A 288,358-nucleotide genomic window follows, 5' to 3' on the forward strand; every position below is an offset into this window, starting at 1 on the left:
ATTCACCGCCAGTCCCATGGCCAAAACGGCGCCCTTCTCAGGATCGGCGGAGGAATGCAGCGGATTCCTTCAATGTGAACTGGTCCTGGAGATGCAGCCGCACCTCTACACTACCGACACGGCAAAAATAGCGTTCATCATTTCGCAACTGCAAGGTAAGGCCCTGCAATGGGCAGATTCCCTGTGGACTCAGAAAGGCCCTGTTGTCCAATCATATTCGGCGTTCGTCTCTCACTTCCGTGAGGTCTTCGGGAAACCTCTGAAGGATTCTTCCACTGGTGAGAAACTCTACAATCTAAAGCAAAGGAATCTCTCTGTGAATGATTATGCCTTGCAGTTCCGAACGCTAGCCGACACCAGCGGATGGAATGAACAAGCCCTCATCACCTCTTTCCGTCAAGGATTGGAACCCAACGTGCGGCTGCATCTCGCTGCATACGAGGACTCAATGGGACTTGAACGCTTCATCCAACTCGCCATCCGCGTAGGTTCTCGTATGCAGTCGTATGTGTCTCCTCGAGCACCAGGGCCAGTCGTCTGCCACCAACCTCCTCCGCCGGTCTGAACCCGTCAGCTCCCCAGAACCAGCCACCGAACCACTGCAAATTGACCATTCATGTCTAACCTCCAATGAAAGACAAAGAAGGCTGACCCTGAACTTATGCTTATATTGTGGATCTCCGGGACATGTTCTCTCCACATGCCCAACCCGTCCTCCTCGGCCAGTGGTGAGTGCTATTTTCCCTTCCATTCAAAAAATGAAACCACTCACGACTATTGTAATCCTTACTGCTGCAAATACCTCTGTTCCAGTGGTGGCGCTCCTCGACTCAGGGTCAGCAGGAAATTTCATCTCAGGCGCCCTCTGTCGACAACTCAAGCTCAAGATCTCCCCTTCTCCGGTTAACTATCAAATCCACTCCATCACGGGCAAACCCCTGAGCCGTAAGAACATCCGTCATTGTGTGGGACCACTTCAACTCTGCGTGGGTATTCTGCATTCAGAAAAGATACATCTGCTGGTTCTGGAGGAATCCACCGCTGACGTGGTTCTAGGGCGTCCGTGGCTAGAGCAACACAATCCCACCATCTCTTGGCGCACGGGCGAAGTCCTGAAGTGGGGCGACCACTGCTTTCCAGATTGCTTCCCAGCGCTTCCTGTTCCAAAGTCTCCACTCTCCAAGTCTCTCTCCATGAACGCAACCTCTATTGAAAGCCCTGTCGAGAAGCGCTCCGTGGATGTTCCCCCGGACTACGCCCCCTTCAGTGACGTTTTCTGCCCGCAACGCGCCTCCAAGCTTCCTCCACACCGGCCATGGGACTGTGCCATCGATCTGCTACCGGGTGAACCAGTGCCCAGGGGACGCATTTACCCCCTGTCAATACCGGAGGAGAAGGCCATGGAGGAATACATCAAAGAGGCCCTCAACCAAGGTTACATCCGCCCGTCTACTTCCCCTGCTGCTTCAAGCTTCTTTTTTGTGGCGAAGAAGGACGGAGGCTTGAGGCCCTGCATTGATTACCGTGCCCTCAACAAGATCACAGTTAAATTCCGCTACCCGCTTCCCCTCGTCCCAGCGGCCCTGGAACATCTCCGTGGTGCCACTGTGTTCACTAAGCTGGACCTCCGCAGCGCGTACAACCTCATCCGGATACGCGAGTAGGACGAGTGGAAGACCGCCTTTGTCACGCCCACCGGACACTACGAATATCTCGTCATGCCGTATGGCCTGGTCAACGCCCCCTCCGTATTCCAGGATTTCATACACGAGGTGCTCCGGGAGTTTCTCCACAAGTTCGTTCTGGTGTATATTGACGACATCCTCATCTACTCCCGGAGCTTGGCTGAACATCGCCACCACGTTGCGGAGGTCCTCCAACGCTTACGGCAATTCCACCTCTTCCTCAAAGCTGAAAAGTGCTCCTTTCACCAGCCCTCTGTCCAATTCCTTGGGTACGTAATAGATCACAGTGGCATCCGGATGGACGAGGGGAAGGTCTCCGCCATTCAGTCCTGGCCCACTCCATCTTCAATCAAAGAACTCCAACGCTTCCTAGGTTTCTCCAACTTCTACCGCCGGTTTATCAAGAACTACAGCACCATCGTCAGTCCATTAACCAACCTACTCCGTAACCAGCCCAAGTCTCTGTCCTGGTCCCAACAAGCCACCAACGCCTTCGAGACCCTTAAAAGAGCCTTCACCACCGCTCCCCTCCTCGTCCACCCTAATCCAGAGCTCCCATTCGTCGTGGAAGTGGACGCCTCCACCACCGGAGTGGGAGCGGTACTATCACAGCAGCAGGGGACACCAAGTAGACTCCATCCATGCGCCTTCTTCTCCCGCAAGCTCAACCCGGCGGATGTCAATTACGACATCGGTGACCGCGAACTCCTGGCCGTCAAGCTTGCCCTCGAGGAGTGGAGGCATTGGTTGGAGGGGGCTACTCATCCATTCCAAGTTCTCACTGATCATAAAAACCTTGAATATCTGAAGGCTGCCAAAAGACTCAACCCTCGCCAAGCTCGCTGGGCCATGTTTTTCTCAAGGTTCAATTTCTCTATCTCCTACCGCCCTGGTTCAAAAAATACCAAAGCTGACGCTCTGTCTCGCCTCCATTCCCCTGAGGAAAAGCCTGAATATCCTGAAACAATCCTGCCGGAGTCCATCTTTGTGAATCCCATCCAGTGGTCCGAAGAAACCATACCCTCCTCCAATGCCTCCACACGCACTCCGCCGGGTTGCCCCCAAGGCTTGCAATACGTCACACGGGCACGTCGCACTCCACTTCTGCACAATACCCACTCTTCACTTGGCACTGGTCACCCGGGGGTCAATGAGACCCTCTCGTTGCTCAAACAACGCTTCTGGCGGCCCAACATGGCCAACGATGTCAGAAGGTACGTGCAGGGCTGCAGGGAGTGCGCCATCTCTAAGAGCCCACGCCATCTTCCCACCGGCAAGCTCCTACCTCTGCCCGTTCCTGAGAGACCCTGGTCACACCAGGGAGTGGACTTCGTCACAGATCTCCCTGAGTCTGACGGTAACACCTGCATCCTGGTGGTGGTAGACCGCTTCTCAAAGTCCTGCCGCCTGATACCCCTGGAGGGTCTACCTACCGCCATGGCGACTGCTGAGTTGATGTTTAATCATGTTTTTCGTCATTATGGAATACCTGAAGATATAGTCTCCGACAGAGGACCCCAGTTCGTCTCCCACGTCTGGAAAGCCTTCTTCTCCCTCCTGGGTGTGACCGTCAGCCTGTCATCTGGATACCATCCTCAGTCGAACGGGCAGACGGAACGCAAGATCCAGGAGATAGGCCGCTTCCTGCGTACCTTCTGTCACGGCCACCAGAACTCCTGGAACCAGTACCTGGGTTGGGCCGAGTACGCACAGAACTCCCTCCGCCAAGCCACAACTGGACTGACACCCTTACAGTGCGTACTCGGCTACCAACCCCCACTGTTCCCCTGGGATGGGGAACCTTCCAACGTCCCCGCAGTCGACTACTGGTTCCGGGAGAGCGAGAGGGTTTGGGACTCAGCTCATCACCAACTGCAGAGAGCCCTGCGCAGACGCAAGACGACAGCCGACCTTCGGCGCTCCGAAGCTCCTGTCTACCAACTGGGCCACCAGGGACATCACGATGCGTCTGCCCTGCAAGAAGCTGAGTCCCCGCTTCATTGGCCCGTTCACCATCATCCGGCAGATCAACCCCGTCACCTACCGTCTTCAACTCCCAGCACAGTACAGTAGAATCCATCCTACATTCCACGTATCACTGCTTAAGCCTCACCACCCTTCTGTTGTTCCCTCCACAGAACCTGACGTGGCAGCCGCCGAGCCCCCCCTTCCACTCATCCTGGAGGACGGCACAGCTTACGTGGTTCACGAAATTCTGGATTCCCGGCGCCGTGGTGGTCAGCTGGAATACCTCGTCGACTGGGAAGGCTATGGCCCTGAAGAACGCTCATGGGTTCCCAAGAATGATATCCTTGATCCTATCCTGTTACAGACCTTCCACGCCAATCACCCAGACAGACCTGCCCCATGCCCTAGAGGAAGACCACCACGACGTCGGGGTCCGCGGCCCTCAGGAGCGGGCCGTGGGAGGGGGAGTACTGTCACAGACACGTCAGGTTCCACCTCACTCCCTTACCCACGCACTCAATCACCAGCATACTGATCACCGCCACCTGTGACTCATCAGCACCGCAATCAGCACCAGTATAAAGCCACCACACTCAGTCGTCTCCTCCATCTCCTTCGTCTCCCGTTCTCCTTGTGTGCTTACCTGCCTGTGTGTGTGAGTGTCTCCGCCAGCTTCAACCATCTCATCTCTTCACCTGCATCTGCAAGACAAAATAAGGACAATATTATATTCCCTTCATCTCTCCAGAACTCTTTATCTGCTTACCATAACCCAGTGCTCTGCTTAATTGTAAATAAACTCACCTGGATTGTTTATACCTCTGCCTCCGTGTCTCTGTTGTAACATCTGTGGCTCGTAATATCCCTGGTTTCCGCTTGTAGAAATATGGCAACTCACGTGGACAAAATGTGAAAGTGTTGGTTATACAGCATCTAGCATGCAGCTGTTGTGTCGTTCAGTCATCATGGATCATGATTATTCATTGGCAAGTACAGAAAATCCCCAAAAAACAAAATCGTGTAGATCAATATTCGTAGATCAACTGAGGCAAGCAGGCGTTGGGACAAACAGAGAAATAAAACAAGGATCAATATTGGCGTGGCATTTTTGATATGGAGATCTTCACAACAAACTTGGACTTGACAGATAATCCGCTCTCACATGTTTTAATAGAAAGATAAGCATATATGTTATTTATTGTAAGTAACAGTCATGTACAGATCATTTGAATAGATATCAATGTCACATATAAACAATGCGAGATACAGATATGACATGACAGCTGATAATGCATAGATAGATTCACTTGAAAAACTATCAAGTGTTTGTAATTACATAATTCTGTGGGTTATGCTAATGAAATTAGATTGCACTTTGTACTTCAGTAACACTTTTAATCAAGTCTGGTAACCACACCTATGGCTGTGAAATTAAATATGGTATGTGTTGCACAAAAATATTTAGGCATTACTTGCAAATACCGTGGTTCGTTCATATTTATTTTTAGTATGATTGTTTTAAACATGTAAAACTGCGCAGCATTAACCCACCAAATCATTTGACAAATAGGAGGCAGGTGCGTTAACCAGGATGCTAAAGACTGCAGTGTGCCTCTTGACATCAGGGGAGTGAAGTTTACCTGCACAGCTTTCACCTGCATCTCCATTACACTCACCTCCCTAAACGTCACTCCCATCTGTTTCATGGCACCAAATGTAACCCCTCCGGTCCTACTCGCCCTGCTCCAAGAGGGACTAGAACCGGCGTCTCCAGCATGGGAGTCAGGTGCGTTTTTTGTTTTATTTTTACATTTAAGTAAAAAGCCCTAATCTGTATCATTGAGACCTCACTCCTTTTATCACCAAACACTGACACTGCTACTTAGTTGCTTGCTGCCCCTTCTCCATTAACTCATTGTAAAACACTTGTAGTACACTATGGGTTCAAATGTACTATTAGTATCTAAACACATTTTTTAAATACATAGATAATATATTAAAATCACATTTTAGTTCATATTTCATACTGTCTCAATATAGCACAGTTGAGTACACTTAGATGTTCTTAAGAATTATCTTAAGAAGTACTAAAGACATTTTTTTAGTATATTAAGTACAAAATTAGTGCATGAAAATAGAGCACTTTAAGTATATTATAGAAATGTACTTTTTTTTTCACCTGGGAAACGTAAACGTATACAAGTATCACTCTGTAGCCTACATCAGTATTGATGATTTTATAGTTTTGCAATGGAAGATTATCATAAAAAAGTATACATATGCATTAATATGATAGGTTACATATCATAGGCCAGCTGTCAGGATAAAAAGTGATTTACATGAGTTGGAAACAACTGCCTTATAACAACAAAACACTTTTCTTTTTTTCTTTTTTTTTTACTGTTCACAGATTAATCTTAAATTTAATCTTTTTTAATAGGCTAATTATATTGTTTTGATGTTCCTAGAAATAATAGTTGAAGTGTTTAAAGGAGCTCAGTGTAATCTGCTGGAGGTGTTGATGATGTTTCAGGACTCATTTCTTGAGTATTTATCTGACTTTATTTGTTTCCACTCAGAAATTCCTCTGCAAAGGAGTTTCATCATCTTCTGAAAAGAATCTCACTGAAATAATAATAAAAAATATATAGACAAATCAAAAGATTGCATATCAAGACATATCAACACCAATACTAAATGTACTCATAATTATGAAATTACATAAGATGCAAGTCCTACTTTAGTGGTTCAAAAAAAAAAAAAAAAAAACTTTCTAAAGCTCAACTAATTGCATGTAACAAATTTAAAATATAATACATTTTAATTTTATTGTAAAAACATTCAATCAAGAAAAACATTGCATTCAGTTTACACTTAATTATATTCTTTTAAAATATATTATTTTCATAATATGTATTTTTTAATGAGTATGTCTTTTTTCCCCCACAAGAATATGCGTATGGCTTGTGTGTTGTGTTTGTGAGTGCTCAGCACATACCCTGTGATGTGGACTGCCCTGATCGAGATGACATTTTATCAATATCCGACTCATTCTCAAAAATGTTCTGGACTCCACCAGCATTCTGTAAGAGAAATATCTGTGTCTACAGAGATCATCACAGGAAGTGCTTCCCATGATGAAATCAATGCTGAATATTATAAATTGATATGTACACAAACTATTCTTAAATCCCACTTTGAAGGGTTATACTTTTTTTTTTCTAGGTCTCTTAAAGGAATAGTTCACCCAAAATGAAAATACTTTTTTCTTCATTCTGAATCTGAAGGTCACTATGAAATCTAATTGTACAGAAATCTGTAAGTTTTGAAATATTTAACTTTGTGCCTCACAGAAAGCTGTAAGGGTGAGTAATTTATTTTCATTGTTGCCTGAATTATTCCTTTAAGTGTTTCAGAATAGGCTGTGTAGTGGTGAGTTATATGAGACATGTTTGTGCATCTGTGTGTGTGGTTAAACATGCTTGTGTATGTGTTTTGTGGTGTAACTGTAGCCTCAGTCTGACACATAACCCACTTCTCCATTGGCTTGCAGTCTCCTCTTCAGCTCTGCATTTTCTCGCTCCAGCACCTTATTCTGAACAGCAGAGGGAGATCTCAGACAGTTCAAGCATTCAAACAGAAACCATTTAATCATAACCACTGATCTCTAACCAGGCACTACTTGACACGTTTTCAGTGACAAATAATGGCTGCTTCTCAAACAGAAAACTGCATCCTAGTGAGGCAGTGTCCTTCCTAGTTCAGTCCTTCGGAAGCTTGTATGCCTCCTCAGCATTAAACACTTAGAATGAGGATAGTCTAATATGTGCACATGGCTATGTCATATATGTTTGTGCCCCTGCTGTCACAAAACATACTTTATATTAAAAACCTTTATATTAACTGCCTTTCTATTAATGCAGTACAGAATGCCTGTGGTCTTGCATTGGTTTACATTATAGCATTATGTGATTATTTTTACAACAAATCAAAAGAAAACATAATGCCTTTATCTCCAAAATCATTACTTTTGCCTTACATTTCATAATGACCTCAGACAAGCTCAGTGACAACTTGTTTTCAGGCCATAAATATTTTTTACTAGCCATGAAACATACAAACCCAATTCCAAAAAAGTTGGGACACTGTACAAATTGTGAATAAAAAATAATGCAATAATTTACAATTCTCATAAACTTATATTTTATTCACAATAGAATATAGATAACATATCAAATGTTGAAAGTGAGACATTTTGAAATGTCATACCAAATATTGGCTCATTTTGGATTTCATGAGAGACACATTCCAAAAAAGTTGGGACAGGTAGCAATAAGAGGCCAGAAAAGTTAAATGTACATATAAGGAACAGCTGGAGGACCAATTTGCAACTTATTAAGTCAATTGGCAACATGATTGGGTATAAAAAGAGCCTCTCAGAGTGGCAGTGCCTCTCAGAATTCAAGATGGACAGAGGATCACCAATGCTGTGGCAAAAAATAGTAGAACAATATCAGAAAGGAGTTTCTCAGAAAAAAATTGCAAAGAGTTTGAAGTTATCATCATCTACAGTGCATAATGTCATCTAAAGATTCAGAGAATCTGGAACAATCTCTGTGCGTAAGGGTCAAGGCCGGAAAACCATACTGGATGCCCGTGATGTTCGGGCCCTTAGATGGCACTGCATCACATACAGGAATGCTACTGTAATGAAAATCACAACATGGGCTCAGGAATACTTCCAGAAAACATTGTCGGTGAACACAACTGTGCCATTCGCAGTTACAGGCTAAAACTCTTAAAAAAAGCAGTCATATCTAAACATGATCCAGAAGCGCAGGCGTTTTCTCTGGGCCAAGGCTCATTTAAAATAGAGTGTGGGAAAGTGGAAAACTTTTCTGTGGTCAGACAAATCAAAATTTGAAGTTCTTTTTGGAAAACTGGGACGCCATGTCATCCTGACTTAAGAGGACAAGGACAACCTAAGTTGTTATCAGCGCTCAGTTCAGAAGCCTGCATCTCTGATGGTATGGGGTTGCATGAGCGCATGGGCAGCTTACACATCTGGAAAGGCACCATCAATGCTGAAAGGTATATCCAAGTTCTAGAAAAACATATGCTCCCATCCAGATGTCGTCTCTTTCAGGGAAGACCTTGCATTTTCCAACATGACAATGCCAGATCACATACTGCATCAATTACAACATTGTGACTGCATAGAAGAAGGATCCAGGTACTGAAATGGCCAGCCTTCAGTCCAGATCTTTCACCCACAGAAAACATTTGGCACATCATAAAGAGGAAGATGCGACAAAGAAGACCTAAGACATTTGAGCAACTAGAAGCCTGTATTAGACAAGAATGGGACAACATTCCTATTCTTAAACTTGAGCAACTTGTCTCCTCAGTCCCCAGACGTTTGCAGACTGTTATAAAAAGAAGAGGGGATGCCACACAGTGGTAAACATGGCCTTGTCCCAACTTTTTTGAGATGTGTTGATGTGTTGATTTGAAATTTCTATGTTGTATTCTGAATAAAATATTGAAATTTGAAACCTCCACATCATTGCATTCTGTTTTTATTTGTACAGTGTCCCAACTTTGGAATCGGGTTTGTAGATAATAATCCTTATTAAAGTTACAAAAGTTATTCAGTGTAGAGCAGTGAGTGATTTATTTCTGTCTTTTGTTGTTTGTTTAACATAAAATAAAGATAGCAGCAGGTTTATTAGGCTGCTGTCACTTTAAGAGCTAATGTATGGATCTAATATATTGATACACATGCATTTACCTTCTCAGCTGTTTACTTTCACTTAAGATTAACTGACTATGTTTATGAGGGTAATTGGCAAGATGGGCATTTTGACAATGTCTGTTCAAGCACAAGAACACATAGAAGAGAGCTCAATTCAGTATTCACGCGCTGTCTGAGACACAGATTTCTGGGCGCGTGCATCAGATTTTCATCAACATCAAAACTCACACAGCAGGCAAGTAACGAATTGAGTCCCCTTTCATGTCTTCTTGCGCTTGAATATTTAAATTGGCAAGGCTTAAACTCTCATGACGATGCAGTCCTTGCTTGTCAACTGTCCCGAGCGTCGTTCACTTTCATGTTCTCACAACATTGCATTGTTAGAATTCATTAAAAATGTTACAGGCCAACTGGCAATTGACACCATTTAATATTCTTGACAACACGTATTTTTATTCACATTTGGCGCTTGAGAAGTGTTAATTTTAGGTCCTCATCCTTCCAACTGAGAAACACTCAATGTGTCTCAGAAATGCTTAAATCCTTTTAAATGTTAGCAAATAACACCTGCTGTAATAACTATCAAAGAGACTTTCATTATATACTTGCATGTATATAATCAAACAATTTACAGTATATGTGGTCTTAACAGGCTTCACTCTTCACTAGCGCTGGCCTACTATGCTGAGCTCCAGGCATTTCTCTGAAGTGATCTGTGTGCTGAGTGGTTACTGTACCTTGTGTCTCAGGGCCTCCACCACCAGGTCTCGATCACCCAGTAGACCTTCATTCTGCTTATAAGCACGGAAGGAGTCACCAATGATGGACACCAGCAGATGGGACTAAGAAAGAAAAAAAAAAACAGCAAAGAATCTGAAAATCAAATCAAAAAGAATCGCTGGTAAGATTTAAAGGATTAGTTCACTTTAAAATGAAAATTATCCCAAGATTTACTCACCCTCAAGTGATCCTAGGTATATATGAATTTCTTCTTTCTGATGAACACAATTGGAGTTATATTAATAAATATCCTGACGTGTCCAAGCTTTATAATGCGTTTGTGTAAGAAAAAAAACCCATATTTAATAAGTTGCGTCAGTTCTGCTTTTTATGTAAGTTGAATACGGAAGGCGGTCTGCCGGAAGCTAGATATTTTACTTTAAAACCTGGTAAATATAGATATTATTCTTACACAAACGCTTCACTTTGCTTCAGAAGGCCTTTATTAACCCCTGGAGCCGTGTGGAGTACATTTATGATGGATTGATGCACCTTCTTGGGGTTCAAACTCATTGGCCCAATTCACTGCCATTATAAAGCTTGGATGTGTCAGGATATTTATTAATATAACTTGTATATTTATTAGTATTAATTGTGTTCATCAGAAAAAAGAAAGTCATATACACCTAGGGGATGAGTAAATCTTGGGGTAATTTTAATTTTAAAGTGAACTAATCCTTTAACATTGAGTCAATGGTATTTATAAGTCATACATATTTATTAGTATAAATTAATAATATATTAAAACCAAAATTATTATTATAAGTTTATAAAACCAACAAATAACATACCTACTGTAAGGCTGATATCAAAACTATAACTTTAAGTATAATCAAATATGCTGTACAAGTCACTGTATATAATTTACTGTAAATATAGTTGAAATTGACTTCAATGGCCTCCAAATGGATGAAGGTCAAAATTACAGTTTCATTGCAGCTTCAAAGCCTTCTATACGATCCCAGACTAGGAATAAGGGTTTTATCTAGAGAGACCATTGCTCATTTGCTTAAAAAATAAATAAATAAATAAATACATTATATAAGTTTTAGCAATAAATGCTCATCTTGAACTAGCTCTCTTCTCAAAGTCAAAGTTTGAAGTAATTTTGATATACTTGCACTAGAATATTGTATATGACAATTTATTTCAAACTTTGACCTGTGGAGGGCGGTAAAAGTGTCTACACTGCTGGAATTCTAATAGAGAAGAAGAAGAGAGCTAGTTCAAGATGAGCATTTATAAAATTTAAAAAAAAAAAATAGAAAATGAGCAATGGTTTCTCTAGACAAGACCCTTATTTCTCATCTGGGATCACTGTAAACTGTAATTTTGACCTTCAAACGTTTGGGCTCCAATGATGTCCACTGTATGGAGAAAAATCATGGAATGTTTTCATCAAAATCTGTATCTCATCGACTGAAGAAAGAAAGGCATGGACATCTTGGATGACATGGGGGTGAGTAAATATATACATATGTATATATACAGCTATGGAAAAAATTAAGAGACCACTCCAAGTTCAGAAATCAATGTTAAGTGGTCTCTTAATTTTTTCCATTGATATAACATGTTGGTGAAAAATAATCTTGACTACAGATTTAAAGATTTACACTCTCTCCCTGCTCAAGTAGATGAAGTTGTACTTGTGTGTCTATTGCCTATATATAAAATAGCTGACCTTGGAGGTTACCAGGATGGCTGTTGTAAACTGACTTGCCTTTAAAACAGTTCAAGTGGCTCCCATAGACTCCCATCCAGAGGAGGCAGCAGAACAATAATAGGAAGGCTATGAAAACTACACAGTTTTGCTGCTTATTCTAGTAAATAGTGACCCGAGTGCATCATTTGTCAACTGTAATGCATTTAAGATTCCCAGAACTCACAAACTTCTTGCTCTGGAAGATGTAGCAGTGGTACATGTCTGCCGCTGGGTGTTTGGCCACGAAGCCCAGTGTTTTGGGCTGAGACGGATGTACTGCACAGAATGAAACTGAGGGCAGTGCGCAGGAGTACAGCATGAACTGAGAAAAGGAGGGGGAGAGAGTGAATGAGGGTATAGTACACATGTGTACATGAGTACAAAGTCCTCAGTCACACCTTGGTTTTATGTTCCAGAATGTCAATGGCAGTTCTGGTCAGAAACAGATGTACTTTAGTTTTCTTCATTTTCTCGCCCATCTCTATGTTAGGATCCTAAAAGAAAAGGAAAGTCATAATAATAAAAGGACACAGGGACACAGGATCAAGTCATATAATACCATTATAGCTACAGCAGAGTGACATTTATGGTTTTATCACCTGCAGGGCTTCTACTGCATCTGTCAGAATCTGCATCCCACTAGGACGGACCACCTGGATACGACCCAAAAACTACCACAATCCCCAAACCCCACATGTGAGTCATTGCAATAAAACATTACTATTATTTAATTTTATTTAGTACATAAATGCAACAAATTTTTGACTAAATCGACGACAAGGAGATGCTTTCACTGATACTCACTTTAACTGAGAAGAATATTTCACTATCATCTTCTATGTCACTCATTTTCACCACACTGCTGTCTGTTGTTAAAATGACAAAATACACAGTGTAGTAAGAAGACAAGATGACATATTTCAAACATTTTATATAAACTATGACATATAGTGGCCAGATATTTGGACACTTCTGGCACACTGTAAAAGGCTTAACATTTCATAATATAATATCAAACCAAGCGGCATCAGAAAACAAATGCTGCACAAGTTTTTCTCAGAACTAACTTCCCTTTTACCAGTATATAACACAAATCATAGGGCACAGAAACCACTACATATCCAAAACAACTTGTACATTTTTTTCCACACACGAGAAACTGTAAACACACTTACGTTTGGGGTATAACTTTGTGTCGTTGAGATGATGTCCTCTTCCGCGGTCTTTCAGGGTTAAAGTCGTGTGATGTTAATGATTAACTAAATAAAACATCTTTTCTTTATGGCACATCAGGCCTGATAACAAGTCAGCTGTTACCATCTGTTGTTATTGCCATGGTGATGTCATAGCCGTTTATGATTGTGAAAATGTTTTAGCCATAGGGACAAGTTAAAGAAACACTTCACACCAATTATTGATTCAATTTAATGTTTCAAATTTATAATATAAACAGTGCAAATGAGGAAAATTGAATTTATTGCAATTTTATTTAGGGTAGCAACAAAAAGTTGGCTCTAACCTGTAGATGGTGCTGTTGTAGATAAAATAATGCCATACTGTATTATAATTTAATAAACAACAACAACAACAACAAATGTACTAATTTCTCTCAGCATTTTTATAAGTCTCTCACTAATTTATAAGTCAAAGCCATTCAAGTGATGTAAAATGTATTCAGCTAAAAATTTGATCATAAAACCAAACACAATGTGAATGATCCATTCCAGTGAAATGGTTTCACAAAGAAAGAAAGAAAGAAAGAAAGAAAGAAAGAAAGAAAAAACTGGTTTGGCAGACCAAATGAGAAATCACCCAGCAATGAGTCTAAATCAAAAGTCATTTAAGTAATCAGCACATACATAACACATTTAAACACTATACACTCTGCATACCTTATCTTCAGTACATGTCTAGATGTAACATACCCTCTACCTATATTGAGATTTATTGCCAAATTATTTAGAGAAAAATGCAGAGAGACTATTTTTAAGGGAAATTATCTCTCTGACCTGAGTCAAAGCTATTTCAGTAGTGTGACAAGGAAGGTGTGAACAAGTATTTCTTGTTTTACAGGACAAGATGATGTACATTTCTTTTTATGTGAAAGCTACAGACCATACATAAAGAACTTTGCTGCAGGCATTTTAACATATTTAATAAAACTTAATCTAATCTGGAAATGTTCTTATATGGCCCTGAAGAATGCTGTTATGTATCATGGGTGTTAATGTACTCGTTCACACGCATAGCTCGCATTCTGGGTATTGTTCCTGTCACTACATATCCCCATTAGTTTAAGTGAAACTACAAGCAAAAATTCACCTCAGATGATATGAATCTCACTGGTAATATTCATGCTCTGTTTCTTTAAGAGCATCTGAATTTGATTTTTTTTCTTTACCAGACATGGAAAGAGTTGAGCCCTGGATAAAACACACTGTCTATGGTGTTACTTTATTTACAATCTCTTTTCTTCAAAGGCCAAAGAAACTACACTTTTGGATAATATCCAAACAAAACCCATTCAGTTTCCTCTGTTTTTAGGTGTACAGCAGTATTTATAGATGATGTACAAACATTGCATTCACAGTTTAAAATTAAGTCAGTCGGTAAAGAGTCGATATGTAATTATTACTTTTTTGCTCATATATATAGCTGTTGTACATGTAGCATCATGCCCAATCAAACTGAGGGGACATGTTTGTTTGTTTGTTTGTTTTTAACACATTTGAGATTAGGGTTCAATTATCACTATTAACTAACTATTAACTATGACTTTTGTCTTAATAAACTCCTAATTACTGATTATTTGTAAGGTAGTAATAATTATTAATAAGGTATATGTTCAGTTTAAGCATTGGGTAGGATTAAGGGATGTAGAATATGGTCATGCAGAGTAAGACAATAATATGTGCTTTATAAGTACTAATAAATAGCCAATATCCCAAATATGTGTGCTAATAAGCAACTAGTTAATAGTCAGAATTGGACCCTAAAATAAAGTGCTAGGTTTTTTTTAACCGTCACACTAACTACATCAAGAACTACTATGTTGTTAAAAAGTGTTAAAAAGTTTTTTTTCTTTAGCAAATAAAATGTGCATTACATTCCTAGACTATACCAAGGCTATTCTTTACAGGGGTATGTTTAGGCATAATAATGCATAAAGCATTTTGAAAGGACAAAGAGAATGAAGCAGAAGAGAAGAATGTTACATAAATTGAAAATGAAAGCATGTTTGTGTCAGTCAAACTCCACTCAAAAGAGTTATCCATGAATCTTCTGAGGTAGAGTGTAGCCCAAACGCAGGATACACCGTGTCCTTGAACACGCAACTGAATGTATGAAGATGCTGCTTTCGGCCTCCTTGACCTGAGCTGTGGAAGGCAATAGTTCCACCTTCGTAATCCAGGGTCACTTCGACCTTCTTTGGCGGCATGACCAGCCCGTCACCTACAGCCACATTAGCCGAGTCATGGCATGCCATCAGCTTCTTGCTTTTCCACTGCAACTTCCAAGAACTGGTGTTATGCCCCAGCCTGCTATGGTCACCTTTACGTGGGATGCTTTTATAGCACAGTCCCGCAGACCACGCACACCCAGGGCCGACCTCCACCGCCCACATGTGAACTCCTGTGGAGAAACCCTGCGTGCACATGACTTGACTGGCCGAGGAGAAGCGCTCACTCTGATCTCCAGAGCTACTGCTCTTAACTCCAACACACTGCTTGACTGTCCTGAGATCATTGGACAGCAGAAGGCTGGGATTGGCTGTGGCTGGGTTGAAGGTTAGGTCTAGAGGGTTCATTATGCCATGGAGGCACTCCAACAGAAGACTCATCTCGGCGTGGAAGGCGTCTGTACGTAGGGTAGAACGCAGGTGCTTGGCATTGGAGGGCTCTTGGGAAGGTAGAGCAGGAATGGTGACGTTAGCAGCCTGACGGACCCTTGCTTCAACGCCGAGGTAGTTCTGGATGAAGAGAAACTCTGAGGATTGATTGAGAACATCACGAGTGCACTGCTGGGCTTCTTGCAGCTGGTGTAGACAACCCTGCAAATCACATAGACTGGCCTGCCAGCTTTTGTCCCGCGAATTAAGTTTGTCGTCCATCATGGTGCTCATGCGACTCTTAAAACATCACATATAAACAGTGTTAATGTGCTTTACCGCAACATGACTGTATGTCGTCAGCAATGGTCTAGATCTGTTGCTTTCTACATAAGTTACGGTGACATTTACTTGGCATAACTACTAAAACCAGAAGAGACTGCTTGCACATCATGCACATTTTGTCCAAACACATCAAAAGGGCTTTTCACACTGCGCTTAACCCCAGGTTATCGTTGTTCTAAACAGCACTTTTAACCCCGGGTAAATGAACTTTTCACACTTGTAATTTTGAAGCAGGGTTAGCACTGCTGTTTCATTCTTACCTTTATAGTCCAAAATGTCCATTCAGTATAACTCGATATTACAGTCAGCAATACGAGAACTCACAATTCTATAGCTATTTCATGAGTTCACACTTACAAATAATCAGATATAAAAATGTATGCGTAGTAGTATGCGTATTTGGCGTGCTGTCCGAGGAGAGAGCTCCGAGCTCTGTATTTTGGCCCGAACCCAGATTACTCCCCCCCATTCTGGTTAGTATTCTGGAAAGTAACCAGTGCAGGTGTGAGGAGACGGGGTGGTGGAGGGATGCTGTCAAACTGTCGAGGAATATGGGTGAGTCGACCGTGTCTTATAAATATGCTTTCACTAGTGCTGATTGTGTAGATGTGTTGATTACTGATTGCTGACAGCTGGTCGAGATGACGTGATGATTAGTCAGATTATTTGAACGTTGCTCCTCCCGAATTTTGTTGATAAAACATCATGTAAACAGGTCGCGTGCTGCGTTCATCCAGTCAATGACACTGACACTGCAAATATGCAAATAATAACAATAACCCAGGGTTTAGGAATGTGCAGTGTGAAACGTCATCTTACGAATACCCAGGATTAATTGTTAACCCTGGGAAAATTATGAGCAGTGTGAAATGTAAGGCAAGATAACCCAGGTTTCCGGTTACCCGGGGTTTAGAATAAACCAGGGTTAACTATTTAAAATGCGAAAAGCCCTAAACTGAACTAGTTAAAGTGGCATGATTTTAACTTTCTTTTTATTATTCTTACCTTGTATGTACTTATAAGTGAAGTCATGTTTTCCAGCAGTATGTTTGCCCTGGCCACCAGTTTATCTTCGGCCTTGTCCGTAGGTCCTTCGCTAGCGCTTTTCAGGAGAGTTTCTGTCATCTGTAGCTTGTCAGACACAGACTTCCCCAGTTCCTCAAGAATCCTCATCATTTCTCCCTTTGCCACCTCAAATGTCTGCACCTCGTGGTGCTGGTGACTGCCCTCCATCAGGCACTCTGAGCAGAGGAACAGTCGTTCCTGTGCACACAGGTACTCCGTCACCTTCAAGTGCACTGGGCACCTCTTCCCGTTCCGTTCTATGGGCAGTTCCACCAAGACGTGTACCGATCTGTGTCGTTCCTCGTGTCTCTTGAGGTGGCCGGGGCACAGTGACATTTCACAGCGTGTGCAGAATTTCACCGCAGCCACTGGATCATCCAGGCACTGGTCACATGACACCATTGGGCCTCCTCTCAATCCACCGCCTGAAGTGGCTGCCAGGAACCCATCCACGATACCGCTGAGCTTGAAGTTCTTCGGAAGCACCTCCGGACTGCCGTACTCTTCTCTGCACTCAGGACAACGTTTCGGGGACTTGGAATCTTCTGCATGGGCAGCATTTTGTATACAACCCAGGCAGTAATTGTGTCCACAAGGAAGGGCTACAGGATCACGGTACAGCTGCAAACAGATTGGACAGCTCAACTCCAAAGCAAGACGCTCCTCAGGTTTACTTTGAGACATGTCTTCAGGTTCTTAGCGAAAGCACTTCTGCGTGTTCACGTCAAGAAGTGAGAGACATCAGAGCGGTTACTGGTATAGCCTGTTCTGAGCCTGTAGTGCAACATTCCAGGTACAGATGACATTGTCGAGAAATGCAATTGGTTCTACCAGCAACATAAGAATGCTTTATAGCAACTGACATGATGTTTATGGACAAAACAATCTCTAATGGAAATATAATAATGGATAAATTAAGCACTGTGGGTATCTGTGCATGTTGAGTAGAAACAAGGAAACCAGAGGAACCAAATAATAATGAAAGCAACTTTTTACAAAAAACATGTGCCATGCTTCTTCATGTTTATGGTAAACACAAATTCCTCCATGTGAGGCTCATTTTGTGCCACATCTGAAAATCTTGAGAGTGCTTCATCCTGTTGCACTAACCAGAAAAGTTTGGTGCTTGTGTCGAGGAAAGGATACAACTGTCTGAAACTGACAGTCACGCTATGGCCCTTTGAGAGGGAATCAAAATCAAATGCTTTCGATTGTGCTGAAATAGATTAGGTAAAGAAATTAGATTCAGAGGAACATAATGCTTCACTTTCATCACTTAATAATCCTAAATGTATCTCTTGTATTAATCACAGATTGTATTGTAAAGATGAAATAAATACTTTTGCTTATGACATACAGTATGTGTTTTTTAAATAGCTAACAGGACATTTATTTTGCAATCAGTTCCGTCAGAACACTTCAGACAACTAAAATTTGCCAAGTGTTGAATGTAAATGCATTACATGTCTACAGCAAACCTCAAGAGTCTTTTATCAGACTCTGAAAATAACTCAAGAATCTCTTTAAGATGAGTCAGACAGCTGAAACTCACTCTGAAGAATCCTCCCATCTGTAGGATATACCAAATCCACCAGAAGTCTTGCTGTCATTTGATTTGTGGGAGATGTCCAGGTGTTGTGATCAAAGAGCAAAATCCACTCACGGTTGTCATCTTGTGAGATTCAAAAGAATGTGAAAATTGCTGCAGGGACTCTTGAACCAAAGCCCTTTAGATATGTACAGAAGCAGAATGATCATAGCAGTACAACAATGCAAATTTGCCCATGCAAATCAAAAGCATCATGCCCCCTCACACTCTAAAAAATGCTGGGTTAAAAACAACCCAAGTTGGGTTGAAAATTGACAAACCCAGCGATTGGTTTGTTTTAACCCGACTGTTGGGTTAAATGTTTGCCCAACCTGCTGGGTAGTTTTATTGAACCCAACTATTGTTTGAAAATGACTATGTGGCTGACTTAAAATGAATCTAAAATGAAATTAAAATGTTCATTTATTAAACGTATTAATAAATGTTAATTTTCAAGATATTTTGGATTCATTTTAAGTAAGCAATACTGTAATTTTTAAACACTAGTTGAGTTAAGTAAAACTACCCAGCAGGTTGGGCAAACATTTAACCCAACGGCTGGGTTAAAACAACCCAATCGCTGGGTTTGTCCATTTTCAACCCAACTTGGGTTGTTTTTAACCCAGCATTTTTTAGAGTGCAGTCTTTCAAAACTTAAATGACTTTTTGCCCTGTGAATTACAAGTTATCAAAATCTGCATTTTCCATTCAACAATGCCTGATGATCACTGGCTGTCAGGTTCGGTTAAAGATAGAATGTGTATTTGTTTCAGTTTGATATTTATTCATTTTAGCAAGATCCATATTGCAATAAGCAGCATGAAAATGCTGTATATTCTTAGTCCACCTTCTTCACAGAGTTGGGCGTTAAGGAGCAGATGGGAGTGAAGGCAGAATGCCGTTCTCAGTGTCATACATGTCTGCCATCTTGTGGTCTAATAGATATCTGATCCATCACAATACACACTGTGTGATCATATGAAAAAATTATATTTCTTTAATCATTTGGTTTCTGTATTATATAGAACTGTTATAGAGGATGACATAAAGGAGGCGTCCAAAAGTCTGAGATCACAACTGAAAATGCCTCTATTTTGCAATAATTTCTAATTTATTACTACTACTTACTACTAATAATAATAATTCAATTAATTGCCATCAAAACAATTTGGGTAAAAAGTTGATTTGAAAAAAACAACATGAATTTCATTAATGATTGAATCAGCGTGATTTGATAATGGTCCAAAGAGCATCTTGTGCTTTAGCGGAAGCAAGAACATCTGCTCGTCTCTACAAAGACATTCACAAATATTTCTTCAAGTTTGGTTTATTTTCAGGTTTAAAGTCAACAAAATCCTAGTTTTTCAATATGGACTCATTGTTCTCAGAAAGTAAAATTTCAAGTCAACGGGAGGTTTTCACTATGATATAAAAAGCAAATGTGCATGTGTTTTGTGTGTATAAACCACAGTTATAAGAAGAATGGAAGTGTAATTCTCATTTAGCCCCAGTTTAAACGGGTTCAGTATTCAAAGAGGCCTTTCCTTTCCTCAGTGCTTGTTAAAGCATCCGTGGGCTCTGCAGGTAATAGGGGACCCTAACCCAACAATAACGTCCACTTTGAAGTGGAAACGCTATTAAATCAACTTATGGCTCCCCTCCTCCCACAGGAACAAACATGAGTCTGATGGAGCAGGGCCTTTCCACATAAGCTACCACACAGTGCTGCCTCTTAAATTTAATTAGGCTGTAATAAAAAAAATTTGAAACAAAGGTGCACTAGACAGCAGTACATTCAGGGAAACAATGCTGCGTTCATTCTTTGTAGTTTACCCTTTTTGATGCCGTCTTATATGTCAGACTTGGTCATTAGAGGTTTGTGAAGTGTACTTAAAGGGACAGTTCACCCCAAAAATGAATATTCTGTCATGGTTTATTCATCCCCATGTCCTTCCAAACCCAAAATTACTTTCTTCCTTCTATGGAACATAAAAGAAGATATTGTTGGTAACCAAACAGTTTTGGTGACCATTGACTTCCATTGTATGGAGGAAAACAATGAGATATTTTTCAAAATATCTTCTTTATGTTTCACTGAAGAAAGAATTGGAACAACATGACGGTGAATAAATGATCACTTGATTCATATTAATCATGTTATACACTTTTTTATTTATAAACTGATGTCTTGGCTATTGCAGGTGGCATGATGCATTTTTCTCATTTTAATGTGTGTTTGCGTGTGTTATTATAATTAACCACTGTAAATTATTATGTTCAATTGGCAGGGATTTGATAGACTTCGGTCGATATTGGTACTGGTTCTGTTGTGTATGTTAAGAAAAAGGTGATTTGGAAAATGCAGTTTTTAAAATATATAAATTGCAGGAGAAGAGTCATTTTTTTGCTCTTAATTGTGTTAGTGTGAATAAATCCTGTGTTCATCTACCATAAATGCAAGTTTTTCTTGTGCTAGCTGATAATGAGTTGTTAATGGCACAGTTATGCTCATCATCCTCATTGCTGGAAGATTCAAGTGATGCTTTAGTGATGTGAATAAAGAGCATCAGGCATATGGTGTGATGGGGTCATTGGAAGAATCCTTCGGCCTGGCAGTTATTTTTGTTCAATAGCATTTACATACGACTTGAATGAAAAGAACCCATCTTGAATCGGGCAGAAACCAGATGCCCATGCTGACATTAAAAGGCCCTTTGGAGACACAGCTTCAAAACGAATTTAAGGAAATTCCGTGTGTGCGGAACAAAAGCCCAAAGCTATTTATGCAATATCCATCAGAATTTACAGTTCTGTTTAGATCTTTAAAATGTTGTCTGTGCCGTGTGACTTTGCTTTAGTTTGATGTTTGGTCAGCTAATGAAGATCAAGTTTATGATGTCTTTGGCATTTTAATGTTTTGAACGCTAATAATTAAACTGTTTTTAAAATGTAAGAATACTTCATGAGGCCAGAATCATGGTTAGGAGATTTCATTTCATGAAAGTCATTATTTATGGATCTATAAAGAAATGTTTCGATCAGTCCGATAGTGGACACTTATGCAAACTTGTTTGTGAATTAAAAAAAAAAAAAAAAAAACGATAAAAAGTGAAGATTGTTATACATAGTGTTCTATTAAAGGAATAGTTCACATACAAAAAAGATTGATTCAAAATCAGTTTATATGACTACATTATGCCCATATGAGTCTTCTAAAGCCATATCATAACTTTTTTTTTTGAAGCTTGACAAAAAGATCTTTTTCAAACTTTCCACAGACAATAACAGCAATGAAGGTGAGTAAATAATACCTCCTCCTTGTCTTGCCGTAGAGGTCAGATGTAGATTTCTCATGACCTGGAACTGGCTCAATCTCACCTTTTCGATGATCCCACCACAACCTCTTGCAGAAACACCTCCATGTTAGGCAGAAGCTCCCCTCCTCCTCTGCGGCTGCCCACAGGAAGTGAGTCCTTTGAGGAGGAAATGGCTCCCAGATGTGTGGAGGTGACCCAGAGCTCTGGAGAGAGGTGAGCGAAGGTCAGTCATGAGGGAAGACAAGAAGAAGAACAATAGAGTGTCACAATCCGCCTCCATCACAGAAGTGAGAATGGATTGCGTAAGAAAAACTTGCATTTGTAACTTCAATTGAAAACATAAAGGGCCAATTCATCTGGTCATACTCTGCTTACGAAAACAAAAATCAGATGCATTTTAATGCGTTTCTGATGAATGGTGGTCCACACTGGTTAAGTCTCTTCAGATAGATCTTTGATGGTAGCTAATCTCTTGAAAGCAAAGGCATATAGGGTGTGTTCATGCCATGTCGTAATTACAATACACTCTAAAAAAGTGCCAACAACCCAAGTTGGGTTGAAAATGGACAAACCCAGCGATTGGGTTAAATGTTTGCCCAACGTTTCCCATACAATGATGTAACTCGCTGCTTAACTACCATAGTACGATGCATCATTGAAGAAATCAACTAGCTAGTCACGACTGTTTCCCGAAACCGTATTGTTGCAAACCTGTCATTCATCCACGTTGGTGAATGATGTCACACAGGTAGTGGAGTAATAACTTCTTTAAATGAATCCATTTGAGATTGAATTAATGCTAGATTTCTTGCTAAAAATTACGGACATGCGATCTGAGGACTAATTCTTATTTTTCTCAGTTATTTTGCTTTATTTCCAGATTAAATCATAGGCTCGTTGCTACGTATCAGAGCACGTACACACATGCGCACTCTTCAAAAACGGTGCTTAAAATCTCTTGACAAGCTAAAATATGTAAATTATTAAAGATATACATTGTACTTAATGTCATCTCAAGATAACGATTTATTAAGTTCACATCATAAAAACAAGAAACTGCTTCTAACCACAGCTTGAGAGCTGTCGTTAAAAACCGCGCGAGTTTGCGATGCAGTTTGCGGATGTTTGTTTGAACGATGGTTTCGGGAAACACCAAATCATTGAACTATGTTAGTAATGACGGAACTTGCAATGTTAGTTGGCTAACGATGCTTTTTGGAAACGCACCCCTGGGCAGTTTTATTTAACCCAACTATTGTTTAAAAATGACTTAATGGCTGGCTTAAAATGAACCCAAAATAGGTTGGAAAGGCAACAAGGCAACCAGGCAACAATAGTAATCAACAGCTGAACATTTAGCCTATTAATAAGCAATTAAATACATGTTTATTGTTTAATTATTATTAATTAAACCTATTAATAAATGTTCATTTCCAACATTTTGGGTTCATTTTAAGCAAGAAATACAGTCATTTTTAAACAAAAGTTGAGTTAAAGCTGCTGTCCGCAGTTCTTCCTCTTTGTCGCCATCTCTGTTTGAAACATGCGATTGCAATCATATGCGGAACAGTTATCTGTACGTGCGTTGTGCCTCGGCACAGCTCGTCAGCGCGGATGAATCTAATGCTTGCTGTCAGTCACCGCACCAGTGTGGATACTGAACTTCAGAATCACAGATTCTACGTCTTGAAAGTATGACCAATATAAGAATTTTCACTGGAAAATATCATCTGAACAAGTAAGTAACATTTCTGCCACTTTTGTTTTGACCAACTGAGGAAAAAAGCATTAGGCCTACAATAAATCACGCTGCCAATGATGATTAAATCTAACGATCGCTTAGCTCGGATCACATCAAACCGTGCAAATTATTATTACTGTTATATTGTTCTCAAATTGTTAATGTTAACAACATCAGCACTGCGTGACTGTGTATTTAGTGTGTATTAGCATTACCTGTAGATTTCAACTTCTGTATCCACTCCACAGTCCGAAGTCTTTTGCTTTTTGACTAGGAGTGAATCTCCAGTTGTCACTGATGATTGTCATTTGGACCTTTCTGGATTACAATCCGCCATCAAAATGATAAGTTTAATTATTTCAGCTGCTGTGAGAAAAAGCTATAAACGTGCCGCTACCGGCAGCTTCCTCACATGATTTAACTGAGCCTCTCGATGGGACTGCATGCTTGAATTTCCCGCGGAAATCCGCCAGTTCGTTCTTATTATAAAACATGTACTTGTTCAAAAGTTGATTTTGGATAATTTTTAACCAAAAAAAGTTGCAGGCTGCAGCTTTAAATAAAACAGGTTTGGCAAACATTTAACCCAACCGCAGGGTTAAAACAACCCAATTAATGGGTTTGTCCGTTTTCAACCCATCTTGGCATTAGCATTTTTTAGTGTAATGATTCTGAACTGTAAAAAGACCTCACATGCTTGTAGAGCTTGTAATTACAACATGAAGCCATAGCGTCTCGATCGCCCCCAGGTGGTTGGTCCCAGTATAGGTCATGAACCCCACCCTCTCCATGTAATCTAATGGGACATGAGACAAACTAAACAATTAAATTACACCTCAAATAATTTTTTCCAAAGATGGTTTCTGTCATTTTATGTAGTTTTTATCACGTTGATGTTCATTTTTTTTATTTTTTTAATAAGTTTGGTTTTAGTTAGTTATTTGATAAAAACGGGGGTGTGATGTCATGATTGACAGCTGAGATTGACAGCTTCTCTGAGCAAAGAGACTTTTTTCTGGGTTTTCGGGAGGAGATTGGAGCTTTAACTTTAACTTGGGACTCCTGAATCAGCACAAGATGTCAGCACCATACTGGGATTATCTTATTATACTGCATTAGCAGCTTCACTTTTCTACAATAAAAGAGAGTAGAGGTGCATCGTCCATATTTTTTTACAGTCTATGGTGTAAACTCATAATTTTCTGAGAGCTACGATTTCTACCACCTGACCACTGCAGATTTTCGGTGTGTTCGACTTAAAGTGGAGCTATGCAGACCGATAGGTGTACCACAAGAGTGATTCGAAAGCATACAGAGCTTTATTTACGACAATTATGACATGCCGTGAACGCAGCATTAGATATCTTGGACGCATTCAATGCTCAAAAAAGGCGATGCAACAAAAGGCACTACAATGATCTTTTTAAAGCCATTGATTTGTATCTTTGAAGTGTTTGGCACCTTCATCTGATCCCATTATGTTCTAATACCAGCGGTGAATTATAGAGGGTTAACAAGGACGTTTGTTATGTCTGCATTGTCATAGTAGTAGCAACAAACTCACAAACACAGATTGCAATGGTCTTTCATCTATGACACAGCTTTTTCCACACGCTAGCAACAGTGAGGTCATCGCAGCCGTATCAAGCAAGTCTCGCAGATGTCCACCTTCAGATATGGAAAGACTCATCCCGGTTTGTGTATTTCGGCGCGCAAATGCTAACGCTGCTCTATCTGCCCTGGTGAAGATATATAGGCCAGAGATTTCCAAGCCCTGAATGTTTTGCTATGTTAACGGACGTGTTGTTTAGCGAGGCACGAACGTTTTTGTTTCTGAAAGTTCAGCTGTGAGGTGGCAACAGGGTGAATTTGAGACACGAGAGGATGGAAATGAGGAGCGCTGGAGGAGGAGAGCGAGGGGTCTCGAGTGTTAGTGAAACATTATGTCACGGCCTTGACGAGGAAATGAAATGCGCAGCATCAATCAGGCGGTGGGCCAAGATCAAAGCCAGCCCCACACTCTCCCATATGGTTCTGTTTGACCAGTGCTTTGCTTTTTCCCTCTTTGCTTTTTTCTCGGCCTCTCTCAGTCGCTTTTTTTCTTCTTTTCTGAGAGCGGGCCTTTTGTTTTTTTCCCCGGCAGAAATTCCTCCACGTTACTGAGGCAACAACGTGGTAGCACGCAAGGTGAGAGGTCTAAGAAAACCAAACCTGCCACAGATCACACTCGTCTCTTCAACATTTCCTTCGCTTTCTTATTTTCTTGCACTCTGTTTCAAGTTTCTCTTTTCCTGGTCCTGTTCGCAGCATCATATGTTCAGTTATAGCATATGCAGTGGTAGATGTTTCATATGTGTGCTCATAATTCAGCGCTGGCATGCATCTGTGAAAGACTGCACAGAGAAATGCATGAAGGCACATGGTTTGTGTCATCAGTGAGAGTATCCCCGATTATTCTTGGTGATTTTTATATGGTTTTGAAAAACATATTAATGTCATGTGGTGTAACCATCTACTAAAATCTAATAACACTTTCCTTACACCTTGAATGCATGCAAGTGATCACTTTTTAATTATTATTTTCAAAAACGTTTATTTATATACATTTTCCAAGGAAAAAATAACAAATTTAACAAAAAAACAAAACTTTTTTTTTTTAAACAAATATCATAAATTATTAATTCATAAACATCAGGTCAAATTATTTGATATTTTAATAAACTTAATGACCTTGACAGATTTCAGATAATTCAGCATCTTGATCACACCATAAGTCTTTCTTTCTTTCTTTCTTTCTTTCTTTCTTTCTTTCTTTCTTTCTTTCTTTCTTTCTTTCTTTCTTTCTTTCTTTCTTTCTTTCTTTCTTTCTTTCTTTCTTTCTTTCTTTCTTTCTTTTGGTGTTTCTTACTTTGTTGTGCATTTCTTTCAGTGTTTCTTTCGGTGTTTCTTTCTGTACTTCTTTCTGTGCTTCTTTCTTTCTTTCTGTTTCTTTCTTTGTGCATCTTTCTTTTTTGTGCATTTCTTTCTGTTTCTTTAGGTGTTTCTTTCTTTTTTGTGCATTTCTTTCGTTTTCTTTCTTTTGGTGTATCTTTCTTTCTTTCTTTCTTTCTTTCTTTCTTTCTTTCTTTCTTTCTTTCTTTCTTTCTTTCTTTCTTTCTTTCTTTCTTTCTTTCTTTCTTTCTTCATTATGATATCTGGACATTGTACCCCCTGTACCCCCCCAAAAAAAAAAAAAAAAAAAAAAAGAGGAATTATTGCTCATCTTAGAAGAGGTGTTCAAGTCATTGTATGTGTGGGTTAAGTTGTAATGCACTTTGCACTTTTGAATTAAGCATAAGATAAACCGAAAGAAAACGAGTGTCAAATATGCATTTTCAGACTCCTTTTGAAGAAATGATTTCTATTGTGTCTGTGTGTCATGTTACAAACATCTTGGCTAGTATTTCTCTGCGTGCACACGCTAACGCTCCTCTATCTGCCTGGTGAAGATATTTCAGTGGAATCAAGAGGCTTGTGGACCCCAGTACCACTTTCACCAGGGGATCCTGTGTTACTATCGCTGACCCAATTCTAATCCACTCCTGTCCAAAACTCTTGCAGCGCACCATTGTTTATATCAGCCGTCATATAGTTTCTCCATAACTCCGGTACCCCTAAGCTGTTTATTTCCTGTCAAAGAGTTTCAGTGACGTTGTGGTGTATAAATGTCTTGATCAGACGCAGGTGCGCGGTGTGGGAGGGACATGTGATCGGATTTGCTCCGGAGGCTGATTTTGACAGGGACCACCATGGTGCAAATCTAAACAAGCTAAAATGCCAGTGAAAGTGGCTCCAACTCTTTGTGACAAAATGAAGCAGTGTGGAATGGGTCACTGTACATGCACTTTTTTTATGATTTTAAATAATCACCCACAAATTTGTGCATTTTTCAAAACAGTGGTTAAAACACATGCTCTGTCTAATACATTAAGCCATGGTGCTCATATTAGCAACAGCAGTAAACAACTTGTGTCCTTTCTTACTCCTTTTTCCTTTGTATCGTGTCCTCTTCTACTGTACTATAAATAAAATTGAAAAATAAACAACTAAATGTATTGATTTCACCCAAAGCTGTATTGGATAAAGTAAAATTAACTGAATGAATATTGTTCAAACAAAACACAACAATCCATTTTCCCCTCTGGTATTTGTTTGCATATTTGTAAAAAAAAAAAAAAAAAAAAAAAAAAAAAAAAATTAAATAGACTGTAGGATCATCAAAGCTGATCAGTGAAGACTAAAGAGTGCTGTGGAAATTTCCTTCATTTGCTTCTTTATGACATCATCTCTATTTCCTGTTCCACCTAGATGTACTGATGGACCAAAGAGTTTGTGCTTATTTCTAGGCAGAAACTCAAGTCTGACTCAAGTCTTTTCTCATGCCTATGGAAGCTTGTTTTCGAAATGGAATAAAACAATTTAAAAGACAATTGCACAACTGCGAGAAAAAAAAAAAAAAAAAATTCTGACTTTATTTCTTGCAATTGCAAGTTTAAATCTTGCAATTCTGACTTTTTCTGACAGAATTGTGTTATATAAACTCACAATTACGAGTAATAAAGTTCAATTCTGAGGGGACAAAAGACTGACTTTTTTCTCAGAAATGCGAGTTTATATTGAGCAATTCTGACTTTATAACTCACAATTTTGAGTTTATATCATACAATTCTGAGGAAAAAAAAAGTCAGAATTGTGAGATAAAAAGTAGCAATTACCTTTTTTATTTTTTATTTAGTGGCAGAAACAAGCTTCCATGCACTTCCTACTATGAATGTTGACAAATTTAAAATAAATATTTTGCATAGGGGAAGGAACAGGACTTGTTCCCTTCACTCTTAATAAAACTAAATTTGTCTTTTGCACTTTTTCATTGGAAAAATGTTTTGTTTTCATTGAGCAGAAGCAAAAATGCAAGTTTAAAGTATTGTATGCTGCCTATAACTGTGAATAGCCCTCCAACATGGCACATTTTGTACTTGTACTCTGGCACTCATTTCAGTTCATGGGGCCTCTGCTAATGAGCTGATAATGTTGAATCAGGTGTGTTAGATATGGAAGCTGGAGTACTAAAGGACCAGCAACATTGATCTAACACACTCACAGCCTGGCCAAAGCTTGGCCTCTGAACACTCCAGAAAATGCATGATTTTCTTCTGCTTTTCATTGCCACAAATAATAAAATTAGAACGACAATACAAATAGGATACAATTACATTACTTAGTCAGCGATCAGAAATGCCTTGGTCTTGCACTGAACATTCAGTCCCTTTCTCTCTCTCTTGAAAACATTGCTGGACCCCATGGCTACATAATAGATCTGTCAGTTTTCTTAATCTGCTAGAAGACATTGAAACATGAGAGAGACTAAAAAATTAGGCCCTTTGTTTGTACTTTTAACTGTTGATTAGAGCTTAGTTTTAAAGCTGTCCAATAGCTAACTCTGTTCAGAAATCAGTTCATTGTGTTTTTGAATTTCATACTTTTCATACAGCATATTCTTTGATTCTGAAACTAATTTTAAGTTCAGCAGGACACTAGTTATGAGATTTTGCACAATGACAGGACACAATCAAGGCAGGTTTGGTTTTATTTGAATTGACACATTGTTCTTTGTTGTAAAGGTCAAAATAAAGTTAAATGTTGATGTAATGGCTGAATTCATGGCCAGTCCTGACTCAGACAAAACCCTGTCTAATAATGTGTTGATATGATGCTACATCACGGAAAACATACAGCAGTGAGCGGTTTAAAATACACCAAATATATATTTTTTTTAAATCATGGTTTGACCACCTTTATAAAATGTTACAATACAACAAAATGATATACATTCAGTATTCTTCATTGATTGTGTTCATGGTTATTTAAGCTACATGCGAATGTGAGATGACAAGTTTTTACACCATCCTAGACAAATTCACATACATGTATTCACACGCACATAAATTTGACAGTCAACAATATACAAACTGACTCAGTCCCACTTTTAAATGTATAAATGGACCTACAAATGTCCTTAAGTGCAAGTACAGGACAGAGAAATGTTCTTGTTAGCATAGGAAAATATGGCATACACAGATACTCAGCGATATTCTGTTTTCACTCAGCATGTTCAAAATAATGTTCAGTTTACCCTTGAAAACCTTGCCATGCCATAAAATCAACAGAGAGACAGCATGAAACAGCATGCGAAACAGCAAGCCTGCTTCTCAGCTCCTTCCCATTGTCTCTCTTGGGCTGTGCTGGGGAAAAAGAGGAGGTGTAGGGTGTTGCAGTGGTGGAGGGGGTGTGTATGGACTCAAGGCTTGTTTTGGGAGAAATCTGGAACCAATATGCTTCAGACAATTTCAAGAAAACTCTACAGCAGAGTCTTTGCCACTACCTTAGATCGAGCCCCCTCCTTATGACTCTGTCCTCCAATCACAACGTACATCGCCTTCCTGTTTCCTTTGAGTGGCTCCACCCCTCAACCAATCCACCTCTCAACCAATCGCTGATCAAAGTAGGTAGGGCTTTCGAAGACTTGGCCACTGGTCTTTATAAAAGACCTGACAACCCCAGATAGTGATTTGAGGTTTCAAGAACTGACCTACAGCTACATGACATACTGCAGAGACAGAGATTTTTACGAGCCCAGATGAATGGCCGTATAATCCGGCACCTTCTTGAGTTCGAAAAAAGCACGCTTTTTGCTTTGATTTGTTTTGCTTTACCTTGAAATTGCTCTTAGTCAAAGGCACTGGGCCATAAGTGAAGCAAAATAGGACAGAAGCACGGGATTGACAAGTAAAGGACGACGGACCGTCATGCGAGAGGAACAGTCTTGTGGCGACTTTCCCGAGGGTGGGGTCCTACCCAGCGAAGAGGAGCAAGACCGTCGCCCCAACAAGTGTCCTGTCGTCGTTGCGCCACCGACGGGTCCTCGGAAACGGCTGACAGGTCCCAAGAAAGAGCCTGGTGGACTCCTACCACAGGACGACAAAACTTCACTGGAAGGCCCGTCTACGCTGGCTCCCTCTGGCCCCAAGCGGCCCAAGAGGAGTTCACCCTCCTCCTCATCAAACTCTTCAGCCTCCCTAGTGCCCGCCGTAAGTGCAGTGTCACCTGTGCCCGGGCAACCATTCGAGGACCTCCACACGCAACGAGTGATCGCAAACGTCCGGGAACGCCAGCGCACGCAGTCCCTAAACGATGCTTTCGCCTCACTGCGGAAGATCATCCCCACGCTGCCTTCGGACAAACTGAGCAAGATTCAGATCCTCAAACTGGCTTCGAGATACATCGACTTTCTCTACCAGGTTCTCCAGAGTGATGAGATGGACGCCAAGCTGGCCAGCTGTAACTACCTGGCCCACGAGAGGCTGAGCTACGCCTTCTCCGTTTGGAGGATGGAGGGAGCTTGGTCCATGTCTGCCACTCACTAGACGTTCATCTGTTCCTAATTCTGCCCACCGACCCTACAGCCCTACAAAACTCCAGTTCCAACCAGCCTCTGAACTCTGAACCTGCATTCTGCCCGAGAGAAAGTGACTCTGATTATTAAATCTATTGCTGTCTATCCACTAGCTACGGCTTCAACTTCAACTTCAACCATCAACAGCCATTTGACTCCTGCTGCCATGACCTGACCCTGCCTAAAGCTGACCTCTGACCTTCCAACACAGATCTTTTCACTTTTTCTCAGAGCAACCCTCTACAGGTATGTCAGACCTCAAGTCAGTAAAATTAAGTGTTATTAATGAAATATGATAGCTGATATGAGCACATGGTTCTGGTTTATGTCTGGTTTATGCAAGTTTACGCTTTTTCACGAACAAGAAAATGACTTACTCATTGATTACGGACCTGTTGGGTTTATTTTATTACATACATCACAAGTGTTTGGTGAATTTAGGGGGTACATTTACCTAACCTCAATTTATGGTTTATGTGGAATCATGCATAATCAAACATTTACCCAAAACATTTGTTGAACTAATTTTTCAAAGACTATAGTGTGCATAATCTCAGTAAAAATATATATCAGAATTTATACAGACAGACAATATGGTGTTGATCAGGAAGCTCTATGCCCAGTTACAACAAGCCTGCTAAGTTAAGATATTACTTTCATTAATATAACAACCCATAAGATATCATTTTAAGGGCATAATCACTAAAGGTTTTCTAAAGGGGTTTGTTGTCACTGCCTTGCGGCCCTTAAAGTGGCTTGGACAGCACTGAAACTGAACCTATTTTTGTGGCTAGACATTTAACCAGCTGGAGTAGCTTTAACCCGCTGAACTGATGCTGTTGGTCTATTGAACAGTTAAGCAGTTTCAGAATCAAATGTACACAGCAAATTCAATAGACTGACAGAAAAAAATGCACATATATAAATGCAAAGTATGTTCAATGCTACATAAGGTTTCCAAGTGTTGTGCTGGTTTTTATCTTGACTGTATAATAGACTGAAAATCTGGTTAAAGATCTGAGAACATTAGAAGCAAATTGATTGTATATATTTTTTTTATTTTTATGTATTTATTTACTTTTTACTTGGAAAAGGTTTATAGACAAGACACATATTACTCTTAAGACAATCGTCTAAAGGAGGACATTTTTACAATGTGTTGGATATTAATGATTTTATTTTCCATATAATAATTCTTTGCACCAATAATCTGTTCTAAATGTTGTACTCATTTAAAATGGGTTAAATGTTATACTTTCAGATTTGGTCAAATAGTCATAAGACTGGACATTTGTCGATTTGTTTAAATGAGGGGGAAAAAGATCGAACAAAAATTAATGATTCAAACCCCACGTTAATGGTCTGAAGACTGATTACAATTTAAAATTAAATACATTAAAAAACATGTTGAATCTGTGAGATATTAGCCATTTTGAGAATACAGCATGTATATGAAACCCCTCTTTAATTCCAAGATTCAAAAATTTGCACGTATTGTTTCACAACAACACGTCTTGGAAGAAAAAGACATATTATTCTTAAAATTATTCTTGTCATGTGATTCATGTTTATTCTAAACACTTACTAATCAGGTGTATCTAAATATTACTCAGCACAACATTCACCTCCTGATATTTCACTGTTCATACATAGGCCTACTGGGGTAGCCTCTTTTTGGTTTTTGGTTTCATAGTATGTATTGTCTAAACCACCAGTATATTTAATATTCTGCAAATAACTTTTATCTTTATATATATATATATATATATATATATATATATATATATATATATATATATATATATATATATATATATATATATATATATATATATATATATATATATATAAATAAATAAATATATAATTATTATTTTTTTAAAGTTATTTTCTTCATAATTCTGCTCTGGACAATCATATATATTTTTAGATTTATAACAAAATTCATGTGTAACTAATTAAATGTTAGTACATAAGTAATAACAATGTAATTAATATAAATGTGTACTATATTCCACATATTCTGCATAATTTTCCACTGAGCTCTCAAACTGAGAACCAGGGGCCATGTGTTGCTATTAAAGATAACAGGGAACAAAGAAAAATCATTAAAGGAAAAGAAAAGTGAGTGAACAGGAAGCAGGGAAAGGTGGAGAGGACTCTCCTTTAGCCCACGGGTGTAAATCGCCCTCCCTCTGCCCTTCACGGGATCTCGTATCCAGTGTCGTGCAATCAGAGGCGACTGGGCCTAGACATGCAGGAACCTAATGATTGGAAACAGTTGTGGGGTGTTACAGAGGTGTGTGTCTATCAGTGTGTGTTTGTGTGTGTGTGGGAGAGAGATACATCCCATACAACACACACAAATACACACACTAATTCAGTTCTTTGATATATATCAGTTTGATGTTAACATACATGAAGAGGAAGATTTTAGTGAACATATGCGACTTTGTATCCATTTGATCCATACGATACTATAGATTTTTGGGCACTGCACACCGAGCTTGGAAATATTTTATCTGTATGGCTTTGTGTAATTTTAGGATGGTAAAATCCCCCTGTAAATCCAACTGAAACAACGGTATTCTGCAGCAATGTGCCAACAGTTAGCTGTGCCCAGGTCCAGACAATCTGTTCACATTTTTCACATTTTCTGCACTGATTTTGGGGGAAAATGTGCAGAATCTGTGAAATGGAGCAGAAACAACTCACCCTTATTGGTAGCTGTAATCAAATTAACTTAAATACTTAACAAAAGAACATATAGAACATCACTTGCCTGTTCTTCTGCTTCTGCTGTTTTTCTGTTGAGTGGGTTCTCACATTGTGCATTTAAATTACCAAGAAGAAAATCTTTGAAAATAACTTTAAGGTTCCAACTGGAATTAAATAAAAGGTGCATTAATCAATACATGGACCCTTTTACTTATTATTGTTGTTATTATTATTATTATTATGATAAAAGTATGTCCTTACGATCCATCTTAAGATTAATAATAGTCAACAGGCTATGTTCTATTACAAAGCCTTTAGCCACAATACAACTCAAAACAAAACAAAATCGCAAATAACTAAAATATTTTTAAAGACACTTCAATTTCAGCTTTGAACCAGTTTTCTGATTCAGGCCAGGCAATTATCATGATCTTAATCAATAAAAATGCATCTTCATGTATTAATATTTTATTTAAATTAGCATTTTTTTCATCCAGTCTTGATTGGCTAATTTGTGGAAAAATATCTGAGCTGTTAATGGAAACAATGTAAAAATGACTCTTTGTCAGGACTTATTTTGGGTTGTGGTTTACTTGGACTTGTCATATTCAGCACATACTGTTTTACTTTAGTAATGTCCTTCATTTATACGAGATGAGTCAACATGTTTGCCGGTGCTCATGGGAATGAATCCTTCGCTTTAGGGCTGTGATGACATGCAGATTCCAGCAAACTGATTGGGCAATTTAAATAAAGCAATAAATGAAATAAATTTATTGCTTTTAATTAAATAAATGAAGTAATCCAATTGCACCAATCCAAACAAAAACAATTTTTTTTTTTTTTTTGGTTAAATATTTTATCCTACTTATGTTTGACTTTCTTCTATGTTCATTTTCATTTTTAATCTTTACATATTACTTTACACAACTTTACATATGGTCTTGTGCATTTTAAATTAATTAAAATATAAAAATATTCCATGTAGTCTCAAAATTATTTTAAGATGACAAAAGCTGCATTCATAAGAACTATCAAAATATAAGACAAGCAAAATGTTAAATAATTTTAAATAGAGTATATAGCACCATGCATACATACAAATGACTATATTCTTGCAAATACTCTCAATATAAATTACTGTTTGATTCTTTTTTATTTCATTTTGAATATAAAGCACATTTCTGACATCTCCTCTTCTGTCTGTCTCAGCAGTATCCCACTATCCCAGAGGACATCATCCTTCAACATCAAGCCAACCACCTTTCCCTTCTCCTAATGGAGCTATACAACAAAATGAAAAAAAAAAAAGAAAAAAAAAAAAGACCCTCGACCCTCTAGAGGAATGGACACCAGGGGTTCCACATGAATCAAACTCTGGAAATGACTCTGATTCAGTGGCAGAGTGCTGATTTGAGATCAGTGTTCATTGACTTTGACTTTGTATGGACACACAGAGGCAGACATAAGGACTGTCATAAGGACTCTACATGTATAGCTAACCCTACCCTGACGGAAAAATGCTACGTAGACTCACTATATTCTCTGATATACAGATCCCATCATTTCAGAGTTGTTGCGCTTGTCATTTATGCTGTATATTAGCCAACATTATTGCTTTTGTGACAGTGTTAACAATGGTATATACCACATTTGTCTAAATGTATAAAGGTTGTTACGCATTTAAAAAAAAAATAAAGCTGTAAGATTAATTCTACAATATGATGACTTGGTGAATAGCAAATGCATAAAAGTAAGTTAGAGTTATCTGACAGTTACTTTACAATAAGTATGTTACTGCCTTTCAGCACAATAAAAACTGTCAAAAACTATTCTGAAGAATAATAAAACAATCAAATAACAACAAATGGCATTCGGGGAAAAAAAAAAAAAACCCTGAGAAAGTTTTAAGCGACGGATCAAGGTGTTCATGTTCTGCTAGTACGACTTCTTTAGGATCCAGACAGACACTGCTAATTACTTAATTAGAATAAAATGCTGGCTAAACTTGGTCTGCACATAAACTTGGCATTATCCTTTTTAGTTTGAGGCTTCAATAAATATATGTCTGGTTGGCAAGAAATAAGACAGACCGCCTCACCACAAAAGTGCCATGTTCTGTTGTTTAGTATGTGTAATTAGGTAAGGCAATTACAAGATGCATGTTTGAAGCTAAGTGCAAAACACACTGCCATAGTGGCCAAAACTAAAGCAGAAGCCTAAACATGTTACAATAGAAGGAACCAGAAATGATCATATGAACTACTGACGATCTATGGAAGATCCAGTGGCTTCAGGCTTTACTCTCTCTAGTTATTGAACAATTATTTCACATTTCTTTGGTTGTGTGCATGTGCAATACATAATTGTACTGGTTCATTCTTAGATGCTTCGAAAGATACATTAAAAGACAAAAAAAAATTATATGGCATCTCCTTTAAACAGTATAAGATGGTGAACACATTTTTTTGGTGAACAAATTAACAAATTCACAGTAACATCTGTATTTTTTGGTGGAGAATGCGGGCATTGTAGTTATCATAGTATATTTTTTTAAAGGCTATGTTAAAATAATAAAAAGATCCAGCCATAGATCTGAGTGAATTTTTGATATATAATAGAAAACACATGTATGTGCACATGTGACACATTTGATTCATTTCATTCAGTTCGCTGGTATTTGATGTTCAGACATTTTAGCAGTGGAATGTACAAATAAAAATGACAAAGCTGAACAAAATTCAGGCAAACAAAAAAATGCTTTTCATTTTAATTAGGAAGATAGAAACAGTACAAAATAGACATTCTTTTCTATACACAGAGAAACAAAAGAAATCGGAAATAAAAGGGGGAATCGTTAAGTACAGGAAGATTCGAAAGCATAATTTCTGTTATTCTTTGTTAAACAGATCCAGTTAGTGGGGTTGACAGGTGAAGTACTCTTCAAGGCACATAAGTGAAGTCTTTTGGTCGTAGGTAACTATTTACATTGTCCATACAACAAGGCGAAGGGGAATAAATGACAGAAATTAAGACGGCGCTGGTTTGCTTTTACAGAAGTGAAGACATCAGAACACGCTCTCCATTTTACTTCATAAAGGGTTTGGAGAGACAAGAGAATACAAGCGCTTTGAGAGGTATATCAAAACAGTACAAATGCACAAAGCTATTGTAAAAATACACCACTAAAATATAACTGTATATAAGACGAATATCAGTGTCCAAACTGCAACGGAATGTCAAGATCTGTTTGTAGTCACAGTCAGAACGGCCCGGCGAAACTGTCACTAAGTGCTGTCTAATTAAGTCATTAACCAAGGCGATTTCCGGTTTTTATCAATCGTTGAAGGTGAGCAGGTATGTTTTGTTGCTAGTGAAATGCAAGTGCACTGTTTGAAGTACTATAAATATGCAGCAAGATCGCCGCTAGTTCAGAGATTAGCTATGACTTCATTAATGGGTGAACGTCTGCATCTGCTCTATTTTACAACAGTCTTCATGGGGGTCTGATGGGCAAAGGCTACCCAGGGTCTTCATGAAAACCTCAGCCATATGAACACAACACATCAATAAATGGGAGGATGGTACTATATACATGGAATCATACAAACGCATAACTATCCACAGTGGTTTGGTACAAAAGAAAGAGGGATGAAGTAAAGACTCATTGGTCGGGAAGGTGCTGAGCACTTACAGCTGCAGCATTATGAAAATCTGTATAGGAATGCCTCTATTTCATGTTCGAAATAACAGCAAGTTGTCAGGTCACGATTGTTTCTTGTAGTGAATGCAAGAAAGAATGTTAACGCTGTATTTGGTTGTAAATACAGAGGTAAAGGGTTGTGCAGACTCAAAAAGATGAGATTTGGTCATTGTCATCCAAGTCATGCTAAAAATCCGAGCCGTCGGGGCGTTCATCAACCCAAAAGCACAACACTAAAGTCAAACAAGCACCATGAACTGTGCTACTAGTCCAATGTAATGTCCCGACCATCCAGGTAGCACACTTTCACTTTGAGATATTGATACAGCATGAGGATGATAACTTCCAGCGCATTATTCTCGGCGGTTTGACCTGTCAGGATTATGCAACCAGAACGTAGCCGACAAAATTTTGGCCAATCGTTTGTTTAGAAAGGCTAAATAAGTGATATAGTTTTTGAAACAGAATGTGCTGATGAGTGGCATGGTATTTGAAGAGGTCTGTCCATTTCGGTTAATATTTATTTCGGTTCATTGAAGATGGCGTAAATGTGAATCCCAGCGGCTGAGAGACATATTTAATATCACTATAAAGTTCATCCACACAACTGGTGTGAATTAGACATCTATGTGCAGGCTGTGGAAAACAGAACGCCATCCAAAAACAATGCATCCCTCGTAAAAAAAAAAAAAAAAAAAAAAAAAAACCTTCAGTAATTTCTAAGTGCACAGCAATGAAAGAAAATCATTAAATGCACACCATCTTTAGAAACGTCTCCTCCACAGGTTAAAATGCTGGTTATTTCCCTTGTCCAAAACAACAAAGATCAATGAAAAATACAGAATTGTTTTAACATTAAAGTGGCTTCGAGAGCCCATTCAAATGTCGTTTTGCGTTTTTGCTTGTGGTCAATTGAGGTTTGTTTGTGAATACAGAACAGACAAAATATATGACTGATAGATACACAAGCACACACATATAAAAATCATAATCATATTAGTTTGGTCTAAAGAAAGACTGATCTACTTTGCGTTATAGTTAGTCTAGGGAAAGTGTAAGCACTTCCTGTGTCCACGATATTAAAAGTACAGTGGTCATATGGATGCGACGTGTGTTTGCGTGCACAGAAATATGGACGTATATGTGTGTGTGTTTGGGGTGGGTGTGTGCAATTAACTTGCTGATAGCTGGTTTGTCCCTCTGGCCTTAAAAAACATGAGGCTTAACATTAAATCAGATACACAGAATCAGTACAAAGAAGTATCTTGAAGTATTCAAGTTTACAACCTTCATGCTGGGAATGCAGGTAGAATGAAACTGAACTTGACAAGAATGCAACTGTTTTTTTGCTTCACTTAAAAAAAAGAATGTTAAGCGTAAAACTAGATACAGAATTAGATCTTTTTTTTCCCCAGAGGTTTGGAAAATTTCACGGTTCACATTATGGAATGCACAGTGCAAAAAAAATTAAGATTTATAAAACCCACAGTTGTCAAGATCGTTATTTCTTCTTCTTCTTCTTCTTTAGTGGTTAAATTGGTTAATAGTAATGACATCATAGAGTGGAGCCACTTTGTGGTTGCCAGGTGCAAGGAAACCCCTCATTTTCTCTCAGCACTTCAATAGTTCACTTGTCAGGGGTAGTAAAGTGGGCTGCCTTTAAAAAAGGTTAAATAATCCTCAACCGTTCCCACAAATCTTGTTTCACATCTCCAGCTAAAGTAAATAGTCTCTTTTGAGGCACCAGAGGTGAATATTTGCGAGTTCTTGAGCGCATCCTTTTAGTGAATGTTAAAAACACACTAACGCACAAAGCGGCCTCATGCGTTCTAGTGTGATTGTTTGTGTGGTACTTGAAAGGAGACGATGATGTGGATCCCAGAGCCCCAAATGATCTGTAGCTGCGGGTTGTTAGCTTAGCCGTGCTGCGCTGGTGGTCAGTGTTGAGGTGGTGTCTTTGGGGGAGGGACCATGATGAGGAAGCCACGCCCCCCGAGGCACTGCTGGTCTGAGGCACGGCTCGTTCACATGATGTGGAGCGCCATTTGGTACTGGAGAGTTTTTCAGACAAGTAAAGACCTGGTTTAAAGGGAGTCTTCGTCGTGCTCCATGGGTTCATCAGCAAGGCTGTAAAAAAATTAGGTCTATGTTTAGCATCAAACAATGGATTTTATGTTCAAGAATGCATCAAAAGCATAATTTCCTACAGCAGTGAAGCCCACAGTAGATTAGAAGGGAAATGAGCACCTATGAAAACATTAGCCTGAATTAACTTGGATTGCAGATTAGCCCCTTTCTGCAAAAACAAAATCCTGTAGGAAAATCTGGCTTTACCCGAATTGTTTTGTGAGTAAATCCGGTAGTAGAATGTGGTTGTCACACCCTGTGTTATTTTAGTAGTATTTATATATTACTATAGTATAGCTTTTATATATATTTCATTTTAATTTTAGTCATTTTATTATCTGCTTTTGTCATTTTTATTATTTTTTAGTTTTAGTCTTGTGTACAGAAGAAGATGAAGCACTATTGAGGAGTGACAAATTATATTAATCACATTTAGCAAAATTTGGTCATCAGAACGCACCTTTTGTTGGTCAAGACCCCCACAGAGAGGGACGCCATCGCATTCACTGTGTCTGTTTCCTCACAGTCTTTCCTCTGGGCACCCAGAAACGACATACCCACTGTGCTCACCAACGGCTTGAGGGACGACCAATACTGACCTGAGACAGAGGAAGAGACTTGACTGTTAACAGACAGGACGACAGGCATACTGGCATCAAACAATTAAAGGAAAAATTCACTCAGAAATATCAATTCGGCCATTATTTACTCTTCTTAATGTCATTCCAAACCTGTATGACTGTTTTTTCTTTTTTTTTTTTAAAGAGAATCACAAAAAAGATCTTTTGCAGTATGTCAAAGCTGCTCATTTACATAAAATGAAACTGCAGAAAGTACGAAAAAAGTAACCACAAAATAGTGTATACGACTTGTTTTTTTTGTAAAGACGGTAACACTTTACAATAAAGTTCATTAGTTAACATTAGTTAACTACATTAGTTAACATGAACTAATAATGAACTGCACTCATTTAGCATTTGTTAATGTTAATTTCAGCATTTACCAATTCATTATTAAAATCTTGTTAACATTAGTTAATGCACTGAACTAACATGAACAAACAATGAACAACTGTATTTTGATTAACTAACGTTAACGAAGATTAGTAAATACAGTAACAAACGTATTGCTCATGCTTAGTTCATGTTAATACTTTAACTAATGTTTAACTAACGAACCTTATTGTAAAGTGTTAACGAAAAGACTGGAATTTAAAGGGACAGTTCATCCAAACATTAAAATTTTGTCATCATTTACTCACACTCATTTCATTCCAAATCTATAAGATTTTTTTGTTAATCTTCAACACACAAATGGAGCTATTTAAATGAAACCTGAGAGATTTATGTTCCTCCACTGAAAGTCAGTCCAAGCAACCAAAACTTTGATGAACAGATTTAATTTAGGCTTTTATATAAACATTGATCAACACACATAAATTGAGCACATCAAATATAATAAACAGAAGTTCAAACATGCTTGCTTGACTTGCAGGTCTGCTCTTGCACATCAAGCAAGTACGGTTGAGCTTCCGTGACATTAGAGAACTATGGTGGAAGGAAAGATAATGACGACTTTTTAGTCGGTTCCTCAAACAAACATATTGTATGACCTCAGAATATACACTACCTATAGCCTCACATAGACCAGTGTTGAGTAAGTTACTCTAAAAAAGTAATGAATTACATCTTCAACAGTGTAATTAGATTACTGTACTAATTATTTATTACTAATCACTTTCTAAATCTCATATCAACGTTGACTAGTTGAACAAAACAAAAACATGAAATGGCTCTCTTAAGTCTTTCAAATAAATAATTTAAATTTGCATTAATTTGCATATTCTTGAACTGACCAAAGTATTTAAAATTAGAAGGTTACTTAAAAAAACTCACATTTTAACATTTGATGTTAAATTTTGATGTTTAATCCACTATTGTTTTATATCAAATTGTTGTATTATAGTCTATACCATATTTAATGCAATTACATCTGTAACTAAATTACAGAGTAATCCCTTACTTTACTTTTTCAAGGGAAAAGTTATTAAAGTAATTATTTACTTAGTAAAGAATTACACCCAGCATTGATATATACTACATTAAACAAAATAATATTGGTGCTTTTCTCTCCTTATTGGAGCTTTACCGAGTAAATCACTGTACATATAAAAAGAGCAGCTCAGACATTCTGCAAAAAATTTCCATTGTGTTCAGCTGAAGACAGAAAGTCATACAGGTATGCAAAACGTGAATGACAACAGAATGTTGACTGCAGGCAGATAATCACAATAACACAGAGAAAGCGTGAGAGAGCTAGTGTACGCCACGTAGTGTGTCCCGTACCGTTGTTTTTATTGGAATATTTTGGCAGAGCTGGAACCATGTGGTGAAACGTAGATGATCATGATTATAATTAATTACAAAGAATTAAACAAATGTGTGCTACCAGGAAGCCAGTGCATTTCAGGATAATTAGAGGCAGACTTGAGACGAGAGCGGCGAGAGACACTCACTCTGTATTTGTAGAACTCTCTGCAGTGAAAGCACTCCGTTGGCATTGGGCGTCTGCAGTAGAGTCGACTCAGGAAGAGGCTCCTAACAGAAAACCAGATGAAAAGCGTGTTTTTGTTATTCCTTTAAAACAAAGAGCACGTCATACAAGGCTTTGCCAGAAAGGTCATGTTAACACCCTTACATAACAAGACTGCTCAGAATTTGTTAATGGCAATTTTATAACAGGATTATAAAGGTATAATAAATGTGTTATAAAGTATTTGGACAGATCATGTATGAAATCTGACCTCCCGCCCCAGCAGAGCACTGACACAGGCCTCAGAAGCATCACATATGGCTGTGAGGTCGTGACCTCCCTCTAATGCTAGAACCACGCGTCCTCCTGCTAACGTCATCAGCTGCCGAGTCAAAATCCCAAAACCTGCAGAGAGACCAATAACAGAATTATCGGCACAGTCCAAACACAAGCTTTTCTGAGACCGCAATTTATATAAATTAATTTGATGTATTCATATCCATCATTCATAAGATGTTAACAGAAATATCCTACATTTAGCAGTGACTTTGTATCCTCCTAAAGGAGCAGGGTGTCCTTCTGCAGCATCAAACCCTGAAGAGACCAACACCACGTCTGGGGAAAACTCCTGAGCAATGGGCATCACCACCGTCCTAAACATCAAAACAATGCATAGACAACGCTTAGTTAATATTTTATCAGTGATGGCTGCTCATAGGTAAGACTGCATTAGTATCTTTATGCAAGAACAATTTCAAAGCATAAACCAAGAGAGGCTTAAATGGTTAGTTCACCCAAAAAAAATGGCAATTCTCTCATCATTTACTCATACTCATGTCATTCAAAACCTAAATGATTTAAGAAGTTCTTATTCATTTATAATCTTTACCTGTTAACCTAAACTTGAAACTGAATCATAAACAAATCAGTCAGACTGCTTTTGTGAACCTGGATCAACGGATTCATTAAAAGATCCAACTCAAAAGAATGATTCGTTCATACTTCTCTCATGAACACGGCAACAAAAGCCAGGGCACATGTCAAGATTGAATAACAAATTAAATTTCAGTCTGCTCCTGGCTTCAGAAGAATTGGAATAAAGTGCATGAGTCATATGGACTGCTTTTATGATACTTTTATGATGCTTTTGGATCTGATTTGAAGCTTCAGTGACCATTCATTGTAATTACACGGAAAAGCAACCAACTACATTCTTAAAAACATCTCCTTTTTTGTCCCAAGAAGAAGAAAGTCGTGGGGGAGAGTAAATGAATTTGCATTTTAATTTTAGGTAAAGTGTTCCTTTAAGGGGTGTTCTGAAGCATAACAAATATTATATTTTTAATGAAATGCAGGCAATATAAATATTACAAAATACACAAAAGCTCGATAAATAGTCACATTTATTATTAATAATAAGCAGAATTGTTCCATATTACTTTTATTCTTATTCTTTTGGGTGTATTTCTCAGATTTACATTAGTTCTAATCAAAGCCTCCACAGAAATATGTTTCATGTGAGATAAAAAGACTGAAAAGAAGAAAAAAGTCCAGTGGCGTTCCTGTTACAGTTGACAAATTCTACAAAAATTAAGCTGGCCAAAGCACAGCGTGACAATCCCAATGACTAAAGTGTTTGAATTAGGTTTTGTTAATAACCGCCTCGCTCTCTCTTCCTTCCTCGTCTCCCTCTTTCTTGCGCTCGGAGGACGCCAGCCCTGCCAGCGATTTTGCCTCTTGAGCGCATCACCGGCGAGTTCAAAGCGACCGCCGCTGCATCTGGTTCCCATTTGGAGCTTGTCGTTCTCCTCACGTCACTGACAGCCCGCCATCTGGGAGCCATTTGCCTTAATTACCCAGGATCCTCCACTACTCTCCCCCCCTCTCCGCCTACCCTCACCGTTGTTACCAACTCCGCCTCCCCTCTAGACCAATAAAACTACCCACGCTCCCCTGTGTGGAGAGGAACAATTTTAGTTTGGGTGGAGGGAAAGAGAGAGAGCGCAGCATTCATTAAAGACCAATAAAAGGACGAGAAAGAGTGTACAAGACACAGGAAGTCAAGGAGAGACAGGCTGGTTAGAGGCATAACATTCTGAAAACGTTCAGTCCTGAAGATCTTAAAGGTCTTTTTAGACGCCCACCCACTTTCACACAGGGATCCTGGTTAGCGTGTGGTTAGCAATGCCTCTCTGGACCAAAACCAAAAACCTGAAGCAGGCTTCCTTCAAAAATGCTAAAAACCTTTAATAAAACCACCCACCAGCGGCAATTAAGTTGCATGTGGAAGTGGCCAAGCTTGAGTTTGATCCCAATGCAATGAAAAAGCTGGGAATCATTTGAAGCCCTGCAAGTGTTTCAGACTACAATAAACACCTTGACTGATACAGGTTGGCAGTCGCCAGAAGGGGATAGTCCTGTTTAATTCTTGATCTCAAAGGTCTCAGTGCAAATACTAGTGCACAAGAACAAAGAAGAGAATCCAATGTTATATGAAGGACGCCCACAGGGAAGAAGACCTGGTTCTTGGCAAAACTGATGATGGAATGTCAAATGCTTCTTCCTGAACCCTGACCTGATGATGAACGGGCCATGTAAAGACTTAACAAGACATATGAAGTGGATGGTGGTGTGGTTGTGGTTATACTTCTGGACCCCGTATGATCCAAGAATAGAAAAGTTACTGTGTTCCCCAACAGCACTGTGCCCTTCACACAGCACTTAACACCTGCTTACTCCAAAGACAGTCGGTGCATCCAAAATTGCATACTGAGTAGATACCACATTAAGAATATGAACTTTGCGACCATTAAAAAAGTATGGGTTTCACTTTATTTTGATGGTCTCTTTAACACATTCTGTCGACTACAAGTAACGTTGCATCTACATGTCTAACTCTCATTAGTGTATTAGTAGACTTAGGGTTAGAATAAGTTGACATGTACTTGCAAAGATACTTCTAGTCAGTAGAATATCTGAGACCATCACAATAAAGTGTGATATTTGATACCAATCATTTATTTGAAAGCCATGTTTCTAGCATTTGTAAAAACCACATTCTTCCATCTTAAAAATATATCTAAACTATGACATATGCTCTCAATGACAAATGCAGAAAAGTTAGTTCATGCATTCATGACCTCAAGTCAAGATTACTGTAACTTTCTACTGGGTGGTTGTTCTGCTCGCTTGATAAATAAACTACAGCTGGTCCAAAACGCAGCAGCTAGAGTTCTTACTAGAACCAGAAAGTATGACCATATTAGCCAGATTCTGTCAACACCGCATTGGCTTCCTATTAAACATCGTATAGATTTTAAAATCTTGCTAATTACTTACAAAGCACTAAATGGTTTAGCTCCCCAGTACCTGAGCGAGCTCTTAATGCATTATAATGGATAGTCCTTCACGTTTATTGCAATCTCAGAATTCTGGCCAGTTGATAATACCTAAAATATCAAAATCAACCGCAGGCTTCTCCTATTTGGCACCTAAACTCTGGAACAATCTTCCTAGCATTTTTCAGGAAGCAGACGCACTCTGTCAGTTTAAATCTAGACTAAAAATGCATCTCTTCAATCTGGCATATACATAACACATTATCAATTTATGTTTTCAAATCCATTAAAGGATTGTTAGTCTGCATAAATTAGGCAAGCCGGAACTGGGAACACTTCCCTATAACACCAGATGTACTCGTTACATCAGAAGAAGAATGGCATCTACGCTAATATTAGTCTGTCTGTTTATCCCGAGGTCAATTGTAGTCAGTTGGATCCGGGCCGTATCCACATCAGATGGAGGACCTGCTTCTAGACACGACCACAACGCATCCCTGAAGTGTGAGCGAAGTGTCAAACTCAGTATAGTGTTCAGGGTGTCATAATCTCAGGTGATAAATTGAACCAGTCATAGTAAAGTTCTTCGGCAATGAACCCTTTCTTGATGTTTTAGCTAAAAACATTTTACACACTGCTACTCTAGCATCATGTTGAAATCAGCAAATATACCACATTAAATAATCATGGTGTCTTCCAATGTCCAAAATTCATTTATTTATGTGAAACTGATCCATATCTTCAGATACGACATGGTTTATATGAACATATTTCCAGGGAATACTGTCCCTGTTAAAGTGATCCCCTGAGTTAGTTGAGAATATCAAATAACAAAGTTAAAGTATACCTGAATGCGGCCAGGTACTCTGCATCGCCCATGGGAGGATCCAGTCCACCGGTCCACGCCACATTAACGTTAAAACCCTCACCGGCACCAGAACCCACCTGGGACGAATCAAACATGACGGCACTGCTTTTAAACACTGAAAACACTCCATTCACTGTGATCCTTTTTTGCTAAAGGCCATGATGCATGTGAGTTTATAGTGATTTACAGCAATAATTAAGAATCTCAACCAAAGAGTGTTGTATTTGGTAATCACTGATCTTTGCGTACTGACCTCTGCCGGTCCACCACTTCCGGGGAAGAAGTTTCCATTGTCGTAGCGATGGAGGGAGACGTAAAGGATGCTGGGGTCATTGTAGAAGATTTCCTGGGTGCCGTTGCCATGGTGAACGTCCTGAATGATTGATGCCGAAAAAAGATCAGGTTACAAAATTGTTTACATTCAGTACACAAAGGAACACTACAGCAAGTGAAAAAGCTAGCACTAAGACGTTTAACTTTAACACTTTCTTTTATTTGTAAGCATTTTATTTTATTTGTATTTTGGTTGCTGTTGAGTTAACATTAGCAGTACCTTTGTTTTTGGCCCAAAATCTGGAAGTAATTTGTTGAATGATTCAACAGTTCAACCGTACCGTTTAAAAGTTTGAATCAGGTGCAAATCAGTTCAATTGATTCTTTCGAAAACAATATTTTCAATTAGGTTTAATTGAAAATATCCCAGAATAATTGTAGAATTTTTGCAGTAATCAACTAGCATTGATAGCCAACTCACATACAGTTTAGTATATTGGTAATGTATCGGTAATAAGACAATACTAGCTATTTTATATTTATTAGATATTGTGTACTGTATGTAATGTGGATATATAATTTCTTTATTTTTCATTCTGTACATTACTCTGTTGTGATGCCCGAATTTACTAAAAAACTCTTTTATTGTTTTAATCTGTATAATAGGGATAGTCTAGATATATTAATAGATTTTCAATATTAGCCATCATATCAGTTGCTTGACATAACATGAAAATAATTCTTCTATTAAAAAATAATTGTTTTATGGTTTTCGGACAGAATTTGCATGCCCTGAATCGAGAGCTCTCACCCAGTCAACGATGAGGATTTTACTGGCACTGAGTTTCTGCTGGAGCTGCTTAGCAGCGATCGCCACAGAGTTGAAGAAACAAAAACCCCTAAGAGACAGAAAGAGATTAAGTGAGGTCTCCCACATTAAATACCATCAATTATTGGAAACGAAACAACAAAACTATGTAGTAGTAGTACACAAACAAATATTCTCACGCAACTGAACTCAGCGGATGTGCAATTTTATCCTAACAGACTGAAAGAAAGTCTTGAGGTATAGTCGAAAAGCATTTAAATATGGACATATACACAAATATTAAACATGGAAACTTCAAGCAGATGATAAGACATGCACTGGGAAGTAAGGGAGCGAGGTGAAACGCTGAGAAATTTGGAAAGAGCAAACTCAGCAGGGTAATAACTTCTAAATAAATCAGCGTCTTTCCTCCCGTTCCCTCCAAACCTTCATTATCAAGCCATAAATATCCACACACACGGACAGGCGTGCTGACGCTGCAACACACGCCGAACGCGAGGTGACAGAGTGCACATGTGCAAACAACACCCACGTCAGACAAACACTACACTCCTTATTCCACACTCTAGCCATCAACACACATGTACAGGAAGAAGAATTTCACTCATGACCACAATAAATGAACCCAAACTCACATGCACAATATACTGTACATTACCAAGCACTCACATTTATTACTATTTTATGCATTCCTTTTATTTGAAGAAATCTTTAGTAGACAGAATATTTTAAATATTTGTTTAATGGCATCTTTTTACAAATGAAGACCAGGATCACAGATACTGCTACTGCTACTGATGTCTCTATGAAATGTATTTTTTTTAACATTAATTCAACATTAGAGTATAACGGAAAGTGTTTAAGTAATTAAGTAATTTAAGTAAACTTAAAACAATCTTCACATAAACCCATTATAATAAATGTCATATTTACCTGTGGCCTTAGAAATATAGGCCTACAGAAATTGAATAACGTTATCAAACACTTTACAGTCTCAACTGCATAAATTATAAATTAAATATATAGTAATCCTTATTAAAACTACAATTTTCTCTGGAATCTATGTTCTTTGATTAACATTAATGACAGACATCACAGCAACTGGTTTATTAGGCCACTGTCACTTTAAGAGTCGCCGCCGCTGAACATGAACATCTCGTTTTCTCACAACTCTTTACGGTCAATTAAGAAATGATTTAACTAAATTAAGACTGCTCTTATAAGGATACTCGACAAACGGGCAACCTGTCACTCACATGAGATCCACCAATAGCAAACCACAACCATACACTCGGTTCCACATGGAGAAAATCAAGTCCCACCCTATTTTGTTCTTGTTGGAGAAGCCGTTTCACTTGCATATATGTCACAATATGGAGGAAAATATCGCAAGTTCTGTTTCATGCCGACTGAAAACAAACTCAAGCAATGTACAGAACAGTTTCTGTATGTAACAGCCAGACTTACATGGGGTTTGACGGGTCTGCGTGATGTCCTGGTGGCCTAACCACAGCAAAGCCGTTCTGAAACATGGAAACCAACATGTCATTAACTGCGCATTTACCAGTCGCCTCGCACACAGAAATGATGTTTTCACCAAACTGCTTCAACAAACGGGCCACCACTTTCAGTTAAAGCAATAAAGCCATTTCCCTGAAACATCCCCTATAACCTTCATTAAGTTTAATTACCAGCAGGGGATTTGAGTGATTGAACCATTCCCTCATGGTCGTTACAGTTTTCCACGTCTTAATCAGTTTGCTACTTGGTTCATTTTTATTTGAAGTAATGGTAATTACAAAGGCTCTCTGAAAGGAAATGAGGACTTGATTCTGATTGGTTGACACATGATCCAAGAGTGTTGACTGAAGAAAGCTACTAAAGACATATTTAAAACAGTTCATGTGACTACAGTGGTTCAACCCTAATGTTATGAAGCGACAAGAATACTTTTTGTGCACCAAAAAAACTAAATAATGACTTTTTTCAACAATTTCTAGTGATGGGCGATTTCAAAACACTGCTTCATGAAGCTTCGAAGCTTTACGTATCTTTTGTTTCAAATCAGTGGTTCGGAGCATGTATCAAACCGCCAAAGTCACGTGATTTCAGTAAACGAGGCTTCATTATATCATAAGTGTTTCGAAACGTTTCAAAATTTCACTGGTTCACCACTGGGGGGGCGATGATCTCTGTGAACCCATGAATCAAGTCTACAGGTTTTACCTGATCTGTGATCAGTTTTATACATTTGTAGATGTTTTAGTTAGACATTAGTAGGCCTATAATTAAAAAGAATAATAGTAGCTAAACAGCTAAACAGGCCAATAAGAGATTATTAACTACTTTTATTCTTTCGTGTTCTGAAATCATGTGACTTTGGCAGTTTGATACACGCTCTGAACCATTGTTTCGAAACAAAAGATTCGTAAAGCTTCGAAGCTTCATGAAGCAGTGTTTTGAAATTGTCTATCACTAGAAATTGTTGAATAAAATCAACAATTGGAGCATAAAAAGTATTCTCGTTTCTTCATAACATTTAGGCTGAACCACTGTAGTCGCATGGACTGTTTTAAATATGTCTTTAGTACCTTTTTGGGCACTGAAAGTGTAAATTAACTTGCTGTCAATGGAGGTCTCACTGAGCCATCGGATTTCATCAAAAAAATCTTCATTTGTGTTCCAAAGAGGAACGAAGGTCTTGCCACAATAATTTTTATTTTTGGGTGAACTAACCCTTTAATCACTGTATTTATCACATTGCATTTCTCATTCGGCTTTACAGCAAAGCAATCTGGGGCAATAATCAAACAATCTCTCTTCTCTCTCATATGTACCAAAGTCATATCAGTGAATCATTTTAGTGAATCAGTTTGTTTGCATGGATGCACCGGTCATGATTTAGTGATTAATTTCGACCCTTGCATCGAAATATTTAGGCTACTGAGGTCTGTCACAACATTGAAACCTCATTCTTGTTTTATTACTTATAAAATGTAATGATTTTCAATGCTCTAATTTAGATGTTTCTTGCCAGATAATGTCTTTAAGAATTAAATGGTATAATCAGATAATTACACATCAATGCAGATAAACAGCTTCAATGTAATTAGTTGTACATGCTAATGTTCAAAAGTTTGGGCTCATTAAGATTTTTTTAAAGAAATAATACTTTTATGCATCAAAGATGCATTAAATTGACAATAAACCCATTTATAATGAAATATTTATATTTTAAATCAATTGTCTTCTAAAAAAAAACATGGTTTCCACAAAATTATTAAGCAGAACTGTTTTCAACATTGATAATAATCAGAAATGTTTCTTGAGCATCAAATCAGCATATTAGAATGATTTCTGAAGGATCATGTGACTCTGAAGACTGGAGTAATGATGCTGAAAATTCAGCTTGATCACAGGAATAAATTACATTTAGATATATTCACATAGAAAACAGTAATTAGCTTAATGACTTTGTTAAATAAGGGTCTAGGTGAGCTACTCTAAATTATTTGTAGCTTTGCAGCTGTAGCTTCTTCAACACTGTGCATATTTTTATCCTATTTCCAGGTTTGTTTCAGTACTAGGTTGCGTTGTCAAAAACTAGTAACATCAGAATGGGCTTTTTCTAAGCCAAACAGTAGGTAAAGAAGTCGTTGCACACCTGAGAAATGTTTTGACACATATACACAGGTGGTAACTAGGACTGCAGACCATTGCATTACTGAAAATGAATTATCAATAATACAATGGTCCATTGTCGATTATTCTGTACTCATTCTATCTAATAAGAAGCAGCTGACCTACTGTACTAAACAGATGCCTAAAATCAATAGATTTTTGTATATTGTTCTGAACCGACCTTGAGCTCTCCTTTAGCCACTCTGAAGGCCAGCTCCGTCACGCTCCCGGCCGCCATGCGAGACGCTGTGGAGGTGTGCATCTCGTTCCAGATGGTGTCGTTGTCCACCTGTCCAAACACAAGCAAAGAGCTCTGGTGAAGGCTAAAAATCTGTTGATCTATTTATTTACTCCACTTAAGAGTAACCAATCCGTTCATAAACAAAAGTGCTTGGCTCAGTGATTTATGTGCATGTAAACCCGAGTTAACACATGATTTTGAGAAGGTTTCACAGTGTGCGCCTCCACCCAAGCCCTGGCTCACGTAATCCCTAAGCGCCGCGCACATGACGAATAATCTCTGTCAGTCACCCATTCTGCCAGAATAAAATGATGTAGCTGAATTGTCTTGGCGTACACTAGCACATTTATCATTATGACAGCCATGATCAGCGTTCATAAATCTGCAAAGCCGCAAACAGCGGTTCAAGTGAAGGGCACGGCTGCACGATGCCAGCGTTACATGCTGTGCGACGGGCACTTACGGAAAGTCTGCTCGTAAACTGACGAAACAGAGATGTGCTCGTCAACAACCGCAGACAACAAGACGAGGTGGAATTTGTACTCATATTTTAACGATCTCATTTTTAACCCACTACTTAAACCCATCAGTAAACTGTCCGTAATCCTATTCACATAACAGATGAATGAATAACCAGCTGTACGCGTTCATACAGATGTGAACGCTGGAGAATTATGATGAAATATGTTTACCCAACCATATTTGTATAAAGATCACTCATGCTTGCAAAAGTATTTAGATGCTTATTTTTGTTGTAAGCATCCACAAGGCGAAGTGTGTGTTACAAATTACAGAACATAAACTGCATTTCAAGAATACACTAAAAGAAAGAGGCTAGAATGACCGACACTATAAATAGATTTCCTGTTATGTGTCATACTAATGCTATGTTTAAATATTCTTTGTGTGTGGTCTACATATTGCCATAAACACAGCCTCTCATCGCTGCGCCGGTTTGCAGATTACACGCATTATCATATTGGAGAATGACAAAGGCCTAATATGTGATATTTTGAGCTAGATCAACTTGTTCAGTTGTTCTTATCTGTGCAAAACTTGCGGACATAATGCTAATACACTAGCGCTCAAAAGTCTGGGGTTGATAATATGTTTTTGAAAGAAGTCTCTTATGCTCACCCACACTGCATTTATTTGATCAAAAATACAGTAGTATTGTAAAATATTTTTATAATTTAAAATAACTGTTTTCTATGTAAAAATATTTTAGAATGTAACTTATTCCTGCTAAATTTTCAGCATCTTTACTCCAGTCTTCAGTGTCACATGATCCTTCGGAAATCATTCTAATATGATGATTTGATGATCAAGAAACATTTCTGATTATTATCAGTGTTGATTAATATTTATGTGGAAACAGTGATTTTTAATGGATAGAAAGTTAAAAAGAACTGCATTTGAAACAGCATTTTTTAGTTTTTATTTGAAATATAAATTTTTTATAACACTAAATGTCTTTACTGTCACTTTTGATCAATTTAATACACCCTTGATGAAGTAAAAAAAAAATGTACTGACCTCCAAACCAAACGTTTGAACAGTAGTTTGTTGTAGCGGTTGCTAGGGTGTTACACTGACTTATAATCTGACTGGTTGCTAATTGCCATAGCAACCAATTGGATTATATTACTATTGTTTTTGGTAATTGTACGCTCTTGCATAGTCTTTAGCTTTTTTCACACACTGCCAAGGAACAGATAACCTATTATAACTATTGGTCTACCGTTATGTATTTTGGAATATTTCTCAGAGAGCAGGGTGGCTGATATAGGCCTATATGATATCACACTATTTCACTTAAAGATAGCAAATAACACATGCATAATTCCAAGTGAAATGTATATTTATTTTATATCATATTTACTAAAATAATTATAAATAAATTTGAAAATGAATCAACTTGACAATCAGTTTACTTATTTAAAAAATAAATCTGTAAAATAAACACATTCATCATTCGGTAACCCTATAGCATTTTTGGGTAACACTTTACAATAAGGTTCATTTGTTAACATTAGTTAAAGGTGCCCTAGAATCAAAATTGAATTTACCTTGGCATAGTTGAATAACAAGAGTTCAGTACATGGAAATGACATACATTAAGTTTCAAACTCCATTGCTTCCTCCTTCTTATTTTTAAATTTGTTTAAAAGACCTCCGAAAAACAGGTGAATCTCAACATAGCACCAACTGTTACATAACAGTCGGGATCATTAATATGTACGCCCCCAATATTTGCATATGCCAGGACATTTTCAAGCCATTACACAAGGGAATCATCAGACTAGGTAAGCAAGCAAAAACAATAGCGAAAAATGGCAGATGGAGCAATAATAACTGACATGATCCATGATTACATGATATTTTTAGTGATATTTATGAATTGTCTTTATAAATGTTTCGTTAGCATGTTGCTAATGTACTGTTAAATGTGGTTAAAGTTACCATCGTTTATTACTGTATTCACGGAGACAAGAGAGGTATCGTTATTTTTATTTTTAAACAGGGCAGGGAGTGCGCGATTTAAAGGGACCGCAGCCTGCATAGTTAATGATGCCCCAAAATAGGCGGTTAAAAAAAATTATTAAAAAAAATCTATGGGGTATTTTGAGCTGAAACTTCACAGACACATTCAGGGGGCACCATAGACTTATGTTACATCTTGTAAAAACTGGTTCTAGGGCACCTTTAATGTATTAACCTATGTATTAACCCAATGAACAATACATCTGTTACTGTATTTATTAATCTTCGTTAATGTTAGGTAATAAACATCCAGCTGTTCATTGTTTGTTCATGTTAGTTCACAGTGATAACAAATAAAACTTTAGATTTTTAATAATGCATTAGTAAATGTTGGAATTAACATTAACTAAGATTAATACATGTTGTAGAAGTTCATTCTTAGTTCATGTTTAACTAATGTTAACTAATGAACCTTATTGTAAAATGGTACCATCTTTTTCACAAATAAATAAGTTGCTGAGGAACACAAATAAATAAAAGTAAACCCTCTAAGCAGCAGTACTAGTAATCTGAGCACACTGGGAATCCCATTTTCTTAAAGACCAGGTAGCACTAATTTCACATACAGTACATAGTGCATAAGAAATGAGCACCACCAACAGGATGGAGTGCAGCATAGTTTTAAATCAAAGATTTAAAGCCGTGTGCTCGTGTCCCCTCTGACAGCCAAAAGTCCCGCTTCCAAAACATACTGTCCCAAGAAATATCAAAATATCAGCTGATGATTATAACGGTTTTGGCAATTATCTGTCAACCACTAATTATAAACCTTCCTCAGTCATACAGCCTGTTTATGAGCTAAATGGGAAACCAAGTGCTTCAATATCCGCACAAACCAACAAGACAGCGCCATCTGTACTGTTTAGTGTTGAGGGAAATCATTTAAAAGGAAATCAGCCATCGGATCTGTGCATTTGGCCTTGTAGCAAATGCAGCATGTGAAATTTTGCATCAGGTCCGTCCTTCAATGTAAGTCTATGGGATTTTATTATCCACTTTATCATCTGCCAAGTGAAAATCATAAATTCTGATAGATTTGAGGTATAATTCATGTCCGTAGCATAAACAGTGCCAGCTGAATTTGATACTTGGGGCTAGAGATTTGAACAAACCCCTCACTCTAAGTATGAGTGGTAGTAATAGTGATGTTTGCTTTAGTAAACAGCACTAGAACCATCATTAATCTAAAAAAGCACATTCACAAGGGGTAGGAGAGTATGGGATGTCCATGAGAAGAAAGAATGAGGTTATACATTCCCCTCTCTCCCTTTTGTTTGTTGCCCTGCTCCCCACATCTTCCTTCTCTCTTTTCTCTTTCATTTTCCCTCATCCTTTTTTTTTTTTTTTTTTTTTTTTTTGCAGAACTTGCATTGCTTGTGGTTTGGCACTGTGAACAATGAGAGGGCTGGAATTTCTTTTATCCTTCATGGCACATATTGTTCCAATCATTCCACATGGACCTGCTCTGAGCTTGATCGTCAGAGTGAAGTTTTCAACATTTTCTCCAAATTTTCAGCAGGGGTGCTGCCCGGGTAGACTGTGCTGGAATCAGTGATCTCTGACTTCAGATATATAGTGAAAGCGACTGGCAGGCCCTCATATGGAAAGTCCACACATGCCATATAGACTGTCGGCCAGTGGTTCTCTGTTGAGCAGGTGTCACCGTAGGCTCAGCAAAAGTCTACATTGAGGGAATGTAGTGGCCGCTTGTCATGAGCACTGCATACAACTCAGTATTTCAAATGGCACACTCTACGGCAGCATTGTCCAATCCTGCTCCTGGAGGGCCACTGTCCTGCAGAGATCATCTCCAACCCCAATTAAACACACCTGAACCAGCTAATCAAGGTCTTACAAGGCATACTAGAAACTTCTAGGTGTGTTGAGGCAAGTTGGAGCTAAACTCTGCAGGACAGTGACCCTCCAGGAGCAGGTTTGGACACCCCTCTCTACGGCATCGTGTACTACAGTGACAGTCAAGACAACACACATCAGGATATTCACACTGTTCACTTAAATGGTTATTTCACCAAAAAATGAAAATTCTGTCAGCATTTCTCACTCTCATGTCACCCTTAAACCCATAAGACTTGTCCATCTCTCGAAACCCAAATTAAGATATTTTGGTAACATTTTATAATAAGTATACAGTAATAAAGCACTTACAAATCATTAACAAACTATTAGTATATAGCTAATTCATAGTTAATATATTGTAGTCTCTACATTGTTAATATATTAATAGGCTATATACAAATAGTGAGTTCTTCATTCATTGCCACTGTAATTAACACAAATGTTTAATTAGCTCATAGTAAAGGAATGGTTAATTGGTTATTAGGAGTAAATCGTTCTCATTTTAGATTAGATCATGAAAAATTGCATTCATATTCAGTGTTCCTCAAAATGTTTACAAATACACACACGCACACACACTGGCATATATGTTGCACAATGTAGGCGTAATGGATTTTATATATATAATTTTAGGGAAATAGATAGGGAGAACCGAAATAGAATTTCCAAGCAGATAATGATATCTGATAATAAACAGTGTTTTTGCATTATAACCCTTTCAATTTATGATATAGGTTGTTAATAACCGTAATAGAAACTAGTAAAAACATAATACAGATCAAATAGATATGTCATTTATGATGCATGATTTATGAGTCTTGAATATAAAAATAAAAGAATATTTATTTCACTCACAAACTATACCGAACATTTGTTTGTGAGAAAGAATATAGCAGAGGTTGCTTTTTGTCATGTTTTACTTATTACTTTAAGAAACAAACAGAGAAAGGAAAATGGGTTACACTTTATTTTGATGGTCTACTTTAGACATTCTAGTAACTATAAGTAACTTTGCAACTACATCTCAACTAACTCTCATTAAACTGTTAGTAGACTGTTAGGTTAGGGTTCAGGTTAGTAAAGTAAGTTGACATGTAGTTACAAAGTCACTTAGAGTCAGTAGAATATCTGTTGGGGAAAATCAAAATAAAGTGTTATCAAGTGTTAAGCAGACAGTCTACTAATACTCTAATGAGAATTAGTTGACATGTAGTTGCAAAGTTACTTGCAAAAACATGCTGAAAGTGGACTTTCGAAATAAAGTATTACCAGAAAATGGTCTATTTTAACTTACAGCAGATGATTCTGATTAAAACAAGGCCAAACACAGCGTAAAATGACGCATGGATCTTGAAATAACCCACACAGAGCAACATGACATGCTAACTTGGCAAAAAACACCATATTTTTCCGGTTTATGCTTCTATGCACACAAAGTAAGTTTTACTGTATGTGCCAAAATTATACTATATACTGTAAGATTCTTGCCATAATTCCACTTTCCGTATCAATAATAATCATTTAATTCCCCCAGTTATCAACAAATAATATATTGACCACCAACATATCAAGCATCTCTACTTAATTTCCGATCTAACATGTTTCTTTATGGCCAAGTTGGTGTGTTTGAGGCCGTGTGTTTTAGTGTGTGTTTTCACTTACCCCGACTCCCCCACAGGGCAGCATGACGAACATCCGCTGTGACAGTATGCCTGTTGGACACAGAGTGACGTCAGGCAGATTAACTGTCATTCTCGCAATCGACATTTGACATTTCCAACCCTTTAGTCATTTTGAAAGTCGCTTATATTCATGTGTTGGCGTGCATGTGTGTCTTTGCTTTGAAATATTAGGTGTTGTGCTGGCCAGGCTGCAGCTGACTCATGTCTATCAGATCTAAATCATATGTGTGTGTGATGATGTGTTACCGGCCAGTTTGCGATTGTCCAGTTTGAGGCGATTGAGTGGATTGGTGCCGTACAGCAGGACGTGACGCTCCGTGTGGACAGACTGTAACTCTTCTAGGGTGGCCTTCCTTCCTCGAATACTCTGTAGAGGAAGCAAACACATCAAAGATGATGAGAGAGATGTTTTATGGTGCAAACATGGGTGTCAGCAATAATGACATTGGAGTTAATAAAAGCAGGGCACTTTCTGGACATTTTGTTGAATTCCCACCCCTTTTTTTCAATTCTGTCAAACTTTCATCAGTATAATGAAAGTGAATGAGACCTGAAGCTTCAAAAAGGGGCAAAAAAGTGTGGTCTTCTTTATCTTCTGAAGTCATTCAAAAGATTTGTCTGAAGAAAATTTGGTTACACTTTAGGGTCCAATTCTCACTATGAACTAACTATTAACTACGACTTTTGCCTCAATAATCTCCTAATTACTGCTTATTAATAGTTAGTAAGATAGTTGTTAATTTTAGGTACTGGGTAGGATTAAGGGCTGTAGAATATGGTCATGCAGAATAAGGCATTAATATGTGCTTTATAAGTACTAATAAACAGCCAATATCCCAGTAATATGCATGTTAATAAGCAACTAGTGAATAGTGAGAATTGGACCCTAATGTCATTATTTAGTGAAAATTGAGCTGTTGTGATCAGTGGTTAGATTCACGAAAATCTTCTTCAGAAAGAATTTAAGAAATGTCTGAAGATAAATTCTAAGAAGTTTGTAAGAATGCATTTTTTTTTTAATTAAGTTCTCAAATATTTTCTTAAGATCAACTAGTGTTGTCAAAAGTACTGACTTTGGTACCAAGTCGGTACTGAAATTTAAAAAATGTGACAATACCAGCATTTCCCCCTTGCATTTTGAGTGCTGTTGAGTGGATTCTTAAACACCTCTGATTGGCCATTGTGTTCACACGCTCAACAGACATGTCTGAGAGCGATTATACAGTTACACACATATATACACTGATATATTAGGGATCCGCTGATACGTGCCTGCTTTCAAATGCTCCCGTGGCTGCGTTTTTAATGCACTGTGTAATTTAAATGTGTTCTATTGTACTGCTTAACATTTGAAACAAACTACTGAGACAACTTCGCTTTGGGCATTTAAAACAAGTTGGAGGGTGCCATAACTTTCTGAGGTTATTTACAATGATTTTTATGATTTTTTTTAAGGAATTCAAATACTTCTTTGACTGGTTTCACAGACAAGGCTTAAGCTAGTCCCAGACTAAAATGCATGTTTGAGGTGTTTTAACTGAAAGCAATTTGTACTGACATATCTTAAAATATGTCAGTGTCATTGTTTTGTCACAAGATGCACACCAGTAATGTTTTTTCTAAGGCATATTTATAAAAGCCACTTAAATGTCCTAATTGAACCAAGGCCTAATCCTGGCTTAATCTAAGCCTTGCCTGTGAAACCAGGCCTTAAGTTTTGTCTTTAAGGAAAAAAAAAGAAAAACATTCTTAAGAAATACAAAATATTTTTAACTTAATACATTTTTAAAGTTAGAAAAAGAGAATAAAATAGCAGTTAAAGGGTTAGTTCACCCCAAAAAATGAAAATTCTGTCAATAATTACATCGTTCCCAACCGTAAGACTTTCGTTCATCTTCGTTGCACAAATTAAGATCTTTCTGATGAAATCTGAGAAATTTCTGTCCTTTCATTGACAGTCTAAGTAACTGACACTTTGACGCTTCAAAAAGTTCATGAACAGATCGTAAAACGAATCCATATGAATTGAGTGGTTTAGTCCAAATGTTGAGACCCGACCACTTTATATGATGAACAGACTGAATTTATTTAGTTAAGAAGAAGAATTTTATTCTTAAGAATGTTTTGCAAATCTGGCCCCAGATGATTGATTCAGTGAGTTTATTTGAGAACCAGTCAGTGTCATGAGAAATCAGGTCAGGTTCACTAGTATACTAAGTACAGACTAATGACATTATATTTAAATATTAACTGTGATTTTTGTTATAATTTGCTGTTACAAAATAGTGAATAATAACACAAATCGGATATAATGTAATTTCTTTCCCTTGATAAACTGTAAATGATAATAATAAATAAATAAATAAATAATAATAATAAAATGAACAATTCATTCTTTTAAAAACTTAAATATCTGGATATTTAAGTTTGTTGTGAATACGTGTAGGGTAAGTAAAAATGCAAAGTGTATAAGGATATATGCATGCAATGTTATTACATAAGCTATCTAAAACAGGCAATAATGGTCATTATAACATAGTTCAAACTACATTTACCATAACATTTTTTTGTAGGAATTATATCAGGCGTTATATCAAGTCAGTGCATTATAAGTTCACTGAGCCAATCGGATCAGTTTTGCAAACTTATAGCAACTTAAATTTCAGTCTGTTCCTCACATGAATCTATCATGTAGCTTCACAAGACTACAATTTAGTAGATAGTGTCATATAGACTACTTTTATGATACTTTTATGGTACTTTTTTGTCTTTTTGGAGCTTTACATACTAAAAAGAAGTCTAAAAATTGGTCTTTTGTGTTCTACAGAAGAAAAGAACATCATCCAGGTTTGTTACAACATGAGGGTGAAGAAATGATGAGATGGGATAAACCGGGATGGTTTATAAACCGGTAAACCGGGACCCTTTAATGTGGATGTGTACAAGCAAATATCATGTTAGAATGATGGGACGGATTACTCAGTGCCCCCTTTAGGAAAGGAGAGGAATTGCAGGCTGTAAATACCTCACACTGGCCCCTGAGGCCCCTCTCCTGCAAGCGGGACCAGATGCTCTGGATTCTCCCAGCATGCTCCGGGTGGCTGCTGTTGTCTCCACACGTGCACTGGTGCTTCAGCATTTGGGAGTCGTACACCAGACCTACACAAACATTGTATTGAGGTTTTAGTCAGTGTGAATGAATCATTCGGTGAAGAGCGACGGGTGGTTGGAGGAGACTCTTTACCCGTGGTGAAGCGGGGTTGGCTCTGGGGCGGCTCTGTTGCCGTGGTCAGAGGCAAGGCTTTGTCCGGCAGCGTCAGTGAGGTGGAAGCAGGAGACGACTGCGTACGAGAGAGCGGCCGGTGTATGCCGCCGATCATCATAGGTACCGCCAATGTCTCCATGTGAGCCGTCTGTCTGCGGAGCTGCTGAAGTTGTTTTTGTGTTTCCCACAGACGTGACTGCAAAGAAAGCATTTCAGGATGTTTTATGAAAACATGTTTACATGCACTGCTGGAAAGTGCTTCTCTAACTGCATCTGAGATAAATGCCTGTAATTTAATAATTTATTTGACGTGGGAAAAAATCCTTCTCATTTACTATAGTATGAATAACTGAGGATATATGACATATTAATGGTATTTATACCTCATGATAGATGGTGTAAATTAAAATGAAAATAAATAAATAAAAAGAAGCAGCTATAAATCAAACAAAAAATTATCTCATGCTAATTTGTTGTACTGCTTTTTATTGTATCACAGTAATGATCATCAAATTCAAGTTGTTATGGATAATAATGAGAATTTCTAACAAACTCAAAAATAAAACATTGCGACATTACAGTAAATGAGTACTGGGGAGAAAAAAAATTCCACAAAATAATGTCAGTTTAAAAAAAAAAATCTTAACGGTACAAACATACATTTTTCGATTTTGAGATCTACACTACTGTTCAACAGTTTCTATAAATGTAAAGACATTTATAACATTATAAAAGATTTCAAGTTGAAATAAATGCTGTTTTTTTTCTATTCATAAGTGAATGATGCTGAAAATTCAGCTTTGATCACGGGAATAAATTACATTTCTATATTAAATTACAATTATTTCAAATTTTAATAATATTTTATAATGTTACTGTTTTTGAACAAATAAATGCAGCCTAATAAAATCTTACAGACTGTAAACTTTTTTTACTTAGATATGTATTTTTGTGACATTCAACCACATCAGTCATTGTAATATTTCAATTATCGGCTTCCCCCTCACCTATAATATAACTTATTTTTCAATTATGTATAATAACATTTTGTCAGACCTTTTAGTATAACAAAACTTGTATGGCTTATTGATCTTCTTCACATTTGGTTCTAACCTGGTTGAGAATGAGGGTGTGCTGCAGGTTAATCTGCTCCTCCTGACACTCCAGCTCTCTCTGTGACTCCGCCCTGCCCCTGCCCTGGTGGGCGTCGCCGGCTGACGGCCCCACCTCCTCTGAGTCCATGTCCTCTGAGGGGATCTGCCGGAGACGAGGCTTCTCGCTGGACTTCGACATGAGCTGTAGGACACAGAGATCGTCATCGATTTTTTTCTCCTTTGAGATAATTTATTATTGTATGTTGTAGTGTCCTGTACTAAAATCCCATATACTTCTTTTAGTAACACTTTACAATAAGCTTACATTTGTTAAAGAGGAACTATTCAGGATTAAATTTTGTTTCTGGGCTCTACTAGAATATGTTTTCACACAAAAAACACCTTTACATTGTTGCAGCAGCTCTCTTCTCAGTCTGTCAGTAACGCTCTGTTTAGTTCCTGTCTCTTTGAAGGCCCTCCTTCCAAAGCTCTGATTGGTCGGCTGGACCAGTGTGTTTTTATTGGTCAAACGCTTCAGGCATGTTTGGGAAATATCATGCCCCTTGTCACAACAGTGAGTTTCAACACACTACTAATTAGTTATATCTAAAGTTTAATGTCTAAAGTGGACCGTCGAAAAAAAGCCCCCGATATATCTCTGCTCAGGAATTTCAAACTTCGTTTAACCCCTAAACAAAAAAGAAGCGATGAGCAGCTGGTCTGAGTGAAGCGATGTGCGACAGGCATGATCTGTACCTTGCCCAGGTGCGTCTGCTGTTTGAGTCTCTCCAGCAGCTGTGCGCTGTGCTGCTGCTGCTGGAGCAGGTGAGGATGGAGGGCGCGGGGACTCTGGGGCAGCGGCTCGGACCGCGTGCGGCTCAGCGGCTTATGAGGACCAGACGCACTGAACTGCAGGGGAACCGGACCCAGACCTGGAACTGATCACAAGCAGCAGGAACAAATCTGAGAATAGTTTCAGTAGATGAAAGCATAGTATTCAAGCTAAATATAAAAACATCATGCCACAGTAGAAAATGATCCACGACGGCTTAAATATAACAATTTGAACTCAATGAACATGGTACATGAATTCTAAACACAAAAAAAAATTATATTTATAATACGTTTTATCATATTTTTGACATTGGATTTTGTATTTTTTAAGTTTTTTCAATATTTCGGTTTTGTTTACTTACTAATAAGAAACAACAACTAAGATTATTAAAATCTGCTCAATATAAAAATGTATTAAATAAAATAAATATTCTTAATGTCGTGCACTACCATTCAAAAGTTTGGGGTTGGTAAGAGTTTTTCATGGTTTTGAAAGAAGTTTCTTATGCTCACCAAAAAAAAAACAAACAGTAATATTGTGAAATATTATTTAAATTTAAAATAATTGTAATTTAATATATAAATGTCATTTATTCCTGTGATCAAAGCTGAATTTTCAGCAACATTACTTTCAGTGTCACATGATCCTTCAGAAATCATTCTAATATGATGATTTTATAATCAAGAAACATGTATTATTATTATTATCAATGTTTAGAACAGTTGTGCTGCTTTATATTTTTGTGGAAAATGTGACGCATAAAATAGAATATTGTATATATGTATTGTAACATATAATATATTGTCACATTATAACTGTATTTACTATCATATTTCATTATGAAATAAATGTTTTTCTCTAATACACGTTGGACACAGTTAACGGTAGTTAACCCTTTTATTCAATATTTTTTGCAACCTCCTTTTGCCAAGATAACAGCTCTGAGTCTTCTTTTATAATGCTCGATGAGTTTGGAGAACACCTGACAAGAGATCAGAGATCATTCCTACATGCAGAATCTCTCCAGATCCTTCAGATTCCCAGCTCCATGTTGGTGCTTCTCGTCTTCAGTTCACCTCACTCATTTTCTATAGTGTTCAGGTCAGGGAACTGGGACGGCCATGGCAGAAGCTTCATTTTGTGCTCAGTGACACATGTTTTTGTTGAAATCAAGGAGGATTTTTCTTGAAACCCTCCCAAACAACTTGAAGGTGTTGTTTGAAAAAAATGTTTTCTCCATCTGTGATCTTCAGAGAGTCTTTGGCCACTCAAACTTTCCTCCTCAACGTGCATTAGGACAATATAGACACGTCGTCTTTCAGGCAGATTCATAACATCTTTAGTTGATTGGAACTTCTTAATTATTGCCGTGATGGTGAAAATGGGGATTTTCAACTATTTTTCTTACAGCCACTTTCTATTTTGTGAAGATCAACAATCTTTTGCTGAACATCAGAACTTTATTCTTTGGATTTACTCATTGTGATGAATGATTAAGGGAATTTGGCCTTTGTGTTTCCTCATGTTTATACTCCTGTGGAACAGGAAGTCATGGCTGGACAATTTCATGGTCATGATCACCCTGGTGTGCTAAAAAATGTAAATATGAATGGGAATATACTTTAGATATTTTACTCATAAGAATTTCTGAGGGTACCATTAATTGTGTCCAAAGTGTATTAGAGAAAAACATTTATTTCATAATGAAATTTGCCTCGCATTTTAAATTCTTATACTTCAATGAAAATGTTAGATTTTTGTGATTTTTTTGTGAATAAACGATGCACATTTATTTTCACAGGCGTTTTTGTTTATATATATATATATATATATATATATATATATATATATATATATATATATATATATATATATATATATATATATATATTTGACAAAAAAACTTCAGAAATTTATATTCTGAAAATATTTTGTTACTGCCATATTATTCCCAACAGCTATTCCCTGTCATGTCAAGTAGTGACCACTAGATGGCACACATATCAAGCTTATAGTATTTCAGTGGCATTTCCTCATACGGCCTCTCAGACTGACAGACACTGTAGATTTCTTACCGGCCAACAAAGGGGTGTGTACGAGTCCAGAGGGTTCCAGGATGAGGACGGGCTGCATGAGCTGTCCTGTCTGCTCTTCCACACCCAAGGGAACCAGCAGCGGAGAACCACCCGGCACCACCGGCACACGACCCAGCTTCAATGAGCCCAACTCGCTCTCCGCCTACAGAGACATGACCGCAACAGACCAGCGCTTACTATTGCCGACCTCACAACATGCTCTTGAGTTAAACTGCAGCTTCAAAATAGATGATGAGACTTGCATGAATGAGGAACAATATTTTATGACACATTAAAAGTACATTACAGTGCTTCTAAATTGGTTTTATGTCTATTCGGGCATAAGGAGAAAAAATTACTAAAAATTAACATGAAAATATAGAGCAGAATATATAAAATATGTGTTGAGGACATGACTGTGCCAACCACAATGTTTGACGTGGAGAATTATCGGGTGAAACCATCAAAATTCAGTTTTTTTCAATAAACAGTTTTGGTACTGTGTTGTGTCACCACTTGTTGTCAAAACTAAATGCGTTAATTCATTACTTTTATATGGAAAGCAACATGTTAGTTACTTTTATTTGACTTGCTCTCCTGTTAGTTGGCTGAGGCTCTCACTCATTTGTGGGTGATTTTAACATTCAAAGCAGTATTTTTTAATGTTGACCAGAGTTTTCCCTGGCAAAGTTAGCATGACGGCTAGCCTACACCCCTGTCCAGATGTTGTGCAGCTTGCAGTGTTGACAGCTTTGTTGGTTATAATGGGAGCAATGCAGTTTTGTCATCATATTGCAATTTTTAATCCATTACAATATTGCTTCATATTCAATGAGGTTGGAATGTCATATTGACTAATAACCATCTAGGACCGAAATTATCCATATTCTGATTATTTTATAAAGAGAAAAATAATGCATCTTTCAAAAACAGAAGCATGTTGATTCTGATACCTTGGTGTTGGCGGGGAGGCCTAGTGTGATGGTCGGCAGACTGGACGGATTCTGCACTGTGAAGTGAGCTAAAGACCCATCCTGCAACAGCAGCCTCTGAGCCTGTAACACACACACACACACACCGCAGAGACTGAAATTACATGGCTATTAGGGAAAAAAAGGCCACAAAATATAACCCAGATATTTCATGTTTTATATTTTAGACCTAATGATGGACTTCTGTAGACACCATAGTGACCTGTAGCTGTCGGACATCTCAGGACAGAATGTTGCTAACATGTTGTTTTATTGAAAATAACTAAAATAAGCTCTGAACACACTTAATGTAAACTCAAACACTTGGAGCAGTGAATACATTCAAATCTATCATGAAAGTATACAGTAGAGATTTGTATAATCTAACATTTTATTTTATAATAAATATTTAAATGTATTCTAGGAAAGCTGTTTTATAATAGATATTTTTATATGGTTATTTTATTATATATTTTTAATTTATTGCAGCAAAGCATTATTTGTGCACATAATGTTTTATAATGGATATTTTTATGTATTCATTTTATTATATATATTTTAAACTTATTTTAGCAAAGCATTATTTGTGCATATATATTGTTTTATAATATATATTTTTATATATTCATTATATTGCATATTTTTACATTTATTTTATCAGAGCATTATTCATGCATATGATTTATAATATATATTTTTGTATATTTATTATACTGCATATTTTTTAAATTTATTGTAGAAAACCATTATTTGTGCATATGTTTTATAATATATACTTTTTGCATATTTATTTTATTTAGCATTTTTTAAATTTATTCTAGGAAAGCATTACTTGTGCATATTATGTTTTATAAAATATATTTTTATATATTCGTTTTATTATATATTTTTACATTTATTATAGCAAACCATTATTCGTGGATATCATGTTTTATATTTTTATATATTTATTATATTGTATATTTTTTTTATTTATTGTAGCAAAGCATTATTTGTGCATATCATGTTTTATAATATATATTTTTATATATTTATTTGATTATATATTTTTACATTTATTGTAGCAAAGCATTACTCAAGCACATAAAATACAACTACGTTTATATTTGATGTTGATTTGTTTTATAATTATAAAACAACTTTGTATTTAGTCTAGTTTTTTTTTTAAACAACTACGTTTATATTTGATGTTGATTTGTTTTATAATTATAATGTATGTATTTAGTCTAGTTTTTTTTTTTGGCTATGGTATTTGTAAACTATAGGTGTTCTTTAGCCTGTTGATTTTCATTCATGGTATTTAGCTACAATGAAACGTAAGACTTAGAATAAATGTGAATGAAGTTTTTGTTTTTTACCTTATTAGAATTGAAATTAGGAATCGATGAGAATCAGAATTGGAATCAATAAGCAGAGTCAGAAATGGAATCATTAAAATTTGAACAATTCCAACCCTACTCTTTACACAGTGAGCACAACAGCAGGCTATTGGCCAGATTTACTAAACAGAGCAAATTAGAGACCACAAAAATATTTCACTTGAGAATTTTTCTCAATAGATTTAATTCAAGTATTAATGATATTTTGTTAACTTAGTGTTTTGAAAGAAAAACATGCCGTCACAAAGGTAAAATAATGCCCCTGACAATAATTTCCATTAGGCAAATATTGTCCTTAAAGGATTAGTTCACTTTCAAATGAAAATTAGCCCAAGCTTTACTCACCCTCAAGCCATCCACCCATCCATCCATCATAAACGTACTCCACATGGCTCCGGGAGGTTAATAAAGGCCTTCTGAAGTGAAGCGATGCGTTTGTGTAAAAAATATCCATATTTAACACATTATAAAGTAAAATATCTAGCTTCCACCAGACTGCCTTCCGTAAACAAGTTATGAAAAAAACGGAACTGGCGTTGTGTCAGTTAAGCTTTTTCCGCAAGTTGAATGCCGAAGGTGTAGGATGAAGCATAAGCTTTTGAACTGCGAGAGGCATTGCACTTTTTTCCTAAGTTGATTATGGAAGGCGGTCTGGTGGAAGCTAGACATTTTACTTAATAACTTGTTAAATATGGATATTTTTTTTACACAAACGCATCGCTTCACTTCAGAAGGATTTTATTAACCCCCAGGAGCCGCGTGGAGTACGTTTATGATGGATGGATGGATGTGGATGGAGGCACTTTCTTCAGCTCATACTCGTGGATCCCACTCACTGCCATTATAAAGCTTGGATGCGTCAGGATATTTATTAATATAACTCCGATTGTGTTCATCAGAAAGAAGAAAGTCATATACACCTAGGATGGCTTGAGGGTGAGTAAAGCTTGGGGTCATTTTCATTTGAAAGAGAACTAAGCCTTTAACAGAAATATCTGCGTTTCCTTCTGTGTGCGTGATCAGCTCTTGCGTGCGAGCGGACACAATTCCTGTGTTCGACCCATCAGAGAGTCCTGCATTTATGCAAGCCCAAAAATGGAGGAGTGTGGAGTAATAAAGCGATGAGGAGGCTCTGGATGGAAAAGGGAGATTGGGTGTCCTGGCAGCTGCCAGCAGCTGTCCTTCTCCAGTGTCTTTGTTTAAAACATGTCATTATGCCAAAGGGCGGCGCGAACCTCCTGAAACAAGCCCCGTCGAGCACAAACAACTCCCACCAGAGCAATATTAAAGAACTGTCCCATCATGCCTCTGTGTGTGTGGGTGTGTGTGTGTTCGGATTGGGAGTTTGTCCTCTCCACAAGAATTCGTACTTTTGAAAAAAGGGAGAAGTTAACTTCATTTAAACTGGCTAATGAGTCATTTTCCATAATTTCCATAATTGTTTGGATCTATGATTGCATTACCATAACAATCCTATTATAATCAAGCCAAGAAACACCTTAGAAACTCAGCTGAGGAATGGATTTGGGGATTGTGAGGACTGTTACCTCATGGGACAGGCTGGCAGCAGCGGGCAGCGTTCCGTTCTCATTGGGCAGGCTGTCGTTTGGAGAGCTGCAGCCAGATACTGGAGTGCTACTGCTGCTGGGGGACGAATCTGAGAGGAACACAGACAAGATGTCACTTAACGCCACTTTAAACATGGGCAGCACATCAATACATGCATTACAGTTTTTACAATTGCTAGGACCACTTTCTCAATACTTATGTCACTTTTTCAAAACTCTTCACTAGGGTTGGGAATCGACAATCGATTCCAATTCTGGAATCAGATACTTAAGGTTAGGAATCTGATAATTGTTATAAAATTAAAAGTTCGAAAAGTTCCACCTCTCATACTGTATAGTGCGTGATACTGAACTGAGCTCTCTCCCACATCCTTTTGCACTTGAACGGACAAATACACACAAAAATATGGCAAAATATCCTGGTAAACACAGTTAGTTATGTCTTAAGTGAACATAAACAGTTGACAAAGAAAACGCATAACAGTATATTGGATCTGTGCAGCTCTTAAAGTGACAGCAGCCTAAAATTCCTGCAGCCATCTCTATAATAACATTAATCAAACAACAAAGGACAAAGAGAAAATTCACTCGCTGTTCTTGACTGAATAACTTTTGTAACTATATTTGTAATGTATATTTTATCTATAAAATGCAATGTTATTTTACATTTGATTATAGTTTCTGTACCTGAATACCTCAAAATCGTCGTATCTTTGTTCAGTTTTTTTTTTTTTTTGTGTGTGTGATTGCTAATATGTTTATTTGCTCTTTTTTATTACTGATTGTTCACTTGTCTTTAATAATGCTTCAAATGTATATTAGTTAGTCTAGTTTTTTTGGCTATGGTATTTGTAAACTATAGGTGTTCTTTAGCCTGTTGATTTTCGTTCATGTTATTCAGCTACAATGAAATGTAAGACTTGTTGATGTATGAATGTGAATGAAGTTTTTGTTTTTTACCTTAATGGAATTGAAATTAGGAATCAATCAGAATCAGAATCGATAAGCAGAGTCAGAAATGGAATCATTAAAATTTGAACAATTCCAACCCTACTCTTTACACTGTGAGCACAACAGCAGGCTATGGGCCAGATTTACTAAACAGAGCAAATTAGTGTGAGACCACAATCCCATAAAAGCGCAGATGGGAATGGAAAGTTCTGCGTCAAGCGCAAAATGGGTTAAGACATGCTTTCTTTGGGTGCTAAATAATGGCGCAAATACCAATAAATTCACTACAGAAAAATTTAGCAAATCACGTTGCATGATTTATTTAAATACTCCTCGTAAAATAACTGTGTTCATGCCTTTTTTTCACTAATTTCTGACTGTGTGTCTTTAGTAAAATCTGACATAAGTTTTTTTAATGACAAAAGAGGGTTTGCGCTGGCGCAAGTTGTTAGTAAATCTGGCCTTAAGTGGGTTAGCTGTGGATCATTACATCTTTCAAATTACAGTCAATCAGACACAAATACTATCAAAACTCAGGCCAGTTTGATAGTTGACAGGCCAGTTTGCCAAACTGTTAAATTTAAGTTCAAAACCTAATACGAATAAAACAGCAACTTGCAACATTTCTACAGTAACACCATAATGAAATATATTCCAAATCTAAAAAATTAAATACTATCAAAACAATTAGAGGTGTTAGTCTTTCAATTTTACATATAAAATGTTATGTTACACATTACATACTGCAATTAATTTTAAACAGTAAAGAGTGTCATTCTAGTTTAGTAAAGAATTTATATATATAAAAAAAAAACAATATTGCATAATGCCACCTGTTATAAGTGTTTGTTTTATGAGTGACAAAGTGTGTTTGTCGGGTGACAACCTTTATGGAAGAATTAATTTGAGACATATATGGACTGTTTTGGTAGTTTCAGTGCATTTTGGATGTGCAATTTACTGCTGTGCCAAGCTGTAAGTTAAGGAGATCTGAGTGAAGAGTTTTGAAAAAGTGACCTGAATACTGAGAAATGTGTCCTGGTGATCGTTAAAAAAAAAAAAAAAAAAAAGTAAATTGATTCCATATGCTTGGTAAATGAATATAACTATGCAACAATGTTACTTTAGCTGACAGCAGGTCTACATAAGAACATGGTGGTTCAGTTACCCAGCGTATCAGGAGCGCGGTGCTTGACGGTGGGCGGTGCGCTCTCTTTGCGTGTCAGCGGACTCTTACGGGTGTTCAGATGCTTCTTTAACTTATGCTTCACCTTCAGGTTGGGCTCTGAGGCTGCGGACAAGAACAAAAAACCATTAGCATTATAAAAAAAGGATGACAAACTTTCTGAAAAGCTTTCGATCTGGTTTTGGTCTTATCGTAAAAAATGATCAACTAGCTCATTTACTGTACTTCTGCAGGGTCAATCATTGTTTGTTTGCTCAATAAACATACTACATTAAAGGGCAATGTGTTGTGTCATCACTGTGCTGTTTAAAAGTAGCAATTTGTGATGACAAATAACAACCCAGCGTATAAACCACAACAAACAACCAGCAATGTGTTCACAGACAACCTAGGGGTTATAATAACTGCATGTCAACACCTGAGATTTAAATTGGATTGTTTGAGAGTTGACATCAATAATAAAGTCACACAAAATAGCCAAATAAGCAAACTGACGATTAGCATGGGCCAGGATGGGTAATTAGTTGTTCAACAACCGACTAGTGAGATTATGTAATGTTTTTTCTCAGATTTCTTTGGGCAGATGCTTTAAAGGGCACATATTTTGAGCTTATTTTTGGCTGTCCCAATTCAAAAGCTCCTTCAAATGCATCCTTCATACAACTTTCAGAAAAGTCCAGAACAAACATTACTGCCCGTTGTCAAGGACACCTGTCACAGTTGCTAGGTAGGCACATTTAACACATTTTTAGTCTATTTACTTGAATATCTGTCAGTTAACATCTGTATATCTCGAGAAATGTTTCAGGACTTTAATCATGAGAGAGCCAATGAGTTTTTTTTTTTCCTGACGCGTCAAGCAAACATGTTTAGGCCATGTTTAAGCAAACAAAATATATGTGTGGTGATGAAGGTTTATATGTGAACAAAAGCTTAAATTAAATCATATAAATTGATCGTGTCTCTTCGGAAGACTTGGATTAAACCACTTGATTCATATGCAGTGTTTCCCACAGCAGGATTTTGTGAAACTGTCTGGGTGGACCTCGCTTTTCCTAATTTCTATACTTACAAGAGATAAACACGCAAGCTTTTATTTTGATGGAAACTGTAGTCAAGCTTTTATTTTGACAGAAAATTAATTTTTTTAAAGCGTCAGTTTTGGTGGAATAGGCTTTATAAACGGAGGGACAGAAATCTCTTAGATTTCATTAAAATATCTTAATTTGTGTTTTGAAGATTAATGAAAGTCTTAGTTTGGAATGACACGAGGGTGAGTTATTGATGACAAAATGTTCATTTTTGGGTGAACTATCCTTTTAAGACCAACTAGTTGACTACTCATTCAAATTACACACCAATTAGTCGATTTTTGATTTAGAGGTAGTTTTGCACATCCCTATTGACCTTTAACCATTTATATGCAAATGTACCATCTACTTCCTTTGATCACACAGTTACAGCTCTTTGTTGCTGGTTCAGAAAAGAAGAAAGTCCCGAAATCTCTTCTCTACTTCCTACTAATTGTTTCTGTTATTGTGAAAACACTATTACACCATTAGCCTTGATTTCTGTCAGAGGACATGTTGAAAACTGTAATTCCACAGCTGGACTTACTCACCTTTACCAGTAAATGACATGAGTCTGCTCAGCATCTTGAGGTTATCATGTTAAATGTTTCTGCGTTTGATCATCGAGCACAAAGTGTTTTTGACAGACAGCATTGAACTGATATGAAGTGGACAGGTCAAGTGTTTGGAAACTCTCTCAAGGACTATTTGAAAACTCTTCTGTTCTACACTGAAAACTAAATGAAAACATGAAAAATAAAGAAAATGTGAGCGCTGTTTGCCAGTGCAAAACTTATCAACACAATGCTAGGTTGTTGTGGTTGAGGTGTTCTAAACTTTTCCATCACACTGAAGAAATCTGGCCAACCAATGAGATTCAGGCTTTTGGTCACATGCCCAGAGACGCTACTGTTAGATAAAACTATGACTAGTTTGTGATAATGAATAGACTATTTTGCAAAGCGACAATGAATAGCAGAGGATTAAGAATCCAGAACCAGGGTATTTGAGGTATTTCTGCTTTTCCATAAGCACCACCTACTGTCAGGGAGTGAGTTTGCATTTTCTTTCATTCGGTCTTCTGTTTTTTATGCAATGATCTGATCAGACTAATCACATACAAAAATCAGACCCAATTTGAGTTGGTGTGAACAGGCCTTTTACAGTTATGGGTTTGGAGCAAATCCTGCAGAACAAAAACTTTTGCGTATAAACCCAAAGGCTTCATATAAGTTAAGCCCAAAGTATTCAGTTTTATGTGTACGTGAGGGTCCGTGTACTGTGCGCATGTTTCAAATTTCGTCACCAGAATAGTACACTTGTACTGTACGTGCGATACCCGATTTTTGTAAACTTGCATACTTTGTACACGCAGGTCGCACATGCGCATTGAATTTTGCAGTAAACAGTTGCTCCACAAGGTGGCAGCACTGGCCTGGGCCGTTGTTTCACAGCAGAAAACCAACAACAGCAACAAAATACTGCAAAATACAAAGACATTTCCATTTGTCATAACTTCTGGAGAAAAATAGCACAGACACTGACAAAAGGCCTATTCAGACAGTACTAGTTTTCGAGGTGGACGTTAGAGAAATTTATGTTTCACAGACGTACTTCACTATTTTAATCCCGTCCAAATCTGCCATATCAGTGTTTTTCTCACACAACCTCTGTAAAAATTCGAGGGCAAATAACCTACTGATTTTCTGCAAACTCAACCTTCCTCTGAGAAATCTAATCCCGCCCCCAAATGCGAATTTCTGAGATTGCTGATTCTAATGCTTTTCTTCATGTATTTTTGACCTACCATTTTCGTACCAGTCTTCAGCATGGATGGATGGTATTTGATGAAAAAATTACATATACAATCAATAAATAGAGCCAAATCACGGAAACATTTTAATATCAGTGTCAGGTAAGACCAAGATGGTCACCGTGATTTTGCCAAGTAAGACATGTTCCTGGATCAACATATTTGTTGATCCTGGAACAACATTCCAATCAACCAATCAGATTTGAGGGACAAGTTTACAGTTTATGTCAAGTTTAGGCTTGCAACCAGGGTTAGGTGTTTCTACATCAATGTTATTCACCTATCTGTCCCCTCTGATTTTAGGGATAAGTTATGGGTAAGATTAGGTTTAGGGGTAGGAACAGGGTTAAGACTAAATTTTCAGACTGGAATGTTGTTCCAGGATCAACAAAACATGTTTTGTTGTCCATGTCTTGCTTGGCAAAATCACGGTGACCGAGTAAGATACTTGTCTAGATTTCTCTGCTTGATTAAGCAAGTTTATTATACAGCCACTGCAAAAAAACTTGTGAAGTTTACTTAAATAGGGATTTTCTAATAAATTACATGATATTACATCACATGTGATGCATGCAAGCACAAGTTGTTAGTCCCTTCCGAATCGGTACATCACAGATGTCGAATGATAAGAATTGCAAATCAAACGTCATTTAGAAAACTAATCCTGCCTGAATAGGGCTAAAGATGAAACTTTCTAGAGTGCATGTGCGCTCAATACTTTGAAAGGCTACGCGTTTGACTGTACGCAGATGCTAGCATATACGTAAAAAAACAAAGTATGCTTTGGGCTTTACTGGATGTCCAGTCACAGTTATTATGACATAATAGCCACAGGGCTGACAGGGGGAGTGTTCTCAGCTTTCAGAGGTAAATGAGAAGGTTAGGCAAGGCCTTGTTAACACCGTGCTGCCTGCAGGCAGAGCGAGGCACTGGGAGTGTGTTTGATCAAGGCTGCGGCGCTGGAATGCTTCCACACAGCACACCTGCTACATGACGAGCCCTGCCTCCTGTTCTCAGGTGTGTGTGTGTGATCTGTATGTAGATGCTGATGTCATGCTTGATGAATGAACTGTCATGTGATATTTATATGGTAACACTTTACAATAAGGTTTCATCAGTAAACATTAGTTAACTACATTGGTTAACATGAACAAAGAATGAACAACACTTCTAAAGCATTTATTAACCTTAGACAATGTTAATTTAAACATTAACTAATACATTATGGAAATAAAATGTTGTTTATTAACGTTAGTTAATGCACTGCGAACAAACAATGAACAGCTGGATTTTTATTAACTAACATTAACAAAGATTAATAAATACTGTAACAAATTTATTGCTCATTGTTAGTTCATGTTAGTTAATACATTAATGTTAACAAATGAGACCTTATTGTAAAGTGTTACCGTTTAAATGTATGTTGGACGGTGGCGTACTTGCTCGTCTCAGGGGTGTTTCGTCAGGTCCTTCTCTGAGAGTTGGTTTTGTGGAGGACATGAGAGGTTGTAGGGGAGCGCTGGGATCTGGAACCAACTCCCTGTGAGAACACAAAAGATCTTTATCTTAAAAGCTTAAAATAAGCACATGAATGTGTGCACATGTGCACTTCAACAGCTGTGGGCGGTAATGAGAGTTGCTTCTAACCGGTAGGCCACCGACGGGCTGCTCAGAGGGTTGGAGTTCGTCCTCTCCAGGACCGCCTGTTTCTGTTTCTTCAGAATCACTTGCGCCAGTTTCTGCTTCACCAACGCACTGGCCACAGCACCTGTCAATCAATACAACCAGTCAATGGAATTACATGTCACTTGATTGGTTTAAACAAAGCAGCAATGCAAAATAAATAAATAAATAAATAAATATTTTGTGTGTCAGACATTTGTCAGGTATTTATTTATTTTATTATTTTTAAAATATTATTATTAAAATACAATTTAATATCAATAAAATGGCAATTCTGTCACTTGATTACTTTAAAACAAAGCTATAATGTAAAAAAAAAAAAAAAAAAAAAAAAAAGATGTGTGTTAAATGCGTCAGACATTTGTCAGGTAATTTAATACTTTTAAAGAGTGTAATCAGCACAACCAGACAATGAACTCATGCCAACCCACATTAAAAACAGCTTTTTGAGTATCAAGTGTACTATTTTAATTTAATTTATTTTTTTATTTATACATTTTTTAATTATAATTTTAATAATACTAATATTTAATACTTTTAGAGAATGTGGCCTTCAATCTATACAACCAGCCAATGAAATCATGCCAAACCACATTTTTAAAAAGAAAGAGTCTCACGTATATTATTTTGATAATTTTTCTTTATTTTATTTTATTTTATTTTATTTTATTTTATTTTATTTTATTTTATTTTATTTTATTTTATTTTATTTTATTTTATGTATTTAAGTTGGCCGTGTGCTAGATTATTATTATTATTATTTTTTTTTTTAAATAATGCAAAACTAGTCATGAGTCACTGAACCAAAACAGTTTTAGAAGAATGCCAGCTCTGTTTCTATCCAGGGCTGTGAGCATGGCTCAGCTCTCTTGTGAAGCTGTGCGACCGAGGTTGCTCTGAGGTCGGGGGAAGGAAACGGCATGTTGACTCAGTGCCTCCCTGTTCTTCCAGGGCGGCCATTATGTGGCAGCGACGTCATAATGGCTCTAACCAATATGGTCAATATTGACACGGTTAATGTTTGCGCTACACAATTAATTTTACTTCTCGGCAGTTACTTTCTCTCACAACAATCTTATCAACTGTGATAAAAGACTCCAGCTGCAGTGATTTATCATCATGAAAGAGACACCTGTTTAACATCTACACACCTCTGATTGAGAATGACTGCAGGATATGCAGAAACTTGTTTTGAGAGAGTAATTAATCAAAATAATACATTTGATTGGACTTTTTCTTGTTTTGTTTTTTACAAGAACAGCATTGGGTGTTACAACAAATCATTATCTGCTTAATGCAGTCAGTTTATCAGCAAACCTGGTTGTAATAGTTTTAACACTTAAATATCTAGTAAAATATCTAGCTTCTGCCAGACCACCTTCCGTATTCACGTCACATCACTTACGCTTTTTTTCGTAAGATGAATAGGGAAGGTGTAGGATGAAGCGTAAGTGTTTTAAACTGTGAGAGGCATTACACTTTACAAGTTGAATACGGAAGGCGGTCTTGCGGAAGCTCGATATTTTACTTCATAACTTGTTAAATATGGATATTTTTCTTACAAAAATGCATCGGTTCGCTTCAGAAGGCCTTTATTAACCCCCCGGAGCTGTGTGAATTATGTTTATGATGGATGGATGTGGATGGATGCACTTTCTTGAGCTTCAAACTCGTTGGTCCCGTTCACTGCCATTATAAAGCTTGGACGCGTCAGGATATTTATTAATATTTCTCAGATTGTGTATATCAGAAAGAAGAAAGTCATATACACTTAGTGGTATTAATGTTTTGCCTGCGTGACCAAGAGCTGCAGCATGACACAGCCATCCATCCATCCATCTTTTTTTTTTTGGTCATATATCATAGCAATGCCATGGTTATCTTTTAAACAACTTGGAGTAACATGTAAATACATGTAAATATGGTAACTATTCAATTAAGTATTATGGTATTACCATCCATCCATTTAAGTCTTACAAAAAGCACCATGGTACTGTATGGTATGGTCTGGTACGATCTGTAACTGCTGTAACTGCCAGGTCATTAGCAGCAGTGTGACAGTAAATCACCTTTACAGAACAACAGGGCTCCCATGTTCAGAGACGAGACTCCTCCCATGTGTTTTCAACCACAAAGTTTTGTTTTTACTCACAGTGCTATTTCCTGAAGCGACCGTGGCCCTGTTTTAGTTGAGGTACTATTAAAGAGGGCATTGGCACAACATAATACAGCATTTCTCAGTCACTTTGGTAACTGATTTGGTTTCTCAAATCAAAATTGAATAACTCAAAACTGCTTATTCAATCTCCACATCATCTAGTCATTGCATGGTACATTCATGCAAATGATTATGAACAATTGTCTGATTTTTCCTACATTACCAATTGCTTATGTCATGTTGACCAAACTATATTATACTGGTTCTCTGTTAAAGGTGCCCTAGAATTAAAAATTGAATTTACCTTGGCATAGTTAAATAACAAGAGTTCAGTACATGGAAATGACATACAGTGTGTCTCAAACACCATTGTTTCCTCCTTCTTATATAAATCTCATTTGTTTAAAAGACCTCCGAAGAACAGGTGAATCTCAACATAACACCGACTGTTACGTAACAGTCGGGCTCATTAATATGTACGCCCCCAATATTTGCATATGCCATGTTCAAGCATTACACAAGGGCAGCCAGTATTAACTTCTGGATCTGTGCACAGCTGAATCATCAGACTAGGTAAGCAAGCAAGGACAATAGCGAAAAATGGCAGATGGAGCAATAATAACTGACATGATCCATGATAGCATGATATTTTTAGTGATATTTGTAAACTGTTTTTCTAAATGTTTCGTTAGCATTTTGCTAATGTACTGTTAAATGTGGTTAAAGTTACCATTGTTTCTTACTGTATTCACAGAGACAAGAGCCGTCATTATTTTCATTATTAAACACTTGCAGTCTGTATAATTTATAAACACAGCTTCATTCTTCATAAATCTCTCCAACAGTGTAACATTAGCCGTTAGCCACGGAGCATAGCCTCAAACTCAATGTTGTAAACATCCAAATAAATACAATACTCACATAATCCGATATATGCATGCTGCATGCATGACGAACACTTTGTAAAGATCCATTTTGAGGGTTATATTAGCTGTGTGAACTTTGTTTATGCAATGATAGAGTCGAGAGCTCGGGAGGGGGCGGAGAGTGCAAGCTATTAAAGGGGCCGCAGCCTGAATCGGCGCATTTCTAATTATACCCCAAAATAGGCAGTTAAAAAAATGAATTAAAAAAAATCTATGGGGTATTTTGAGCTGAAGCTTCACAGACACATTCAGGGGACACCTTAGACTTATATTACAGAAACTCTTTCTATCATGCTAATCAACGTAACCCCAAAGCTAACCTATCATAATATGTATAGTCTCTGTGTGTAGACATTTTTATAAAGCAGTGTTCTATAATGTGCTAATTAAGTACACAGTAAGTCTCTGAACAGCAGGTATTGAAGGGTTTTTGTGTGTCACTCACTCTGTTGACTCTTGTCCTTGTGTTTGAGCTGCTGTAGCTGCTGTTTTGCTTGCTCCTGGTCTCGTAGATGCTGCTCCATGTTATACTGCTACAAAAAGAGTAATTTCGTCATAATTATTGATAACAATGCTAACTAGCTTATCATGGTTATTAATTGCCCAGTTAGTACATGTATAATGGGCCTTATTCATGAAACATATTAGGGTAATTAATCTATTTGTACATAAATTGTCATTTTACATACAAATTTCTTCATCCACAATTTATAAAGAAATTATTTTATGTAAAAAGGTGCAAGTACATAATTCAAAAAGCAACACGTTCTGTTTTAAAGGGGTCCCATTTTGCTTTTTAACATGTTCATCTTCGCACGCTGCTGAATGTAACATTTTAGGAACAAATTACAGATAAGCCTCTTTTAACCTCTTCATCCAGCTAAAAACGATCACATCTAATGCTAGGTGTAAACAATGTTATGAAATCGCTGTATACACATGTAAAACATTCTTGTGAAATGTTTCACATGCTATTGTGAGGTTGTGTGTGGTAAATGTGGTAACACTAATGCTGACTCTCCTCCTATGTTGAATATATACCCTAATCATTAACTACCTATAAAAAGAGAATAATGACTGGTACAAATGTTGTTCAAGCCCTAATGCTTACCCTAACCTGAAATGACGACAATGATTTTCCAGCACCAATAAAGATGTTGATTGTGACATGAATGTGTCCTATTAGGCTAAATCACATTAAGGGAGGCGCTATTTAATTGAAGGCAAATAGTGTGGCTCTACTGACTGCACTGAGATCAGTGTGTATGGCACACGTACCTGTATATGCTGCAGCTGCGGCTGGCTGTACTGGGAACAGTGTTGCGGATTGAAGGGACCGATCAGCAGAGGGGGGTGCAGAGGGGACAGGAAGGCCGTGTCCGAACCTGGACGCACCAGACGCTCGCCTACACGCAGGTCCATGGGGACGGGGCCCGTGGGAGACAGTGACTCTTCTGGATGGACAGAGACACACACAGATTTATTATTAAAACTATTATGACATAAGATTACATAAATAGGAGGTTTTTTTGAAAGAAGACTTATGTTCACCAATAGTAATTTTCTGAAATATTATTACAATTTAAAATAACTGTTTTCTATGTGAATATAATTTGAAATGTCATTTTTCATTTTCAGCATCATTACTCTAGACCTCAGTGTCACATGATCCTTCGGAAATCATTCTAATATGATGATCTATGCAAGAAACATTATTATTATCAATGTTGAAAACAGTTGTGCCGATTCATATTTTCGAAACTAATACTTCTTTTTTTCAAGATTCTTTGATCATTAGAAAGTTCAACAGCATTTATTTAAAATAAAAATATTTTGGAAACATTAGAAAGTCACTACTGTCACTAAGTCATTACTGTCACATTTGATCAGTTTTATGCATCCTTGATTTAAAAAAAACTTACTGACCTTTTGAACAGTAGTGTATATTTCTTAAGAAAATGAAGTATATTTTAGCATGATTATTATTATTTGCACTGTGACATTATTTTTATGACAATTAAGCACATTTTCACACAAAATTCCCATTACCACAATTTTGCTTTTTATTTTTTTTATACTTTTTTACGTGTCTTCCAATTTACTATAATTCTCATTAAATTATTTTCATAGCTTTGTGTTAAGGCAAAAAAAAAAAAAAAAAGCAACACAAATATATCCATGTTTAATTTTCTAATTAAATTACATTTAAAAATAATGTCACACAATGCAAAAATCTCAATGGTTCTAAAACAGGCCTCTTTTCATTCTTTTTTTTTTTTTTTGTAAAATGTTTTTCACAGATTTCATAACATTCAAAATATCAATACAGTCACTGAGGTTCTCACTGTATAACTGAGGTCACCCTCCATCATTTTTGATTTAATAATTCATGCTCTTTAAAACAGTGACGGAACATTTCAATTGGTGGGAGAGTGAAGAAAATGCAGAAAAAGAGAAAAGAAAGAGAGAGAGAGAGAGAGAGAGAGAGAGAGAGAGAGAGAGAGAGAGAGAGAGAGAGACAGAGAGAGATAGAGACATGTGTGTTAGTACAAGTGCATGCTCCAAAATTTCCCTTACGGCACATTCCGCAGTGATATGAAGTCGGCCTGATTTCCATAAATTTTGCATGCTGCTTTAAGAATATTTGCATGGTACCAGTGACTCAATGGGATGCACTGCCTCACCCTTACATCAAGCCCTCTCACACAGAGCACACAGGAAAATCACAAACACACTCACAAAAACCAGCCGTGTGCATGTAGGCTGGTGCATATCTGGGCTACCACAGCTCTGATGTCAGTCATGTAGCTCTGGCACATTGCCCAGGTAAAACCAGAGCACGTTTATGAATGCGCCTGACAGATTTCTGATCTGAAGAGTTAAACAAGCACTTCAACCATAGAGTTTTCAGTATTTCCCAACTCTTTCCCACTTATTTCCAACGAAAACTCCCAAAAATAGCTGTCTCTCCTCATTCGCAAGATCTAGTGCCTCAGAAATTGTGACTCATGCCCTTTCGACGCCCCATAGCACACTTACTATTGTGTTCCTGTGAATTGTGACTGCTTTGTCACCTTTGTTCTGACACAAATCACAGAACAAAAAAAGGCTTTCTACAGCAGACCAATGAGCAGCCTGGAAAATGACTCACGAATGACTTCAACCGGTGAGGAACAATATGTACCTCTGAGCTGGTGTGTTATGCAAGAGGAGAAAACTGAGAAACAGAATAAGAAATGTGATCAAAAGAGATGACATGAGGTGGCAAGGGAAAGTTAAGACTAGTGGCGACTAATTTATACATCGCCAAGCTGTTATATCAGCCGTTATCTGGCATTTTTTAATTATCGCATTGGCCGATACTTTTCTTCTGTTTGGCCGATGTGACGGAAGCGGGACTTTTATTTTGACAGCATAGTTTGAAGTCCTTGAATTTAAACTATGCTGCTCTATATCCAGTTGGCTGCTATGTTGTTATGTATTTATGTCATATTCACTGTGTGCTGTGTGTAAAAATATAAACGTAAAGATAGTTATGTTGTCTTTATTTCAGACACATATTTCAGACTTCCTTTTTATTTATATTTTTAAGTTTCTTTAGTTGTGAAAAAACTATATTAGGATTACAGAAGTTGCGGTATAAAGTATAAATCTGTTTATTTTTTTAATCAAGTTCAAATAGGTTTTTCAAATCTTTATTATAATTTATAATAATATGAATATATTTAGTAAATTGATGTAAAATAAATATAACTTTGATTTCGGTATAACTTTAATCAGCTTACCACTAGTTAAGATGAGAAAACAGCACAGGAGTGGCGGGAGAATGGCCAGAACTGACCCTCTGGAGCTGTTTACATGACAAGGGATGTCCTGACATGTTCTGACACAGTACAGGATCTCCTCAGCCCCTTTTTAGGATCTTGAACTGGAGAAGAGGAACATCTTGGCACCGCAGCCCTGGATGCCAAACGTGTTTTGGGTTCTTGCTTCCCTGAGCTCTCAACATCCAGCGTATTCCCACCCAGACGTGTACAAGCCCCGCACAGCTCTACTGTATTCCAGGAAATAACACGACTCCCACATTTTTTCCCCTTAGCATTCCCTTCCTGATAACAGAACATTTACTATATTCCGCCCTGGATTATTCCAGCTTTCAGCATTGCATGGCATTCTGAGATTTGACCTGTCGGCACAACGCTGACAGATCCAGGAAAGGAACTCAAACTCCCAGAGGAAAATGAGACGGAATTGAACAATATGGTGTTTTCCGACCTTTAGAGTGCTACGGATATAAATATTCTTATTAAAAAAAAAAAGGGAAAAAAGAAAAAAAAAAGTAGTATACTACTAACACCTGAGTACACTTTTGAGTAAATATTATGGTATATGAAAAAATAATAATATTAATAATTAATAATAATTAGTAATAATAATTTAGTACCAATATTGGCTGTTATGGCAAATTATAGTACAATAAATGGTAACACTTCAGAATACTGATCCTTCATTAACGAATAACTACACAGAAACAAATGAGTAATGCATTATTAAGCCTCTAGTAACTACTATTAACTAACAAGAAACTCTGATATGTGATAGTTCACTATTAGCTAATCAGTAACTACTATTTTTTTCATACCTCCCAGAGAACTACTAAGAACTACTCTATACAGGTTCATAATTAACATGAATAATGCATAATGTATAATTAATTCTCAAGTAAAGGTCATGGTAACCCACTAGTAATGACTGAAATATTACCAAATCCTTCAGAAGGAATTATTAATTATTTGGATCAGTATTATAAAGTGAGAAACATGATAACTCTAGTAACTACTGGAGTCATTGTAAACTTTTGAAGTGTTGGATAGTAATAACTCATGAGTTACTACATATTTCTAAAGGAACTGCTACTTATTTGGATCAGTATTCTAAAGTGAAGATCATGGTAACCCACTAGTAATTACTTAAGTGTTACCAAATACATCAGAAAGAATTACTGTACAAAACTGTACAAAAATTTACAAAAAACCTCAAAAGTTTTTCACTTCAGAATACTGATCCAAATAATTAGTAATTCCTGAAGGATTTGGTAATACTTCAGTCATTACTAGTGGGTTACCATGACCTTTATTTTAGAATTAATTATACATTATGGATCATTCATGTTAATTATGAACCTGTATATAGTAGTTCTTAGTAGTTCTCTGGGAGGTTACTGATTAGTTAATAGTGAACTACCACATTCAACTGAGGACTATTACTTACTAATTCATTAAGAAGTTTCTTGTTAGTTAATAGTAGTCACTAGAGTGTTAATACTGCATTATTCATTTGTTCCTGTGTAGTTATTCATTAATGAAGGATCAGTATTCTAAAGTGTTACCAAATAAATAAATTTCCATCATGACAATTCTCGGACTTGAATTAAACAGCATTTTATTAATAAGAACAGAATGTACATAGGCTTTGTCTTGGTGGACTAGATGCTACGCTGCTGCTGCTGGCATGAGTAAAGGCTACTGTAAAAACATGCACATAAACACAGGGAATAGTCTAAGGAAAGTAGGGAGAACATCCTAGCAGTTCTAGGCAGGTGGTGCTGGGGAAGGTGGAGGGCTAGGAAAATTCCCATGCAGTTGAGCCAGTTCAGGATGGAAATAAATAGGTTACGTAGATTAAACAAACAGATTGATTGGCCAAAGCAGTCCGCTTTAGGAGAACTATTTTTATTAGCTGCTCAGAAGTGTTTCATGACTGAACTATGTATGTAACATATAAATAATAGAGGAACAAGTGTGTGTGTGTGTGTGTGTGTGTGTGTGTGTGTGTGTGTGTGTGTGTGTGTGTGTGTGTGTGTGTGTGTGTGTGTGTATGTGTGCATTCATTTTTGTACTCCTACTCAGAAAGCCAAACAATAGTGTAACTCTGAGCCAACTCAATAGAAACAGGGCAACAAATACACTAATAAAAGTGACAGACAAGCAGATATGCAGTGGAATGCACACAGGAATGTGTATGTGTGTGTGAGGGACATCTTCCTTCAAAGCTGTGTGACTAACTGCAGGAAAATATGTGCAAGTATTAATCTGCTTCTAAGGAAACTGTGAGTTGGTGAACATAAGCGTGACGTCGACTATACTGCAAACAAAACTGGTTGTAAAATGCTAGAAATTACTTTATTAAATCTGCAACAAATACTTGAGTTTATGGGTCAATATAGTTGGGGGTAAGTAAATGATTATGATTATTCAGCAAGAATGCATTAAACTGATCAAAAGTGACAGTAAAGTAATTTATAATGATTCAAAAGAATTATATTTTAAATACTTTTTTAACTTTCTATTCATCAAAGAGTCCTGAAAAAAAAATTATCACAGTTTTGACAGAAATATGAAGCAGCACAACTGTTTTCAACATTGATAACGAATGTTTCTTGATCATCACATTAAAATGATTTCTGAAGGATCATGTGACACTGATGACTGGAGTAATGATGTCGAAAATTCAGCTTCAATCACAGGAATAAGTTACATTTTAAAGGATATTTAAAAATTATTTTAATTAGAATTTTCGATCATATAAATGCAGCATTGGAGAACATACTTCTTTCAAAAACCGATCTCAAACTTGGTAATGCCATAGTATTCTCTGAGGTATCTTGGAATATTAAAGTACCATGGTATTTCCTTCTGATGCCTTAGCTATGAACATAGTAGTTTTTTTTTAAGGGTAATTGCTGGAAAAGTATTTAATTTCTTTAAATAAAAGATGGGCTCTATAAAATGTTGGTATGTGTATATGGCTCATGTTCCTCAAAGGACATTTTTTATTGGTTTTATTGTCTAGCAGACGAAAATTGTAAATCTGATCATTTAGAAAGGAATAAGTCATGTCGTATGAGCAATAGTAGTACTAATAGTGATCTTACTAGTAATTGAGATACTCTAAAATAACTGTATTTTTAGAACAAGACACCATTTAAACTAGGTGCATGCTTTTTCCTTGAATGATGTAGGACACTTGCATACCGACTGTAGTTGATAACTTCCTGTAGGTGCCTATTCATTATGCAGTGAGGAAGAAATGCTGGCATGTCAAAGATAATTTTAGGTTTTTGGTGTGTAATATCTCACTAGTTCATGTAATGTATTCTGAACACAAAGTGTGAAGTAGTTGTTGACACTCCTAAAAGGTTTTTCTGTGGTTCTTTTCAACATCATTAGATCAGATAATCACTTTGCTTGTCAAGAAGCATTTTTACTGTACAGGCTTCTTGAATTGATTATAGATAACTTTGAAAAGTAAAGACATTCTTGATGTTACAATATAAGTTTTTTCAGTTCAATGTATTCTTTGGGTTGTTTAAACAAGTTTTCTAAAGAAATAATTCCTTGCTTAAAGTTCTGTATTGAACTTACAAATGGTGTTTGCCTGTGCAAAACATGCCACTATGATGCCAGGGTGTTGTCATGCAGTTGTTAGGTGTCTAAAGTGGGGTTTAGTGCATAACTATGCTTGGCAGTTGCTATGTGTTGTTACTAGGTGGTTATTTGCTGGCTCCAGTCAAAAGAGCCCACCAGGTTTGGCTCATGTTCCTTTTTAATTCAAGTCTACTGGATTTTGACCAGTCTGCATCGGTTTTGGTGCAGGACCAGTAATAAATGCTAAATGAGACATTATTTTTTAACTAAAACTAGCTGTATTGTCACAGCAGTGACTATGAGACATGTATTTCCATGACTACCATCAGTTGGACAGAAAAAAAACACAAGTTGCAGTGTATAACACACTCCCACTTCCAGCTCTTGCACACCCTGACCTGTTTGACCAGCACAACCAGTTTAAAAGGCCTCTCTCAACACACTCTCGCTGTATGTCAAGCCATGTGTGTGAGTGGGTGTGTGTTGTTATAGTCAGATGCTGACTATAACTTCAGAAGCTCTTTGGATCAAAAATAACGCTTACAGGTGCCATCAAGTGTGACTGATACAGGAACTCATAATAACATAATCATACATCAATCAAAGGCGATACCTATCTTTGTTATGTGTTCTTTGAATTTAAAGCATGACTGAATTAATCATTAATATAGTGTAAATTTAGAGTTCACTTAAATGCAATGCAGATTGATTCATTATTCACATTTCATTTAATACAATTCTCTTTTAGTCAGTATACAGTCACAAAAAATTTGACCGGCCTCTATGCGATATAGAATAACCTTACAATGTGGAAACCATAGTTTCTGCCAAAATACTATATTGTTACAACATGTTTTATGTCTTATTCTTCTGTCTTATTTACAACATGACAATGTGTAGCCGCCACGCTGAATAGGATTTCAAATCACATAGGAATGTAGCTTTCATGTGATTTGTTGTCGTTCACACATGCTAAATCTGATCGGATTTCAATCGGATATGCACAAAAATCGGATTTGGACTGACAGTCTGAGCAAGGCTTTAGTTTCTTCCAAAACCAGCCACAACCATCGCAAGAGAAGAGTGACAGGATCCCACAACGACATATCAACATCAAATATTTTCTGATTGGCTGTGATTTTGTCACATCACATAGTATTTCCACATTCAGGAGTTTATGTTGCTAGAAACACTAAGGTTATAGCCATGAACTTATGCCAAATTCATAAATAGAAATAAACAGAAACAGAAAATTGTACATAAAACCATTCCAAATATATAAGAATTGAGAACTGCATTGTTTGTGCAAGTTATTTGCAATTAGCACGTTAAGTGTAACTAGTATTAAAGTCAGAATGAAACAGAAGTAGCGACAGATCTTCCGTAATGAACGACAATGTTCTGCAGCTGCAGTTACATCGTCTGCCACTTTAAACGCTTGCGCTCAATAAAGCAGGATTGATTCTGAATGGCTGCGTTTTTATCGTTCATCTGCTGGAAATTATATAATTTCTCTGTCATTTTACATAGTTGTGGTGAGGACTTCTCTATTCTCATACAGTAGAATTAGAATGGTTATTTAAAGGCAATCTCGGAGCAGCTAGCAATAGCAAGCTAGCTTTGAAAGCATGACATCCCAACCTTTCAGAACATCTCCAAAGCCACACCTCCTTCAAAAACACATGAACGCACACAGCAGAATCTGCAATGCATCACGAGAGACAGCATTAAATTACCTCATGTCTCAAAGCACGTAACATTACAATACTAATGAACATAAACAACTTACAGAGCTCTGACATAGAAACGCATAAATCCGAATCTGAAGATGTGAACAGCTCTGGGCTGCCATCTCATAATTATGTTTATGATGGCATGAACACAGCATAAGCTCATTGTTTTGGTTCAGGAGGAACTGTAAAACGTGGCTGTTGTTTGTTTGTGGCACTCGGTGACTATTTACAGCTCTGCAGAGCCTTACAGAACGCGCTGATGACGTGTGATGTCTGTAAATATATATGTTGACAGGCAGGTAGGACATCATATCATTGCATTTGGACTGAATGCAATGATATGGACAGACTTTTTTTGGTCCTGAGACACACACAGAAGATTTATGTACATGTTTTAGTATTTAGACCACTTCTATTTTTGATTTGCTATCAGGATATGAAGAGAGTTTTAACCAGTATAACAAAAAGTCTTTATCTAAAAATTTGCCTACCCTACCTTTAAACCCTTTAGCCTGATTTTGGTAAAGGTGGATAATGTTGGCTTGTCAGGCAGTGCTGAGCCTACAGCACTTGACCTTCATGAACGAGTCCGGTCCAAGAACACCAGCTGCACGGGCTGTTCTAAGGCCGAGTGTGAGCTACACAACAATAACACACACACACACACTGCTGTTGGCCTGCGATGTCGCCTGAGTCACAGCAGAATGGGAAATGGAGAACAATAGAAGGCAAGCTGTCGCTGTAAATCTGGGAGCCTAGAAAAAGAGCCGGTTTGTGTATTTGTGAGTGTGTGTGCTGATCTGAAAATAACACCAGCCAGCAAAACAGGATGTGCGGAACGAGTGACATCTGCTTGTACGGGGTCAGACCCCCCCGCTGTGAGATGTTGATGTTAGGCTGCGTAATTGGCATGTAGCTGCGCAGCTATTCTGGAGTGGGGGGGAGTGATGTTTCTTTTTTAGCTCTGATCATTTCAATGCCCACTTTTGTTTGTTATGCTCATCTGACAGCAGAGGAGGGGTGAAATGTGCTACGAACTTCCTCAGGGCAGGAAAGAGTTCAAGAAGAGAGCGATTTTCTCTTGAAACATGGAAAAAGTTGGATTCTTGAAGGGTCTGATTTGATATGGTGGTTGACTTGGTTCACAGAAGTGAAAGTGGTCATCGTTTGATGTGTATGCGATGGCTACTTCATCTGTGGCATCAGTTTTGTGTGTGAAAGGGTTGTGGTGTGTGTCTGAAACCTTTCGAAAACCTGTAGATAAGACTTGTCAGAGCATCTGTGCGAGTGTGTGCAATCCAAAGACACTGAAAACAAGCCCTGACCGCTATGTCGTCTATCATCAGCCTTAGGAGTGTGTTGAGTGACTAGCATAACTCACAAACTCACACACACACACACACACACACACACAGCTGAGTAATGGGCCCCTAGAGATATCTATAAAGCTTTCAGGTTGTGTGTTCACTATCAGTGGAAATTAAACTCTGAGTGTTCCCTCTTCACTAAACTACACTCTGATGACTTGCAGCCAACATTGCATTTAAATCTCATATTAAAGGACTATTTATCAGTTTTATCAGGAGTTTATCAGTTCAACATAAATTACTCAAAAGCTTATTTAGCTATAAGAAAATGCTGGTTGACCAGCAGCCAGTAAATAAAACGATGTTAAATAAGTAACGACTCTTGATTTTCATTTGATTTTAAAATATGCAGTAACCAACAACCACAGCTGTTTAACCAGTCTCCAAAAAATATCTTACAAACTTCATATGCAAGGAAATATATTGGTAACACTTTACTTAAAGCCCTTTAAGCCGGGCACACATTTAACGATTGTAAGGCTGATTATGAATGTAAATTGATACTTATGACTGATCGCGCTCAAACGCGTCCAGTCAGAGCCAGTTGTGTTCAGTCTGTGATTATCGGTGTTCAAATTCAATGTGTAAGTATTTAAATCTCTTCAGTCACAGGAAACAATCGCTGTATGTTGAGCACAGTCTTAGAATGTTTTAGATAGTTGTTAAATGTGTGTCCGGCTTTAGATAATAGATAAGTATTATTATAACTGTCGTTACAATTATTCACAAGACCATACAAAGCATTATAAGGTGCATCACAAGGTACAACTAATGCATTATATATATATATATATAATGCATTAGTTGTACCTTGTGATGCACCTTATAATATATAAGTGCTGGGCAACGATTAAATATTTTAATCGCGATTAATCGCATGATTTTTCTGATTAATCGCGATTAATCGCAGCATGCACAAAATTCGATAATGAAATCAAGAGTAGTGTATTGCGTAGTTTTATTCTTTCAAAGTACTGCTGTATGAACAAAAGTGCAATAGAGAATACGAACCGACGTCACGCCTCGTTGCATGCCGGGGCGGCGCCACCATTTTGACAGGATCGCCCTCTATTACTCGTACTGAAATTAATACGGATTCTTGCTTACCTTTTGACTTGTTTCTGCCATTATTTGAACGTTAACATTTTTAATGGTATCGTTTGCAGGGAATAGAAGCTATTTTATCGCATCGCATGATCATTTTATTTATTTATTTTTTTTTTTTCACTTAAGTTTTGTAGAATTTCGTTTACAATGTTGATCTGTTTACTGTGTCGCACGCTGGGCGCTCACTGCTGCTTCAGCCATCGTATGAATATCATCGTATGAATATCATCGTATGAATATCCAAATAAATCACTGAGAAAAGTCGATTCATTTTTTGTTGGAAACGTTTAAATGATGCTTAAACGAGCATATTGAGTAGGCCTACTTGTCCTTGTAATTCCCCTTTTCCATGATCACAGATGAGGAGAATCAGAGATTATGGGTCAAATTCAGCGGACAGACGGACACGAACACACTGTATTTTTATATTTATTTTAACAAATGACAACCACACTAAGCAATTTCCTACCTTTATAAAACCGTTATGAAGAAAATTTATATTAAAGTTTATATTTTGGTGTCATCCGTTTTTCTGCATGTGCTTTATTTGTAAATAGAATTTGGTATCTTTAATATCAGTCTAAGTGCATTAAACGTTTTCTTGAGATGACATGAGAGGAAACCGTTTAAGATATAAACGTGTTGCATTCATATTTTGGGCTCATTTGCGTATCTCCACACAGTATGCTTTAATAAACATGTACAGAATTGTTGGTCACATGAAGCATTTGTTAAGCATTGGAATGTCCTCGTCAAGTTCTGCTAATTCACGAGTGCAGTGAGAGTCAGACTCGCAAATGTAATGTTAATTATTAAACCAAACAAAATCAAAACGTTCAATAACACTTAGCAATGTGATTCTTTTATTGAGTGATAAGCAGTGGGTACCTTTTTCCATTTTTCTGTCCGCACCATAGACTGGTCCGCACCAGATATTTTCTTTTTCGCGCTGTAGCTCTCTAGGCACACAACAAATGCTTTCATTGGTTGAGACGTGTGATGACGCTCATCCCAAGCAGCCAGTAGCCTACTGATAAACATCCCACCCCTCCTGTGACCCATGGTTTGTGTTGTATTCGGTTGTATCATTACAGTCTATCTATGTGTATTCAAACGCAGTGAGCAACGGACTTTCAAAATAAAAAGTACGTTAACGCGCGATAAACTAATTGTCGGCGTTAATTAATTAATGTGTTAACGCGATAAAAACGCGTTAACTTGCCCAGCCCTAATATATATATATATATATATTAGGGCTGTCAAACGATTAATCACGATTAATCGCATACAAAATAAAAGTTTGAGTTTGCCTAATATATGTGGGTGTACTGTGTGTAATTATTATGTATATATAAATACAAACACATTCATGTATATATTTGAGAAATATTTACAAGTATATGTATTTATTTATATTTTTATGTCATTTATATTATATATAAATAAAAATATTTTGTACATAAATAACATATTTATCTTAAATATATACATATATACACATAATAATTACACACAGTACACCCACATATATTATGCAAACTCAAACTTTTATTTTGTATACGATTAATCGCGATTAATCGTTTGACAGCCCTAATATATATATATGATGCATTAATTGTACCTTATGATGCACCTTATATGCATTGTATGGTCTCGAGAGTAACAACAAACAATTTCAGATGTGACAAGAAATCTGCGAATATTATAAAGCATTTTAACTTGGGTTACAATTAGTTATGAAAAGATATAATGCATTATGCATAATTAGCTCTTATTTTTGTATTTTCCGTTTTGAAGAAGTTTTGGGTTTTTTTTGTCATTTTGATTATTTTTTAACATTTCTAGTTATCTTAAATGTATTTTTATTTCAGTTATTTTTTGTAATTTTAGTACTTTAACTTATTTAATTTCAGTAAGGCTACGTTCACACTGCAGGGCTTAATGCTCAATTCCGATTTTTTGAAAAAATTCGATTTTTTTGCAAGGCCGTTCACATTTTCAATTAAATGCGACCTTTTGTGATCTCCTGTGTGAACGTGAAATGACCCAAAAGTGACCCGCATGCGCAGAAGAGTACGCAACGGTCAACGACGTCACTCGTTGTTTGCGGAAGTAGACGGCCACCTCGTTTGTTCCAGGCTTTAACCTCCTTGTATTTGGCTCGGAGGCTTTTTATTTTTCACTGGCATTGGAGCCATGATCGTCTGTGACCACGCTCGGCCATTTTGCTGGAAATGTTTTCGTAAACCGCCCGGTTCCGATAAGAGCCCTCGAGTTTGGCCTGAATAGAGCTGTCACCCCAAATATTAATTAAATCTGTGACCTTGCTTCCCTTCCATTGACTGGTCTCAGCAGCATCGTCCGCCATGGTTGTTGTTTATCTTCTCGTTCCCGCCTACTTCAATGCACAATTATGACATTTGTAGCGTATCAATGACGTACGGGTCGGATACATGTGGTCTGGCCGTTCAGACGGAGGTCGCATTTCAAAAGATCGGATACGTATCGGATTCAGGACCACATACCCAAGTGGCCTGGGTCACATTTGAAAAGATCGGATCTGTGTCGTTCAGACTGTCATGAAAAGATCAGATACAGGTCGCATAGGGGCAAAAAAATCAGAATTGGGTCGTTTCAGCCTGCAGTGTGAACGTAGCCTAAGTTGCAAAGGCAGCCTTTTCTAATTTTTTGCCTTGTGTTTTTCAAGTTTTTCATGTAATGTTTTATTTCATTTCAAGTATTGAAAACGATTTTTAAACGCAGTTGTTTATCAGTGAAAAACGAGAAAGTGTAAAACCAAGTTGAAAACAACACCACAAATGTATTATTGTTAGATATGATGCTTAGATAATGTTAGTGTAGTACACACTTTAGGTTTTTACAGAAGGAGCAACAACATTATTATCTAAGTTGTCCATGGGTTGCAGATGACAACTTGAGTATTTAACACTGAATATTTCTTGAATAAACTGAGTATCTATTCTCATGTCATAGCTCTGACCTCTGTTATGCCATCCATATCTCCTCAGATCCCTGAGATGAAAGCTTTCTCAGTGTGTGTGCATGTGTTTGGAGGTTCAGAGAGAGCTGGGGGGTATGGGAGTGGGGAGCTGATTTGAAAACCTGACACTCCTGAGAAAGTAACTCAAGAGGCCTCCGGTCAACCGCCAATGGAGCAAGAACCTCAGAAAGCTCCCGTCCGAGAGGGCAAACGCATGCCTCACGTCAAATGAGGGTTTGTGTTAGTTTATGCGCAGTGAAGTTTATTTAATAGTTGGCAGAGTGGGTCTTTGTTTCTCTGGGTGGCTCATTTGTTGTGTTGAACTACACCTCTGGTTACTGAATTGAGATGCCATTATAGATTTGCACAAACATACACAAATAAGTTCATTTGATATCCTTTCATTTGCACGCACACGTTTGGCAAACTGGATGCTATCCATGTAACTGATTTGCTTAAGGCAGGATCGGCAGTCTGTTTATAGTAACGCATAGTAAGATGCATTTAAAATGTTTAGACTGTTATGGAAATGTGTGTTGGGAATTCAGATTTTCATAAGACCTCACCTTACAATAAATTATCATTCAAGATCAAACCTCAGAGCACATAAGTATAAGATTTAGGCCACACAAGTATGCATTGCAAGTGTGTGTGGTCCCACTGTACATAATGTATGTCCTTGTGTTACTGTGGCAGAAACAAGCCTCCGAACTCAAGGGGGCAATAGAGTTACCTTCTAAATGTTTGTGTCTGCTACTGTATAATTGACCATACTTTAGCTCTGTCCTGACAGTAGTCAATTTGAAAGAGAAAACTGACTGTAAAAGTAAATACTTTAAGCTAATGTTCACTATAGCGCCACTTGGGCAACTCTAAAATTGTAATGTGTGATTGTATTGCATTCTGAACAATTTACTAATCATTTCGAACAAAACAAACTTGAGGTTTCAGAAAATATGATATGAGCTCGGCTTTGTTTAGGGAACTAGCTGTAAATAGGCAGGTGGTGCTGGGGAAGGAGGAGGGCAAGCGAAATTGCGCTCTGTAATAAACTGATCTGATTCAAAGTCAGGAATAAATAGGTTACATAGATAGAACAAACAGAATGATTGGACAACCACTTTGCTTTAAGTGGTACAGTTCATGACTGAATATATCTGAATATATCCATTCTGATATAGCGCCCCTTGTGGCAAGACTGAGAATGAAAATGCACCACGATATGAATTGTGTTAACTTTGTACACTTCGGTACAACAACTGACCTTTGCATTTATGTACTTGCACTGAGTATGTTGCAGGCCTAAGATTCATTAGCGCCAGTCACTTCACTGCTGGTGTAACCATAGAACTATTGACTGGAAATACAGAACAAGTAAGAGAAACACAGGACGAGACACTCGAAGTAACATGATAGTCGTGTTGGCACAATGGTTCTGACACAGCTCAGAAGGGCAGAGTTTGTACGCACACACAATGTACACATGCAACATATTCTGCATGTTTAAGGCGAGGGTTCATTACTATATAAATACTTTGGTTCATAAACCTGTTTTCTGAAGTAGCCTACCCTTAAGGTGTAAATATGTATTTTTTGCACTACAATTGTATGTTTAAATGTCTGAGACAAAAACCAACATGTGAGGATATTTGTTCCTCAGTATTTTGCTTCATATCTAACGTCAACAGGTTTGTGTGAGGTTAGGTTTATGGGTAGGTTATATTAAATATCTTAGTATGAAAAACAGAAAAAGTTGGCGTGTGTGTGTGTGTGTGTGTGTGTCAGGTGTGTTAGTGTGGAACATAGGCTGATGTATAATGCATCTTGAGTATAATATTCCCACACTGTCCCGACCCAAGTTTCCAAAACTGCTCATGTTCTCTGTCCGATGACCCCTGAGCACCCCCACTTAAACATTCAACAGCAACACGAGCTTCAAAACACAAATGTCTGCTTCTCTGCTGTTTCGCTCAGCCATGACAATAACAATCAACAATGAACAATTGACCAGTGAGAATCATTAATGTTTACTGAATCACTCATGCTTAAAGTCCAGACAGGTCTTTAGAAACAACAATAAAAACATTAGGTCCCACCTATGCTGACAATGTGCGTCAAAATTATAATGATAGCATTATAATCAAGGAAACGCAAACACACTAGCTCTAGCGTTCTAGTTTTGTCACGTCACTCACAGTGTGGACACATACATCCACTGCATTAAACGGATGTTTTTGATCATTACAATCTTGTCTGGAGTCTTTTGCAGCATCTTAACCATGATGCGGTGTTCTGAAAACATGCCGCTCAAGTAAAAAACTTTTAAAAAGCACATCACGAGACCTTGCATTTTTTTCCCATTCCATTGCCCACAACTCACATTTTAAAAGCCCACTGAAGTGCGTTGAAATGTGCAGCATAATTCAATGTGTTGACGTAATTTCCACTGAAACAGGAAGACAGGGCGGGGCATATCGAACAGCTTCTCCCCTATTTTAAAATAGTTAAATCGCATGACACTAATGGGAAACCAGACTTCGTTCTCTCTACTTCATGTAGAGAATGTGTGAACAAGTGACCATAGACCAGCTTCAGGGTCTATTTATAATGTAGGGGGTGGGACGCTTTAGATTCTAGAGCATTTGATTGGGCAGAAAATCTGATGAGAAGGTGAAAAGCAGCGTTGATGTCATCAAAATTATTGATCCATACTGTCGGAAGTGAGATACTGTAAGTTTTGAATGCTTATATCTTCTAAATGTGAATTTTGTCATTGTTTTGGAGTACACTAGCTTATAGATAACAGTAAGGCTAACATATTCATGCTAAAAGCCAAAAAACTTATCTACCTATCTCATTGGGACTTTAAAATGCAAAAATGTGTTCTGTGTGAATTTTAATTTATTGACCTAACCACATTTAATGCTTATTGACTGATCTGTAACACTCTGCACTGCACAAAACAGAGATACTCAAGCTGAGACACAACTTTCCACTGATTCCACTAGAACTTGCTAAGCTAGCAATGTGATATTTTAATAAACCAAAAATATTAAGCACAAATATTAGATACAAATAGATTTGTATTGTTTTTGCTGGCACTTCTAAGTATTGCATGAAATATTGAGGTAATTTTTTTTTTTAAATGTTTATAATTAACATTTCACCTTCACCTTAGTTTGCTGAACACTGCATTCTCTCTTCACTTCCTGTCTGCATTGTACTTTCCTGTCAAATGAAGGCAAATATGTATGGAAGCTTGTTTCCGCCACTGAATAAAAAATAAAAAAAGGTAATTGAGATTTTTTATCTCGCAATTTTTACTTTTTTTTTTTTCTCAGAATTGTTAATATAAACTTGCAATTATGAGAAATAAAGTCGCAATTCTGAGATATAAAGTCAGAATTGTAAGCTGACTTTTTTTTTCTTAGAATTGGACTTTATAACTCGCAATTCTGACTTTTTTTCTTCCAATTGCAAGTTTAAATCTCACAATTCCAAAAAATGTTCTCGCATATGTGACTATTTCTCAGAAATGCGAGTTTATATCTTGCAATTCTCAGAAAAAAGTCAGAATTGCGAGATTTAAACTCACGATTTTGAGAAAGACAGTCAGAATTGTGATATAAAAAGTGCCAGTTACCTTTTTATTTTGGTTTTACTATTCTGTGGTGGAAACAAGCTTCCATAAAAAGCCCAAAAATATATATTTTAAAAAGATATTGTTCACAACAAGGTATATCAGAAGGCAACATAATGGAAAATGCATGTCACATATGTGACTAAATTGCTGTCTGTAGGAAGATACTGTTTTGGAACAAGTTACAGGGCTAATAGAGACAAAATATAATACAAAACTAACATGAATCTGTTAAAAATACATAATAAATAAACAGGTGTAAAGTGTCCAGACAAGTCCAAAGCATACTAACAAAAATTTTGCACGGTCTGGTCATCATGCAGTGAATAAAAAAGATGCTAATCCAGTGGAGGAGGGACAGACAGTCGTCACTGGATGTTTAAGATGCCTCATGCATGCACTTTAGGGCGGCTGTGAAAAGACTCTGGTACCAGATACACGAACAGTGATGAATGATAGGTAGGTTCATTGTTGTAAGAAAAACATAAAAAAATTAAATAAAATAAAAAACACTTGAAAAATGACATGACTGTAAAGAAGCAATGCATGGAATGTAGAGCACACATTCTTTAAAAAAAAAAGCATTTGTTTATCTTACACTCTTAAAAATAAAGGTTCCAGGACTAAATACAGCATTTCCTTTTTTGATCCGTACCAAAAGAACCAAGAGAACCCAACTACAAGTGTGAACAAACCCTTAAAAGATTAGTTCACTTCAGAACTCAAATTTCCAGATAATTTACTTACCCCCATGCCATTCAAGATGTTCATTTCTTTCTTTCTTCAGTCGAAAAGAAATTAAGGTTTTTGAGGAAAACATCCCAGGATTTTTCTCCATATAGTGGACTTCAACAGTTAAATATACAACAGTTAAACAACCCAAAATGGGTTGAAGGTACAAATTGCAGTTTCAGTGCAGCTTCAAAGGGCTCTACATGATCCTACATGGGGAATAAGGGTCTTATCTAGTGAATAGATCTGTCATTTTTTTTAAAAAAAAGTATATTTTTAGCTCTGCGATATAAAAAAAAAAACTTTTAAAATATAATATAACTTAAATCTGCTGTCCGTAACTTTTTTTGTGTTCAAAATTTACAAAAATTATATAATGAGAATGTACAACATGAATCCATTTTACAAACCGTGTATTTGTCTTACCCTGAATCATTATAGTATACTTATAATAAGTGTTTATATCCAGATTATTTTAGACCGGTCTGGTAGGAACTGCTGCAGAGTAGCAGACATACACGGAGAGAAGTAGCTCCGGCTACAATGTTCTTAAGCAAGACACATGCAGTTCTGTTTATTAACCGCTAAAAATTAAGGGCCAAAAATAAAAAGACTGCAGCTTTAAAAAAAGTTTGTGTTTACAACAAGATATATCGGAAGGCTAGACTGGGTAAACCCAGCCTGATCTGCCAGCGATTTCGCCCGGCAACTCAGTCTGGAAACCCGTACATTCATTTCTACTGCTTCTGTTACACTTTTGCGGGAACCAATCACAGACTGGCTTATCCACTTTGCTCACTATTGGCGGGTATAACACGATGACGTCTAACCGTCTCTCGCAAGACCTTTGATTGACAAGCGATCTAACCAATCAGAACGCAGAATCCGACAAAGCAGTCAGGAATTAGAAGATTAACCTCGGTGGAGTTAAACTTTGTGTAAAAATTGTGTATATTGACGTCTTTCCGCGTTTGAAACAACATTCATTCTCATGTTCATTTGATGCCATAGATGGACTAGTAGGAAGTGATGATCGGTTCACGAGCCTCTTGAGCTGAGGCGCTACAACAAGTCATGACACATTAAAGAGCTACAAAACGTTTTTTATTGTTTGAATTTCTTAAAAAAAACTACACAGTGTGAAAGCTGTGACTTTGTTTAATATCATAAATAACACTGCTCTGTCTTGTCTGTCGATATGTTGTCAGTGTCCTCTTTGCTCTGCAATGTATTTTTCACTGCGTGTGGCGTGACAGCGCCATGGCTTGTCGGACAAAGCAACAGTAACTAAAAGGGCGGGAATGAAATGACTTTTTTAGTTTAGAAAACAAATTGCTCGAGTGGGTGTAAATACCACTCACTTTCATGTTTTTTTTGCACAACCTGCAAAAATCGCTCAATGCTATTGCTGCTTCTGCTAACCACTGATCAAACACTGGTCCATATCGCGATTTGATTTAAGTGTACCCACCTACTTTTGATTTATTCATCCAATATTTGAAAATTCTGTGACATTCCGCATCATACATTTAACTCCGTTTTTATGAACGGATTCCACGATTCTGTCCGTTTTCTGCATAGGGCTCTGAATATGGGTACAGATAGATTGCTTTTATTTCTTTGGTTCAGACAGACAGCAAATCATAAATGAACTTAATGCCTTCCGACTTCTAACGCATGGCCCTTTCACAAACAGGCCTTTGTAGTGCCATGTTAAACTATAATCTATTGACACGCCTCGGTCTCTGTAGTGTTGTGATTGTCATATTCACGTAGCAGCAGTGGTGATGAGAGAACGCGCTTGGAAAACAGTTTAGAGAAGAAATCAATCTATATTTAAAAATAATTGTCACAAATTATTGGTCACATCTACTAATAATTATATATTAATAAATTGTTTTTTACCGATGCAATTATGTTAGAACTGATGCATTGCGATACAAATGCCAACTTGTATCCGATGCACACTTTTTTAATCGATGCATCGCACATTGAATCTGACCATCCCTAGTGTAGAGCCCACTGAAACTTTTACTGTAACTGTTGAAGTTCTCAATATTTGGATAAAAATCCTGGGATGTTTTCCTCAAAAACCTTAATTTCTTTTCAACTGAAGAAAGAAAGACAAGAACATCTTGGATGACATGGGGGGTGAGTAAATTATCTGGGAATTTTAATTCTGAATCGAACAAATCCTTTAATAACCTTTTCCCACTATAAAGAACCTTTTGCTGAATAGAAAGGTTCCATTGATGTTAACGTTTCTTCACAGAACCATCGATGACAACAGAGAACTGCTGTTTTGAAGAGTGCATTCAGGAGTCTGGTAGTTCATCTGGTGACTGCATCTCTCTTTTTTGAGATTTCTGTCTGCCTGTCTAATAACTACCCACACAGCAAGTGCTGCAAATAAGTGTCGGAGGCCCAGGAGGCCAACACACAGAACAAGGGGAGGTTTAATCAACAACAGAGGAGACCTCAGCCATTTTAATTAGCCACACACACACTAACACTGACTCCCCTGGGCACACTGGCGATAGGGCCTGGATTGTTTGGTTTCCTGTTCGACTGAGGAAACACTGGTGATTACAGCTCCAGCCATGGCTACCTCAAAAACAATCTGCAGTTTTATATAAATAGCCAGAGGATGAAGTCCGTTTTTGCACTCTTAAGCAACACTTCTCTCTCTTTTTTCGTTCTCTTTCTTTCTCTGAACTATAATTAGTCAGTACTGTTGCTCCCAGTGGTCACATTTGGTCAGCAACAACATCCTCTTTCACATATTACCCCTGTATGTGTCTTACTCTTTCATTCTGGCTCTTTTCTTCTTACACATTTAACATTGTGCTGGTTTCGAAGCCAAGGGTGCTTGGGGACAACCCATAAACACAAAAAAAAAGAGAGTTAGAGCCTTTAGTTACCATAGAGACCTTTTTGTGTACATGGAAGCCTTGTAAAAGTGCAACAATGAGAGCCAGTGAGGTGTTGGTTACGAGTGCAAAACGTACATCAGAAGGGAGACAAAAAAAGTGAGCGAGACTCTTCCTGTTTGCTGTCTTCGTTTCCTGTTCGTGACTTCTTGTATGTGGCTATTTTTGTTACTGCCAGTTTCTATTGAGGTAGAAGAAAACAGTTCATGTTTCAAGGCCGAAATGCACACAAAGCTACATGCTAGCATAGGTTTTCTTCAACCTTCAAAAAAACAGCTTACTCAGTTGTTGACACACAAAACGCATTTCAAATGTATTTCTTGCATTTCCTCCAAGTGGATCTGTTTGTTCAGAGAATAGGCAAGCATTGTAAAACAAAACTGTTTTAGCAAGCTAACTATAACTAAGTGCTTTAACTGAACATTCAGTGCTTCACATCAAGCAAAGAAGCCCAAGTTTATAACTGGGCTCTTTAGGCTTTTCAACAAAGCAAAACAAGACGAATGGAAGGGCTATTTCTGTCCGTCTCATGTGGCCATTCAGAAAACAGGGCCTCCGATATGTCGCAAAAGCCCCATGGTGAGAAGAGTTCATAGTCGCATAATGGCTAACTTAGCCTAGCGTTTGATTAGCCATGAGGGTTTAGACCCTAATCAGGCAGTAGAGATGGAAAAACTAGTCAAGCATGAAACCCATGAAGGTCTTTTTTCTGTTTTTACTGCCGAGCTTCCAAACCTCTGATAACATGGGGTCCAAAAGTCTGAGACCACTAGTCAAAATGCTTCTGTTTTGCATTTTATATGAAAAATTTGATGTTAAATACTAGATTTTCATCATTGTCTTAGACTTTTGCCATATCTACTTTGATAATGTATACGTGCGTATACGTGCCCAGTTTTAGCATTCTATTAATTCAACAGAAGCTTAATCTTCAGTTTTTCTCATTCCTTGCACTACATTTTGAAGGTAAAGTAAATAAACTTCTCAAAGCGGCTGTGAGATAAGTTGACACATTTAAATAGGCCTCCCATTCTTGCTCTCTATTTTACTGTTGCTAAATCGACCTTGTGCAAGACAGGATCTCCAATTTTAGATACATTTGACCGCATTCACATACACCCTCTCGCTGAGTTCTTCACTCGCTTCTAATCTCACCATCTGTCTTCCCTTTCTTTATCTTGCTATCTATCACTCCTGTCCTGATATTTCCCATTCCTCCTGCTCAAATCTTATGTGGCATGATTCAATCCTTTACAATTCATTCTCTCTCTCTGTCTATATATAATTATATATGTATCTTTATTTTATTTTTTTTTCACAAACACACACATAGGCTCTCTTTTAAAATCAGGGACTCTGTGCACCGCACAAATTGCACTTTGATAGAACATTAGCAAGTTACTAAAATAACAACTTGACATTCTAATAAGCAATAAAACACAACACAAACCACACATAAATATTGGGCAAAACAGTCTACTAAAAATGCTGGGTTGTTTCAACCCTTGTTTGGATCAAATATGGGCAAACATAACCGCATTGTATTCAATATGCGCTTGTGAATCTTAAAAAATATATATTTTAAAAATTGTACACTTAAAAACAGCACTTTCATGACTACTATATGTTTCGTAACACATTTAAGCATACTTCTAAAAAGTGCACTTTATAAAATTAAAGGTTTTATGTTAAAGTACATTTTAAATCTTTATGTTCTATTAATCTTTTGTATTTATGTGTTGACACACACTAAAGCATGTGAAGTAATTTATAATTTTAATTGCAGTGTATTATATTTAGAGTATATATTACATGAACTAAATTGCAAAATTATAAATGTGTAATTACAAACGTATTTAAATACATGACATACAAGTTTCAATAGAAATGACATTAAAGTAGTGTTAATTTCGTCAGACGAGACGAGACGAAATATGTTCGTCAACGACCTTTTTTTTCATGACTAAGACGAGACGATGACAAGACTGCACCACTATCCAAAAACGCTGACTAAGACTAAATAAACATGCATTATTGTTGACGAAAAAAGACGAGACGAAAATGTTTTGTATAAAATAAAAACTAAGATAAAATCTCTCTTCATTTTCGTCTACAATCGTCTCTGCTTTTTCATCAGTTGTTACGCCTTTAAAATAATCAGAACGAGTTCGCGGCTTCGCGCTGTTGCTCAAGTTAAGCCTCGTTGAAGCCTTGTTTACACTGCATGCGTGTGCGGCTCGTTACGGCTCCGGCAAGGTGTTGTTCCGTCCTCTGCGCGATGTCAGCTCAAAGAAATTTCAAGTTTTTCAACTTTGAATCTCTTGTCAGTTTCTAGTGATGTAAAATATGAGCGGGAGTTTACACAGGGTGATTATTTTGACATTGTTTTGTATTTGAGCTGCGCGTCTTGGAGGTGAGGCGCCTATCTTTAGCAAAGCGGCGCGTCGAGCCGCTTCTCAAACGCACCGCGGCGCGGCTGGTGTAAACGTAAGCATTGACTAGAGTGACCGTGTATCAGCTCCGGTAGCCGCGTCGCAGCCGTAACAAGCCGCACACGCGTGCAGTGTAAACGAGGCTTTACAGGTTTTATACGCCTGTGGCTGCAACACGAAACTGCTTAACACACAACACCCAAAGCGAACACGAGTGACGAGCGACGACGACATACTAGCTTTTGAATTGTGTTGGTTAAAATAAAATACTCTTCAGAACAGGTTAATCATTTGTGAATGTGTCTCCTAAATCAGAAATTGAAAACCAGACACGTTTAACATTTGCATTCAACAAAAATCTTTCAACAAGTGTATTTTGTCAGAAATTATGACATTTATCCAATGTTTGAGATATGCGAAACACTTTTTTTTCTCAGTAATAATGTGTTATTTAAAAAAAAAAAGACAAATTTTTTGACTAAAACTAGACTAAAATTAAAAGACTTTTAGTCGACTAAAACTTGACTAAGATACCTTGAGTTTTCTTTTGACTAAAACTAGACTAAAATGACGAGACCTTTAGTCGACTAAAACTTGACTAACAAAAAAAGATATGTGAATGACTAAATATGACTAAAACAAACAAGGACATTTGGCACAAGACTAAGACTAAGACTAAATTAAAAATAGGTGACAAAATTAACACTACATTAAAGTATATTTTAGTTTACGATAAATGCTTCTCAGTACATTCAGCAATACACTTTAACCATATCTCAGCGACCACAGAAATATGAAATTACATATAAAAAGTCCTACTAAAATGGGTCAAAAAACACTCTTAATTTCAACTAACGGCATTTATTATAAACGTAAGATATACTACACTTTCATTTAATTGCAAATAACATGCAATGAAGTGTCCAAAAACTACATTCAGTTCAAACTGAAGTGTATTCTTTTCAAGTAGATTATTTCCATAATAAGTTCTCTTTTTAAAAGTTTGCTAAAGTTTACTTCTTTTTCACATGGGTAATTATAATCGACATTTCTTTCGCTTTGTCTGCCATCTTGGATGTATTTTTTCTCTGAATTGTCATAGTATTTAAAATACTGCCTATATACAGACACGACTCACAATTCTCTTCCTTAGTCAATGACTCTATAAGTCATTGAATGTAGTATTAAATGGTCAACTGAATATACAGCATTTGATGCAAGAGAAAACTTTTTTTGCTCTTTCATAGCTCAGGAGGCATAATGGATTAAGTTTAAGTACCAACTATACCTCAGAATCTCTAATATAGAGATTCATTCGGTGTGTTTTCGTCCTGAGTGTTCCTGCAGAGTCCACAGCTGTCTGAGCTATTCAGACCCGCTGCTTCCGCGGCAGCTGCTCAGAACGCTCGTCCAGCCAGTGCACGCCTTTGAGTACACACGTGTGTGTGTGTGTGTGTGTGTGTTTGTATGCTATTCTTATATTTATAGCTGGTCGCAAATACTTGAGCATCTGCAGATACACAAGGCATGTGTATTCCTGTCAACAAGAAGATGAGGGGAGCATGTGCTTGTACGGGAGGAAGAGTGGATGGATTATTAAAGCTCCTGCTCAGTGCCGAAGTTTGTGATTCCCTTTCAGTAGTGGAGCAGGTTTCCACTCAATCCCAGACTTTTAACAACGCCAGTGTGTTATTCTGGGATAAAGGCCAGTCCACACATAATTTAACTCAGGTTAACTCAACTCAAAACAAATGTGAAACAGCAAAACAGTGTATAACATTAATATTAAAGGCTGGTGAACGTGTAAGGGTTTGTGGTTAGAAGGTTTTGACTGGAGGAGCAATTTTAAGGTTCAGACAATTGATTATTTTGAAAAAAAAAAAAAAAAAAAAAAATTTTAATTATCAAATTTGTCACAGATTTTCTCAGACATTCCTAAAGTAGACATAAATGAGACAACTGTTGACATACAGACCTATAAAACGTATATTGTTTATTTAGATCAAACAATTCGGCCTCTTCTGAAACTCTAACAGAAGTATGTGTGAAATTACTGGTGTCTTTCTCAGTATAGAAACATCTGGGAAACAGGTGACTTTTGATCTCATTGCTGTCTATGAGAAACAACGTAGATATTAAGTTGATCTTATTCTGTTCTCAATCTGTTCATATTATCATCTAGATTATTCTTTAAATAAAACTAAATCTATTCAAATTCATTTTTGAAATAAAGCTGAAATAAAATAAAATATAAATATTAGATGAAAATAAAAATAAAAACTTAAATGAAAATAAGAAATGTTGCTTGGGCAACTAACTGAAATAAAAAGAATGTTTAAGTTTAATTACTGAAACTAAAATAAAAAATAAATAAATTAAGGCTATATAGAAATATTTAAATAATGTCAAAAGCACAAAACAAAATGACTAAAACTAAAAATAAAATGGAAACTGAAAATATAAAAATAAAAGCATACATATATAATAATAATATTATTATTTGTATTATTATTATTATTATAGTATATAAATAATACTAAAATAGCACCGCTGTGAGCAGGGTATTAGCCCATAAAAGCTTGCACAGTCACACAACTCTCATTCAAAGTCAAAGATCATTTAAAATCATAAACATATTTATTATTTTTCAGTTCTCTCTAAAAACTGCTGACTTCTTGTTACACTATGTGGCTTCTAACCCAAAGTGAGTTTCAACATGACTGAAAAGCTATAAGCTGATTGTGGAGTCATGCCTGTCAGCTGATGCGACTACACACCATCAGGAGTGTGTGTGTGTGTGTGTGTGTGTGTGTGTGTGTGTGTGTGTGTGTGTGTGTGTGTGTGTGTGTGTGTTACAGCTAGCTACTGCATTTTATCAGCAGTAAGAGTAACTGTCTTACCAGGGCAATGAGAGGAATGTGTCTGATGTTGAAAAGATAGCATGATAGAGGAGAAAGGGCAGGAGTAAAGGAGCGCTGCCTCGGGGTGAGGTCACGTCTGTGTGTGTGTGTGTGTGTGTTGTGAGTTGGTTTGAAAGGTATGTCCCTCTAATGAAGAGAACTCTATAGCCTGAAAAAATGTGTGGAAATAAACGCTTCTGGCTACGCAAGTTCGATGTTTATAGCTGCTTACCTGAATAACAATTCTAGTTATGCTGGATTTCACATTTCTTGCATCCCAAAATGGGTCCAAACACAATTCATACAGCAGCACACATAAGAGTTGCCATAAGGGGCGCTGCAGTGCCACATCTTGCTTAAAGTTAACGTAAAATAATCATATTTATTTACTTAATACAGTTTACCTGATCTTACCATAAATGATTCATTATTCCAAAATGAATATAGTTTTGTCTTTGTATCTTTCATCAAAATCGTGACCCATTTGAAACGAATTTTCTCTTCAGTTGACATCACCATGCCAACTTTTCATATTTTTTTTTTTCCCATTGAATTTTCTGTTTCACTCAGAAATATGTCACATGGACGTACTATTAGGTTACAGACAGTTAAAGGTAACTGTATCGCCCCCCTAGACTATGTAGGTTTGTTACTGCCAAAATGACGCATAAAATAGAGTGGTACAGGTATGACATCCCTTTGTAAGCCAAAACACGGTTCCATCTCCCCAAAGTCACACTTCCGGTTCCATCGTCCCAAAGTCTATGTTTTTTTTTTTAATGGGATTTTGTTTAAATGGCTAAAATAAGGTTTGTGGTGAACACAAGATTTCACATTTTATTCTAAGACATAGTTTTACCCCACTCGTGATTTTTTTTTTAAGCTGTTGTGTCTTGAAAAAGGCAGTTGATAACAAGTGGCTAAATGGGACTACACTGGCAGTCAGGGAGCTTAAACGTCATCATGACGAACAGGTAAGCTCAGTCCACTTTTACAGCTTCATTATGCTCATAATTGTGATCTTATAAAGTAGTCTAACTAAAACTTTCTGGGAAAATGTTTTTAGATAAAAACTGAAAGATTTGTCAGAATCCTGAAGTCGAAACGTTGAAGTCGAGCGACCTTGGTGTAGTTCGCTTATAGCCTACCTTTAGCTTTTTACTTCTGGCGACTGCATTTAGGCTTCAAAATTCATAAATGTTGTGTTCATCTGTGATTATTATGATGGACAAAACATGCAAGTATGATAAAATTTTGTTGATCACAGAGCTTATTTTTTTGCGATAATCCAAAAGGCTATGGGAAAATCCTATTGGATTTTTAATCGAGGGAACCAGTGTGACACTAACTGCTGGTTGGCCTACAAAGTGACGTCATACCTGCACTACTCTATGTGCTGACCGATCATTCATGTTTGCGTAATTGCACGTAAGTGACCTACGTAAGTGTGTTCAGTGCATTACAACATAATTGGAATGTACTTCTGCTCTTGGTATGGTCACGGTGCAAATCATTTTTGAGAGAGACAGGCACGGAGGAGGTTACGTCTACCCACAATTTACTGCACACTCAAAATGGCGCCACTCAACAGTGTAATTCGGTGTTTGAACTCCAACAACTCTCAAGTGGACACAAAAATGCACATAATGACACCTCTCCACGCAGATTTCCCTCTTTCCTCTTAGCCCTTCACTCCCTCTCGCCCTTCCTCAGCTATCCGTTCCCTTTCCATGGATTCTTTTTATTTAACAACCATTCTGGGAAAGCATTCGCCAGGAACACATCTCATACATATGCAGGCTCACGAACTTCTGTCTGAGCCTCCAACAATGAAGGAGGACATTAACATTCCCTGTAACCTCAAATACACACACACACAAACCGACTCACACTGGCTCACTGAGCTCTTTCTGTGCTGTGCGCTCCAACAAATGAGCACCTTTGTGTCCGAACACTTCCTTGTCTCCAAACATTCAGGGGGTCAAACACAACGTTCTGATCCTCACGGACCTTGGTTGAACTTGCTTCTAAAAACAGCAGGCCGGTGTGGGCTGCTCTGGGAAAACAGGATTAGTTCATTCCCAGCGACTCCAGAACGCTGGCCTAAGCCAACATGGTTTATATTGTATATACTACCTTATATACAATAAGTTATGTATGATGACTCATTTTTACTAAGTGGTCCAAAAAGGTTATCGACTAGTTACCTAATGTAAATGACACAGCGTGCAGCTTAAGTGGTCTGACGGCCAGCTGGAGAATGTGTGCCATTCTGTGTCTCAGTTTCAATTTTATTTTCAGATTCTCTTGTTATCTACAACTGGTCAACAAAGCACTAGTCGTACATTAACCACTAAATTGACTAGTTGGAGAAGCAATCCTTTACTAAGCAAGAAATTATTGTTTTTTTGGATCTCAATGGATCTCAACACAAGCTCAAACCTTCAATAGTGGTACACAACTGATTAGTTAACTAGTCAGTGCAACTATTTGCTAACCAAAAACAAATGAAATTTCTTCCAGTCGCTGTCATATAGAACAAATGCAACAGAAGTCAAGTGATCTACATCTTGTCCACAGGCCCAAAACACCTAATAGTTGCAGAACTAATCGATTATAGTGCAACAATTTACAAATGAAACAAAAAAATATTTTCTTTCATCTGTCACCATATAGAACAAGAACAGAAGTAGTCATGTGGTGCATGACTTGTTATCTACAACTGGTTGACAAAGCACTAGTGGTACATTAACCACTAAATTGACTAGTTGGAGAAGCAACCCTTTACTAAGCAAGAAATTATTAAGTCTAAAGCATCACATGGTGTTAGAACTAATCAATTAGTTAACTAATCTGTGCAATAGTTTACTAACCAAAAACTGAAATTTCTTCCAGCTGCCGTCATTTAGTACAAATGCCACCTGAGTCATGTGAACTACAGTTAGTCAACACAGGCCAAAAACATCATGTAGTGCATGACTAGTCAATACAGGTCTAAAACATCAAATGGTGGTAGAACTAATCAGGTAGTGAACTAGTCAACACTGACTCAAAACATGAAACTAATCAATTAGTTAACTAGTTTGTGCAACAATTTACCAACCAAAACTGAAATTTCTTCCAGTCGCTTTCATATAGAACAAATGCAACAGGAATCAAGTGATCCACAGCTAGTCGACACATGCCCAAAACACCTAATAGTTGCAGAACTAATTGATTAGTTAACTAGTCAGTACAACAGTTTACTAACCAAAGACTGAAATTTCTTTCAGCTGCCGCCATTTAGTACAAATGCAACCTGAGTCATGTGAACTACAGCTATAGTCAACAAAGGCCCAAAACATCATGTAGTGCATGACTAGTCAATACAGGTCTAAAACATCGGTAACACTTTACAATAAGGTTCATTAGTTAAACATTAGTTAATGTATTAACTAACATGAACTAACAATGAGCAATACATTTGTTACTGTATTTATGAATCTTCGTTAATGTTAGTTAATGAAAATACAGTTGTTCATTGTTTGTTCATGTTAGTTCACAGTGCATTAACTAATGTTAACAAGATTTTAATAACGTATTAGTGAATGTTGAAATTAACACTAACAAAGATTAATAAATGCTGTATAAGTGCAGTTCATTATTAGTTCATGTTAACTATTAGTTCATGTTAACTACTATTGTAAAGAGTTACCAAAACATCAAATGGTGGTAGAACTAATCAGGTAGTGAACTCTAAAAAGTAATTCAGGGGACCTGTTACCACAACTTAAAGTTAAAAATTTGAATTAATTTGATTTAATTAAACCTTTTAAGTTGCAAAGATTATTTTCTTGAGTTCTGGTGATGATATAATGCTGACCATTACATTAACATAAATATTGTGTGTAATATAAACTCAAATTAATTCTGCATTAACTGTTATTTATTAAAAATTAATTTGTAGAAACCTAATATAATTGTCTTGATAACTTTGGGAATTGGGCAGTGGATTTCTAGTTCCCAGCACGCTTTGCATAGGACTGGATAAGGAGAATAAATGTTGATATTAAGTGTTATTTTATTTGTTTTTGGTGAAGGGAAAATTATGTTTGACATTTAAAAGAGTTTCATTAATGTTGAAGTTTTAGTGGTTACCAAATTGCTGAAGGGTAAACGACATGAAGGTAAACACTACATTTACTCTATAAGCAATGACTGTGTTAATGCCAATGACAAGCTAAATTAGTTACATCCAGCATGTGCTATGATAAAATAGATAAAATTAATTGGTTCTAGAGCTACAACTCAAGTAGTTAATATTAATATATTAATATTAATATGTTATTAATATAACTCTGATTATATTCGTCTGAAAGAAGAAAGTCATATATACCTAGGATGGCTTGAGGGTGAGTAAATCATGGGGTAATTTTCATTTTAAAATGAACTAATCCTTTAAGTTACAGACAGTTAAAGGTAACTGTATCGTCCCTGGAGTATGGAGGTTTATTACACAATGACACAAATGCAATGCGTTGACCAATCATTCACATTTTGCGTAATTGCATGTAAGCAACCTGTGGAAGTGTGTTCAGTGCATTACAACATAATTGGAATGTATTTCTGCTCTTGGAAGCAACTTAATTTTTTGAGTAACCAACTTAAACATTTGTGTTCACGCTACAAATTATTAAGTTTGTTGTTTGAACGTAATTTCATTAAAAGTTTTCATAACAAATCAAATAAAAAATCATGAAAACATTTTTTTTTCTATTGATCCAACACATTATTTTTTAGAGTGTACAAACCAGGAAACTCAATTCTCCTCCTAATATAGAACAAACACATTTACGTCACATGGTCTCCAACTAGTCAACACTGGCTCAAAACATGAAACTAAATCAATAAGTTAACTAGTTTGTGCAACAATTTACTAACCAAAAAAATGATATATTTTCTAGCTGCAGTCATATAGAACAAGCACAATGCAATCATGTAATCCATGACTAATCAACACTCAAAGCATTGGCTCACTGACTAGTCTAAAATATCCACTTATCTACAAATGGAATTAATCAGAATCTAATAGCAGCAATTGGGCAACAATATAAAAAACTTCAAATCTTTGATGTTGGTGAGTAGATCGTACACGGTAAGAGCTACCTCACTTAGAAGAACTGAAAATTCACACTCAAAATCAAAGATGTTTCAGAAGCCAGCACTGTCACATCCTGGATGAATCACAAAGGGCTCAGATTTACAGGTACGAAAGCAAACGGAACCTTCCTCATCGATGCGTCACATCGCTCCACTATCAACAGACGGGTTCTGACACAGCTTTTGTCTGGACCCTGGTTGTGCGAGTGATATTTGTACATGTTAAGAGTTAACTTGTGCCTTAAAGCTGTTAGTGTCTTTTTTTTCCTCGTCTGAGCGGTGATGACAGCCGCAGTGGTGAAGGAGGCTGGTGTCAGCTGACCCCGCTTTCAGCCAGTAACAGGAAATGTGATCTTTACTGCAGCTCCCTGAAAAACAATCTCGCTATTGTCAGCTTGACTCTCCTGTCCCTCTGCCTCTCACGGGGGAGGGATGCAAAAAAATACCTCACAATGAACATCTTCCCATCATTTCTGTAAGATAACTCAAAACCATGTACATTAATGTTGCCCCACAGGTAAATCAATTTCAATGAACTGGCAAAAAAAAGCTTCTTTTTTTTTTTTACACTGTAAAACATTTTTACCTTAAATAGATAACTACACCTGACAATGATTTTTATTGGTATGACCTAACATAGGTTGATTTAGTCATATTAAACATTTCCAAATTTGGGTCCTGAAAATCAGCAGTTAAAATTCAATAAATGTAAAAACCAACACATTTGTGTAGTGTTTTATGTGTATACATTACATTATGATTATTAGCTGTCTGCGAGAGCATTTCAGGGAGAGTTGTATGCACATGTCAAAACCACTGATGTCTTAAAAACGCTCTAAAGGAATTCACTCTGAGGTAGTTTACACAAATTGTGGTTTAGTTACTGAATGCAATATGATTAGGCCCACTAGCTCCAATGCATTGCCCAATATCATCTGTAATGTAAACTATGACGAAACTGTATCAGGTCTCACAGACGACATAATTGGAGAGAAAGACAAAAGCCCGGCACTTCTACAACAGAACGTTCAGCGGGCTTCACGAGTGGCCCGTGGGGCCCGGTTACAGCTGAACAAAAGAGCGGGAGCGGTGTCGGATCCCTCTCACAGGCATGGCTGAAACTTTATCTCCGGGCCGCTGGCCATGACCTCATCGTGTTGTTTTTCCCGCAAACGCTCGGCCCGCTGTGGCGCACGCAACTTGAGCCGAGTGCAAGCTACAGGACTCTTCAAGCAATATCTAATGCCAAGCAATGTCAAGTACATACGGCATTTATGTTTGTTTACACTACCATCCGCTGAGTCACAACTAGTAATAGATGTAAAATAGTGATTGTAAAAATTGTGCCAGTGGATTAAGAGAATACGACATAATGGTAAATCTGTTCAGTGAATGTAATCAATATATTTAATTATTTATTAGCTGGAAATATCAATGTTGGGTTAAATGTCTCAGTCATTTGCATTAATTAATAATTCATTCTAGTGTTCTGTTGAGATTTACTTCACTGTCCCATAAACCCAATGATATATGAGCTAATAGTGATTTTGAATATCAAGTTTAACATTATGTTTATAATCAGTAAGATTATGAAAAGTATTAAGTAGCCTATACACTACCATTCAAAAGTCTCAAGTCTTTTTTGAACATTTCTGATTATTATCAATGTTGAAAACAGTTGTGATGCTTAATATTTGTGTGGAAACAGTAACATTTTTATTTATTTTTTTTTTTTACAGGATTCTTTGATTCATACAAAGTTCAAAAGAACAGCATTTGTTTGAAATATAAATCTTTTACTGTCACTTTTGATCAGATTAATGCATCCTTGCTGAATAAAAGTATCAATTTCTTTCTAAAAAAAATCTTACCGACCCCAAACTTTTGAACTGTAGTGTATATACAGTGACTCCAAAAAGTACAAGACTGATGAAAATGGTGACAAAAGGAATTTGCACACTTGGTGGATATACTGATAGTTAATGGCTGCATCTAAAATCGCATACTTCCCCACTATTTAGTAAACAAAAAACAGTATGTGGCAAGAGTAGCATGTCCGAATTCACAACATTCATAAAAGAGTTTGCAAAAAGTATGACCAACTACTTGGCGAAATTCTGAAGCGTGCATACGATGGACTCTTTACTATCCCATGAGGCCACGGAAGAGAATTTATGAATGGCAGTGATGCTACACAACTTCCACTGGTAGGTCATAAGATAATGACAACATGGCGAATGTAGTACATTCATACTACCCTTATTTATACTATATACTGTAGAACATACTTTTTTTTAGCAGTCACAAAGTAAGTACTTATTCAAGTACCTACTCAGAGTATGCAATTTCGGGCGCTGTCAATGTGATTCTCTCCACCTGCGGTTGCTCGGCTAGAACACCTGCGTGAACTTTGAGGAGCATTGATGTCATGCAAACACCAGAAATCACCTTGTTTGTTAGAATTACAAAAAAAAAAAAAAAAAAGTTTGTTCTGAGAAAACCTGCAACATTTCCTTGCAGGTGCCACTTGCTTTGCCATTTTGTTTTTTAATGCAATGACATTCAAACATTTTAAGTCTTGCTTAATTTTTCTGGCGTCCACTGTGACTGAATCACCTATGTAACTTCATGAATGTCCATGAAGGAAATAGATTCGGTTAATATGGCTTATTTATTCGCTCAACACACGAATGTCACAGTCTTCTCAAGAAGGTTCCTACTGTTTAAACTCCCCTAAAATGAAGGTAACATACCTGCCACTCCCCAATAGTGAGTGTCCCTTTGATCCGACTCGACGATCAGTCCTGCTGCACAACTTCCATCTGCGGAATGAGAAGAAGTGGAGATGTTTGTGAGATCTTTCATTTTCTGCCGTTCAAACCAATACAAACTTTTACCAAGGAAGCATAGTTACAGTCAAAATGAAATACAATAGAGAAGTACCGTAGTTACTACACAACAAAAAACTGTGGTAATTTAGTAGCCACCACTGAGCGGAAAAAAACCCGAAATAAATGAATTATTTTAAAAACAAAATGAAAGATTTTTGATGTTCTATGAAGTTTTATCTACCAAGGGCATATTGAGACATTAGTAGTGTAAAGATGTGTCTCAAACAGTGAGTGCACCGCTTACCTACACAGTTTTGGCCATCAATTCTGCGTTTAAACTACTAAAACGTGGTTTAGTTAAGCAAGGCATATGGTTTTGAGAGAAACTGCACGCAAACTGAAAGTTTTTAAGTTAAAAATGCATTTTGAAACTGCAAAGTTTCTCACGAGCTATTTCAGACAGTCGACTTTATTTGTTTCTTTGCAAGTCTGTTGGGGTTTCATTTCCACTTTGTTTCTAAACGTATTCCTTACATGCATCAATTTCACCGACGCAATGCACATAATTTAGACAGGACTAATGATTATATCTAAAGACCTGGAGGTTATGAAAGCCATTCTTGACAACAAAAATCTCTTAATAATTCATTAATGTCAACACTCAAAAATACACAAAACAGACTGACACATCACTCTCAAAATAAGCGAGTAAAATCATGCAAAGCTTTCATAAGGCATACTGGAAATGCCAAGCAAACTGACTTCCTTATAAAGACTAAAGCAAAACAGGACATCGTTTATAATTTGAAAGACAGCCTGTACCTTATGTGAAAGATAAAATTATGCAACAGGTCGTTATTCCCTTGTTTGAAACTCCTTCTTCTTTTTACAGAAGCCTTCACGCCTTGTTTTAATGTCCAAATGCTTCCCCTGTTACAGCTTAATCCTTAGTTAGTAGTCTGACATCCATTAAAAAGAGCAGCCGCGATGTTCGGCAGTGGTACGAGAGGGTGAAAGTGAGTTATTACAAGTATCTCGGTAAGCCCCGCCCCTGAGGCGGACGAAAATAGAAATGTGGGCGGAGTTCTCCAAAAATAGCGTGTGACGTCTCACGCCTGCATTCTCGCATTGTTTCCTTCTCTATTATTTCATTGGCTGAGGCTGCAGCCACATCCACACTGCACTCTAGAGTCCTTCAAAGTTCTATAACTAACTACTCACCATTTAAACCACGGCATATTTCAGTAGCAGGTGCTGCTGGTGTAGAGATTAAAATGAAAATGCAATTAATGGTATTATTAGCCTATAATAATAATAATAATAATAATAATAATAATAATAATAATAATATATTAGTCCAAAAAGAACCATTATTAATAATGGAGCACTAATAAATAATTATGCACCAAATCAGCATATTAGAATGATTTATGAAGGATCATGTTACTGAAAACTGGAGTAATGATCCTGAAAATGCAGCTTTGATCACAGGAATAAATTGCATTAAATGTAAAAATATATAACAATAAAAAGCTGTTATGTTATAAAAACTGTTTTTATATATGCTTCAAAAAACATATAACACACACACACACACACACATATATACATATATATATATATATATATATATATATATATATATATATATATATATATATATATATATATACATATATATATATTGCTTCAAAAACATTAAATTAGTATAATTTATTAAATTTTAATTGTTCCCCTAAAGTTCACACATGCATCGCATCATATAGTGTAAATACTGTAGTTCACATTAACTAAACATCTTCCACAAAGACTCACAATAAAAAGTTTGTTTGTTTGTTTTTTCTTTAAAAACTATTTTTATGGAATGAATACATTTATTGCATTCTTCTTCATTAGTTCACTAAAATTGTTTTATCTCAAGTTTAACATCTCTCATCTTCAGGTCAATAACAGTTTAAAATCACCTCACCCAATAGCAAGGAAACCTTTTGTGATCTCCATCAGTACATTTATGACATAACAACCGTGTATGATGCAATACTATCAGCATATGTGTATACTGTCAATGCATGTCTTTCTTTCTTTCTTTCTTTCTTTCTTTCTTTCTTTCTTTCTTTCTTTCTTTCTTTCTTTCTTTCTTTCTTTCTTTCTTTCTTTCTTTCTTTCTTTCTTTCTTTCTTTCTTTCTCAGTAAAACAGAACCGGTCAGCATTCACGCGCCGCACACGCGCTTTGAAACCACTACCTGACCTGTTTCTCAGAAACCAGGACACACAGTGACGGTCTCCAGTGGGTTTCTGATTTCCTCTGTGAGGCCGCTCGCTCAGTTCTCGTCACCGACTCACATTGGCTGCATGTATCTCAAAACCTTCCTACGTACGACTGCGTACATTTCTGGTCATTATTCACTCATACAGCCTTTTTTTGGGCTGCATGCTTTTATTATGAGCATGCTGCTATGAATGACATTTAAATATTTAAGAAAGTTCAGTTTGTTATAAAGAAGCTACAAACACGAAATGTGCAGGTTTATTAATTTGGCACTCATGTGCCGTATGTGTAGTCAAAGGGGGTTCCAGTGCATATGATCTCACTGCTACTAAAATAATTTCTAGGGCAAAGGAAACAAACATAGACCCCCCTGTACACACACACACACACACACAAACACACTGCACACATATAATGAAACTAAAGCAGTGTTGTGCTGCACCTAATGCTCCTCCAACCGGGGGATCCCAACAGTCTTACCAGAAACCCTCATCTGTGTGTGCGCGCGTGTGTGTGTGTGTGTGTGTGTGTTATAATTACACAGTCCTTCAGTCTGAATCATATCCGGCAGAAGCTGAAAATAACAAGACCACGATCTGACAGTGAAGCAGCGCAGCAGGGGAACAGACGATACACATACAAACACACACACACACGCACTGGGTTTCCATGTTTTATGGGGATTTTCTATAGACATAATGATTTTTATGTACAAACTGTATATTCTATCCCCTAACCATAACCCTAAACCAGAGAAAACTTTCTGCATTTTTACATTTTCAAAAAACATCACTTAGTATTATTTATAAGCTGTTTTCCTCATTGGGACCAAACAAATGTCCCCAAGTCAAAATTACTGGTGTTACTATATTTGTGGGGACATTTGGTCCTCATAACGTAGGGTTTACCAGGACCACACGTCAAAGTAAACTCTCATACACTGCCAGCAACCCAATGACACAAACACTTGACTTTCAGCATGTTCAGTCTTTCAGCATCTACACTAAAAATAACGTTTCTTTATTGGCATTGATGGTTCCATGAAGGACCTGATAATCCACAGAAACTTTCCATTCCACAAAAGGTTCTTTAAAGTAGGAAAATGGTTCTTTAATTTAATGTTCTTCACACTAAATGGTTCTTTTAAGAACTGTTCACTGAATGATTCTTTGGGGAAGCAAAAATGTTTCTTTGCATTGCTGTGAAAAACCACTTTTGGAACCTTTATTTTTAAGAGTGTGTCATCGTAACATGTGGCTGTAGTAAAGCACATGATGACGAAGGAGATATCAACAAAAACAGTCCAAAAACAACACACAGGAGAACACTTGGAAAACGGAATAGCACAAGCACTTCAAAATAAACAAGACTGAACAAAAAAACAGGGAACTGAGGGCTTAAATACACAGAGCGAGTTAATTAACTGAACAGAAAAAGGTGCGTAACTAATCAGAATCCATGGAAACTAACAAGGAAAGGGAACACAGGCGAACAGGAACAGAACAGAGAACAAAACCAAAACACAATGAAACAAACATACTGCTCTAACAATCATATTCTATTGAATGCAAATATCAGAAAGCAGAAGGGGGGAATACTCTTAAAAATAAAGGTTCTTTATTGGCATTGATGGCTTCATGAAGAACCTTTAAAGGTGCAATATGTAGAATTTTCTGTCCGCTAGAGGTCGCAAGAGGCCTGTTCAAAACAAAGGCGTAACTTGATGACGGTAAGTTTGAGCGTGGAATCTTGGGACATGTGGTCTTCACCTCACAGCCGGTGGAAATAAATCAGGATAGGACTCTGCAAGAAATCATGTTCATGGATGCGTTTATTAACGTTACTGTAGTATGAAGCAGAGCAGGACTGAGTGTTGTTGGAGAATACGGCTGCTGGAGCGATTGTGCAACACACACCTCACGAGCAGCGGAACTTTTATTATGCTACAGTCGCCGGTGTGCTTCCGCTTTTCCAGTCATGAGTATGAGGTAACGCAGCTCTGTTTATCATATTAGATACATTTGAGTGTGTTCGCTTGGTGGCTGCTGTGAGACACTCTTGTTACACACTGCAGTAAGCTAGATATTTGAATATCATATTAAATGCTGGATGGCTTGTGTTGATAAATGGCATGCAATTAATTTTAAAACGTATTGTATGATGGAGAAAATTCTGTATTACTGTTACTAAAACTAAAGCTGCATCTGATTATGCTGTGTTAGCTACTTGACAAAATAGTGTTTTTCTCTGAGGCATGGTAAAGCATGGTACTCGCAAAAAAATCAAGAAAATTTGATTTAAACAATAAGACAATGTGTTGAGCTATATAACAATAATTAGTTTTCTGTCTATAAATATATAAAAACAGTTGTTCCCTTGTCTATTAAAACATGTAAATATTAAAGCGTCTTTGGTGTTTCCATGGTTTCTACAAAATAGAACCGGAAACTGAGGGTTTAACGCGGGTATGACTCAATTGACAGGCGACTCCTCACACGTCCCGGAGCCTTGGTTAAAATGGCAATTTTCTTACAATTTACAAATAGTTGGAAACATTTGGGATATTGTAAGTACTCAAGTGAACAAAATATATAACACTGGCGTAGTGGTTTTTGGATATTTTACTGCAAAAATATTACATATTGTACCTTTATTTGGCTTTTGTTATTATATTTTTCTTTTTGCCTTGTTTGATATGAGGTTGTTGTTTTGAATGTGTCTTTTTTTTGTAACACTGCTGGCTACTGACAACCGATTGGTTATTGTGGTGACTGGACGCGGCCCCTTGACCAGTTTGGGATTGACCTGGTGAACTTGTAAATATATGTAAAATATATAACACTGGCCTAGTGGTTTTTTGATATTTTACTGCAAAATTCTTACATATTGCACCTTTAACATCCACCTTTTCATTCTACAAAAGGTTCTTTAGAGTGGATTTTTTTTTTTTTTTTTTTTTTTTAGACTAAGATCAAATGGTTGTTTTAAGAATTGTTCACCATGTTCTTTGGGAAACCAAAAATGGTTCTTTAATGGCATTGCTGCAAAAAAACAAACAAAAAAACAAACAAAAAAAACCTTTTGGAACCTTTATTTCGAAGAGTTTACAATGTGAAATTTGTCTTTTTTTTATTTTTCTATCCAACATATTTCTCAAACCATTATTCTGATTTTGTTATAAATAATTGTAGTATTAAAATAGAAAAAGTCTTTTAGTAAGTGGTGTAGACTTTAATATATCTGTTGCAAGCAGTGGTGCTTGACAGAGGCTTCTGATTAACATTTATCTTTGCATCATGTACTATAAATGATTTAATCACACTCTTTTGTTTTTACATGTGTGATAAACATCAGGGGTTCTTTCATTAAACACCAGTGAGCAAAAGACAAAGAGAGAATGTGTTCAGCAGTGACAGGAAATGCACATCCTCAGTCACACATTTTTTCAGTACAGACACAGGTGTGTACTAGCACTCCTCTAGGCGAGAAATCAAAATGTGTGGATTCTGACTATGGGCATGTGACAGTATCAAATTTTCTTTAACAGATAAAAAAAAAAAAAAATTCTTATAACAAAAAGAACTGAACATTTAAATACAATAAAGCAATAAACAAAAAAATGTATAAAGTAAATAAAGTTTCAAAAAGACTGAAGTGCAAAAGAATTATAAAGAACAATAGGTAACACTTTACAATAAGGTCTCATTAGTTAACATTAGTTAATGCATTAACTAACATTAACAATGAGCAATTGGTTTGTTACAGAAGTTATTATTTGATAGCATTAGTTAAAAAGGTAGGGTCTATTAAATAATACAGTTCCCTTTCAGTCGGTCACGTTCGACGTATGTCAGTAGTGACCGACGAATTGGGATATCGCTTAGAGAGCCCTATCATCTTCGTGTAAACTAAAACAAGCCAATGGAATTGGCGTGCGATATTTGCATAATGCGCACCGCCCCCGACAGGTGTATATAAATATGAAGCAGATGCAATCGCACTCTGTCTTTCGCTTCGGAGCCATTCACTGGTGTCCTGTTTAGAAGACTCCTTTCTTCGTTTGTTTTTGTTCTAAAACACTGCCTCAGAAGAGGATCTGCAGCGAGCTTTCGGTGCTGGTGAAGAGGGCACGTTCAGCGAGGTCACGAGTGTCCGAGGAACTGAGCTATAAGCTCTAAACTGCTGTTTTCACAGTAACACAAAGAGTGTGTGTGTGTAGCGATTTGGGCCGGTTCCTCGGTGTGTCAGGGAGTGGTGTACCTGACACATCGCGTCGCTCCCTGGGTGCTTCAGCACGAGTGAGTTGACTTCCCCTTCTAAAAGAGCTTTACAGACGAACCCTGACAGTCTTTTCGTCTGTGCGTTACTGGGTGCGGTCGTTCCCTGGTCCCTGCTGATGGGCACAATCGCTGCATCTCGTGTTTGGGCGTTCAGCACGCTGAAGCAGCTTTTGTGGATGGTTCATGTTCCCATTGCGGGAACATGACCATCGCGGTGCTGAGGTCGAGGCTCTCCTTCCTGAAGTCTCAGGAAGCGGGGGTCCCCTCTCCTATGCCGCGTTCGACCGTTTTTTCCGGCCCCGGGAACCGGAATGACGGTACGGCGCTGTATAGGAAGGGCGACCTGAGGATAACGGTCAGCCGCCTCAACAGCACTGCAACCCATCTTGCCGCCGTTGGTTTCCGCTGGGCCCTCTTCGGACTGTCCAGCCGTTACCTTTGGTGCGCCGGCAGCGGATCGGATGTCGATCACAGCATCGGAAGGTGAGCCAGAGTCCTCGGGGGAAGACCCGGACGCGCTGCCGCCCTCCGGGACGGTAGCGTGGTCCGAGTCGGATCCTGAGTTGACGGCTGTGCTCTCCCGGGCCGCCTTGTGTGTCGGGCTCGAGTGGAACCCTCCACCCTGTCCCGGCCCATCTCGGTTGGATGATTGGTACTGGCCAAACCCAGCGTCCCCCCCCAATGCCTTTCTTCCCGGAAGTGCATGACGAGGTGACCAGGTCTTGGCAAACACCGTATAGTGTTCGTTCGAGGCCTGGCCCCGCGTCCGCCTTCACCTCCCTGGACGGCGGGGCAGCCAGGGGGTACGCGAGGATCCCGCCAGTCGAGCGGTCTGTTGCGATGCAACTGTGTCCAACGGCCGCTGGCTGGCGTGGTGAGCTACGTCTCCCGTCCCGGGCCTGTAAATTCTCAGCTGGTCTGACTGAGAAAGCTTACAGTTCCTGTGGGCAGGCTGCCTCTGCCCTGCATTCGATGGCGTTTTTGCAGGTCTACCAGGCAAAAGCGCTGTCAGAAATGCCCCAGGAAGGTCCTGACCAACAGCTGCTGGGGGAGCTGCGCTGTTGGTCATGCGATGTCTACCTTGGTAGTCCAGCAACGCCATCTCTGGCTGACCTTGGCGGACATGCGGGAGGCCGATAAGCAAAGGTTCCTAAATTCCCCCGTGTCCCCGGTCGGCCTATTCGGCGACACGGTGGAAAGCTTCGCCCATCAGTTCTCCGCTGCACAGAAGCAGGCTGAGGCTATCAGTCACGTCATGCCAGGTCAGGTCAGGTCCGCTGCTGCCTCCACCCAGCCGCCCGTGGCTCAGCCTCAGCCCGCTCATCGCCGAGGGCGCCCGCCTGCATCGTCCTCCGCCCCTGCTAAGACGGCAAAGCAGCAGCCTACACCAGCCAGACAGCAGGGTGCCGGTCGCGGGCGTGGTGCCCAGCCCGTCTCCGCTAAGCCCGGTGGTAAACGCAAGAGCAAAACACGGCACTGAGACGGGCAACCTGGAGGGGAAGGATCTTGCTCTTCGGGAGAGTTTTCCACCATCTCTCCCACCCCCGGAGGAGGGCCGGGGGGAATTTGTGTTTGTCTGTCCACCGCCGCTGGCTCTCCGGATTCCAGCGGTACCCACTTTTTCACAAAAAGAGCAGTTTCCTCAAATTCCAGGTCACAACAAGGTGTGTCTGCCAGTGTGCCAGGCCCCGCCTCGCCGCTGGCAGCTCCCTCCCCATTCGCCAGCAGGCGGCAGTGTGATGGCGCAGACCGCGTCCCGTGCACCGTCTCCCATGCACACTGCTGCCTCGCAGAGTCCGACCCCACATCGGGCCGCTCCCAAGCCGTCCGAGTCGGGTCCCTCTCTGCCTTGCTGCCCCACCCCCGGTGCGTCTGTGGTGACTTTGGTCCCGCTGGCTCAGTGTCTGGAAGCGTGGATCACGCTCCCCAGCCTGTCCAGTTGGCTCATTCATACTATCAGACTCGGCTATGCAATTCAGTTCGCCCGGCGTCCCCCGGTCTTCAGGGCTGTCCACTTCACTCCGGTGTCGTTGGACAGTGCACCTGTTCTCCGGGTGGAGATTGCTGTCCTCCTGGCGGAGGATACAATCAAGCCGGTCCCTCCAGCCGATATGAAGTCGGGGTTCTACAGCCCCTACTTCATTGTACCGAAAAAGGGCGGTGGGCTACGGCCAATACTGGACCGTCCCCAGGATTGGTTTGCAGCAATAGACCTGAAGGACGCGTACTTTCATGTCTCGATTCTGCGTTCGAGGGTCGGGCATGTCAGTACAAAGTCCTACCCGACATGGTTGTAGCTCCCAGCCGGTTGGGTCTTCAGGTCAACTGGGACAAGAGCAAACTCGCCCCCAGGCAGAGGATCTCTTGTCTCGGTCTCGAGCTAGACTCGGTCGCACGGACTGCGCGTCTCACCGCGTCTCACGTGTACTCGCATCCACTAGTCGGTAGACGTGTTGTACCCACTCTAAGTGTCGGCTTGCAATGCCATTCCCGCCACTGGCCGGATACGTGCATACTTTCACTCCAGTCGTGTTCCCCGCTTGGCGAACCCTGTCGAGTTCCTCCGCCTCCCCCTTCGGCTCGGACATTGCGGAGTGTCTGATGCCAGGCCTACATCCGTCGCTGACGCTGTCTGTTGGCCTGGGCCCATATGTCGTGACCCCTCTACGTGAGCGGTCCCATATGTGTATTTTCCACGGTTTAAAACTCCCTACGGGCCGAGTCCGTGTCTTTCCCTTAGCAGAGCCAGCTCTGCTATCACCTGTCAGATGAGTCTCCCCCTACTAGGTGGAGCCATCCGAGGGACTCCATATGCGTACTGCCCCCGGGCCAGTCCATGTGTGTATTTCCCACGTAAACTCCTCCCCCATTGGGTAGGTAGTGGTCTCCGCAGCGTCCCTTACGGGTTCGCTTCCCCAGTGTGTCTAGTTTACTTAGTGGGTATTGGTTAGACAGCAGTAGACTCTCTCGGTGTAAGCTCGCCCCCTTCACCGCCAGCCGGTGCTATGGGCGGCTGAGCTTGCGCTGGGCACTGGAAGGGGTTTCGTAACTGTGGCGCTTTAGTTGGGATCCCAATTCGTCGGTCACTACTGACGTACGTCGAACGTGACCGACTGAAAGGGAACGTCTCGGTTACGTATGTAACCCTCGTTCCCTGAAGGAGGGAACGGAGACGTACGTCCCGTCGCCACAGTTTCTGTACCCTCGCTGTAGTGCGGACACCAGTTGTCTCCTCAGCGAAAAACAGAGTGCGATTGCATCTGCTTCCTATTTTTATACACCTGTCGGGGGCGGTGCGCATTATGCAAATATCGCACGCCAATTCCATTGGCTTGTTTTAGTTTACACGAAGATGATAGGGCTCTCTAAGCGATATCCCAATTCGTCGGTCACTACTGACGTACGTCTCCGTTCCCTCCTTCAGGGAACGAGGGTTACATACGTAACCGAGACGTTACAACTTTTGATTTTAATAAAGTATTTTTCAGTTTGTTAACTTATGAATTAACTAATGTTAACTAGTTAAGCCTTAATGTAACCAAATAATAAAGAATCAAAACATTTTCAAACAATATCTAGGGCATGTCATTGTCCAGATTAAAATGTAAAAATGTTTAAGTTTGAAAATAAATTAAGTCTTTAAGTATTCAGTGCTGAGATAAACACCATTGCAAATACAAAAATCTGAATGGCTGTTTAAAACATTTAAATACTGTTCAGAAACAGAAAGTAGCACAGCTGCTTTGCTTACTGGGTTATGTCAGCGCATCGTTCTGTCATGCTCTTCAGGGCTCCTGGCTGCGACTAAATGGTCGCATTTTGTGACCATTTTTCCTGCCAATGCGATCAAAATTTGTTAGCAGTTGCCAAAGATCAAATGGCAAATGTAATGAAAACAGAACGAAACTGCGCTACTCATTTGTGCTTTATGGAGCGTTTATCAGTTTGGACCAATGTCAGTGCAGCACAAGGCGTGAGCTTGATTCACGAGCTGATCTTTATCACGAGATACTGTTACTACACAGCGCTGGGAGATCCAGTAAAGAAAGCATTTGAATTCACCATAGAATTAATAACATCGCTGCGAGACCTAGTGAGAAGCATTCAAATTCGGTGCAGAGTTCTCTGTTATTAACCGTATAAATAAGATCAAACAGTGTGTGGAAACCAGGAGAAACAATGTGCATGAACATGTTAAAATTAACATGTTATAGAGGCTTTAAAGGTACAATATGTAAAATTTTTGCAGTAAAATATCCAAAAACCACTAGGCTAGTGTTATATATTATGTAAAGCTGATTACAAACAATATCTCTAATGTTTTCAACTACTTGTAAATCATGAGAAAATTCCCATTCTAGACAGTGACACGGGGCAGTGCAGTCGCCTGTCAATGACGTCAGTTACCTTTGTTACCGCCTTTACTGACGTGGAAACCACCTGACAACAGTGCCTTGGACAAATGCGGAAGTAGTGTCTAGCGTCCAGTAAACCACTAGCTTGCTTCAAGCAGTTCCTTATTTACTTCTTGCATGTTTTATGGTGGATTGTGTTACTTATTTATGGAACATAATTACTGTTTACCATCTGCCGCTGGTTCTGTCGACAAGGACAGCTCCCGTAAACTCATGACCGGAAAAGCGGAAGCGGCGCCGGCGACTGTGTCATAATAAAAGTCCCGCTGCTCGTGAGGCGTGTGTTGATCAATCGCTCCCGCTCCTTGTTCAGGTCCCGCAACACTCGGTCCTGCTCTGCTTCATACTACAATAACGTTAATAATCTCATCCACGAACATGAGTTCTTCCAGACTCCAATCCCTATTCTTTTGCACCGTCCGTTGAGATGGAGACCACATGTCCCAAGTTTCCGCTCTAAAACTTGGCGTCATCAAACTACGCCTTTGTTTTGAATAGGCTTCTAGCGACCTCTAGCGGAAAAAAATATCACAAATTGTACCTTTAAGTCCACAAATTAACAACATTCACCATGGATTTAATGTATAACACTAACTCTAACCATGGAATTTGAGCAGGTATAGTAAAATGCTTTCAAGTACTTCAAAAATATTTTTCCAGCACTTCAAAACTCTAAAATTGTCATATTTGGAAGTTATTTTTAAAGGGTTAGTTCGTCCAAAAATGAAAATAATGTAATTTATTACTCACCCTCATGCCGTTCCAGACCCGTAAGACCTTCGTTAATCTTCGGAACACAAATTAAGAAATGCATAGCCAGCAATGACATTTCCTCTGTCAAGATCCATTAATATACTAAAAACATATTTAAATCAGTTCACGTGAGTACAGTGGTTCAATATTAATATTATAAAGCGACGAGAATATTTTTGGTGCACCAAAAAAAACCGAAATAACGACTTATATAGTGATGGCCGATTTCAAAATACTGCTTCATTAAGCTTCAGACTTTATGAATCTTTTGTGTCGAATCATGATTCGGATCGCGTGTCAAACCTCCAAACTGCTGAAATCATGTGACTTTGGCGCTCCGAACCGCTGATTTGACACAAAAGATTCATAACGCTCCAAAGCTTCCTGAAGCAGTGTTTTGAAATCAGCCATCACTATATAAGTCATTATTTTTAGTTTTTTTTGGTGCACCAAATATATTCTTGTCGCTTAAGAATATTAATATTAAACCACTGTACTCACATGAACTGATTTAAATATATTTTTAGTACCTTTATGGATCTTGAGAGAGGAAATGTCATTGCTGGCTATGCAGGCCTCACTGAGCCATCAGATTTCAACAAAAATATCTTAATTTGTGTTTCAAAGATGAACAAAGGTCTTACGGGTGTGGAACAGCATGAGGGTGAGTAATAAATGAAATTATTTTCTTTTTTGGGTGAACTAACCCTTTAATGTGATGACCAAAACATTATTAGTTCATCCTTCATAGAATACCCCCATTTATAAAAATAAAAGTTTTTACATGTAGGAAAACTCACACTTATTTAAAAATAAAAAAGACATTAAATTCCCATTATAACCAGTAGGTGGCTACCATTTCCACTCCCTTATATATATTTTCAATAGTTTTGCTTTTGAATTATTATTTAGACATTATGAATGATAATGCCACCCTCAAATGTTAATCTGGAGCCTTGCAAACTTAAAATAAAACTGCACATTGTAATTTCTGTAAATTAAGTCTATTTATTACCAAGGCATTTGTTAGTAATACAGTCAAAATGGGGGAAAATGTGTGCCCCTAAATTTTCTACTAGTGCTAAATTTTCAGTAAGGGGCTACAGTGCCACTAGTTAAAAAAGTTAGTCGGGAGCCCTGCACTTCTCATCCGTGTTGGGCTTGTTTACATCAGAGTGCTCAGTTGTGTACAGTTGTGTTGTGCATTTTACCCAGTTGATGAGAAAAGTATTCTTAAAATGCATTTAAAAAATCTAAATCATTCATAATAAATAATTATTTCAGTGCCCACACTAACAATATCATGCATGTTCATCATCATGATATATCGTATTACCGTATACTATCTAATTCTGACTATTAACTCATGTTTATGTTTACTCATGTTTGGAGGGGGATTAAATGATTACAGAATTAAATCTGGGTAAACTCTTTCTTTAATAAGCAGGTAAAGGTAAAATATATATTATCATTTAAAATTTTGCACTCAGTAAGTGTTTTGTTTGTCTTTTGTCTCTTCTACTCACCAAGAATGCATATATTTAATCAAAAATACAGTAAAAATAGTAATATTGTGAAACATCATCACAATTTAAAATAACTGTTTTCTATGTGAATATATCTGAAAATGTAATTTATTCCTGTGATCAAAGCTGAATTTGTGTATATAGTGTATATGCGCAGCTAATGCTCTGATGTTTACCCTACGACCAGTTTAACAGTGTTTCAAAGATGCTGTTAGCCATTATTCACTTTTCTCAATCCTCTTGCCGAAAAACACAAACTTAAACTAGGGTTTCACACTAATGAGATCCTCTCTAACAGCCCAAAACCGTAGTTAATCATAAACATGGTGTATCCCTTCAGTGAAATAATAATAAAAAAAAAAAACATCCAATCATAAATATGTCAGTGCAAATTCACACGGGATGCTGTGCTCGTGGTTTACATTTTGGGAGAAAAACATTTTAGTTAAGAAAAAAAAGAGGACAGACTGAGGGAATTTGATTTAGAGCAGTTCCTCTCTGCTGGCTGAGTTTCACTGATTTCATGGCGGTCCATGGCTGTTCCGTCAGGTGAGAAAACCACAACAACACAGATGCATTCAGACTCTTCTTAGTGATGTTTTTCAACATTGATCAGTGAAATGTTCAACCTTCTTGTTCAACCAATCTTTGACTGTGATATTCTTTGTGGTGTTTTCTAAGCCAAGCATTACTATACTATTGCTCAGGTGCGCTGTGGTGATAAAATTGTCAAAAAATCCCATGGACTTACAAAGATGGAGGACCAATCCAAACTTAGAGAACGGAATATCCTAGAGCCTATTCTAGAGCTATCGGTTTAGCATTTATATATCATGTATATAGCAGCAATGTGCTAAAATCATTTGAAATTTGGAACGCCTTAATGACTGCATAGTAATGACTTGGCAACCACCCAGAACACTCTAGGAACCATAAATTAATCAGCTAACAATAATTTGGAATGCTTTAATGACTGTATATAGCAACACCATGGAAACCACCCAGAACACCATAGCAACCGTATAGCAATGTGCTGACAATCACTTGGAATGCCTTAATGACTGCATAGCAATGCCCTGGAAACCACCCAGAACTCCCTGGCAACCATATAACAATGTGCTAACAATCACTTGGAATGCCTTAATGAATGCGTAGCAACTCCATGGCAACCTAAGAACCATATAGCAATGTGCTAAAAATCATTTGGAATGCTTTAATGACTGAATATAACAATGTCCTGGCAACCTCACAAAACACCCTAGCAACCGTATAGCAATATGGTAACAATCACTTGGAAAAGTTTAATGGCTGCTTAGGAACACCCTGGAAACCGCCAGAACACCCTAGCAACCGTATAGCAATGTGCTGACAATCACTTGGAGCAGTTTAATGGCTGCTTAGCAAGAGCCTGGAAACCACTCAGAACATCCTAGCAATGGCGTTGCAACATGTTGACAACCATTCAGAACTCCTTAATAAGTGCATAGCAACACCCTAGCATCATGATGGTTCTATAAGGACAAGCAGCACATTTTCTCAAAGTCTCAGTAAGATATTTCTAAATTTAAAATATTTCATACGGTAAGATGAAGGTCAAACTTAAGTCACGTTTTTTATAACCTAGCTCCACACTGTAATTATTACGTTATTGTTTGGGAGATCCAAGAGAACAAGGTTTGTTCCCCTAGCTTAATACAGAAACAGCGTTCTCACTTTCTTTTTCTTCTCACAAACAACACAGTATTGGGAATCTGATGGCTGGGAATGCCAGCAAACTAGTCATATGAATCAACCAGATTTGATTACATCTCTGGCCTCAATGTGCTCTTTCAATTTCAGCTACACTACCTTCCTCTAAAATAACCACACACACACACACTCATTCAATGAAAGCATGGTAGTGTTCCTCTGCTAATGTGGCAGGTTTGATTGGGATGGGTGGTGTAATAATAGCACCCATTGATAAGCTTTAATCGGATTCTCTGTGGCATTTGGATAGACAGTAAAAGAGAGTCATGCACAGGCCCGGAGTCTGTTGTCTGGAAATGTCAGCAGTTACGACGGCTCTGTTCAACTCTCAACCTCCCTTTACCCTTTACTGCCTGAGTATAACATCAGCCCAATACCCCGATAATGATGAATATTTACATTTATGAATTTGGCAGATGATTTTATCACTTCAGTTGCATTCAAGGTACAAATTTTATCAGGTCATGCATTCCCTGGGAATCGAACCTGAACCATGCTTTATTGCTTTACTGTTTGAGCTGCAGGAATGCAAATAAGCAATTATGATATGTATTAAGAAGCAACTGTAGCTAAGGACCTACATGGACACAATTTGTTTCAAACAGAATGAAATTCAGACTGATGAATCCGAACATAGTCTTTACAGTCACACACAACTGGTGCTACTCGCACTGCTCCGAGCGGGATTCGAACCAGTGTCAACGGCACAGTGACTGACTGACCAGTGTCAGTCGCCTCTTGAGGCCAGTTTCCTGCTGTTGGCGCTTACAGTACTTACCATCCTCCTGCCATAGCTTCTTCTCTTTGTTGTAAAAAACAGATTTAATATTTATATATTACGGGTCCTAATTAGCAGACGACGAGCACATGAAACGAGAGTCTGAAGCAAGGACTGGTGGGATGACATTCTCCTGCAGAACTTCACAGACGATGAATGGAAGGAGAATTTTAGAATAAAAGGATAGTAATTTACAACACTATATTTAACAACAACAGCTTGTTCAGAATGTCATACGTCACTGCACATGCGCTGAACTTTCAGAAAGTTTTAGTTTTCAGTCCGATCAAATGTTTACATATCATATTAAAGGATTAGTTCATTTTCAATGCAAATTACCCCATGCTTTACTCACCCTCAAGCCATCCTAGGTGTATATGACTTTCTTCTTTCTATTGAACACTATCAGAGAAATATAAATAGCCTATCCTGATGCATCCAAGCTTTATAATGGCAGTGCGCGAGACCAACGATTATGAAACTGAAGAAAGTGCCTCCATCCACATCCATCCATCATAAACATACTCCACACAGATCCAGGGGGTTAATAAAGGCCTTCTGAGGTGAAGTGATGTGTTTGTGTAAAAAAAAATCCATATTTAACAAGTTATGAAGTAAAATATCTAGCTTCCGCCAGAAAGCCTTTGGTATATAACTTACAGAAAAAAAGGAACTGGCGTCGTGTCAGTTAAGCTTTTTCCTTAAGTTAAATAGGGAAGCATAGAATAAGCTTTTTGAACTATAAGAGTTTTACACTTTCTTCGGATGTGTCAGGATTTTTATTAATATTTCTCCAATTGTGATCATCAGAAAGAAGTAAGTCATATAGCTACACCTAGAATGGCTTAAGGAGTAAAGCTTGGGCTAATATTCATTTGAAAGTGAACTAATCCTTTAAAGGCCTTAACTGTCACCTCCCTTTTTGAGCATAGATGTGAAAATGCACTATCCAAATTTAAAATGGCTGTAATTCATGAATGCTTTGGAATACAGACCTAAAAATGAAAATGTAAAAAACGTATAAAGTTTAAATTTACTGTAAAGCAAATGTACTGTACTAAAATACTGTACTTTATATTATACAATATATATATATATATATATATATATATATATATATATATATATATATATATATATATATATATATATATATATATATATATATATATATATATATATTACAAAATAATTTGGGCTCTAAATATTGCTATAAAATCAAATCCATATGTCAAACCAAGTTGTGTTCCAAATTTGAAGTTGATATCACAAAAACTGAGGTTTTGTTTAGGTGCTAAACCAAAAATAGCCACCGAATGACACCCACATTCCACTGAACTTTTTTTTTTTTTTTTTTTTTTTTTTATGTATTCTCCTCACAATTTGATACATTTCTGTCACAATATAATTTCTATCACAAAACAGTCAAGACCTTTCCGCGGCTATGTGATTTGTCAAGATTAAAAGTTTTGATTATAAAATAATGCAGTAAATTTTATAATATGAAACATGACAGCGCCCACTAGAGGGAGGAGCCCGCTAAAAGGTCTAAAGTAACGTTTTCAAAATTATTTTAAAATGTTTTTCACATGATACTGATGTGTATAAGCTTTCAAATGATACCTAATTTATGATGATTAATAAAATATGTGATAAGAAAGAAGGCAATATTTTTTTTTTATTTGTGTCATGTAAGAGATAAGAGATTGTGATGTTTTCATTTAGATGGGAGACACCTTAAATTTATAATTTAATACTGTTAATACTGGACTTTTGTTTAAATAATGTAACTTTTTTTAATGCAATAATAGTAATTTTTTTTATTATTTCTTAATTTATTTTTAATTAGTTTTATATAAAATCCTTGTATAAAATAATTTTATTTATTTTATAATAAAATCCTATTTTATTTAAATCCTTTTCTTTTATAAGAAAATCCTTTTTTATTTTATTTTATATGTTGTTAATTTTATTATGCTACTTGTGCTACATTTTTAAAAACTGCTTTGACCAACAGATGTATGTTTTTTCTTCATGCCAATAAGGAATACTAAACTGAAATTGGGTCAGAAAGAGAGAGAGAAAGAGAGATGTGGGGTGTCACGGTTTGCCAGAAGGGTCTGTCCCTTTAGAACCCTGATGGAATTTGAAGAATGCTGGATAAGGAGAAAGAGTCCTGAGAGACAGAGAGAGACAGAGGGCAATGGGGCCAAAGAGCTAAGAGTGGGAGAGGTATTGAAAACAGAGAAAAAACAGATGGAACTGAAGGAAAAGAGATGGAGTGCAAGGAAAAGAGAAAAGAGAGGGTGTGGAGAGAAAAGGAGAGTGTGTGTGATGGGAATCGGGATTATTAGGGAGGAGTATTTCAGGGTGGGGTGTGGAGCAGCGTTACACTTCAGATAATGTGACTCATACATGACTAAAGCAAGGCAAAGCAAACACAAACTACAGCACATTGTCTCTGACAGTTTACTTTGGCTTCAGGCTGAGACTGGCCTCCAGCCGCTAATTAAAAATCCCATGTCAGGAGTTTAAAAATGTACAAAAGCCTCGTGGGAGGTGCAGTATTCCAAGAATCTTGGAAGCGACTCAAGCTCTTTGAATTGAAGGATTTGGGACTGATTTTGGCACATTCAACGATTTCTGCTTTATTGGTTTTTCTTCAGTTGCATTGAAACCTGAAACCGTTTTTTTGGTTGCAAGCCCTGCAAAAAAAAAAAACATGCATGGGAGAAGTGGTAAAGGTTAAACATAGAGCTGGGGAATCTTTTCATTCATAATGACTGCAGCGGTGACTCACATGAACACCACTTACCATGAGGTGCCACTTGACGTGATTTTACCGCTGTCGTGTGCATTTTACACAAATGCTGGTTCTGTCAATAGAAATACCTTATATATCATCAACATGATGATATATAACATGAGACTCTTTGATTCATTTATTATTATATGCAAAGTTTACACTAAAATTAAAATTTCTGCCATCGTTTACTCACCTATTCAAACCTGTATGATTTACTTTCTACATTCGCACACCAAAAGGAGATGTTTAGACAAATCTTCATGCTGCTCTTTTCCTTAAAATGACACTTCATAGTGATTTTCACTGAACAACAATAAAAACTGCAGTCTCACTCTGTTCGTCACATACGTAAATCTTTTGAGTGACTTCAGAATACTATATTTTTATTGCCTTTTGTCCTTTTTGGAGCTTGACAACACCTTTTGGGTTCATATATGGGAAAGAGCAATGTGAACATTACTCTAAATATCTCCTTTTGTGTTCAGTGAAAAAAAATAAAGATTTTTGGTGAACTATCCCTTTAAAAGCTTCATAATAAATTTGTTTGGCAGCAACAGTGTCTTTAAATATCCAGGAGTGGTTTAATTTCACACCCTTTTACACCCTGTTTTGTCTGATTTTTACTTTCTCACAACTAGCTAAGTATATATATGGTATATATAGGTATATATATTATATATACCTATATATAATACATATATATTTGGAGGACAGAGATCAAAATGTGGCTGCTTTTTTCTAATGATCCTCAAACAAGCTGTTATCACATTATGATCCTTTAACTCAAATACTGAAGCTAATGAGTAGAGTTGCACAACGTACACTTAAACACACACACACACGCATGGACTGTTATCGGTGATGCACAGGTCACTGCACTGGATTTCTGGTGCTGGAAATGATGGCCAACAGTCTCTCTTGCTATCTTTTTAAATAAACAATAATGCACAATGCATATAGACAAAAAACAGCAGGAAGATGAGGTGAGAAGAGCGACATATGAAGTGTTTCCACGCTCTCTTTCCAGTGTTTTTGGGTATGTGGGTAAGTGTGGGCAGCTCAAAGCATACCGTTGCAGTGCTGAGAGTTCAGTTACTGCTGCTGCTGCTGGAAACCATTTCATATGTGACGATCACCTACATCAGAGACCCCCAGCACATCAATACAACAGTCTTTACTCAATTACAGCATGGAACATAGCAGGGACGGGCGAGGGGCTTTTCAAGAAAAATACACTCAAACAGTCCAACTTCATTTACATATAGTATGTATATATGTGTATATGTGTGTGTATATATGCTATAAAAAAAATAGTTCACCCAAAAATGAAAATTCTGTCATTAATTACTCACCCTCATGTCTTTCCAAACTCCAAACCTGTAAGACTTTTGTTCATCTTCAGAACACAAATAAAGTTCTGTCATGACAACTCTCGGAGTGTTTGGTATGGTAATGGATATGACAATGTAGATATATTTGGTCTTGATGGAATAGATCTGCTACGCTGCTGCTGCTTAATTGCTGCTGCTGCTGCTGCTGCTGCAGAGCAAGTACGGGACTTGCTACTGCCAATACATACATGACCCGCTGTTGTAAGCAAGTAAGACATGCTGCTGCTGTACAATATAGCGTACATGAATAACCGTAGCAGATCTATAGGTGGAGCTGGGGAAGGTGGAGGGTTTCCGAAGCACGCTGCGCTACTAAGCAATGCTAACTCATGTATTTAAAGATTAAGCACACAGCTCATTGGCTACTAATACAGCAGGAACCAATCATCTGTGACCTATAGATATTGATGTGATAATTAGCAGGTGTGTTAAAGGAACTATTATTCTGCACCATCTAGAGTTTCATGACAGAACTTTGTATATGTTTTTGATTAAATCTGAGAGCTTTCTGTCCCTCCACTGACAGCTACACAACTGAAACAAAAAGTTGTCTCTTCAAAAAGTTCATTAAGGGATTGGAGCAGTTTAGTCCAAATTTTCTGAAGAGACACATTAAGTTTATATGATGAATAGATTCAATTTAGGCTTTTATTCACAGGTAAACATTCATCAGCTCAGTTGTGGTAAACGGAAGCTCGATTATGTTTGTCTGACGCATCCAAGAACCAATGAGGTTCATTTTCGTTACACAGCACGTTTGAGTTTCCACAAGAATCAGTGAGGTTCATTTTCGTGTTACGCAGCCCGTTTGAGCTTCAGCAAGAACCAGTGAGGTTCATTCTCATGTTACATAGCATGTTTGAGTTTCCGCAAGAACCAATGAGGTTCATTCTTGTGTGTTATGCAGCATTTGAGCTTCTGGAAGAACCAATGAGGTTCATTCTTGTGTGTTACACAGAACGTTTGAGCTTCTGGAAGAACCAATGAGGTTCATTCTTGTGTGTTATGCAGCATTTGAGCTTCTGGAAGAACCAATGAGGTTCATTCTTGTGTGTTACACAGAACGTTTCAGCTTCTGGAAGAACCAATGAGGTTCATTCTCATGTTATACAGCATGTTTGAGCTTCCACAAGAACCAGTGAGGTTCATTTTCGTGTTACACAGCCCGTTTGAGCTTCTGGAAGAACCAATGAGGTTCATTCTTGTGTGTTACGCAGAACGTTTGAGCTTCTGGAAGAACCAATGAGGTTCATTCTTGTGTGTTACGCAGCACGTTTGAGCTTCTGCAAGAACCAGTAAGTTTCATTCTTGTGTTACACAGCACGTTTGAGCTTCAGCAATAACCAGTGAGGTTCATTCTAGTTTTACGCAGCATGTTTGAGCTTCCGCAAGGACCAATGAGATTCATTCTTGTGTTGTTACGCAGAACGTTTGAGCTTCTGGAAGAACCAATTAGGTTCATTCTTGTGTTACGCAGCATGTTTGAGGTTCCACAAGAACCAATTAGGTTCATTCTTGTGTTATGCAGCATGTTTGAGGTTCCACAAGAACCAATGAAGTTCATTCTTGTGTTACGCAGCACATTTGAGCTTCTGGAAGAACCAATTAGGTTCATTCTTTTGTTACGCAGCATGTTTGAGGTTCCACAAGAACCAATTAGGTTCATTCTTGTGTTACGCAGCATGTTTGAGGTTCCACAAGAACCAATGAGGTTCATTCTTGTGTTATGCAGCATGTTTGAGGTTCCACAAGAACCATTGAGGTTCATTCTTGTGTTACGCAGCACATTTGAGCTTCTGGAAGAACCAATTAGGTTCATTCTTGTGTTACGCAGCATGTTTGAGGTTCCACAAGAACCAATTAGGTTCAATCTTGTGTTAGGCAGCACGTTTGAGCTTCAGCAATAACCAATGAGGTTCATTCTAGTTTTACGCAGCACGTTTGAGCTTCTGCAAGGACCAATGAGATTCATTCTTGTGTTGTTATGCAGCACGTTTGAGCTTCTGGAAGAACCAATGAGGTTCATTCTTGTGTGTTACGCAGCACGTTTGAGCTTCTGCAAGAACCAGTAAGTTTCATTCTTGTGTTACACAGCATGTTTGAGGTTCCACAAGAACCAATGAGGTTCATTCTTGTGTTATGCAGCATGTTTGAGGTTCCACAAGAACCAGTGAGGTTCATTCTAATGTTACGCAGCATGTTTGAGGTTCCACAAGAACCAATGAGGTTCATTCTTGTGTTACGCAGCACATTTGAGCTTCTGGAAGAACCAATTAGGTTCATTCTTGTGTTACGCAGCATGTTTGAGGTTCCACAAGAACCTGTTAGGTTCATTCTTGTGTTACGCAGCATGTTTGAGGTTCCACAAGAACCAATGAGGTTCATTCTTGTGTTATGCAGCATGTTTGAGGTTCCACAAGAACCAGTGAGGTTCATTCTAATGTTACGCAGCATGTTTGAGGTTCCACAAGAACCAATGAGGTTCATTCTTGTGTTACGCAGCACATTTGAGCTTCTGGAAGAACCAATTAGGTTCATTCTTGTGTTACGCAGCATGTTTGAGGTTCCACAAGAACCTGTTAGGTTCATTCTTGTGTTACGCAGCATGTTTGAGGTTCCACAAGAACCAATGAGGTTCATTCTCATGTTATTCAGCATGTACTGTATGAGCTTTCGCAAGAACCAATGTGGTTCATTCTTGTGTTACGCAGCACGTTTGAGCTTCCACAAGAACCAATTAGGTTCGTTTTGTTAAAGCTTATATTACACTTTTCACAAAAATGAGTTACTTGAGCAGTAAAGTTGTCTAAATTGTCCTTATTTATTGTTTATTGTTAAAGTTGTTTTGTCTAAAGGGACATAGTGATAGAAAAAATATATTTCAATGCTTTTGTTTGCAAAGGTTTTGTGTTCCCCAAGAAACTTTGCTTTCAAAAGCAAAACTTTTGCATTCGCTCGCAAAGAACAAAAATATTTTGTGAGTGAATGCAAACCTGCTCGGGGGAACGCAAGAGAACACAAAAGCACTGACATATAATATTTCCTCCCATCTCATTTTTTCTTCTTTAACCAAGTCCTTTTAGGGGCTCCGTAAGATTGTAACCTAAACCATCTACATCTACATTCATCTAAATTAACTGGTTTTATTATCAAAAATATTATATTTTTAATATTTGATTTATTATATTTTTAATATTATATATTATAAAAATATTTACTATCACTGAACCCACCTACATTATATACATTAATTTATACCAACAATACTAATGTTTTTGTGTTAAATCAGTTAGAAATAGCTCTTTATGGTAACAATTGCAGGTTACCACTTTATATAGTGTGATTTGTAAAATCAATTTATTTTTGTTTTTAGTAACACTTTTAGGGTTTTTTAACTAGTTGCTTATTATCATGCATATTACTAGAATATTGGCTGTTTATTAGTACTATATATTAAAGGTGCCGTAGAGCATGTTTTCAAAAGATGTAATATAAGTCTAAGGTGTCCCCTGAATGTGTCTGTGAAGTTTCAGCTCAAAATACCCCATAGATTTTTTTTTAATTCATTTTTTTAACTGCCTATTTTGGGGCATCATTAAATATGTGCTGATTCAGCGTGCGGTCCCTTTAAATTCTCGTGCTCCCCACCCCCCAGCTCGCGACTGCCTTAAACAGCATAAACAAAGTTCACACAGCTAATATAACCCTCAAAATGGATCTTTACAAAGTGTTCGTCATGCAGCATAACCGATTATGTAAGTATAGTATTTATTTGGACGTTTACATTTGATTCTGAATGAGTTTGATGCTATGCTCCGTGGCTAACGGGCTAATGCTACACTGTTGGAGAGATTTATAAAGAATGAAGATGTGTTTATGCATTATACAGACTGCAAGTGTTTAAAAAATGAAAATATCGATGGCTCTTGTCTCCGTGAATACAGTAAGAAACGATGGTAGCTTTAACCACATTTAACATTACATTAGCAACATGCTAATGAAACATTTAGAAAGACAATTTACAAATATCACTAAAAGTATAATGTAATCCTGGATCATGTCAGTTATTATTGCTCCATCTGCCATTTTTGGCTATTGTCCTTGCTTGCTTACCTAGTCTGATGATTCAGCTGTGCACAGATCCAGATGTTAATACTGCCTGCCCTTGTCTAATGCCTTGAACATGGGCTGGCATATGCAAATATTGGGGGTGTATATATTAATGATCCCCACTGTTACGTAACAGTTGGTGTTATGTTGAGATTCGCCTGTTCTTCTGAGGTCTTTTAAATAAATTAGATTTATATAAGAAGAAGGAAACAATGGTGTTTGAGACTCACTGTATGTCATTTCCATGTACTGAACTCTTGTTATTCAGCTGCCAAGGTAAATCAATTTTCCATTCTACGGCACCTTTAAAAGAAAATAAACACACTTATACCCAAAAGACTAAACTTAAGAGATTAATAATATATTCACTTAACTTGTATTGAACCCAGGACAGTTCTTTAGTGCTTGAGGAAGTAAAGAAGTATTATGTCTTTCTTTGAGAGATGCAGTTTCTTAAATTCCCTAAAATCATCTCTAGACATTTACAGAAAGCTTTCAGACAGATATAAATATGGGAACCTCTAGGTTAGAATGAGGAACTCCTCAAAAAGACTAAATTCAGGGAAATGACAGAGGTTTTTTCAAATAAAGTGTGGTAACTGGATTTACAGCAATATGAGTCCATAAATCATTGGAATATGAAAACACACTGAAAGACGACACAGGTATAATTCACTTTTTGCCCTAATAAAACTGGTCAAATAAAAGCAAGTATGATGGGAAAAAACTGCCACCATAAACGCATTCATATGGCTTTATGAGGCACAGACTTTCCTAAGTGGAAACTGTAGTGAGATTTCAGTTTACAGTGCAATATGGATGGCGAAAGAGCTCAAACTGACACTGGGTAATTCCCAGTAAGCTTTGAGGTGGACGGGCTGTACCGCTGCTGACAACATTTGACATCATTTGACAGCGGGCCCACCTTTTTCAACAACAACAATCCTGAAAAGGTGGGTGGAAGAGGTGGAAAGGACTGCTAAAAATAAACCCGGGCTGTGTCTGTACTCGTCTTCGCTCTTTTTTGTCCTCTCTCGCTAACGCTCATCAGTTCCTTTCAGTGGTTATACTGTGAAGTCGTCCCTGCCTTATTTCACTACTGAAATCTGTCACACCCAGGAAAAACACCTAGTAGCTGATGAGCTTGAAATCATTAGTCAAGCCAAACAATAGATCAGTGAAAGGTCAGCTTTACATTGCTATGGTTTCAATCAGGTTCCACTGATTCCACTGATTCATTTTTGCTTAAAATTTTAAATGTGTGAATTCTAGATTCAAAATTATTTATGATTATTAGTAGTAGTAGTGGTAGTAGTATTACTATTACTATTTTTTTTCTTCTAGAATTCAGAAATTGGGAGCCACCAAATTTCATTTGATAATTAAATGTTATTTTTGTAACACGTTTGTGCCTTGATGAAACTTTTTTCTGTTGACTTTTTTAACAAAATAAAAGGTTCTTCAGTTTAGACTGTCTTTTGAAGCATTTTTGTCTGGTTTTCAGTTTGGCTATGGTTCTCTCTTTTTTTAGTATCATTGATCTACTTTATATATATATTACTTTCGTAAGTAATTTGTAATTTGTAATTTGGGTAAATTAATATATAAAAGGAAAATGTTGTTGAAGTTACAGTGTAGGTTTTTCTGATCAGTGTATTCGTTGCTGGATAATAGATGATTTTTAATTAGATAATAACAGTTTGTAGAACATAAATCTTTCTCCTATGACCTCAGATGGTTATTTTTTATTTTAAAAGTTAAGTAAGCCATTTTACTTCTGTTGAGTGCTACTTTTTCAAGAAATGGAAAAAACACTATACTTAAATGATGACCTATAGTAATAATTTATAAAAAATAAAAAAAAAGAGAGAGAGATAGCAATATGGAGATACAAAGTTTCCGCCTGACAGTGATGATATGTGAATATGTACAACCATTTAATGGGTTAGTTCACCCAAAAATGAAAATTCTGTCATTAATTATTCACCCTCATGTCGTTCTAAACCCAGAAGACTTTCGGAACACAAATCTGATCTTTTTGATGAAATCTGAGAGCTTTCTGTCCCTCCATTGATAGTTTACGCAACTGAAACTTTGACAAAAAGTTCATAAAGAGATTGTAAAACATAATCCATATGAATTGAGTGGTTTAGTCCAAATTTTCTGAAGAGACACAATCGTTTTATATGAAGAACAGATTGATTTAGGCTTTTATTCACATATAAACATTCATCAGTAAACAGAAGCTCAAGCATGTTTGTTTGACACATGCAAGAACCAATGAGTTTCATTCGTGTGTTGCGCAGCACATTTGAGCTTCTGCAAGAGGTTTGTTCTTGTACGTCATTCAGGTTCGGTTGAGCTTCTGTTTATGTTTGCTGATCAATGTTTATATGTGAATAAAAGCCTAAATTCAATCTGTTCATCATATAAAGCGGTCGTGTCTCTTCAGAAAATTTGGACTTAACCGCTCAGTTTATATGGATTAGTTTTACGATCTCTTTATGAACTTTTTGAAGCGTCATATATATTAAAAATATCTTCATTTGCGTTCCAAAGAAGAAAGAAAGTCTTACGGGTTTGAAACGACACAAGGATGAGTAATTAATGACAGAATTTCCATTTTTGGGTGAACTAACCCTTTAACACCAGGCATGTGAAATCTCTTAATACCTTTCAAAAAATGTTTACAAAATTATGTCAGGGACTTTCAGTCCAGTAGCCTTATGAATGTGCTTCCAACTTGAAAATACATTTATAATGTCTTTGCGCATGAGAATGCAGAAGTGCAGTGGAATTCAGAATGAACAGTGTGTTGAGATTGTGACACAATGGAATCCTCGATGGCTTTACACGTCAGTTTCAGTAGTTCTCTTGTGCGAGACAGTGGCGCAGTGATGATACACAGCAGCGGGTATATAGACCCTCGAAGTGCATGAGTAACACAAGAGAGTTCCTGTCATGCTCTGAGTCAAATCCAGGAACCGCATGAAAACAGTCAACCCTCCAACTCAGAGATGAATGAAAAAGAATTACAGGTAAAAGCATGGACAGGTCAGAAAAAATACTACCTGTGGACCAGAAGAAAAAGAAATGGTGTGAGGTGGGTGGTAGAGGTCTGTTTCAGTTTTAATACCAAACCTAAATCATTCACTTTGTTCACTTGCTTTATTTTCCAGTCAGTTGACAAATTCTCACAGTTCTGTGCAAAAAAAAGAAGTCATTTTTAAGTATTTACCAAAAAATATATATATATATAATTATAAAGTATTTTTTATTAACCCCAAACAAACCTGCGGTTACACATGAAAAACTGACTCATACCTGGTATGAAAGCTTGTAAGTTACAAGACTGTTTGTGCAACAAAAACATGATTTGTTATGATTTCACAGCATGTTCAGCTGGAAACATGAATCAGCTACAGTAAGGACTTCATTGGAAATAATTTATTAATAACTGGCCGTCCTGATGTGTGTTTTTCCAGGAAATGTTTGGACTGCCATCAGCAGGTTTTCCCATACTGTAATAGACATTTGTTTAGTGACTGATAAGGATGCGCAAAACATAATAACGTCCTCTAATTGAAAGATAAAAAGCGAGATGATGTTGACAACTGAGATGTTTACTGGACAAGTAAATTTGCACTTATGAGAAATGTAATTGCTTCTGAGATCTAGTTAATACATTGTTTCTCAAAAATATCCTTCAGAGAATTTAAAATATCAAGTTAGACAACTCTTGATGTACAATAAGTACAGTGCTTTTGGCTTAGTTGACTCTGATTATTTGGTGTTGGACGAATCTGATGAAATATTATTTCTATTCATATTGATTATGTTTTGATGGGAAATCTGGAGGAGAAATACATACATTATAACAAATACATTGATCAATGTACACCATTTGCACACAATATAAAGAATAAAACACTACTGCATCACAAAAGGTCACCAGGTCACTGGATAAAAGAACAGTCATAATAGACATAATTATTCAGCACGTACTTCCTGTGGTAACAACATATCCTGAAGATAACGGCGGAAACAAATACCTAATGCTCAACAGGAAACTGATCGAAGGCAAACCACCACATGCTCGACAAGTATTTCATGTGAATTGAGTGTATCATTTTGTGGTTTGAAAGTATAACACAGTCAAGAGGCTTTTCCATCCACTTATTATAGACATTTCCTATTTATTCAATACACTGAAGTCACCAGAGGAGGGCATCAAACACATGACCACATCTGAGATGAACCTTTGCTACGACTCTATAAACAAAGTACTCATGTGGATAATCCCAAAATTGTTGAGGACAAAAATAGTTTTCTCATATCCTGCTCAGTATGGAGCTGTACTATCATGCCATGCATGGAAGATATTTTTCCACGTCTCAAGCAATATGTCCAAGCAGCTTGTGTAAGTGATCACAGCTGATGAATTCCAAGGGCTCTAAAAGGTTAGAAACTTTTTTGTGCCACCTACTGATGCCTTTACATTCCATATAAACAGTGTCATGAAATAAAATCCTGTCTGACATGACAAGAAAACAGTATCACTCCACTTCAAGACCCTTCAAATATTTGTTTATAAAGTCATGCAGACAGGATCTTCTGGACTGTTAACACTGATGGTGTGGACATGTGGCGTGTCTGGGAATGGAGAGGTTTAAAGATCAATCTTTGTCTGAAGGGATGTGCAGTCAGGTGACCCCCTCACCTCTCTTGACCGCAGGCCTCTGGGAGAACATGTTGCTGAGTGCTGCTTGGAGATCAGATTTCCTGTGACCCATTTCCAGGGTTGACTATATTAATTAGTGCTCTTGCCAAAGCAAGCATCTCTAGAACTTTTGCTCATAGGGGTTTTCAAGCAATCAGATTTCGCCAAACTGGGAGAAAGAATGTAATAAAGGCTTGAGAGTGGGGCTGTGTCCGAAATCGCCCCCTATACCCTTAAATAGGGCACTATTTCAGGGGGGAGCCATTTGTGGTGGTGTCTGAAACCATAGTGGATGTTATTGAGTGCATTAATTCAATCCTATAATGCACCACAATAACAAGTGTACATCTAATGTTCAATGGCTAGCGAATACCCACAGTGCACTATGAGAGTCGCATGCTGAATGAATTCCCGCATCTCTCCAGAAGATGCCGTTGATGGCTGAAACATCCATCCATCCATCTATTTTCCAAACCGCTGGTCCAATGTGGGTACAGTATAATATCATACAGGTATAAATTCCTTTTTAGTTGATTATTAAATTGTTTAATTAAGGTTTATACATGCTAGTTTCCATGACAGAGTTCAAGATACATTTTTTAATTACTATTGGAGCTGGCAGTTTGCTAAGTTTTAAATAATTATTAAACAGCAAGACAAACTATGCAAAAGCGGCAGCCCTTCCGGCATACCAAGTGTCTGAATTCATTCACTCGTCTTCATTCACTCCTTCATGTGAACTATATTAGTGGAGTAATGTCATGAATGAGGGTATAGGGGGTGATTTTGGACACAGCCTGGGATTTTTGACATGGGTCAGTAAGCAACTATCCAGACCACCCTATAGCAACCACTTAGTAATTCCTTACAAACCACCAAGATCACTCTAACAACCACTTAACAAACCCTAGAAAACATCAAGAACACCCTAGTGACCACTTAAGAATACACTAGAAACAACTTAGCAACACCCACCTAGACCCCCTAGCAACCACTTAGCAACACCCTAACAACCACTTAACACATCAGCAACACTGTAGCATCCACCCAGAACACATGGCACCCACCCATAACAACCAAGCAACCACTTATTTACACCCTAACAACCACCCTTAATACCCTAGCAACTTCTTAGCAATGCCTTAGCAACCACCCTGAACACCCTACCAACCATTTTCCAACAACATAGCAGCCACCCAGAATACCCTAGCAACCACTTAGCAGCACCTTATTATCCAACACCTAGAACACCTAGCAAACATCTAGAAAAGCCTAGTAACAATTTAGAAATGCCATAACAACCACTTAGCAATGTCCTAACAACCCCCAAGCAACAAACTAGAATGCCTAGCAACAACTACTTCGCAAAGCCCTAGCATCAACCAAAAAAACACCCTTAACACCCTAGCAACCACTTAGCAACGACTGAAAAAGCACCCAGAATACCTTTGTTATTTGTTAATACCATTGTTTATTATTTGCACAAACAGGTAGTCCCGCCCCAAACTTATCCACCTCCAAGTTTTCTGATTGGCTAACGTGTGTCAGATTCTTTTTGGCTGTTTACAGAATAATATCTCAATACACCTATTTCATACAGTATCTGTCTGGAAGGTATTCCAAAATACAGTTTGCAGCCTGTCATGAACGTCTAAGCTGAATGTATCTTTGATAGCGAGCGAAGGCTTGTGGTACTATCACAGAGAGGCACAATATCACTCTTCAGAACATTCTCTTTCACTGTTCCTTGCTGGTGGAACGATCTTCCTGCCTTCTTCCAGAATGCAGAATCCCTGGCAATATTCAAAGGACAGCTGAAAACTCATCTCTTTCGTGAGCACTTAACCTCACCCTAAAAAAAAAAAAAAACCTATCCTTTCATTACCTATCCTTTGACTTCCTTTAATTCCTCTCTATTGTAGCTTATGATACTCTCAGCAATGTCTGAAACTTGCATTGTGAGCACTTCTTGTGTCTATTTGCCTCGTCATGACGACTCGCTTGTTGTATTCCTCACTTGTAAGTCACTTTGGATAAAAGCGTCTGCCAAATGAATAAATGTATATGTAAATAACAAGAGCGATATCAGTTTGCAGCCTGTGGCGGCCCAGATGGACCAGCAGTTCAGTATATTGATGATCCGAGGGCAGCCCTCAACAGGACAGTCATATTCCCAGTGGATGAGAGGATGGATAAAGGACAAGTCCGTGGCTGAACAGAGAGCGACTCTTCCTGTTCAGGACAGGAAAAGCTACCGCTACTCAGTCTTATCACTAATAGCACAGGCGCTCCTGAGAGACAGGGCAGCAGCAGAGAGCGGATAATGAGAGGAAGAAGGTTTTAAATCCCTGTGTAAATGAATACCCCTCAAAACTGGGAATTTCAGGCCACTCGAGAGAAGCTTGAATGCTCTAAAAAAAAAACAGACTGGACAAAGAGCAAATCTGACTTGAGTTTCATATTAGTTTAAAAGCTACCGGGTATCTCGCAATTGTGTCAAGTGCTTCAGGGTACAGCTTATGACATGCTATTCATTGACTACTTCAGCAGAAACTGTGCAGCATGAATAACCAGAGCTTCTCTCTTTAAAGTTCAAAACTAAAGACTTCAACATATTACATGTTTACTTCCCAATTTCGAAGTTAAAATGGGCATATCACATAGACAAAAGTGAGCAGCCATGAGATTTTGGGGAAACCGACGTCTGTGGGACTAATGCATCACAAGGCTGGCCACAAGGCCACTTCCTCATGGATGTGAGAAGAGGGCATTTCCACACAAATCTCCAACATTAGCCTTGCCATGTCCACAAAACTATCAAATCTTTAAGACGACTCTTAATGAATCAACTTTTCAGTTTCAGTGAGTAAGCTTCTTGTTACTTAGTCCATGACAAGGCAAAACTATCTTGGCAAATTTTGACTATTCAATCACTCATTCCAGTTTATTTCCCTTTTATTAGGTAAAACCTGGTTAAACAGCCTGATGACATTGAAGTGAAATATTTTAACTTCTACCATGACTTCTACTTCTTCAGAAAACTACTACTGGTGTTAAAGAAAGCAAAAACCAATACACCCATCTGAAGAACCTAAAATGACCCTTACAGTCAACTCAAGAACCTTCTTATCATTGATAAGAAGAAACTAAGGGTGTGTTCACACTTGTAGTTCGGTTCGCTTGGTTCGTTTGGTCCGGACCAAAAAAAAATAATGAAAAATTAGTCCTGTTCCACTTAGCATTCAGATTGCCATTTTTATCACCAAACCAAAAGACACCGAACCTAAAGGCACAAGGTACATACGTTCACAACATGATTGGTCAGCTTTTATGAGGTATTGCCTATTTTGAGACAGAACTTACCGAACATCCAAAACAATTCTGTGTGCTGGTCTAAATGTGCTTGTTGTATGTGCATAGCCTACTTATGATGGTATTTTGACCAGCTGACAACTTGTGAAGAGATTATGAAATGTCTAAAGGAGTCAAAACAGTGGCAGGAATCCCTCTGTCACATACATAAACAAAGATCTGCTGTGAAGAGACGTGGTTCTGTTTCCTATACCAAACTGTGATGGGCAACATCACGACTATGACGAGAAAAAACAGGTATGCTTGAGCATTCTGTCCTTTTTAGGGTCTCATCTTCCTGTTTTTAGTTCATTTACATTTGTTTGGTCTGTGTAGTGTACATATATCATTCAAACCGCACCAGAGCTCGTTTGGAAGCGGACCGAGACCCATCTTTTCAGTGGTCTCAGTCCATTTGTTTAGTATGCACCAGGGTTCAAATGGCAGCGTTCAAACTTGTTGAAATAAACCGCACTAACAGAGCGATCGCACCAGGGTTTGTTTTAATTGAACCAAACATGCCAAGTGTGAACACACCCGAAGGAACAATTGAAGAAACTTGTGTACAAGGCAGCAGACATGTAATCTTATTCCACCCACTTAGAACATACACACACACACCATCCCTTCCCATCACTTTTCCCCCCTTTCCTCTTCCTGAACCTAAAATATTACAAACATCATGCCATCATGTCCAAGCCATTTAAAATCGCCAGAAAATTGCCTTGTCTAACATTTAGAAACATCTCTTGTTTTCCCTTTTCTAAGTCGTGGGACTGTTGTTTGTCCTAGACTGACACAGATGCACATATGCCGTCTGACTCACTTCGGCTCTGGGTGGGTCTGTTTCCAATTTTCGCACCCCTCCACCCATAAAAAGAGAAGTTACCTCCAAAAACAACAAAACAAGTGAAGAGTTTACCGCTAAAAGTTCCCCTCCTTATAAGACGCACGCACACACACATATTAAGGCGGCTAACAAAAGCCACTCTCCCTGAAACTCTTATCAGCGCTTTCCTTCCCCTCTGCGCTAGAGCGTGGGAGCGTGGAGCCAGAGCTCGGAGGAGAAAACCTGCACCCGCAAACAACAGGAGGAAGCCAGTAATCCGAGTCGAGGCACTCCGAATGATTCCAGAGAGCGGGGGAAGAAAGACAGCCTGAGAAACCCTGAGAGAAAAGGCTTGCATGGGACAGAGATGTCACAAAACTTGACGAAACCTGGGGGAAAAGTTCTAGTGACCTGAGGCGAGCGCTTAATGAGGCTTCCTGTCAAATGAAACGATAGCTGAAGAAAGAGAGAGAGAGATCTTAAAACAGACACTTACCAGCAAGTCGAGTGTTCATGCAGTGTGTAGGGCTCTACAGTGTCTCTATGTCCATAATCAAAAAGCCACTGAGATTGTCTCAAGGTGTCCAACCAGCGCAGCCAGTGTCCACAACAAAAGACATGAAGGAACGAACATGGGAGGGCAGGAATATCAAGGCTCTTAGTGAAACAGCCTCTTTCTGTTTCCTCTGTTCATTCAGATTCTACTTACACTAAGTTGGCAATGCCTTTTTGCGGGAATGACTTGTTTCAGGATTCCCCAAATGTCTGAAGCTGCAAGCGGTGGAAGAAAAGGAGAGGAAAAGAGAGTGTGTGTGTGTGTGTGTGTGTTTGGTGCTGAAGGGAGGGCTGGGGGGTTAGGGGAGGTGGGAGGGACGCGCTCTAAGGAGGCCGGGGCCATCTATGCCAGACAATAGCAGGAAAATGAACATCACACGCTAATAAGCAACAGACCAATTATTCGAAAGTACTAATAACAAAAATAAGGAATGAAATAACAACAGAATGAATGTTGTTTTTGCACTTATTTTGGAAGATTTAGACATTAGTCAAACCTTTTTAAGTATTAAAGGAAAATTTTATATTATAAAAATGTAAAATGTAAAATGTCCTCATTATGTCCTTGTCCCCAAACTGTGTACTGTTATTCATTTTGTGGAAATAAATCAAACCTCCAATAGGGCTCAAAATAAAATGAAATAAAATAAAATATAAAACGAACCAAAAAATAATCTTCCAACGAAGAACATAATTTACTGCTGAAGCTCTGAATTCTCATTCATAATTGTGACATATTTAACTTCTTTGATGGCAAAACTGCATGTGCTCTTGCTTGGGTCGTAAACAGATAGGAGCAGTTTTTGTTGGAGAGCTGCAGTGGAGAGGAAAATTCCCTGAATAATGACTTAAATTTCAGCACCATTTCACTTCTGCAGACTTAGAAAATATAGTGCCTCTCACACACAAATCATTCATAGCTTTCGGATAAAAGTCCAATATAAAAAAAGTATAAATCCCACATACGACCCAAACTTGCATCATTAAGAAATGTTATTACCAAACTTTTGGTCTAGCCTGAGGAAGTTTGAATAAAAGTTTGATATATATATAGTGTATAGGGATTAATACATATATTTTTTCTTGAGTTTTGGAGATACACTCCTGTAAGATAAACAGTTTTTTGTTTGTGTTTCCTGCAAAGGTTCCTGATTATTGAACATGTAAATCAAACAGAACAGCAAATGTTTTAGTGACAACTTAGGTTAAAGGTGCAATGTGTAAGATTTTTGCAGTTAAATATCCAAAAACCACTAGGCCAGTGTTATATATTTTGTTCACTTGAGTAATTACAATATCCCAGATGTTTTTTTAACTATTTGTAAATCATGAGAAAAGTGTAATTTTGACCAAGACTCCGGGACGTGTAAGGAGTCGCCTGTCAATTGCGTCATACCCACGTTACCCTCGTTTTTTTTTTTTTTTTTTTTTTTTTTTTTTTTGTGAGTACCATGCTTTACCATGCCTCAGAGAAAAACACTATTTTGTCAAGTAGCTAACACAGCATAATCAGATGCAGCTTTATTTTTAGTTACAGTAATACATAATTTTCTCCATCATACAATACATTTTAAAATTAATTGCATGCCATTTATCAACACAAGCCATCCAGCATTTAATATGATATTCTTAAATCTAGCTTACTGCAGTGTGTCTCAAACAAGTGTCTCACAGCATCCACCGAGTGAATGCACAGAGTAACATTATAACATAATTTTCAACACACTCAAATGTATCTAATATGATAAACAGAGCTGCGTTACCTCATACTCATGACCGGAAAAGCGGAAGCAGAGCTGGCAACTGTGGCATAAAAAAGTTCCGCTGCTCGCGGCGTGTGTTGCGTAAATGGTCCAGCGGCCTCGTTCAGCTCCCACAACACTTGGTCCTGCTCTGCTTACTACAATAATGTTAATAATCGCATCCATGAACATTATTTTTTCCCGAGTCCTATCCCTATTCTTTTGCACCGGCTGTGAAGTGAAGATCACATGTCCCAAGATTCCGCGCTCAAACTTGCCATTATCAAGCTACACCTTTGTTTTGAATAGGCCTCTTTTGGACAGAAATCTTACATATTGCATCTTTAATCCCTGTGTTTGACAAATTTAACAGAGTTATTTAATTGATCTCATTTGTTATAAATACAATAAAATCAATCGGTGTCTGCAGTATTCTAGGCTTTAGAAGTATGTATGTTAATGTTGCATATGTCAGTATTTATCTTAATGTAAAGAATTGTTTGAGCTAGAACTATCTGAGTATTAATAAGATTACACTAATTGCTTATTCACAATTTTTTCACATAAAAACAATGTACAATTTTTAAATGAAACAATGCATATGAATATCGTCCAAATCAATAATTTGTATTTTGTGATGACATATTCAGAGGCTTTCATAGCAAACAGTATATCTTTTCTTTTTTCTTTTTAATTTATAAAGATATAATTTTGACATTAATCTGTTTGTGAATGTACTTTCATATAATTCCATTGAACTGTCACAGTCATGTTATGTTTAGGGTCCATTTACACGGCACAGTTTTCAACTAAAAACAGCATTTTGGCCATTCGTTTACTCGAAGTGACATCGCCATCTACTGGCCTGGCATGAATATTACAGTGTTTTTAGTCCCAGCATTAGCAAGCCTCCCAGCAGACCACCAGAAACCAGCAGATGGTTTTGATTCTGCTCTCTAATCCCTAGTCGGACGGGACTGGTTTTCCCTGAGGATTCAGGTAAATTAGTGTTGCGCAGACATACTTTGCAATTTTAATCCTGTCCGAATTGAACACGTCTGTATTTTCTCTCATAAAAAATTAAGGAGCAAATTACCTACTGTTTTTCCACTAACTAGAGGGTCCACAGAGAAATCGAATCCCTCCCGAACAGCAACATCTGTCATTCCGCTATATTATACATTTCTAGATTCCTGTTGCACTGTCTGGTGCTTCTTTATTATGGATTCAGACCTTTTTGCCAACTTTCTGGGTAAAATAAGAGTTGGTGGCTCAAGAACTGCTGGCATCACATCCAACATAAAAAAAGAAGCACTTTTTTTATGGATCTTTATGGATTTTTTTATGGATCCGTGTGAATGGGGATCATTGTGTTGTCTGTACGGGAGAAACGCAAAGGAAAAACTTTTTCCCATTTTTAGTACATCGTTGTTGTGTAAACATACCCTTAGTTTCACTGTCTTGTTCTGGGTGGCATTTCCCAAAAGCATCGCAAGCCTAAGTTGATCGTAGCTCCATTTGTGGCAATGGAGCTACGATCAACTTAAGCCTATGATGCTTTTGGGAAACGCTGCCCTGTTTAATTTCTAGTCATGGTCACTGTTTTGGCCTCTGTTCTGGTTCATCATTAGTTATCATGGTTTTTGATTAGTTACACACCTGTTTCTTGTTCTGTTGATTATTCCCTTTGTGTATTTAAGCCTTTAGATTTTTTTAGTTCTGTGCTCCACTTTAACGTTTAATGAGTTTGTGTAGCATTCTCGCTCTCTGTTTCTTGAGTTTCTTCGTTCATTTTCTGTGTCACACATCATTCTTTTCGGATTTACTACACGCTCACCGTTATATGCCAAACCTGACTCACTTAACGTTTGTTACTTACCTGTTGTTCCAGCGTTTCCTCCTCGTTCTCCACCACTACAGATCTCCACCGTCTCCACGCTTCCCTCTGGATCCCCTGGAATACACAAAAGGACAATCAAATTCAGATAAGCCCCATCCGCCTGCTTACCTGGATATTCTACTCATCTGTGATTCCACCATTGTTGTCTAATAAAACTGCTGTATATATATCACTTACCTCTGTGTCCCGTGTCTCTCTGCTGACAGTTAGCTAGATTTAGTTTACTTTCAGCTATTCCAGTATGGCAAATATTTTACCCACAAAGAATGTGCATGTCTGTTTCTTTTTGTATCTTTATGTGTTTCTGTGCACACAATTACAATAAAACTTAATTTCCCTGTAATGAGGTCTTTGGGTCAGAGGATTACACTAAAAAATACTTTATTATTAAGAGGTCTGATTGCACACACATCGAGACGAATTTCACCGCTCTTAATTTAATTTCTGGGTGAAGACGCTGGGACTCAACTGATGCTTTCACAGAGATGGAAAAGAATAAGTACTTGATTGGAAAACCAAAAGTTAATCTGGAGAAGTTTTGAAAGTTCTGTCATATTTTTTGAGCTTTTTAAAACTGAATGCCAGGTGATCCCCTAAGTTTCATTTTAGTGAATAGCTAATAACATGAAATATAACCATAATAATGTTTTACTTATTTAGCCACGTTAACTTAGATTTCACACAGATTTGCCATATTTTACAGTACAGCCACTAACTTCTACTTCACAAATTAGACAAGGTTGCAGTTGCAGATTCAATTTTTTTTATTATTATTTTTTTTTTTAAATAAAAAACAAGAATTCTGACATTTCTGTAGCTTTTAATCATTCAAATACTTCTGTTTTTAATAAAAATGTTTGCTATATCTGACACAAACATTAGTCATAGACAGTCACAGGGATAAATGTGAACTTTGGGGAAATAGGGGTTTTACTGTAATAGGCTACATATGACTCTATACAGTATATATTGTGTCACATTTATCTTGTAGCACTGATGCAGTTATTCTATAATTCTTATGTAGACAGAATTGTTCCATGTGTTGTTATAAATGCATTTATTACATTGTAATAACACGATTAATAGTCATGTCAACATACGGGTCCATGAGGAGTTTTAAAAGAGGGTTTATCTGAACACAGCTGTTAAATATTGTATAAATGCAAGGGGGCCTCAGAAAGCATATGATTTTCATTTTGGTCATTGAAAACAACAACATGCGTCATTATGAACAGCATGGCAAGCAGAGAGAATGTGGTTATCATTAAAATGACTAAACACATAGATGAGTGTTCTCCAGAGGGCAGGATACACACATACACTCACATGAAGCCACAAAAAGAGGATAGACAGATACATACACACACGTTTTGAGGGGAAAATTCTTTAGATGCTTCCCCTGAGTGTATTAGGGAGACTTGCTGTTATGATATTCACTGATATCATACACAATGCACTGATTACAATGTACTGCAGTTAGATCAATGAAAACATCCGTATCACAGTCTGAAATCACTTTTACAAATCTAACAAACCTTTCCCTTATTACTGTGCTTTTACATAACACATTTCATATGCCATATTTAATTATATTTGAAATTAAATTATCTTAAAAATGCATCTGATGATCTGAAGCAAAACACATTGCAGGCAAGACTTTCCCCTACCCTTACATTTTAGAGGTTTTTGCTATTTTTTAGTGAAAGTGAAGATAAATCAATGGCTAAATAGGAAAAAGAAAGGGTTAAGGACCCGAATCTCCTGCATTATCACCATAAGTAGCTCAATGTGTCTGAAGCACGTGTACTAACCACTAGGCCTCAATTCAAATAATAATTCAAATGATTCCAATGATTCACATACAAATAAAATACGAACAAACAAACAAACAAAAACTAAGGAGCCTAACACTTTATTTCGATGGTCCACTTAAGACATTAATAACTATAAGTAACTATATGTCAACTAGCAGTCAATAGAGTATTAGTACTGTATACTAATGCTCTAATGACTGCTTAGAATCTCTGCTTAATATCTGATAACACATTATTTAGTTTATTTTGTGTTGTTGTTATGCTTACCAACAGACATTCTACTGACTTTCTACATTCTACACTAATGAGAGTTAGCGTCACATTGCAATGGCTGTATTAAAGGGTTAGTTCACCCAAAAATGAAATTTCTGTCATTAATTACTCACCCTCATGTCGTTCCAAACCCTCAATACCTCTGTTCATCGTCAGAACACAAATGTATATATTTTTGATGAAATCCGAGAGGTATCTCCCATAGAAGCAATGAAATGACCACATTCAAGGTCCAGAGAAGTAGTAAAAACATCGTTAAAATAGTCAGTGTGACCACAGTGGTTTAACCTTAAAGGTGCCCTAGAATTAAAAATTGAGTTAAATAACAAGAGTTCAGTACATGGAAATGACATACAGTGAGTCTCAAACACCGTTGTTTCCTCCTTCTTATATAAATCTAATTTGTTCAAAAGACCTCCGAAGAACAGGCGAATCTCAACATAACACAGACTGTTACATAACTGTCGGAGTGTACGCCCCCAATATTTGCATATGCCAGCTCATGTTCAAGCATTAGACAAGGGAAGGCACTATTAATGTCTGGATCTGTGCACAGCTGAATCATCAGACTAGGTAAGCAAGCAAAGACAATAGCAAAAAATGGCAGATGGAGCAATAATAACTGACATGATCCATGATATCATGATATTTTAAGTGATATTTGTAAATTGTCTTTGTAAGTTATGTAAGATGTAAGTTACCATCCTTTCTTTACTGTATTCACGGAGACAAGACTGTCGTTATTTTCATTTTTTAAACACTTGCAGTCTGTATAATGCATAAACACAACTTCATTCTTTATAAATCTCTCCAACAATGTGTAATGTTAGCTTTAGCCACTGAGCACCAAACTCATTCAGAATCAAATGTAAACATCCAAATAAATACCATACTCACGTGATGAGACACGCTGCATGACGAACACTTTGTAAAGAAGAATTTTGAGGGTTATATTAGCTGTGTGAACTTAGTTTATGCTGTTAAAGGCAAGCGCGAGCTCCGTGGGGGGGGCTTTTAAAGGGGCCGCAGCCTAAATCGGCTCATATTTCATGATGATGCCCCAAAGTAGGCAGTTAAAAAAATTAATAAAAAAAAATCTATGGGGTATTTTGAGCTGAAATTTCACAGACCCATTCAGGGGACACGTTAGACTTATATTACATCTTTTAAAAAGACGTTCTACGGCACCTTTAATGTTATGAAAGGAGAAAAAAAAACAGCTTCCCTGTCATTCTCCTATGCAGATTTAAGACACATTGCAGTGCTTTCGTGTTATGAACGCCGGCTCAGTATTGACTGACACTGTTGTGAGCAGCACGGTGCATGTGTGTGATGCTGATGCAGGAGCCATCCAATAATGAGTCGATGTTCGGATGTAAACATGGAAGCTCTGCAATGTGTCTTAACGTAAACTGTGTAGGAGAATGACAGGGTAGAGATTTAAATCATTCACCAAACCAAATGTTACGGGTTGGTGTTGAAAAGATGAAGCTTTCACAGACTTATCCACAATTGATGGGTTTATTGATACAACGAAGAGATCCAACATCAACACATAGAAGAACATAAGAACAGACAAGGAGTGAAGGGAGTGAGTCCACATATATATGGAGTGCAAACGAGGAAGTCCAGGTGATGATGATGAGGGATGATGGGGAGATGACGAGGGAAGTGAGTGCAGGTGTGGAGAACAGGAGGAACATGGGAATTGGAGTTCTGGAGACAAGGGATCTGTGACAGTACCTCCCCCTCCCGGTAGGCGTGACCTCACGCCGTAGATGGAACACCGGGGAAGGGGGGTGGGCGCCCTGGAGACCTCATGCCGGTGCAGGGAGAGGCATGGGTAGGAGTGGAGGTCTCCAGGGTGGGTCCATGAGCCAAGGCGGGTCAGGTGCAGCGGGCAGCCATGGCAGGTCAGGAGCCTTGGGCGGCCATGGCAAAGCCCCACCCACATGTGTGTCCCCCACATGTCCCCCACCCACGGGTACTTGGCCCCCCCCAAAAAAATACTTGGGGAGGTTTCGGATCATCTTGAGGGGTCCCAGAAATCTCGTGGAAATGTGGGTGGAGGAGCATGGTGCTAGCTTGGCGGCGTGTGGAGCGGCTGGCCCAGCGGTTGAGACTGGAGCGGCTGGCCCGGCGGCTGAGACTGGAGCAGCTGGCTCGGAGGCTGAGACTGGAGAGGAGGGCTCGGCGGCTGAGACTGGAGCGGAGGGCTCGGCGGCGGCGGCTGGAGCTGAGTGCTCGGCGGCGGCGGCTGGAGCTGAGGGCTCGGCAGCGGTTGGAGCAGAGGGCTCGGCGGCGGCGGCAGGAGCTGATGCTGCAGGGAGAGGTGTCCAGTCCATCCCCTCATAGGTGATTAAAATCCGGACTGGAATGGGAGCGGAAGGCCCGGAGAGGGCTGGAGCTGCTTTCTTCTTCCTCCTCCGCTTTCTGGACTCAGCGGAGGAGTGAGGATCCAGTGTAATACAGGGAGAACGTTCACTGGAGGGGAAGCTGAACGTTCACTGAAGTCAGCAGCGCCATAAGGTTGCTAGGAATAGTTTTTTCTCATGGAAGTTTAGCATTTGGTGAGCTAATAAAATATTAAAAATCAATATTTTGTGTACAATTATTTAATTATGTCATCCGGTATCACAGACTTGCTCGCTCGTTACATACAAATGCAGCCCTTTTTTGACTATTTTGTTCACTGTAATGGATTATAAGATAACAAACAGGTATGATTTTCATCTCAGATCAATATTTCTTATGCCCATAATTATTTATGTGGCGAAATGCTGAGTTATATGTGGTATGACTGTTCCTAATCTCTTAAATGTCCATCTAGTTTGAACTTGCCGCTTGCTAGCAACTGCTCTCTCCGCAGAAGCTTTGCGTTTAAAGAGCTAATAAAATATTTCAACTCAGATCAATATTTCATGTAAAATTATTTACTTATGTGGCAAGTAGCCATGTAACAAGTCCTGATCACCCTGTTCTGAGATAATAACCGGCTGGATGTACATTATCCATTCCTTAGTACTGCCTTAAATTTTTATCCTTTCATCACACAAAACTATTGTATGACTATAGAAGACTGTGGCGACCAGGGCGGGCGAGAGCCGTGAGGGAACGGCGCGAGGCCGGTGACGCAAGTGATAACAAGCATCACCTGGGAGGCGCACCGGCCTTGAGTCTCTCACGGAGGAGCTCCGGGAGCATAAAAGGAGGAGCGACGACCGTGGAGGACGAGAGAGGACCAGGCCTGGATATTATTTTATGTTTTATTATGTTTGTGTGGCCGGCAGACGTCCGCGAGGGTCTGCCGGCATTACTTTCGTTTTGTTCTTTGTTTATTTTATATTAAAGTTTGTTGAATGTTCGCCGGTTCCCACCTCCTTCTTCCCGTATCTATGAACCTCGTTACATTGGTGCCGAAACCCGGGAGGAAGGAGGGACATGCTGTCGGAGAGCCCTTGCTGCTGAGGGGGATCGCGGTGCTGCGGAGTTCGGGCAGCGTGGAAGTGAAGACCGCGAGAGGCTGCCCGAGGCGGTGGTGCTGGAGCCTTGTGAAAGGTGGGACGGAGACCCGGATGCCGTGCTCCTGGGACGAGGTGGGGTGGCTGCCGTCCTGGAGGGAGCGGAGGAGTCGCCGCCGTCTGCCGTGGGCCGGAGCCTGCTGCCGTCCGCCATGAAGGGGAGGAGCAGGGGACGGGGGACTCGCTGCCGGCTGCCCTCAGTCGGAGGAGCCATCGCCGGCCGCCAGGAGGCAGTCGAGGATCGGGCCGTCCACCGAGCGTCCAGTGCCACCGCATGGCACCGCGAGAAAGAGCCTCTTGGCAGGCTGAGGACCGAGCGGCAGTGTGTCTGGGAACCGGACCCAGAATTTTTTTTTTCCTCTTTCTTTTTCCTCTCTCCCCTCTCTCCTCCTGTCGCTCCCCTTGCTTCCGTCTCCTTTCTCTCGTCTCGTCTGTCCTTACCCCCAGGTGCTGCGGCCGCCGAGACAGGCCCCGGGGGGGGGAGTAGAGCGCAGTCTCGGAGGTACCCCCCGGCCTGCGAGGGGCGATGGGGGTATGTGGCGACCAGGGTGGGCGAGAGCCGTGAGGGAACGGCGCGAGTCTCTCACGGAGGAGCTCCGGGAGCATAAAAGGAGGAGCGACGACCGTGGAGGACTAGAGAGGACCAGGCCTGGATATTATTTTATGTTTTATTATGTTTGTGTGGAATTAGCAAACAATTAGCAATTAGTTTGTTTGCAATTAGCAAACAAAGAACAAAACGAAAGTAATGCCGGCAGACCCTCGCGGACGTCTGCCGGCATTACTTTCGTTTTGTTCTTTGTTTATTTTATATTAAAGTTTGTTGAATGTTCGCCGGTTCCCGCCTCCTTCTTCCCGTATCTATGAACCTTGTTACAAAGACTATCATATGTCACAAGTCATATTGAATATGTTTATTGTGCTGATTTTTTCACTAAACTGTATGGAAAAGGTCTGTGTGATTTAGAAAACAATTGTGCTCCAAGGGGGATAAAAAATTCAAGGAATTGAAACTACATGAGAGTGTGTAAATTATCATTTTTGGCTGAACTATCCCTTTAACATTTTAGACACATGGCCAAGAGGTTAAAATAGTGCAGAAGTGTGCAAACAATACCGGGGCTTTTTCTGGGTCGATGTGCATCCTACAACCAACAATTTTATACCCATTTTGTTTTGTTTGTATATAATCAGATGCTTCCCTTTCCGACAATTCATCCAAGCACGTTTAACAATGAGAGGACAGAGATGAACAGACAGTCAGGAATAGAAGAAAAACAATGCAATTCATACACAACATCAGAGAGCAAGACTACATCCCTTATAAACATTTACCATGGTGATCACGGTGTCTGGCAAAATACAGGAAGGTTACTGGTCAAACAAAGATTTTCACTGACACGCACCACTCACATTTTCTTTAGAATATGTAATTAATATATATATATATATATATATATATATATATATATATATATATATATATATATATATATATATATATATATATATATATATATATATATATATATATATATATATATATTTGAATATTATAACAGTAACAATGTATGTATATTTGTGGTGAAAATGGTTAACAAGGTAGGGGATGCAAAGAAGCACAAACTAAGGAGCAAGAAAGAGCAAAAAGACCAAAAGAAAGAATGAAGACCTCTGTCTGTGTGGTCCGGTTTTTGGGGCAGTTCTGTCAAGCAACTGACTCAGTTCTGTTGAATGGCAGATCTAGCACAACTGTAACGTAATCCTTCAACTAAACACACACACAGGCACAGTGAGAGAGACAAGCAGATGCTCAAGCTCCCTGGCCAGCCGTCTCTCAGGGGAGGACAGAGACTCTAGGTGCAGATGCTCAGCTGGGCTCAATTTCAACTATTTCCACCAGGGCTATTGACCATCAAGGAAAACATCCTCCCTAAAGGATTTAGTGCAGGACACCGTATTCTGATTAGCTAAATAATTTGTGTTCAGTAAGATGAACCACGGAGTTACTAAGTAATCACAAACAATCTCATATAAAAAAATAAACTGTAATAATTGTGAAAATATTTACACACTGAATCCCCAAATTCATCTTTAATCAAACTAAAGCAATTAGCAAGGATGAACTGAATAGATGAAGTGATAAAGACATTTATACATTTACAAAAGGTTTCTATATTTAAAATAAATGATGTTCTTTTGAACTTTCTATTTATCAAAGAATCCTGTAAAAATTTTACAGTTTCAACAAAAATATTAAGCAGCACAACTGTTTTCAACTTTGATAATAATAAGAAATGTTTCTTGAGCATCAAATCATCACATTAGAATGATTTCTGAAGGATCGTGTGGCACTGAAGACTGGAGTAATGATGCTGAAAATTCAGCCTTTCCAACACAGGAATAAATTACATTTTAAAATATATTACAATAGAACACAGTGTGGCTGTAGAAAGTGCACAATGAAAAAGATGAATAAAATACACAGTCTTTAATAACATAACAAGCATGATCACATTCACATAGACAATAACTGACAATAGACAGAACAGAAAAGGGAGTATAAATGAGACTACTAAACGGAAACAGCTGACAAGACTTAACTAATTAGAAAGCATAGTGACTAACAAGAACTAATGTAGATAAGACACAACTGAACTAATCTGAACATACATGTGACATAATCACGGACTGAGGCGGCGACTAGGATTCGGATGACCAGAGCAGCGATGGGTCGATCGAGGAAAAGAGGAGCCCGATGACATAGTAGGGGTGCAAGGTGTAGGTGCAGCCAAAACCCTGAAAGTCCATGGCAGAAGCTGGGCGTTGACTGCCGGAGGGTGACCAGGAGTGACGAGGGTGCCCAGCGGAGTTTCCGGGAAAATGGGTGATGATGACGGGCTGACTGGCCGAGGTGGAGACATGGGCCTGAAGGCCTGAGGTCAAGCCGGGGACTCTGCCTCAAGCCGAGCTGGTGGATGAGAAGTCAAAGGTGAGGAAGATCAGCTGCACGGAGTGAGTGGTGGGGGTAGAGCCGCGGAGCTGGACAACATCAGTGGCGCAGACGAATCCAGGGGACTGGCGGTGACCAGCGATGGAAACGGATTCGGAAAGTCAGGCAGGGACACAGAGAGATCTATGGATGGGACCGGAGCATCCAAATATCTGGACGGGACCGGCAAAGAAGACGAGGATTTGAGGGTGGGGACTTGGGTGGGAACTGGATCCGGGAACCACAGATCTATCAGGTACACTCCTGGCTCCATGTTGGACTGACCCGCTTGTGTCAACTCCGGGGCTTTGATGTTCTCCGGCTCAGGTTCCTGGATGATGAAAACAGTTACAGCCATGATCAATCTCATAGGACTCTAACTAGATTTAATTTAAATAAACTTATAACCATAATCACATAAACCCATTATAATAAATTTCACATTTAGCTTTGTTTTATTTATTTTGTGTAAAAAGCTCCAAATGACATTTCTTTCTGAATAAGAGCTGTCTGTTCATTTTCTCACTCCTAAACGTATTTTTTAATGCCGTTATAACATTTATATTCTGTTATGTTCTGTTTTAGTTTTTCTTTTCACTGTGTTTTGCCTGTTATCGTCAGTTTCCCTGGTTGTTAATTAGTTCCTGCACCTGTTTCTGTTCACGTTGATTCTTCTTTTTGTCAATATTTAAGCCCTTTTTAAGTTCCTTCAGTTCATTCAGTTCCTTCATCCAGTATCGTCTAAGTTTAACGTGATTGTCTTTACATTTTCTCCTGCCATCTCCTGAGATTTCTGTTGTGGATTTAATAAAGACTGTGCTTGTACTCAACCGCTTTTTTCGTGTGCATCACTACAACCAACTGCGACAGAATACCGGACTTAAGAGTAGTTTTTCCCCCTCTCCCCATCACTAATGGATCTACCCGCCGTTCAACTAATCTGCTTAGAACAGAAGGACCGTTCACTGGCAGACCATACTAGGGATTTTTTAGATCTGGCATGCCTAACTCACTATCCATGTCTTCCAGTGAATGGTTCCAGAGTAGAATTTGCTGCTATTGTGGAGTGGGTGCTGGTGAACTGCATGTCACCATTCACCATCTATCCAGTCGGTGAGGACGTCACCAGCCCCACTCCAGCCCCAGAGCCCATTCACTCCTCCCCAGCTCTGCACGGAGTGAACGCCTGAGCCTGACGCAGACAGAGAGCCAGAGTCTGCCAAGATGTAAGAACCAGATAGAAGGACTGAGCCAGCCATCGACCCGGAGCCCGAGCCCCACAGGTGTGTGAGCCGGAAACATCATCCGTCCCTGAGAGGCTGCTAGTAGTGTATGAGGGCATGGAGGAAAGTTAAACTCTGTAAACTGTCTTTATGAACTGGAAGACGATATATAACTGATTCTCCCATCCACGCTGGTTCCGGCCAGCTCCATGTCTCTTGTGTCTCTGCTGGTTCCATCCAACTCAAAGTTTCCTCTGCCCCCACTGGTCCTGTACAGCTCAAAGTCTCCTGGTGTCTCGGCTGTTTCTGCCCAGAGATCCTGCCCAGCTTCCCTCTCCCACCTCCTCTACTAAGATCAGTCCTGCCCCTATTCTACTCTATTGTGTGTATTTGCCTTGGGTTTTCCAGTCTCCAGTTCCGCCTAATCAAGAGGATCCCCTGGCTCCATCTCAGCCTGTTGACCTGTCAGCTCCACCTTGGCTCCTCCCTCCCTCAGCTGCGCCTGGGACCATCAGTCTTACGGCTCCACCAGACTCCCTCATTCCTTTGGCTCCACCTTGGTCAGACATCACTCTGCCTGCACCACAGACTTCAGAGCCGTCTGCTGTGCTTCGTCTCTCGTCCCCTTCGGTTCCATCTGGCTCTGCCTTCCCTCCAGCTCCACCTCTCCCTCGGTTACACCAGCTTCACCTCGGACTGTTGTCACTGCCACTCAGCCTTGGTCTTCTGGACCATCGGTGCCGCCTGGTCTCACTGTCTCTTTGTCTGCACCCAGGTCTCCATGTCCATCAGCTCTTTCTCCATCCATTATTCCCCTGGTGTCAACAGCCAAATCTCCACCAAGGCTCCTCCTTCCATCAACTCTGCCATGGGACATCGTCCTGGCTGCCCTCTAGGTCCCCACCTGTCTACCCCTTATCCTGGCTCCTCCCACAGTCATCACTGCCCTGGTCTCTCCAACCGCCAGCACCTTTTGGTTGCTGCCTTTTGCCTGCTCTACGTCCTCCTCCATAGCTCCCACCCTATCTCCTCAGTTGCACGTACTGTAACATGTATATTCTGTAATGTTCTGTTTTGTCCTAGTTCCCGGTTATTGTCAGTTTTCCTGGTTGTTAATTAGTCCCTGCACCTGTTTCTGTACAGGTTGATTACTATAGTATTTAAGCCCTCAGTTTATTCAGTTTCTTTGTCTGGTATTGTTTAAGCTTAACATGGTTGTTTACGTTTTCTCCTTTGGTCTCCTGAGTTTTCAGTTGTGGATTTAATAAAGACTGTGCTTGTACTCTATTCCTTTTGTCATGTGCATCATTACAACCAACCGTGACAGAACACATTTTTTGAGCTGTGAACTGATATGTATAGGCTGTACATCATTGAAAACACTAAAGGTACTCATTAATTTTATTCAAAAGTTAAAGTTAGTTATTTTTGCATTTTTCAGAGTGATTTCTAACTTCCGGTTTGAAAAGCAAAGTCGGAGCAACGTCACAAAATCTGACGTCATCATGTACCACTGGCAAAGATCCGGAGTGCTGGTTGGCTCCAAGTATATGCTGGTCGAACATGCTGACATCAACAGTTTCTGCATTTATGCATGACTTAAAGCTCATTCAATCCAATCACTATTCTGAAGTATGCATATGATTATAATTGCGGTATTATGCATGAGTAAGTATCACTTCTCTCGCCTTGGTCTCTTGTCATTCAGAGACATATCATTGGTGTTCGTTTCCTCAGTGCTACAACACAATGTGTTTTCCTGCGACACGACCAGAGCAGAGGTTTGTGTGCATGTGGATTGTTTTGCTGTAATCTACCAGCACAAATGTAAAATATGTTTGGATGAGATCGCATTACAGCGGAGAATTCAAATGTCACAAAAGTGCGGCTCATTCACCTCTGCCTGCTCTAGCTGCGTTCAAACACATTTTCTCCGTGGTCATATATTAATATTCATTATTCTGTATAACGAGTGTGCTCTATGTCTGTGCTTCATTGGTTGTTCTCTCCCCTCTTCTCCCCTCTACACTCCCACTTTTCCAGAGCTTTACATGCCCATTTTAACAGACTTTTTTAAGCTTTGAGGTGTGAATGACCAGGGTAAAAAAAGCATAACATTACCCAAAGGAAATGGTGACATCAGCATAGCCTCAGAAAGTGGAAAAAATGGATGCTTACTCACCAGCTGCTCGTAATCCAGCACAACCAGCAGCTACGTGAGCTGGTATAGCGCTGTACCTTCAGTGTTTAAATTCATTGTCATTGGTGTTATCCACAACCTAAAGCTCAGAACCGACCCACAAGGGCATATGCAATATGTAATGATTTTATGGGCAGATTTGTGTCAAATTAACAAAGCTATCATTGGGGGCAGTTCATTCTACGGAAATTCCCCCCATTGTGCTGCACAATTTGGGTAACCATGATGATGTGAAAACTTTTTTTTTTGTAAACTCCTTCAAAACAACATGGATACAAATGACTTCAGTTGACCAAAAGAGCTCCACTAGTCTGAATGATATTATTTTGACATTTCCAGTGCTAAAACAGTGCTATCATCAAATAACCAGAATAATTTCATACAGAACCAGGGTGTCTTCAACCACACCTTTGTCCAGCTAACTCATTATCATATAAAGTAAAAGAAGGGCTGTAATTGTTCGCATATTCTTATATCAACATCTAACCATATTGCTGATTTGGGAATACATAGAGGACCCATTTCTCCACCCAATTTTGGCAGGGCCATGGAGCAAAAATAAATAAACTGGAGAAAAGAAGCAGAAATCTTTGACAGTGTGAGTTTGCAAGCAGTGGGCGTCTGAAGGAAACATGCAGCCTGTGAGGGCCCCAAGTTAAACAAATCAGTTTTTTTGTTGTAGGTCACCATTACGTCATGGACTTCATGGAAACGCTCAGAAACATTTTTCGTTGTGACCTATTTTAGATAATGACACACCTTTTGTTGCATACTGATCTGTTTTCTCACAGCAAGCACCAAAGGAATGTCCTATCTGAATCTGTGATACTCACTTTATCCTGTAGGTTTCCCTGTATTGATACCAGCTGGAGCTTTTCAAGAGTGCGGATGCATAGATGTCACTTATCAATGGCAAAAAAGTGTCATGTGACTAAAATACTGCCTCCTATCAATGTCAGCGACCATCCTGTCCCTTTAGTAGCTTTCCTGCAGTTCAGTACTCAAGTGTATTTATTATTTTATTTTGTGTGTTTGTAGAATATGTAAAAATGACAGTATGAGTAGTCCATTTCCCAATCAGGGCATAGACAATGCTCAACTTTGATTTTCTTTCTTTCTTGCATGGGCTTTTTTGAGTTTTACTTACTTCCCAAAAAAGTGTTTTAATTGTGTCAATTAAAATGTACAAATTTAACAAATCATTTGGATACATAGTAAATTAAGCTTAGTTTACTAAAACCAAAAACGTACAATGTGTCTATGTACAGAATAGCAAACTATAGTACTAGTTCTATTTTTGCAGTGTGTACATTGTGTGTACACTGTGCATCAGAAGTACAATGACCTTCTATTTCCAGTGTGAATGATACAGTTGGACTAAAAATGCAAAATAACATTGAATTATTGCAGTGGTATGTGAACACTACTCTCGTAGAATTAAAATGTAGGAAGATGTAGCATATTTTTGAATGATTTATGGATCTATGTAGAGTGTAACAGTGACGGCACAGATTTTTTAGTGGCCAAAATTTTTCCCATAAGGTTTTTTAAAAGTTTTTTTTTAAAGATTTGAAAAATGAACCAAGCCACCAGCTATAAGGTATATCAAAGCAAGGCCTATTTTAATTTAAGAAAAACAAAACAAAACAAACAAACAAACAAAAAAGATACAAAACTATGTACTTAACGGCTTTAATGAGGTAAATAACACATATTCATTGAGGGAAATGACTGCAATTCTCTTAGAGAATTGCAGTAGAGATCAGTATCAATAGAGATTTCTCTGCTGAATCACAGAATCATGTATAATGTAGTTTTTCACCAGAAAATTTACTGTTAAACACAAATATATCAAAAAATAAGTTATATCAAAAATAATGTGGGCTGATGGCTTCAATAAAGGCATATGCCACTGATTAACAATCGTGTAGATCACAGTACGGTTTGTTTTTAAAAGTTTATAAATTACTATTAAAAATCAATTCCCCTGTGAAGAAATGAATGGGATTTTTACTTCTGCAACCCCACTGCACTATATAACACATATGGTTTCACATACTATTTTTCTAAAATAGTATGCAGTATACAAAGTGCACTATGCAGTAAGCAGGTAGTATTCCATTCTAACCACATTCTCAATCAGAAGAACTGCTCAGAAGGACAGCCAAGTAGAGCTACTATGCATTTAACCCTCACCAATGGAAATGAGCTCATTTGACTATGGGGAATCATTGGTAAATAAACATAGCCATTTGTAATTTGGGAACTAATTAGGGGCTAACTAACAGCGGAAGTGGTGAGAGTGTTTCTAATTCACACGCTCGGCTTCAGACACGAGTCTGAGTCACAAGTATCAGCTGGAAGCCTCACATACCTTCATTTCCTCATTACTCTCCAGGTACTTATTGCTTCAGGATGTTTATCAGTGAACTAAGTTCTCTAAATATTTCCTTGCTTAATATGGATGACTGAATGGAAATGGTGCCCTCTGATGATGTTTTCTTTGTCTTCAAGCGCCATTTTGTAACCATTATTTAAGTTCTGGAGAACACCAAAGACCTCATGTTGGAGACTCTTTCACCTCAATGCATTTAGCCATTTCAATCCATTCTGGGGCAGAATACTAACAAGGTCACCCAAAAATGAAACTTTTTCACAAGATTTAATCATTTTCTCATTCACTGTTTGAGTTTCACAGAAGAAAGAAAGTCATATGGGATTGTAACAACAGAGTAGAATAATGTCTGAATGTTCGTTTTTGGGTGAACTATTTCTTTGAAAAGCACTTGATACAGCATATCACACTTTTAGTATGGCACTATTCCAGATTCAGAAGAGATTGTTCTGTTTTGGAAACTTCACCATAAATAGCCACACAAATGATTTTTTTAGTCTCTCTTTCTCTCTCGCTCTCTTTCTCTCTCTTAGGGTCACTCTTTCTGTCTCTGATGAATGGTTCCCTATTGGCTGGTCTCAGAGGTCGAGTACTGACTTTGACCTCAGCAGGAGCAGAGCAGCACAGAGGTCATGTTGCTTTATTCTCCTCTGAGTACTACTAAACTACACCACATGCTAACCTTCTCTCTTTCTCTCTCTCTCTCTCTCTCTCTCTCTCTCACACACACACACACACACACACACACACACACACACACACACACACACACACTCATATGCATGTGTAATATATCTTGTGTAATTGAGATTTTTGTATGCTGTATAAACCTGTTATAACATTTTAAGAAAACAAACAAAAAAATGATCTTAAAGAAAACATATAGATGATTGTTTTCATGATAATTAAGCACATTTTCCCTCCAAATCCTCAAAACAATCTCATTACTGTAATGCTAAAAATACTTGCTTATGCATAGTTATTTCAAAAATTTACTATTTGTATACATATACAGTGGATATAAAAAGTAGTGTGCACACTTTTGCAGCTAGGTTATTTTAAGTTTTTATTTTTATCTTTTTTTCTCTGAGATGTGTCACTTTGGTTTTCAGTGGCATTGCAATTTTTACATTAAACATGCAAAAGTTCTGATATGATTCTGAGTATTAAGTATTTATACATAGAGGTATTATCTGTTGTACAGACTTTAAAGGTGCCAAAGAACATGTTTTCAAAAGATGTAATATAAGTATTAAGTGTCCCCTGAAACACACACACACACACACACACACACACACACACACACACACACACACACACACACACACACACACACACACACACACACACACACACACACACACACACACACACAAACGTCCTCTTGAGTAGGGTCCTTAATACACACTCAACATCTCCCTCCTCTCACTCACTTAAATGAGCACACACACAAACACAGACACACTCTCTTCCTGTCAGACTTCTGCAGCTGTTTCTCTTACTCACGTTCTTAAATTCGTCTCAAATCCTTCTTTGCCAAAGTTTCTCTCTCTCTTTTCACTCACTCTCACTCAGTTGTTTGCTTTTCTTTCTCCTTCTCTCTTCATTAGTGAGGGTGTGTAGTGTTATTAATATGGCATGTGTGCATTTGAGAGAGATTCTCCTTCATAATTACTCCAATGAATCCAAACATTTTTTTCACACTAACTGTCCGCCAACTACTGTATCTGTCTTTGTATTTTTGGATTTTCTTCCATGTCATATATAGGCTTGTGTGGTTTATTTTTATAGTATAGCTTTTGTCTTGCCATTTTAAGTGAGACTTCTTAGTAACACTTGACAATGAACTTTCATTTGCTAACATTAGTTACATAAACTAACAATGAACAATAAATCTACAGCATTTATTATTCTTAGTTAATGATAATTTCAATGGTGATACATTTTTAAAAACCAAAGTTGTATTTGTTAACGTTTCTAATATACTGTAAACTAACATGAACAATTCAACTTTTACTAACGTTAAAGGGTTAGTTCACCCAAAAATGAAAATTCTGTCATTTATTACTTACCATCATGCCGTTCCACACCCGTAAGACTTTCGTTAATCTTTGGAACACAAATAAAGATATTTTAGTTCAAATCCGATGGCTCCGTGAGGCCTTCATAGGGAGTAATGTCACTTCCTCTGTCAAGATCTATAAAGCTACTAAAAACATATTTAAATCAGTTCTTGTGAGTACAGTTGTTCAATATAAATATTATAAACCGACGAGAATATTTTTGGTGCGGCAAAAAAACAAAATAACGACTTATTTAGTGATGACCGATTTCAAAACACTGCTTCAGGAAGCATCGGAGCATTATGAATCAGTGTATCGAATCATGAATCGGATCGCGGTTCAAACCCGCCAAACGGCTGAAATCACGTGACTTCGGCGCTCCGAACTGCAGATTCTACACACAGATTCATCTATGCTCCGATGCTTTCTGAAGCAGTAGTTGCGTCCCAAATGACACACTATACACTATGCACTTATACACTATGTACTTGTGCACTATGCACTCATCCATGTTGTGCGTGAATTGTATAAGGTTATTTTGTCATTTAACAACGGAGTCCGATCCTCCCTTCCCCTCCACTACGTAATTAAAGCTGCGATAGTTGAGTGCACGAAGTGTCCAACATTCCACACTTCGTTTTTTCCGTTAATTTAGTGCATCATCCGGGTATTTAAAGTGCACTTTTTCTTTTTGGAATTTTCAGTGTGAACGCATTACTTGCACTATTTATACTTAAAAACGTCATAGAATAGTACATAAGTACGCAAATTGGGACGCACCTAGTGTTTTGAAGTCGGCCATCACTAAATAAGTCGTTATTTTTTTAATTTTTTTTTTGGCGCACCAAAAATATTCTCGTCGCTTTATAATATTGATATTAAACCACTGTACTCACATGAACTGATTTAAATATGTTTTTAGTGCCTTTATGGATCTTGAGAGAGGAAGTGACATTACTATTTTTGGGTGAACTAACCCTTTAACAAAGATTAATAAATTCTTTAAAAATATATTGCTCCTTGTTAGTTCATGTTAACTTATGCATTTACTAATGTAAGCAAATTAGACCTTGTAATACCATTTCTCTTTTTAAATAGTTTATCATATTTATTGAATTATACAAAAGGGACTGGTACTTATGCTGTCCCTTGTTTAAATAATTATTCATATGCAATGTTTCTTGTATTTATTGAAACTGGACGAAGCCCAAAGAACTGCAATGAGGAAATCGATGGAAAATTGCTTATATTGAAATTGTTGCTAAAATCAGGGTTATTCAAGCCTACTAAAAAAAAAAACCATAAACATTTTTGTTACTTGAAATAAAATAAAATAAACTGTAACACTTTACAATAAGGTACCATTAGTTAACATTACTTAATGTATTAACTAACATTACTAACATTAACTAATAATGAGCAATACATACAGTATTTATTTATCTTTGTTAACGTTAGTTAAATACCAAAAATATAACTGCTCATATTTAGTTCATAAGCTCAGGTCCATTCTAAAATATGAACAGATACAACTTTTGCTTTTAATAATATAATCTCAAACAATGAGATAAACATTAATTATGAAATGCTTTAGAAGTGTTTTTTTTTTTGTTTTGTTTTGTTTTGTTTTGTTTTTTTTATAGCTAGTTAATTTTAACTAATGTTAACAAATGGAACCTTTTTGTAAAGTGTTACCCTTACAATATTTTAAAAACAAAATCAACTCTAATTTTATTTCAGGTAGTTGCCAAGGACACATTTCTAATTTTTATTTAGTTTTTCTAATTTGATGTATTAATTAAACTGAAATAAAAGCTGTATGTATATATATATATATATATATATTAACTATTATTAACTATTTCTTTAGCCACAGTCTTAAAGGATTAGTTCACTTTCAAATGAAAATTAGCCCAAAGTTTACTTACCCTCAAGCCATCCTATAGGTGTATATGACTTTCTTAATCTGAGAAATATTAGTAAATATCCTGACACATCCGAGCTTTATAATGGCAGTCAGAGTCCTGCATGGGTCTTGTTTGATAAACCCGCACCCGCAGTTATTAACAGCACACCCGACCCGATATCCGACAGAAAAACTAATTTAAGCCTGCACCCGACCCGACCCGCACCCACATAAATCTCCTACTTCAATTTTTTTTCTCATGTAGCCCAACACAAGCAAAAAACCAACATTAGGCATTATATGTCACTGCATCTAATTAATCATTGCAGTAAACAACACAAGTAAAATAATAGAACAACAAATGTTTTAGTAGGGCTATTTAACTGTAAGCTTAAAGATATTTTATCAGATTCACTCCTCTTATAGCAATGTGAAAAATATTCTAAAACTTTTATTAAAATTGTAAATAGCCTATATTAAATACATAAAGCGAGCAAAGCGCTGCTGTAATTAGAAGCCTTTATCGGCCTTCAGACAGCATGTGAACACAAATAAACATGGGACCATTTGAAAGCAGCTGTCAAATGCACAGAATTGAGTTGGAATAGTGGCTATTTGACTCGCAGTCTACCCGTGCCTACCGCGTATCCGACACGTAAATATTATTCCACCCATTACATAAAATTTGGCGGATACCCGCCCACGTGTAGGACTCTGATGGCAGTGAGCACATCCACATCCATCCATCATAAACGTGTACTTCACAAGGCTCCGGAGGGTTAATAAAGGACTTCTGAGTTTGGGTAAAAAAATATCCATAAGTTATAAAGTAAAATATCTAGCTTCCGAGAGATCGCTTTCCGTATTCTTCTTACAAAGAAAATGTAATTCCTCTCGCAGTTCAAAATGCTTATGCTACGTCCTATGCCTTCCCTATTCAACACTCTAAAAAATACTGGTTTAAAAACAACCTAAGTTGGGTTAAATATGGACAAACCCAGCAGGTTGGGTTAAAGGGAACCCATTATGCCCTCTTTCACAAGATGTATTATAAGTCTCTGGTCTGGTCAAGTTTCAGCTTGTAATACCCCACAAATTTGCCCCTATTTGGGGGTGAGCAAGAACATGCCTTTTACAATATTACTATTTTGCTGGCTAAAAAAAATAAATCCAAAATTGGTTGAAAAAAATGGTTGGGTGAAAACAACCCAATCCCTGGGTTTGTCCATATTTAACCCAGCAGTTTTTAGAGTGAACTTACGGAAAAACTTAACTGATGTGACGCTAGTTTACATTTCTTCGTAACTTTACACCAATGCATCGCTTCACTTCAGAAGGCCTTTATTAGCCCCCCGGAGACATGTAGAATATGATGGATGGATGTGGATGGAGACACTTTCTTCAGCTCATTCTCGTTTGGTAACGCTTACTGCCATTATAAAGCTTAGATGCGTCAGGATATTTATTAATATTACCCCGATTGTGTTCATCAGAAAGAAGAAAGTCATATACACCTAGGATGGCTTGAGGGTGAGTAAAGCTTTTCATTTGAAAGTGAACTAATTCTTTAAAATAGAGGCTACTCGCCACTGCTATTCAAAATCAAATTTAAACTTGGAAATAAACAAAGGGATTAAAAAACATTATGATGTAAAATGAAGAACTATTTCAGATTCTGCATTATTTCTAGGTCACAAAGTCAGTTTGTGACACTGATCATGTGACTCTTAGTACAGATTTTTAGTCCAAATTTTCACAGAAAATTTTTGCTGATAATAGCTTACTACTTGTAATACACTGCATTAAAGCAAAATAAAAGCATTTTCACATGAACTCTCAGACTGTTGGCCCCTAATGTATATTTATTGAGGTAAACTTGGAGGGACCCGCTAAAGCTCAGCGATAGCTTGACCCTCTATAGAGTCTGTTTGTGCTACAGCTGCAGAATCAGGACAGGACACAATAACAACCTCTCCACTTTCCCTTCTCGAGTCAAAACTGTTGGACATGCAACAGCTGTGTCCAGTAACACATTCCCTCCTCAAAACACAGGCGTGATTTCTTTCTTCCTCTTACAACATTTGTCCCTTGCCTCTCTGGGGCCCTTGTTTTTTTTTTTTTTTTACTTTCTATGCCTCTCTATTTTTAGTCCCCAAACACACGAGAGAGAAGCTCATATGCACTTTGACAACTGCCCTCTGTCCTCATAAATGAAGACAGAAGAGCCCAGTCTAAAATTAACTCGAAGCCTCACACCTGTCCTAAAGCAAAAGAGCTAGTAAAACATTTAGCACACTGTGCAGTCATCTCATTAGTATTCAATACATTGTTGTATAAATAGACAATGAAACATTTAAACATCTAAATGCTTTAGTACAACTGGATAGAAAAGACATTTCTGAAGGTGCCGCAGGTGAAGAGTTCACAATCCCACAAGAGTCTCATTTATCAGTAAATGAAACTTTGTCAGAGAAAGGCATTTTTAATGGCAAATATTTTCATAAATAAAATCCAGATCGAAATAATTAAAGATGCCCCTTGATTCAAAAAATGAATTTACCTTGGCATGGTTAAATAACAATAGTTCAGTACATGGAAAAGACATACAGTGAATCTCAAACACAATTGTTTCCTCCTTCTTATAAATCTTATTTGTTTAAAAGACCTCCGAATAACAGGCGAATCTCAACATAACACCAACTGTTACATAACAGTCGGGGTGTACGCCCCCAATATTTGCCCATGTTCCCAACATTATGAAAGGGATTACACGTCTGGATCTGCACAGCTGAAACATCAGACTAGGTAAGCGAGCAAGGACAATAGCGAAAAATGGCAGATGGAGCAATAATAACTGACATGATTCATAATAACATGATATTTTTAGTCATATTTGTAAATTGTCTTTCTAAATATTTAGTTAGCATGTTGCTAATGTACTGTTAAATGTGGTTAAAGTTACCATAGTTTCTTACTGTATTCACGGAGACAAGAGCTGTCGATATTTTCATTAATGTATATAATATATATAAGCTGTGTTTATATAATTCATAAACACAACTTCATTCTTTATAAATTAGTCCAACAATGTAGAATTAGTCGTTAGCCACGGAGCACTATCAAACTCATTCATAACCAAATGTAAACATTCAAATAAACACTGTACGATTAGACATGCTGCATGAAGAACACTTTGTAAAGATCCATTTTGAGGGTTATATTAGTTGTTTGAACTTTTTTTTATGTTGTTAAAAGGCAAGCGCAAGCTCTTGGGGTGTGGAGCACCAGATTTAAAGGGGCCGCGTACCCTGAATCGGCTCATTTATAATGATGCCCCAAAAAAAAATCTATGGGGTATTTTGAGCTGAAACTTCACAGACATTTTCAGGGGACACCTTAGACTTATATTAAATCTTTTTTTAAAAAAAAGTTCTAGGGCACCTTTAAAGGGGACCAATTATGCCCATTTTTACAAGATGCAATATAAGTCTCTGGTGTCCCCAGAATTTGTCTGTGAAGTTTCAGCTCAAAATACCCCACAGATCATTTATTATAGCTTGTCAAATTTGCCCCTATTTGGGTGTGAGCAAAAACACGTTTTTGTGTGTTTCCCTTTAAATGCAAATGAGCCGCTGCTCCTAGCCCCCTTTTCAGAAGAGGGTGGAGCTTTAACAGCTTGCGCTTCGGTTGCTCAACAACAACAAAGCTGGAGAATCTCACGCAGCCAAAATGACGACTCTCAGTAGCCGTGTTCAGCCTTACATCGTTCAAACAGGAGTTGGACACTGATAAAGAGACTCAGGAAGAAGTTACAACTTTTAGAATGCAACTGGACATTTCTGAACGGTTAGTGGATAAATTTATGTAGTTTCTGTGGAGTTGATTCTACCATGTGCCGTCATGTTAATCTTTTGTGCAAATCCAGCATTGAACTGACCCTGGTTTGTGAAGCTGTCCAGTGTAAAATGATTTGCGCACATATATACGACAACACTTTACTGACTTTCTTCGCCACCTTCATAAATGAAATTCGACCACGGTGTCCTCAGTGGCTCAGCTAATATTGCTGGTCTCCGAACATAGCAAAGTAATTTCACATTGTGTCAACATTTTAAGACTGAAACAAATTACCTGCAAAATCAGTTATAAGTAACAGTGCCACGGATATTCTGTATCATAGCAACAAAGAGTCTCCACGGAAAAAAACTGCAGGTCCAGCAATATTAATTTCTCATTCATTTTGTTCCGTTCTCTGCTTGTTAATGTTGTTGTACAGCAAGAATGTTGTGACAGTTGGTCGGTGTAGTATTTGTCCCGCCCCTCTTTCACTCTGATTGGACGACTGGCTAAACAGTGACAGTCAAGAGCACAGCGTTTTACTCAAAGTTGAACATTCTTCAACTCGAGGCGACCAGTAAAAAACGCCCAGCTCTCAGCGCTTGAGCGTGAAAAAGACGCTCAGCGCCTCGTTACGCTCCTGGCGTTTAAAAAACGCGGCGTACGCTAATTGTTCTGGTGGACACACGGCCTAAGGGGAAATCTGAAACCATGTGTTTGGAGAGACTGTTTATGATTTATGTTGATTATAATAAAGGATTGGGTGTGTTTTTACCATTATAGGCTGGTTGTTTATCTACACTGTGGACACAAATCTGTGTGAATTTTTAAGTGAGATCATGTTGAAATATAAGGATCAAATAATCTTATATAGTAGCTTTTATAGATGCTTCAAAACTTGTGTATAATGTAGGCCATTTTATTTTAAACAGAAATGTAAAAGAAATGTGGATTACACTTTATTTAGATGGTTCACTTTAGACATTCTACTAACTATAAGTAACTTCGCAACTATATCAACTACAGTCAGCTCCCGAATTATTGGCAATTATTTGTTAAATATGAGCAAAGGGGCTTTGAAAATAAATCTGCATTGTTTATCCTTTTGATATTTAATTTAAAAAATCACAAAATTCTAACTTTTCATTGAAGTAAAACAATGGAAAGTGGGGGGAAATCAATGTTTTTCTCTAGTTGTCCTAATGGAAGATCAGGTTTAGATTTTTTTATCTGTTGATAGAACCAATGATGCCATGTCTCTGAACAATATTTCCGGCAGAAAAATAGGTCCACAACATTAAAGATCCAGCAGTATATTTAACCGTGGGCATGGGGTATTTTTTTATCCATCTGTGCACCAAAGCCATCCTGTGGGTTTGCTGCCAAAAAGTTCTTATTTCCACCATTAGGGCAATAATTAAGAAGTTCCAATCAACTAAAGATGTTACAAATCTGCCTGGAAGAGGATGTGTGTCTATGTTGTCCTAATGCACGGTGAGGAGGAGAGTTTGAGTGGACAAAGGCTCTCCAAGGATCACAGCTGGAGAATTGCATATTTGAGAATTGAAATATTTGAGTCTCTGGGTCAGAAAAAAAACGAAAAAAAAAAAAAACCTCAAACAGTATCTACATCACCACATGTTGTTTGGAAGGGTTTCAAGAAAAATCCTCCTCGCTCATCCAAAAACAAACTCCAGCATATTCAATTGTCAGACATGACTGGAACTTCAAACTGGACTGGCTTCTATGGTCAGATGAAACTAAAATGGTCATTTTCAATGCTTTAACTATTTTCTTACAGCAAATTTCTATTTTCTGAAGCGCCAAAAAACTATTGCTGCAAATTAGAACTATATTCTTTGGATTTACTCATTGTGATGAATGATTAAGGGAATTTGGCTTTTGTATTTCCTTATACTGCTGTGAAACAAGAAGTGCAAATATGAATGAGGATATACTTCACAGATATTTTACTCACATGAATTTCTAGGGGTGCCAATAATTGTGGCCTGCATGCATTGGAGAAAAAACATTTATTTCATAATGTGATTTCCACCCCACTTTTAATTGTTTTACTTCAATAAAAGGTTAGAATTTTGTGCATTTTTTAAATGAAATATCAAAAGGATAAACAATGCAGATTTATTTTCATAGCCATATTCACTCATATTTACCAAGGGTGCCAATAATTCTGGAGTTGACTGTGGCAGTCATTAAAATAGTAGAGTGTCTGCTTAATATCTGCTAACACTTTATTTTGATGCTCAAACAGACATTCTATTGACTAGAAGTAACTCTGTAACTATGTCAACTTATTCTACTAACCCTAACCTAACAGACTACTGATAATACTAAAGTGTTTTTACATTGTATTTATATCAGTATAATTACCTGCATGTAACACTTATGCAACTTAAGTGTTTTTTGCTCAGCCCAACGCAGTTATCATTTTCATGTCCATCGCCATGTTGTTTAAAAAACGTGCACTCACGCCCATCTGTTCGCCCATGGGCGTGCTGGTATGAAAACAGGGTGTGTTCAGGCGCATTGCTATTTTGAGTCAATTGAAAATGACCAACAAAAACCTGGTCTAAAGTGAATGGCGCAGTTTTTTTTTTTTTGTTGTTGTTATTTAAAGGGTGCATTAGTAATATGTGCCTATAGGCAGTGTTGAACACATAGGAATGTGCAGCAGCAAACAAACATGCCAAATATTAAAAGGATTCCTCTATGGAGAAGCGTTCAGTCTTTCTGCTTGCAAATTCTGCAATGTAAATCCGCCATGGCGCGAGCGCCACTGACTTTTTAAAGGAATGGGAGATTTGACTCTGATTGGTTTATTGCACATTATGCCCAAAACACACCCATGCCTCATTAAGAGACTAGGTACAACCCTTTTGGACCATGCACCATTTTTTTCCGTCATTAAAGGATTAGTTCACTTTCAAATTAAAATTTCCTGATAATTTACTCACCCCAATGTCATCCAAGATGTTGATGTCTTTCTTCAGTCGAAAAGAAATTAAGGTTTTTGAAGAAAACATTCCAGGATTTTTCTCCATATAGTGGACTTCAGTGGCCTCCAAATGGTTGAAGGTTTCAATGCAGCTTCAAAGCGTTCTCCCAGAGGAGAAATAAGGGTCTTATCTAGAGAAACCATTGCTCATTTTCTAAAAAAAAATGTAAAATTATATATGTTTTAACCATAAATGCTCATCTTTGTTACGGTATGCTGGTAGAGAGATGAGGCAGATACGGATTTCCACAATTAACATAGAACTTTAATCAAACAACGGCAAGGAAACACCAAACATAACGTTAACACAACAGAGAACGGACAAGGAGTGCAGGGAGTGAGTGCATTATAAAGGGAGTGCAGATGATAGAGTCCAGGTGCAGGTGATCCGTGATGATGAGGAGCTGACAAGGGAAGTGAGTGCAGGTGTGGAGAACAGGAGGATCTTGGGAAATGGAGTCCAGGGGAACAAGGGATCCGTGACAGTACCTCCCCCTCCCGGTAGGCGCGTCCTCGCGCCATAGATGTGGGCCCTGGAGACCTCAAGCCGGAGCAGGGGGAAGAGCAGACTAGAGTGGATGTCTCCAGGGCGGGCTCAAAAGCCATGGCGGGTCAGGAGCCGAAGGCGGCCATGGCGGGTCAGGGGCCGAAGGTGGCCATGGTGGGTCAGGGGCCGAAGCCTTGAAGCCGTCGAGCCCAGGCAGCGCTGAGGGACCGGCGGGAGATGGCGGAACCCACGGCTCCGCCGACCGAAGCGCAGCCGGGACTCCAGAAGGCCGCAGTAGAAGACAGACGACATACAACAAAGTGAACACCGGGGGGAGTGAGGAGGCCAACTGGAACTGAGGGACGGAGGGACGGAGCAGAGACGGAGGAGTGCAGTCCAGAAGTGAGGGCAGGCCGACGAAGGAACAAGGTGTGAACGGGGGCAGGATGGAGACTGGTGAGACTAGTGGACTGATGGGCCATGGTGGAGACGAGGGAGGTTGGAGCCAGGGTGTAGGTAATCGCCCAGAGGTCCGAGGTGGAGATCTGGGTGAAGGGGCTTGAGGTGGAGGTTCAGTGTAGATACAAATGGGAGGAGGAGGGAGAGGGAGGCAGGGAGGGAAAACAGTTTTTGGGCTGGAGAGTTCAGTAACACAGTTCATAATAGGAGCGGGCTCGGCGGCGGCGGCTGGAGCGGCAGGCTCGGCGGCGGCGAATGGAGCTGAGGGCTCGTAGGCGGCGGCTGGAGCTGAGGGCTCGTAGGCGGCGTCTGGAGCTGAGGGCTCGTAGGCGGCGTCTGGAGCTGAGGGCTCGTAGGCGGCGGCTGGAGCTGAGGGCTCGTAGGCGGCGGCTGGAGCTGAGGGCTCGGAGAGGGTTGGAGCTACTTGCTCGGCGGAGACTGGGGAACTTTGCTCGGCGGAGACTGGGGAACTTTGCTCGGCGGAGACTGGGGAACTTTGCTCGGCGGAGACTGGGGAACTTTGCTCGGCGGAGACTGGGGAACTTTGCTCGGCGGAGACTGGGGAACTTGGCTCGGCGGAGACTGGGGAACTTGGCTCGGCGGAGACTGGGGAACTTGGCTCGGCGGAGACTGGGGAACTTGGCTCGGCGGAGACTGGGGAACTTGGCTCGGCGGAGACTGGGGAACTTGGCTCGGCGGAGACTGGGGAACTTGGCTCGGCGGAGACTGGGGAACTTGGCTCGGCGGAGACTGGGGAACTTGGCTCGGCGGAGACTGGGGAACTTGGCTCGGCGGAGACTGGAGAACTTGGCTCGGTGGAGACTGGAGAAATTGGCTCAGTAATGAAGTCAATAAGCCAGTCCACATCTGGCGGCTCGCACAGGGTTGGAGTGGCAGGCTCAGAGAGGGCTGGAGATGAAGATGCTTTTTTCTTACTCCTCTGCTTCCTGGACCCAGCGGAGGAGTGTGGGCCCAGTATGAAACAGGCAGGAAGTTCGCTGGAAGGGTATGCGAAGGAAGATGGTGGCTGACTGACTGGCCCTGCCAACCATGTTTCTGGATGGACCAGAGACAGAAACTCACCCTGAACCCAATCAACTACGAATTTGGAGTCATTTAACCATAAAATAGAATTTATAGTTTCGCTTAAGGAGAAATGATAATCGGGTTCACCAAAACGGATAGTGTCATCGTCTAGTCCATCCAGAAACAATGAGATCAAACATGCTTCTGGCCAGTCAGACAAAGCAGCAAGCTCAACAAACTCCTCCACATACCTCTCCAGCGAACGACCTACCTGCAGGAGCCCGATTAGGCGATCGCCGGTTGAAAGATGGGTGAGAGGCCTTGGAGGAGCAGGAGCCAGGGAGTTGGTGGAAGTCTCAATTTTTCTTGTGGAAAATCCGGTCGGTATTGGTCCGTTCTTCTGTTACGGTATGCTGGTAGAGAGATGAGGCAGATACGGATTTCCACAATTAACATAGAACTTTAATCAAACAACGGCAAGGAAACACCAAACATAACGTTAACACAATAGAGAATGGACAAGGAGTGCAGGGAGTGAGTGCATTATAAAGGGAGTGCAGATGATAGAGTCCAGGTGCAGGTGATCCGTGATGATGAGGAGCTGACAAGGGAGTGCAGGTGTGGAGAACAGGAGGATCTTGGGAAATGGTGTCCAGGGGAACAAGGGATCCGTGACAATCTTGAACTAGCTCTCTTCTTCTTCTCTATTAGAATTCCTGCAGTATAGACACTGCTAAGTGAATTACTGCCCTCCTCAAGTCAAAGTTTGAAGTAAATTGTCATATACAATATGTTAGTGCAAATATATAAGAATTAGTTCAAACTTTGACCTGTGGAGGGCAGTAATACTCGTAGCAGTGTCTACACTGATGGAATCCTTTAATCTAGCAAAAGTGGATTTGTACACACCCTAAGTGCACCTGCGCCATGCGCTTCAGACCATGCGCTTAGATCATGAAAATAGGGCCTTCATTTTAGTGTCCTTGTTACACATCGTACATGTACTTACTATAGTAATAACAGTAAACTATGCATAATTACAAGCAACTAACCCTATAAACCAAACCCTAACCCTAATTATATAGTAAGGACATGTGTTAATTACAATCCACAGTACTTATTTGTGTAATTACACTGTAACAATGGCACATTAAAATAAAGTGTAACCAAATTTCTTTAATAGCAGTAAAAAAAAAACAAATTCACTGAAATACATGTTAATTTAGCTTCCAATAAGAAATAAATAACAAGGATTTCCCAGAAAGCTGTTTGTGTGTATATAAAGTATGACAAAGAATCTTTTTGGCTGTTTGTCAAAGTGATCATACACACTTTCATGTCGCCTGCAAACAGCAGAGAGCAATGCAGCACACCTGTATGTACAAACCGCTCTCTCTCTCTCTCTCTCTCTCTCTCTCTCTCTCACACACACACACACACACACACACACATACCTACTTAACTACAATGTGAGGACGTATGACTGGATACCCTACCTTTAGGGACTACCCTTTCTGAAGGGTCTAGAGACTAAAGAAAGACATCACTGCGCTTCTGGAGAAGCCGTTATTACAGATATCACTTGATTTTATCAATAAAACACTTCCTTAAAGACCTGACACTTTACCTTCACATTGGGGACAGTATTTTATATGTCCAATTTGGGGACATACACAAACTCTGATCTAGTCATCCTTTGAGGACTGTGGAGATACACAGACTCTGGTTAAGGTACACTTTCAGGACTTTGTTGTAACTTGTAATTTTATAAGTTATTTATCCTAAGAAGTCATAGAAGTGGAATATTATAATTCAAAGTTTCAATACTGGGTACTGGAATCAAGCTAGAGCAGAGAAACTAGTGTGAGAGACTAAACTGGGCTTTTTAACTTCTTCAAGAGCACTGAAAATGGGTAGCATACATTTTCATTTGATTTGCAGCTTGAGATCAAGTGCCTTTGGATTGCTCAGTTGGGAAATGACAATTAACATTCAGAAATATTATTGATTCGACTGTATTGACTATCAGAGAACAAAAGATGTACTGAATTAAGCTGAATAATGAAATTATTGTCTTCTGCAGAACTGTTTTACAAATGGAATACAAATCATGTCAATTGTTAAAATTTGCAACAGTTATTTTATGTGTGAAGGTGTTTTGAAATGAACTGTATAGTATAAACACACCTTAGAAATAAAGTTGTCTTGACTTCAAGGCAGAGAACACTTCCCTGACCACTGCCTGCATCCTTCTAGTTAATTTAGCATTGACTGCAAATAATCATTACCCCAAAAACATCTTAAGATGTTTTCCTCACCAGTGTCATCTCTGGCTACTCACTGGGGCCTTAAGACATTAGGCATGTTTTCTGCAAAATGTAATAATAGTCAAAAAAACTATATGAATAAAAATAGTGACACACACACTCCGATAAAATGACTCTTTGGGGACTCTAGTGATACACAAAATCCGATAAAATGACTCTTTGGGGACTCTAGTGATACACAAAATCCGATAAAATGACTCTTTGAGGACTCTAGTGATACACAAAATCTGATAAAATGACTCTTTGAGGACTCTAGTCATACACAAAATCTGATAAAATGACTCTTTGAGGACTCTAGTCATACACAAAATCTGATAAAATGACTCTTTGAGGACTCTAGTGATACACAAAATCTGATAAAATGACTCTTTGAGGACTCTAGTGATACACAAAATCTGATAAAATGACTCTTTGAGGACTCTAGTCATACACAAAATCTGATAAAATGACTCTTTGAGGACTCTAGTGATACACAAAATCTGATAAAATGACTCTTTGAGGACTCTAGTGATACACAAAATCTGATAAAATGACTCTTTGAGGACTCTAGTCATACACACACTCCGATAAAATGACTCTTTGGGGACTCTAGTGAGACACACACTCTGATAAAATGACTCTTTGGGGACTCTAGTCATACACAAAATCCGATAAAATGACTCTTTGAGGACTCTAGTGAGACACAAAATCCGATAAAATGACTCTTTGAGGACTCTAGTGAGACAAACTGATTAAATGAGTCTTTAATATTAACAATAACAACACATTGTGGCGAATAACAGAAATTAAAAAAGATAAGAAAAAAAAACAATTTACAAAGGACAACAATGAAAATGCAAAACTAGCACTAACTTGGAGGCTTCCGTACTTCCTCCATTCACCCATCTTTAAAATCTCTCTACTTCCTCCTTTACCTTCACCCTCCTCCTTCCCTTTACATTCACTCGCTCTTCTCACAACCTTTACATTCGCTCCTCCCTCTTTTCATCCCCTTTACATTCACTCCTCCCCTTTCCACAACCTTTACATTCGCTCCTCCCTCTCTTCATCCCTTTTACATTCGCTCCTCCCTCTCTTCATCCCTTTTACATTCGCTCCTCCCTCTTTTCACAACCTTTACATTCGCTCCTCCCTCTCTTCATCCCTTTTACATTCGCTCCTCCCTCTCTTCATCCCTTTTACATTCGCTCCTCCCTCTTTTCACAACCTTTACATTCGCTCCTCCCTCTCTTCATCCCTTTTACATTCGCTCCTCCCTCTTTTCACAACCTTTACATTCGCTCCTCCCTCTTTTCATCCCCTTTACATTCGCTCCTCCCTCTTTTCACAACCTTTACATTCACTCCTCCCTCTTTTCATCCCCTTTACATTCGCTCCTCCCTCTTTTCACAACCTTTACATTCGCTCCTCCCTCTTTTCACAATCTTTACATTCGCTCCTCCCTCTTTTCACAACCTTTACATTCGCTCCTCCCTCTTTTCACAATCTTTACATTCACTCCTCCCTCTTTTCATCCCTTTACATTCGCTCCTCCCTCTTTTCACAATCTTTACATTCGCTCCTCCCTCTTTTCATCCCCTTTACGTTCGCCCCTCCCTCTTTCACAACCTTTACATTCGCTCCTCCCTCTTTTCACAACCTTTACATTCACTCCTCCCTCTTTTCACAACCTTTACATTCGCTCCTCCCTCTTTTCATCCCCTTTACATTCGCTCCTCCCTCTTTTCACAATCTTTACATTCGGTCCTCCCTCTTTTCATCCCCTTTACATTCGCTCCTCCCTCTTTTCACAACCTTTACATTCGCTCCTCCCTCTTCATCCCCTTTACATTCGCTCCTCCCTCTTTTCATTCCCTTTACATTCGCTCCTCCCTCTTTTCATCCCCTTTACATTCGCTCCTCCCTCTTTCCCACAACCTTTACATTCGCTCCTCCCTCTTTTCACAACCTTTACATTCGCTCCTCCCTCTTTTCACAACCTTTACATTCGCTCCTCCCCCTTATCCCCTTTACCTCATCCTTTATATTTATGACATATAGAAAGTTTAGTGACATTCCATCGAACTTCATTGTAACTGAACAATGAAAACAGAACATTGAAAATGAACTATTCTGTCTTCATTAGTGTTCTTATACTCCTTCTTACTTTCTTGATATTCTGATTCATTCCATCCTCAAAACAATTTCTACACCTTTATCCTAATTTCTTTTAATTTTCCTCCATTTATTACAAAAAGAGAATGATGTGCAAAGTGTTAAGATGGCATGTAAAATATATTTATAAGAGCTAATATGGGATTATTTTACTTGGGATAAATGGTACAGATTATTTTTGATTAGTTTATGTAACATCGCAGTACAGTCTTTTGCTAACAACGTTAATGTACAGCACCTTCAATGAGCTGGTCGCTAGTTGAGCCACTCTCTTCAGACAAATAAGTCAAATAATACTTTTAACACTTTCCACATCATATTATATTTTTACAGTATTTTTATATATTATATATTTATTTTTTTACAGTAAAGAAGTTATAAAAGGCACTGAAGTGTTTTTGTGTTTGTGCCTCCTCACAAACCACCCTTTCTTTTAAGAGTCGTGATCCTGTTCCGCACATAATTTTTCACACCAGTCCATGTTCGCTGCTTCAAAGCTTCTGGCTCTGCGTGAATGCATCTTTCACAGTCTTGCTTACCAGGAACTTTGCATGTCTTGATGAACTTCATCATGTGTCTCTCTACTGCTTTTACCTCATTGTCCTCCCATTTCTTTTTTGGAGCGTTTGAAGAACCTATGGAATAATTAAAAATGTAATTCTCATAACAACTAAATCAGTGAGTATGACCAAATCATACATATGTCCTAATGTGTAGATTTTTCTGAATTTTGAAAAGCCCTTGGATGGATATTGCTGCTTGGAGCTAATTTATGGTTATTTGATGATTATTGTGCGTGTAGTTTAGAGATTTTTCTTACCTTGATCCTCTTGTGAAACAGATTGATCAGATTGAACAGGTGGATCAGTCTCTGCTGGTGCGGTTGTCTGAGATACGTCACTGTAATCCTCCTCATCACTTGACATGGAATCACCTTGAGCCTCAAGTTGCTCTAAACAGTTGATAAAAAAAAAATAAAAAAAATCAACAGTTTATTGATTATACTTAGCATCTGTAACATATGATAATGTACAGTTTTTTGCAAATATATACAGCACAGACACACACAGACCGTCCAAGTATACTCATACCATTTGGGTCAATTTCAATGTCGTCAAGTTTCTTTCCTTTGAAGTCAGACAGTGTTCCTTTCTCCATGGCCATTAGGACTTTACTCATTTTTGCCAGCTGCAGTGTCCCCTCTGGTAACCGGTAATACTGTCTGTGGATTCTAATATCGTGACCAAGGAAATCAGCCAGCTGGTCTGCTTCATTCTCATCAAGGTTCAGAACTTTCGACATGGTTGCTATGTGTTTCCTGAGCCTGGTTGATGACAGCGCTTCGGGATTCTTTATGCCACATTCACAAGCAGCTTTATTGATGCACTCTCCTCCTCTGTAGGCAGACATCGCTCCACATCTGGCAAACATAAAGGGATTCTCTGCTGGAACGCCACAAACCTCACGTGTTTCAACGAGCAGCTCCATGGCAGTAACCATCGAAGGCTTGAGGAGCACAGGAACCTTTCTCCCCCGTTTACCACGGATCTCAACTCTGGTGAAGTGCAGGCACAGCTTCCTCTCAAACTCAGACAGACAGATGGCGATGTCTTTGTGTAGCTCAGAAGAATCCCTGCTTTTAAAAGCTGACAAAAGCATCCGGGACACCTCACCTTCTCTTCTTCTGTTGAACAGGATGACCTGGGACAGCGTGACTTTGGCTAGAGCAGCATAGCTGTCAGCAGAAGGGCAAGTTCTGAGCTTACTTAGGAGCTCATTGTGTTTCTTGTCAAGATGTGCATGTAGGACTTTGACGTCCTGAGTGAAAGGAATGATCTGTGGTGTGTTCCACTTGGCTTCTTTCAAAGTAGTTATAGCACCAGCAGAAATGTACTCATTCCACCTTGCCTGGTGTATTTTCCTGAAGTCTCGAGCACACTCAGCACGGTCATGATCTCCATACATCATGGCGTTGCTCTCAACAATGCTACAGATCTTGTTTAAAGAATGCCCAAGTTTGAGAGCTAAAGAAGGAATACGGTAGAAGTTTTTCTCTTCATCGTAGCCAGATACAACTTTAACAGCTGCTATGACATGTTTGAAGTTTGCTGGTATGATGAAGTCTACCATTGTTCTCAGTGGTGTAAACTTCCTTGCTTCAAGAAGAAGTCTGCCAACTTCTCTCATCTTCTGCCTGATGTAGTCATGTCTGGTCACATCAGACCCCATCCTGTTGAACATGTGCTGCCCCAGCTGCATGATGCATATGTCGGAATGGACTACGCGTGAAACGTCATCATAGTTCATAAAGGATAGTACTTTCTTGAAACCTGTGCTTACTTCTAAGCCAACTGGTGTGTTCAGAGCACACAGAGATCGAACTCTTTTCCTGCCCTGGGCTTCATCATCTTTAGGTTTCAGAGGACAGGTTTTGATATGTTTCCAAAGGCTACTCTTGTTGTAAAGCCCTTGGCAGTAAATGCAGTGAATAAATTCTTTGGCTCTTTTTCCTTTTTTTGGACGGTAACAGGCAATCATCTCCCCATGTCCTTGTCTCACAACATCTGTGTTGTGGGCAAAGTTGCCCCTTTTTCTAAGGTGGTTTAACTGGACTCGTCGTTCCTTTGAATTTTTTGGATATGCTACTGCCTTTACAACCTCCACTTCGTTGCGATGGACAAATTCAAGATGTCTTGCCATTTTTGAATATGGCTTAGAGCAATAAAGGCAATACTGCTTCTTCTTGTATGTCTTGCATTCCTGCTTTGGTGATGGCATGGACTGAATAAAAGTCTTATCACCAGACAAGGTGTTTGTCTCTTTAGTTTGGCATTTCATCTTTTTTGGTGATGGTGCCGTCACAAATTGATTAGATGAACTACCAGCCTCTTTGAGTGATTTTGGATGCATCAAAGCACTTTTACCCATGTCATGTCCAGAAGAACTACCATCCGATTCATCAGAGTTGATTTTTGGTATGTAGTCAACATCACTGTAGTCTGTGACATCGCTGTAGTCACTGATGGCACTTCCTGAATACTGAATGAGAAAAAAATGAACACTTACTCAAATAATTCCAAATGTTGTTTTTTTCCAACTACTTTTTTAGTGATCACATGAGTATACCACTGCCAGAATCTAACAGAAGAGATCGTATGTGAGCATAGTGGGCATGGCAGCAGTTCCCGTAAAATTACATTTCCTGGATTGTAGGCAAGTAAAGTCATAACTATGAAAATGATTTGAGTATACACTGCGTTCCAAATTATTATGCAAGAGACAAATCAGTAAGATTTCTGTACAATAAACATTCAGATTTTAGTTTTTCTAAGAAAATGTTTGTTTGTTTATTTATCCATGTCTTTTTAGATAACTGGTATCAACCTCAGACAAAATAATTTGCCAGGTCTATGGAAACCCTACTTAGAGGTTGTTCCACATTATTAAGCAAGTCACAGTTCTCATGCAATATGGAGAGGAAGAAAGATCTTCCTGAAGATGAAAAGCATGAAATGGTGCAATGTTGTGCAAAAGGCATGAAAACAACTAATATTGTGTGAAATTGAATGGAGATTATCAAATTATCATAAGATTTGTGAGTGATTTAGAGCACAGCAGGACTCAGTCAGATAAAGGCTTGTTGAGGAAAGTTCCTGTCAAAAAAATTAACTGTATTAAAAGGGCAGCTATATAAAAAAGCCAGTGTTGAGCAGCAAACAGGTATTTGAAGCTGCTGGTGTCTCTGGAGTCTCAAGAAGCTCTCCATGCAGGCTGGCAGTTGTGCGTAAAGATGCATTTCAGCCACTCCAAACCAAACCTCACAAAGAGAAACATTTACAGTGGGTTTAGAAATACATGAAGACTCATTTTTAAATAGTTTTATTCACTGACTAATGCCGTACTACAATGGATGGTCTAAATGGATGGATTTCTGGATGGTTGGTGAATGGCCACCACGTTCCAGCAAGACTGCGATGTCAGCAAGGAGCTGGTGGCTGATTGTTTGGGCTGGAATACTAGAAAGTGAGATGGAGGGTATTAAAATGACTTTTGCAAGATATGTGGAGTTCATAATAATTCATTTTCAGCTATGGTATAAAAAGGAGGATAGTGCACAGTACAATGCACTATTTGTACAATGCACTATCCCATGCTGCAAAAAAACATCACAGCAATAAATCTGTTTGAAAATGTATTTCTTCACCAACTGTTAATGTTTCTCTTTGTGAGGTTTGGTTTGGAGTGGCTGAAATGCATCTTTACGCACAACTGCCAGCCTGCATGGAGAGCTTCTCAAGACTCCAGAGACACCAGAAGCTTCAAATACCTGTTTGCTGCTCAACACTGGCTTTTTTATAGCTGCCCTTTTAATACAGTTAATTTTTTTGACAGGAACTTTCATTAATAAGCCTTTATCTGACCGAGTTCTGCTGTGCTCTAAATCACTCACAAATCTTATGATAATTTGATAATCTCCATTCAGTTTCACACAATATTAGTTGTTTTCATGCCTTTTGCACAACATTGCACCATTTCATGCTTTTCATCTTCAGAAAGATCGTTCTTCCTCCTCATATTGCATGAGAACTCTGACTTGCTTAATAATGTGGAACAACCTCTAAGTAGGGTTTCCATAGACCTGGCAAATTATTTTGTCTGAGATTGATACCAGTTATCTAAAAAGACATGGATAAATAAACAAACAAACAAACATTTTCTTAGAAAAACTAAAATCTGAATGTTTATTGTACAGAAATCTTACTGTTTTGTCTCTTGCATAATAATTTGGAACGCAGTGTATAAAGAGTTACATGGCAAGTCACATACCTGTCTTTTTCTTGATAGCCTTAAAGAGGGTACCTGGAAGAGGAGAAATACAAACAAATAAAAATAATATTTAATTTAGTCCTACCAGTCCAATACACCCAGACCATCCCAATAATTGAGCAAATGAAGATACCCACCTCTCTTAATGAGAGTGTCTTAGACATCTGTGATGAGAGAACCACAGGTGTGGATACAGCACAGGGTGAAGATAAGGGTGGAGCAGGAGAAGATGGAGGCTGTGCTGGGCTGGATGAGGATGATGAGGGCTGCGCAGGCGAGGATGAGGATGACGAGGGCTGAGAAGGCGAGGATGAGGACGACGAGGGCTGCGCAGGAGAGGAGGAGGTCGACGAGAGCTGCGCAGGCGAGGATGAGGACGACGAGGGCTGCGCAGGCGAGGATGAGGACGACGAGGGCTGCGCAGGTGACGTTGGTGGTGCAGGAGGTGGTGACGTTGATGAGGTCATTACAGAGGTGGACACAGCACAGGGTGGTGATGAAGAGGATGCATCAGTTGTGGACACAACTAAGGATGACTGTAACAGTTTGAAAATATAATCTGAATAAAAACATAAGGTCTACAAGCAAAAGAAACTATTAATTAATATTAAAATAATTAGCCTGTTAATGGACTGAGGTGTTGATCACAGAGTATTGTTATGATGTTGACATATTACTCAATCTTACTTTAGCAATCTTATTGCGTTCCTTTTCAGTTTCTGCTCTGTTAAAACGTTCATAGCAATCTTCATGATGTTTTCTTAATTTTGCCAGTCTTGATTGAAACCGCTTCTGTGGATATATAAAGAAGTATTTAGCATAAAGGGTTAGTTCACCCAAAAATGAAAATAATGTCATTAATTACTCACCCTCATATTGTTCCACACCCGTAAGACCTTTGTTAATCTTCAGAATACAAATTAATATATTTTTGATTAAATCCGATGGCTCAGTGAGGCCTGCATTCAATGCAATAACATTTCCTCTTTCAAGATCCATTAATGTACTAAAAACATATTTAAATCAGTTCATGTGAGTACAGTGGTTCAATATTAATATTATAAAGTGACAAGAATACTTTTTGTGCACCAAACAAAAAAAATAACGACTTTGACAATATAGTGATGGGCTGATTTCAAAACACTGCTTCAGAGCTTCACAAATCGAATCAGTGACTCGGATCTCCTATCAAACGGCTAAAATGCTGAAATCACGTGACTTTGGATTCATAAAGCTCCAAAGCAGTGTTTTGAAATCGGCCCATCACTATATTGTCGAAAAGTCGTTATTTAGTTTTTTTGGTCCACAAAAATATTCTCGTCACTTTATAATATTAATATTGAATCACTGTACTCACATGAACTGATTTAAATGTGTTTTTAGTACATTAATGGATCTTGAGAGAGGAAATGTCATTGTTTTGAATGGAGGCCTCACTGAGCCATCAGATTTAATTAAAATTATCTTAATTTGTGTTCTGAAAATTAAAGGTGTGGAATGACATGAGGGTGAGTAATTAATGACATTATTTGAACTAACCCTTTAAACAAACATAAAATGTACATTAACAATATTGAAAATAAAATTGTGACAATAACTAGGTAACTAGCAGAGGTGGGTAGTAAGGTAGTAAGACTACATTTACATTCCATAACTTTTGGTGCTTGAGCGGTTAATAAACATAACTGCATGTGTCTAAAGAACATTGTAGCTGGAGCTACTTCTCTCTGTTTATGTCTATGAAGAGTCACACAGATACTGTGCTTCTCCGCAGTGGTTCCTTCCAGACCAGGAAGGAACCTCTTTAACTTTTTACATTTCTTTTCACAGAAATTACATTTCTAATGACAAAATATTATTTTGTACCATTTGGAGCGTTTACACAAAGTGTGCTGGATGAAGTGGACACGCACCTACAATCAACTAAAAACAAACCTTCTAATGCATCCTACGGTCTGCCAGCGATAAAGATCTTTTCTAGTTGAACACCTGTGCACCAGCTGTTAGTAGTTGCCTGTGTTGAATAGGGTGTTCAGTATTTTGGGGGCGGAGCAATGAAGGGAGGGGTGTGGTTGTTTGGGTGTCGATTTCAAATATCAACAGTTTTTCCCAGAAATCATCTAATAGTTGCTGCATTATGAGACAGTTACCGTTTTTCTTGATGTTCTTGCTTTGCCTGACTGCTTATGTGGACCACTGCTGTTCACCTCGTCCAATCCAGGTGAAGAAACAGGAGCAGCACAATGGGGCTAGATGCCAGAAAAGGAACCAGTGAATATAAAAATCAGAAATGTTTGTATAGAACAGAAAAACCAGTAATTAATCTAGCTGTCCTACAGTAACTTTATCTATCACTCCTTTCCTTCTGTTAACACCCAGACACACTACTCACAAAAGAGACAATAATATAGAATAATGATACAGATGTTTTAAAGTGGACTTACCGATCTCTGCGGACCCAAACTGATGGATGGCTTTTTATCAGAGGATTCAGTTGATGCTTGATTCAAAGGCTTGAGAAATATGAGACCACAATCACATGGTAACTAATCAGATAGTAAAAGATTATCCTGAATTACTGATCAATCTTTCTATCATTTTTTTGATAGTACCTTGACTCGCCATGGCCAGTCTGAGTCTCCGTAATTGTAGGTGATTTCTTCTCCTGGTAGAATGTCTCGCACAGCAAAGAGACACAGGTGAGGTTTACTGCTCACTTCAAGGGTTCTCATTTTGCAAGTAGGATTTCTGTGTTCATCATTTACAAGTCTTCCCAAGGAACCATCTTCTTTAGATGCATCCATGCTATAAAGACATAAAATTATTACTCAATACTTGTAATCTTATATATGCTAGACAAGTAGAGTTATTTTTAAGTGGTTCTGAACTCAAGCCCTGGAAACCCACCGCTCTGCATAAGTTGTATGTCTCGTTTTTTAATCTACCTGATTCAGACCATCAGCTGATCATCAGGACACAGCTCTATGAACTCAACCGAGTGTGTCAGGTTAAGGAGACAAACAGAATCTGCAGAGAGGAGGGTCTGAGAACCACGGATCTATCGGATAGTGTATGGCAACATCCTCTCAGCAGACAAATGCATCTAACATTCACCATTTTGTTCTCTTTTGGGAATACGGTTAAAAACGAATATTGATGACTCAAAGAAACTGCACTCAGCAGCCTTCAAGTCAGTTCATGGTTAATTTTAAGTATTAAGGGTGTGTTCACACTTGGCATGTTTGTTTAGATTAAAATGAACCCTGGTGCCATTGCTCTTTTATGGCACTTTCTCACTGTGCGGTACGACTCAACTCGCTCGGTTTGTTCTTCCACTGCAGTTAGTACCGCTTCAAAGTGATTGGGATTATAGTCTGATCATTACAGTTGTGCTGCCACCTCGTCTACTGACCACGATAGAGGCGTTTCTTTTTTCAAGTTGCATGTGATGGTCATTTAAAGCAAGTCGATTAAAAAACACAAGGCAGCAAACCCGCTAGAATTAAATCTAGCTGGTGTGGTAAATCCAATCTAGTGTCTCTGCGGATGCTGTTATACTCTCTGACAAATCAGTGATCTTCAGTGCTTACACGTCACATTTCAGTATCAGTATGGCACGTTTGGAACCTCAACCGAAGTGGTGCTATTTAAAGGGATAGTTCACCCAAAAATAGAAATGTTTATCTGCTTACCCCCAGCGCATCCATGATGTAGGTGACTGTTTCTTCAGTAGAACACAAATTACGATTTTTAACTTAAACCGTTGCTGTCTGTCAGCTGTATAATGGAAGTCAATGGAAAGTCCATGTATAAAAGTCCATAAAAATTAAGGGGCCGTGCCGAGCCGTACCATGTAGTGGAAAAGCAGCATTCATTAGAACGTGTGAACACTGCTATCTGAACCCTGGTGCACACTAAACAAGTGGACAGAGACTACTGAAAAGATGGGTCTTGGTCCACTTCCAAACAAACTCTGGAGCAGTTCGACTGAAATATGAACGCAACACGGACCAAAGAGATCTAAACGAAACAAAAACAGGAAGATGAGACCCTAAAAAGGACAGAATGCTCATGCATACCTGTTTTTTCTCTTCATAGTCGTGATGTTGCCCATAACAGTTCAGTACAGGTGTCAGAACCGGAGGGATTCCTGCCGCTGTTTTGACTTTTACACATTTTATAAACTCTTCACAAGTTCTCAGCTGGTCAAAATACCACCATATGTAGGCTACGCACACAGCATGTGCGGCAAGTTCTGTCATAAAAGCCCACCAATCAGGTTGTGAACATATCATTATGCCTTTAGGTTCGACGATAGAAATGCTAAGTGGACCCAGACCAAACGAACAAAGCAAACCAAACTACAAACATGAACACACCCTAAGTATCTTTCAGTTCCAGATGTTTTAGCATCTCTACTACATCAATCCAACAGGTCTGTACTCACCACCAATTTCTGCCACGCCACTGAAAATCAAACAGGAACGCGTTCTCGGCCTCAGTGTAGTGTTCAGTTCGGTCAAGACTTTCCTCTGAACTCAGAAGTTCACCTCTGTATTCAAGAACGAAATCACCCCTGAAAAAAGCTCTAGTGGTGAAAACTCCACGCCCTGAAGAGGAGAAATGCATTAGATTCAGCAGTTTATTAAGTCAACTATCATTTTGATCATTACTTAAAGTTCTCTGCCATATGATGTACATTATATGTAAAAGGGAAATTGCTGAATGAAAATAGTCAACAGCCAGGCAAATTTCTAAGTATGCTGTGCTTTTTATACATTACATTATACTTTAAAGTCTTAAAATTATACAGTTAAAATTTTTATACTCTTTCATACATAAACAATATTATCTTGGCTTTATATAGTTTAGAATAGAGTGCTGCAGCGATGACGTATTTTTGTAGTTCACACACCCCTGGTTCCCTCAACTAAAACCCTATATGTTGTTTTAACTGGCTTTTGTATTGCTGCAGAAACTAAGCTTAAGTTTGCCTATTAAATACACCACAGTTGCAAAACTTCATCGTCCTCATGATTAAGCTTCAACAACTCGTCTAGTACGTGTCTGTGTTGCAATATTTTTAAAAGAAAATTCTGTGTTTAACATGCATCGCTTCTGGATAGTTTGTCTTTGTGGTGTATGGATGTTTATGGATGGTTTTTGGCTTTAGATAAAGAGTTTTTTTGTTGTTGTTGATAAATGTGCCTCCAGGAACTGTAAAACTTTAAAAATCCATCTCCCTGTTTAATAAGTATAATGTTTTGCATTCTTATAATGTATGTTTGAATGGTTGTGTACAGTGTACATCCCTAAATCTACCTCTAAACACAACGAGGCTGTGAAAGTGACTAGTGAGTAGATGACTTTATCTGTTCAGGTGATGATTTTTAATGTCCCAGACAACCTCTGTCTCCCATTTAGACACTTGTTAGCAACTACCTTTAAAGTAAAAGCTTCTTTTTTTTTTTAAATCACAAGAGGGTATTACTGATGTATATTTTGTGTCTTAGAAAAAAAAAAAGTGAAAAAGCAGCCCTTACTTCAGGAATTTAACCAAAACCCAATAATAATAAAAAAAAAAATTAAAAAAACATTGATCATGTACATGATCATGCACAACGATATACTGATAGCTCCAAAAAAAAGAATCACCTTATTGAAGGTCTTACGGGTATGGAACGGCATGAGGGTGAGTAATAAATGACATTATTTGAACTAACCCTATTATAAAAATGATCCATTGTCCTGGTTTACACACAAACCAATAACCACCTAAATGTTCAGTTTACCCAAAAATAAATTTCTGTCATTAATTACTCACCCTCATGTCGTTTCACACCCGTAAGACCTTCATTCATCTTCAGAACACAAATTAAGATATTTTTGATAAAATTCAATGGCTCAGTGAGGCCTGCATTGAGAGCAAAATCATTTCCTTTTTCAGTGTTCAGAAAGCTACTAAAGACATATTTAAAACAGATCATGTGACTACAGCAGTTCAATACTTTTTGTGTGCCCAAAATCACCCATCACTAGATATTATTGAATAAAGTGGTTATTTTGTTTTTCTGTGCACAAAAAAATATTCTCATCACTTCATAACATTAAGGTTGAACCACTGTAGTCACATGACTGTTTTAAATATGTCTTTAGTTGCTTTAGAGGTCTCACCGAGCCATCAGATTTTATCAAAAATATCTTAATTTGTGTTCTGAAGATGAATGAAGGTCTTACAGGTGTGGAACAACATGAGGGTGAGTAATTAATGACAGAAACTTCAATTTTGAGTGAACTAACCCTTTAAACTACAAGACTTTATTTGTAAAGCAGGTTATTCTGCATTAATGACATCAAGACCTAACCATTCGTGTATATCAGCACTTCTCAAAGCGCGGAGGGGATTCAATCCGGACCCGCCTCCATTTCGTATTTCAACAGCAGTAATTGTGTGTAAGGGATTAAAAGTCTGGATTTCCTACTTTGATAAACGCATGTCAAAATCATTTGTTTAGTGTTTTATGTCTTTTTGGAGATGGTCCGAAATTAAAGCGAAGGCGAGATATTTAAAGTTTTCCTCCGTGATTCAGTTGCCATGACATCCAGTGAGCATTTAGGCTACTTTTGATGTAATTGGGCGCGAGTTGCGTGACGCGACACTTCACGCGCAGTAAGCGTTTGAATGGGTGTGGAGCAGTGGTTCTCAACCTGCGGCCCGTCACAAATGTAAATGCGGCCCGCGATATGCCGACCACAATAATAATAATAATTTTAAAAAGTAGCATACAATTTATTTTTGTTTTAAAATTTAAATTAAAGCGAATTAAAAAAATATAAATGAGCTATAATGCTTTATTTGTCATATAAAATAATTTTGGTGAGCATTTATTATTTTCAGACATCAGCCAATGTAGAATAATGACGCAATCACTCAGTTAACGAAACAAACACAAGTGTGCGCTTAGGAAGAGTTCAAACAGTAGCCATTAATTTTGTAAATTTAAGCCTCAAAATGGTCAAATTTGTTATTAAAGGAGAAAAACAAAATGTGGAAGATAAAATGAAGGAACACAAGCAAACAAGAAGAGTCGCAGCATCAGCAGTAAAGGTAAGAAGAATGGAAGAATCAGTTTGCTGTTAATGAGCGAGATGGGCAGCCTTCCTGTTTGCTCTGTAGTAAAGTACTTGACAAGCAAAACCTACAATTTCAAAAGACTGAACTGTGAATTCGATGTGTTTGATTGATGTATTTTAAATCAGTAAAAATAACCGCATCAGCGCACCCGCGGCTGGAATGAGCCCAACTCGGCCGCGCGCTAGCGGATCCGATGCTGCGCCAAGGATTGCGACATGACAGAAAGCTTGATATCGTCAGAGATTGTAATTAGCCTACAGTGCACTCATTGTTGTTTGTAAAAAGAGCTGAGTAATATTTGCTTATTAAGGCGTTTATGTGATTGTTTGGTGACTATTGCGATAATGTTGAAGAGAGTCATAAAGTCATACAGAATTAAATAGCAACTTAAAGTGATGTATATAGCCTACAGTTTGTGTGTTCATTGAGCATTACTGATTATTATTGTAAAGCTAATGTCAGTAAGTTAGTTTTTATTTGTTATTTATTGTGTGCAACATCTAAGTATAATAATAGTATTATCTGCTAATACCATAACATTAAATCTGATTGGTTTGCATTGGTGACGTCATATGTAAATTATATGCGGACCGTGAGACTTGCACTTGGACCATTGTGCGGCCCACTGGGAAAAAAGTTTGAGAACCACTGGTGTATATGGTTAGTCATAAATACTTGCCTTTATATTTGCTGATGAACTGCTCTTGAAGCCCAGGCTTATCAGTTCTATGGGTCATGTGATCCTCTGCATCCTGCAGAGGTGTTTTACGCCTTTTGCTTTTCAGCATTATTTCTGGAAAAAAGAAATAAAAAGAAATATAAGGTGAATGGATTAAATAAGCATTTTTAAAAATCTTTTTGATCTTACTGGAATTGTTCACCCAAAAATGTACATAATTATTGTACTAATCCTCATGTTGTTCCAAACCTGTGTTGTGTTTTTCTGTGGAACACTAAAGTTTATCTTTAAATGTAATACAGAGCTCTATGCAGTGACAGCACATGTGACCAGTCTAAAACAGGCATTTAGATAAAAAAAAAACAGCAATATCATTGATGCCAAAAACCATTGTGACCAGATGATTGATATCAATCCATATTCATGTTAATTTAAAAGCTACAGATTTTCAGTCAGTAACCTGATAGATTCATATGGACTATTTTGTCTGCTTTGGAGCTTGACACACAGAATAAAAAAATACTATAAAGTGTCTATGTACTGTCATTGTGCAAAAAAAGCTCTGTGAAGATAAATAAAAAAACACTTTTGTGTTCCACTAAAAAAAAAAAAAGTGTAAATAATGTATTACATAAAATTAAAAATGACATCAAATAATAAAAAATGAAAATTAATTATTTCAAATTACAATACATACTGTTGATATTTTACAAAAATTGAGAAAAACAGGCTACCACTGATTAAATTGTAGAATCTAAAGAGATATTATATGAAATATAACAAAATTCTATTTGCTCATCAATGCCTACAAATAAGCAATAAACTGTTTTTTTCCTTATTGCAAAAAAAAATAATCAAATGAGAATCAAACTCAAATACAATCGAGAAATAAAACATTAACAGAAAATAATTTAACCACTAAAGTAAACATACATCTTACTAACTTTCATATTTCACAGTGTATTTTAGTTATCATGCATTTTCGGGACAACACTTGATCTCACCTCTCCAGCGTCCATTGATGGGGGTTGTCGTCTTTTTCGCGTCAAGCAATGCCATGTGACTGCATTTCCCGGGAAAACACATCCACAGCTGACGTGCGTGCATGACGTAGTTACGTATTTGGATTTCACGTTGAAATTGTGACTACATTTATTTGACATAATAAATATTTTGGCAAACACCTAGATCTTTGTTTGTTTTATTCACAGTACTGGTTCTTCAAACTTAAATAAAAAATAAATAAAATAAAAACGGAGGCGTACGTCTTTCTAATGGACAGAGCACATGATCACTTTTAAACGATCTCTTTGGAACACATATCTTAATTTTTACTAATTCTATTTAATCAAATGTTTGAGTTAAAATCAGGGAGATGTGTGGATTATTTCGAGGCTCTAAAATAAACTTTAACGTGCACTTTATTAACAGCATTTTCTTTCATTTTTTTTTTTAATTTATGGTATTTTATATTAAATATAAAGGAAGGAAAAGCTGCTAGATCTTGTAAAAGTGCTTTAAAAACGCATATCCACGACAGATTATTCCATAATTTGAGCAGCACTTGTGATCTCTCCTCAGAGCTCATCTCACTCTGCACTCAAGCTGCTGCGCTGCTGCTGTGGGGGATGGGCGGGAGGCGCGCGCGCGATCAGAGGCCGGTGGGGGAAGGGCGGCGAGTCACTCAGTGTCACTGTCTGCAGCTCTCAGCTAGGGCTAGGGTTAGGGTTAGGGTTAGTGTTAGGGGAGCAGGGGTTTCACATCCAGTGCCTTTTAAAATCAAAGTATGAACAAAATAAATCTGTAAACAAACATGTAAACGTCCCAGCTTGAGTCATGATTCTTTTAAACACTTTTTATACTAAACACTGTAACTGCTCTCTCTCTAAATATAAAACAATGTTTGCTGTAACTGCTCTCCTATTATATATTCTCATTCATATGCATCCTTAAGATGTAAACCAGTATGTGCATTTCTTAAAACAGTTCATACAAATAACAGCACACAATGAATTACCTGCAATAGCCTGTAACCAGTTCATAATCCTTATATCAGTGTCATCAGAATGACAAGTCCTTGTATCATTGTTCACAAAGACACTCTGACAGTATTTTCAGAAGTAATATGGATACGATTTTGATGTCAGTGATTGAAAATACACAAGACTGCACTTTATCTGTATGGCATACATTTCAACAGTATGAACACGTCACTCTAGACTGGATGAGACAGGATTCAGATATACTTTCTGGTGGTCTGTCAAAATATTACAGTAGCTACAATGTCATGTGATATAATGACAGCCAGTGGCACAGATCATCACCAAACCGTCCATTCCAGCGTGATGAATATGATCCTCAACTGGATGGAACTGGAATAAATACTTTGACTGTTGCGATCATCCCAATCGGACTTATGATAGCTGCCTGAATTATAATAATGCTCTGTTCACTGTTGGACAGAGGAGAACTGATGACAAAGAAATGTTTCAAGGGTACCCCAAACAAGTGACGAACCTGGCTGGAACATGCTTGTTCAATGAACACTTGTCAGTGGTGTTGTCTATTACCTGAAAGTTTTCATCATCATTGTATGTGTGTTGTCTGCAGCAAGTTTCTGTATTTGGGTGAATATTTGCAGCAAGTGTGTTGTCAAACTGATCAAGATGTTTTGTTCATTTTTTCTGTTTGCATGTGTTTTCTTCAGTTGTGCGCGGTGATCTCTCTCAGCCACCGTAATATTTACTGTATAATGTAAAATGCAAGTAGACTGCAGTAACATAGCATTACATCAGTCTACAGTTTATGTAGTGAACAGTACATAGTGAACATTATCTGATTTCACACCTGTTCTGTCTACAAACACATCTCCCATCATTCGGCTCTTTTGACCCGTCTCGGCCTTAGGTCATGACTGAGAGCATGATCTACAACAGTGGCTCTTATTTCCATCAGAAACATCTCAGTCTTGGCCTCTTCTACCTCTTCCTCTGTTCTCCTCCATACCCTTCCACCACACATCCTTACTCCTTCTTCTGTCTGTTGACTCTGTTTGTGTCCTTGTTGTTCATTCATGTACAGAGTGTGTAACACTGTGTTGTGCTCTGTCTGTGCCTCCCAAATGAGATGGCATCTGAGATATTTTAGAGAACTGTTGAACATTGCTTGAATTACATTCCCCTTCATTATTGAAATTCAAAATTCATCCCTGAAATTTAATAATTCAGGACAAAAAAAGTCTAAAAGAAATGTATAGAAAATATGCTTGACAGTTTATGACTAGTTCAACCATTTTGCATTTAATGTCTTATGAAAATAAAAACTATTCGACACCTAGTATATTTTGATGAACCTGACATAAGCAAGTGATAATGTAGGAAACATCTGACACTTGTACATCAAATGCACAAATGTACCAAAGCATTTGCAATTTGTTCCGGAGAATGAGAATCTGCATTTATGATGTGAACAAGAGACTATAATGTGGATGTTGAACAAGTAAGAATTTTAGTTGTGATTGGAGACATGCACCAAAGTGAGAGAAACTGTTATATATAATATAATATAAAATATAAAATTATTATATTATATATAATATTAATTATTATAAATATCATATATAAATATAAATTATTATATTATATATAAAATATAAAGAGAATGTTTGCTGTAACTGCTCCTATCTATATAATATTATAATATTTTTTTTCACATATCTTTTTATATATACATATATATTTTTTATGTTATTTGTGTACTGTGCTTGTCTCTTGTCTCTGATACTAATGGAGGAACAGCAGAACGCAAAGTAGGAGAAAACACTTAAAGCAAATAAAATCACTCATAAAAGCAAGCGATTTTGAAGGTTTTCAAATCTTTTTGTTGCTTGTGTATTTTATTAAATAAACTAAATCACCATGCTTGACGGATTAAAACAGTTTTCCCTCCGCTTTTGGGAGGAAATATGTACGTTTCATATTCAAATGACGTAATGTCTGTCGTCCCCGCCTCAAACTCGTTCGTACATTAATAAACTGTAGTTACAGTACGCGGATATAGTCTCCATTAGGCGGGGGCGGGGCGGCGCGATCTTTACACACACATTGATGCGAGCGCAAAACTCCGAGGATTAAAAGTTAAAAATACATGCCAATATAAAGCATGAGAGCTCCTGCAAATGAGTCTATTTTTATTTAAACACAAATTATTGTGAATATTTCTCAAATTAAATGTGGATTATATGTCAATTCATTCATATTCATGATAGTTTTTGCCTCCGCCATCTTTATTGGTGACGTGTTGGTCTCTGATTGGTCAGATCACCAGTCCCGCGCTCGTAGTATCTTCCTGCGCTCTGATTGGTCAGAATCCCAAAAGTGTGTATCTTTCCGGAAGTGCAGTTCTCCTAGAGGGCGCTGTGTTATACACACTTTAGTGGGGGGGCATACACACTTTAAGTACACAAATCACATAAAAGTGAAATTTTGGGACAAATGAGATTTTAAGCCAGGAAACCATTTTAGAGCATGCTGAATGCCATTATATGGTCAAACAAATGAGGACATACAAAATGTCCCAAGTTTTTTTGGTGGTCCCCAGTTTACTGGTGTGTATCCTGGTGAATGTACCCAAAAGTGACATAAGTAGGTACACACACACACACACACACACACACACACACACACACAGATAGTATCTTAAAAAATATGCTGTAACTTTAGCAAAGTTGCGTAACAGACATTCAAGATATCTGCTGTGTTACAAATGATAAAAGTTTACTAACTTGAAAGTGTGTGAACCACCTGCTAAAACACATTCCTGCACACAGAAACAAACACACGCACACGCACACACACACACACACACACACACACACATGCACACACGCGCGCCCCTGCTGCCTCCCTATAGCGTGCAGTGTGGTGAAGATAATCTGTCTATCTTGTGGTGCAGTGAACGAGTGCAGATGAGAGGAGAGACAGAGGCAGGGTGGGGTGTAGGTAGATGCTGTCACACACCTGCACTCAGCCGGAAACCACAGCTGTCTTTGAGACCACCTCACAACAAATATTACACCACCCCCTCCCTCTGCCACTCTCCCTCTCTCTGTCTTTCTCTTTCACTGTCTGTGGGAAAGTTTATCGCAAACTCCTACACAGCTTTGACTTTTTATCTTTATTTTTTTTTTTTTCTGTGAAATGCACATGGTAACCTGTGATATGTATTCAAGAGCACAGCATCCACACAGGAAATGTATTTTCAATTGATTCGTATCTGTCTTTGATGAGTGCTGTGGGGTTTGTTGAGTTAAGGACTGCAAAATGTCTCCGGCTATAAATGATTTCCCATACAGACACAAAATGAGTAAAAATGCATTTTGACATGATAGAGAGAGAGGGAGATGGGGGAAAAACCTAAAATGTAAGTGACAACATAATAAAAGGCAAGCAGTGGCAGAGGATCACCAACCAGGAAATGAGACAGGCATTACAAAATGCTTAGAAGCATTTGTTCATATAGTGAAGAAAAAAAAAAGATTAAATATGTATTCAATACCTATATTTATTGATTTTTCTTCTTCTTATAATATTATTATTATGTTATAAATGATCTAAAACACTTTTTTCTAATTCTGTTTGTAATTATTATGTGTACATTTTTATGGCCTCGAAAATACGAAATATTTGTTCTTTGTTTGTCACAATACCAGATTATTTAAAATGAACCAGCAAAGTTGAAAGGTGATTAAAAATAGTGACCAGAAACACCAAAAAAAAAAAAAAAAAAAAAACGTGTAAAAAATTCAATTCGAAATTGCTAGTAAATTTCACAATTATAAAAAAGCCACACTGAATGACATGTGAAACTTAAAAGTAGACAAAACTGAAATAGTAGTTTTTTGTAATAATGTACTCCAATAATCTTTTAAAACGTTTTTTTTTACAACTTCAAAAATCTGTTTTCAGTGTACAGGATCCGTACAGTTTACCAATAAAAGTAAATAACAAATAGTTATGCAGTACAGAACACAAGATTAAAGGCCCATTTACACCAAGGACAATAACTATAATGTTAACGACATATTCTAAAAATCGTTCTAATTGTAAAAGAATAGCAGAGTCCAAACACAACACAACTATAATGATAACAGCAGAGAGTAACGATATCTTTGGAATCACTTTCAGAACGATTTTTTCCAGCTGATGAACGATAAAATCATTGATAGCCAATCAGAATCGAGGCACGAGATGTATACGGTAATGCGATATCACAATAATAAACATGCGCGAAATTGTTATCATGGGCACTTTAAAATACTGTGAATAATTATTTATTGCGATTTATTATGAAATATTCAGATTTTTAGAATGCATTTTAAGAATACTTTTCCATCAACCGGTTAAAATGTACAACACTGCGCGCGAGGTTTGGACGTGCCTTAGCAAGAAGTCGCACAGGGAATGAATGACTTAGAGATGGGCAATATATCCAAAATCTTACACCACGGTTTAAGTCATTTATCATCACCCTAACTTTATATAGGGCTACCATTTTTATTCCAGCTATGGCCGAAAAACATCGTCCGATCGGGTCTTGGCACACATGAACAGAAGTAGCTTCCTTCAACAAATCTGAAGAAGTCACGCTGAATGAAACATTCACTCTCTGACCTGCAGATGGCGCTTATGGAACAGAAGAAATGCAGCTGTTACCCTGGTAACCACGTAAACAACGCAGTTGTGCTACTTTCTGTTTCTGAAAAGTATTTAAATGTTTTAAACAGCCATTTAGATTTTTGTATTCGCAATGGTGTTCATCACAGCACTGAATACTTAATACCTAAAGACTTAATAGGCTATTTATTATCGAACTGAAACATTTTTTAATCTGGGCTACAACACTTTGTAAGGCTCCATTAATCAACATTAGTTCATTCGTTAGTTAACAAACTAACAATGAAAAATACTTCTAAAGCTTTTATTAATCTTAGTTAATGGTGGTTTCAACATTTAATGATACATTATTAAAATCAAAACCTGAGCTAACATGAACTAACTATGATCAGTTGTATTTTTTTTAACTATCGCTATCAAATAATAACTTCTGTAACAAATGTAGCTATTGCTCGTTGTTTGTTAATGCATTAACTAATGTTATCTAATGAGACCTTATTATAAAGTGTTACATATTGTTCTTTATAATTCTTTTGCACTTCAATCTGTTTGAAACATTTGAAGACTTCAGATGCAAAAGCCTCTAAGTGCTGTCTGAAATCTTATAAAATGAGCATTTTTATCAAGCTTGTATGTTTAGGTTCAGTAATTTCACTTTAATGGCAATTAATAGGTCCTTTTCATTGCCATTAAAGTGAAATAACTGAACATAAACATACAAGCTTGATAAAAATGCTAATTTTATAAGAATATTTTAGATGGCACTTAAAGGCTTTTGCATCTTAAGTCTTCATTTGTTTATACATTTGTGGTGTATTGATTTATTTAAATGTTCCGTTCTTCTTGTTATTAGAAAAAAGTTATTAAACCTGTAAAACAACTTATTTTAATATTGTGATAATACCTTATATTGTGATAAAAGCTTCAGCAATTAACGCAACATTAAAATTTGATACCGTCTTAAGCCTAAGCGCGAGCATTAAAAGGGGCAGACGACAAAATTGCAGCACATTTAGAATAAACAGAATGACATTGTCTGCTGGTGTGGACAATAATATAGTTATATTGGTGTGAACGGACCTCAACACTTAATACAGAATAGTAACAGTGAGGAGAATAATAAAATACTGAAGTACACACACACACACTCACAGTTAAATGCATAAATCCCTAGAGGTAGCAAATTGTTTAGAATTGCATGGGCTTAGAATGGTCTACAATACAACAAATTTACTGTTAATTTTATTTATGTAAGAGATATCACATGAGCAAGAGTACTTTTGTTCTGAAAGCTTGGACAATCCAATACAAGGCCTGGAAGAAACTGTTATTTTGTTAAATAATGTGTATGTGAAATATGTAAAATTATACTAAACTTTGAAGACATAAAACTTTTTTACTATGCCAGTAAAACTTTTTGAATCTTGACAGTGTGTATCTACTGTTTATTTATTTGTGTGTATGTGTGTGTGTGTGTGTGTGTGTGTGTGTGTGTGTGTGTGTGTGTGTGTGTGTGTGTGTGTGTGTGTGTGTGTGTGTGTGTGTGTGTGTGTGTGTGTGTGTGTGTGTGTGTGTGTGAACTGGTAAAGGGGACATAGTCATCAAAACAGGAAACCATTTATGTTGCTGAAACACCATTTTTAACTCTCGTAGGCAGGCAAAAATAAATAAAGCACTAAGAAAAGAGAAAGAGAGAAAGAACAGCAGGGGAAAAGAGAAAGTTAAGTTGAACAAAAACAAAACTTTGTGTAGCCGTTGGCCTATTCCAACAGCTTTAGACCATGGGCCAAACATGCAATAAAACAAAAGTACACAAAAGCACACACATCCAGCAAACCCTCAAAGGGGTATTTCACCAAAAATGAAAATTCTGTTATCATTTACTCACAGTCATGTTGTTCCAAACTTTCTTTCTTCTGTGGAACATGAAGATATTTTGAAGAATTCTGACCCCATCGTCATTTTTTTTGTAAAAAAAAAACAAAACAAAACAAAAAAAAATTCATTCATGATCAACACTATTGCAAGATCTTACGAGTTTTACGTCAGAACTAGATTGTGGTAGGCCTACTTGTCCATGCAAATCTTGTTGCAACATTTGGAGAGTGTTCTGAGTGAGCTTTAGTCTATTAGTCTGATTACTATGATGTAAATACATTTCTTTATAAATATGGTAATCATTCAGTATCATGGTATACATCAAAGTACCATGATATTACTATCCAATATCATCATTGTACCATGATACCATTACAATACTTTTTTTGTGTATATCATTTATATTTCAAGAAGTTAAACTTCAAGTGGAATGAGTTCTGGTCCACCAGCTGAAGAAAAGCCCCTGGGCTTGCATCTAAAGGTCAAAATCAGTATGAGATTATTTGATAAGTCACACATACAGCACTCATGAGATGAATGTCTTTCTGCATTGCCAATAGGGGAAATGATTTCCTCCTGCTAGCAATCATCAGGGGCAAACCCCATATTTGACGAGGCACAGACGAGCCATTGTTTGTTCCTCCTCCATTTGGTGTTTCTTATTAGTCACAGCTTCAATCTGTGTGTAGCTGCCGTCCCACCCTGATATATATATATATATATATATATATATATATATATATATCTATATATATATATATATATATATATATATATATATATATATATATATATTATTATTTTTTTTTATTTTTTTTTTTCCCAGTGGATTTCTGAAATTAGAATGCAAAGTCCTCAGACTTTTTTTTTTATAAATCAAATGTAAATTCATGTCCCAATTAATGTTCGATTTATTAAAATCAAGTATAAATCTCATCAAGTTAGTGTTTTTAAGCATTTTTACATTAATCAAAAATAATAACTAAAGTCAGTAATAATTTAAACAATATATTTTATTTGTGAATGTCTCGGTTATTAATGTAAACCTCGTTCCCTCAAGGAGGGTAACAAAACAAGCCAATGCACTTTGGCGAGTGAGATTTGCATCGCAAGCCCTCCCTGTATATATGGGTTTATAAGGTAGCGTGCAACAGTTTTATGCTGAGGAAGCGAGACAGTGTGTTGGCCGTTCAGTGGTGGTACAGGGGGTGTGTCAACCGGATGTAACGTCTATGTTCCCTCCTTCAGGGAAGGAGAGTTACATTAGTAACTAAGACATTCCCTATCAGTCAGTCACGTTCAAAGATACATCATAAGTGATTGATGTATTTGGATCCCTATGGAAAGCACCACAACCATTGCCCCTTCCAGTGCCCCGTGCAAGTCGCATAGACCTCTGTACCTGGTGGGACGGAAAAGACAGGACTTTTTCAAGGGGGATGTCAATAACTGTTATTCCTTTCTCAGCCATGACTGGTTGGAGCATGCTGGGGAAGCGTGCCTAGTCCAGACATAAAGGGATACTATGGAGACCACATCCCGCCCACAGGGAGATAACATGTGGCGTTATAAATATGGACTGACCCTTGGGGCAGTGCTACATATGGAAGATCTCTGCAGTAAATCTTGCCTTGACAGGGAAGGAATCAATACCAGTACAGAGATGGGCAGAGTGGATCCTGCCCAGGGAAAGACAGGCTTGCCAACAGGGAAACTTTACAGTGGAAGAACACACGTATGGGATCACCGAGAGGGAATCCCAACATATCGGGCACCTAGCATAGTACAGGGGCTGACTGAGTGGGCATGCGCACAAGTACTAGGCCTGGCGTCGGATGCCTCTGCTGCCTCTGCTGCATCTGACTGCGTCTGACTGCCGAAGGATACTGGATACTCTAACAAGGGTTCACCAAGTGGGGAACTCACTTGGAAAGCAAATAGGAGCTCATATCACCCCATGGGATGGAAATCGCACGGCAAGCTAGACAATGAGCCAGCCTTCCCACACATTACCTGTTTGTACCTAACACACAGGAAGAAACCGACTCCACTCGGAGATTGTAGAATCTCGCGAATGTGTTAGGTGTCACCCAGCTCTACATATGTATGCCAAAGAGGCGCCATGCTCCAACACTAATGAGGAGGCAAAACTCTGAGTGGAGTGAACCCTCACCCCAAAGGGGTACAGCTCGGCTTAGGACTGGTACGCCAAGATGATGGCATCCACTATCTAATGGGCCAACCTCTGTTTGGAGACAGCCTTTCTGCTGGCCTACAAAGCAGAAAATGGGCTGTTTGAAGCTTCTGACGCTCTGCGTATGGTCCACGTAAACATGCGGGGGGGTGAACAGGACACAGCAATGGAAGTGCTGGGTCTGCCTCCTCCGGGGGCAATGCTTGCAAGTTCACCACCTGGTCCCTGAAGGAAGTGGTGAGAACTTTGGGCACATATCCAGGCCGGGGTCTCAGGATTATATGTGAATCAGCTAGCCCGAATTCCAAGCATGTTTCACTGATCTAAAAGAGACAGCCTTAGTTCCAGCCCTTCTTAGGGGATAGAAAGCACTGCTCTGATCAGGCATTCATGGGGGGTCTTCCTGGTGGGAATAATACCAAACAATGAACTAGAATCACTGCAGAACATTGATTGGTTGACAGAGAATCATCATTTGCATGTGCTACAAGGGGAATGACAACACAAGAGGCGCCATTTTTTAATAAAGCTGAAACACTATACCGTTACTTCTTGTGACAAACAGCCACATGCCAAAAAACAAGATCTCCTGTATGTCCTCTATTGTTGTTTACTGTGTTGCTTTCTTCTTTGCACATGAATGATATTGACTGGTACTTTCCCGCATATACCACACCTATCAAGTAAGGGTACTGTTGGCGGTGAAAACGCAAGCCAGATCAGAGTTGAATCATAGTGAAATGTACTGTACTGTCCTGTACAGCTCAGTGGAAACAGGGCATTAGTGTTAGAGTTTAGATTGCAGTTTTATCTCTTTAACCATTTAAAAAGTCAGCAAGTGTGTGATGCCTAGTGTTTAAAAATCTCTTCAGATTTTAAAAGTTGTATAGTGTATTCCAGCTTTAATAATTAAACAGCTTGACCTCTATGGTTGCCCACTGAAGCTAAGCAGGGCTGAGCCTGGTTAGTACCTGGATGGGAGACCTCCGGGGAAAACTAGGTTGCTGCTGGAAGAGGTATTAGTGAAGCCAGCAGGGGGTGCTCACCCTGTGGTCTGTGTGGGTCTTAACGCCCCAGTATAGTGATGGGGACACTATACTGTCAAAAAGCTGTCCTTCAGATGAGACACTGAACCGAGGTCCTGACTCTCTGTGGTCATTAAAGGTGCCCTAGATTCAAAAATTGAATTTACCTTGGCATAGTTGAATAACAAGAGTTCAGTACATGGAAATGAAATGCAGTGAGTCTCAAACTCCATTGTTTCCTCCTTCTTGTATAAATCTCATTTGTTTAAACAACCTCTGAAGAACAGGCGAATCTTAACATAACGCCGACTGTTACATAACAGTCGGGGTGTACGCCCCAATATTTGCATAATGCCAGCCCATGTTCCCAACATTATAAAAGGCATTAGAAAAGGGCAGCCAGTTAACGTCTGGAGCTGCACAGCCGAATCATCAGGCTAGGTAAGCAAGAACATCAGCGAAAAATGGCAGATGGAGCAATAATAACTGATATAATCCATGATAGCATGATATTTTTACTGATATTTGTAAATTGTCTTTCTAAAAGTTTCGTTAGCATGTTGCTAATGTACTGTTAAATGAGGTTAAAGTTACCATTGTTTCTTACTGTATTCACGGAGACAAGAGCCGTCACTATTTTCATTTTTTAAACACTTGCAGTCTGTATAATGCATAAACACAACTTCATTCTTTATAAATCTCTCCAACAGTGTAGCAATAGCCTGTAGCCACGGAGGACAGCCTCAAATTCACTCAGAATAAAACTTTTAACATCCAAATAAATACTTTACTCACATAATTCGAAGCATGCATGACGGACATCTTGTAAAGATCCATTTGAGGGTTATATTAGCTGTGTCAACTTTGTAAATGCGCTGTAATATAGTCGACAGCTCGTGTGGCAGGAAGCACGCGTCTTAAAGGGGCGGCGCCGAGTGTAAATCAGTGCATTGTTAATGGTGCCCCAAAATAGGCAGTTAAAAAAATTAATTTAAAAAAAATCTATGGGGTATTTTGAGCTGAAACTTCACAGACACATTCAGGAGACACCTTAGACTTATATTACATCTTGTGAAAGAACGTTCTTGGGCACCTTTAAAAATCCCAGGATGTCCTTCGAAAAGAGTAAGGGTGTAACCCCGGCATCCTGGCCAAATTTGCCCTTTGGCCTCTGTCCATCATGGCCTCAATCGTCCCCATATACTGATTGGCTTTGTCACTCTGTCTCCTGTCCACCAATAAGCTGGTGTATGGTGAGGTTTTTTGTGCAATATGCCTTCCGTCGCATTATCCAGGTGGTGCTGCACATTGGTGGTGGTTGAGGATATTTCCTTCCATAGGTAAAGTATCCAGAAAAGCACTATATAAATGTAACTATTATAATTATTATAATCTTATGATTGCAACCGGTACATGATACTGTATGTAAATCAGCAGTTATGTGCTTATGGTTCTAAATTACCCCCTTTTTTGGCTTAGATTCAATTTATCTTTGCATGGTTAAATTATTTCTACAGTAATTTATATTTTACAAAAGCAAGATAAATATATTTTCTATTATATGTCTGTGATTTAATGCTGTAAATAGACAGAGCATTTGCGTATATAGCCACTTAACCACACGGATGCAATTATGTTGTTTTGTGTAAAAAGCTAAATCTGGCTTCAGAGCAGACAGCTTCCCTTTAACTCATCCCATCACTATCAAAGTGGGAGGATGTGGCTTGGGATTTGGAATGTCTTACTTAGCCAGTTAGCTGAACTGAATATTAGACTTGCAGGGACTACGGAAACAATTAAATGGACAATTGTTGTTTTGTCTACTGCCGCTGTGTTTGTCGTTCTTCTAAGCAAAGGACTCAGAAAGTTTTATGAACACTGACTGGCTGTTTTTTTTAATGTCAAGATCTGAAAGGGATAGTTCACCCAAAACTGAAAATTCTGTCATTATTTATTTACCCTGAAGTTGTTCCAAACCTGTATTAGTTTCTTTTTTCTGTTGAACACAAAAGAAGATATTTTAAAGAATGTTGATAACCAAACCAATAGCCATTGACTTTCATAGTAGGTAAAAAATACTATGGAAGTCAAAGGCTACTGTCAACTGTCTGGTTACCAACATTCTTTAAAATATCTTTTGTGTTTAGCAGAAGAAAGAAATTCATACAGGTTTGGAACAACATGAGGGTGAGTAAACAATTAGATTTTTTGGTAAACTATACTTTTTAATAGCTACTCGTTGATATATATATATTTTTGTTTTATTCTAAAAACAATAATAATAATAATAATAATAATAATAAAAAACAACCTGGGGAAATCTGTTAGCTGATGAAATGAAAAAAGAAAAAAACATTCATGGCCCAAACATTTAACATGAGTGATCAGATCTCTCTGATCTAATAGGGTAGGGGCTAATAGCCATTTAAAATAATACTAATGCTAATAAATGAATAAATAATTTTTAAAAATGTTTTAACATTTTAACATTATTGTTTAAATGTCAGTTTTGACTAGAAAATAGTCGTGAAAATATGTTATCATATCATAGCACTCTTATATCTGGATCTGCTATTAACGTTAAAGCTCAGGACAGTCTCTTATGTACTGTAGGTTTTGGGACTGTGCGCATTGTGGTACCATCAGCTAATCAGCGTTGTCATAACGTAATTTTCCTGTGGGAATAAAAAAAAAGTTATTAGTCACTCTGCATTTAATGTTCAAGTGATTGGCTCCAAAAGTTTTGAGGTTCTACGAGCAAATGAGATAGATTTCAAAGTGTTTACCTATGGGATTTGGTGCCAGTCAAGGCAATGCTAATGTATAGCTTTCTCCACTTATTATAGGCCTCCTTGACAAATACCAAAAAAATTGGTCCCAGGTTATGTTTAGTGTTCCATATTTAAACCTTCTTTTTCAAAATACCGGTGAATTTCCCCTAGTGAGTCATATTAAATTAAATCCAGAGTCATTCATCAACTACATTACTAACAACAGTCTTTATGTCACAGAGTTTATGGAGTTTAAATTACTTAGGAGCAACTTGAGAAACATGTTGACCAGAGTATGAGAAGCATTCAGCTGAGCGTAGCATGTAACGCTCAGTGCCAGACCTTCAAACCGAGCAAGGTTAAATCCAGAAGTCATACTGAGGAGCTTTTTCCAACTCCACAATTCCTACCTACCCACAAACTTCCTTCAGCCCCAATTCGTGAGTCCTCTAACAACGAAAGGAATGACAGAGCATGAGAAAAGAAGAACTGAATTGCAATGGGAGGGAGTTCAGTAAACAAATACAGCATTGCAGAGGGCAAATTAATCTGGTTGGGGAACGAAAAAAGAAGCAAAAAGAAGGCATCCTTTGCCAACGTGACAATTATGTTTATGTGGATCAAAACAAAACAACAAGTCTTTGCCAATCCCAACAGTGGCCCTTCTATTGTTTCAGAGATCAAGCAGAGATGAAGTTACAGCATCAACATACATCCGTAGCAGCTCCGTCCGGATGGAAAAGAGGCCCTACATATGCAAAAGCAATGCTAATCCACGCGAAGCCCTGGGGACACACACTCCAAGCTACATGAAGCCTTCCAAAAAAAGAGCTCACTATTTTTATCGGAATGACGCTCCCCGGTGGGAAAGCACCAGCACTGAGTCGTTATGGTTTTCCCTTAGATATGTCGTCCCACCAGAAAATCAAAATAAACACATGGAAAACCGCAAGGATATATCTGGCTCGTTGTGCGGAAAGCATTTTTTCTGTTTCTTTTTTCTCCTCTTGCCTTTCTCCAAATGTCTCTGCGATTGTACTCTTGCATGCATACTGAAAAAAGCAAGACTTGGGGAATGAGAAGAGAAAAGGATGGAACACTCAACAACCCAATGAAGGAAGGAGATAAGTAGAGAGATTTAGTGCCAACAATATGCCAGTGTATGATAAGCATTTTAGACCCTAATGTTATCAGTGCATATTGGCCCTGATATTTTCAGTTGAACCTTGTACTCAGTCATAAACAGTTTTTGGCTTTTGGTGGGATACCACAATGATGACAGAATAGGAAGATTTGGATTTTGCAGATATGGCTTTCGGTCAAGACATATTTAAGAGCTCAGCCAGTCTCAACCTCAGATAGCACACCAAACTGGAAATCACTTTCTCAATCTGGCAGTCTCTAATCTGATTGGCTGGCTTTAGGCAACTTCCTGAAGTTCTTTTTTTTTTTTTTCACAAGGAAACAAATCATGCTTACAAGGTACTAGGGTGATACAAAGAGAACTTTTGAAATTTGTTAGGTTAGTGACATCAAATTTTTGAAAGATACTTAGACTTTTGCTTGAGGCTCTTTAAAAATATTGTGGGCCATAGATTTTGGCATGTAGACAAAGGTCTGGTTACACAAGACTACACACATACATTAACCTTACAACCATCTGAACTCAACCAAGCATCTCAGTGTCCAAATGCTGACCTACCATTACTGTTTGTAGACACCTTAAAGTAGCAGATGAGCAAAACTGATACAGTGGATATGGAGTCAGGGCTTTTAGATTAAAAACAAAATATTATATTGAGAAAATAACAGTGCAGTGAGATTGTGCAGACAGGGCTGTTCGCGCAAGATGCGGCAGTTTCCTGCTGCAGCTGATGGAAAGTATGACAGCTTGATGTTCTAGGCTTTGAAAATCTAACTAGTCTCTACATAGGTTCTGACCAGAATCACCTTTCCTTTCAAACAGCTAGATGGAGAGACTAATTTGTCATGGCTCACGACAAGAAACACTATTAAACTCCCTCAAATTGAGGCAAGTTTACTCACAGATATGGAATATTATGGGCTTCTACAAACTGAGTATTGGGAAGTTTGCAAAGTATTGTTTCGCAAACATGAAATTGGAAATTATGTGTGTATCATGACTCTAAAATGGCGAAATGATTCCTCCCACATAGATTCAGACTGTGAGACAAATTTATTGGGAGAGATGAATCAGACTCCGAAACTGGAGACTTGTGACCAGGGCGTTTCCATGACGGCCTCTCTGTGAACTGTGTGTGTGCAAGATAACCCTCTCCTTTCTCTGAACGCTTTATCCGTCGGGCTGCGGCAGAGATCCACACAAACAAACACAGCCGTAGAGAGGAAATACTTTCACTGCGATGTGCCGCCCCAGGCTGACACCCGTAAAATCTTGTCTGGCGGTTCTCCGCCCATTCACACAGACACACACATCACCTGTTCCTCTACATCTCTGGCTAGAGTGCCTGTGGTTATGTGAGAACCCTTGTGTATGTGTGCTGTGAATTAGACGTCCTCTTTTGTACACTTTGAGAGACCGATGTATACAATGATTTACTTACTCAAAGGGGCAACTTCTATTGTGTATGTGTGTGCACCCAAACAATCCCAAAGACCACACACACACTTGCAAATACAACATACACCCACGCTTGATCACTCACGCTCACAACCCCACGCACACACATCTTCCTGTTGACCGTGGCTTATGCCGTTGAAATCCAGCTGCAGTAACAGTTGTTCGCCGCTCTTCCCGGATCTCCACAGAAACCAGAGCCTGGCTGTTATCGGATCCTGCTCGGCTTTCCTCCTTGGGAAAGAAGAATGCAGTGAGAAGGAGGGGAGAGAGACAGAGGGAGGCTGGGTGAAGGAGAAAGAGAGGGAGGGGGGGCGATGGTTTGGTCATGGTCCCGTGTGGGAATATTTAATAACAAACATTAAAAATACCACAGAAAGACTTTGCCACATTCCCACGGTCCAACTGCAGCCAGGGCCTGACAGCACGGTTATAAATACCAGCTATAGAGTGGCCCTAGAGTGCACTTACAGTACAACACACACATACAGTACACACAATCCACGCACATAGACACACAGTTACTGATCCATGTACAGTACATCTGGAGAAACTATGTGGAGTTGCTTGGACACTTTTTGTAGCATATACATCCAAGCTTAAATGCATGAAATGCATGCTTACACAATAATACACAATCACTCAGTCCAAGGACCTACATAGGCTTCATTTTAAGGCATCATAGGCTTCATAAGGTTGGCATTATAATTAATACTTAGTTCACCCAAAAATGAAAATGCTGTCATTAATTACTCACCCTCATGTCATTTCAAACCAATAAGACTTTCATTCATCTTTATCTATAATAAAAGTAACTCCAGTGGTTTAACCTCCAATTTATGAAGCGACATGAATGCTTTGTTTGCGCAAAAAAACAATTTACCACTTTATTTACAAAAAATGATCTACAAAATATTAATACTTCGGGTCAGAGGTCATTCTTCCACCTGAATTCGACTTGCATATGGCAGTTGCCGGTAGCCATTTATTATAGTTTAAATATGGATAGTTTTCTTACAAAAACGCATCGCTTCAGTCTTTATTAACGCCCTGGAGCCGTATGGATTACTTTTACAATGGATGGATGTGCTTTTTGGGCATTAAAATCTCTAGCACCATATACCATTATAAAGCTTGGAAGAGCCAGGATATTTTTTAATATAACTCAGATTGTGTTAGTCTGAAAGAAGACATCTCGTGGTACTGTCTAATATTATCACGGTATCTACACCGGACACAACTTCTTTTCTTTTTTTCACGCCACAACAGCTAAAAGCTGTCTACACTGAACGCAACAAGCCGATCATTGCAAAGCACTTGGACTACATCAGAAATAGAACAGGGAATCCGTTTACTGTCGGTAATTTGTTGTGTTGTGTCGCGACGTGCCACATCCAGTGTAGACAATATCACTGATTACAATGGGTTCTATTATCTTCTATTAGTTGGTGAATGAAGATACTTGTGAGGTTACGCGTCACTACTCTGCTTTATTAATTTATCCAGTGTAAAACCTGGACACTGCCACACAAATGTGGCCTTTTTTAATGACTGTCTTACTACAGGATTACAAAAGCACACTACCAGTTACAAAAGACATTGTAACAAGTCAAGTCACCTTTATTTATATAGCACTTTTTACAGTGTAGATTGTGTCAAAGCAGCTTTACATTGATAACTGGTACATCATTTTGGCTGCACAGCAGCTCTTAAAGAATTGTGTCAATGCAGGTAGATCAAAGCACTGTTGAATATCAAATGGCAAGTTGAGGAACTGTGCCACTGGTTGTTGTGTTGATGAGGCCTTCACAATGGATGATCTAGTTGACTCAATCTCTGCTGATACTTCAGGGCTGTGTTGTGCGCAGGTCCTTGGTCTCACCTGGATATGGTTGACTACGGTAAACCTCGGGATAAACAGAAAGACTAATATTAGCGTAGATGCCATTCTACTTCTGATGTAACGAGTACATCTGGTGTTATAGGAAGTGTTCCCGGTTCAGGCTGACCTAATTTATGCAGGTCATGATCTAATGACCTAATTTATACACTGGCAGTTAGTAGAATTTTTCATTAATTAATTTCTTAAATTACCCTTTGACTATGTTCTGCCCCGGCATCTAGTGGCGATTTTTTTTTCTGCCCAATGCCAAACTTACTTGCTGACCCCTGTGCTAGGGTAAGCGAATAGCATGCAAGACATACATTTTGTCATCAGCATATTACGCGTGTATTGTACATGTGCGGCCGGTTCATCTAATCGCCCATACTTTGTACACTACTCGTATATGAACCTGGAATTTTTTTTTTGTTTGTCCACAAGGTGGCAACAATGGACCGGGCCATTGTTTCATAGTTGACAGAGGAATGGAGATGGAACAACATCAACAACAAACTATAAAGTATACTTTGAAAGGCTATGAATTTGGCTGCACATATATGCTAAGTGTATGCTACTAATTTTGTCTCCACCATTTTGTCAATAAGTCACTTTCATCCTCACTTCGGACTGGCTGAGGAAAACAGGGGAAGCTCTCACTGACTTATTTTCCGTTCCTGAAACAATGAGACTGGAAGCTGGCCGTCTGCCCCCGTCTTTGTGTGTGTTTGTGTGCATGTGTGTGAGTTCTTTCGCTCTCAGTCTTCACAGGTCGCAGGGCTTAACCCAACATGGCTCCCTCGTTCCTGTTATTGGACAAGACATTAGTCTCAGTGTCAAGGAGCTTTAGGGTTTTCTGCCAATTTTAGATGTACTACAAATGAGGGTGTGAAACAGCAAGAGCATAAAAACAAATGATCAGTTTGGTGTGTGGTAACTTCAGTGGTATAACAGAGTGCTTTGAAGCATTTATAGAGTCGACTAATTTAAAGTGACACATTTGTTTAACAATAAAAGTATGGTCTTGAGTTTTTTATTTTTGGTCTTTTTAATGTTGAAGACAGTGGAGAGGATAGGAAATGATTGGTAGATTGGTAGGGGGGTTCGTTTCCCCACATGTGCATGGAGCATGTGTCAGTCCAATGCTATGGTTGCAATCTACAAAATCTATATATATATATATATATATATATATATATATATATATATATATATATATATATATATATAAATAGAGATTCTTTATGCAAACTGGAATCAAACTTGTCCTTCTCACATGAATAGCACTGTTTTGTATGTCTGAAGCAAGTGAGCTAACAAATTTGGAAGTGATTTGTCATTTGAGTGATCATAATCAAGGTACACAACAATACAACCTATTTAAGAGATTATAGAGATTCATGAGAGAGTCTAACCAGGACCACCAATAAGGGGGGATAACTGGTTCTTTTGTCCCGGGCCCAGGCTTGAGGATTGTGAAGGGGAGGACCTAGAAAATGACTGTGCCAGAGGGATCAGAAACAAGATTTTGTCCTGGACTCAATAATTACTTACTACAGCCCTGCATCTATCCCTCACAACTTCAATTTCATTTGTGTGTAAGACAGCATCTATCCTTACAACTGCCTCTCAGTGATATGCGTTGTGCAGCAATATCATGGACTCAAAGCTTTGCTAAGTCTTGCTTTTGCTGTGCATATGGAGTTTGTAATCTTACTGATGTTTGATAGAGTGCCATAACAGCATGAAAGTAACACAAACTGGCCAGATTAATCACTACCATATTAAGGCTACAATGCTTTAGCACTCAGCTTGGGACATTTCAAACAATACTTCAGCAAAGAACAATATTTAAGAATTAATTTGATCTGACTCTTACGATGGACACTCCCTTGAACATGCAGAGGAGAGTGTTTGACTCATTGCAACAACAACATCTTCTCTTGTGTCTTATCTACACAAGCAACTCTTTGCTAGTTCCTATGGTTGGAAACAGTATAAAAGAGTCTTTTCTCATTGTCTTGCTTGTTCTGTCTTCCTTACAAAGGCGGGTTCCACAGAGCGTATTTATTGCGCTAATAAAATGAAATGCATGTCTGTGGTGGCAGAATTATTGTGCAATAAAAGTCTGAAGAACCAAAAGATTCTTACCGCAATAATCGAGTCTTAGACACCACAGATATTTCACTTATGGTTTGGCCAGTGGCTGGTATGATGTCACAGGCTACGAGTTAAGTAGGTGTGGGTCATTTTCAGGGTGAAAATTGATTTTATAGTCACAATATCTGTCTGAAATAGCAACTAACTACATTAAAGTATAGGGTCATCCCTACTTTTAGTGCTTTGGGTTAATCTAGCTACATCCATTGCAATGCTCTTAGGTGAAAATTAGAACACAGACAAGCCATGGGATGCTACCTTTTCAATAAGTTCTCAAATTTCTTCCCTGTTGAGCTTTCAACTATCAAGACTTTAAAAAATATTGTGAAGTGGAATGTGAAGAGAAGTTTATTTACCTGCTAAAAAGTAAGAAACTGACTTATTTGTTCACAAGTTCACCTCCTCTGATTTGATCTCATAGGATGGGGTGCGCAACTCTGGCCCTCAAGGTCCACTTTCCTGCAAAGTTTAGCACCAACCATAATCAAACATGGCTGAAAAAGCTAATCAAGGTCTTCAGGTTTACTAGAAGGTTACACACATGTTTATTCCACATATACCAGTAAAATTAGATAGATTAGATAGATTTTAGTTTGCTTCAGGCTAAGCATATTATTGCATTAATATGGAAAGAGAACCAAAGACCCTCCCCTAGTCAATGGATCCAAAAAGTGTCCTGTAAGCTTACCGTAGAAAAGCTGACATATGTAAGGGACGTTAAAAGTCTTTTACAAGAATTGGACTCATGTGGAGTCTAACCAAGTAGATCAGAGAGCATGGGATGATTGAACTGATCATCTTTTGAGAACTGATTATGTCCAGTATTTCATGCAGATGTAGCAGTTCTGTCTACCTCTGACGTAATCCATGAATACGAGGAGTGCCTTTTAATTATGCTTGTTTAGTGGTGTATAAAAGTGCCCATAGTGTCGCTATGTGTGTGCGTCTTCTCTCCCTCAGGTAGCGAGCCACCTTATTTCCGGCAGGACGTATGGACGTTTGTGAGGTAGGAGCTGTTGGCAGTGATTGCGGTCTGTTTGTGGGTTTATTATACAGGGTTTCATGGGTTTATGAGTGTGGACTGAGGAGCTTTGTTGGATGCCATAATCTGTTTTTACAGAAATGCGTTTAGCACGCAACGGTTTATGTGCCATGTGAGTCGCATTACAGGTATGTTTTGATTTTGAGCATATAGCCGTATGATCGTTAGCGGCCTGGCTGGTTAAATTTATGTTTTGTGTGTTGAATTTTACATTTAAGGTGTGGGCCAACATGCAAGTGACGTTACAGTGGGCTTTGTGTCTTGTTTAAATCTCCGTTTGGATGCCTGTCGTGCTGGCATATATAGATATATAATTTATGTATATATATTACTTTGTTTATTTTCTGTGATTGATTTAAGTGGCTTTTGTTATTATATTCTTCTTTTTGCCTTGTTTGATGTGAGGTTGTTGTTTTGAATGTGTCTTTTTTTGTAATACTGCTGGCTACTGTTTCCAACCTGACAACCGATTGGTTATTGTGGTGATTGGACATGGCCCCTTGACCAGTTTGGTAGGATTGACCTGGCGAACTTGCATACTGGTTGAAACTGTGTGATGCATGTTTGTTTTACTGTGTTTTTTTTAAACGACTTTGTCAGTGGCTGTTTTAGTTTTTTTTTTTTTTTTTTTTTCCCCTTCAGAATTGGGGCAGCCCAATGCAGAGGATCAGCATCTCTCGTTGCTGTGCTGGTGGGTATTTTGCATGAATGCAGTGTCCAAAGTGAGGTGCGGCGTGCTGTGGTGTGAGTGTACACATGTGACTGCTGGGTTTCTTGGATTAGTGTGGCCAACCCCAATTCTGAAATTGGTAGGGAGAAACCTTGTTAGAGTTCTCCCTGGCTTTGCTGAGTGTTTTTTAAAAAGGTAAAAAGCCAGTCGCCCCACGTTATTTCTAATGGCGATATTGTCGTGAGAGATCAATTTGTTGAATGTGTGTCCGATAATGCGCTTCGTTGAGAGCTGAAACGATTGATAAGATGCCAGCCCACTGTAATGTTGTTAGAGGTCCAGGGGGAAGCAATTCGATGGAGCGGTTCTTTGGCACCAGCGGCACCAGTCCGTCTTGTTATATCTCGACGATATCATCGTGTTTTCCTCGTCCGTGCAACAACATCTACAGAGACTGAGGATGGAGCCAAAGGCCTCAAAGTAAAGCTGGGGAAATGTAAGGTATTTGGGGCATGTAATTTCGGCTCAGGGAGTGGCAATGGATACAAGTAAGGTGGAGGCTGTAGCTCAGTGGCCTTGTCCTATGACGGTGTCAAATTTGCGAACCTTCTTGGGGTTTGTCAGCTACTACAGGCGTTTTATGGAGGGGTTCGCCAAGTTGGCGGACCCATTACACAAAATAGTGGCCGAACTAACTTGAGGTAAGTCAGGTAATCGTAGTCAGGCGGTGGCAGTGGTATGGTCCCCACAGAGGGGACCATAAAGAGGAAGTCTTTCAGACCTTAAAACGTAAGCGTACGAATGCACTAGTCTTGGCATATGCAGATTTTACACAACTTTTCATACTGGACGTTGATGCCAGTTATGCAGGGCTTGGAGCAGTGCTTTCATAGGAAGTTAGTGGGAAGTCAGGCCTGTTGCTGTCACAGACACGTCAGGCTCCCTGCAATACCCACGCACTCAATCACCGGAGTTCTAATCACTGCCACCTGCACGTCATCATCCCCGCAATCACCAGCACTATATAGCCCACACTCACACACACAGTCTTTGTCCGGTCTCGTTTGATATACAGACTCATGTATACTTACCTCAAGGACTCCAACCTGCTACTTACCTGATACCAGTGATCCTAGTCTCTCCAGTGTCTCCAATTCCCTATCATCACATTGAACTATCTATCCAGCATTTACTCACCTGCTCATTGCTGAATTTCAATAAACAACCTTACTTCCTTTTACTTCTGCCTCCATGTCGTCTGTACCGTAACAGTTTCTTACGGTAGCCGTAGCCTTCAGGCGGCTGAGCGTAACACTGCCACATACAGCTCTATGCAGCTCGAGTTTTTGGCCCTTAAGTTGGCCATGGCCAAAAAATTGAGAGAATACCTGTTAAGGCACAAGTGCGTTGTACGCACCGATAATGATCCATTAAGTCATCTGGCCAAGCTGGGTGCTACAGAGCAGAGGTGGGCTGCTGAATTGGCCGTGTTTGATTTTGAGATCCAGTACCGGGCGGGTAGAGCTAACCAAAATGTGGATGCACTATCACGGTTACTTTCTGCGAGGCAACGGACTGATGGTAGTGACTCGCTAAGGGTGGTTGTGTCAGAGCTGTTGAGGCGAGCAGTGATTATAGAACCAGTGCAGGTGACCACGTTGAGTGCAATGCATGCTTTGCTGAGTCGTTCAGCACCTGACATTATGGCTTTACAGGAGGCAGACCCAGTCATAGGAGAAGCCTTGAAGTTTTGGCAACAAGAGCAACACCCAGGGCTGCAAGAGCGGCGACTCTTGCCTAAGCCAGTGACCATGCTCCTTCGACAATGGGACTGGTTAGTGGAGCAAGAGGGCTTGTTGAATCGTAAGGCTTTCCGTCCTGACGGAGGGGAAGTGGTGCTCCAGGTAGTAGTGCCGTTAACCTTGCAGCCAGAGGTATTGACATCATTACACCAGCACCATGGACATCAAGGCATTGAACGCACCTTAGAGCTGGTACGGCAGCAATGCTACTGGCCAGGTATGTCCATTGTTGTGGCCCGTTGGGTTCAGGAGTGCGAGCGGTGTCAGCCAGCCAAAGATGTGGCACCAGTTGCTCGAAGTTACATGGGGCATTTCTTGGCCTCCCGGCCGAATGAGATAGTGGCTATTGATTTTACAGTGTTAGAGCAATCTCAGGCTGGGCAGGAGAATGTGTTAGTAATGACTGATGTATTCATCAAATTTACTGTGGCGGTTCTCAACTGGGATCAGCAGGCTAGGACTGTGGCTCGGGTCTTGGTGGAGGAATGTTTTTTTTAAATTTGGGGTTCCTGGGCGGATTCATTCGGACCAGGGCCGCAATTTTGAGTCTAGCTTGATTCAGCAGTTGTGCCGTCTCTACAAGGTGGGAAGGTCTCGCAGCACTCCATACCATCCAGCCGGTAATGGCCAGTGTAAAAGGTTCAGTCGGACCTAACACAGCTTGTTGCGAACCTTACACACCGAGAGAAAGAGAGACTAAGAATCTTGCCTAGCGCAGGTGCTGTTTTGCTATAATACCACTCCCTACCAGGCCACAGGTGAGTCTCGCTTCTTTTTAATGTTTGGGCATTATAGATTTGTTTTGCCTATAGATTTCTTGCTTGGCCAGATCCGAGAGCCAGTGGCAGGTCAAGTACACAGGTGGATTGAGGAGCATCAGGCACAGTTGCAGGTCACCATTGATGGTGCTTGAAAACGGCTGCAGGTTGTGGCAATCTCCCTTAGAGTCTGGTTGACTCACCGGTGCCCTTGGAGACAGAGGTGGAACTAAAAGATGGTGATCTGGCATATGTAGTGTCTGAGGCTCCATCGACTGGTTGTGAAGGGTCCGCTGTAAGTATGCCTTTGTTATTATATTCTTCTTTTTGCCTTGTTTGATGTGAGGTTGTTGTTTTGAATGTGTCTTTTTTTGTAACACTGCTGGCTACTGTTTCCCACCTGACAACCGAATGGTTATTTGGGGGGGGGGGGGGGGGGGGCAAGACTAGAGACTGGCAGAAGAGCACATGGCACACACAAACAAAATGCCAAGATGCACGGAGCATGGATGTCAGAACCCAAACACCGAAACTGAAACAAGACTAGACTGAAGCGTCAGGATCCAGACACCATGCACCGAACATTTAAGACAGACATAAGAGAACAACCCCAACCCCAACAACAGTATATGGTTCACATCCTCTACAATTATCAAGGTGTTTCTAGTTTAGAGGAGAACTTAAGACCACATTTAGCAGTTGTTTAATCCAAAGTGTCTTATATTACAGGGACAATCCCACTGAAGTAGCCTGTGGTTAAAAGACTTGGCAGCTCAAGGCTTGTGTCTTTCAGGGCCTGAACCAATAACCTTCCGGTTACCATGCCTTCTACTACACCACTCTATCCTCAATGGAAGGTCTGAGGAAAGTAAAATCTCAGGTCTCACATAGTCATTTTTAGCACGAGCAAAAAAAGACACTATCAGCAGCCGCTACTAGAAAGAGTGATGAAATATGCAACACCATTTGCCAGTTGCAAACACTTGATGTTCCAAAAGAGATTGGCGGATGCCAGGAGAACATTACCTCCCTGAATTGCATGGTGCCAAATGTAAAGTTTACTGGAGATTGAACTTTTTTTTTTTTTTTTTTGGATATAACTCCAATGGGGAATGCTGCGTTATTCTCAGCATGACAACGTCCCTGTGCAACAAAATGAGTTATGAGGTGTGTGTACAGGAACTTACCTGACCAGCACAGAGCCCAGGTGTCAACTCTACTCTTAACCTTTAGGATCAATGCTATTTTTTGATTAAAGTTTGTGTGAATTGGGCACTGGCTGTGTTGTTAGACACTCTGTGTTGCTGTCAAATGTGCGTGTACACTACAGAGAGTTTTTGACTGCGTCGTTCACTCATGTTCCACTTGTGCGTCAGCACTCTTACCGCAGTCTCTCTTTCCAAAATCTCTCCCAAGTTCTTTCTAAACCCTGCAAAACCACCACTGCCCTCCCCATCTCTCTCTCTTTCTCACCCAGCTGTGCAGAAAGTGAACCCCATTTCCTCAGCTGCCTGTTTCTCTCTCTCTCTTTCTGGACCGATGTGTGGAAAGCAGGCTTTAGTTTCTGTGGTCACCATTCCAGGGGAGCCTCCCTCATTCCTGCCGGTTTATGTCAAACAAGCTTTGCCGGTCTCCTGTGTAGCAATAAATTAGCCTGGGTTTAAATACTAATCTTATAGAGAATTTTCATCTAGTTTTGATGTGCTCTGTAAATGTTTTTGACCTCTCTGGAATGTCTTTTCCCTAAAATTGTACACATTGTTTGTGTATGATTCATAGTCTTTAGTGCATGATGGGTTCATAAATTGGGAGGTGGCTGCATAATTTGGCATGGATATGTAGTTTAATTAGCTCATGCAGCAACGCCTACTTTAAAATGCTGTAGTTGACTGGAAAAAAGCATAAATGTAATATTCTTAGTGGGGTCATTTTACTTATTTGTATGCTTGTCTGCTTGATAATGATACTCAGATGAGCTCTAAAGGTTATAACATCACTGACTTTGTGGTGGATCTTGAATCATTCTTATCATGGTGTGTGAGAAAACTGAAATCAAAATTACAATTAAAAACAATACTTTAGCGCCCCCTGTTTGTCTAATATGACCAATTCTGCTTTTTGAACAAACAATTAGAAGTTGCCAGCAGATGGCACTCTAAACTAATAACAATAAATGTACACTTATTACAATAAAGCAGCTTAGGCAGTAAGGAGGTGGAAGTGGAAATAATTAAGAAAATAAAATAAAATAAAAAATCACCACAAAACTCTAGACATGTACATGCTTCTTATAGAACAAACAGTACTGAGTCAGCAATAAACTGAAGTTTATTGATTATAATGGTTTGACGTGATTCCAAAGGTTTCACAGATTTAATTTCACAGAGAAAGTTTGCTACTTTATCAAGCAGAGAGGAACTTCTACCTAGACTGCTGAGGTCCTGTGGTACAGAGATAGACAATATAACCCACACCCCTCCTTCACCTAATTTTACCCTTCATTGCTGATCCTAATAAGGCCACAACTACAGTAGGGAGTAGTGTGTGTATGTATTTGCGTGTAGTTAATGAACATGTCAGATGCAAACACACCTGGGGATATGGATATGTTACACAGCAGGGTTCTTACAGCAGGCTGGTTTAAATAAACAGAATTCCATTAATGTTGCAACATTTTCCCTTTTAATGAATGATGCGATTTAATATGACTTATACATAGCCAAAGTGAAAGGAAATAAAATGCTTTAACCAGCCAAAGGTCTTCCAGTCTGGTGTGGTTTATGTGGTATCCCAGCCTGTCAGCTGATTCCTTGAAACCCTTCTCACAGTTTGGTGGATTTTATATCCCTATGAAACAATACTGTTTTGTTTTGTTTTTTTAATCAAATGTTAATCAACTTTTTGCCACATGGCCTTCCATGCATAGATGTACCATTAATGCAAATTCATAAGTATTAGTATATTTACTTGTTCTTCTTTACATAAAATACAATTTATAGTTCTACATATTTTTTTTTATGTGTAAAACTGTTAAATTAGTTTATGTCTCTCAAACTCCAGTCTGCCCTGTTTAATTGGTGCTACTTTAAATCACAGGACTTCCTTGGAAGGGTAGCAACTTCAAGAGAAAAAGTAAATATTAGTCATAAACTTTTCTCTCGTTTCCTCATTTTTATTAGACTTACTTAATAGTGTAAAACATAACATGTCCACCCTGTTGTGCAATTTATACTGGACATTATTTTTTTTAACAGATTTTATATATCTATTAAAATTCTTCCTAAATGTTAATCTTCTGCTATACCATGTTGTTATGTATGCATACTACTAATGGACTTCATTAGCTTAAATGTCCACCCTGTTACACATTATGTTGTAAAATCTCATGTAACAGGGTGGAAAAAAATATCCTAGAATGTGAAAGTGAAATATTTGGTTAGAATTATTATACAGTCTTGTAGGAATGACCCTAAAGCCATTAAACATACCAGCTTATCTAGTTTTGGTCAGGTCTGGAGTCCAGATAATCACCATAGGCTTGTTTAAGCTAGTAGGGTGGCTGGATTAATCTGGTGTTTAGCTGGTTTAGCTTTTCAGTCAGCTGTTTTTTTTTTTTTTCATCAGGTTATTACATCAAAACTTCATTAAAAAAATACATCTTGAAGTATAAAAAATAGCCATTACAAATAATAAATAAATACCGAGCAATTATCTTTATAGGTAGTTTATGAAGTACAAAAACATAAGGGCTGACATGCCATTTTGCAAATATTGCTGTAAATCTGGGGCCGTATTCACAAAACATCTTAAGGTTAAAATAAGCTCCTGACTTGCTGATTTTGGAGAAGCTCTTAAAAATAATGGGCATGTCAGTCCTAAATTCACAAATCATTTTATCGCTAAAACTAGCTCCTAAATCTGTGAAAAGTTAGGAGTAGTCAAAAGGACTTCTAAGACCAAGTAACAAACAATCCTAAAATGGCTGTTGCTGGCAATCTGCCTCAGCAATCCACCCAAAGACACTGACACCTATTTGTCAGAGTAACTAAAATGCTAAATATATCTCTGTGGCTTGAGTTCAGTTTTGGAAATTGTTGTTCTCAAAGTGCATTATGCTACAATAAAGACAATGGCCAGCAAGACATGGTCTTGGCCTTGTATCACACAATAATACCAGCCTGCTCGCACAGAGCCTGTGATTGCTCTGTGAGGAGCAGTGTTTCTTGGTCAAGAGGGACAGAAGGATGGGAAAAAAGGGAGAGGGGGAGAAGGATTATTTTGTTCTTCTCTCCACTCTATATTACATGGTCAAAGCGGTTAAGCTCTGCGTGAAATCGGCCAAGGTTTTGTGCCACAATACCGCAGAGCAGCTTTGCTTTTAGTTCAGCCTAACCTCCCTCTTAGACTGTGGGTGGCTACAAATATTGAATGCTGGTGTTTATAGTGCACAGATATATTTCAGTGCAGGTTTGGCCACAGTTTGCAGAAATATAAATGTGTGTTTTCCTATACTAACAAAAAAGTACCATTGTTAATTGGATGTGGTTCTGTGGTAATATCTTGGTTTTTGGACATGTAGCATTGTGGTAGAACCATGGTAATCTCTGAAATACAGTAGTGGCCAAAAGTGATGTGCAAAGTGATTTGCTTTTAATGACCCTATAAGTTCGATTGAAGGAAAATATTTTATATTTTTTAAATATGAGGGAAGAACAAAACACTAAACTTGGTTAAGGTATTGATCTGACAAAGTTATTGGGCAAAAAAGGCAAACTACAGCTACATGTTTTATTTTACTATACAAAAAAAACAAAACAAAGAGATGCATAGAAAAACAAAAGCTCACAGGGAAAATCATACATTGATTATAATAAAATCAGTTATGAATATTTCATTGGTTCTCTCATTTTTGCATTGTTCATAATTTCTTTGACAGCCTTTCAGTTGTCATGACAGTTGGCATATTTCATTGCATTAAAATAAAAGAACTGACTCCGACTCCAAGCACTATGCTACGCCATATTCTTACAAATTTTTTTAAAGGGACCATAAACTCCATTTTTAAAAATGTACAATGTTCTTTGAGGTCCACTGATAATGTTAGCAAGATTTTTACATTAAAAACCATCCTAATTTAGAAGAAATAGTAATTTCTATCCTGTTTTTGACACTCTCTTTCAAACACTTTTGACGGACATGCCGCATTCAAGACTTGCTATGATTGAGTAACAGTTTTGCATCTAAAAATCATTTTTCAACTTCCCACCATTAGACTTGGAATTGTTTTGAAAACTTCTGATCATTCGTCATACATGTTTGAACCAGTCTGTTCTCGAATTGGAAGACAAACCTACACCTTAAATACCAAGGATACATGGTAATTGATCATCTTAATTTATATTTATCCTCATGTATTTGTGAGGTAGCATTGTATTTTATTACATTATATTAGTATTGAAACAAAGACGAAAGGTGTTTATTTCATTACATAGTTGAAAGATTTGCCAACTGTGAAACATTTAGGCTTATTAAATATGCTTCATAAGTCTTGGTTGTGGCAAATAAATTTTTTAAGTACTTGGAGTTACCACAGTTAGTTTACACCATAACTTGGGGTGTTTTGTGTTAACAAATTATGAATGACCATCGTGTGTCGCACTGTCATTCTTATATTCATTGTTCATCATTTTCTGTAAAGTAAAAGTAAAGTGAGTACAAAGCAGACAAAGCAATTGTTACGGGTGTGTTGTATTGGAGAGACCATCCTGGAGACCTCACACCGGTGCAGGGGGAAGAGCAGACATGAACGGAGGTCTCCAGGAGGGGTCCATACATCCTAGCCGCCATGGCAGATCAGTGTCCGTGGGCGGCCATGGCGGGTCAGGGGCCGTGGCAGGCCATGGAGGGTCAGGAGCCGCTGAAACCCTGCCCACATACTCCCCACCCACGTGTAATAGCCCTCCCCCCCAAAAAAAAATATTTAAGGGGGCTCAGGAGACGCTTGAAGAGTCTGAGGAACGGAGTGGGTTCGTGGACTGGAGTGAGCTCGTCTGTGCTTGGAGCGGGCTCGGTGGCGGCTGGAGCTACTGACTCGGCGGCGACTGGAGCTACTGGCTCGGCGGCAGCTGGAGCTACTGACTCGGCAGCGGCTGGAGCTACTGACTTGGCGGTGGCTGGAGCTACTGGCTTGGCGGCGGCTGAACTACTGGCTCGGCGGTGGCTGGAGCTACTGGCTCGGCGGCGGCTGGAGCTGGCTCTGGAAGAGGGGTCCAGTCTATCCCCTCATACACAATTAAAATCCCAACAGGAACTGGAGCGGGCTCAGTGGCAGGAAACTCAGGACGCTTGGGCTGCACTGTGGCAGGAAACTCAGGGAACTCAGGCTGCACGGAGGCAGAAAACACAGAGGTCTTGGGCTGCACGGAGGCAGAAAACTCAGGGGACTTGGGCTGCATGGAGGCAGGAAATTCAGGGGTCTTGGGCTGCATAGTGGCCTTTTCCTTCTTCCTCTTCCTTCTTTTAGGCCATCTGGGCTCAGTGCAGAGTCCAGGAGACAAGGGAACTATGACAGCAATAGTGACACAAAGGTAAAAACACAATTACTCACACTTTGTTGTTGCAACATTACTGTCGGATATATACCACTACAGCATTTTTTATTTTCAGTCTCTCTAAAAAGCCAGCGTCAAACTGTCTTATTTAAAACAAATCTAAAATGAAGTGAACAAACAAACAGACTGACGCGATCTGGAACTTTGTTAAAAATAAAGTTCATCCACACTGAAGATCACAAGTAAGTCAATGCAAAGACATTGTTTTTCCACAACTTGACACTTCAAACATCTTCTAATCCTCAGAGGCATTGCTATAGTTTTGTTGCTGGAGTAATAATGTGTTTGCGTCTCTCTCGTATTTACTACTACATTACATGAGCGAATCGGTGGGCGGGGCTAAAGAGGAAATGATGTAGAAGTAGGCGGTCTTTCATTGCACTCTTATGTCATAGTAAGATAAAATATGAAATGAGTCGTTTTCTGAGCTTGGTTTTAATAAAAGCTGTTTCTGTTCCGAAACTTATATATGGGCCTCTTATATATCAAAAGATCAAGGAAAATTTGATTTCTCAAATCATGAACCCTTTAATAGTATTTGACAAAAGGGTGACATTTTCCTTGGCCAGTCATCCCTTTTGGAAACTCCTGTTGGGTCTTAGATATTGTATTTAATGATGTCTTTTTGTTGGGGAAAAATGTATTGAAAATGAATAAATTGTAAGTGGGTGTGTAATAAATGACTTGATTTAAAGGGGACCTATTATGCAAAAGAGTGAACATAGCAGTCTTCATACTTATTTTTGAAGTGAATGTGCCCCCTTATACCTAAATTCATTTATGTCATTTTACACCAGACTGCTTTGTGAACAAGGGTCAATGCAAAGGGAACAATACAAAACAAGTTTTGCTAAAAAGATGTTACTGTAATGTAGCGGGACTCAAGGTAAGATCCATCTGCAAGCTTTATTGAAGTTAGAGTGGTCGTACAGGCAGGGTCAGAGAGGAGCAAACAGGAATCACAAGGAACAGGCAGAATCGTGGTCAAAATACAGGCAATGGTCAAAGGCAGGCAGATATCAATCACAGAAGAGGATAACAAGGCAAGGGTCAAAGACAGGAACAGACAGGAAAACAGGATAACGTTTGGAATTGACACACAGGGTAATCAAGACTTCGCGATTGGATGGTGTGAGTGAGAGTCCTTTTATAGTCCAGGTAACAAGCTGCAGCTGGGTGTGGTGATTAGTGAGGAGTGTGTGCATGGCTGTATGTGGCGACAGGTGATTGGTGTGGAGTGAACATGTGACTGACAGGGAGAATTGTGGGAAGTGTAGTCCGGGGAGTGACAGGAGCAGACTGTGATCATGACATAATGCCCCCCTCCCGGAAGGCGCGTCCTCGCGGCGTAAACGGAACAGTTAGGGAGGGGGGGTGGGTGCATTGGAGATCTACTGGTAGCCGGGAACGGATCTCCAATGCATGTTCTAGGAACTTGGGCAACCACGGAGGGTCAGGAGCCTCGGGTAGCCACGGCGAGTCAGGTGGTCTGGGTAACCACGGTAGGTCAGGTGGTTTGGGTAACCACGGTAGGTCAGGCGGCCTGGGTAACCACGGCAGGTCAGGCGGCCTGGGTAACCACGGCAGGTCAGGCGGCTTGGGTAACCACGGCAATGAGTCCATACATGGCCCAAGTGGGCTACAGTCCATGAATGGCCCTAGTGGGCTACAGTCCATAAATGGCCCTGACAGTTCCCACCCACCAGCTCCCCACCCCTAGGTATACTGCCCCCCCCAAAAAAGTTCTTGGGGATTTCAGCGGGGCCCGTCGCAGGTTCATGGGCAAGGAGTTCGGGTGGTGCCGGCAGGGCCAGGCGTGTGGGTGAAGCCGGCAGGGCAAGACGCCTGAATGGCGCTGGCAGCGCAAGGAGTTTGAGCGGCGCCGGCAGGGCTGGAAGCTTGGGTGGTGCCGGCAGGACTGGAAGCTTGGGTGGTACCGGCAGGACTGGAAGCTTGGGTGGTACCGGCAGGACTGGAAGCTTGGGTGGTACCGGCAGGACTGGAAGCTTGGGTGGCACCGGCAGGACTGGAAGCGTGGATGGCGCCGGCCGGGCTGGAAGCTCGGGTGGCGCCGGCAGGGCGAGGAGCACAGGTGGCGCCGGCAGGGCGAGGAGCACAGGTGGCGCCGGCAGGGCGAGGAGCTCAGGTGGCGCCGGCAGGGCAAGGAGCTCAGGTGGCGCCGGCAGAGCGAGACACCTGGGCGGAGTGGGAGAGACCTCTGGAGTAGTCTCCGGACCCCCAGCGGCCTCTTGAAATGCTTCTGAGCCTTGAGGAATGAAAGAAGCCTTCTTCCTCCTTCTCCTCCTCTTCCGAGGGTGAGGCGATGTTTCACCGGTTGGAGTGGGTTCTGGAGCAGACTCACTGGCTGAAGCAGGTTCTGGAGCGGACTCAATGGCTGGAACACCCCCTACATCTTTCAGCATTGCAGGGGCGGCCATCTTGCCCGTGGGCACTGGCAAAGCAGCCATCTTGTCCATCGCATCCAGGGCGCTTGAGAGCGTTGCAACCGACGAACTTGAGAGCGTTGCAACCGACGAACTTGAGAGCGTTGCAACCGACGAACTTGAGAGCGTTGCAACCGACGAACTTGAGAGCGTAGCGTCCGACGAACTTGAGAGCGTAGCGTCCGACGAACTTGAGAGCGTAGCGTCCGACGAACTTGAGAGCGTAGCGTCCGACGAACTTGAGTGCGAAGCGGCCGGCTGGCTTGAGTGCGAAGCGGCCGGCTGGCTTGAGTGCGAAGCGGCCGGCTGGCTTGAGAGCGAAGCGGCCGGCGAGGACTTGGGGATGCCAGCTGCTCGGACCGTAGTCAGTGGAGGATCAGCCACACTGGAACGCAACCCTCTCCGCTCCCGGACTGATCTACAGACGTGACGTGACTCTGGGCGATCAGCGGCGACGTGACGTTGCTCTGGGCGATCAGCGGCGACGTGACGTTGCTCTGGGCGATCAGCGGCGACGTGACGTTGCTCTGGGCGATCAGCGGCGACGTGACGTTGCTCTGGGCGATCAGCGGCGACGTGACGTTGCTCTGGGCGATCAGCGGAGACGTTGACTGGTGTTGCTGTTATGGGAGCCGCCATCTTGTGAGTGTCCTTTGGCGCGGCAACCATTACATGATTAAGCGAGGAATCATGTTCCCCCGCTTCACCCACAGTAAACTGAGAGCCAACAGTCAACAAGGCATAATCCAAAAAATGACTAAGGGTGGAACGGGGTCCATTGTGAACTAATTGTTCTTTGAGTGGCTGGTTCACTCCATCACAAAAAAAGTCAATAAGTGCGCAGTCAGGCAGATCCGAATAATAAGCTAGGTTTAGGTATTCTGTGATGTAATCCTCCAGTGAACGTGTGCCCTGCGTACTCCATAACAACAACTGATCAATGTCCATACCGTACAAATGTCCTCCGGGAAAGCTGCTGGATCGTGGTGGTGGCGAAGTCTTCTGTAATGTAGCGGGACTCAAGGTAAGATCCATCTGCAAGCTTTATTGAAGTTAGAGTGGTCGTACAGGCAGGGTCAGAGAGGAGCAAACAGGAATCACAAGGAACAGGCAGAATTGTGGTCAAAATACAGGCAATGGTCAAAGGCAGGCAGATATCAATCACAGAAGAGGATAACAAGGCAAGGGTCAAAGACAGGAACAGACAGGAACAGACAGGAACAGACAGGAACAGACAGGAACAGACAGGAACAGACAGGAACAGACAGGATAACGCTTGGAATTGACACACAGGGTAATCAAGACTTCGCGATTGGATGGTGTGAGTGAGGGTCCTTTTATAGTCCAGGTAACAAGCTGCAGCTGGGTGTGGTGATTAGTGAGGAGTGTGTGCATGGCTGTATGTGGCGACAGGTGATTGGTGTGGAGTGAACATGTGACTGACAGGGAGAATTGTGGGAAGTGTAGTCCGGGGAGTGACAGGAGCAGACTGTGATCATGACAGTTACTCAAGGATGGATCAGTACCAACTGTTCGTGATCCAGCTTATAGTCTCCAGAGCGATACTTGCTACAGCAGCAATGAAGGGGAGAGCATGCACTTTATTACAGTTCATCTAAGTTGTTTTATGCATATAAAGTTTACCAGTTTATTAAGCACTCCCGAAAAAGGCTTAAAGTCTGTATATCAGGGATGGACAACTCCGGTCCTGGAGGGCCAGTGTCCAGCAGAGTTTAGCTCCAACCCTAATCAAACACACCTGAACCAGCTAATCAAGGTCTTTAGGATTAGTAGAAAGTTATAGGCAAGTGAGTTTTTATCAGGGATGGAGATAAACTCTGCAAGACACTGGCCCTCCAGGACCGGAGTTGTCCATCCCTGCTGTATATATTTGTTTACTGTTAGTTGTAATGAATGTTTTTGAATAATTCAATCACTGTGTATGTTACAGTTTTTCTCCATTGGTTTGGCTCATTTTTTGAAACCGAAATTACATTCTCAAAACTCTAAGATCATTTGGCAAAACAGTCTTACAGTTCAGTACAACACTATATCTCACTTGCAAAAGCTCATATCTCTCCCAAAACTGTTCACTCATGTTTAAAAACTAAATTCCTTTACCAAATAAATAGTCAGTGCCACAGAAATGGTAAAGATCCTTCTCAATTGCTTTGGCTCATTTCTCGAAACAGACCGGACATTCTCAACACACTTGGTGCTTTTGTCAAAATAACGTGTATGGTTGGGCACAACACCATGGTTCCCATTCAGTCAGTCACGTTCGACGTTACGTCGATACTGACGTAATGGGGTCTCGCTAGGGAGCCCAATCACCTCCAAGGATACAAAACAAGCCAATGGGAATTGGCCTGTGAGATTTACATGCCGGGCCCCTCCCCCGGCATCCGGGTATAAATAGGGCCGGCATACTCACCTTCATTCATACTTTTGCTTCGGAACCGATCGGATCGGATCTGCACATTCACCTCTTAGAAGAGCGAATTTCAAAAAGAGCAAAAAACAGCAATTATAATTGCTATAGGACAAGATCCTAAAAACAGCAATTTTAATTGCTACTTGGCTGTTTTTTGTTCCTGGTGGCTGCTCGAGTCTCTCCAGCTGGTGGGAAGGCACCCTCAGCGGTGGGTGTGACGGCGCGCTGCCCACAGGACGTTGCCACACTCGTCCCTGGGTGCTTCGGCTGGTGAGGTATACTGAAAGAGCAAGCACGGGCGATCAACGTCTTTTTCAAGATGTCTTTTCGTCCGTGTGTTTCTGGATGCGGTCGTTTCCTGACCTCCTCTGACGGCCATGATCACTGTCTCACGTGTCTGGGTAGACCGCACGCTGAGTCAGCGTTCATGGATGGCGCATGCCCTCACTGTGAGGGCATGTCCATGTTGGTGCTGAGATCACGCCTCTCCTTCTTTAAAACAGAAGTGAGAGGCCCCTCTGCCACTACCCCAACGCCGGCGGCTGTAGCGGCCGCTGGCCCGGTTAGTGCTCTGGGAGATCTGAGGGTTACAGTGGGAGCCACTTCGTCGGGTCCGTCCCCACGAACCTCCCACTCCTCCACAGCACCATGTGCCGTCGAGCTGCCGACTGCTGTCGCGGGGCCCTCCTCGGGGGTGCCCCACGTCACTTTCGGCGCTCCGGAGGAGGATCGGATGTCGATCGCTGCATCGGGGAGTGGGCTGAACGGTTCGGAGTCTGACGATGACTCTGAGCTTCCGCCTTCAGGGGTGGTGGCTCAGTCAGAGGCGGACTCTGAGCTTACGGCCATGCTTGCCCGGGCCGCCGCGGGCATCGGGCTTGAGTGGAACCCTCCACCCTGCCCCGAGCGCTCGCGGTTGGATGATTGGTTTCTGGGTTCGGGGCACGGCACCCAGCCGCGTCCCGCCCCAGTGCCTTTCTTCCCGGAGGTGCATGAGGAGCTCCAGAAGACCTGGCTGGCACCTCATACGGCCAGACTGCGGTCCTCTGTCTCCTCCACTGTCACTACCCTCGATGGTGGGGCCGCCAGGGGATATGTGGACATTCCACAGGTGGAACGTGCGGTTGCGGTGCATTTATGCCCGCAATCGGCGGCCACCTGGCGGAACCGTCCGCGTCTCCCGTCCAAGGCGGGTAAGACCATGGCCGCTCTCGCGGCCAAGGCTTACTCAGCTGCTGGACAGGCGGCTTCTGCCCTGCACGCCATGGCGATTCTGCAGGTCCATCAGGCGAAAGCGCTGAAGGACCTGCACGAGGGTAGTGCTGACCCAGGAGTGCTTCAGGAGCTGCGCGCCGCGACCGACCTCGCCCTCCGGGCGACGAAGGTCACGGCACGTGCCCTGGGTCAAACGATGTCCACCCTGGTGGTCCAGGAACGGCATCCGGCTGAGATGAGGGAAGTCGACAAGGCTCGCTTTCTTGACGCCCCCATCTCCCAGGCTGGCCTCTTCGGCGACACCGTCGAGGACTTTGCCCAGCAGTTCTCGGCGGTGCAGAAGCAGACGGAGGCCATCAAACACATCCTGCCCAGGCGTGATGATGCCACCAATCCGCCTCGGGCTGTGCCTCTGTCTGCTCCTCGCCGAGGGCGTCCCCCTGCGGCTCAGGCTCCTGTGAGGTCAGAACCCTCTCACTCTCCTCGAGCCACCCGCAGGAAGGCCACGCCCCCCGGCCAGGCCGCCAAACCGCCTTCCAAGAAAAAGAAGAAGGCGAAGAAGCGGCCCTGAGACGGGAGACCCGGAAGTTTTGGAGGTTGCCACGGAGACGGTGACCGCACCGCTCCCTCCCCCGGGACAGGGCCCGGGGGAAAATCCTGTGTTTTGTTTTCTTTCTGTTCCGCCGCTGGCCGCGAGGTCAGTGGTACCCACATTTTCAATAAAAGAGCAATTTCCAAAAATTCTGGGTCATATGAGAAGGTCCGCGCTGAGGGTGAGCGAGCTTTCGCTCCCTCTCTCTCAGCCGTTCCTTCCTTCGCCACGGGCAGGGTCTTGGCGCCCCGGGAACGCACCGCCTTCCCACGCCACCCTGCCCACTCGGAGCCATGTGAGTGGACTCCACTCACAGCCTCGACCTCGGGGCGCACTGCCTCCCGAGTCAGGCCACAGTGCTCCATGCTGCCCCCCCGTGGGTACTTCTGTTGTCCGGATGATTCCACTCGTACGGTGCTTGGAGGCGTGGCTACGTCTTCCCAACCCGTCCCGTTGGCTCATTCGGACAGTCAGACTCGGCTACGCGATTCAGTTCGCCAGGCGTCCACCCAGGTTCAGCGGCGTTCTGTTCACCTCGGTGACAGGGCCCAACGCCGCTGTCCTGCGGGCGGAGATTGCGGTTCTCTTGGCGAAGGACGCAATAGAGCCTGTCCCTGCAGCCGAGATGGAGTCTGGGTTTTACAGCCCTTACTTCCTAGTACCCAAGAAAGGCGGGGGGTTACGGCCAATCCTGGACCTGCGTGTCTTGAATCGGGCCCTTCACAGGCTCCCGTTCAAGATGCTCACCGTGAAACGCATTCTCACGTGCGTTCGCGCCCAGGATTGGTTTGCAGCTATCGACCTGAAGGACGCGTACTTTCATGTCTCGATCCTTCCTCGACACAGACCGTTCCTACGGTTTGCGTTCGAGGGCGGGCATATCAGTACAGGGTCCTACCCTTCGGGCTGTCCCTGTCTCCTCGCGTCTTTACCAAAGTCGCAGAGGGGGCCCTTGCCCCACTCAGGGAAGTGGGTGTTCGCATCCTCAACTATCTCGACGACTGGCTCATTTTGGCCCAGTCACGAGAGCAGTTGTGCGAACACAGGGACCTGGTGCTCAGGCACCTCAGCCAGTTGGGGCTTCGGGTCAACCGGGAGAAGAGCAAGCTCTGCCCCGTGCAGAGCATCTCTTTTCTCGGTGTGGAGCTGGACTCGGTCAATATGACAGCACGTCTCACCAACGAGCGTGCACAGTCGGTGCTGAACTGCCTGAACTCGTTCTCGCGGAAAACAGCGGTCCCACTGAAACAATTTCAGAGGCTCCTGGGGCATATGGCATCCGCAGCCGCGGTCACGCCGCTCGGATTGCTTCATATGAGACCGCTTCAGCACTGGCTGCACGACCGGGTCCCGAGGTGGGCATGGCACCGTGGCTCACTCCGTGTGGTCATCACACCGAGTTGCCGCCACACATTCAGCCCGTGGTCGGACATTGCTTTTCTACGGGCCGGGGTGCCCCTAGTGCAAGTGTCCAGGCATGTGGTTGTCACAACAGATGCCTCTGCCACCGGCTGGGGTGCCATATGCAGTGGCCAGTCGGCGTCGGGGTCCTGGACGGGATCCCATCGCCATTGGCATATCAACTGCCTCGAGTTGCTGGCAGAACTCCTTGCGCTGCGCCGGTTTCGACCGCTGCTGCAGGGCAAGCATGTACTGGTCCGGTCGGACAACACATCGGCGGTAGCGTATATCAACCACCAGGGTGGTCTACGCTCCCGTCGCATGTCGCAACTCGCCCGCCATCTCCTTCTGTGGAGTCAGCGCCGACTCAGGTCGCTGCGCGCCTCCTACATCCCGGGCGAGCTCAATCGTGCGGCCGACGCGCTCTCACGACAGCTCACATTCCCGGGGGAATGGAGACTCCACCCCCAGGTTGTCCAGCTGTTATGGAGCCGGTTCGGGGAAGCACAGGTGGACCTGTTCGCTTCTCTGGAATCCGCCCATTGCCAGTTGTTTTATTCGCTGACCGAGGGGACCCTCGGCACGGATGCACTGGCACACAGCTGGCCCCGGGGCCTACGCAAGTATGCGTTTCCCCCAGTGAGCCTCCTTGCACAGACACTGTGCAAGGTCAGGGAGGACGAGGAGCAGGTCTTGCTAGTTGCGCCGTACTGGCCCAACCGGACCTGGTTCCCGGAACTCATGCTCCTCGCGACAGCCCATCCCTGGCGCATTCCCCTGAGACAGGATCTCCTCTCTCAGGGGCAGGGCACCATATGGCACCCACGTCCCGACCTCTGGAACCTCCACGTGTGGTTCCTGGACGGGACGCGGCAGACTTGAGTGGCCTACCGCCCGCGGTAGTCGACACCATCACTTCGGCCCGAGCCCCCTCGACGAGGCGCGCTTACGCTTTGAAGTGGAGTTTGTTCGCTGAGTGGTGTTCCTCCCGCAGGGAGGACCCCCGGAAATGCCCGGTCGGTGTTGTGCTTTCCTTCCTTCAAGAGGGTTTGGAACGGAGGCTGTCCCCTTCCACCCTGAAGGTCTATGTGGCCGCCATCGCAGCACATCACGATGTGCTCGACGGCAAGTCACTAGGGAAGCACGACCTGATCATCAGGTTCCTCAGAGGCGCCAGGAGGTTGAATCCTCCTAGGCCTCGCCTCATTCCCTCCTGGGATCTCTCCATCGCCCTCTTGGGCCTTCGGGGAGCTCCCTTCGAGCCCCTTGAGTCAGTCGAGCTGAAACATCTGTCTCTTAAGACAGTGCTCCTGACCGCGCTCGCCTCCTTCAAGAGGGTTGGGGACCTGCAAGCATTTTCGGTCAGCGATTCGTGCCTGGAATTCGGGCCGGACTACTCTCAAGTCATCTTGAGACCCCGGCCTGGATATGTGCCCAAGGTTCCCACCACTCCCTTCAGGGACCAGGTGGTGAACCTGCAAGCACTGCCCCCGGAGGAGGCAGACCCAGCCCTTGCGTTGCTGTGTCCCGTTCGTGCTCTGCGCGTTTACGTGGACCGCACGCAGAGCTTTAGAAGCTCTGAGCAGCTCTTTGTCTGTTTTGGAGGTCAGCAGAAGGGAAAGGCTGTCTCCAAACAGAGGTTGGCCCACTGGATAGTGGATGCCGTCGCCTTGGCGTACCAGTCCCAAGGCGAGCCGTGCCCTCTCGGGTTGCGAGCTCACTCCACTCGGGGTGTTGCTTCCTCCTGGGCGTTGGTGCACGGCGCCTCTGTTGCGGACATCTGCAGAGCTGCAGGCTGGGCGACACCAAACACATTCGCGAGGTATTATAACCTCCGAGTGGAACCGGTGTCCACCCGTGTTCGCTTGCTGTGCCATTTCCCTCGGGAGAGGGAATGCGAGCACTGTTTTCGCTCCTCAGTTCAGTTCCCCGTAACGGCGAACCCTGTGGAGTTCCTCCTGCATCCTGCGGCAGCCAGACGCGGCGGAGGCGTCAGGCGCCAGGTCCAGTACTTGCGTGTATGCCCAGTTGGTCTGCCCTTGTACTGGACTAGATGCCCATATGCTGTGATTCCCCTCGGGTAATCCCATATGAGATTGTCCACGGTAAGGTTTCCCTGACGGTAAACCCGTGTCTTTCCCTGGGCGGCTTCGCTTTTGCCCCGTCTCTGATTGCTAGTCGTTCCTCCCGAAAGGTAGGACCTACATCAGAGATCTTCCATATGCGTTACTGTTCTCAGACCAGTCCATATGTGTCTCCACACGTTACCTCCCTTCGGGCAGGGTGTGGTCTCCGTAGCTTTCCCCTCCTCGGGGAACGCTTTCCTGGCGTTTTTGTCGTTGCTGGAAAACGAGGGATTGAGTTCCGAAGCACTCTCCCCCGTGGGGTAGGAACAGCAGCTTCGACTTCTCCACAGTAACGCCCTGTCCTCTCCATCCCACCGGTATGGAAGACATTCCTGGGCTTACTCTGGGCGCTGGAGGATTGCGAGTATGGGCCGCATTTGCACTTGGCACGCCTCAGCCTGCCAGCACCTGCCTCCCTAACACTCGTAACGTGGTTCAGTTGCTATGGCGTTTTCCACGGGACCCCATTACGTCAGTATCGACGTAACGTCGAACGTGACTGACTGAATGGGAACGTCTAGGTTACTAATGTAACCCCCGTTCCCAGAAGGAGGGAACGGAGACGTTACGTTCCCTTGCCATAGCTTTGTGCCACCGCTGAGCGGCCAGATACCTATCTCGGCTCCTCAGCAAAAATATGAATGAAGGTGAGTATGCCGGCCCTATTTATACCCGGATGCCGGGGGAGGGGCCCGGCATGTAAATCTCACAGGCCAATTCCCATTGGCTTGTTTTGTATCCTTGGAGGTGATTGGGCTCCCTAGCGAGACCCCATTACGTCAGTATCGACGTAACGTCTCCGTTCCCTCCTTCTGGGAACGGGGGTTACATTAGTAACCTAGACGTTCACCTGCAAAAGCTCATACCTCTCCCAAAACAGTTCACTCATGTGTCAAAACTAAATTTCCTTCTCATTTAAACAGTCAGTGCCCCCAAAATGCTTTGTCCCTTTGGCATTGTGTAAGCACTGCAAGTCAAAATGTTTAGATGTTTTGTCACTATGGCAGAGGATCATTGAAATATCCCTCATGTCCACCTTTCAGTCTCAGCCCAGTCCTTCACTGACAATGGTTACTGTACTGTTTTTTGTCTAGCTAACAGAATACAATTGTGTATAAAACAATACAAAAAAGAAATAGGATTTTAGGGTAAGAGTAGCCTCCAAGGTTTGGCATCACACATTGCACTCATACTGCCAAGGAAATTGTAACCATTATCATTCACACACATAAAGTAACTTCCATACATCAGAGTAAAAAGAAAATGTATACAGCATAATATACTGTAATATAAACACACAAACAAAAAATAACGACAATTTTATGCAGCCTACAGTGCTGTAAATAAAGCTGGAGTTTCACAACCAACAGTTCTTCACTGGTCGCTCGTTTCCTTCCAATGCCATTATTCTCTACAATAGCGTAAAAAAAGAAAACATCAAATCAGTCATACAGAAGAGTCATACAAAACATTACAGACAATTACAAATGTTTTATGTTCTCCACAAGTTCAATATTCTACTGGCCACTACTCCAGTGCTTCCATACCTGGGATACATGTACCCCTATGCAGAGGTACTACAGGGGGTATTTGACAGAAAGGGGAGGGGGAAAATCATCAGTGACTTGACTTACTGAAATGTTACAGTAAAACCCACAGTATTAGATAGATTTACATGGGAGGCACTAATTGCACCTCTTTGACCCTTTTTCTTATTGTATGTTATATTCTTCAAAATAAGGATTATAATGATAATTGCATCATACAGTAAGCTGCAGTTTTTAGGCAAAATGTTGAAGTCAGATAAATCAAATACTTTCATACCTGGATACACAAATCAGTTAAAGTGGGTACTGAAGCCAAAAAGTTTGGGAACCACTCCTTAATTGTAAAAAGGTTATAATGATGGACAACCAGTAACTGACTGACATGTTAGTCAAGTTCTAGTTTCACCTGACTGTAAATTGCTGTAATAAATTTATCAAATGTTCCAAGGATTCATATATGGTATTCATGGTATTATGTTGACTAATTTTGACAATTGAACAGACTATTGTGCACGTGATGACTTATACAATGAAATGATGCTGACACGTTTTGGAGCGAACGACCATTAGACTGAGAATCAACAATCAGTTTAGATCAACAAGATCTATTCACTTGAAAATTGTGCTAAATGTAGGCTACCTGTACTTAATCATTCGCAAAGATGTACTGAGACATTGAGACATGTACTTAGACATTTGCAATTTGATGAAATTATGAGAAATTCAATTCTGTTGTGAACAATTGCCAAGTGGTTTGGAGATTTGTCCATGTTGTTTTGAGAATGTAATTTCTGTGGCCAAACCAATGGAGAAAAACTGTAATGCAAGGGAGAGAGAGTTTATGGATAAGACTTTAATGCACACTTCTTGTACTTTGTTTTATTCAGCTCTTACGGTGATATTCTGGAGTGAAAACGGATCCTTGTTCTTGTATGATGTACAATAAACTTCATAAAACTCATTAGTAAAGTTTTGGCCATCATTTGGATATGGTCCGCTACAACAGGCTTGTACTAATAGTGGATAAAAGCAAGATGACAACATAAGTTATAATCACTATTAAACTAAACTATACCTGTTCTGTCTCCGTGCAGCATATATTCTTTGGCTCTGTAGGCATCATTGTTTGACTCCGGTTTGAACATATAAGGCTGAACACACCTACTGACAGTCTCTGACATTTTATTGCGAGAGATTGTCCTGTTTTGATGTTGCATGAGCTCTTGAAGCTCCGCCCTCTTCTCAAAAGCTCATTTGCATTTAAAGAGACACACAAAAATTGTGTTTTTGCTCACCTCCAAAAAGTGGCAATTTTAACATGCTATAAAAAATAATCTGTGGGGTATTTTAAGCCTAAACTTCACATACACACTCTGGGGACATCAGAGACTTATTTTACATCTTGTAAAAAGGGGCATAATATGTCCCCTTTAAATGTGAAGCATGAAAAAGGTAGAATTTGCAATAAATAAATAAATAAAACAGGTTAAAATAGGTTTCCCAAATGCACTAAATTAAACTGTGATGGGGGAAAGTATTTTAACACTAAATTACACACTTCTCCTTTAAGGGTGTATTCCAGGTACAATCACCCCACGGAGAAGAATTCCTCCTATAAACTGCAGCTATACTACACTCAGGAGACACCTGCCTGAGCCCTGACTGATCAGCACAGCAGCTAAGATCAATACATGGTTTCTAATAGAAGCTCTCACACAACACACTTAGTTTAGACACTTAAGCCTGTGGAGATGGGGAATGGTATAGCAGCAGGGATCGACTTGGAAGAGTAGAAATGAAGCATGGGAATAAATGAATGAATGTCGAGAGCTAAGGGAGGCTGGGATTGGGACTGTGAGCATGTGTGATGGATGAATAGGTGAAATTTGAACAAGAGTCTAAGAAAAATGCAATGAATATGTGAAAGAAAATGGCACAATGAAAATTAAGGAGTGACTGAAAAAAATAAGATCGGCAGTAGTAAACATCTAGGACTGTTTGTTTTGCAAAAGGAATATTCTGGCTTCATTACTTGTATGTATTATAATATATTTTTTATTTTCTCACAATATTTGTGCAATATATATTTACACAATATTTGTGTTTTTTTTTTTTTTTGCTCTTCTAGAGTACAGTCACATAAGCTGTTGACAGAGTCATTTAAACCCAGATGATTCCTTAAAGGATGTTCAGTGACCTGCGTGTATGTTTTTTCTTTAGGAAGAAAGGCACAGTGTAATGTGTTGAAAAGTGTTGGCACTGGTTTACTCCCCCTCCCTCCCTCCCTCCCTCCCTCCCTCCCTCCCTCCCTCCCTCCCTCCCTCCCTCTGCTTCTTCTCAAGGTGACACTTCCATCTGCCCCTTCCTTCTCTTTTCCAATCTTTGCTTTAAATGCCCCTCTAGAGCCGATGTCACAGCTTTTTCATGGTCTTGCTGGAGGATATGCTTTACTCTCTAATCTATATTCCACTCATGCCTGCATTTCCATTCTCTTTAGAGTTAGTGTCCATTACAGCCCCAATGATATTTCATTGCAACTGAAAACGAAGGTTGAGAGAAAGAGAGGGAGAGCGAGAGACTATTTGCATGAAGCACACGTTGTGTTCCTTTCTTTACAGTAAATGGTAAAGAAATGGACTCTCATGTCTTTAAATGCAAGAACAAAATACACTCTGCTCTCGTTCACATTCACTGGCTCCCCTGCATGGTGTTTTGAAGTATTTTCATATATCCCTTTGATTATTTAAATAACATAATCTAAATTTGTACATTTTCTGCAGAAAAAGAGTGGTGCTCGCCGCCATGATACAAGTTTACTAAGTGCGTTCCAAGGGTGCTCTGATTGGTTGTTAGTGTGTTCCTGTGTGGTTACTAGGTGTTTGCTAAGGTGTTCTGGGTGTCTGCAAGGGCATTGCCAAAATTCGGATAATGGCTTGAACACAAATAATGAATTCTACTGAATAACAGGAAAAATATCCAGCAGGCACATTCGCTCCTCTTTTTTTTTGCTAGAGAACAGGTGAGCCAGGGGATCATAGCACGATATTATAGCTGCATAAACCTCCAAAATCACTACACTATAATGAGTGTGTGAAGTGAATGAGTTGCGTTGTAACTCTGCATCTCTCGAAAATCAGAGATTCAATCAAAAGTATAAAAAGTAAAAGTATAAAAAGTAAAAGTATAAGATACTAGGCTACATAATACACATTTTCTATTTTTTGATGAGTATTTAAATGTTTTAAACCTTGTATGATATGATACACGAATTAATGTAAACGCAGCACATCACATCCTTATAGGAATGCCAACCTGGAGGGCAAAACAATCCTCTGCTGCCGGCCATTTATTTTTATCAGGTTTGTACTAAGTACTAATGTAGTATGACAGTGGTAATATAACACCACATTTAATATACACCTTACGTACAGGCAAACAGATGAGCCTATAATATAAATGCAACGTGCAAAGTTTCATTTTAACAAAGCAGAAAGTCACTCCAAAGGGAGTTATTCTCTATATCAGCAAGCACCGTTTCTGAACTCGCTGGGTGCGTCTCAATCTGCTTCATGTCATGAATCCGTATATTATCTACATGAATTTGGGCTCTGTTGAGGACAGTAAGGGCCCTGACTCACTACACATGAGAATGTAATATGGCTTAGTACGATAATCAAATCACAATGGCTGTGATGTAATTAAATAAATTTATAGTCTGACACACTGAGTTCTGAGTTACCATGGTTACCATGGTTCCAATTGCCATAACTTTTGATTACTTTTGAGATATCAACACAAACTCTTGCTCCGATACAGTTAACATGATCGTGAACAAGACCAACCTTTTTATGAATTTTCATATATACGTTCTAATAGTCTTCAAACATGATCCAAATCTCTTTTTTTCCTGTCAAATGAGACTATTGATAACATTGATCCTACCCTTTTTTGTAGAGTTCTAAGCCTTTACTAACATTTGACTGCATTACATCCACAGCATGTTTGTGGGAGGTCAGTAGATATGTCTTTGTTTATTCGTTCTAGTAAATGGTTTATTACCTTACTATATCACCATGGTAACCATAGTTTACACTGAAATGCCATAGTTATTGTTCCTACTGTAAAATCAATAATGTATTAATTTGAGATGAAGCTGTAAGAAGCTTTCAAAATCTTTCTGTTCTTATTAAATTATTATTGGATAGTCTTTGGTACTTGCTACATGTAATTAATTATATTATATATATATATATATATATATATTTAGGCTCAGGAGGTAAATAGTCATGACAGGTGAGTGTAATGCATTTAATAAAAACTTCTAAAATAAGATGATTGTTCACAAGATCCAATGAAATTATAATCGGAATCATGATAGGCTGGGTTCAATCCTGCAACTCTTGGGTTAACAGCCATTAACAGCCATGATCATTAACTTATCAACTACACCAACCAATGAACAATTATCAAAATATATTTCATTAGCAGTTCAGGAAAGCATATAACGTTAGTGTATAGTCACCCTACCATTATCTCAAGTGATCCATATGCAGTGTAAAGGGTTCTATAAAGCTTGCATTTCATATAATTTTGTCACACTTTTTTTTTTTCAGAGAGAATATTTGTGTTAGTTGATGAAGAGGAGCTTTTTAATTTGATGAAGGACCTTGACTGCCTCTACTGTAGGAATCCAGTTACGGCATCTAAACATCACTTCAAAAAGAGACATCTCAGATTCGCCATACTGTATATTATAAAGATTCTGGCTTTGGTAATTAAACAAACAAAAAACACTTCTACAACAGTTGTCTTGCACAGAGATAATATTTTACACCCATTCTCAGCTCTAACGCTGTCTCTTCTTTGTGACAGGGAAGTTTTCTATCCCCTGTTATTGTGCTGATGGAGGCCATTGCAGGAGCCACTGGCACTGACCAATGTGCACAAAAATATTGCAAAGGACAAAGGATTACAAAATCCATATTACCAACCATGGTTTGTGTTTATTTAAATACATTTCCTATTGAATTATCTTAGAGGTTTGGACTGTACTGCCCTTTCACTAATTATATTGTATAATTTAAGATAAAAAGAATATCAAAGCTTTATTATATTGTATACAAATGTTTTTTTATTGTTTGCATAAGTTTGGACCTAGTCGTTTATCATTATGTTGTCCACATTATAGAATAAAGCTAACTTTTTAAGATTTAAGTTTATCAACTAAACTGGGCATCTTTGTGTAGATTCCAACTCTGTTTCTATCATTGCATTCTGGGATGTTTTGAAACATTATTGAAGAAGTTCAAATGTATGCTGGAAAGAAATGTTTCCTTCACTATATGTATAACTATAACTCCCTTGATTGTGACTGCTTTGTTTTTGTCATTCTTTTCTTCTAAGTAATAAGCCTGCAGTTATAAATATCCTTCATTTATGATCTGTTTCATGCAATTGCAGTATGCTAGTAAGTAAAGCTGCAATCCGTAAGGTTTGCCTCTTTGTCGCAAATCTGTTTGAAACCTGCAATTGCAGTAATTTGCCGAATTATCATCTTTATGAGGGTTGTGCATCAGTGTGGATGAATCTATATGTTTGGTGTCAGTCAGTCATTGGTGTGGATACTGTACTTCAGAATCACAGATTCAACATCTTGGGAAGTATGATCAAAATGAGAATTTTCATGAGAAAATGTCATCTGAACAAGTAAGTAACAAATCTGCCACTTTTTGAGAAAAAAAGCATTACAATAAATCACGCTACCAATGGTGATTAAATCTAACGATTGCTTAGCTCGGATCAAACCGCGCAAATTATTATTATTGTTATACTGTCACGATCATAGCCTGCTCCTGTCAGTTCCCGGACTACACTTCCCACAATCCTCCCTGTCTGTCACATGTTCACGTCACACCAATCACCTGTTGCCACATTCACCCTAGCACACCACACTAATCACCACACCCAGCTGCAGCTCATAACCAGGACTATAAAGGACTGTCACACACCCCACTTCACCGCGAAGTCTTGATTATTGCCCCGGCTGTCATTTCTGAGCGTTTATACCCTGTTTGTTTTCCCGTTGCTATTCCCGTCTGTTTAACGTTTCCTGACCCTTTGCTGCCTGCCCATCGACCCTGTGCCTGCTCTCTGGACTGTGTATCTTGCTTGTTGCCCTGTTCCTCTGCCTGTCCCTGACCACGTTTCTGCCTGCTCTACATTGCTGTGTTTGCTGATGCTGACCCCTGCCTGTACTACTACGATTACTTTTAATAAAGCTTGCAAAATGGATCCCATGTCGAGTGTTGAATCGTTACAGAAGACTTCGCCACTACCACGATCCAGCAGCTTTCCCGGAGTTCAGTTGTACGGTATGGACATTGACCAGTTGTTATTGTGGAGTACGCAGGGCACGCGAGCGTTAGAGGATTATGTGCAGGAATATCTGGACATTGCTTACCTCTCTAATCTTCCGGACTGTGCACTGATTGACTTTTTCTGTGACGGCGTCAACCAACCTCTCCAAAATCAATTAAGACGAGATGGACCGCGTTCGTCACTCAGCAGCTTTATGGACTATGCATTGTTGACTGTTGGCTCTCCGTTTACTGTGGGTGTCGCGGAGGAATGCGACACCATGGTGAACCCCGTAATGGCCGCCGCGCCAGATAACACACACAAAATGGCGGCTACCATCACAACAGCAAGAATTCATGTCTCCGCTGATCGCCCAGAGCAATGTCACGTCTCCGCTGATCGCCCAGAGCAACATCACGTCTCCGCTGATCGCCCAGAGCAACGTCACGCCTCCGCTGATCACCCAGAGCAATGTCACATCTCCGCTGATCGCCCAGAGCAACATCACGTCTCCGCTGATCGCTCAGAGTCACGTCACATCTTTAGATCAGTCAGGAAGCTGAGAGGGTTGCGTTCCAGCGTGACTGACCCACCGTTGACTTCGGCACGAGCAGCTGGCATTCCGAAACCAACGCCGGCCGCTTCACACTCAAGTCAGCCGGTCGCTTCGCTCTCAAGTCAGCCGGTCGCTTCGCTCTCAAGTCAGCCGGCCGCTTCGCTCTCAAGTCAGCCGGCCGCTTCGCTCTCAAGTCAGCCGGCCGCTTCGCTCTCAAGTCAGCCGGCCGCTTCGCTCTCAAGTCAGCCGGCCGCTTCGCTCTCAAGTCAGCCGGCCGCTTCGCTCTCAAGTCAGCCGGCCGCTTCGCTCTCAAGCCCGCCGGCCGCTTCGCTCTCAAGCCCGCCGGCCGCTACGCTCTCAAGCCCGCCGGCCGCTACGCTCTCAAGCCCGCCGGCCGCTACGCTCTCAAGCCCGCCGGCCGCTTCGCTCTCAAGCCCGCCGGCCGCTTCGCTCTCAAGCCCGCCGGACGCTTCGCTCTCAAGCCCGCCGGACGCTTCGCTCTCAAGCCCGCCTGTTGCAACGCTCTCAAGCCTGCCTGTTGCAACGCTCTCAAGCCTGCCTGTTGCAACGCTCTCAAGCCTGCCTGTTGCAACGCTCTCAAGCCTGCCTGTTGCAACGCTCTCAAGCCTGCCTGTTGCAACGCTCTCAAGCCTGCCTGTTGCAACGCTCTCAAGCCTGCCTGTTGCAACGCTCTCAAGCCTGCCTGTTGCAACGCTCTCAAGCCTGCCTGTTGCAACGCTCTCAAGCTCGCCGGTTGCAACGCTCTCAAGCCCGCCGGCCGCTACGCTCTCAAGCTCGCCGGTTGCAACGCTCTCAAGCTCGCCGGTTGCAACGCTCTCAAGCTCGCCGGTTGCAACGCTCTCAAGCTCGCCGGTTGCAACGCTCTCAAGCTCGCCGGTTGCAACGCTCTCAAGCTCGCCGGTTGCAACGCTCTCAAGCTCGCCGGTTGCAACGCTCTCAAGCTCGCCGGTCGCAACGCTCTCAAGCTCGCCGGTCGCAACGCTCTCAAGCTCGCCGGTCGCAACGCTCTCAAGCTCGCCGGTCGCAACGCTCTCAAGCTCGCCGGTCGCAACGCTCTCAAGCTCGCCGGTTGCAACGCTCTCAAGTTCGCCGGTTGCGATGGATTCAAGCGTCTTGGACGCGATGGACAAGATGGCTGTGTTGCCAGTGCCCACGGGCAAGATGGCCGCTCCAGCCAGTGAGTCCGCTCCAGCCAGTGAACCCGCTCCAGAGCCCGATCCAGCCAGTGAGTCCGCTCCAGCCAGTGAGTCCGCTCCAGCCAGTGAGTCCGCTCCAGAGCCCGATCCAGCCAGTGAGTCTGCTCCAGCACAGCCTGCTCTCCTGGTCTGTCCTGTCTTGGCCCAGAGGGTCGTGCTCACTTTCTATGTCTTGGCTGTCCTGCGTGCGTTGAGGAACTCGAGCTCTATGGACTTTGTAACAGTCTGCCAGCCCAAGCCGTCTGCTGTCATCCCAGACCAGCTCGAGCAGTCCGCTGTCGTCCCAGAGCAGCCCGAGTCGCCAGCTGTCGTCCCAGAGCAGCCCCAGCCTGAGCCTGCTGCCATCACTGAGCTGTCCGCTCTCCTTGATACGGCCACGGAGGCCGTCACCGAGCTGTCCGCTCTCCCTGATATGACCACTGAACACCCTTGGTCAGCCCTGCCGCCGCCGGCCAGGCTGCCTGCACTGCCGCAGCCGCCGCCCAAGCGTTCTGCCCTGCTGGTGCCATCCAGGCCTTCGGTCCACCAACCTATTATGGACCCTGCTGAAATCCCCAAGAACTTTTTTGGGGGGGGCAGTATACCTGAGGGTGGGGAGCTTGTGGGTGGGGACCCTGCGCAACCATGGCCATTAAGGGCCACTGAACTGTTATGGCCATCTCTGAACTGCGAATTATTATGGCCTTTAATGGACTCTGACCCGCTGGGGTCACCTATAGACCCTGTTCTGCCGTGGCCGCCCGAGCCACCTGACCCACCGTGGCTGCCTGAGTCCCTGGGGCTGCATTGGAGATCCCGTCTGCCGTTAGATCTCCAATGCACCCACCCCCCCTCCCTAGCTGTTCCTTTTACGGCGCGAGGACGCGCCTTCCGGGAGGGGGGCGTTATGTCACGATCATAGCCTGCTCCTGTCAGTTCCCGGACTACACTTCCCACAATCCTCCCTGTCTGTCACATGTTCACGTCACACCAATCACCTGTTGCCACATTCACCCTAGCACACCACACTAATCACCACACCCAGCTGCAGCTCATAACCAGGACTATAAAGGACTGTCACACACACCACTTCACCGCGAAGTCTTGATTATTGCCCCGGCTGTCATTTCTGAGCGTTTATACCCTGTTTGTTTTCCCGTTGCTATTCCCGTCTGTTTAACGTTTCCTGACCCTTTGCTGCCTGCCCATCGACCCTGTGCCTGCTCTCTGGACTGTGTATCTTGCTTGTTGCCCTGATCCTCTGCCTGTCCCTGACCACGTTTCTGCCTGCTCTACATTGCTGTGTTTGCTGATGCTGACCCCTGCCTGTACTACTACGATTACTTTTAATAAAGCTTGCAAAATGGATCCCATGTCGAGTGTTGAATCGTTACATATACTTTGTTCTCAAATTGTTAATGTTAACAACATCACCATTGCGTGACTATGTGTATTTAGTGTGTATTAGCGTTACCTATAGATTTCCATTTCTGTAGCCACCCGGCAATTCGAAGTCTTTTGCTTTTGACTACGAGTGAATCTCCGGTTGTCACTGATTGTCATTACAATCCACCATCAATTTGATAAGTTTAATTATTGCAGCTACTGTGAGAAAAGGCTATAAATGATCCGCTCCCAGCAGCATCCTCACATGCCATATAGCCTACTAGCTGGGACTTGTTCTTTCTATTTACAGACGTGACATAATGAAGCAAACACGAACGGCTGCATGCTTGAATTTCCCGTGGAAACCCACCAGTAGCGATTTTATTAGAAAACATTATTACAAGCTTTGTGAATCGGGCTAAGGTAAGGAGATCGTTTTGAACACTGGTTGGTTATGTACTTGCTCAAAAATTGATTTTGGATCAGATTGGATAGTTACGGACTGCAGCTTTAAATGTGATATTATTTAAAAAAGCAATCAGGGTGTAAGGGGTTAAAACTATGGAATTTGTGCAAAATAAAAATTTATAGTAACTGACAAATTACTCATTTTTTCTGAACTAAATTTGCTGCTGCTTTTTGTGCAACAAAGATACTTTCACACTGGCAGTTTAGTATGAAAGGAAGCATGGTTTCACATTGGTAACGTGAAAACTGTCATGTGGACATGGAACGCACCACGTTACAGAACCTGAAACTGCCTGTAGAAGGTTGCGGCAGCTGCAGCATCTAGGGGTAAGGAGAGACGAGCCGAGAGAAAAGGAGACGGAAGGATGAGGTGCGAGAGAGATGAATTCTTGGCCCGGTTCCCGGACATACTGGCGCTTGGTCCTCATCCAGCTGAGAGGCTCTCACTCGTGGTGACATGTGATGTACTGGACACTCCTCGGTGGACGGCTCAATCCTCCTCCACTTCCGTGTGAACAGAGATGGCTCCTCCTGTTGATGGCAGCCAGCAGCAAGTCCCCCGTTCTCTGCTCCTCCCCATGGCGGACGGCAGCAGGCTCCGCCCTCCTCGCAAACATGAGTGACTCCTCCACTGCCTCTTGGAGGACAGCTATCCCGTCCCACCGGGTCTTCCATCGCTCCAGCACCACCAACTCGGGCAGCCACTGGTGCTCACCACACTCCTTTGTGCTGCCCGACCTCGTTGACCTTTCTAAAATAAAAGCGGCAGCCCCTCATGGACGACTGTCGCACACACATAAACAAAACATAACATAAATTGTTCAGGCCTAGTCCTCTCTCGTCCTTAACTGTCATCGCTCCTCCTTTTATCCTTCCGAGCTCCTCCGTGAGATGCGAGACTGGTGCGGCGCGCAGGTGACACTCATTAGCACTCGCTCCACCGGCCTAGCCCCGTTCTCACAGCTCGGCCTTGTCCTGCCCGCCACAATGACGCAAGAGGAATGCAAATGCATTGGGTTTTGGTACCATCAACTGTGTATAAACCAGTCCAATCCGGGGAACAAATGCACTCAGATTCGGACTGAATCAAACATGCCAGTGTGAAAGTCCCCTATGTTCCCTCCTAACTTACAAGACCTGATTCCTGTGCTACTCGAGACATTTGTCCCTTCTGAAACCATTCATGCTGTAAAACCTGCTCTATAGTCGCTCTCTCAGTTGGTTCACGTGACAGGCACCGGCTTATCAAATCCTGGCATGCTGTACAAGTTTTAAAAAGAATGCTGGTTAATCCGGTATGTTCTTTATGTACATTGTACTGATGCTTTATGTGTTTTAAATGTTGTTGTCATTATGTTGTCAGTAATTAACTGTTCTCTTACCTCTGGATATTCTGGAGTTAAATCTCAGAATGCCATAATTCATGTCGCCAACACTTTTGAAGGGCTGACATTTGCACATCACTCTGTACATCATGACGCCCAGAGACCAGACTGTCGTTGGCTCTGCCTCATATCTTAAGTCCACGTAGTACTCAGGTGGTTGACATCCTCCTGTTCATTAAAAGCAAGAGATATACAGGTTAAGCAAACATCTCATTTACAAAAGTCAACTTGTCTAAATGTCCATTTTCACATATCTATTCTTCGCTATTAAATCACCACACAAAAGACTGACACCTAATTAGGGCTTATTGCAATGCTAATAACACAAATAGCCAACTCACCTTCAAATTCACCCAGGTAACCACTTTTGATGAGGTCACTGCAGCCAAAGTCGATCAATTTGACTTGGTTTGTCATTGTGTTAATCAGAAAGTTATTTAACTTAATGTCACGGTGGAAGATGCCTCTGTCAAAACAGTGTTTGGTTCCGAGCACTGCTTGGTAGATCAGTTCACGTGCCTGTGACTCATTCATCCGCAGTCCGTTGCTAACAACGAATTTGAGCAAGTCCTTGCAGGGTTGCGGATACTCTAGGATGAGGATGTACTGATTTTCGTCTTCAAACCAGTCCAGCATGTGGACAACATAGGGGCTTATCGGAGGCTCATTAAGCAGTAGGTTTAGAGCCACTTCTGCAAACAGTGGCTTGGAACACCCAGGCTGGAGAAAAGAGTTCAACAAAAGGTTAGCTGACTTTCAATATCACATTTCACTTGTATTTAAAATATATTACTTGTATTTAAATATATGCATTTTGTTTTACCAACTTACAATTGCAATATACCGGTCTGCTGCACTCTTAGGGATAAATTTGATGGCGACCTGAAAAAAACAAACCAAAAACATTAATGATTGTATATTGGCATCATCACAAATTGTTCCATTTAAATTTATTTTAAACCTGTTTTATTCAAAGTGTTGATCTATAAGATGCATTTGGTGAATACAGCAAGAATGATTTTACCTGCTCGTGTTTGAATTTCGAAATCCCCTCGCAGACGGTGCCGAAGCCTCCTTCTCCAATCTCCTCTCCCACTTCATAAAGCTCAGAAAATGGAACTGCAAAAATATACATAAAATAGCATGTTGATATATGAGATTCATAGTCTTAAAAGACCCAGGGCTGTATTCACAAAACATCTTAAGGCTAAAAGTAGGTCCTAACTTGCCGATTTAGGAGAAACTCTTCGCATGTCAGTCCTAATTTTAAGACTAAATTTTTGCTCTAAGAGTATTTCAGTATGCATTTTATCACTAAAACCAGCTCCAAATTCTTTAAAAAGTTAGGAGTAGTCAAGAGGACTCCTAAGTCACTAAAACCAAATCGCAAACAATCCTAAAATGGCTGTCAACCATTGAGGCAATAGCTAGAGAATAACTAGGGAATCAGAAAAAATACTTCTTGGATCAGGAGTACAAGATTCATCAGCATGACACTTAAAATATAGGCCCGATTTCACAAACAGGGCTTAGACTAAACCAGGATTAGGCATTAGTTCAATTAGGGCATTTAAGTAGCTTTATAAACGTACCCTAGACAAAATCATTACTGGTGTGCATCTTGAGACAAAACAATAACTGGCATATTTTAAGATATGTCAGTGCAAGAGCCAATTACTTTTAGTTGAAACAGCTCAAACATGCATTTTAGTCTGGTACTAGCGTAAGCCTTGTCTGTGAAACTGACGGTTGGAATGCCAGATGAGGGATTAGAATATGAATACACAGACTTACTAGGGTATCTAGACACAATAAGTGGAGAAAAAAAAACAAGAAAAAGTTGGCAAATGGAAAAATACTCACGAACAGATGGACCCGGGTAAGAGGCCGTTCTGAACCATGTTTGATCTCCGACACGTCTTCGCTTGGAAGCAGCGCCTGGAAATTTTGGAGAACTTGGCTCAGAGCCAGATGGACCAGGAAGAGGATCAGCTGGATCCTGCAGACCCGTTGGCACAAGGCCACATGGTCCTATGACAGGTGTTATCATTGAAGCAGCTGGATCGTGATCAAGTTTGGAAGAACCAAGCAGCGGATCTTCTGGAGGATCAGTTGGATCCTGCAGAGCCGTGAGTTCATGGACGGATGGATCCAGCTGAAGATCATTCGGATCCTGCAGAGCTGTTGGCTCAGCGACTGGATCCGTCTGAACATCAATTGAATCCTGCAGAGGCATTATCTCATGCGCAACTGGATCCGTCTGAACATTAGTTGGATTCTGCAGAGGTGTTATCTCAAGGACAGACGGATTAAGCTGAAGATCAGCTGGATTCTGCAGAGCCGTTATCTCAAGGACAGCTGGATCCGGCTGAGGATCAGCTGAATCTGTGTCGGGCTGTGGACAAAGAGGAGCCACCTTGTTGTGCTTTTTGTGTTGTGTTATTTTACGTTTTACAGCCCGACACGTTCTTCTCACGAATGCACAGAAGCCTTTCTTCTTCATTTTTGTTTGTTTTTCTAAAACAGAAATATTGTGGAGTTAGAAATGACCTCCAGATATTAAACATCAAATACTCAGGTAAAGTACACCAAGAATAAACTTTTTCATGATTCCAAAATTAACTAACATGCTGCAAAGGAATAGATAAATACCCACACTTAAGTGTGAAAAAAACAGTACAAAATTAAAATGACAGTAGACCTACCTTCAGCTGCCTCATCTGGATTTGCATCACAGCTCGTTGGCTTGACACTGGATGGACCCGGCTGAGAATCAATTTGATCCTGTAGAGCCGTTGGCTGGAGGCCGGATGGACCAGGCTGGGGATCAGCTGAATCCGTGTCGCACACAGGCTGAAGAGGAGCCACTCGGTTGCTTCGACGTTGACATTGATTGTCACTTTTAAAAGCCAGCAATTTTCTTAAGAATGCACAAAGGCTATTCTTCTTGCTTTCTGCTTGTTTAAAAAAAAATCTGGTTAATACATTGGTTTTCTTTAAATTGAACTAATGAATTAAACATTTTACACAAGTCACGAAATGCCACAACAAAACAATAACAATTTAATGACCCTACAAGTTCGATCAAACCATCAAAATATGAGGAAAATATGTTATATATTTTTAAATATTTTAAATATAAGAGACAAAATTTATGTGACAAAACTTTTTGGCAAAAAAAAAAAAGGAAAATCATAGAAAAACAAAAAAAGCTCACAGGAAAATGCATACATTGACAACATTATAATCAGTTATTAATATTTTGTTATTTCTCTCTTGTTTCTTGTATGTGTTCATAATTTCTTTGTATGACAGCCTGGCCAAATATTATGTCTGCAAGCACAATTTGGCATTGCGTTATCACAAATAAAACTGACTCCAAGCACAACTATGCAATATTCTTACGAAATGTTTTACAATTTTATAATAATATTTGAATAAAGGGAGAAGATGTCAATTTTCCTAGGCTGGACACCACTTTTGGCCACTACTGTATGTGTGTGTACTTGGTAAACCAAATTAGGTGGGGACTAAATGTCCCCACATTATAGATAGTAATTTTTGACCGGGGACATTTTGTGGTACCCATGATGAAAATAGCTTATAAGTCAATACAAAATGATATTTTTTGAAAATGTAAAAAATAAATGCAGCACTTTTTTCTGTGTTTTAGGGGGATGTTTAGGGTAGGGGATAGAATTTACAATTTGTACAGTATAAAATCATTATGTCTGTGGAATGTCCCCATAAAACATGAAAAACTACAGTAATTTAGAGTAAATACTATAATGTTTTTGAACCATACTATATTAAAGTACTTGAATTAATTTGTTGTTGTAACAACTATAGTAATATAAACAAGTTACTTTTCCCAATTCTGTACTAAGTTTTCGACAACTATAGGGTGTATTATACTACAATGCACTACAGTTTACTGTAGTAAAAACTAAAGTATACTACAGTATTTATTACAGTTTACTATAGTTAATACTACAGTATGCTGTAGCCTACATTAGCAAAGTGTTGTAAATACTATAATATAAACAGTATAACGTTACTACAATCTACCATAGTGTGGTTCAAAAACACTATCGTTTTTACTATAAATTACTATAGTATTTTTTCATGTGTGTGTGTGTGTTAAAATTATATATGGAAAATTAAAGAATTTCACAAAATTAAGTTTGTTACGTCTGAAAATGTGGCATATTTACCTGTCGGGCTGTTCTCCATAGCTGCTACTCTTTCAGCTGTCAAAGTGTTATACACTGGACAGTTAGAGTTGAGCGCCACACAATCAAACACAAGAGAAACTGTAGTGCTTATAATGAAGCGCTTTAAAACTCGCAGTCCTTGTGTGGAGAGATTTCGAGTGTTTGCTCACAGTCTTCGCTTCTGCTCGGATTCACGCTGAACTGAACAGAGATCAGCGTGAGAGCGAAGTTTTATGCTGCATGGAACGCGGAGCTCCTGGGCTGCACTATGATGTCACTGGTTCTGTGACGTCACATGCGTTTAAATTGGGCGCGTAGTGTATGCATAATATACCGCATCATGTAGGCTTCAGGTGCTAGCAGAAATGTCCTGTTTCTTACTTGTTAATTCGCCTTTTTTTCAGATAAATCGTGGAAGACCGTAGGCTCATTCTTTCCTTTTCCGTGAGGAGATCTTTTTAAAGGGATAGTTCAGCCTAAAATGAAAGTCATGTAATTATAACCCTGGTAACCTAGGCTACAAGTGAAGAAATTAAAATAACAAAAGGTTAAGAGAAAAGTAAAAGTAAATTTAAGAAAAATTTAAGTTTTTCCAAATGTTAACTTGCAGAGATGGCTCTTTTAAGAGCCAATAGAAGCAGCGAATCAGCTTAAGTCCCGTTTACGCGCTGTTTTCTGAGTGTATGAGAGAAAGATCTTGAACTCCCTAGAAAGGAGTAAGCTGCATGGAGCGATTTCCATAAACTCTCTGCATAAATAACCAATTCAGAGAGAAAAGTGATTAAAAACAACAGAAAGATTACATTTCTGAACGGATCTCATCACATAAAGAAGCTGTCGCTGGAGTGAGAAGACGAGGCGGAGATTTATGAAATAGAGGCCGATGCAGACCCACGGAGCATCGGAGCGCCGTGAATGAACTTCCTTGTTTGAATAAATATCAATTTCTTGCCTTGGTGAGTCACATTTTAAACATTAACTTGATGTTATGCAAGATAAGTGTTACAAACGCGACAGCAAATCGATATGAATGTATTAAACTTACATAGGCCGTGCAAATACAGTGCGAGTCGTAGTAATAGCAGGAAGGCTAAAGCTCATGCATGAATATGATAACGAGTTAATGAAGTATCATAAAGTGTATTTAAGATTTATTATTTTTATGCCTTGTTTTTACAAAGCTTTATTTATTTATTTATTTATTTAGATTTATGATATCGTCTGTGACGAAGTTTTCCAGATTCGTGCAGGACTCATTCGTACGGACCTGTTTTGCTTGAACTGTTTTTGAGCCATCAAACTGGTAACGTAGGGGAATTCTTTTCCTTTTTGCTTTTGGACAAACAGTACGTGAACTCATTGAGATCTGCTTATTTTCCCCATTCATGAACTCATGTTAACCGAATCATTGAATCTTGAGCATTTAATTCACCTAACTAAAAAGACTACAAGAAAATTCAGAGCCACATTCTGTACAACACAAATTCCGAGCATTCAGGTTATTGAATTTAATATTTTGTTTTGAGAATATAGTTTACCGTTTTCGTCAATTTTGTTGGGTTATAAACAAACTGACAGAGTGTTGAATTTTTCCAAATGTTTTTATTTTATTTTATTGTACAAAGTGTATGAAAATTGATATCCAGCTGATTTAAGGGGTTCAAGTTGCTGAATCCAAGCACCAAGAAATTCCAATAAGTCGTTCAGTGTTGATTACAAATATTGCCATTTATCGTAACTTGTTAATGAACTGATTACATTTGTGATTTGCACATATCAAGCAAAGAACAGAAAAAGAAAGAGAATATTTTCTTCTAATATAAAATCAAACTTGAATCAGAAAAAGAGACTGTCTTAAGGTGATGATACACGGGGCAACTTTTTGATCAATGTTGCTTGGGCACTTTCCAATGAGCAGTGTTGTTGTGGGCAGTTTTTTTTAGATAATCAGAATGCTAGCAGCTGATCATGTGACCGGCTTGGAGATTTCAGAAAAAAATTCAAACAAGATGGCAGCCTCTCTGCGGCAGTGGAGTAAAGAAAAGGAGTGTGAACATATTTTTTTTTATCGAGTCATTGAGACTGTAAGCAACTTCTTCAGTGCCCGGTTCACGGAAAGCACCTCAAGTTTTTCCCTGAAGTATGAGAGACTTAAAGGGATAGTTCACCCAAAAATGAAATTTGATGTTTATCTGCTTACCCCCAGGGCATCCAAGATGTAGGTGACTTTTTTTTCTTCAGTACAACACAAATGATGATTTTTAACTGCAACCGCTGCCGTCTGTCAGTAAAAAAAATGGGAGTGAATGGGAACTTCTACTATAAGAGTAAATAAAACTTGCTTAGACAAATCCAAATTAAACCCTGCTGCTCGTGACGACACATTGATGTCCTAAGACACGAAACGATCGGTTTGTGCGAGAAACCGAACAATATTTATATAATTTTTTACCTCTAATTCAATGTCCACCTAAGTTTAGCATTCGCTTAGTGAGGTCTGATCGGGCTCTGACAACGTCAGTGATGTCTCGCGCATATACTTCAATGAGTGCTAGACATCACTGCCGTTGTCAGAGCGCGATCAGACCTCACTAAGCGAATATATATATATATATATATATATATATATATATATATATATATATATATATATATATATATATATATATATATATATATATATATAATATACACACACACACATATATATTTGTATTTATTTATTTTTTGCTGATCCAAAACAAATGATCTGACCCGTGGCTCGAAAACCTTAATATGATTCGAACCATGAGTTTTATGATCCATTGAACCACTAGTACACACTGAACACACATGATACTCACCAAGACGGGCATGTTGACATAATTTTTGTGTGAATTTGTCTGTTGTGTTCAAGCGCAAGACTTGAAAGATAACTCTGTATTTGCGCAATGTCTGAGATGCTTCAGATGAATACACGCATCTCACAGCGTGCTCGAGTACTCTTTCATTTCTTCTGGCTCTTAAATGTTGAAATTGGCAAGGCTTTAATGAGTTTAGTTTTAACAGATTGCTGTTCAGGTCCTGTACAGGGACTATACCTGTGCTCGCACGTTATTAACACTGAGGTGATGACGCCGTAAATGACTGCTAATATACAAGTATACGGCACTCGTAGTGGGCCAAGTTTACAAAGAGTGTCTACTTTGGCTCCAGATTAACATTTGAGAGCAGTGGCACTGGTGCCACTAAGTTCTACAGAAGGTGGCGCCAGCACCTGATTTGTTGGTGCATTTTTTTTTTTTTTTTTTTTTTTTTTTTTTAAATCATAAAGTTAATTTAATCATATTACAATTGTTTTGCATTAATAAGTGCAGTTACTAATAATATTACATGTTTATTCATTGGAAATTTGACAGTAAAGCACTGAGTTCAGTGCTTCGGTGATAACAATATGTGCCTTTTACATGCTATCTGTGTAATTCATCACAATTTGAATAAGTTTTTGTTTTTCATTAGACTTTTCCTACTTTCCATATATTAGGGAGTCAATAAGTGCTTTTCTGCTGCCATTTAGTGGTAATTTCATTTCTTTTTCTTTTAAATTTTTTTTGTTTGTTTGCCTAGAAGTGTTAGTTTTCATTCATCTTTAAACTTTTAGTTTTACAAGTCATCACATTAAAATTGGATAATATTTAGAGCTTTTAAGTGCTGGAAAATGTGTGAAGCACTTTAAAAAGTCCTTTAAAGTGCTTGAATTTTACTTTTAAAAGTTTGCATGAACCCTGGAATTAATAATGTAAAAGCATTCAAGTATTTCTGCCATAATACCATAGATTCAGTAAGCATTACTACATTAAATCCATGGTGATTTGTGTACTGGAGAACCTTAACTTGTTCGTGGCACAGTGTTTGTCCTGTTTTCCACGTCAGCACTATTTGATCTGATATCTGTGGTTTATAGCAGAGAATTCTGCACTGAATTTGAATGCTTCCCACTAGATCTCACAGCATTGTTATAAATTTTGTGGTGAATTCAAACTCTTTCTCACTGGATCTCCCAACAGAGTGTAGTAAGCAGCATCACATGATCGAGATTGGTGTGCGCTGAGCTCGCGCTGCGCTGTCTATAGTTGCTCAGTGCTCATAAACGATCCACGCTGCACAGCTCAAACGAGTAGCACCGTTTCATGCTACTTGTTGTTTCTCATATGAAACAGAAATGGCAGCTCTTATCAGTTGTCCAATGTGGTGGTTGCACCAGTGCGACCTCTAAAAAAATTTAAATGCACTGGCAGAAAAATAGGTCGCAGTATTTAGTCGTAATCTGTAGCCCTGTCATTGCTTTTGTTGTAATGTATTGAGAAGCCAGAATGCGTTTCCATTGACTGAAACATACAACATACAGTACATTAGCCAAACTCTGTCTGTTTTACGCGTTATTTTTAGCAAACCATATTATAGATGCATTGTTAGATTTAAGTTAAATCTAGATGAGGTTATATGCCTAAATTGCTCTCAGCTCCACTCAGGTTGTAACACTTCAAGCATTTGATTCTCCATTTGACTCCGCTACTGAGGGAGAATGACTGCCCACTGTGCCCCTGTTCATGTGCTTTGTTCTTATGTACACAAAACTAGCTTGTTTGGCTCGGTGGAGCAGCTATTCATCTGCTACGGGGATATTAAGAGACATTATATTTCCTGTTCAGTTCATATATATTTATATACAATATCTCACAAAAGTGAGTACACACCTCACATTTCAGCAACCATTTTATTATGTTCTCAAGGGACAATTCTATAGAAATGAAAATTGGATATACTTTAGAGTAGACAATGTGCATCTTGTATAGCAGTACAGATTTACTGTCCTCTGAAAATAACTCAACATACAGCCGTTATTGTCTAAATAACTGGCAACAAAAGTGAGTACACCCTAAATGAACATGTCAAAATTGTGTCCAAAGTGTCAGTATTTTGTGTGAGCACCATTGTTATCTAGCACTGACTTAATCCACATGAGCATGGAATTCACCAGAGCTGCCAGCATGCTGCAGAGGTTGCTGGGTTCCTCTTCCACTCCTCCATAATGACATCACAGAGCTGCTGGATGTTAGACACATGGTGCTTCCCCACCTTCCACTTGAGGATGTCCCACAGGTGCTCAATAGGGTTCAGGTCTGGAGACATACTTGGCCACTCCATCACCTTCAGCTTCCTCAGCTGGCAGTTGTCATCTTGGCGGTGTGTTTGGTGTCATTATCGTGTCATTATCATGCCGTTCGGCCCAGGTTCTGAAGGGAGGGCATCATGTTCAGCTTCAAAATGTCACAGTACATGTTGGAATCCAAGATTCCCTCAATGAAGCAGAGCTCCCCAGTACCAGCAGCAATCATGCTACCCCAGACCATGATGTTACCACCACCATGCTTGACTATAGGCAAGACACAGTTTCTTGTTACTCCTCACCAGGTCGTAGCCACACATGCAGTAATTCATGCTCTTGGACAGGTTGTCTTCAGCAAACTGTTTGCAGGCTTTCTTGTGAGCCAGCTTCAGAAGAGGCTTCCTTCTGGGACGACGGCCATGCAAACCGACTTGTTGCAGTGTGTGGCGTAACAGCAATGACGTTATTGTGGGCGGAGCCAACCTGGTGGCAGAAAATGACAGTTCTGCAATAACAGTCTGTGGAAGCCACAGAATAAAAGAATAAAAAAAAAGTTAATTTCAAGTTTACACCTCACAGTTCTGGCTTTTTTCTTGCAAATCTGAGTTTAGCTATATCTCAGTATCTCGCAATTCTGGCCTTTTTTTTCCCCTCAGAAAGAGTTACATAGTCTGAACTGGGAGATATAAAAAGTCAGAATTGTGAAATGAAAATGTTATAGTCTGTTTAAAAGTTATTTATGTAAAATGTTATAGGTTTAAATATTATTTCATGCTGTAACTGCTATGTATGTTAGAGGTCTGTACAGGTTTTAAACTGAGGCCTGAACCCTTCCTGTACCTCAGATCGTTTGACCCAACCCAAACCTGAAAGGTCCTGTTATAGTTTAGCCCGAACCCGAAATCCGTCGGTATAGAGATGTACCATTCTTGCTATCATAAGCCAAGACAGCTTTGTAAGACCTAAACTGCACGTAACCGCTGAGCTATTTATTGATTGAATGACGATCATGTCGTACAACTTTTAAATAGACAGAAACATCAGGCTAAGTAGTAGAAAAGACGCACAGAGGCCATTTGACATGCTATCACGCTTAATTATATAGTACAACGTTTTGAACATTTAAATACACATATCAAATATAATACAAAATCTGTATGATGTAGTGTTTTAGATGATAGTAGCCTGCTATTGACAAAGCTGATTTCTGAGAGACGCAAGAGAAATGCAGCTATTTGATTTACAAATGTGCTTGGCTCATTTCTACGGAGGTTTTTCATCAAGCTCTATAAGTTAATAATGCACAGAAATAATGCACTGCTCATAGAGTTGTTAGACTCAGATATAAAGAAATGCAGTCAGTGCTTAAGTCAAGAGTTCAGTAAAGTTGGCAATATATTCATATATTCGAACTTCCCGGATCAATAACCTGTGAGCTAAATGTTGTTAAAACACACATGCAGCTATTTCCATTCACAGTAAACAAGCTACAACAACTCAATTTTCCTCAAATGTTCTTTATAATCTATAAATAGGTCTGAAGGGACCGTCTGAAAAGTGCAAAACCCAAAACACTTTTGCTCATTTTATATTATGAAAAATACTCAATAACGTCACTGTAACACACTGTACTGTCATCAAATTCAGTTCATACATCTTTGCTCTCCTGCTGGTCATAGGTACTACAACACTTACTTTGGCAAGTAGCACATAAAGGCCTTCTTTACACACATTATGTTGGTACAGAGCTTACATACTTAAAACAGCTTTAGCATGATAATTGCTTATTGAATTTGAGGGCATTACTATTTATTTCATATTTATACTAAAAGCAGTGAAGTTATTGATTTTGTTTGATAATAAATAATCATAAAATGTTTTTTTCCAGTATAACCAGCAGGAGAGCAGTGACATATGAACTAAATTTGGTGACAGTACAGTGTGTTACAGTGAAGTTGAGTATTTTTCTTTTCTTTTATTTTTCTAATTTATTATAAAGCACATTTGAGGAAAATTGGGTTGTTGTAGCTCGTTGTCTAGGTTACTATGATTGGAAATACAGTGCTCAGTGTAAATGAGCATACCCCTTTGAAAAGTAGCATTTTAAACAATATCTCAATGAACACAAAAACAATTTCCAAAATGTTCACAACACTATGTTTAATATAACATCTGTTTAACTTATAACATGAAAGTAAGGTTGCAGACCTCTAATGTATGTATGTTCCCAATAAACTGCATATGTGAATACTGTTTACATCAAATTCAAGCTTTAATAGTAGACTAATCATTGCAGGTTTCATCAGTTCAGTCTGTGACTTGCAACATAAATGTCTGCGTTTAGCTCAAAGGGCATCTTCAACGACGGTATTGTATAAAAATTAAGACTATATTTATAGACTTATTCATTTTCTTATTCTGTGGATTTTGGCCATTTTCCTACCTAGTGTTGTCCCGGTACCGATACCATGAAAATTTTACGGTTCTCTGTATCAATTTCGGTACCACAGTAAAATCTATTGGAACTATTTTACTATTTTATATAGCCTATTTTAAAAACATTAAATATGATTTGGAGTGTGTGTGTTTGTGTGTGTATATATAGGCTACCTCAATGAAATACATTTTGAAATATAAAAAAAATAAATAAATAATTAAATGCTCAAACATCCATTGTGTACTGTTGAAAAAACCAGCATATGCTGGTAAGGTAGGTTTTAAAGCTGTATGCTGGTCAAATGCTGGTCCTAAACTGGTCCTGCTGGTCCATACTAGTCCTAAGCTGGTCCTGGACCAGCATAAACCAGCTCAAACCAGCATACCAGCTTCAAAACCTACATTACCAGCATATGCTCGTTTTTTCAACAGGGGTAACAGACGTGCGTGTTTATTTTAGCTATTCCGTCAAGAGAAACAACACACTACAGCCTGTAAAACTATGAAATAAATATCGGCAAATAATGGTAACCTAAATAATAAGAAAGTTAAATATTTCAAAAAGCATTCGTTTTTTATTTCCACACAAAGACGCGTCATATATAGCCAAAGTCCCGTTATTACTTTGATATAGCAGCTTTGCACTTTGAGAGGGATGTGGGACACGAGCAGGAAAGAGACCATTTCTCTTTAATAATATCTTCGTTATCTCCTGATGTTACAAACAACTGACACTTGTTGTAAAAGGTCTGAAGAGCGTGTTTTATCCTCCGCAGGGGCAAGACATTCGGCCTATGTTTGATTTAGCGCTGCCAGAGAAAACGAAAGTAAAAATCACTGGTGAATTCACTATAAAGAAGAATAATAGAAGAAAATATCAGTAAATCGATATATTGGTCAATCTCTACTTGTTACTGCTATTTTTCTGCCACCACTATATGTGTGCAGCTGCAGGTGACGTCTGCTCCAAATTGGTCTATGCCGTTCTTTCTTTTTTGGACCTTTTAAAGGAGAATTTTTAAGAAATGTCCCGCTCACGCTCGTTCTTATTTCTGGCAGTGAATGGCAGCTATTGTTAATATTCTCTTAATGTTCAACACTAATACATTAACACTGTGCTGCCACATGTCAAAATAAATGCTTTTTTTTTTTCAACAGGAGGTGAAATGAAAGTAGCGAATCAAATTTTGGAGTGGCACCCAGGGTGGCCAATCAGATTTTCAGTGCCTCCCAGACACCCCTCTGGCTCCGCCACTGAGTGAATAGCGACCAGCATTAAGCTTTTTTAAAAAAGACTCAAAAGTCTTTTTTGTCTAAATGTTGTTTAACTTTAAAACTAACTTTTCACAAACTCAATCTCTGCATGTGCAGTGAGTTTAACCTTTATTACAGGAACGCAATGTGCACTTGGTTTACTTTATTCACACATTAGCACCATTACCAAAATTTCTGCTGATAGAAGTTTACTGCACTTCACCAGTGCTCTACCAAAATAAAAGCTTGAATGTTTGAAAGTAAAGAATTAAATACATAAATATTAGTATTGTAACTTTCAGTGTAAAATAAAATAATTATTAGGCCTATAATTATGGAGTATTATTATTTTTTTAATTTTACAAAACAATTGTAATTAATAATTGTAATATACTAATCTTCCTTTTTTTTTAAGTTATAGCAATATAATTGCAATGTAATAATAATAATAAGCAGCCATATAAATATTTTTTAAATAAAAACAATCAAAATAAAAGACTTAAATTGTTTACTTCATGTCATGTGACCCTTAACCAACATCAGAGAACCATGAACGTGTTGTTAAATTATTGAAATTCAAGTTAACTAAAAATCTCAGAGTACTTCAAGTAATTATTTCATGTCTTATGACTTATGTTCACACACATTAAGTCTTGAAACGGTAAGTATTTTAATGCACTTCCTTATAGTGCCACTCTGATTTGTAGTTTTCTTTTTTTAAAAGAAATTCACTTTTTCCCCCCTTTTTTTTTTTCCATCAACGTTATGCAATAAATGCTATAGAATATTCCTTTAAAGGGTTAGTTCACCCAAAAATGAGAATTCTGTCATTAATTATTCACCCTCGTTCCACACCCTTAAGACCTTCGTTCATCTTCAGAACACAAATTAAGATATTTTTAATGAAATCCGAGAGGTATATGACTCGTCCATAGACTGTAATTTAACCGACTCTTTCAGGGTCCAGGTACTAAGGTATAGGGCTGTGACGGTGGCAAATTTTTACTGCCGTGGTGGTAAATCACCAACAACCACCGGTGTTGCGGTGGTGGGGTCCGAAGGGGAGGGGGGCGGGGTTTTTTTACATATATATGAGGTTGCATTAGACTTGCGCTTAGCCATCATTTTGATGAACAGGATCGTAAAAAAAATCCATCATAATCAATATTACCCATCATTTTAATTTTTATATTTTAATAAGACATTTTATTCACAAACTTACAGGGTAAGCAAATAGGCATAGGCTTGCATTTATTTATACTATGAAAAGAAAGTTGATCAAAGACAAGCTGCGTCATTTTTAGTTTTCATCTTGAACTCTTGTCACGGATTGTGAGTGAATGCGATCATCCTTTCCTCTACTGTACAAAACGAAATAAAAATGAATGAAAATAAAAAAAATATGTTGAAAGATAGCTTATCGTAATCTGTATCACGTCAATTCAGCCAATGTCACGTAACATTATACCTCAGAAAAGCCATTATACCTCAGAAAAACCAAAAACTTAAGCATGCATAAGTAACTTCATTATACAATTTACTTAAATTGGGTGCTCGTCTGTGTGTAATCAAGCGCATCGTTTTAATTTTGTTCTGGAGACTGAACTAGCGCTCTCACCACCTACTGGACAGGGGTGGGAATTACAACAATCTTACATACAAACTACATAATCTGTCAAAATGACGGACGGGCTGCAGATTTTTTTCCCATCACTGCTAAAAAAATTCCATTAAAGACGGAAAATTTTCAGTTATCGCGATCTCTGAAATATATAAATATATATTATATATGACGTCACACTACCGCCGGTGACAATCCACGACTGCGGTGGCAACTTCACCACCGCGGTGGCGCGGTTGTCATGCCTACCGTCACAGCTCTACTAAGGTACTAAAGACATTGTTAAAACAGTTGATGTGACAGCAGTGGTTCAACCTTAATTTTATGAAGCGACAAGAATACCTTTTGTTTGCAAAAACAGACCAAAAATAACAGAGAGGATAAAAACATAATCTTTAACATAGCCTTTATGGAGGTTTTGGAATGAAGTGATGATGTTTACTGAAATAGAACCTGTTGTAACATTGTCTAATGATATGTATACAGGTGTTTTATGCATGTATTGTTCACACAGTAAGTGCAGGCAGTGATTATCTCTCTGCAGCATGCGGCACCATCAGTCAACACGACGCTGAAGGCTTGAGTGCCTACAGCACGATTACACGTTAATTTCACTGACTCCACACCTCCCCCCTGCTCTCTGGTCTGGTCTCTCCCTCTCTTTCTTACCATCCCTTGTCGCAGCAACACAGACATCTCTCATTTTTCTTCATGTCTTGCTGCTCTCTGTTAAATTCCCCTCATCACCTCTTTGATCTTTCTGTCTTCACCCATCGTCACGTTTTCATCTGTGTGTTGTTTTAACACAGTGGCTTGATATTAATCAATTAGAGGAGATGAAAAAGAATTGGTAGCTTTGATAAAAATGTGTGCTTTTGGGTGGAGGCTGTAGATGGTGTAAAAGTGCTGATGTAAGCAGGGAAGAACAGGGACTGCAGAAAGAGGACCGAGCTAATGATGTATTGATCCGACACAGCCGCAAGGCACACTCTTCTCTGTCTGGGTATAATGTATGTATTTGCATGCAAGGTGTGTTACTTTCACATTAGAGTGTAGATAGCAGAGCATGTGCGCAGTGGAGAAGATGTGAGACTATTTCCCTATTAAGATTGATCTTGTTTATGATTGAGACTGTAAGATTTCCCTCTAGGACTAACACACACATTTCCTCTAAACTAAGAGATCCCCTTGGTATCTGCCTGAATGAATTATACAATCTGTTGTTATATGTAGCTTGCTGCTCTGCATGATTGTAATTTAAGAATTCTTTAATTTAATACAACAAACGCTAATCTACTACATATATTACTCCCATTCACATTCACTTTGGATTCAGATCACTAGCAAATCCAGTTGAACCACTGGTTCAAAGTTTGACTAGGTTTGATCCTTAAAGGGTTAATACATAAAACTGGTAAAACTTTATTTCAGTGGTCCACTTTAGACATTCTGTTGACTATAAGGAACACTACACCTACATGTAAACTATCTATTATCATTAGAGTATTAGCAGACTGCCTACTTGGTGTCTGCTAACACTTTATTTGATGGTCCCCTAACAGATATTTTACTTAGAATAAATAACTTTGCAAGTACATGTCAACTTAATCTATTAAAGTGCCCCCTATTATTCATTTTTGAAAATTACCTTTCATGTAGTGTGTAACATAGCTCTAAGTGAATGAAAATATGCTGCAAAGTTTTAAATTGGAAAGTGCCGTGTATATAAAGTTATTGTCTCTCAAAAGTAAGAGTCGACTCTGAGTCAATTAAACGAGTTGTTTGTAAAACGAATCCCAAGCTGTTTCATTGTGACATCACAACAAAACATTAGCATATTGCCCGCCCACTTATTGCATGTGCAGATGCCAGGGAAAATTCATTTTTTCAACAATACCACAGCAGTACAATCTTTTGTGTTCCCATCATTTTACTGACTGCTTCTCAAATCTCTGAGAGTTTAACGCAGGATTCACAAAACGCTTGGTCTTAAAATATGGATCAGTGCCCAGTTTATTTAGACCAGCTTGCTCCTCTGAATCTCACCCTGTAAGTATGATTAATAATTGATGTTTGTATTTACTAGCGATAGTTCAAAATTCATAGTTTTTGTATGTTATGTTGTATAACATGCACCCTAGTCTGTATGTCTCCTGCAAACCGGCTAACTCACATTTCTGTAGTGCTGCTATTCAGATGTGGGTCCAATATTGTCTAAAAATGTGTCAATTAATGCAGCTTGTCTGTCTTATTAGTTGGAATAATGATCAAGGATGGAGCATGACTTTTGTTTACAAAGTGTAATGCATTATCAGATATTCATGTTTGTGCTCGGCTAACGTAGGAGTTTACAAAATAACTGTGGGTCCGGTTCGCTTAACGTTACATAACTGTAAACCAAACCGTTTTTTTTTCTCTGCGTTATTACAGTAGAGTGGAGTATTGTAGGGCTGTGCCGTTAAATTATATCATGTCGAATAGCAATAAAATGTCGATAACGATGATAAGCTCTAGGCATTTTTACTCTATATGGATTAATATAAGAGCCAATCATAGAGCAGAAATATGCGTCAACACCCAATCAGTGTGCATCTTTTGATTTTCACATCAAAGAATAAAGTCAATTTCCTACGGCACTTTGCAAAGCAAACTCGACACAAGGACGACAAAAATGACTGGAAGCAGCGACGAAAGTGAAACTAACCTCGAGTTATTATCCAAAAATGATGAAATTGTTGAAAAAAAAAAAAGGTAGCATGACTATGGAAGTAGTTTGGCGACCAGGCACAGATTAAAACAATCTGTAAAATATGTTGTTGGATGGTGAAAAACAAGACTGGCAACACAACCAACCTATTCCATCACAGGGCTTTCCACACATAGACATTACTTGGGCGGGCCGCCCGGATATATTAACGGCCGCCCAAATATATTTGGAGATACATTTATGCTTTGATTATTTTTATCCTCTCATACTTTTGTATCCGCCCAAGATAATGAAACTATCCACGATTGATTAACTAGTGGAAAATCTCCCCACGCCCTACGTGTTTCCTGCACGTTATGTGTGCGTCGAAACTGTTTACTCCCGCTGACATTCCCACGTGCTGTTGTGGATATTTCACAAAGAGCTCTGCATATTGCAAAGTCACAAGAATCACTTTGAAGCAGCCTGCACTGTTGCGCAAGCTTGTAGAATGCACAACAGCGCTTCAGACTGCTTCAAAGTGATTCTCAATCAATAAAAAGCGCAGATTTATGCCAAGAGATTGCTAATGAATTTAAATTGATGGATTATTACAATGTCTACTTTATGGCCTTTATATAAAATGTTGTAAGACGGTTGTAAGAATCTGAAGGATCAGCCCACAATTGTGTAAACCTTTCAAAATAAGATTCCCGGTGTATTTCGGGCTTGTTTATAATTAAGTCACACGCTAAGTTGTCTTAATTTTTAAGGCCAAATGTGTAATCTCTTTTTGTTAATAAACTATACTTTAATGTAATTAATGAACCCTCAAATTTTTGTGGCTTTAGTCATAGTTGGGATAATCTTTTAAAGCTGGCAGCATTAACAGTTTATATATGGAAACTAGTGTTGTCAAAAGTACCGACTTCGGTACCTAGTCGGTACTGAAATTTTAAAAACGTGATGCTTTGAGCGCTGTTGAGTGGATTCGTAAACATCTCTGATTGGCTGTCATTTTCACGGCTCATCGGATATGTCTGTGATAGGCTTCAATGATCAACGCTGTAAAAACGTTGTAAATAGTCATCAATTAATCTCTTCACTAAGCTATTGCACAGATACACGGGAGCGTTTGAAAGCAGGCGTCTATCGCGGATCGGTCCACTGTTAGACGCCTGCTTTCAATCGCTCGCGCTCCCACTTTCAAAACGCTTTCAAATTCAAACACTTCCATGTGCTTTCAAATGCTCCCACGCGTTGATCATTGTAGTCAATCACAGGCATATCCGATGACCGCGTCAACACAATGGCCAATCAGAGATGTTTATGAATCCGCTCAACAGCGCTCAAAGCGTCACGTTTTTAAAATGTCAGTACCGAAGTCGGTACTTTTGACAACACTAATGGAAACATAGTTATCAATCAATATGAGAAAAAAATTATCGAGATTACATTTTTGCCATATCGCCCAGTCCTAGAGTATTGTAATAGGATGTTAAGATGCTTGTCCATGCTAACTAGTTGAAGTATTCTCTCTGTTAACAGTAAACATCCATTGTAATGTCAAACAATTATATAGCCATTTTTTACTTTGTTTTAATTGTATATAATGTCTTGTGAATTGATAGCTGTCATTCAGTTATGGCAATGGGCACGTGGTGTTAACCAATCATTGAGACCTGAGGTGAAATTAAATGTATATTACGAGAAAATGAAAGTGTTTTTTGACCTTGCATGTATGTAAACCTGCTGTAGGAGACTCCCAAAACAATATTAGGAACATTTAAAAAGGCATAATAGGGGCACTTAAATTCTTTCAAATAAAACAAACACTTACTTTTAATCTGTTCGAGATTGCTCTCATTCACATTCACTCTGGATTCAGATAACTTGTAAATTAGATCCACTGATTCAAAAGTTGACTTTGTCTAGTGTGAACCCTAAAGTGTTTGTGCATTAACACAAGGATTATCTTTAAGCAAAAGCAAAAGTAAACGTTAAATTCAGTATATTCAACAGTAAAGAAGCTCTGCAGCTTAACTCATTTCTATTCAGATGTTATCTCATTCGATTAAATTTTATTAACAATACACAGACACAAAAGGGCCCTGACCTTAACCCATCTCACAGATGTCTGAGTAAAGGATTGGTTTCATTTGAGAGAAGCGTCATGTCCAACCAAAAATCAACACTTAAAGTGAGAAATTTAAAACAAGAAAAGTTCTCCTGTACACCATGTGCACTCTTTGCAAAAATTGTATCTAGGTACCGAACACCCAGGGGTGCTGTTTATCAGGAATGATCAAGACAGTATCCACAGCCGCTGTTCCCATATTGATTTGGATTAAACCAACACGGAGATGTGTAAACGGTTGCCCTAATCTCCATGAAACTGCTTATCAAGGGATGAAGAGGAGAGGAGGGCTGTTAAGAGGAAAATAAGAGAGATTTCTGAACCCCTCAGAGTGGTTTGTGCTGTTTATGTGGAAAATTACTTGAGGCAGATTTGTCATTAGAATATTGATTGAGTCTGGGCTCTCTAGAGATGAAAGCAAAACTAGATTACAACAGGGAAAAAACTGCAGCGTTCATGAGAAGCACTCTGCATATCTAATAAGAAGCTGTTGACCAGACCAGTGTTTCCCTTGGCACACAATTATGCACTAAAACAACAAAATTGCACAAACATGCATTGCTTCAAGTGGCATATTATATTAAAAGTAGTATATTCAATGTGAAATTCGAGCATAAGTCAGGTAGTAACACAATAAGATCATATATAGATAGCTAAATGATGTTGTGATTATGATAAAACAACAAATTTACATATTGTTGGGCGGAAACCTCGTATTTTTAAATAAACACTGTCATCAAAGTTGGTATTGTGGCTTTATATGTGTCAAACCTAGCACATTTCATAATATTAACATTTTATGAAAATCAAGCTCAGATGGAGTTGCGAATGACAGTACGGCCTTAAAGCTGCTAAAGAGGATGTTTTGTTTTATACATTTTTGCAATATTACTTGAAACTGTCTTTACTAACTGATAAAAGACTATTTATTAGGTGCACTGAAAGGAAAAATATTAATATACATCATCTGTGCACGAGGTAGGGCCTTAAAAACATCAGCCAATCATTTACGCGATCATCGCGTAAACGATTGGCCCTCTGGCTTGTCAATCACTGCCGTGACGTTCCTTGTGAGAGACGTGCGCGGATTGGCCCTCTGGCTTGTCAATCACTGCCATGACGTTCCTTGTGAGAGACGAGCGCGGCTGCACGCTCCAGTAACTTTCCACACTCCACAGGCGCCGCATGCAATGTTTTTGTCTGGAGACAGGAGTAGCAACTGCAGATTATGAGTTACCTGCGGTGAGTCCGACATAATGAATCCACTAACACGATACAGCGAAGGCCGGTGGTAAACACTAAACAGTTTTGGGAGGCGTTCCCTCGAAAGGAGGGGGGGGTTGTTCTTACGCATGCGCTCATTTCAAAAACTCAGTAACAGTCTTTGGTTTCTCAGTTGACGAAAAGATCCTCTTTATCACCTTTAACAATTACTTGCTAAACTTTGCTAAACTACGTTTTGAAGTACCTTTATTTAATTGACGGATTGCTTCTGACAGAGCTGCATGAGCTCGCAGCACAATTTGCGGGACACTTATGATCATCAGGGTTCAAAGCGCCAAATGCGAGAAAAAATGAGGGCTAAAGCGCTTATTCACCAGTTTCCTGGTAACTTTTTATGAATTCTGACATTGCATGGATGTGAGAATGTTATGTGTCTCAGTGCGATCATTAAATCGTAACAGATGTGATGTGATTCACAGAAAATGCTGCTCTGCAAATGCTGTGTGTTTGAGTCGCTTATCATTTGCATTTAGGAACGCAACGTGCACCAAACATCTGTACTGAGAGTGTAGTTTTATAAATCTGTTGTCAAAGAAAAACATCTTCCTGGATCTCCCTGTGGTTTTACGTCAAAATAAAAGCTTAATGATTTAACATTTGAAAGCAAGAAATAAAGCCATCCATGAATATTAGTATTGCCATCTTACTGTTGTTCTGTAATATAAAAATAACAGATGATTATACCATATAATAACTCTTAATAATTTAATCATTTTTAATTATAGCTATTAATATCTTAATAGTGACTGCAGCTTTTTTTTTTTTTTTTTACAGAAAATAATCCAATTTCTGTTCTTATTGTTGAGCTGCAGGTTTAGGCTCTCTTAAATGACTGCATTTATTTTATTTTATATAATTTTAATTTAATTAAGAAGAATTAAATTATTTATTTGAATTATTTAACCTAAAATACATGTTTACTACTTTTTCAAATATTCTGTGTTTCTTAGAAACTCAGAGCTGTAGTTCACTGACAAGCCACGCAATATTGCGTTCATTATCAAAGGCGATTCATCTGCGATATGAACGCGATATTGCGTGGCTTGTCAGTGATCTACAGCCCGCTCCATTTGAAAGCAGGTGATGGCGATTTAGCGGTAATCAGGGAACCGGCTTTACTGACGAAATGTGCGTGACAATCTCATGCGATATATCACACAGCCCTATTTAAGATTGTGTAATAAATAAATGTTGTTACTTTATATAACCATCTTACATTTCCTTAATTCAAAAATATGTTAAATTGTGTTGCAATAGGTGCAGGAGTCAAAAGAAACATCTAATCTGACAAAAGAAACAAAAAATGCAGTTACTTTACAAATTAAGGCAACTGTTTTCTTTGTTTCATGCATCCTCCTAAACTGGACCTTCTGTGGTTATGAATCATATTTGACATTTTAGTATTAAACCTGTATGCCAAATTACAGGTATCAAAAAGGAACCAAATTTCAACATGAAACATTATTGAAACAAGAATGTAATCGGTACCCCTCTACCTAAATATTTGTTAGAACAAATAAACAATCAGGACACTTAGAGAAAATCCAAAAATTAAAAAAGGGAAGTAACCTGACCACATTTTACTTTACATATAACAGGTTTTCAACTTTTCACATTTCAACATTTAGGCCAGCAATAAGTGTCCTACTCACTGCCTCAGCTGCCTGATCAAGCTATCATATATATGCTGCATACCTAAAGATCTCCTCAGCCATGCCGTCAATAATGTCTGATCTTAGTTTTGGTGCAGAAATTAGTAGCATTCCACAGTTGCTGAACTCTGGAATTCAGCTTCAGAAAGCTGACAGACTTCAGCTGAACATAACAGGAACTACAAAAACCTGAGGCCAAGAACTGTTTTTTACTCAGGAGACATAACTATAACAGTCTCAGTGCTGCTGCAAAACAAGTCATCTTGTCCGAGTCAATAGCACAAGGGCTAACATCTCTGTCAAGAGTATGAGAGCTACAAGAAGCAGGAAGAGTGCATCAGGTGCAGTCTCTTGAGTTGGTGTCATCAGTTCGTAGAAAAATCCCTTTCATGGTATCACTGTCTTATAAGTTTAAAAGTTTTCAATGTCCTTTCAGTAGGCAAGCAGTGAATGCCCTATTCACTGAAACATTTTAATTTTAAGTGCTTGAACCTTTGGGGAAAGCTTGCTACCATCCAAATTCATCTGTACCTTCTGGAAGAATTGAAAGTGAGTTTGACATTCTTAGAGTTGAGAGCATAGATCAGTTCAAACAGCATGACTAATCCCAAGGAAATACTCTTTAGGTGCTGTAGCAGCTTCACACGCTCTATCATTACTCCAACATCCCCTGGCTCGTCCTCAGCAACAGCACCTCACAAAAAGCCCCAGAGTGGTCTCAGAAATTCCTTTCTCAGCTTCTTCAGGGTTGCAGTCCTAAGCCCAATTTTTTTTTAATTTGTTCAGTTTCACTGAAATATTGGTAACACACAGGCTGGCAATATGTTTAGGTCCTTACAAAAAGTACATATACAAACTTTAATAAGTGTTGTAATGTCCTCATTGAGGTACACAAACAGATTTTTTATGACATTTAATGTGTATGTCTTCACACTGACAAATATGACACAATATTAAAAACACTGATTATATTTCAATATTTGTAATTGGTTAAAAAAAAAAAAAAAAAAAAAAAAAAACGGTTTACCACAATTTGTCAGCACTTGCCATAATGCGTCCAGAAGCACCTCCTTTGCTGCTGAAAACCTTAGGTAGATCATCAGTGTATCTGTCCAGCTGTGCCAAGAACTTTGACAGAAGTGGCACAGTCATCCGTATGAATTTGGCATTTATCTGAGAGAAAAAAAAAAGGAAAACAAAGATAGAATATAGGCCTATTCTGTGGAGAAATGCATTTTAATTTACAAAAACATTTGTGTAAATATCAGTAATACTTACTTAATTTACTGTGAACAGAGCAAGCCACATTGTTTTTAAGTCAGACATCATTGAAAAGTCTTCAACCAACTTTTGTTGCCTATAGGAGAAGGTCAAGTGCATTTTTTCCTTAATGACGGCCTCATTATTTTTCTTTTTCACTTCAGTTAAGAGAGCAATTCTTTCCTTCTGCATGTCCTCTGTTGTTTCTCCTATTGGGAGGCAAGGAAGGAAATTTACCTCAGTTTTTTCTTGGCTTTTTGATGTTTGATGCTGCTTTACTTTGACCTTTACACTTGTACTCCCATGTACGGAGTACAACCTGAATTCTGGAAAAGTTGGGATGTTTTTAAATTTGTATACAATGAAAACTAAAATACTTTTAAATCACATGAGCCAATATTTTATTCACAATAGAAAATGGATAACATAAAAAATGTTTAAACTGAGAAATTGTACAATTTTATGCACAAAATAAGCTCATTTCAAATTTGATGCCTGCTACAGGTCTCAAAAAAGTTGGCACGGGGGCAGCAAATGGCTGAAAAAGCAAGAAATTTTGAAAAGATTTAGCTGGGAGAACATCTAACAACTAATTAAGTTAATATCAGGCAGAGGCAGAGTCTCAGAAGTAAAGATGGGCAGAGCTGTGAAAGAGTGCATAAAAAGATTGTGGAATACTTGGAAACAATGTTCAAATTGCAAAGGCTTTGCAAATCTCATCATCTACAGTGCATAACATCATCAAAAGATTCAGAGAAACTGGAGAAATCTATGTGTGGAAGGGACAAGACCAAAGACCTCTATTGGATGCCCGTTGTCTTTGGGCCCACAGACAACACTGCATCACTTATCAGCATGATTGTGTCAATGACATTACTAAATGGGCCCAGGAATACTTCCAGAAACCACTGTTGGTAAACACAATCCGCCGTGCCATCTGCAGATGCCAACTAAAGCTCTGTCATGCAGAATGGAAGCCATATGTGAACATGGTCCAAAAGTGCCATTGTATCCTGTGGGCCAAGGCTCATTTAAAATTGACTGTTTCAAAGTGGAAAAGTGTTCTATGGTCAGACGAGTCCAAATTTCATTTTCTTGTTGGAAATCACTGACGCCGTGTCCCCCGGGCTAAAGAGGTCCAGCGTGTTATCAGCATTCATTTCAAAAGCCAGCATCTCTGATGGCATGGGGGTGCATAAGTGCATACGGTATGGGCAGCTTGCATGTTTTGGAAGGCACTATGAATGCTGAAAGGTATATAAAGGTTTTAGAGCAACATTAAATGAAAAATGTACCAAAGACAACCACAGACTCTTCAGCAGCAAACCTATGTCAGGCAAAAATGGGACTAAATTCCAACACCAAAACTCCAGAAACCCATAACCTCGATGACCAGGTGTCTTCAAACTGTTTTGAAAAGAAGAGGAGATGCTACACCATGGCACCTGTAGCAGGCATCAAATTTGAAATGAGCTCATTTGTGCATAAAATTGTAAAAATTCTCACTTTAAACATTTATGTTATCTATGTTCTATTGTGAATAAAATATAGGCTCAAACATTATTTCAAGAACAAGGTCATCCACGGTCTTTGGGATTCCTGTCTTAAGTGCAAGTTTTCTTGCATCATTATCCCCACGAAAACAATCCTCAGAATGAATGGACTTGACATTTTTTCTCTACTGAGAGAGGGAACAAAGCAGAAACATACATTTGTAATACAGTTTTTTGCATTATTACTTGTATTAAATAAACACTTAATAAACACTTACCTTATATGATGATGATCCTCTTCAGGCTTACCATTCATCTTCCTCCTACCATATAAGCATACAGTGGATAAGCATCATTTAACTGTTCAAGATCAACCAGGGCAACCTCTTTATCAGGAGAAACGGTCAACTGAAAAACTCTAAAATGTTCTTGATACCATGCACAAAGTACCTTCACAACAAAATTCAAACTGTTCTTGACAATACACATTTGAAGGATTTCAACAAACTCTGGGAGGTCACCAGCTGACCCAAATGAAATTAGCATTCTAGTTTTATAATTGATCCCATTGTTTGTCACATTTTTTACAAGATGGACCTCATTTAATTCCGGGATATTTCTGCCTCAAACTTGCAACTACTTCCTTGTTTAACTTCTTGTGTAACTTCTAGTGTGGACTTCTTAAGCCTACATGAATGGATTTGATAAGCAATCATTTGCTGGTGTTTGGCAGCCAGTGTGAGCATTATGTTTTTGAAACGATGTGTGGCGAGCAACTTTCTTAAAGAAACTGTTTCGCCTCAAATCTCATAGTCCACTATCCCACTAGAGGTCCAAAAAAATTTATAATTTGCAGGTAGTGTTCCACATAATGATGTTTTGGTAACAGTTGTGCTGGAAAAAGTTCAGCAAATCTGTGTCTATGCTATACAATTTTGCAGTTTATGTAGGCTGTTGTTTATTCGTTATGAATAGGACTGAAGGCAAGCTCAACTATTTCTTTTAAATCAAGAAGTACAAGCCAGGATGGCTCAGCCTCTGGTATTAAGTCTCCAATAATAATTAAAGGCAATCTCGGTAAATTCCAAATTTTCATGTGCATTACCTCCAATGCTTCTCTTTGACACATATGTACATGGAATAATGTGAGGTCTATTGGTTCTATCATCCCACTTATAGGGAAAGTTCAAGATCAATGAGTTCAGAGTATCAAGAGAAAGATACTTCTTGGAAACAAATTCTCTTAAACAGAGTGCAAGTTCCACTTACACAATGCCCTCAAACAGTTTGTGCACAATATCAGGAAGGTAGCCTTGAGTTACATGAAAGTGAGATAAATGTTACTCCACAAATTGTGGCAGAGTTTTTCTTTGCAGATGTAACATGTGCGTCATGAATTTTCTTTGGCGATTTTGCCCTTAGAACAGTCTGAACAGATTCAGTCTGGATTTCCAACCTCTTCCCTACACAAAACCTGCAAAAGTACTTACCAGAGAAGCTTTCTATGAAGACTGCTAAACCATGGGCCCCTAGATTATCTGCAATGACAGACTGGACTGTACCTTTCACAAACCATCCAAGTTCTGAGACATAAACACCATGATTCTCTAAAGCAGTGGTCACCAACCTTTTTAAGCCCAAGATCCCTGACCTCGACCTTTTTGAAAGACAAGATCTACTTGATAGAAAAAGACAGCCCAGATTGCATTTAGTATTTTTTTCGTGGTCAATGTAGATTCTGATTTATTTATTTATTTTTACAAGCAAATCGGCAAATTCTGATACTGATATTTATTATTAATATTATTATAATAAACAAAAATACATAGCCATTTCAAATTAGAGGGAACCACTGCTTTTTAATCACAATCCAAAAAAGATTCTACACACGTTGCATGAGAAGTTGTTTTTTATTTGAATTGGATTTAATTTCAAGATTTAAAGCAAAAAAAGAACGGTCTGACTTTATCTTTGTGAAATTATAAACACACAAATTCACTCTCTGACAGCAGGTGGCGCTTATGGAGCAGCAGTGTTTCCTTGGTTACCTCTGTAAACTAAACTAACTGTAAATTAGCTTCTTTGTTCGGAGGTAAGAGGAAAATAAAATGCCACTGTCATCGAAATCTTCCTGAAGACTGATCTCATTTTAGAGATGAATTCATAATCCCTCACCCCCAATTCAATATTTATATTTTCTTCCTATATTTCGAGCATCGTGAACAGTGAGCTGCTCTGCCTGCTAAGTTACAGAATTTTCTCCTCTTCGCGTCCATCTTCAGTGTCTCTGGCCTCTGTTAACGGCCGTTTACAGACTCAGGCATGATGTGGGCTATTTACCTTTATCTGTCTGTCCCAGTAGCTCCAGAAAATAACATAAAAATAAATACAAAAATACAGTACAAAGACTGGAGAAATGTTAGGTATTTTTGTACTCCTATTTCTTTTATTTTCGTGAGCTACTGGAACAGTGATAAAGATCGACCAGCCGATCGCGATCGAGGGGTTGGCGACCACTGCTCTAAAGTAATCAATTCTTGTAAAAGTGGCTCTAAAATTGTTTCATATCCATATGACTTTACATGTTCAGTCATGCATAAAACTGCCAAATAGATAGAAGAAAGTGTTGAATTGCATCCAGGTGGCAAGTTATTCAAAATCCATTAGACCCCACAAAGCTTGTTTCTTACATGAGGTTCCTAGAGAGTTACAGATCTCAAAATCATCAATGTACAATGACAAATATTTTCAATTCCTTTCAACAAAAAAAGTTTTCCTTGCAATAAAGACCATCTCTTATAGACCTATGCTGCTGTTCTTTCTCTTCCTCTGAAAAGTCACTGGAATTGATGCTGAGGTTAATGAATAATGTAGTTCCTGGAGTAATTCATTGTTTGCTGTGGCTGGGACATGCAAAATGTTTTCCAAATTTAATAAAACAAGAGCAATAGTCAGCACACTTGCCTTAGAAATATCTTCATTTTCATCATCACTGCATGATTTCAACAAAAATTCTGTTGAACATGAGGGAAAATCAGTGGAAGGACTATATGACTATCACAATGGCTCGTAGACACAGTTGTTCAATTGTTTCAGTTTGACCCAGAATCTGATCCTGGAGAAGCAGCGTATGAAGAAGTTGCAACATAACCATTCGGACACGTCCTGCTGTAGCCGCTATTTTAAAACATTGTGTCTGGATATGGTACTTTAGTTGGTTTATGTATGCTGTTACACTTATTATCGTGTAGCTAATGCTAATTGTTGGCTCTTCATGTTGCTCTGATTTGCTATCGTATATTTATATATATATATAATTATCAGCTATAGACCCTAACCAGTGCCACTAAATTAGTCCTCTGTCATTATTACAAATACCTTTTCGTCTAGGTGCCATTGTGGAAAATATGCTACCATGCCAACATCATTTATTTGTTTACATATTTTATATTTCATAAATCTTAAAAGTTTTTACAATCTTAATACAATTACATCAAGCATCAAATGTGGATATCGCATGCACCATAACACCAACAGCAGAACGGTTATCTAAACAACAGAGAAATGCACAACACTCGCGTTACAGTGTGTGTATTCACACACATACTTGATGCTGTTTACCTTTACATTAGTGACAGTAACTGGGCTGTATTGGTCCACGTTGAGGAAACAGTCATCGGTGAAATGTGTGGCGCAGACATACAAAACTTTGGGAAGTTGTATCGGCACATTACCAGAGAAAATAAAATTAACCCACTGTTTCTTCATAGGCTCAGACGAAGGAACTAAAAAATACTTTGGTGTTCATTTGTATATCCAGACACTGAGCAACTGCCATGCTTCGCTCGTTTACAAGGCATGATGTCTCTCGAGGAAAAAAAATTAAATATTGTGCTCGAATCTCACGGTAGTAGCTCATTTTCTCATGGGCGGGCAAAGCAGAGAAAGGGGAGGTAACCTTTCCCCGTATGACGACATATAGGGAAGATTCCAGATTGGGCAGAGCTTTCATTTTCTCAATTTACCCAGGGCTCGGTTTATACCCATTGCCTTTTCTAGCCACTGGGGGACCATATGTAGGCTAGGGGAACTAATATTAATGTTAAAAAACCTCATAAAGTTAAATTTTCATGCCATGGGACCTTTAAGCTCAGAATGATTCAGTAACTTGTACCTGATACTTCTGTGCCACACACTTTACATTGCCACATTCCCAAAAACTCGCATCTCTGAAAGTCAAAAAGAGAGAGACAACAATAGACATCAACAGTTTGCAAAGAAATAAAATGAGAAAAGTTTAGATTTATTACAAAGAAATAAAAATATATTTTTAAAAATATATTTTTATGGAGAAAAACAGCAGCTTTAACTTTATTTTTACTGAACTCAACATCTTTTGAGAAATTCAAATCTTAAAAATGAATTACTCCATATTTCAATATAAAGTCACATTCATCCTCCTTGAATCCCTATATATGAACAAGGGTTTCGATACACAGGAGAATCGTTGCCAAAATCATATTTGTCCTGGTTTAACACTTGCCGTAATTGAGTGATTGTACTAAACCGGAGACCGAAATGTTGGAAGTCTGTGTCACATCAATGAGGTCTCTGAAATAGCAAAGACAGCATATAGTTTAATTTTTTGTAATAAAACATGAAAAGAATGCATGTTCTACTTCATGGACACGAATTGTTTAAACGGAAAATACAATAAACATTTGCATGTAGATAACTTTCTTATACAGTCGTTTAAATGTGTTTGAGCAATGATTTGGCATATGCAAAGGATATTTCTAGCAAAGTAAAATGTACGTCGAGGTGATGAAGCTGTTATTAAAAATGATGTACATATCGTCAGTCGACCGTAGGCCTACATCTGTCCGTCGAGATGACGGAGTTATTTAAAATATCATACACACATAATCTTCCTACAGACAAAAATGATGGCCATATAGTCAGTCGAAAATAAACAAAGTTTAAGCACTCTCTTTATATAACTAGAAAGGCTGAAAATATCAAGTTCATTCATCTGAAGTGCAGTCACAGATAAATTAAGATATTTATTAAATCAAGATCGATTATATCATAAAAAATAGTTGATGTTGAAGTCTAAATCATTTATAAATAAAGAAAATATGTTAAACCATAGAGGTCAAAAATCAAATAACACAGACAGACAGACAATGAAATGTCTGGCCATTTGTCAGCCTCAATTTTTTTTAAGACTTCTCCGATCTTCACTGCATTTTCCTCCTTATCCACTGATTGTTTGTATTGTATTGTGTGCAGAAAACATTGATTCCCGCACTGAGAATGTGTCTAAGGGTGCTTTCACACTTGGTTCGATTGCCTGGACCGAACCCGAGTTCGATTGCTCCCCCCTCCCCCTGCCCCCACTGGACTGTGTTCACATTATATTATTTGGGTTCGTTTGCGTCATCAATCCAACAGCTGTTTACTCCGTTGCTTAGTAACGGAGTGCGCACCAAAAGTGCTAATGTGAAAGCACCCTTAATCATCAATTTTTCTTACATCCTAACAAACTCTCATCATAACACACTTGAAATCTCCTCTTATCACCCTGCTGCTGATCAAGCATGGGCTGGATCTTCTCCAGTATGCCTCCAGCCTTTGCCACTTTAGTGCTTCCAGTCTGGTCACTTTCTTCCTCAACTCTGATGTGGCTTGGGGTAGGATCAGGTCATTCCTTGGCAGGGTGAGGCTAAGTGATGATAACTTTTTTTTTAAATTAGTGGTATTAAATTTACTGAGTAAAAATGACTTTTTTTTTTGCCCACCCTTGAACTTCCGCTGTTGTTGATGCTACAGCCAGGTGCTCCATATGCTACAGAACAGCTGAGTACTGGCCTTGGTCAGTGGCAAGGTCCTCTTGTCCATGTCACAAAAACACTTTGAGGGCTCTGTGGACATGGGAGATCAAGCAAGTTCCCTTGATGCTAGATGGTGTGCAAATATCCACACCAAGCTCTTGTCTGAGACCATAGAGCTCTCGTTTGGATTTTCTGCTGAAGTGATACGTCTTCCATATTAGATGTACAAGATCATATACAACAGACACCATTGGCTCTTTCTTTTGAATGGTCAGTATTGCCAACTCTAGCCTGTGAAAATAAGAACAGAATCTTTCAAACAATTCACTCTCTCTCTCTTGTGCCTCTCTGTCACTGTCTCTCTCTTGTGCCAACAGAAAACAATAATTTTGTGGTAAAAATTTTCCATTCCAGCACTTCTAACACATATAAACAGAGAGTATTGTTTAACATTCTCTGCTAGCAAATACAAATAAATCATAGAGAAACATTTTTCATTATTTACAAACCTATGTGGCATACAGTGGATTGGGATAATATGCCTCCCTGCCTCCACTCCCCCATGGTGGCCCATGTTGATGGAGGCGCCATCTGGCCCAAAGGAGATGCACTTCTTCATCCATGACCCTCCATTCTTCTCTGGGCAAACAGCACAAAATGCAGCCTTGGTGGCATCCAAAACACCTATAATGAGAACAAACAAACAAACAAACAATTAAGTTATACAAAAGTCTTTCTGACAAACTAAACTCTATCTCCATTACGAATTATGATTCAACTTTATTGCTGCAACTAATGATTATTTTAGTAGGCAGCTAATTAATGTTGATTAAGTTAGATATGTGGAAGATAAAATTGCTATGAATGAAAACATAGAATTTGTGTTTGGTTGGTCAGTATACTTACATCATGCAGTGTTTTACATGGCAAAAGCCCACACAGATACAAAGTTGTCAGCCTTGCTGCTAACCTAGCTAGTGGAGTGATTGTTCGCAGCGTAATGGCAAGGGATTCATTTACTTTATATCCCGAAAACAAAGTTTTATAATTATTGCAGCCCTATTTAATTTATATAAAGCCTATAAAGAGAAACAACTTACCAATGGCATGGGAGTGCTCAAGGGTCTGTTGTCCAACCAGGAGATTGACTGGCTTCCCATCCTCCAACAAGCGCACATAAACAATCTTGCATTCGGTGTTGGATATATCAGTGTCTTCGTCTATTAGAATGGCTAGATACTTCACGGCTTTCAGCTTCGCTGACAGGCTCTCTCTCACTATGTCAGCAATTTGACCGATCATCTCCGCACATCTTACATCATTGCCGTATGTGGGATTAATGTCAACTCCGTTTTTGTGGTCGAGTCTGATAAGCAGCCCAAATTTGACAAAAGGTTCTTCTTCTTTCGCAATGAAGTATGCAATGTTTATCTTTATTTTTAGCTGCCTCCTCTTCTCCTCCTCAGATAGCAGCACTTGCTTCTTCAAGGCACTTCTGACACCGTGCCCGATGGTTTCTCCTGTCTGAACAGGTACAGATGTCTACACTGGATATGCGACCGCAAGATGTTCTGTTTTGTTAAGCTATCTCTATCTCTTCAGATGTGGATTTCCTGACACGAACAATGAGTTGCCAGCCTGTTTCTGCCCTCTACAATATTTGCAAAACACAAGGTTGTTCTCGAAATCCAGCCATGGGAAAATTTTCAGCCAATTGACAATTAAATGTACATGTTCTCCCTCTGCCGACTCCAGTGGACATTGAAGTGACAGCGGGAGTCACTGTAGGTTCGCTAAAGTTGTTCTCAGTTTCAGGTAAATCTTGTGAAGAAACCTTGTTAATTGAACCTTCCAAATCCCCCTCACCGGATTCCTCTTTCTCTTCATCTCTTTTTTTGCTATAAAAATTAATGTGCTTCATTTTCAGTGATGTCTGCACTATTGTACCGATACTTTTTTCCATTGTTTTACCTTTTTATCATTTGACACCTGACTCTCTCACTTAAAATCCAGCAGTTCCTGCACATTCCCAAACTAATTTAGTGATTGGCTCAGTGGTTGCGAATTTTTGCTTTCAAAGTTAAGCACATCATCATGCTCTGTTCACATCACGCAGTCGCGACCCCGACAACTTCATGTCCTCTTGCTTCCTTTCCATGTGAATGGTCAATGGTATGCTTCGCTTCATCACGCTGTTGTTATGTGTATTGAGAACAGTCCAACACTTGCACACTGTGCTCTTCAATTATTGTTCCAGTTATCTATTACACATATCTATTTTTAGGTGAGTGAAATTCTCGCACTGCAGAGTCCTGGTGTTATTGCACATCATGTGAAGAAAATGTTGTATAGGCCTGTTTAAATTATATACTACTATATAGACACATTACTATTTTTAATATTTTTAAAAGAAGTCTCATGCTCATCAAGGCTGCATTTATTTGATCAAAAATACAGAAAAAAAATGGCAATATTGTGAAATATTAGGCTATAACAATTTAAAATAATGGTTTTCTATTTCAATATACTTTAAGATATAATTTATTTCTGTGATGCAAGCTGAATTTTCATCATTCATTGCGAACAAATGCTTCATTGATGTGGCACCTCACATAGTGGCTATTTTACAGTAAACCTTTCATAATCTGTCCAAAACAGGCCAAGAAATATTGTCTAAACAATCTATAAATGTCTATAAATGTTAATTAGCAGTTTAATACATTGCTAACACATTTTATTTCAGCATTTATTATGTATTTCAGTCGATTTCACTCATCTCAATATAGCAGTATTTTTCTGAAAAGCCAATAAGCCATGTTTCCTAATGTAGCCTAAGTTATGTGTAGTAGCCTAAACGAAACCACATGTCTGCGCTATTCATTTCACACAGAGACGGACAGAACATGCTGGATTCATATTCAAACTGTCTTTTTGCGGTTTAATATTCACAGACTCTAGTCGTTTGCGATTAGAATAAAGAACTTAAGAATAAAAACTTACCATTCACAGTTACCGACTTGATCAAGTTGATCTTCGAAATTAAATTGAAACCAGTCATGCTCTTCCTCTGAGGTAAATCCTTTTAGAATTATTCCTCACTGCATCTCAAAACGATGAAAAGCACATGAATCTGACTAAGCTTGATGCATTTTTGAGTTGATGTGAGCGTTGTTGACTCTGTTTGCATGGATTGCCTCAATTTGTGTTTGAATAGTGCATGCTGTCTGTTGGTGTGGCTGCATTAGCGGATAATGAGGTGACACAAGAACGACTGACATCTCTCTCTTTTCAAACAGATTACATAAACTGAGAATATTTGTTTTTGATTAGACTTATGTCTAAAGAAACACTGAAATATCAGGTTTTAAATATGTCTCATGCTTGTGTGATAAGTATTCTCTAAGTTAGTCATTTTCTGAGGACTATCAGAATGGACTTCATTCAGAGAGAGACTGCAGCTCTCGCATCGTTTTCTTTATTTTGCAAAAAGCACATTTTGTTTTTACTGTGTGTACACAAATGAATGAGATATATATATATATATATATATATATATATATATATATATATATATATATATATATATATATATATATATATATATATATATATATATATATATATATATATATATATATATATATATATAATCTTATTTGTATGTCGAAAAATTATGGAGTATAGGCGTTATTGCCAGTGTGAACACCGACCCCTGAGAGTTAATGATGAGTCAAAGGTGAAATTAAACCATAGCATTCAAAACATTCCAAAGAAAAGAATTAAATTAAACACACAGTCCAAAAATGTAATGTTTCTCTGTCAATTGCTGGGATTAATTTCTTCCTTTTCCATTCACATTCATTGTCTTTCTAATTATTTTTGTCATTGCAGTTTTAAGGTGTCATTTACAAAATAATTTTGAATAAACTAAGAGTTTATCTCCATCCCCCAAAAAACTCACTTGCCTATAACTTTCTACTAATCCTAAAGACCTTGATTAGCTGGTTCAGGTGTGTTTGATTAGGTTTGGAGCTAAACTCTGCTGGACACTGGCCCTCCAGGACCGGAGTTGTCCATCCCTGCCTTAAACAAACACACATTTTTTTAATATATATATGTATATATGCAAATAACAAAATAAATCAATAAAATAAAAAAAGTTGCCATTAAAATAAATTAAAATTAGACAACAAGGCATTAAAGAACTTTCTTTTGTCAGTGGCACCTTAAACACAAACAAAGACATTTATTTTCCTCTTTAATTTCAAACTACTTTTTTGGCAAGTATAAATCCAAAAAAAAAAAAAAAAAAAAAGTTTCCTGTCGTATAAAAATAACACATTATAAAAAAATAAAACAACAACATTGAACATTTAAAATGCAGGGTGTGCTGTTCACATAAGAGTTTTGCTGTTCATCCCCAGAAACACTTGTCTTTATATCAGTACCTGAGTGTGTCATGCACCTTTCTAAGAAACACCATGCTTCCTCTAGGCTAGCTGTCACTATCTATGAAGGAAACATAACAAGAAATGTCACAGTTTTCTGCTCAAGGCAACACACATTCACAAACCTAAATAGGTACTCAAACCATTTCTCTCACATTAAGCAGCTTTCTCCTATTTCATGTGTTGGACTGTCGCTTTAAAAAGTAGCCTATTTAGCATATTTTAAAGAGTACTAATTACAGAAATAATATACTTTAAAAGAATATGCATAACTGTGAACTGAATGTAATGTTTTTGACACGTCATTGTTATTTACAATTAAATGAAAGTTTATTAGTTTAAATTTATATTAAATGCAGTTAACTGAACATAAGTGTTTTTGACCGACTTAAATAGGACTTAAGTACATCTTTATTTGTAAATTCATAATTACTTCTACTGCCTAATGTTCTGACAAAATTTATAATAAACTAAAATTTCATGTAATTTCTGTTAACTTGTATGTCATGTATTTAAATGTTTCTAATTACATATGTGTAATGAAGTTGAAATTTAGTTCATTTAAAATATATTAGCTTTAAATGAAATATTCAATAACACACTAAAATTACAAGAATTACTTGCCATAGATGTTTTGTTTTACTAAACACAATAACTATACTTCTTTAAAGCACAACAAAAGAGTATTGAAACAAAAATGTATTTAAAAGTACTTTAAAGGCTTTTAATATTACACTATTGAAAAGTTTAACTGCACTTAAAAGTGGCCAAATATATTTTTAAGGTTTGAATTACACTACAAAGCACAATTTTTCACAAACAAGGGGCCTATTTAGGACAGTCAGTGTGTTAGTACAGCAGGAAAAATAAGCGTGCCCTTTTCACTGAGGACATGTACTCATGACAATGACACCACTGGAAACACTCCACAAAGATCTCAAATAAAACCCAGTACTGAAAGCCAAATAGCTTATAAAACATCTAAATCATCACAAAGAGATTTATAAAGACATTTAGCTTGACATTGTATAAAACATTTATTTATTTTTTTAAACTACATGGGGAATAATTATAGATCCAAAGATCACTTTGATACAGAGATCTTCATTTTGGTCTAATATCCATCCATGGTATCTGTGTTTCAAGGTGATCAAGCTGTTTGTTGGAACATAGCTGATTAACCAGTTAACGACCAGCTGGAAACCAGTAAATGGATTTTCAGGCAGGGCTGTTTCTTTTCCCATTGTTTGGCCAATTATTTGTAACCACCTCACATCTCTGTCCTCCCTTTTGTCTATTGGTTGTCAATATTGTTTTTCCCAGCCCCCACTGCATGTGACTAGACTCCACCTTCAGCAACATTCCCACCATTAGCTATCAAAGCCTCATCTCACAGCCAATTAACCTCTGCTGACATTGGGCCCATCTCTCTCTTACTCATTTTCATCTAACATCATGCCATCCATTTGTTCTCGTGGAAGAGGAACCGGTACCTTCTAGGCTTTGAGATTTAATACAACAGTAAAATAAAGTAACATGGAATGTTTTTAACAAAATTTTCGATGACAATTATGGTACATGTTCATATTTACACAGTGCTATGTAGCAAAAGCTAAGCTAAAGCAATACTTGGGGCTTGGCATGTTTTGTCTTGCTTAGTATGCACAATAAACATATATATCAACACAGTTATTTGTAAAAATTACTTTTATTAAGCAACATATTACAATAATTGAGTGAATGGACCCATTGTTTGAAAAACAATGTTATACAGCACTGTGAAAGCATATCACAAGCCTTATGCTTGCTTATGCGCTACTTAAATGTGAGGTGTGAAATGGCTAAACAAAACCTTCAAAATGAAATCCTGACTGTAACCTAACTAAACAAACAAACAAACATACAAAAAAGCATTTTATGAAATATTGTCTCCAGTGAAATTGCTGTAGTGCAGTTGTCTTTTTATTCACATCAGGGCTCTACAGTGCACCCATTTCACTCGTATTTGCTCCTGAAAATACAATGATGATTTTTTTTAAATTTAAGTTTTAAATTTTCCTAGTCTAAAATGAACTCAAAATGGAGCCTTGGCATGCTTGTGACCTAACATGTGCTCGTGTCCTCATGTCTCCTTCATGTCCTTGTTGACAAAAATGTCAAGCACATGACACATAGATTTTTATCTATATATCCTAATTATTGTTAATATGTAATTCATTTTTCCAGGAGCTCATTGCTTCTACCTTCAGTTAAACTGCTAACAGTGATTGTAAATGTAATGACTGAGACAAATCAGACACAGTTATTTGTTAGGTAACCAACAGTTTTAAGCTCACTC

General features: G+C 39.1%; 5 protein-coding genes across 10 annotated transcripts; 1 reads left to right on the forward strand and 4 right to left on the reverse strand.

Annotated features, from left to right (window-relative positions):
• Positions 1 to 4,811: 4,811 nt before the first annotated feature.
• On the reverse strand, positions 4,812 to 13,125 carry LOC137009512 (PTB domain-containing engulfment adapter protein 1-like). 2 transcript variants are annotated; one of them, XM_067371795.1, is made up of 9 exons: positions 13,066 to 13,125; positions 12,695 to 12,756; positions 12,490 to 12,561; positions 12,289 to 12,384; positions 12,075 to 12,212; positions 10,146 to 10,250; positions 7,189 to 7,248; positions 6,652 to 6,736; positions 4,812 to 6,278 (listed from the first exon to the last, which is right to left on the reverse strand). In XM_067371795.1, the coding sequence occupies exons 2-9, from the start codon at positions 12,737 to 12,739 to the stop codon at positions 6,229 to 6,231; spliced, it is 651 nt and encodes a 216-aa protein (XP_067227896.1). In that variant the 5' UTR covers positions 12,740 to 12,756; positions 13,066 to 13,125; the 3' UTR covers positions 4,812 to 6,228. The 2 variants fall into 2 exon arrangements, with proteins under 2 accessions (XP_067227896.1, XP_067227895.1); XM_067371794.1 differs by having other exon boundaries at positions 6,652 to 6,757.
• A 2,012-nt stretch (positions 13,126 to 15,137) lies between these two features.
• Positions 15,138 to 18,373, reverse strand: LOC137009757 (E3 ubiquitin-protein ligase TRIM58-like). The gene is made up of 2 exons (XM_067372240.1): positions 17,070 to 18,373; positions 15,138 to 16,019 (listed from the first exon to the last, which is right to left on the reverse strand). The coding sequence occupies exons 1-2, from the start codon at positions 17,811 to 17,813 to the stop codon at positions 15,138 to 15,140; spliced, it is 1,626 nt and encodes a 541-aa protein (XP_067228341.1). The 5' UTR covers positions 17,814 to 18,373.
• Positions 18,374 to 30,402: 12,029 nt separating this feature from the next.
• Positions 30,403 to 36,669, forward strand: twist3. Of its 2 annotated transcripts, none has more exons than XM_067371796.1 (2): positions 30,403 to 31,513; positions 35,198 to 36,669. In XM_067371796.1, exon 1 carries the CDS (start codon positions 30,621 to 30,623, stop codon positions 31,236 to 31,238), a length of 618 nt encoding a protein of 205 aa, XP_067227897.1. In that variant the 5' UTR covers positions 30,403 to 30,620; the 3' UTR covers positions 31,239 to 31,513; positions 35,198 to 36,669. The 2 variants fall into 2 exon arrangements, with proteins under 2 accessions (XP_067227897.1, XP_067227898.1); XM_067371797.1 differs by having other exon boundaries at positions 35,201 to 36,669.
• Positions 36,670 to 36,731: 62 nt separating this feature from the next.
• On the reverse strand, positions 36,732 to 147,647 carry hdac7a (histone deacetylase 7a). Of its 3 annotated transcripts, none has more exons than XM_067372473.1 (26): positions 147,348 to 147,647; positions 113,796 to 113,864; positions 79,913 to 80,088; positions 79,080 to 79,167; positions 75,515 to 75,635; positions 75,307 to 75,407; positions 70,967 to 71,089; positions 68,827 to 68,936; positions 65,883 to 65,984; positions 64,930 to 65,092; positions 62,776 to 62,957; positions 62,039 to 62,221; positions 60,905 to 61,121; positions 60,686 to 60,819; positions 57,907 to 58,027; positions 57,641 to 57,690; positions 51,518 to 51,625; positions 49,123 to 49,178; positions 47,638 to 47,725; positions 46,807 to 46,926; positions 46,533 to 46,630; positions 42,882 to 43,000; positions 42,619 to 42,752; positions 42,331 to 42,412; positions 40,276 to 40,414; positions 36,732 to 39,815 (listed from the first exon to the last, which is right to left on the reverse strand). In XM_067372473.1, exons 1-26 carry the CDS (start codon positions 147,364 to 147,366, stop codon positions 39,773 to 39,775), a joined length of 2,946 nt encoding a protein of 981 aa, XP_067228574.1. In that variant the 5' UTR covers positions 147,367 to 147,647; the 3' UTR covers positions 36,732 to 39,772. The 3 variants fall into 3 exon arrangements, with proteins under 3 accessions (XP_067228574.1, XP_067228573.1, XP_067228575.1); XM_067372472.1 differs by having other exon boundaries at positions 75,277 to 75,407; XM_067372474.1 differs by lacking the exon at positions 147,348 to 147,647 and adding an exon at positions 114,696 to 114,890 and having other exon boundaries at positions 75,277 to 75,407.
• A 34,758-nt stretch (positions 147,648 to 182,405) lies between these two features.
• LOC137009403 (uncharacterized) lies at positions 182,406 to 196,125 on the reverse strand. Of its 2 annotated transcripts, none has more exons than XM_067371620.1 (11): positions 195,383 to 196,125; positions 192,016 to 192,178; positions 190,181 to 190,373; positions 190,013 to 190,081; positions 189,719 to 189,817; positions 188,256 to 188,360; positions 187,706 to 187,984; positions 187,569 to 187,601; positions 183,833 to 185,780; positions 183,562 to 183,693; positions 182,406 to 183,376 (listed from the first exon to the last, which is right to left on the reverse strand). In XM_067371620.1, the coding sequence occupies exons 1-11, from the start codon at positions 195,489 to 195,491 to the stop codon at positions 183,156 to 183,158; spliced, it is 3,351 nt and encodes a 1,116-aa protein (XP_067227721.1). In that variant the 5' UTR covers positions 195,492 to 196,125; the 3' UTR covers positions 182,406 to 183,155. The 2 variants fall into 2 exon arrangements, with proteins under 2 accessions (XP_067227721.1, XP_067227718.1); XM_067371617.1 differs by having other exon boundaries at positions 182,413 to 183,376; positions 187,706 to 188,104; positions 195,383 to 196,123.
• Between the last annotated feature and the right edge of the window lie 92,233 nt (positions 196,126 to 288,358).

The sequence above is a fragment of the Chanodichthys erythropterus genome, chromosome 20 (assembly GCF_024489055.1).
Source record: "Chanodichthys erythropterus isolate Z2021 chromosome 20, ASM2448905v1, whole genome shotgun sequence".
In the NCBI taxonomy this organism is placed as follows: Eukaryota; Metazoa; Chordata; class Actinopteri; order Cypriniformes; family Xenocyprididae; genus Chanodichthys; species Chanodichthys erythropterus.

Excerpts from the sequence above, each read along its gene's own strand:
- twist3 (XM_067371796.1), top strand. The coding sequence starts at position 30,621 with ATGCGAGAGGAACAGTCTTGTGGCGACTTTCCCGAGGGTGGGGTCCTA.
- LOC137009403 (XM_067371617.1), bottom strand. The coding sequence starts at position 195,491 with ATGCTGAAAAGCAAAAGGCGTAAAACACCTCTGCAGGATGCAGAGGAT. Across the intron at positions 189,818-190,012 it reads GTTTGGGTCCGCAGAGATCG|CCCCATTGTGCTGCTCCTGT; the intron begins GTAAGTCCACTT and ends TCTGGCATCTAG. Across the intron at positions 188,361-189,718 it reads CAAGAACATCAAGAAAAACG|AAGCGGTTTCAATCAAGACT; the intron begins GTAACTGTCTCA and ends ATATATCCACAG.
- LOC137009757 (XM_067372240.1), bottom strand. The coding sequence starts at position 17,813 with ATGTCTCAAAGTAAACCTGAGGAGCGTCTTGCTTTGGAGTTGAGCTGT. Across the intron at positions 16,020-17,069 it reads CACTTATAAGTACATACAAG|AGTCGCATGAGCACCATGAT; the intron begins GTAAGAATAATA and ends TGATGTTTTAAG.
- LOC137009512 (XM_067371794.1), bottom strand. The coding sequence starts at position 12,739 with ATGAGTGACATAGAAGATGATAGTGAAATATTCTTCTCAGTTAAA. Across the intron at positions 12,562-12,694 it reads AAATATTCTTCTCAGTTAAA|TTTTTGGGTCGTATCCAGGT; the intron begins GTGAGTATCAGT and ends GGATTGTGGTAG. Across the intron at positions 12,385-12,489 it reads ATGCAGTAGAAGCCCTGCAG|GATCCTAACATAGAGATGGG; the intron begins GTGATAAAACCA and ends CTTTTCTTTTAG.
- hdac7a (XM_067372472.1), bottom strand. Across the intron at positions 75,636-79,079 it reads CAAGGACAAGAGTCAACAGA|GTGCTGTGGCCAGTGCGTTG; the intron begins GTGAGTGACACA and ends ATTGATTGACAG. Across the intron at positions 71,090-75,276 it reads GTCCAACATACATTTAAACG|CCTCAGAGCCCAACCTGAAG; the intron begins GTAACACTTTAC and ends TCTTGTCCGCAG.